The sequence below is a fragment of the Ranitomeya imitator genome, chromosome 3 (assembly GCF_032444005.1).
Source record: "Ranitomeya imitator isolate aRanImi1 chromosome 3, aRanImi1.pri, whole genome shotgun sequence".
In the NCBI taxonomy this organism is placed as follows: Eukaryota; Metazoa; Chordata; class Amphibia; order Anura; family Dendrobatidae; genus Ranitomeya; species Ranitomeya imitator.
Window position 1 is genome coordinate 387944710 of NC_091284.1, and position 288358 is coordinate 388233067.

A 288358-nucleotide genomic window follows, 5' to 3' on the forward strand; every position below is an offset into this window, starting at 1 on the left:
AACTAAATGTTTCTGTCCAGTTATAGAGAGTAGAAGTATAATCCCGAAATTGGCATCACGAATAAAATTCTGTCCAGCTCTAAGTTGCCCAGATGACCTACAAGGGTAACAGATGGTATGTGACCACCATTAACTTCAGCCGTGGTAGTCCACAATAGTTCTCATGCAGCTTTGCATATTCTGTGCATCATTTTAAATTTTCATTGTTATAAAACGTATGTTGCAGGGTTAATGTATATGCCACCCAGGGTATAGATGTAGCTGAGTGATAACTTCTATGAGCATAGAAATTAATATTTTTCATCTACTGCTTGTGATGGAGACTGCGAAACGGCTAAATGTAAAATGAATGTGATGGTCTAATTTCACGGGGGGCAATCGGAAATTGTATAGGAAGATCCTCCACTTGCAACCAGATCTAAGAGCAAACACCACTGCATTGCTCTGGTAGGACCTGGTGTATCCGTGTATAGCCTTCCAGGGTCTTCAGAGGTTTCTGAAGCTATACTCACAGCGATCAGTTGATCACCAGGCTAAGATCAGGGCTGGCATCTCCTTCAAGGTTTCACGCAATTAAATAATCTAGGGTCTTAGATTTACTGGTAATTCTAGGTCTTGGAATGAAAGTTAGTATAGTAGACAGCTGGAGTAAATGTATATATTTCAAACCATTTTGTATTTGGAAAACTGATCTTGTCTATTTTATGGAAACAAACTTTTTACAGTAATACTATGATTTGTTGAGGTTGCTACCTGTTATAGTAAATTATGCTTGATCTTAGAAGGCTCACATTCCTCTGTCGCACCTACCCCCTCCAAGTTTTCATGCTGTTTCTATATTTTTTGCTGACAAGGTGAAAAAACTCCCATACTGTTTAACTAGCCTTTTTTTTTTGCTGAATAACAGAGATTCCATAAGGCACCTGTGATAAGTGATGGTCTTTGTTACTTTTTCTATTCCCTGAACTGAATTTAATTGCAAAGCAGTAGTTATGAAGTTCGTGTGGAAGCCCTAATGAGGATCTAAAACAATATGTGCTTGTAAAACTCAGCTTGGCTCCTGCTGTTAAAATGGCTGACCTTCACAGATGCACCTGTAATGCCTTAATGTTACTGGAGGTGGTCACGCTACAACAGGCTGCACATGACAATAAGATCAGTGGGTCATGATGCTTGACATGGTCATCTAAGGCCTCTATGCTGCGCCAAGCTAAATAAGCCTAAAACCTAATCTGTCCCCAATCATTTTAGACTCAAATAGGCAAATTAACTGTAAGGTGAAAATGGAATAACTAATGGGGCTAAAATAAAACAAATCCTGTCTCTTGTTCCAATAAACAACATTAGGGATTGATACTTCATGCCCAAATAAAGTGACTAGATGCATGTAAATTAGTGAGTCGCTTTCTCATTAGAGTGTTGCATTGGTTGCCCTTTTTTATAAGAATTTGGGTAATTTTTTTTATTTTTTTTAAGGAGTCTTGTTTTTGAGAGTAAGAATTTCAACAGAATAGAGCTCCAAGCAAATGCTATAGATTAATCTTTTGGTTTTTGATGTAATTAGAATTGATGCCTTTCTGTCTATCAAACAAACAATATGAACTATCAAATTATATTTACTTGCCGTATTTATATAACATGAGTTATATGTAGGTACGTACTAATAGCCTATTTTCACAAATTGATATTTTCAATCTGTACTGAGGTATATAGCATGAAAAGTCATAAGCTTGTTATAATCGCATCTACTCTTCCAACAATTATATAAATGTTCTAATATTTTAGCACAGTCAATTCATCACTTTACTAGTCAACCATCATGGATCCAATTAATATGAAGTAATCTTTATTTGTCATCTACGTTTCCCCCTAATCTTACACTTCTTGCCTTCCAGTGGAACAGTCCTGAAGAATGAATGTGTAGCAGAGTTGGGTGTCCTTTATGTAGCAGATAGTGCTTTCCGTGACCAACTAAAATCAGTCTTGAAAAATGGCCCAGAACTACTGTAAAGGCACAAATTATAAGGATCGGATGATATCTCTGAACTCGCTTTGACTCACCCACAGTAAGCTTGAAAATGGTGCCTACTCTGAAAGTCCATGTCTGCTGTGTTATCCTGTGTATGTGAGTTTAGGAGAGTGGAGGATGAATTATAAGGCATGGCTTATTGGGGAGAGTGAAAAGGTGGTGAGAGATAAGATCTGCAACCTTGGAATCTGTGTTTCTTCAGCAAACCAAACATTATCATTACTCAGGGTTTTTTTCCCCAAAATGAACCATAATCACAAAATGTTGGATATCTGGGAGCCCCCCCCCCCCCCCCCCATTACTTTAAATTGAGCCACAATCAAGCACGTTCCATTAAAAGTTTATAACAAGCTAAATATGTATAGCTGAAGGAGTCCTCAGGAGGGTCACATCTGAAGAAGCTTCTACAGGTGATGAAACACGTCAGATGACGGGCCTCTTTCCTTCATGCCTGGAGACTCCTTGAGCTCCATTTTTTTATTCATATGTTGTTACTATTTTGCCTTGGGTATACTTGTATGCTCTTCTTTGTCATCTTCATACCTAAGTATCTTTGGAGAGCCTAGGTTTCAAGTTTTTGTATTGATGTGGTTTAATGGTTACCTGGACAGGGCACTTATTACGGAGGTGACCCTGGGAATTTTATTTGCATTTTTGTTCATTTATTGGCTGTTTTTAAAGATTTAGTCCTTTATACGTATTTTGATTAAAAATTATTTATATTGTATTTAAAACCCCTTAGTTACATGTAATTGCATGGCCGTTATCCATTTATGAAGTTAAGTTAAATACAATAAAGATACTGTAAAAGGGGCAAGAAGCATAAATTCGGCAAAAATGTATAATGTCAATTAAGTAGGTGTAGTGGTATTGGGCTTTAATAAGCTCAGTAATGCCTTAAACAGTGTACATACATAAATACATGTGGACATACCATTACATAGAACCTGAATTACAAATTGATATATGTTACTGCATATTTTGGTGCTTTGTTAATAAGCGAAACTCACTGACAAAACGGGACACCGATGAATCCTGACAATACCAGCACATATTATCAATACAGGGGCTTTTTCATGCAAAGATTGGCTGCGCTAAAGCATTTGCATTAGACAAGAGGAAGAACTGGACTAAAATTGGCCACCAATCAAATAAAGATTTAAATACCTATTCATTACCATTGTCATAAGTAAGCAAGACCACACAGATATTACAACTTTCCAATATTTTTTAACAAGGATAATCAATTATCATTTGATTGTTATTAAAGTGAACCTTTTGTTAGAATCAGGCTGCGCGAACCTTAGGCATCACAAATCAAAACCCAGATGCATGAAATGCCGGCGGGGTATTATCGGGAGAGATCTGACTAGTCCGGGCCAGTCTCTTCACACTCCGCACCAATTGATTAACAGTGTATATGTAGGGAAAGACCTGTTAATTAACTGGAACAGCGCAGTCTGTCTTTGATTCATGCTGGCAGTAGTTTGGGCATCATGCATCTAATGATGGGTTCCCTTTAAAGATAGTTTTATTTTCATAACTCACGGTGGCCTGATTTCCATTTTCAGTGACTACTGCAAATCAACAATGGCTGCCGACTTTCTGAATACATTCACACTGGACACTGCATCTGGAAAAGCACCAGCTTCTTATCGGGTGTATTCACGGTTAGGACACACAGGGAAATAATATAACATCTTTAAAAGGGAACCTGTCACATTAACAAGAAGGTCTGGACCACAGGGAACATGTTATCTAGCAGAAAGAGCTTTGTAAATTCATATTTAAGTTTGTGGGTAAAGATTCAGTATACTTGTATTTTATATATCTGCATATTGCAGAGTTAGGAGTCCAGTGGGCGGTCCTAACATATGATTGACAGCTTTCTTTGTTTGCATGCTCATACAGAGGCTATCATGCACTGGTTAAGAGCAACCATTAGTCTATCTTGGCCCAAAATAGGCAGATATATATGTGAAAAATGACTGCTCTATAAGATTTTACCAGTAGATGGAAGAACATCTTCATTTATAGACAGCTTTCATGTAATGTATGGTAAAAATGTTTACTTGCTGCTCTCTTGAATCTTAAGATCCCCTCTTACAATTCTCCTTAGCGTTTATTTATGCTAAAAATTACAAAGACTCGAAATTCTTTTAATGTCGGAAAAAATCCAAAAGGCATCCAACTAGTGCAATCACTAGGCTAGTCAGAACCCGTGATCATTTTCAGATCATATTGGTTATATTATCATTGTGTCTATCGCAAGTTTCACTGATGTCTTTGGCCGTTAAACAAAACAAATTACACTCTTTGCATTCTGTAAATTAATATTTCTGCCTAGATTTGGCACATAACACTGCTTTCCTGGAGTCAGAGACCATTATTACAAATGATGATAATAGATTATTCAAAGACCTTGTGAGTCAGGTCGTTTACAAAAGACAACGAAAGCTTTAAAGTCTTTAAGGTGTTGCCGTGGAGTTTGCTTACTTTCTTGCATGGGACTAAGAACTTACCAGCAGGTAGTTGTCATCTGCTTGTTCTTGCTGGCGACGATTTGTGCCAGCTCAGAGCGATCACGGACTTTGCCTTTGTTGACGTCATGTCAACAGAGCAGCTTCTTCTCTTCCACTCTGCGCTGTTAACTATGCGTCACTGCTGATGTCATGCTGATTGATAGCCGGCTCTCTACTGCTTAACTGCAAGGAGTCGGCTGCCAAACAGCATGACATCAATAGAGTAGGCCAGAAGAGAAAGAGCTGCTCTGTTGAGGTCAAAAGAATCAAGAGAATTGCCACCTGAGCTGTAAAAGATCATCACCGGGCATAAGAGGCAACTACCTGCCAGTAACTTCTCCATACGAAGAAACAATCAAAGGGCCGGATAATTCCTTTAACTATTGATACAATGTAAAATAATAATCAGAATATGTTGTTTGTTGTAGCCGCCTCTAAAAAGAATTCATTGAATTTTTAAAGTTACATATTGATGCCTTAAGATTCTGTCTACATCTTAGTGGTTTGGATTGTGAATACAACATTTTTTCCTTGATAAACTATAGGAATATATTTCTATACCTGCCACTTACATGTCAAGAGATACTTACAGTGTTCTGGTAACCAGTGGTGGACACAGACAGAAGAGGGCCAATAACTTAACTCACCAAAATGCACAATTCCACCTGCTTTGGGGGTAGACGTGGGCCCCTTACCTCTTGGGCCCCTGTGTAGCTGCACAGGTTACATCCACAATATGTCCACCCCTGATGGTATCTAAACCGCAACCGCTCCTTTTGTACCCTTATCAGTCCATGTATTGCTTCAAGGAATATGTGGGACTTTTTCATCCTCCTGGTGAAAAAAATATGCTGCAGACTTTCTCTTGGAATTGTAATAAACGGGTTTGGTCAAGTTATAGAAACTTCACAGTTCCATTGAAGACCCATGTCTTTTTTTTTTTAGCCCTGAGTTGTTATAGTAGACATCCTTTAAGAAACAATATCAATTGCTACATGAGATCACATGCTACATATATGCTTTTCAATTCCAATATCCATGATGCTTTATTTCTTGTATCTTTCTTTTTTTACAGCGACTGTCCGTGGATGAAAGTGAAGGTTTCGTAGCATATGGGATACAGTAATTCTGCGCATAACCGATAAATGCACACAAGGCTGATATCTATTGGAAACAGGTAATGCCATGAGTATGTCCTGTTCATATCAGACTATGAATCCTAGCGATCTTACTGTCACATAACATAATGCTCCTAGACCAGCCAAGCTTGACTGCAGGGAACGTCATCTTTGTAGTAGTAAAGGATCGCAGGGCTTCCTGGCACTACAGTGTGCTGAGAGTTCAGCGCAAAAAAAGTTTAAAGCACTTAAAAGAAAATGAATGCGTTGTTTGAATTGTGTTAGAACACAAAAAGCTACATGCAGTACTATGTATATATATGTATTTATATATATATATAAAAAAGATTGCTTATATGTGCGGCAAAAAGACCATGTAAACAAAAAGTAGCAAGTCACCTTTCGCAATTCTTTTTCTAAATCCTCAGAAAAGCACATTTAAAATGCTACATTCCATTTTAAACGCAAAAATGTAGAAAAAAAAAATAGTTTACCTGAAAAAATATCATTTGCAGTATAGAGAGATGTCAATGCATTCATATGTATGAGTGTATATAGCTTTGTATGAACTATACATGATATCACAGTTGCCAACCTTATACTATCCAGCTCTTTTGCTGCCTGAGGAGTGTAGGTAGGGGGAGATGGAGAGATCTTTAATGTCAGCTTGGTACGTTGGGGAACTGCTTTTTAGAGTAAGGAGCAGTTTGCGCATACAATTCTGAGTGTTCACTATAGCTTGAGATCTACCGTATGTGCTGTCTAGTGTGTATGTGCTTTGCTGTATAACATACCGCAGCGCTGGAGCATTAGCGTACATTTACTCCAGAAGGGTAAATGTTATTGTCACCCTAACAGGCCTTGCATGGTGGCAAGGGCAATAAAGGGCTGTTTTGCCGATTTGATTCTGCATTGAGTTTCCTTGTTTTGTTCCCCTGTATAGTGAAATGTAGTAAATATAACAGTCTCTATGTGTTTCATTATAATATAGATAACTTTTATATATATATATTTTTCTGCAGTAGCATTTAATTGGCAGCTTTATATTGGACAGTTGCACCGGTTCCCGGTTCCTCAGCCATAGTTGCATCCCTCCTTTTCCAGAGCCCCGAATAACCAGTCTATGGTGTAGGGTCTGGTGCTATCAAGAGGAAGGTGATTGGTTTGGCTTTAGGAAAAGGAGGGACAATTAGAACAAAGACTTCTTCCTCGGCAGGTTAGGTGCAGGATGGACTGGTGGAGCTCTCCAGTGAGGACTGTGATAGTCGTCGGGTGAGAGGAGCAATGCTGGAGTCTGCCAGTGATGAAGTGGGAAATAGTTTATACCAGCCTGTGACACAGGAACTTAGATCAAGCTCTTCAAGTAGGATCTGTGCCATTCCCATAAAGCATTTGTGGTCCATTCTGCCATAGTCTCCCCATACAATTACCTACAGAAGGTACACAAATGATCAGCATTTAAGAGTGTTATTAGCAGAACTATTGGTCAGATGTAAAGAGTGGTGACATTGCAAAAAATATAAACGGCTCGTACTTAGCTATTTAGCTCAGAAGTATGAATGCTAAAGTAGTGACAAATGTATTCATGCCCAAGGAGATATTGTAATTTGGTAGTTGACATCAGCAAGATTGAGCTGGTAATGCATTTAACTTTTTATCCTAAGCAGCCAAAAAAAAAGTTGCTGTACAGCAGATATTAAAACAGTGGACGGTGCATAAACACCAGGCTCAGACTATTAAAGTGACCCACCAAGCGAAATGTAACGCTACATTTCTAGGTCACGATTGGTGCCCTCCATCCTCTTGCTGCTGCCTCCCTTTGTCAGATTGACCCTCTTTTCACCTTTTCGTCAAATGGCCACTGCAAAGACACTGGGAGAACTATGGAAAGGCTGAACTTTACATCCCCTGCCTTTTCTCTGCCATGTAATAGATCCAACACCATCATCATCATGCTGGCCCATCCTGCACCCGAGGAAAGGCAGGGGAGGCATGGTTAAGCCTTTTTAAAATGCTTCCCATGGCTTCTGTGTTGGCCATTTTGGAAAACAAGGAAACAAGTCACTGATCTACATAATCAATGGCAGCAGAATGGAGGACATTAGGTATGTGGCTATACATTAGAAATGTATTGTGACATTTAATATCAGGGATGAGGGGCTACTTTAAGTACTGGCACAAGAACAATATATTTTACATAAATTGTGTCTGGCAGCTATCTATCCCAACCCCCTGGTATACATGAATGCTTGGCTCAGGACGAGCATGCATGTGGTCTGAATGGTGAGAGGGTAGCAAGCTGCTGACAGGCACTTCTGGTGGCATCTTGATGTTCCTGAGAACAGAGGAATCCATCATGTTGAACTCTAAAGTTGTTTCTTGACATTCCTCGAGGTAAACGTATGAAGTAAAAAATTATGAAAAAATGGAAACAAATTTTTTAAAACAGCTTGATTTATTTAGAATTGAGAATGAGCGCCACACACAGAAATACGCACACTTACATGTCTTGGCAAATTTTAATAACATTATTAATTGTTACCTAAGGAATGTTTTGGAACTTTGAATGATTTTACGTATGCAAATCGTCAAGATCTGGTGCCAAAAAATGACATCACAGATATGCTCAATGGGAGACAAGTTCTAAAATGTTGTAGGCTATAGCAACACATTTAAACCACGCAGGCTACTCACAGTAGCAAGAACATGTGGCCTGGTGTTCTGTTGAAAAATGGCTCGTACGTCACTTTGGTCATTGATAGCTTGATTGATCCATTCTGTACTACAAATGAAATTGGACATCACATACATAGCCTAAAACTTCAAACAATGTCTACACAAATCATCAGAAGGAGTTTGCACAGAACAGGACTACAAGTCAGAAAGGTGTTCCAGTGCCCTCATATCAATGCTATCATGGTGCAGGGCAAGGCAGCAATGGAGGCTGGAATGAGGTCTATCCTCTTCAGCAATGAGTTCCAATTTTCTCTTGGACGAGATCATAGGCAAAGTGATAGCCATTGATTGGTCTGGAGATCATTTGGGCAAGACCATGATAAGATCATCACAAGGGAACTTCACACTGATCCTACTCCCGAGATTACTATGGGGTGTTACAAGGTATGGTAGCTGGATCCCTCTGGACTTCACTGCAGGTACACTGGCAGCTTGGCGATACATTGATGTGGTTGTGGAACCATTTGTATGACCATTTCTCCAAAGTGTTCCAGGAGCCGATTTTCACATGAGAATTCAGGGCTGCATGTCGCTCGTGCTACTGTGAGCAGCCTGCATGATTTAAACTTGGTACTATGGCCTGCAATGTTTCCAGATTTATCTACATCTGAGACGTCATAGGTTGGAAATTGTAAAGAAAGCTGCCAGCAGCAGATTTTGATGATTTGCGAGCCCAAGAGCATTCAGTGTGGCAGGACATTCTCCAGATTAAATAGATATGCTTTTTAAAAAAAGGTTTTCATTTTTTCATCGTTTGCATATCACTAACATGCCCATCAATCCTGTTATTTCCATAACTTCTTGTTGGTGTTACATCATTCTTACTCTGGTATGATTGCCACTACATGTTTTCTCTTTGTTTAGCAAAGTACATTGGTATAAAAGGTCATAGATAAACCAGCTATTTAGGGTACTGGCTCTCATTAAGAAGACCAATTACGTTTACAGGAGTAAGGAGGAAAAACATGCAAATCAGCTGTTTCCCAGAGGGAAAATATACATTCTTTCTAGTGCCACCTATTGGAGGTAGTTAACCTATAAGCCAATTTTCTGACCTTTAACAAGCCTTGCTACATTGTTATTCTAGCCAATGATCCAGCATAATGTTTCAAGAGGACAACACCTTACCTGAAGTACCTTCCCCTGAGGTCCTTCATCAAATTGGAGAACTTGCTGATATACTGGGTCCCAGGTTTTCTTAGCTGTTCTGGTCTTCTTCTTAGACAAACATGCACCATTCTCTATCAGATAGACCTTGATGTATGGGGCTGTATATATAAGATGAAAATCAAAGTGAGAAAGGCGTATACAATCTAAGTATGGGTCAGTAATGAAATATGAGAACAAAAATGGACACAAACTACTACACTCCCTGACAGAAGTTATGTTGCTTATCCATGTTATGTAAATAAAAGCTTATAACCTGACATTAAATTCATCCATTGGTTGTATAAATTATTCTTTTGAAAGCTGAAACCCTCCAAAATGTGGTTTAGGTTAAGAAAATAAATTGGCATTAATGCAGAAATATTGATCAGCTAATGGACACAGAATGGTCAGATTTTAGCAAGACAAAAGTTTTGTTGCCTGGTCATATAATGCACCCAATCCTAGTTTACATCCTCACCTGTGCTCAGTAAATGATAGGTTAATTAGTGTGTGTGCATAGAAAAATATTTAGAATTGAGAGTCCTCAGTGGTTGATACCTTTTAATGGCTAACTGAAATGGCTAACTTTGATACTTTAAAACTTTAATAACTTTCAGTTAGCCATTAAAAGGTAACAACCACTGAGGACTCTCAATTCTAAATATTTTTCTATCCACTGGCTAACACGGTACCAAGATATATTTCTTTCTTGTGTGTGCATAAAAAGAAACCCAGCACCCCAGACCTTCACTTGAACTGCAACTTGAGCTCTGACAACATGCCAAAAATCCACCCTGCGACCAAAGCCTGGATTATCAAGAGGCTGAAGACCAGATCCACTGCAAAGGTGTCTGGCACCTTTAATGTGTCTCAGCGTCAAGTACAAAGAATTAAAATGTCAGAATATATTCTATTTGGGATCCATTCACCACTGTCTAATGTCTTAAAGGGGTTTTCCACTTTTAGAAAATGCAGTCCCCAAATGATCTAATTCATGTAAAATAACAAAATCACAGCTGTAGCCAAACACGGAGCTCAGCAGCTTAGTTGACACAAGTTGCTGAGCTCAGTAGTTGCCCAGACCAGCTCCCAACATGACCTGAACAAGCTAAAGTCAAAACACATAGGCAAAAGCAGCAACAGAGAGCCTGCTCTGCATCCTGGAAGGGGTAAGTGCTATCTGATTTTGTTATTTTACAAAAAATTGATCATTGGGAGGTCATTTTGCTAAAATAAATGAGAGAACAATTTGTTAAAACTGGAAAGCCCTTTTAAGGGATTTAGTCATATGTGATAGTAATAATACCAAATTGCATTATCTTTACATGATATGGGGTGCTGGTAAATAAGAATGGATTGTATCATATAGATCTGTGTTGAGCTAAGAGATATGTGTTGACCTGCTACATCATAGTTTTATTTTGCTTTTCTATATCCTGTAATACTATTTCCAGCACTAAAATGGATCTTTTCACTTGAACTTCAGGTAAGGGAAACATTTGGTGATCAGCTGGATGGTTTAAGCCATTTTGCTAGTATTTTCTTTGACCGGTGTTTCAGAAAAGTAGTATTTTTGGGCAGATGGGTGTAATTTATTTTAAGTTTATTTCAGTTTGAAATCTGGGTATGATACTCAAATGATTCTGCGCTTTTAATACAAGGATGCTAAACTTCTACGAAATGTCTGTCCTTGTATTAAGATTTTAATCAACTTTGCATGGACCCAAAATAAAAATAAATATGCCACTTTACTGACCTATTGGATCATTTGACACTTTTTGTTTGGAATGCTAACATAAGACAAGGGAACAAGAAATATGTTTCTTTGGGTAATGAACAGGTAAAAGAAAATTTTATCAATAACTACAATAACTATAAATAGTACAACCCTAGAGACTGGACTTTGTAGGCTAGGGGGAAAGTCAGTGAGAATACATGAGGAACAACAATTGGTGAACAAAATGAACAAAATGATACTTTATTAGAATCAGGTGATAAAAGGAATAACAGAATAATGCTGAAAAATTATATAAAAACACAATAAAAGTAGAATAACAGGAGTGCACACCCAGAGAAAATATGGACAAATGTCCTGGAAGGAGGAACAACGGGGCTAGTACATCATCATAAAGGTACAAAGTGCATAAAGATAAGTACAAGGTAACTAACCTTATTGTATAATTATGTACTGACTATATGAAAATAAGCAAAGTGCAAGTGCAATAGGTGCTGGTATCATTAAAACCGCTGACGAATGGTAATTCAGTAATAGAGTCCATATAACAGTAGCCATGAGTATTGATTCTTCCCTGCCCTTACAATCATTACTCATGGCTTACACTGTAAGGTGATTTGTTTTGGTTCTCTGACATATTGCTGGAGCACTTATTCTTGATTCTTTTCTCTCCGTACCATTTCACTATGTCCATTCTGATTTACTTGTACATTACAAACCTACTGTTATATGGATTACTTAATTACCATTCTTCAGTGGTTCTTAATGATACCACCACCTATTGCACTTGCACTTTACTTTTCCTACTATAGTCAGTACATAAATATACAACAAGGTTAATTATCTTATGCTTATCTTTATACATTTTACAACATTATGGTGATGCTGTACTAGCACTGTTGTTTCTCCTACCAAGACATTTGTCCTTATTTTCTCTGGGTGTGCGCTCCTGTTTTTATACTTTTATTGTGTTTTTATATAATTTTTCATCATCGTTTGGTTATCCCTTTTGTCACCTGATTCTAATAAAGCATCATTGGGATGCTGAGGTAAGAAGTGGCTGCTCACAATGCTGTCCATTTCTTCCTGATCCAATAATGAAGATACCAAGGGTGCTGAGGTAAGAAGAGGCTGCTCATACTGTTGTCCACCCTGTCTTTCTGATCTAGTACTGGTATGCTGAGGTAAGAAGAAGCCACTTACATTGCTGTCCACCCTGTCTTTCTGAGCAAATACTAGAGAAATCAGAGTTAATGAGGTAATAAGAGGCTGCTTACTTTGCTGTCCACCCTGTTTTTCAGATTTAATATTGAGATACCAAGGGTGCTGATATAAGAAGAGGTTACTTACACTGCCCACTGCCTGAGTATTCAGGTAGTTCAGGATGTGCTGGCTATCAAGGTTGATTATAGTGTGCCTCCTGAAAACTTTTCTTTTTTGTCCGGACACTCAGCTCTGCTACAACAATGTGCCTATTTTCCAATTTGGCTTTGCTGTTTCTGAGTCACATACTTGGCTCTATTACTATAATATGTCTGTCTTCCAATCTGGCTCTGCTGTTCCTGGGTGCTGTCCACATACTCTGCTCTGTCACAACAAGGTGCCTGTCCGTATATCTTGCTAAATGGTTCCATATTCTGGTTGCCCTTCTCCACTGCGTCTTTGCACCAAGGCCTATGATACGAGCTGTCTATCCAAACCTATGGCCTAACTGTTCCACCTCAGCAGGTGAGCCATAAAATGAATAGTACATGAAATAAGATTCTAGGACAGGTTTCTGTTAATGTTGCAAGATGGTGGTCATTTTATTTCTATAGTGATTACCTTTATAGACAACATGGGTGGGATTTGCTAATTAAATATGCTTCCTTTAGTCATTTTCTTCTTTCTATATATGGAGAACCTGTTTAAAATGGTTAGCCCTCAATAAATATTAATTAGATCAGGCATAGGGCAAAACATATGACATTTTTATTTGGAATTGATTAAAAACAATGATCTTCCTGGTGTTCTTTTGTTTCCCTCCCAGAACATAACCTAATGTATCCACTGCTGCAGACTACACATACTCAGTTCCTCAGTCATACATGGTATTGTACACAGGCAGCAGTGTGATTCCTAGTATTGTGCATTCCGTTATTAACAACTCACTAGAAGTATATTCTGATTAACGCAGGACACATTAGGAGGACATTCTAAGGGGGCACCATAACAAGTATGCAACAGCACTGTCTAGATATAGGAGCATTTTTTATTCCCATTGAAAAAACTGTCATGTTTTGTGTGATCTAACAGAGTAAATGAATATATTTCCGTGGAACAACTTCTTTAAAAGCTTTGACTGTAAAACAAATTGTTTAAAAGCTTTGACTGTAAAATGTTACCAAGGCCCTTCAAAATACAGTCTTTATATTTCATGCAAAAACAGTTTTTACCTGGTATTGTCTTAGCGCCTGATTTGGGAGTTAGACCCCTGGCCTGGATCACTTCCACCTCAAGCTGTCCATTGCGGTCTACCATACCAACGTTTACGTCTCCTTCAGGAAAAAAAGCAACCCAAGATTTATTTTATATCACTGTACAAGGTTTTGAAATCTTGATTCTGCAAAGATAGCCACAAACATTAAGTAACGGTTGGACGGCCAAGTTGACAGTTTTTGTGATTTCTCGAACTTGAATCGGGACCCCATTCAAATTCATTAACGCCCGTCAGAGCGCTGCGGTTCCGATACTGTCACATAGATGACAGCATGTGAGCCAGGACTTGTGACCGGCGGTAAAAAGGTTACTGACGGTCACAGGCGTCAGTTGGTCTCGCTGAGGGTAGCAAGAGCAGGCTTACTGTTATGAGAGTATTCACCAGCGGCACCTGTGCAATAAATAAATACATTTAAAAAAATGCAGTGAGGACCATTTTTGCTAACCAGTGCAGGTAAAGCTGACAGCTGCGGGCTGGAGCCCTCAGCTGTCAGCTTTCTATTGGCTGGTTATCAAATATAGTGGGGTCCATACGGAGTATTTTTTAATTATTAAAATAAATAATTAAAAAAAGGTGTGAGGTCCCCCCTATTTTTGACAACCAGCCAAGCTACAGCAGACAGCTGGGATAAATACAAACAGAGACACTTATGGGCCCACCTACATGAAATATAAAATTACAAAATGAAAAATACAATGATATAGTAATTGCCAAAAAGTGCTACGTGAAGTGGAGTGGAGACCACTCAAGACAAGAGAACAAGAAGGAAAACCCTGAAATAGTGGACTATAATAAAATACTGGACAAGAAATATTCAAATAAAATTGCCTTTATTAAACATATAGTGGCAAACAGTAGTACTATATAAAAAAAAAAAAAACATGTGCACATATCAGGACAGTGTTGTATAATAATATATTAAAAAATATTTTTATAAATATATAATTGAATACATGGGCCTAATGCAAAAAGTAGCGGACCAGAAGGAAAAACAATATAGATGAATTATAATATATTTTTGATTATTGATCACAATATAAAAATGTAATAAATATTAAAATATATATGTGTGATCACATAAAACAGCACCCAAAGACAATTAAATATAGGGAAAAAATATACACATAAAATATATAGAAAAAAATTGGTGAAAATAGCTACAAATAAAAAATGTTGGCAAAAATAATTGTATATAACATTAAATAAGTTAGTGAGGAAATTAGTGATAAAACATGTTAAATAATCATAATCAATCTCAGAAGTAATCAGATCCCCATAGAGGCAAAAAATGTGTTACAGTGTTCAAATTAAAAATGCAATTAAAGTATTTTAAAAACAGTGTGTCAAATGCAAGAAGAGGGACATATAGGATTATAAGATACAAGGGTGAAAGTGTCAAATACAAGGAAAGGACTGATAAGAGTATAAGGTGTGGGGTGCCAATATAGCAATAAGAAAGGGGCTGTATACCTTTAAGGTCTCTAGGTCCAGACAACGCACACACCCCGACGCGCGTTTCGAAAATAAATTCCTTCCTCGGGGGTGATATTATCAGACTCCAGCCTAAAATAGCAGCCTGCAGCCACCCCAGAAAAGGCGCATCTATTAGAGGCACCAGTTCTGGCACTTTGACTGGCTCTTCCAACTTGCCTTGGTGCTCTGGCAATGGGTTAACCCCTTCCCGACCTTTGACGCTGCGTCACGAAAGTCGGTGCCATTCCGACCCATGACGCAGCATATGCGTCATGGGAAGATCGCGTCCCTGCAGATCGGGTCAAAGGGTTAACTCCCATTTCACCCGATCTGCAGGGACAGGGGGAGTGGTAGTTTAGCCCAGGGGGGGTGGCTTCACCCCCTCGTGGCTACGATCGCTCTGATTGGCTGTTGAAAGTGAAACTGCCAATCAGAGCGATTTGTAATATTTCACCTAAAAAAATGGTGAAATATTACAATCCAGCCATGGCCGATGCTGCAATATCATCGGCCATGGCTGGACACACTAATGTGCACCCACCCCACCCCTCCGATCGCCCCCCCAGCCCCCCGATCTGTGGTCCGCTCCCCTCGGTCCTGTGCTCCGCTCCCCCGTCCTCCTGCCCGCTCCCCCCGTGCTCCAATCCCACCCCCCATGCTCCAATCAAACCCCCCCGCACTCCAATCCCACCCCCCGCACAGCGATCCCCCCCCGCACAGCGATCCCCCCCCGTGCTCCGATCCACCCGCCCACACAGCGATCCCCCACTCCATGCTCCAATCCACCCCCCCGTGTTCCGATCCACCCCCGTGCTCCAACGCCCCCCCCCCGTGCCCTGATCTCCCCACCCTTATACTTACCTGGCCTCCCGGGGACCGTCCGTCTTCTTTCCTGGGCGCCGCCATCTTCCAAAATGGCGGGCGCATGTGCAGTGCGCCCGCCGAATCTGCCGGCCGGCAGATTTGTTCCAGAGTGAATTTTGATCACTGAGATAGGTTATATCTCAGTGATCAAAATAAAAAAAAAAGTAAATGACCCCCCCCCCCTTTGTCACCCCCATAGGTAGGGACAATAAAAAAAATAATTTTTTTTTTTCCCACTAAGGTTGGGGTAAGAACTAGGGTTAGGGTTAGGGGTAGGGTTAGGGGTAGGGGTAGGGTTAGGTGTAGGGGTAGGGTTAGGGGTAGGGTTTCGGTATGTGCACACGTATTCTGGTCCTCTGCGGATTTTTCCGCTGCGGATTTGATAAATCCGCAGTGCTAAACCGCTGCGGATTTATGGCGGATTTACCGCATTTTTTCTGCGCATTTCAATGCGGTTTTACAACAGCGATTTTCTATTTGAGCAGTTGTAAAACCGCTGTGGAATCCGCAGAAAGAAGTGACATGCTGCGGAATGTAAACCGCTGTGTTTCCGTGCAGTTTTTCTGCAGCATGTGTACAGCGATTTTTGTTTCCCATAGGTTTGCATTGAACTGTAAACTCATGGGAAACTGCTGCGGATCCGCAGCGTTTTCCGCAGCGTGTGCACATACCCTTAGAATTAGGCTATGTGCACACGGTGCGGATTGGCCGCTGCGGATCCGCAGCAGAGTTCCAACAGGTTTACAGTACCATGTAAACATATGGAAAGCCAAATCTGCTGTGCCCATGGTGTGGAAAATACCGCGCGGGAACGCTGCGTTGTATTTTCCGCAGCATGTCAATTCTTTGTGCGGATTCCGCAGCGTTTTACACCTGTTCCTCTATAGGAATCCGCAGGTGAAATCCGGATAAAAAACACTGGAAATCCGCGGTAAATCCGCAGGTAAAACGCAGTGCCTTTTACCCGTGGATTTTTCAAAAATGGTGCTGAAAAATCTCATACGAATCCGCAACGTGGGCACATAGCCTTAGGGCTAGGGTTGGGTTGGAATTAGGGTTGTGGTTAGGGTTAGGGGTGTGTTGTGGTTAGGGTTAGGGGTGTGGGGGGGTTAGGGGTGTGTTGGGGTTAGGGTTGTGATTAGGGTTATGGCTACAGTTGGGATTAGAGTTAGGGGTGTGTTGGGGTTAGTGTTGGAGTTAGAATTGAGGGGTTTCCACTGTTTAGGCACATCAGGGGGTCTCCAAACGCAACATGGCGCCACCATTGATTCCAGCCAATCTTGTATTCAAAAAGTCAAATGGTGCTCCCTCACTTCCGAGCCCCGACGTGTGCCCAAACAGTGGTTTACCCCCACATATGGGGTACCAGCATACTCAGGACAAACTGCGCAACAATTACTGGGGTCCAATTTCTCCTGTTACCCTTGAGAAAATAAAAAATTGCTTGCTAAAACATAATTTTTGAGGAAAGAAAAATGATTTTTTATTTTCACGGCTCTGCGTTGTAAACGTCTGTGAAGCACTTGGGGGTTCAAAGTGCTCACCACATATCTAGATAAGTTCCTTGGGGGGTCTAGTTTCCAAAATGGGGTCACTTGTGGGGGGTTTCTACTGTTTAGGCACACCAGGGGCTCTGCAAACGCAACATGACGTCCGCAGACCATTCCATCAAAGTCTGCATTTCAAAAGTCACTACTTCCCTTCTGAGCCCCGACGTGTGCCCAATCAGTGGTTTACCCCCACACATGGGGTATCAGCGTACTCAGGAGAAACTGGACAACAACTTTTGGGGTCCAATTTCTCCTGTAACCCTTGGGAAAATAAAAAATTCTGGGCTAAAAAATTATTTTTGAGGAAAGAAAACGTATTTATTATTTTCACGGCTCTGTGTTATAAACTTCTGTAAAGCACTTGGGGGTTGAAAGTGCTCACCACATATATAGATAAGTTCCTTTGGGGGTCTAGTTTCCAAAATGGGGTCACTTGTGTGGGGTTTCTACTGTTGAGGCACACCAGGGGCTCTGCAAACGCAACGTGACGCCCGCAGACCATTCCATCAAAGTCTGCATTTCAAAAGTCACTACTTCCCTTCTGAGCCCCCACGTGTGCCCAAACAGTGGTTTACCCCCACACATGGGGTATCAGCGTACTCAGGAGAAACTGGACAACAACATTTGTGGTCCAATTTCTCCTGTAACCCTTGGGAAAATAAAAAATTCTGGGCTAAAAAATTATTTTTGAGGAAAGAAAACATATTTATTATTTTCACTGCTCTGTGTTATGAACTTCTGTGAAGCACTTGGGGGTTCAAAGTGCTCACCACATATCTAGATAAGTTCCTTGGGGGGTCTAGTTTCCAAAATGGGGTCACTTGTGGGGGGTTTCTACTGTTTAGGCACACCAGGGGCTCTGCAAACGCAACATGACGTCCGCAGACCATTCCATCAAAGTCTGCATTTCAAAAGTCACTACTTCCCTTCTGAGCCCCGACGTGTGCCCAAACAGTGGTTTACCCCCACACATGGGGTATCAGCGTACTCAGGAGAAACTGGACAACAACTTTTGGGGTCCAATTTCTCCTGTAACCCTTGGGAAAATAAAAAATTCTGGGCTAAAAAATTATTTTTGAGGAAAGAAAACGTATTTATTATTTTCACGGCTCTGTGTTATAAACTTCTGTAAAGCACTTGGGGGTTGAAAGTGCTCACCACATATATAGATAAGTTCCTTTGGGGGTCTAGTTTCCAAAATGGGGTCACTTGTGTGGGGTTTCTACTGTTTAGGCACACCAGGGGCTCTGCAAACGCAACGTGACGCCCGCAGACCATTCCATCAAAGTCTGCATTTCAAAAGTCACTACTTCCCTTCTGAGCCCCCACGTGTGCCCAAACAGTGGTTTACCCCCACACATGGGGTATCAGCGTACTCAGGAGAAACTGGACAACAACATTTGTGGTCCAATTTCTCCTGTAACCCTTGGGAAAATAAAAAATTCTGGGCTAAAAAATTATTTTTGAGGAAAGAAAACGTATTTATTATTTTCACTGCTCTGTGTTATGAACTTCTGTGAAGCACTTGGGGGTTCAAAGTGCTCACCTCACATCTAGATAAGTTCCTTTCGGGGTCTAGTTTCCAAAATGGGGTCACTTGTGGGGGGTTTCTACTGTTTAGCCACATCAGGGGCTCTGCAAACGCAACGTGACGCCCGCAGAGCATTCCATCAAAGTCTGCATTTCAAAACGTCACTACTTCACTTCCGAGCCCCAGCATGTGCCTAAACAGTGGTTTACCCCCACATATTGGGTATCAGCGTACTCAGGAGAAACTGGACAACAACTTTTGGGGTCAAATTTCTCCTGTTACCCTTGGGAAAATAAAAAATTGCGGGCTAAAAAATCATTTTTGAGAAAAGAATTTTTTATTTTTATTTTCATGGCTCTGCGTTATAAACTTCTGTGAAGCACTTGAGGGTTCAAAGTGCTCACCACACATCTAGATTAGTTCCTTTGGGGGTCTAGTTTCCAAAATGGGGTCATTTGTGGGGGATCTCTAATGTTTAGGCACACAGGGGCTCTCCAAACGCGACATGGTGTCCGCTAATGATTGGAGTTAATTTTCCATTTAAAAAGCCAAATGGCGTGCCTTCCCTTCTGAGCCCTGCCGTGCGCCCAAACAGTGGTTTACCCCCACATATGGGGTATCTGCATACTCAGGACAAACTGGACAACAACATTTGTGGTCCAATTTCTCCTATTACCATTGGCAAAATAGGAAATTCCAGGCTGAAAAATCATTTGAGAAAAGAAAAATTATTTTTTATTTTCATGGCCCTGCATTATAAACTTCTGTGAAGCACTTGGGGGTTCAAAGTGCTCACCTCACATCTAGATAAGTTCCTTTCGGGGTCTAGTTTCCAAAATGGGGTCACTTGTGGGGGGTTTCTACTGTTTAGCCACATCAGGGGCTCTGCAAACGCAACGTGACGCCCGCAGAGCATTCCATCAAAGTCTGCATTTCAAAACGTCACTACTTCACTTCCGAGCCCCAGCATGTGCCTAAACAGTGGTTTACCCCCACATATTGGGTATCAGCGTACTCAGGAGAAACTGGACAACAACTTTTGGGGTCAAATTTCTCCTGTTACCCTTGGGAAAATAAAAAATTGCGGGCTAAAAAATCATTTTTGAGAAAAGAATTTTTTATTTTTATTTTCATGGCTCTGCGTTATAAACTTCTGTGAAGCACTGGAGGGTTCAAAGTGCTCACCACACATCTAGATTAGTTCCTTTGGGGGTCTAGTTTCCAAAATGGGGTCATTTGTGGGGGATCTCTAATGTTTAGGCACACAGGGGCTCTCCAAACGCGACATGGTGTCCGCTAATGATTGGAGTTAATTTTCCATTTAAAAAGCCAAATGGCGTGCCTTCCCTTCTGAGCCCTGCCGTGCGCCCAAACAGTGGTTTACCCCCACATATGGGGTATCTGCATACTCAGGACAAACTGGACAACAACATTTGTGGTCCAATTTCTCCTATTACCATTGGCAAAATAGGAAATTCCAGGCTGGAAAATCATTTGAGAAAAGAAAAATTATTTTTTATTTTCATGGCCCTGCATTATAAACTTCTGTGAAGCACCTGGGGGTTTAAAGTGCTCAGTATGCATCTAGATAAGTTCCTTGGGGGGTCTAGTTTCCAAAATGGGGTCACTTGTGGGGGAGCTCCATTGCATAGGCACACAGGGGCTCTCCAAATGCGACATGGTGTCCGCTAACAAATGGAGCTAATTTTCCATTCAAAAAGTCAAAAGGCGCGCCTTCCCTTCTGAGCCCTGCCGTGTGCCCAAACAGTGGTTTACCCCCACATATGAGGTATCGGCGTACTCGGGAGAAATTGCTCAACAAATTTTAGGATCCATTTTATCCTATTGCCCATGTGAAAATGAAAAAATTGAGGCGAAAAGAATTTTTTTGTGAAAAAAAAGTACTTTTTCATTTTTACGGATCAATTTGTGAAGCACCTGAGGGTTTAAAGTGCTCACTAGGCATCTAGATAAGTTCCTTGGGGGGTCCAGTTTCCAAAATGGGGTCACTTGTGGGGGAGCTCCAATGTTTAAGCACACAGGGTCTCTCCAAACGCGACATGGTGTCCGCTAACGATGGAGATAATTTTTCATTCAAAACGTCAAATGGCGCTCCTTCCCTTCCGAGCCTTACCATGTGCCCAAACAGTGGTTTACCCCCACATGTGAGGTATCGGTGTGCTCAGGAGAAATTGCCAAACAAATTTTAGGATCCATTTTATCCTGTTGTCCATGTGAAAATGAAAAAATTGAGGCTAAAAGAATTTTTTTTGTGAAAAAATAGTACTTTTTCATTTTTACGGATCAATTTGTGAAGCAGCTGGAGGTTTAAAGGGCTCACTATGCATCTAGATAAGTTCCTTGGGGCGTCTAGTTTCCAAAATGGGGTCACTTGTGGGGGAGCTCCAATTTTTAGGCACACGGGGGCTCTCCAAACTTGACATAGTGTCCGCTAAAGAGTGCAGCCAATTTTTCATTCAAAAAGTCAAATGGCGCTCCTTCCCTTCCAAGCCCTGCCGTGCGCCCAAACAGTGGTTTACCCCCACATATGAGGTATCAGCGTACTCAGGACAAATTGGACAACAACTTTTGTGGTTCAGTTTCTCCTTTTACCATTGGGAAAATACAAAAATTGTTGCTGAAAAATCATTTTTGTGACTAAAAAGTTAAATGTTCATTTTTTCCTTCCATGTTGCTTCTGCTGCTGTGAAGCACCTGAAGGGTTAATAAACTTCTGGAATGTGGTTTTGTGCACCTTGAGGAGTGCATTTTTTAGAATGGTGTCACTTTTGGGTATTTTCAGCCATATAGACCCCTCAAACTGACTTCAAATGTGAGGTGGTCCCTAAAAAAAATGGTTTTGTAAATTTCGTTGTAAAAATGAGAAATCGCTGGTCAAATTTTAACCCTTATAACTTCCTAGCAAAAAAAAATTTTGTTTCCAAAATTGTGCTGATGTAAAGTAGACGTGTGGGAAATGTTATTTATTAACTATTTTGTGTCACATACCTCTCTGGTTTAACAGAATAAAAATTCAAAATGTGAAAATTGCGAAATTTTCAAAATTTTCGCCAAATTTCCGTTTTTATCACAAATAAACACAGAATTTATTGACCTAAATTTACCACTAACATGAAGCCCAATATGTCACGAAAAAACAGTCTCAGAACCGCTAGGATCCATTGAAGCGTTCCTGAGTTATTACCTCATAAAGGGACACTGGTCAGAATTGCAAAAAACGGCAAGGTCTTTAAGGTCAAAATAGGCTGGGTCATGAAGGGGTTAATATTTGCCGAGTTGATGTCAGCTTTGCAATGTCAGCTGACAGTTGTGTGACCTTCGTACACATTAGCCTGTCTGCCAATCCAATAAAGAAATCACTGGCTTTGGAGGTGGTTTGTATGCACTGTATATGGGCACCTAAGATTCAGTTACTTTTCCTTTTTTTTACAAAACAATTCCTACTCTTAGAATCATTCTGATAGTAAATATTTTTTCCCCTCATAAACAAAATAATTGTTTCTAACCACTAGTCCATAAGTCACACAACTTATCTGATGTGTTAGAAAAGCTTTACCGATAACATTCTATGCTGGTGATGCTGGAACAGAACTTGACTATGTGTTCATTGCCATGGGAGATGATTATACCAATGATGTCAAACCTAAGGTCATTTTGATTACAATGCTGGCAGGATTGAACCGATTTAAAAACTATTTTACAATTGAACAATAATTGGTGGGCAAATGAGGTGATGAAATGTACAAGTGCTGCTCACTAAATTAGAATATAATCCAAAAGTTAATTTCTTTCAGTTCTTCAATACAAAAAGTGAAACTCATATATTATATAGTGTCATTACAAATAGAGTGATGTATTTTAAGTGTTTATTTCTGTTAATGTTGATGATTATGGCTTACAGCCAATAAAAACCAAAAAGTAATTACCGTATATACTCGAGTATAAGCCGACCCCCTTAATTTTGCCACAAAAAACTGGGATATCTTAATGACTCGAGTATAAGGGTGGGAAATGCAGCAGCTACCGGTAAATGTCAAAAATAAAAATAGATACCAATAAAAGTCAAATTAATTGAGACATCAGTAGTTTAAGTGTTTTTGAATATCCATATTGAATCAGGAGCCCCGTATAATGCTCCATACAGTTCATGATGCCCCATAAGATGCTCCATACAAAATACGCCCCATATAATGCTCCATACAGTTTATGATGGGCTCCATAAAATCCTCCATATTAAAATATGCCCATATAATGCTGCACAAATGCTGATTATGGCCCCATAAGATGCTCCATAGACACATTTGCCCCTTATAATGCTCCACAAATGTGGATTATGGCCCCATAAGATGCTCCATAGAGATATTTGCCCCATATAATGCTGCACATGGCCCCATACAGATATTTGCCCCATATAATGCTGCACATAGCCCCATAAGATGCTCCATACAGATATTTGCCCCATATAATGCTGCACATGGCCTCATACAGATATTTGCACCATATAATGCTGCACATGGCCCCATAAGATGCTCCATACAGATATTTGCCCCATATAATGCTGCACATGGCCCCATAAGATGCTCCATACAGATATTTTCTCCATATAATGCTGCACATGGCCCCATAAGATGCTCCATACAGATATTTGCCCCATATAATGCTGCACATGGCCCCATACAGTTATTTGCACCATATAATGCTGCACATGGCCCCATAAGATGTTCCATACAGATAAATGCCCCACATAATGCTGCACTTGGCCCCATAAGATGCTCCATACAGACAATTGCCCCATATAATGCTGCACATGGCCCCATAAGAACATATATACAAAAAGACGTATATAGAACAAAAGTAAGAGTTTATTCAAAACAAAAAGGACAAGACATAAAATGATTACAAAATATAGCCACTAGTGTCTGAAAAGAGTCAAACCAGATCTTGGTGGCACCACCTTGGGTGCGGGGCAAAAGAAACTAAAGTGATAAAAAACTGGCAGCAATAGCAATGTTATATTGGGTATCAAACCCATATATCAGAAAAAAGCAGTCAAAATCAATAGATGGTCCCTAACAATAATCCACCATAACTGCATCCACATATAGGAAAGGTCACAGTTGTAGAGACAAATAGTATACAGACCGCCAAATGCTGCCAATAAAAGTGACAGAGTTCTACATAGTAATAAAATGCCTTACCAGTGACCAGATGGTGGTGCCACTTCCCCTAGGCGTGTTTCGGCAGCGTGCCTTCGTCAGGGAGAGTGGCATCACATCAATAGTGTGTCCCTATTAAACCCCAATCAACCAATAAGCTAAAAGACCAGAGGGTCATGTGCCCGCACTGAGGAAGAAAGGAAGTGCATGCAAGGGATGCCGGTATCTGTAGTTCTAAGCGGTCATGTGTATAGTATGTTTATCACATGACCCTGGTGTCCGGATCCCAAGTATCCAGGATAATAGAACGCCTTAATGAAGAAAGAAATGCGGTGGCAGTTCATCTGCGCATGTGACACCGATGGTACCAATATTTGCCCCATATAATGCTGCACATGGCCCCATAAGATGCTCCATACAGATATTTGCCCCCATATAATGCTGCACATGGCCCCATAAGATGCTCCATACAGATATTTGCCCCATATAATGCTGCACATGGCCCCATAAGATGCTCCATACAGATATTTGCCCCATATGCTGTTGCTGCGATTAAAAAAATTAAAAATTACATACTCACCTCTCAGGCACTTGGCACTTGCTATATTCACCTGATCTGCGTTCCACCGACGGCTGCCGCTGTGTCTTCCCCATCCTCAGCACTGACGTTCAGGCAGAGGGTGGCGCACACTAATCGCGTCACCGCGCCCTCTGACCTGAGCGTCACTGCAGAGGACAAGGAAGACGCAGTGGCACCGACAGTGGAACGAGGAGCAGGCGAATATCGCGCACTGCGTTATACTCACCTGCTCTCGGCGCGGTCCCTGCACGTCTATTGCCCGGCGCTGGCAGCTTCTTCCTGTAGTGAGTGGTCACATGGTACCGCTCATTACAGTAATGAATATGCAGCTCCACCCCTATGGGAGTGGAGTGGGATCCATATTTATTACTGTAATGAGCGGTACCATGTGACCGCTCACTACAGGAACAAGCTTCCGGGAAACAGACGTGCAGGGACCGCGCCAGGAGCAGGTGAGTATTATTACACAGCTCCGCTCCCCCTCCCCAGCCGAACCCTGGGTTTGACTCGAGTATAAGCCGAGAGGGTTACTTTCAGCCCAAAAAAGTTGAAAATCTCGGCTTATACTCGAGTATATTACGGTATCTCAGTAAATTAGAATACCTTATAACATCAACTTGAAAAATTATTTTAAAATCCGAAATGTTGGTCTACTGAAATGTATGTTCAATAAATGCGCTCAATACTTGGCCATAATCATCAATATTAACAGAAATAAACACTTGAAATAGATCACTTTGTTTGTAATGACAAGAACAAGTTACACGGCACTCTATAAATTTGTGAGTAGAGGTGCTCAAGTAGGGTTTCCAGCCCCTTAAATCAAATGTATCAAAAAGCTTGGCACTCAAAATTGCTTTTAGAAAATAAAGTCATTTATTTTACATCTGGACAAACAGATCAGCGGTAGCTCTTTTCTAAACGAGATCGAGCTACCGCTGATCTGTTTGTCCAGATGTAAAATAAATGACTTTAATTTCTAAAAGCAATTTTGAGTGCCGAGCTTTTTGATACATTTGTTTGTAATGACGTTATAAAATTTATGGGTTTCATTTTTTGCATTGAAGAACTGAAATAAATGAACTTTTAGATGATATTCTAATTTAGTGAGAAACACTTGTATGTCATGCCTGCATGCCTACTAATCACAGGAGGCACCGGGAATGCCAGCTGGTAGGAGCAAGTTTCCAAGGCTCTTTTACAGCATCCAAGAATACCAATGTGGCCACTGTTGCCAATGACAACCAATGTGGCCACTGGACCAGAATGTTGCAATTCTTTTTGCTCAGCTCTCCTCCCATTGCATTTTCCATATACTCATTTGAAACCCTGCGTAAACATTATGTCCATATTACTGACTAATATACTGAGCATAAGAAATATGACCAAGTCTTCTTTTCTAAAGCAGAACAAGGCTCCAATGAACTAAAGGTTTCCTTATAGTAATAGCTACACTCTGTAGCTACGTGTCTATTCATAATAGTGAGGTGTTTAAACACACAAAGGAACATAAATGTGGACAGTACTAGTTGTGGAAAATATGTGCATTGGTCTATGTGTCACATGTTCTGCCTTTGTGCAGATATTATCCATATGTGGGTATAAGAAATGCTTAAGAAGTGTGCAGCGATGAACACGGCCTAGTATTGATGAGCGTGCTCAGCACTGCTCGTTACTCGATCAAGCATTTAGGTGTTTGGGCACACTTGTTACCTAATCCTTGTCTTGCATGTTTTGTGGCTGTTAGACAGCCAATAAACATGCGGGAATTGCCTGCCTTAGGCCGGCTTCACACTTGCGAGTTTTACGGACGTAAGAGCGCAGAAACTACGTCCGTAAAACTCGCAAAAAATACGGCACAATTATTCTCTATGCCCCTGCTCCTATCTGCCGTATTTTACTGATCAGTATTATACGGCTTTCTACGGCCGTACAAAATCGCAGCATGCTGCGTTTGTCACCGTACTGCGCAAGAAATACGCCAATGAAAGTCTATGGAAGCGTGAAAAATACGGATTTCACACGGACAAGCAGTGTGACTTGCGAGAAATACGCAGCGCTGTTAGAGAGAAAAGCCGGTAATTCAGTGCGGTGTACAGTAAAATCACACTGACAGCTTACAGTCCAATAGGTAGAATAAATGTGTACACATAGAATAGGTATATATATATATATATGTCAGTGAGACACATATATGTATATATATTAATATTTATTCCAGCGCTATACAGCTTGAAAGCCGGTAATTCAATTACCGGCTTTTTCTTTCTCCTTCCTAAAAGCCGACATGATTTGAGACATGGTTTACATACAGTAAACCATGTCTTCTCTCCATTTTTTTTGCAGATTCCACACTACTAATGTCAGTAGAGTGTATCTGCAAAATTTGGCCGTTCTAGCTCTTAAAATAAAGGGTTAAATGGCGGAAAAAATTGGCGTGGGCTCCCGCGCAATTTTCTCCGCCAGAGTAGTAAAGCCAGTGACTGAGGGCAGATATTAATAGCCTGGAGAGGGTCCATGGTTATTGGCCCCCCCTGGCTAAAAATATCTGCCCCCAGCCACCCCAGAAAAGGCACATCTGGAAGATGCGCCTATTCTGGCACTTGGCCACTCTCTTCCCATTCCCGTGTAGCGGTGGGATATGGGGTAATGAAGGGTTAATGCCACCTTGCTATTGTAAGGTGACATTAAGCCTAATTAATAATGGAGAGGCGTCAATTATGACACCTATCCATTATTAATCCAATTGAATGAAAGGGTTAAATAAAACACAAACACATTATTTAAAATTATTTTAATGAAATAAAAACAATGGTTGTTGGAGTATTTTATTCTACGCCCAATCCAATCACTGAAGACCCTCGTTCTGTGAAAGAAAAAACATAATAAACCAACAATATACTTACCCTCCGCAGATCTGTAACGTCCAACGATGTAAATCCTTCTGAAGGGGTTAAAACATTTTGCAGCAAGGAGCTTTGCTAATGCAGGCTGCTCCTCGCTGCAAAACCCCGGGGAATGAGTCTAAATATAGATCAATGAGCTATATTTAGCTTCATTTGCGGTGAGGCGCCCTCTGCTGGCTGTTTATAGATCGTGGGAACTTGCCTAGAAAGCCTGGGAGTTTTCTAGGAAATTTCCCACGATCTATGAACATCCAGCAGAGGGCGCCTCACCGCAAATGAAGCTAAATATAGCTCATTGATCTATATTTAGACTCATTCCCCGGGGTTTTGCAGCGAGGAGCAGCCTGCATTAGCAAAGCTCCTTGCTGCAAAATGTTTTAACCCCTTCAGAAGGATTTACATCGTTGGACGTTACAGATCTGCGGAGGGTAAGTATATTGTTGGTTTATTATGTTTTTTCTTTCACAGAACGAGGGTCTTCAGTGATTGGATTGGGCGTAGAATAAAATACTCCAACAACCATTGTTTTTATTTCATTAAAATAATTTTAAATAATGTGTTTGTGTTTTATTTAACCCTTTCATTCAATTGGATTAATAATGGATAGGTGTCATAATTGACGCCTCTTCATTATTAATTAGGCTTAATGTCACCTTACAATAGCAAGGTGGCATTAACCCTTCATTACCCCATATCCCACTGCTACACGGGAATGGGAAGAGAGTGGCCAAGTGCCAGAATAGGCGCATCTTCCAGATGTGCCTTTTCTGGGGTGGCTGGGGGCAGATATTTTTAGCCAGGGGGGGGCCAATAACCATGGACCCTCTCCAGGCTATTAATATCTGCCCTCAGTCACTGGCTTTACTACTCTGGCGGAGAAAATTGCGCGGGAGCCCACGCCAATTTTTTCCGCCATTTAACCCTTTATTTTAAGAGCTAGAACGGCCAAATTTTGCAGATACACTCTACTGACATTAGTAGTGTGGAATCTGCAAAAAAAATGGAGAGAAGACATGGTTTACTGTATGTAAACCATGTCTCAAATCATGTCGGCTTTTAGGAAGGAGAAAGAAAAAGCCGGTAATTGAATTACCAGCTTTCAAGCTGTATAGCGCTGGAATAAATATTAATATATATACATATATGTGTCTAATGACATATATATATATATATATATATATATATATATATATATATATAGACAGTATATATATATATATTTTTTTCTTTTTGGGACACATGGATCATTTCTATAGCGGTATGTTGGTTTTGCAAGCCTGCGAGAAAACCACGCAGTACGGATGCCATACGGATTACATACGGAGGATGCCATGCGCAAAAAACGCTGACACACCCTGCCTACGGAGGAGCTACGGACCACTATTTTCGGGACATTTCAGCGTATTACGGCCGTAATATACGGACCATATTTTCATACGCTGAGTGTGAAGCCGGCCATACACATTAATGCAGTAGCAACTGTATGTTGGCTACAGGAATTACTGTGATTCGCATCATTGGGTCTATCTAAGAACCAGGGACCCGATGCTCAGAAACCTCGGAAATCAGAGGATAAAATTAATATTCACTGCTTCCCCTGCACCAATAAATGGGTGGGGAAAGAAGTGAATATTCATTTAACATTTACATCTGCTTAATTGGTAGAGGAGTTATTTAAAAACAAATAAAGACCTGTAACACTATGCTCATCACACTGTACGCCGGACACAGGAAGTGCAGGGAGAAGTTCCCTGTGAAAGAGACAGAATTGTAGCTGTGTATTAGCCAGGGATTTAACCACATTTACATTTCTTTCCAGTACAACAACAGCTCTTCTTAGGGCTAGTTATAACAAATAGTAATACTGCTGCTAGCAGCACTTAGGGAGAGATTGTGCTGAAGGGATCATGCAGGACAGGATAGGGTGAATTGCATGTCCTTTATGCTGCAGCCTGCAACTCATACCATAACCCCTTCTCAGGGTTAATAATATTCTTTTTGCGCTTTATCCAGAAAATTGTTCTGAGAAGGGAAATATTATACACCATTTTTGCTGCGGCATTTGTGCAGCAAAAGCATACAGCCAGACTTGGTTGGATCTCAACAGCATTGCCATATTACTTCTCAACTGTGACCAGTCCATCTGAGGTGTGTTCATTTTCCTGCAATGGTAATAATACAATTTTTTTCAGCAGTGAAATTTTATACGGCGTTTATCGTGCTCCAGTTGTGCCTCAAAACAAACAAACCAAAAAATTGTTTGATTAGAAACAGCATCACTATATTTACCGGTATACTGCAGTCTAAGAAGTCCATCTAAAGTACGCAAAATTTCCTGCCATTGTTCGGCACGCCCTCTGACAACCTTTTAAAAGCCCAAGATAGTTATCATTTGTAACATCTGGGGGGTTAATCATTCAGGGGCAGTATGACTGTTACCACAGGAGCTCAGCTGTCAGTGACCGCAGTTGGCACGGAGAAGTCACTTTCTGTTTTCACACAGTGGCAGTTTTAATCCAAGACGGACATAACACGTCATTATGTGGAAATTGACACTTGCTCATGACGTTTTATGTCTGTCAGTGGTCATTAGGGGGTTAAAGAGAACCTGTCATCATGATTTTGCACGTTAATGTGAAGTCATGGCTATAATGGCGCAGTTTGCAAATTAATTAGTGAAGGAATCTACAGCATGGATGTCATTTGATCTGCTTTTGAAGTTTAGGTGAAATAAGCTTTTGGTGCATAGGGGCAGGATTGTGGGTATGTTCTTTGAGATCCAAAGCAGTGCATGCACCGCTACTAGTGCAATTTTACTGAAGACCGCCAGAAAATCCATCTGCAAGGATGGAGTTGTTGCAAACTTTAACCGCACCAAAAACGCACCTGCGTTTTCTGCCAAGAGCTGCGGATTTAGTGCAGAAAAAAAAGCTGGAAAATCTGCAATGTGTGAACATAGCCTAAAATTAGAGGAAAATACAGACAGCAAAGATATGTGGAGGGGCCTACCTACAGTTCCACCCCTATGCACCAAAAGCTTATTTTACCAAACTTCAAATGTTGATTGAACAACAACCAGGATGCGGATTTCTTCACTAAAGGTTTCTATTTAACCCCTTACAACATGTGCCATGTATGAATGACACTGGGAGAAGTGCGTTCCCACAAATCGCAGTATACATATACGGCACTGCTATTTACGGTCACCGTGTGATGAAAACCTGCACATCATGCAGGGAGGCTGTACCACACCTGGGCCGCTGATCGAGGGCATTGGCTTATCAATTCTGATCAGCCAATTACAACGTTGTGACAATGAAGTTGTTAAAAAAAAAATCATTGTGACACGCTGTGATTGCTGTTGGATAGAGTGATCGCAACATCTCCTCTGGTGATTAACTCTTATGGTGCTGGTTGGCTGAACAATAGCTACTGACCAATCAGCGCTCAAAGGGTTAATCTAAAATAATGATCAATGCTCTGCATTCCACCTTTTCCTCAGAGCTGAGGAGGTGCAGAGCGGTTGTGTGCCCCCTCTGTGTTACCTGAGAAAGGGAAATTCATTAGTGGCTAGTGCAATCCCCCTGTGATCTATCTCCTGCCTCTTGCCATCTCCTGTGCTGTGATTTATGACATATATGTGATCAAAGCCATTCATACTTTTTTGTGACTTTTCCGTGTGAGTGGCATTCTGCGCTGAGCATTTGTGCTCTTCACGTGGCCACAGCACTCTGATCATTATTGCTGCATTAGGGGCGTGTACGTCGCGGGGTTAGTGACATCCATTTTTCTTTTGAAAAAATAAGTATTAGTCACAGTATTAGTGATGTGAAGAAAAGCACAAGAAGGATCCTGATCTGTGAATGATTTGAAAGAGATACTTGGTACTCATTAAATAGGTACAACAGAAGTATTTTATTTAAATGTGGAATATCCAGAAAAGAATTAGACGTTTCGGTCAACAAGACCTTCATCAGTCCTTTGGATCATGAGAAACTGCATGTGGAGGTGCTAAAGGGAAGTCGGCATCCACGGCTAAGACATAAAGTCAGCATTAGTGACATCCGAGTTCGGTCGGTACCACGATCCAGTGGGTCCACTCCAGGATTCATAACAGTTGCAGTGTTAGTGACATCTGTATTTCTTTCGTAAAAAAAAAAAAGAAATGTTAGGGCGGAGAACCTTTAAAGGTAGATGTGGACACACGGGGGGCGGCAAGTGCCCAGGTCCACGAGCCAAAACCGCATGGACCTCAGATCGTCCCACTGAACACCCGCTCTCCCTTTAATGTGGGTGTAACACTACTAACACAGAACACAGGGTGAGGGTAAAACAGTGTGACCACAAAACAAAGGCAGATAACACATAGAACAGTCTGAGCAAAATACCCCAAGATGGGGCACATTTCGCACTTCCGCTGAATTGCCGGGATAATGGAAGGTGTTACTTCAGAGCTCCCAGAGTCAACTATCCCACCTGTGACACGCATACAGAAAGGAGGTAACGACAAGCGTAGGAAGATGAAAGTCCATTCAGGTACAAGGCCAGTTGACCAGAGGGTCACAACCTGGCTTCATCTTCCAGGGTCGACTACCTACCCCATCTGTGGCACACACACAGAGAGGAGGTAACAACAAGCTTAGGAAGATGATACTCCATTGAGGTACAAGGACAGTTGACCCGAGGGTCAAAACTTGGCTTCTCCGAACAACTCCATGGAGCCAGGCGACCGGAGGGTCCCAATCTTGGCTTTCTCCAAACATATCCATGGTTCAACGATGATCAATGCAGCAGATCTGTATTCTTTCAAACAGGGCCGAGGTCCCCTAGGTTGTTTCCTGTAGAATGATAGATTTGTGTCCCTCGTGATGGAGCCACGATGTATTGGCTGCTATCCTGTCTCTGGTTCTTTGGATGTATGAATGTCTTGGCAGAATCTCTGGTTGTCTGTCTCTCTCCCTGTCTGTCTATATAGAGGTACAGTACAGACCAAAAGTTTGGACACACCTTCTCATTTAAAGATTTTTCTGCATTTTCATGACTATGAAAATTGTACATTCACACTGAAGGCATCAAATCTATGAATTAACATATTTGTAATTATATGGTTAACAAAAAAGTGTGAAAAACTGAAAATATGTCTTATATTCTAGGTTCTTCAAAGTAGCCACCTTTTGCTTTGATAGCTGCTTTGCACACTCTTGGCATTCTCTTGATGAGCTTCAAGAGGTAGTCACCAGAAATGGTCTTCCAACAATCTTGAAGGAGTTCCCAGATATGCTTTTACTCTGCAGTCCAGCTCACCCCAAACCATCTCGATTGGGTTCAGGTCTGATGACTGTGGAGGCTAGGTCATCTGGCGTAGCACCCCATCACTCTCCTTCTTGGTCAAATAGCCCTTACACAGCCTGGAGGTGTGTTTGGGGTCATTGTCCTTTTGAAAAATAAATGATGGTCCAACTAAACGCAAACCGGATGGAATAGCATGCCGCTGCAAGATGCTGTGGTAGCCATGCTGGTTCAGTATGCCTTCAATTTTGAATAAATCCCCAACAGTGTCACCAGCAAAGCACCCCCACACCATCACACCTCCTCCTCCATGCTTCACAGTGGGAACCAGGCATGTAGAGTCCATCCGTTCACCTTTTCTGCGTCGCACAAAGACATGGTGGTTGGAACCAAAGATCTCAAATTTGGACTCATCAGACCAAAGCACAGATTTCCACTGGTCTAATGTCCATTCCTTGTGTTCTTTAGCCCAAACAAGTCTCTTCTGCTTGTTGCCTGTCCTTAGCAGTAGTTTCCTAGCAGCTATTTTACCATGAAGGCCTGCTGCACAAAGTCTCCTCTTAACAGCTGTTGCAGAGATGTGTCTGCTGCTAGCACTCTGTGTGGCATTGACCTGGTCTCTAATCTGAGCTGCTGTTAACCTGTGATTTCTGAGGCTGGTGACTCGGAAAAACTTCAGAAGCAGAGGTGACTCTTGGTCTTCCTTTCCTGATGTGAGCCAGTTTCTTTGTAGCGCTTGATGGTTTTTGCAACTGCACTTGGGGACACTTTCAAAGCTTTTCCAATTTTTCAGACTGACTGACCTTCATTTCTTAAAGTAATGATGGCCACTCGTTTTTCTTTACCTAGGTGCTTTTTTCTTGCCATAATACAAATTCTAATAGTCTATTCAGTAGGACTATCAGCTGTGTATCCACCAGACTTCTGCTCAACACAATTGATGGTCCCAAACCCATTTATAAGGCAAGAAATCCCACTTATTATACCTGACAGGGTACACCACCTGTGAAGTGAAAACCATTTCCGGTGACTACCTCTTGCAGTTCATCAAGAGAAAGCCAAGAGTGTGTCAAGCAGTCATCAAAGCAAAAGGTGGCTACTTTGAAGAACCTACAATATAAAACATATTTTCAGTTGTTTCACACTTTTTTGTTAAAGGGACTCTGTCACCTGAATTTGGCGGGACTGGTTTTGGGTCATATGGGCGGAGTTTTCGGGTGTTTGATTCACCCTTTCCTTACCCGCTGGCTGCATGCTCGCTGCAATATTGGATTGAAGTTCATTCTCTGTCCTCCATAGTACACACCTGCACAAAGCAATCTTGCCTTGTGCAGGCGTGTACTATGGAGGACAGAGAATGAACTTCAATCCAATATTGCAGCCAGCATGCAGCCAGCGGGTAAGGAAAGGGTGAATCAAACACCCGAAAACTCCGCCCATATGACCCAAAACCAGTCCCGCCAAATTCAGGTGACAGGTTCCCTTTAAGTATATAATTCCACATGTGTTAATTCATAGACCCGGACCCGTAGAAGCGCCGGCTTTGGCGTGAAATGGCCGCCGTCCTTTCCCTGCTCACCTCTCGTCTTACCTCACTTCCCCGTGCCATGAAGATACATGTATTGGTGCTGCAATAAAGACGAACTCTGATCACAGGCTAGGTGAGTGTTGCCGCGTTTTATTCATTTGTTATTACATAATTAGCATATCAGTAAACATTACTAGTCATCAAGAATAAGAGTACACAATGTTATATCAAATATCAGCTTACAAGTCGATATACAGACTTACGCAAACAAAAGTGTGTTTTCTTGACCAGCCAGAAAGAAGTGCTTAAATTCAAAAGTCAACATATATGAAACAGCCTATTCTTTCTGGCTTACTAAAAATAGTTGTCTGGTTAATTAATATGTCTCCATAGTCGCCACAGTAAGGGATTAGTGTAGTGAATATCACTGTAATTTGTTTATACAAACATTTTTTTACTTCTACTGATTTTTCTTTTTTTTTTTCTGTTTCTTTTAAATGTCTACTTTTTACTTGTTTCTTTCCTTTTGTGCTATTTTCACATCCCCAGTGTTTTGAAGAATAAAATTAAAATGACCCATTCGTTAAGAAGACGCTATTCTGGAGAGGAAGCATATGCTTTCCTTGCCTTCGACATGGATTCAGGCAGTAAGGAAAATCCCATATTCCTCTATTTGTCTTCTTCCTCCACAGCTATTGAGGAGGGACCTCCAGCAAGGTGCCCTAGGACCAAAGAAACCCCTTCAACAATCAATCCAATATGAACTCCACCCCAAAAAAAGTTATCAGCCATAGTGCACTATGATTAATAACTATTTGGTTTGAAATGCGTAAGGTCATCCATCTGTCCATACCTTACCTTCCTTAAAAAGGATTTTAACCCCTTAAGCCCCAAGGGTGGTTTGCACATTAATGACCAGACAAATTTTTACAATTCTGACCACTGTCACTTTATGTGGTTATCACTCTGGAACGCTTCAACAGATCTCAGTGATTATTGTACTTTATGATAGTGGTAAAAAAAATTGATACGACTTGCATTTATTTGTGAAAAAAAAAGGAAATTTGACAAAAATTTTACAATTTTTAAACTTTGAATATTCATGCCCTTAAATCACAGAGATATGTCACAAAAAAGAGTAATAACTTACATTTTTTTTTACATATCTACTTTATATCAGCACAATTTTGGAACCAATTTTTTTTGGTTAGGAAGTTATAAGGGTTAAAAGTTGACCATCAATTTTTCATTTTTCCAACAAAATTTACAAAACCATTTTTTAGGGGCCACCTCACATTTGAAGTCACTTTGAGGGGTCTATGACAGAAAATACCCAAAATTTTCACCATTCTAAAAACTGCACCCCTCAAGGTGCTCAAAACCACATTCAAGAAGATTATTAACCCTTCAGGTGCTTCACAGGAATTTTTGGAATGTGGAAAAAAATGAACTTTCAATTTATTATCACAAAAAATTTACTTCAAGTACAATTTTTTTTATTTTGACAAGGGTAACAGGAAAAACTGGACCCCAACATTTGTTGTGTAATTTCTCCTGAGCATGACAATACCCCATGTGATGAAGAAAACCACTTTTTGTGCACATGTCAGGGCTCGGAAGGGAAGGAGCGTCATTTGACTTTTTGAATGTAAAATTTCTTGGAATCATTAGCGGACGTCATGTCCCGTTTGGAGAGCCCCTGATGTGCCTAAACAGTGGAAACCCCCCATTTGGTAAACTAGACCACTATAGGAATGTATTTAGATATGTGGTGAACACCTTGAAACCCCAGGTTCTTCACAGAACTTTATACCGTTGAGCTGTGAAAATAATAATATCACATTTTTCCCACAAAAATGTTATTTTAGCCCCAAATTTTGCATTTTAAAAAGGGTAACATGAGAAATTGCAGCATATAATTTGTTGTGCAATTTCTCCTGAGTAAGCCGATACCCCATATGTGGGGGAATACTACTTTTGAGGCACCATATTGAAGTTCGGATTTTGCTGGAATGGTTTGAGGGTGCCATGTCACATTGGCAGAGCCCCTAAGGTGCCAGAACAACAGAAACCCCCTATATGTGAACTCATTTTACAAACTCCACTCCCCAATGAATTCATCTAGGGGTGCAGTGATCATATTGACACCACCATGTGCCTCACAGAATTTTATATCATTGAGCAGTGAAGAAAGAATAAATTACATTTTTACCACTAAAATGTTGTTTTAGCCCCAAGTTTTTAATTTTTTCTAAAGGCTAATAGGAACTTTTTTTTACAACAAACTGAAGTCCATTTTTTCCTGAGTGTGCCAATACCTTACTTGTAATCGGGAAATATTTTTCAGGCACAGTGCAAAGCTCAGAAGGCAAGAAACGCTAGATTTTACTGTAATAGTTTGCAGGTGCCATGACCCACTGGGAGAGCCCATGAGTAGAGTTGAGCTAATTTGTTCGGGTTCCCTCTTATTCGGCAAGCTATAGCACTTACCGAATAAGCTGCAGTGAGAACCCAGCTTCCTGGATCACAGCTGCATGTGTCACGGCGCAATTACAGCGATACCAAATTTATATCAGGCTTTTATGTTTGGCTGCTGTCACACACTGAAAGAGACGTTTTATTGCCCAAATTTTATTTTGCATCATCATATTTTTAGAGCTATAATTTTTCCATTTTCCATATTTTGGCCCACAGAGTCATGTGACATCTTGTTTCTTGCGAGACTAGTTGATGTTTTTACTGGTACCATTTCCAGACACATGACATTTTTTGATCGCTTTCTATTCCAATTTTCGGGAGGCAGGATGTACAAAAACCAGCAATTCAGGATTTTTTTTTGGGGGAGGGGTTATGTCATTCTGCGAGTGGTAAAATTGATAAGGTAGTTTTATTCTTCGGGTCAGTATGATTATAGCGATACCTCACTTATTTTTTTTATATTTTAGCACTTTTATACAATAAAAACTTTTTTATAGAAAAAATAATTATTTTTGCATTGCTTAATTCTGAGAGCTATAACTTTTTTATTTTTCCGCTGATAGAGCTGTATGGAGGCTTGTTTTTTGCGGGACAAGATGATTTTTTCAGCGGTACCATGTTTATTTATATCTGTTATTTTTATCACGTTTTATTCCTCCTTTTGTTTGGCGGTATGATGATAAAGCATTGCTTTCTGCCTTTTTTTATGGTGTTCACTAAAGGGGTTAACTAGTGGGACAGTTTTATAGGTTGGGTCGATCTGGACACGGCGATATCAAATATGTGTTCTTTTTTGTATATTTTTTTCATTCAAATATTTATGTCTACAATATCTTTTTATTTTTTATTAAAAATGTTGTTCCAATTATTTAAAAACCTGTTTTAACTTTTTTTTTTTTTAACTTTTTTTTAACTTTGTCCCTCTATGGGACTATCATTTTTTGCTGGCTGATCGCTTGTACAACATGGGGATGAAGCAGCTATGCAAACTGACAGCTCAGCACTGACAGAGAAAGTTGCTGATCATGCAGTGCGCATGATCAAGCAACTTTCCTAGCTCTGGTGATCCAGATGTCATCATGATGACAGTGAGTCACCATGGCAATGATCAGGACCCTGCGTCATGCCGCGGGGTCTTTGATCCAAGGGCAGAGGGGCTGTCATACTTCTGCCTGCTCCAGGAATGCTGCAATCGCGTTTGATCGCAGCATTTAGGGGCTTAAAGTGCCGAGAGCACCGTGGCCGCTCCTGGCACTTAGTGCCGGGTGTCAGCTGTCAGAATCAGATGACACATGGCGGCGATTTCGCATGCACAGCCTGTGTGCCCGATTGCCAAGACGTAATAATCAGTCCCTGGTCAATAAGACCAAAAAGGGGTTAACATGTTCTAATAAAGAAAGTACATTTTTTTTATCCATGGACATGGACAGCGTATTGGTATCCATATGGCCATGAAAAGACATGATTTGAAGAGATCCAAAACTGTTTGCATTTTAATGAAAATGAACAGTGTCCTCACTGAGACTATGCTAACTTTGATCGTCTGCATAAAATTCATCCAGTAGTTGACCACTTCAGCAGAAAATTTGCTGAGGCGTACAACCCGCAAAGGGACAAAGGCCCCACATAGTGCTCAATATAGTATTATGGCCCAACATGGTGCTCCATAGAGTATAATGATCTCACAGTGATCCTCCAAGACGGGAATGCAAAAGGACACAATTTACCATTGTGAAACTTGCCCTGAGAAACCTGGTCTTTGCATTAAGGATCGCTTCAAAGCGTCCCACACTTCCATAAATTAATAAAATTTGGTTTTACCCTGTTCACACAACACATTTTTATAATGTGATGTACTCAGTACAACTTACACATATGTGTACACCACAATTCTTACACCAGTAAAACCACAAGCATTATAATCATTACAATAGCTAGATAAATTCCTTGAAGGGGGTAGTTTCCAAAATGGGGTCACTTGTGAGGGATTTCCACTGTTTAGACACATAAGGGGCTATCATAACGCAACAAGGCGCGCACAGACCATTCCATCAAAGTCTGTGTTCCAAACTGTCAATCCTTCACTTCGAGTCCTGCCATGTGCCTAAACAGTAGTTTTCCATCACATATGAGGTATCAGCGTACTCAGGAGAAATTGCACCAACTAATTTTGGGGTCCATTTTCTCCTGTTTCCCTTGTGAAAATAAAAAAACTGGGGCTAAAAGAACATTTTTGTGGAAAAATTACATTTTTTTTTGTTTCATGGTTCAAATTATAAATTTTTGTGAACACCTGGGGGTTCAACGCGTTCACCACACATCTATATAAATTACTTGAGGGGGCTGGTTTCCAGAATGGAGTCATTTGTTGGGTGTTTCCAATGCTTAGACACATCAGGAGCTCTCCAATTGCAAAATGGCGTTGACTCTTGGTTCCAGCCAATTTTGCTTTCAAAAAGTCAAACGGTGCTCCTTCCTGTCCAAGACCTGCTGTGCACCCAACAGAAGTTTTCCCGCACATATGGTATCAGCATACTCAGAAGAAATTGCATAACAAATATAGTGGTCCACTTTTCTTGCTACCCTTGTAAAAATAAAAATATTTAGGGGTAAAAGAACATTTTTGTGGAAAAAAAATTAGATTTTTTAAATTTTCATAACTTAACCCCTTAAGCCCCAAGGGTGGTTTGCACGTTAATGACCGGGCTAATTTTTACAATTCTGACCACTGTCCCTTTATGAGGTTATAACTCTGGAACGCTTCAACAGATCCCGGTGATTCTGACAATGTTTTCTTGTGACATATTGGGCATCATGATTGTGGCAACATTTATTTGATATTACCTGCGTTTATTTGTGAAAAAATGGAAATTTGGCGAAAATTTTGAACATTTTGCAATTTTCCAACTTTTAATTTTTATGCCCTTAAATCACAGAGATATGTCACAAAAAATACTTAATAAGTAACATTTCCCACATGTTTACTTTACATCAGCACAATTTTGGAACCAAATTTTTTTTTTGTTAGGGAGTTATAAGGGTTAAAAGTTGACCATCAATTTCTTATTTTTACAACATTATTTTTTTTTAGGGGCCACATCACATTTGAAGTCATTTTGAGGGGTCTATATGATAGAAAATAACCAAGTGTGACACCATTCTAAAAACTGCACCCCTCAAGGTGCTCAAAACGTCATTCAAAAAGTTTATTAACCCTTCAGATGTTTCACAGGAATTTTTGGAATGTTTAAAAAAAATGAGCATTTAACTTTTTTTCACAAAAAATTTACTTCAGCTCCAATTTGTTTTATTTTACCAAGGGTAACAGGAGAAAATGGACCACAAAAGTCCTTGTACAATTTGTCCTGAGTACGCCGATACTCCATATGTGGAGGTAAACCACTGTTTGGGCGCATGGCAGAGCTCGGAAGGGAAGGAGCGCCATTTGACTTTTCAATGCAAAATTGACTGGAATTGAGATGGGACGCCATGTTGCGTTTGGAGAACCACTGATGTGCTAAACATTGAAACCCCCCACAAGTGACACCATTTTGGAAAGTAGACCCCCTAAGGAACTTATCTAGATGTGTGGTGAGCACTTTGACCCAACAAGTGCTTCACAGAAGTTTATAATGTAGAGCCATAAAAATAAAAAATAATATTTTTTCACAAAAATAACATTTTAGCCACCAATTTTTATTTTCCCAAGGGTACCAGAAGAAATTGTACCCCAAACTGGACTTCAGATGGGACACCATGTTGGGTTTGGAGAGCCCCTGATGTGCTTAAACATTGAAACCCCCCACAAGTGACACCATATTGGAAAGTAGACCCTCTAAGGAACTTAGCTAGATGTGTTGTGAGAGCTTTGAACTCCCAAGTGTTTCACTACAGTTTATAACGCAGAGCCGTGAAAATAAAAATACTTTTTTTTTCCACAAAAATTATCTTTTAGCCCCCAGTTTTGTATTTTCCCAAGGGTAACAGGAAAAATTGGACCCCAAAAGTTGTTGTCCAATTTGTCCTGAATATGCTGATACCCCCTCTGGTTTAAGGGCAAAAAAATGAAAATTGCTAAATTTCCGATATTTTCACAGACAAATGCAAGTAGAATAGAACAAATTTTACCATTATCATGAAGTATATATAACATTTCACGATGAAAAAGTCTCAGAATCACTAGGATCCGTTGAAATGTTCCAGACTTTTTACTTCATAAAGTGACACTGGGCAGAATTGAAAAAAATGGCTTGGTCAGAAAGGTGAAGACAGGCTTTGGGTTAAAGGGGTTATTCTGTAAAAAAGCGCCGTTATGGCCATGCCTTTACTTTAACATGCATATTAATGGTGACAGGTTCTTCTTAAACACCTTGTACCCCAAAATGTTATCAATAAAAATGTCAGCTCAGTACTTAAAAACCAAGTCTTTGCAAAAGTTCATTTGAAAAATTATAACAGCTATGTCTCAGAAAATTATAACCCTTATATATATATATATATATATATATATATATATATACAGTGGGGCAAAAAAGTATTTAGTCAGTCAGCAATAGTGCAAGTTCCACCACCTAAAAAGATGAGAGGCGTCTGTAATTTACATCATAGGTAGACCTCAACTATGGGAGACAAACTGAGAAAAAAAAATCCAGAAAATCACATTGTCTGTTTTTTTAACATTTTATTTGCATATTATGGTGGAAAATAAGTATTTGGTCAGAAACAAACAATCAAGATTTCTGGCTCTCACAAACCTGTAACTTCTTCTTTAAGAGTCTCCTCTTTCCTCCACTCATTACCTGTAGTAATGGCACCTGTTTAAACTTGTTATCAGTATAAAAAGACACCTGTGCACACCCTCAAACAGTCTGACTCCAAACTCCACTATGGTGAAGACCAAAGAGCTGTCAAAGGACACCAGAAACAAAATTGTAGCCCTGCACCAGGCTGGGAAGACTGAATCTGCAATAGCCAACCAGCTTGGAGTGAAGAAATCAACAGTGGGAGCAATAATTAGAAAATGGAAGACATACAAGACCACTGATAATCTCCCTCGATCTGGGGCTCCACGCAAAATCCCACCCCGTGGGGTCAGAATGATCACAAGAACGGTGAGCAAAAATCCCAGAACCACGCGGGGGGACCTAGTGAATGAACTGCAGAGAGCTGGGACCAATGTAACAAGGCCTACCATAAGTAACACACTATGCCACCATGGACTCATATCCTGCAGTGCCAGACGTGTCCCACTGCTTAAGCCAGTACATGTCCGGGCCCGTCTGAAGTTTGCTAGAGAGCATTTGGATGATCCAGAGGAGTTTTGGGAGAATGTCCTATGGTCTGATGAAACCAAACTGGAACTGTTTGGTAGAAACACAACTTGTCATGTTTGGAGGAAAAAGAATAATAAGTTGCATCCATCAAACAGCATACCTACTGTAAAGCATGGTGGTGGAAACATCATGCTTTGGGGCTGTTTCTCTGCAAAGGGGCCAGGACGACTGATCCGGGTACATGAAAGAATGAATGGGGCCATGTATCGTGAGATTTTGAGTGCAAACCTCCTTCCATCAGCAAGGGCATTGAAGATGAAACGTGGCTGGGTCTTTCAACATGACAATGATCCAAAGCACACCGCCAGGGCAACGAAGGAGTGGCTTCATAAGAAGCATTTCAAGGTCCTGGAGTGGCCTAGCCAGTCTCCAGATCTCAACCCTATAGAAAACCTTTGGAGGGAGTTGAAAGTCCGTGTTGCCAAGCGAAAAGCCAAAAACATCACTGCTCTAGAGGAGATCTGCATGGAGGAATGGGCCAACATACCAACAACAGTGTGTGGCAACCTTGTGAAGACTTACAGAAAACGTTTGACCTCTGTCATTGCCAACAAAGGATATATTACAAAGTATTGAGATGAAATTTTGTTTCTGACCAAATACTTATTTTCCACCATAATATGCAAATAAAATGTAAAAAAAACAGACAATGTGATTTTCTGGATTTTTTTTTCTCAGTTTGTCTCCCATAGTTGAGGTCTACCTATGATGTAAATTACAGACGCCTCTCATCTTTTTAAGTGGTGGAACTTGCACTATTGCTGACTGACTAAATACTTTTTTGCCCCACTGTATATATATATATATATATATATATATATATATATATACACACACACACACACACACACACAGGTGCTTCTCACAAAATTAGAATATCATCAAAAAGTTAATTTATTTCAGTTCTTCAATACAAAAAATGAAACTCATATATTATATAGAGTCATTACAAACAGAGTGATCTATTTCAAGTGTTTATTTCTCTTAATGTTGATGATTATGGCTTACAGCCATTGAAAACCCAAAAGTCATTATCTCAGTAAATTAGAATACTTTATAACACCAGCTTCAAAAATGATTGTAAAATCCGAAATGTTGGCCTACTGAAATGTATGTTCAGTAAATGCACTCAATACTGGGTTTGGTGATCCTTTTGTATCAAGTACAGTGCATCAAGGCAACCAGCCTTTGGCACTGCTAAGGTGTTATGGAAGCCCAGATTGCTTTGATAGCAGCCTTCAGCTTGTCTACATGGTTGGGTCTGGTGTCTTTCATCTTCCTCTTGACAATACCCCATAGATTCTCTATGGGGTAAAGGTTAGGCGACTTTGCTGGCCAAACAAGCACAGTGATACTGTTGTTTTTAAACCATGTATTGGTAATTTTGGCAGTGTGAACAGGTGCCAAATCCTGCTGGAAAATATAGCTATTTTGAAGGGGTTAAAATTTACGGCTCTTGATAGAACAGAGACAAAAACTAAAAGAGAAAAGAAAACTCAACGAGATTTTGAAAGGGTTTAAGGGTATTATTTTCTCAATTTTCATATTCATCAGTTTATGCTAGACAATTGTAGATGCCCTATATCAGTGATTTTCAACCAGTGTTCCGCGGCACACTAGTGTGCCGCGACGCATGGTCGGGTGTGCCGCGGGGAACGTTCCCAGTGGCGTATCTAGGGGGGGCAGCCGGGGCACGTGCCCCGGGCGCAGCCGGCAGGGGGGCGCAGTTGGGCAGCCTAATGCAGCGGTCCAAAGTGTCTCCCCTGGCGGCTGCATTCTGCCGCCCCCGCACTGGGAGTCAGCTGTTCTCTGTGCCGACTGTCAAGCTGACAGCCGGCACAGAGAAGCTGCAGCGCCGGCTCCCGGAGATCAATTGTACTCACAGACATCTACCAGCTGCGAGTACAATTGAGGCTCTGACCGCTGGGTCAGAGCGACGCCAGCAGCGTGATCAAGTCATGTGATCACGCTGCTGACGTCACTATCCGGCGCGCAGGAGAAAGAAGAGACTTGGTGGTAAGTGCTCCTGTAGTTGTGGAGCTGAAGACACCGAAGATTCAGCGTGGGGTGGGTTTATGGGGAATATTTATTCAGTGTTTGTGGGAGTCAGGATTTAATCAGTGTGTTGGGGGGGGGGATTTATTCAGTGGGTGGGATTTATTCAGTGTGTGTGGGATTTATTAAGTGTGTTGGGAAGATTCAGTGTGTGTGGGGGGATTTATTCAGTGTGTGTGGGGATTTATTAAGTGTGGGGGGGATTTATTAAGTGTGTGGGGGGATTTATTCAGAGTGTGGGGGGGATTTATTAAGTGTGTGGGGGGATTTATTCAGAGTGTGGGGGGATTTATTAAGTGTGTGGGGGGAATTATTTAGTGTGGGGGGGATTTATTCAGTGTGTGTGTGGGGATTTATTCAGTGTGTGTGGGGGGGATTTATTCAGTGTGTGTGGGGGGATTTATTCAGTGTGTGTGGGGGGATTTATTCAGTGTGTGTGTGGGGGATTTATTCAGTGTGTGTGGGGGGATTTATTCAGTGTGTGTGTGGGGGATTTATTCAGTGTGTGTGTGGGGGATTTATTCAGTGTGTGTGGGGGAGATTTATTCAGTGTGTGTGGGGGGTTTATTCAGTGTGTGTGTGAGGGGGTTTATTCAGTGTGTGTGTGGGGGGGTTATTCAGTGTGTGTGTGTGGGGGATTTATTCAGTGTGTGTGGGGGGGATTTATTCAGTGTGTGTGGGGGAGATTTATTCAGTGTGTTTGGGGGGGATTTATTCAGTGTGTACCTGGGGGGGCTGGAATTAATTTAGCATGTGTGGGGCAGGGTGCATTTATTCTGTGTGGAAGGGGAGTGGATATATTCTGTGGGGGTGAGTGGGGAGATGGGGGTGGACACAGTAGCGAGGGGAAAAATGTGTGCTGACACAGTATTGGGAGCAACGGTGATGGGATGTGTGAGGACAGTATGGGGATGCATGTAAACAAGCTGCGGAGACACCATCACGTGTTTCTCGACGCAAGCAGTGAATAGCCAGGCCTTTCCCCGGGAAGGAACAACCACGGGAAGGGCAGCATCCTATAAAGGAAAGCCACCTATGCCAAGCATGGTATCCATCCACAGACAGCTGTTTCGGGGATTTTGCCCCTCATCAGTGTGGAGTAGGAATCTGGCTATTAGGAGCAGTGCCTAGTAAAAAGGCTATAAAGGCACAGATGATTGGCCTCGGGGAGACCAAAACATCAAACACCGTGGAGACACCATCACGTGTTTCTCAACGCAGTGATTCCAGAACACTGCCCCCATCCCTTATGGGAAATATGCAGATGCATGTAAAGAAGCTGCGGAGACACCATCACGTGTTTCTCGACGCAAGCAGTGAATAGCCAGGCCTTTCCCCGGGAAGGAATAACCACGGGAAGGGCAGCATCCTATGAAGGAAAGCCACCTATGCCAAGCATGGTATCCATCCACAGACATGCTTGGCATAGGTGGCTTTCCTTCATAGGATGCTGCCCTTCCCGTGGTTGTTCCTTCCCGGGGAAAGGCCTGGCTATTCACTGCTTGCGTCGAGAAACACGTGATGGTGTCTCCGCAGCTTCTTTACATGCATCTGCATATTTCCCATAAGGGATGGGGGCAGTGTTCTGGAATCACTGCGTTGAGAAACACGTGATGGTGTCTCCGCGGTGTTTGATGTTTTGGTCTCCCTGAGGCCAATCATCTGTGCCTTTATAGCCTTTTTACTAGGCACTGCTCCTAATAGCCAGATTCCTACTCCACAATGATGAGGGGCAAAAACCCCGAAACAGCTGTCTGTGGATGGATACCATGCTTGGCATAGGTGGCTTTCCTTCATAGGATGCTGCCCTTCCCGTGGTTGTTCCTTCCCGGGGAAAGGCCTGGCTATTCACTGCTTGCGTCAAGAAACACGTAATGGTGTCTCCGCAGCTTCTTTACATGCATCTGCATATTTCCCATAAGGGATGGGGGCAGTGTTCTGGAATCACTGCGTTGAGAAACACGTGATGGTGTCTCCGCGGTGTTTGATGTTTTGGTCTCCCCGAGGCCAATCATCTGTGCCTTTATAGCCTTTTTACTAGGCACTGCTCCTAATAGCCAGATTCCTACTCCACACTGATGAGGGGAAAAAACCCTGAAACAGCTGTCTGTGGATGGATACCATGCTTGGCATAGGTGGCTTTCCTTCATAGGATGCTGCCCTTCCCGTGGTTGTTCCTTCCCAGGGAAAGGCCTGGCTATTTACTGCTTGCGTCGAGAAACACGTGATGGTGTCTCCGCAGCTTCTTTACATGCATCTGCATATTTCCCATAAGGGATGGGGGCAGTGTTCTGGAATCACTGTGTTGAGAAACACGTGATGGTGTCTCCGCGGTGTTTGATGTTTTGGTCTCCCCGAGGCCAATCATCTGTGCCTGTATATGACAGTATGGGGAGTCGGGGAAATGTGTGATGGGGGAATGTGTGAGGAGGAAATATGGAGAGAGCAAAGGGGTATGTTAGCAGGGGGGGGATGTACATGAGGCTATTAGAAATGTGTGCAGACAGTATGGGGGGATGAAAGTGTGAGTGGATACAGAATAGATACTGAGTAGTGTGAGGGTAACAGCCAGGAGGAGACAGTATGCCAAGTAGGAGGAGTGTAATGAAGGGGCACAGTAGAGAGACTGGGCTCTCTATGAGGGACACAGTATGAGAAGGCAATGTGAAGTATAGAAAAGAGAGAGAGGGTAGTGTGGATGGCATGTACCATAAGAGGGACAGTGAGGGTATTATGTGCTGGGAATAAAGTGAGGGGCAATTATTTACTCAGGGGCTCAGCCTAGGGCAGATATTTTTATTCCGGAGCATTATAATAACACTGCTATCTTTAAGGGTGTTGTGTCGGGATGTGCTGCAGAAGACAGGAGAAGATGGAAGTCTGCAGAAACGAGCTCTGCCGGTGGATGAGAAGAGTAATCATGGCATCTGTACAAGGTGAAGATGAAAAGAAAGAGGCGACTCCACAAACAACGTCATCTATCAGGTACCTGGATGTAAATGTGTTTTTTTTGTGATACTAATTCTCATATTTTTATTTATGTTAGGAACATTAAAGGGGATGTCCAAGGTTGTGATGAGTCTGCAGTCATACTATGTGACTGCAGACTTCTGAATTCTCACAGTGCACACTGCTATCATAATTCTCTGATGTTGGTGATTTACATACATGTGGTCACGTGCTGACTAGACATGTGTGGCCTCATTCAATGAAAATGAATTGACTGAGGCCGGACACGTCTAGTTAGAATGTGGCCAGAAGTATCCAAATCACATACTTGTGCTGTCATGACCGTCCACTCTGGCCACTGGCAAGGGAGAATCCTAAAAGTGTGCAGTGCTTGCGCTGTGAGAATTCAGAAGCCTGCAGTCACATAGAATGACTGCAGACTTTCATCTCAAACCTGGACGCACCATTTTGTGCCATTTTGGTTGGTGGTGTGCCCTGGGATTTTTTAAGTATAAAAAGTGTGACGCGGCTCAAAAAAGGTTGAAAATCACTGCCCTATATTATGGCTGAGCATGAGAGTTTCTTCAGGGGCTGATACAGAAGAAGGCCTCTGGTGAAGAATAGTATATGGGCCCTTTGCTGTCCAATAGCTCATCATAATGCTCAATTCCCAAAGCTTTGAAGATGAAAGTAGGCCTCCTTACTGCTTGGGCTGAACAGGTTGCACAGATGGAATGTCTGCTCCTGTGTTTTTTGTCACTACATTCAAGGTGTCAAAGCACCAAACCAAGATAAGCAACATGGCACAACTGAGAATAGGTGCTCAAGCACTAAAACAGTCAGAAAAACAAATAACTGCTGAAATAATGTTCCAAAACCATAGACTTGACTGTTGGCTGTTTTAGTACCATAAACATGCCAATGATAAATGCTCATCTAGGTCATAAATCCAGCAGTCCACTATGCTATTGAGTTTCTGTGTAAAGCGACCTTCGCCTGCAGAAGGAAGATGAAGGAGACATATTTGTTTCCATACTCTAAAAAATGTTTTCTTTTTTAATTGTCAGTGATTAATATATGTGAGCACACAGAACTCTGGGCTCTAAAACAATGGCTTGCATTTTTCGCCATCTTTTTAAGAAAATCTTTTCAGAATAAAAGAATTCACAGAAATATGCATAAGACAGTAGCTTCTAGATAGGAATATCATTCCTACGGGCTACAGCTTCCAATGTAAAGCACTAACAAGGTAATTCGAGTTGGCAATTGGTCCCTGGGGAAGGGGGCAATTTGCAGCAGGAAGATTGTCTTACCAGAAATTACTCTCTTGGGAAAGATGTAGGTTTGGGGAAATATCAGGAACGTGTTCAAAGCAGCCCCTTCATAACTAGTATTGCAGAACCCCAGAATTGTTTCTAAGACTCTTACTACTCCAAGCTATTTAATATAAAGCATTTAAGATCTAATGCTCCCAAATAACCATTAGGTACCCAAGGCAGTGAAGTCTTCTAGTAAAAATAAACTCTAAATCTCCATCTTGTGTTTGTAGTGGCAACTTTAGTAAATATACAAAGGTGGGCTCAAGTCTGAGAGATACTTTGCATATATAACTGGTTTCAGGTGTGACTTTCATATTGCCAACACCTGTTATTTGCCACAGGTGAGTTTGAACGAGTATCACATTCTTGAAACAAAACTATTTACCCATAATTTTGGAAAGGTGCAAACAATTTTGGGGTTTTGTGGGAAATTATGTCCAATTTGCGTTTTTTTCTCTTTTATTGTGTTGTACCACTAAAAAAAGGAAATAAACATCTATATAACAAAACATGTGTAACTACAATAATTTTCTGGGAGAAATACTTCATTTTGTGGCACAACTTAAAGGGTGCCAACACTTTTGGCCAACACCTAGTAAGGAACTGTTCATCTCTTCTTCAATCCTCCCCATACATCTCACCTCCTCCTCAGAACTGTTCCTCAACATACAATCCTCTTTCTCCAAACACAGACAGCCCCCTCGTGCCCTCTCCTGCTCCCACCTGCTATCAATTTCTCTGCTTCTCCTCATTGCTGGTGATATTTCTCCAAAACCATATTCCCACAGTTATTTCTACCTCCCATCCACATTCTATCACAACTTTCTGTAACCTCTCTAACCTTATACCCATTTGCCCAGCTCCCACTTCCCCGGTCTCACTAACAGGAGCTCTATTTAATGCTCGCTCTGTCTGCAACAAATGTTCCTATATCGATGATCTTTTCATTACTTTCAAACTTTCCTTCCTCACCATCAGCAAAACCTAGCTCAACCCTTCTTACACAGCCTCTCCTACTGCACTCTCATATGGTGGATTCCACCTTTCCCACACCCCTCACCCCAGCAGCAGGCATGGAGGAGGAGTTGGCTTTCTCCTGTCAGATAACTGCTCCTTCACCCTAATCCCACTGCCACCCTCTGTTACCCTCCCTTCCTTTGAGGTGCACTCTGTGCGCATCAATTCCACCTCCAACTGACTATCATTTACCACCCTCCAGGGACATCCACCATCTTTTTCAATCACTTCACCAACTGGCTACTTCATTTCCTTTCTGCTGACATCCCCACTATCATCATGGGTGACTTCAACATCCCTATTGACACATCCCTCTCAGCTGCCACTAAACATCTATCTCTCACTTCCTCCTTTGGCCTCCATCAATGGTCTTCTGCCGCCACTCACAAAGATGGTGACACATTAGACCTGATCTTCACCTGCCTCTGCTCCCTATCTAACCTCTCTAACTCACCTCTACCTCTTTCTGACCACAACCTATTTACATTCTCTTCCCTCTCCACTCCTTGTCCACAATCCCCACTGCACAAACTCGCACACCCTTGCAGAAATCTTAAACACCTTGATCTACACTCACTGTTTAAATCCCTCCTCTGTTATGAAAGGTAATTCAGTACCACAATGGACATAGAGGTCAGAGCACATACAGTGACCTGGCAATAACCCAAAAAACAAGAACGAGCTCTGAGACGTGGGAACTCTGTTGACCGCAATCCCTAATCCTCTCCAACCACACTAAAGGCAGCCGTGGATTGCGCCTAACGCTGCCTATGCAACTTGGCACGGCCTGAGAAACTAGCTAGCCTGAAGATAGAAAATAAGCCTACCTTGCCTCAGAGAAATACCCCAAAGGAAAAGGCAGCCCCCACATATAATGACTGTGAATTAAGATGAAAAGACAAACGTAGAGATGAAATAGATTTAGCAAAGTGAGGCCCAACTTTCTGAACAGAGCGAGGATAGGAAAGGTAACTTTGCGGTCAACACAAAACCCTACAAAAGCCACGCAAAGGGGGCAAAAAGACTCTCCGTACCGAACTAACGGCACGGAGGTACACCCTCTGCGTCCCAGAGCTTCCAGCAAGCAGAAAAAAACAAATTGACAAGCTGGACAGAAAAAAAACAGCAAACAAATAGCAAAGAGGAACTTAGCTATGCAGAGCAGCAGGCCACAGGAACGATCCAGGAGGAAACGGGTCCAATACTAGAACATTGACTGGAAGCCAGGATCAAAGCACTAGGTGGAGTTAAATAGAGAAGCACCTAACGACTTCACCACATCACCTGAGGAAGGAAACTCAGAAGCCACAGTACCACTTTCCTCCACCAACGGAAGCTCACAGAGAGAACCAGCCGAAGTACCACTTGTGACCACAGGAGGGAGCTCTGCCACAGAATTCACAACAGTATCCCCCCCTTGAGGAGGGGTCACCGAACCCTCACCAGAGCTCCCAGGACGACCAGGATGAGCCATATGAAAGGCACGAACAAGATCGGGAGCATGGACATCAGAGGCAAAGACCCAGGAATTATCTTCCTGAGCATAACCCTTCCACTTAACCAGATACTGGAGTTTCCGCCTTGAAACACGAGAATCCAAAATCTTCTCCACAATATACTCCAACTCCCCCTCCACCAAAACCGGGGCAGGAGGATCAACAGATGGAACCATAGGTGCCACGTATCTCCGCAACAATGACCTATGGAATACGTTATGTATGGAAAATGAATCTGGAAGGGTCAGACGAATAGACACAGGATTAAGAACCTCAGAAATCCTATACGGACCAATAAAACGAGGTTTAAACTTAGGAGAGGAAACCTTCATAGGAATATGACGAGAAGATAACCAAACCAAGTCCCCAACCCGAAGTCGGGGACCCACACAGCGTCTGCGATTAGAGAAACGTTGAGCCTTCTCCTGGGACAAGGTCAAATTGCCCACTACATGAGTCCAAATCTGCTGCAACCTGTCCACCACAGTATCCACACCAGGACAGTCCGAAGACTCAACCTGCCCTGAAGAGAAATGAGGATGGAACCCAGAGTTGCAGAAAAACAGTGAAACCAAGGTAGCCGAGCTGGCCCGATTACTAAGGGCGAACTCAGCCAAAGGCAAAAAGGACACCCAGTCATCCTGATCAGCAGAAACAAAGCATCTCAGATATGTTTCCAAGGTCTGATTGGTTCGTTCGGTCTGGCCATTAGTCTGAGGATGGAAAGCCGAGGAAAAAGACAAGTCAATGCCCATCCTACCACAAAAGGCTTGCCAAAACCTCGAAACAAACTGGGAACCTCTATCAGAAACGATATTCTCTGGAATGCCATGTAAACGAACCACATGCTGGAAAAACAATGGCACCAAATCAGAGGAGGAAGGCAATTTAGACAAGGGTACCAAATGGACCATCTTAGAGAAGCGATCACAGACCACCCAAATGACTGACATCTTTTGAGAGACGGGAAGATCTGAAATAAAATCCATAGAGATATGTGTCCAAGGCCTCTTCGGGACCGGCAAGGGCACGAGAACAGCAGGGCTTAGCCCGAGCACAAATCCCACAGGACTGCACAAAAGTACGCACATCCCGCGACAGAGATGGCCACCAAAAGGATCTAGCTACTAACTCTCTGGTACCAAAGATTCCAGGATGACCAGCCAACACCGAACAATGAACCTCAGAGATAACTTTATTCGTCCACCTATCAGGGACAAACAGTTTCTCCGCTGGGCAACGATCAGGTTTATTAGCCTGAAATTTTTGCAGCACCCGCCGCAAATCAGGGGAGATGGCAGACACAATTACTCCCTCTTTGAGGATACCCGCCGGCTCAGATACACCCGGAGAGTCGGGCACAAAACTCCTAGACAGAGCATCCGCCTTCACATTTTTAGAGCCCGGAAGGTATGAAATCACAAAGTCAAAACGGGCAAAAAACAACGACCAACGAGCTTGTCTAGGATTCAACCGCTTGGCGGACTCGAGATAAGTCAAGTTCTTATGATCAGTCAAGACCACCACGCGATGCTTAGCTCCTTCAAGCCAATGACGCCACTCCTCGAATGCCCACTTCATGGCCAGCAACTCTCGATTGCCCACATCATAATTACGCTCAGCAGGCGAAAACTTCCTGGAAAAGAAGGCGCATGGTTTCATCACCGAGCAATCAGAACTTCTCTGCGACAAAACAGCCCCTGCTCCAATCTCAGAAGCATCAACCTCGACCTGGAACGGAAGCGAAACATCTGGTTGACACAACACAGGGGCAGAAGAAAAACGACGCTTCAACTCTTGAAAAGCTTCCACCGCAGCAGAAGACCAATTGACCAAATCAGCACCTTTCTTGGTCAAATCGGTCAATGGTTTAGCAATACTAGAAAAATTGCAGATGAAGCGACGATAAAAATTAGCAAAGCCCAGGAACTTTTGCAGACTTTTCAGAGATGTCGGCTGAGTCCAATTATGGATGGCTTGGACCTTAACAGGATCCATCTCGATAGTAGAAGGGGAAAAGATGAACCCCAAAAATGAAACCTTCTGAACACCAAAGAGACACTTTGATCCCTTCACAAACAAAGAATTAGCACGCAAGACCTGAAACACCGTTCTGACCTGCTTCACATGAGACTCCCAATCATGCGAGAAGATCAAAATGTCATCTAAGTACACAATCAGGAATTTATCCAGGTACTCTCGGAAGATGTCATGCATAAAGGACTGAAACACTGATGGAGCATTGGCAAGTCCAAATGGCATTACTAGATACTCAAAATGGCCCTCGGGCGTATTAAATGCAGTTTTCCACTCATCGCCTCGCTTAATACGCACAAGATTATATGCACCACGAAGATCTATCTTGGTGAACCAACTAGCCCCCTTAATCCGAGCAAACAAATCAGATAACAGCGGCAAGGGGTACTGAAATTTAACCGTGATCTTATTTAGAAGGCGGTAATCTATACAAGGTCTCAGCGAACCATCCTTCTTGGCTACAAAAAAGAACCCTGCTCCCAATGGCGACGATGACGGGCGAATATGCCCCTTCTCCAAAGACTCCTTCACATAACTCCGCATAGCGGCGTGCTCAGGCACAGATAAATTAAACAGTCGACCTTTTGGGAATTTACTACCAGGAATCAAATCGATAGCACAATCACAATCCCTATGCGGAGGTAGGGTATCGGACTTGGGCTCATCAAATAAATCCCGGTAATCAGACAAGAACTCAGGAACCTCAGAAGGGGTGGATGACGAAATAGTCAGAAATGGGACATCACCATGTACCCCCTGACAACCCCAGCTGGACACAGACATGGATTTCCAATCTAAAACTGGATTATGGACTTGTAGCCATGGCAACCCCAACACGACCACAACATGCAGATTATGCAACACCAGAAAGCGAATAACCTCCTGATGTGCAGGAGCCATGCACATGGTCAGCTGGGTCCAGTACTGAGGCTTATTCTTGGCCAAAGGCGTAGCATCAATTCCTCTCAATGGAATAGGACACTGGAAGGGCTCCAAGAAAAACCCACAACGCCTAGCATACTCCAAGTCCATCAAATTCAGAGCAGCGCCTGATTCCACAAATGCCATGACAGAATACGATGACAAAGAGCAGATCAAGGTAACAGACAGAAGAAATTTTGACTGTACCGTACCAATGGTGGCAGACCTAGCGAACCGCTTAGTGCGCTTAGGACAATCAGAGATAGCATGAGTGGAATCACCACAGTAGAAACACAGCCCATTCAGACGTCTGTGTTCTTGCCGTTCAACACTGGTCAACGTCCTATCGCACTGCATAGGCTCAGGTTTAAGCTCAGGTAATACCGCCAAATGATGCACAGATTTACGCTCGCGCAAGCGTCGACCGATCTGAATGGCCAAAGACATAGACTCATTCAGACCAGCAGGCATAGGAAATCCCACCATGACATCCTTAAGGGCTTCAGAGAGACCTTTTCTGAAAATAGCTGCGAGCGCACCTTCATTCCACTGAGTGAGTACGGACCACTTTGTAAATTTCTGACAATATACCTCTATTTCATCCTGACCCTGACAAAGAGCCAGCAAATTCTTCCCTGCCTGATCCACAGAATTAGGCTCATCGTACAGCAATCCGAGCGCCAGGAAAAATGCATCGATATTACTTAATGCAGGATCCCCTGGCGCAAGGGAAAATGCCCAGTCCTGAGGATCGCCACGCAAAAAAGAAATAACGATCCTAACTTGTTGAACTGGGTCACCAGGGGAGCGAGGTTTCAAAGCCAGAAATAGTTTACAATTATTTTTGAAACTCAGAAATTTAGTTCTATCTCCAAAAAACAAATCAGGAATAGGGATTCTCGGTTCTAACATAGAATTCTGAACCACAAAGTCTTGAATACTTTGTACTCTTGCCGTGAGCTGATCCACACATGAAGACAGACCTTTAATGTCCATTGCTACACCTGTGTCCTGAACCACCCAAATGTCTTGGGGGAAAAAAAGGCAAAACACAGTGCAAAGAAAAAAAAATGGTCTCAGAACTTCTTTTTTCCCTCTATTGAGAATCATTAGTACTTTTGGCTTCCAGTACTGTTATGAAAGGTAATTCAGTACCACAATGGACATAGAGGTCAGAGCACATACAGTGACCTGGCAATAACCCAAAAAACAAGAACGAGCTCTGAGACGTGGGAACTCTGTTGACCGCAATCCCTAATCCTCTCCAACCACACTAAAGGCAGCCGTGGATTGCGCCTAACGCTGCCTATGCAACTCGGCACGGCCTGAGAAACTAGCTAGCCTGAAGATAGAAAATAAGCCTACCTTGCCTCAGAGAAATACCCCAAAGGAAAAGGCAGCCCCCACATATAATGACTGTGAATTAAGATGAAAAGACAAACGTAGAGATGAAATAGATTTAGCAAAGTGAGGCCCAACTTTCTGAACAGAGCGAGGATAGGAAAGGTAACTTTGCGGTCAACACAAAACCCTACAAAAACCACGCAAAGCGGGCAAAAAGACCCTCCGTACCGAACTAACGGCACGGAGGTACACCCTCTGCGTCCCAGAGCTTCCAGCAAGCAGAAAAAAACAAATTGACAAGCTGGACAGAAAAAAAACAGCAAACAAATAGCAAAGAGGAACTTAGCTATGCAGAGCAGCAGGCCACAGGAACGATCCAGGAGGAAACAGGTTCAATACTAGAACATTGACTGGAAGCCAGGATCAAAGCACTAGGTGGAGTTAAATAGAGAAGCACCTAACGACTTCACCACATCACCTGAGGAAGGAAACTCAGAAGCCACAGTACCACTTTCCTCCACCAACGGAAGCTCACAGAGAGAACCAGCCGAAGTACCACTTGTGACCACAGGAGGGAGCTCTGCCACAGAATTCACAACACTCCTCCGTCTTACAGACATAAGTTCCCTGCTCAATGCGGATGCCGTTGCCGCTCTACATAACACCACAATAGCTGTAGCTCTGGAATCGGTTGCCCCTCTGACACATACCAAAAGCAGACAGCCCTGGCACACGAGCCTGACCAAAGAACTGAGACGGACTACCAGGGTTGCTGAGCAGAGATGGAAAAGATGCCAATCCAACGACTTCATCGTATTCAAACCCCTCACTACTTTCAAGGCCACACTCGCTGCAGCAAAACAAACCTACTTCTCTTCTCTCATATCCTCCCTGTCTCACAACCCTAAACAGTTATTCAACACTTTCAATTCTCTCCTCCGTCCCCCAGCACCCCCTCCCTCTCCACTCATCTCAGCTGAAGACTTTACCTCATTTTTCAAGAAGATTGATAACATTAGAGACAGTTTTGGTCGACAACCCCCAGAGCCCTTTCTCCTAACTGCTCAGCCCTCCTCCTCCAAAACCAACTACTCCACCATTACAGAAGATCGACTCTCCACTCTACTCTCAAGATCACATCTCACCACCTGTGAACTTGACCTGGTCCCATCCCACTTCATCCCAAACCTCACCACAGTCTTCATCCCAAACCTAACACATCTCTTCAACCTATAACTAACAAGTGGTGTCTTCCCCTCAAGCTTTAAACATGCCTCAATCACACCTTTCCTCAAAAAGCTCTCTTGACTCACCCTCTGCATCTAGCTATTGCCCCATATAACTTCTCCCCTATGCCTCAAAACTACAGGAACAACATGTCTATCTTGAACTGTCCTCCGACCTCTCTTCTTGCTCCCTCTTTGACTGCTTACAATCTGGCTTCCGGCCGCATCACTCCACAGAAACTGCCCTAATTAAAGTCACCAATGACCAATTAACCACCAAAGCCAAGCGACACTACTCTGTCCTCCTCCTCCTAGACCTGTCCTCTGCCTTTGACACAGTGGACCATTCCCTATTATTACAGACCCTCTCATCTCTTGGCATTACTAACTTGGCCCTATCTTGGATCTCGTCATACCTAACAGATCGGACATTTAGTGCCTCCCACTCGCACACCACCTCCTAACCTCTCCCCCTATCTGTCGGAGTCCTGCAAGGTTCAGTCCTAGGGCCTCTGCTCTTCTCCATTTACACCTTTGGCCTCATACAGCTCATAGAATCTAACAGCCTTCAATATCACCTCTATGCTGATGGCACACAGATCTACATCTCTGGACCAGATATCACCTCCCTACTAGCCAGAATCCTACAATGTCTATCTATTTCACCCTTCTTCTCTGCCAGATTTCTAAAACTTTATATGGACAAAACAGAATTCATCATATTTCCCCATCTCACTCAACTCCCCCAACATTAAAGTAAATGGCTGCTCAATCTCCCCAGTCCCACAAGCTCGCTGTCTCGGGGAAATCCTTGACACTGATTTCTCCATCAAACCACATATACAAGCCCTTTCCACTTTCTGCCAACTTCAACTCAAAAATATTTCCCGGGTCCGTACATTCCTCAACCAAGAATCTGCCAAAACCCTAGTCCATGCCCTCATCATCTCCCGCCTTGACTACTGCAACCTCCTGCTCTGTGGCCTCCTCTCTAACACTCTCGTACCCCTCCAATCCAGCTATTCCCCCGGCCTTTCCCCTCTGTCAATCACTGCACTGGCTCCCCATTACCCAAAGACTCCAGTTCAAAACCCTAACCATGACATACAAAGCCATCCACAACCTGTGTCCTCTATACATCTCTGACCTCGTCTCCTGGTACTTACCTGCAAGCAACCTCCGATCCTCACAAGATCTCCTTCTATACTCCCCTCTTATCTCCTCTTCCCACAATCGCATACAAGATTTCTCCCGCGCATCCCCCATACTCTGGAACTCTCTACCCCAACTTATCAGACTCTTGCCTACCGTGGAAACCTTCAAAAAGAACCTGAAGGCCTACCTCTTCCAACAAGCCTAAAACCTGCAGTAACCACCGATCGACCAAACTGCTGCCCGACCAGCTCTACCCTCGCCTACTGTTTCCTCACCCATTCCTTGTAGATTGTCTCTCCTCCTGTACCAGTCGTGACTTGTATTGTTTAGGATTACTGTACTGTTTTTATTATGTATATGCAGCGCCCCAGAGACCTGGTCGTTGCAGTATGGCCCCAAGGCGAGTAGCGGTACGTCCGATGGCACTAAGGAGTTCTCCTGACCAGGTATCACCAGAACACATTACACTTCACACTCCGGCCACTATGGGGAGAAAAAGGCTTTATTTATTGGGCCACTCCTGACACTGGTAAAACTAGGGGCTGGGGAGGAAGTTAGTCAGAAGCTGACTGGGTTGGAACCAGGCAACATCCCGTGGCAGGGGGTGTTGCAGGGAGAAGGCACAGGGGGGGTCCCTGTCAGGCGTGGGAACCTGGCAGGCGCCTAGTGAACAGAACAGAACATCACGGAACCGCGCCTGCACACCTTGCGGCGGTATCCTAAGAAAGAGACAAGAGGGGAAGAATATCGTGGAACAGTGTAAACGAGATCAGCACAAAGGAGAGCCAGTAAGAGTCGTGCCGAGAGAGGAAGGCAACATCTTACTGAGGCGCGTAGTCGGTGGCCGGATCACCGTAGGAGTAACTGACTTCAGGCCTTACTTCAAATTCCGCTGGACAGTTGATCATAGGTTGGCTGTCTACCTTTTACACCTACGAAGACAGGGGGCAACATTGGGAGAGGGGCGTCTCTAGGGTCCCGGAAGACCTCCAAGCCTTCCCGTCAAACGGGTGGCGTCCTAGCCATACTATATCTGGGGGACGTTAGAAACTAGCAACATCTGGAACCAAAGAACGAGAGAGAGAGAGAAAGCTGCAGAGAATGAAACAAAGGAGAACAGCAGTTGTGAGGACTATTCCGAATGCTCAGCAGGGTAGGACTACAACACACAGGCGCTATTGGTAGGCAACGATTTCCATCTGTGAGGGAAACTCTGGATGTGCCCATCGGACCGGCCGGTCTCTGATAGCCCGGTTGAACGTGCTCTGGACTGAGTGTACTGAAGCCTTCAGTAAAAGGTAAAGAGACTGCAACCCTGTGTCCTCGTTATTGCCTGCACCTCACACCATCTCCACCCACACTACTAGGAAGCCCTGGGGATTTATTCACCTGTGGGAAGGTATACCATCCGGCTGCTATTCCATCACCCCAGTGGACCCCACAGCAGCGTCGGTCACCCTGACCGAACACCACAGGTGGCATCACGAACTACTGACAGACTGTACTACCATTTTCATTGGACGTCCCTTAGCAGGGTCACGACCGGGTCCAGCCACCGTGACAACCGCAGAACCGAAGGAGAAGGGACCGGTACCGAGTGACTTGTGGCCCTGTGTCTGGGGGCGCTCCAACTTGGCGTCACGAACAGGATCCTACTAAAGCCTGAGAAGAAGGTCATGTGTGCCTTCGAACTGTGACTGAAACGTGTTGGACTGTGATTTATTGCAAAGACTGTGTACTGCTATTGTTGCAAGATTCCCGCCAAAACCGCCGCCATTGTAGCGCAACGAGGGGCGCAGGAGAAGAAGAAGGGCGTGGAAGTGGGCGTGAGTAAGCTGGAGAGCGCGAAAAATAATGGCCGCCCAGTCTAAATACTTCTGCACCGTGAGGACGTGTCCGTCAGCAGCAGAGATCCGCCTCCTGATCCTCAATGGGGGGCGGAGGAACAAGAAACGTAACCGCACACGAAGAAGAGAGCGGGAAAGAGACCAGGAGGCGACCCACGTGGAGGACGCCATGGCCAGCAGCTCAGACCCAGACTGCGGGGTTGAAGCGGAGGGCTCCCCCAGCTACCCGGATGAGCCCAGCAGCCAAATCTCCACCAGTGGGACCGGTCTCCTGCAGAATGAGATGGAGGATCTCATGGAGCAGCTGCTCCAGTGGCGACTGGAGACTAAGACCCCGTGCCAGGAGACGCCGGCGGAGGAGCCCCTGATCCTGGATCCTCTGCTATCACCGGAGGCAACCACAGGGGAAGAAGTCGCCTCGATCGGTGAGTCTGCCGACCCTGTCCTGCCGGCGAAGGACCTGTTAATCGGCCCCGTCGCAGCGCCCCCTCTCCCTGGGACCCATAGACTCCAACGTCTTCCCCAATGGGACCAACCCACGGGCATGGAGCACTTCCTGAAGGCCCCGATCTCGCCGCTTACCATGCCAGTCGAGGTCTACGCCGAGCGTACGGTGTGCCGCTGGGTGAACCCAGGGACGAACATTATGGTGTTTCCCGGAGTGCAGATGCAGGAGGGGGAGCTGGTCGAGGCCCTTAGCTGGGAGCAATACCAGGCCCGGTTGGATCAGCAGTGGAAGGAGTCGGAGGAACATCGTCAGGTCCAGCGGGAGGCCCACTACCGGCGGGACCTTGCGGTGAAGGACCGGGCCCGCAAAGACCGTACCACCCACCAGGCCCCGCGCAGGCAGGGCACCGTTGTCGAGTTCCGGCTCCGCGGAGGATGGGGCTTTATTAAGGAGCCGGACCTATACTCCGAGGTCTTTGTGAACCGGAGAGACGTGGAGTCCCATCTCAGAGAAGGCCACCCGGATCAGGATTTGTACAAGGGGGATGAGGTCACTTACACCCGGCACTTCGGGGAGAGGGGCTGGTTCGCCCTGAACGTGCGTAAGCAGTCAGCCTCCGGGTCATCATCCAGCAGAGCGGCAGAGAAGCCGTCCCCCATAGCGAGGGTGCCCCCTTCTGATCGGACCACGACTGTCACCGAGACCACGGTGGTGCTCCCCACATGTACCGTGGTGGAAACCACTACCTGCACTGTGGACACTGTCACTGCGGTGGTGCCCGAAAGCTCCACCTCTGGGGTGGCCAGTTCCTCGGTTGTTGCGGGATTCAGAACCATCGCCACTCAGACCCCGGATTGGAGCTCAGAATCTCCTGTCACTACACCGAGTGCCCGCGAGTACCCGGGGGGATGGCCCCGCCCACTGCTGCCGGTGGAGATGTCACAGCCACTAACGCAGAGGAAATAAACCTCGGAGACCCGATTTGTAAATAGTTAACTGTTACCTGCTGCTACTTCCAACCCGTCCAGGGTTAACTCCTAGGGATCCCTTTGTTGACCCGGGATCCCTATTGTTTTCTATTGTTTGTTTTTCTACTGTTCATCATTGTTTTAAAGACTGCCGAATCATGGACGGTGAATGATTCACAAACTGGCTTTGTAAATAGTTGCACCTTCTTAAAGGTGCCCCCTACTGGTTTTATAAGTCGAGGAAGACTTTACGAAGACTTTGCGAAGACTTGCTGCAGAAGAACTTGCTTGGTGGAAAGAGAATCTGCACCAGAGACTTGGGTCCCTCTTAAAGGGAATGTTTACATGATTGCAATAAAAGTTAAAACGTTAATAATGTTGAAGAATTTAGATAGTTTAATAATGTTAATAAAGATTGAGGACAGGAAAGTTTGAAGTGAGCCCGTAGGGGATAGAGAGAGAGTCCTCCTGAGAAACGTAGAAAGATGGTCGGCACAATGGCAGTAGGCTCAGCCAAGGAGCTAGGCGGTCCTGCATTGGTGAAGTGAGAACGGAAAAGAAAGTTGAGTTGTTGTAGTACTTGATAGTAGGCCTTTAGTGGGTTCAGCGTATACGCCCTTAAAGGAAAAGTTGACCAAAGTTTGCACTTAGTAGAATACCCGGCTGGGTACTGAGAGTTATTTATAGTCATAATGTTATTTACAAATATTCAACTGTTATTTTTGTTTGTAAAGTTCAAGTGTCCTTACCTCCCATAAAGGGAAGCACCTTTTCCATTTATTTGTTCTTAGCATCCAAAAATTTTGTATGTCTTTCACTGCATTATATTGTTGTTCTTCTTCCCAGTCCAGGAGTATTGGATTTAACCGGGGGGGAGTGCAGCACCCCAGAGACCTGGTCGTTGCAGTATGGCCCCAAGGCGAGTAGCGGTACGTCCGATGGCACTAAGGAGTTCTCCTGACCAGGTATCACCAGAACACATTACACTTCACACTCCGGCCACTATGGGGAGAAAAAGGCTTTATTTATTGGGCCACTCCTGACACTGGTAAAACTAGGGGCTGGGGAGGAAGTTAGTCAGAAGCTGACTGGGTTGGAACCAGGCAACATCCTGTGGCAGGGGGTGTTGCAGGGAGAAGGCACAGGGGGGGTCCCTGTCAGGCGTGGGAACCTGGCAGGCGCCTAGCGAACAGAACGTCACGGAACCGCGCCTGCACACCTTGCGGCGGTATCCTAAGAAAGAGACAAGAGGGGAAGAATATTGTGGAACAGTGTAAACGAGATCAGCACAAAGGAGAGCCAGTAAGAGTCGTGCCGAGAGAGGAAGGCAACATCTTACTGAGGCGCGTAGTCGGTGGCCGGATCACCGTAGGAGTAACTGACTTCAGGCCTTACTTCAAATTCCGCTGGACAGTTGATCATAGGTTGGCTGTCTACCTTTTACACCTACGAAGACATAGGTGGCAACATTGGGAGAGGGGCGTCTCTAGGGTCCCGGAAGACCTCCAAGCCTTCCCGTCAAACGGGTGGCGTCCTAGCCATACTATATCTGGGGGACATTAGAAACTAGCAACATCTGGAACCAAAGAACGAGAGAGAGAGAGAAAGCTGTAGAGAACGAAACGAAGGAGAACGGCAGTTGTGAGGACTATTCCGAATGCTCAGCAGGGTAGGACTACAACACACAGGCGCTAATGGTAGGCAACGATTTCCATCTGTGAGGGAAACTCTGGATGTGGCCATCGGACCGGCCGGTCTCTGATAGCCCGGTTGAAAATGCTATGGACTGAGTGTACTGAAGCCTTCAGTAAAAGGTAAAGAGACTGCAACCCTGTGTCCTCGTTATTGCCTGCACCTCACACCATCTCCACCCACACTACTGGGAAGCCCTGGGGATTTACTTCACCTGTGGGAAGGTATACCATCCGGCTGCTATTCCATCACCCCAGTGGACCCCACAGCAGCGTCGGTCACCCTGACCGAACACCACAGGTGGCGTCACAAACTACTGACAGACTGTACTACCATTTTCATTGGACGCCCCTTAGCAGGGTCACGACCGGGTCCAGCCACCGTGACAACCGCAGAACCGAAGGAGAAGGGACCGGTACGAGTGACTTGTGGCCCTGTGTCTGGGGGCGCTCCAACTACCCCTCATCACATGTAAAGCACCATGGAATAAATGGCGCTATAATAAATAATAATAATAATGACTGCTTTGAAGAGTATGACAAATCTCCTTCCGTCTCAACAGATGCACCAATCAAAGGTGCTTAAACACATTAGAATTCACTGATTTTGGCAAGATTAGCTAACCATCTAATGTGTATAGGGTGTCCTGTTTCTCCTTGACAGCAAATTTTGGAGGAGAGAATGGTTGAGTTGAGCATTTGCTGTTAACAGTAGTGTCTGGAAGTGGCTTATTCTTCTTCAAAAAAAACTGTGGCTAAATTATTTAGTTACATGGAGCAGATATTTGGCCCAATCATTTAAATACACCTTCTCACCTGCTTTGCCCCTCAGTCTTCATCCACACACCCCGACCCTATTTGTTTGACAGCTCTGACTTCATAGCCAGAGAAGCGAGGATATAGATGGAAAACAAGTAGGTGGGAAGGGGTATTTAAATGATTGGGCCAAATATCTGCTCCATGTAACTAAATAATTTAGCCACAGTTTTTTGTGTTTGAAACTGTTAAACTATAAAGCGCTGCGGAATATGTTGGCGCTATATAAATAAAGATTATTATTATTATTATTGGTCCCCTTCTGACAGATGCCCTTTAAAAAGAGAAGTCTTTGTATGTTATAATTTCCAAGATGATAATAGTTGTAAAAAGGAAAATATTATTATTCATCTAAAACAAAGATAACATTATGAACTTTACAAATAAAAGAAAAATAGCTGCAATATTTTTTTAATCTGCATCATTGCACTGAACTGCAGTCATATAATGTATCCCACTAGGCACACAGAGAGTATATTTACACTAATAACCACAAGGGGGCAGTATTGTATGGTTAGTTGCAATTTTACGAATTGCTTCCATCAGCAATGCTAGGAGAGAAGTGCTTACATGTTAACTCTGAATATAGTTATAATGTAGTATTCCTATTGCAGTGACATTAACCCCTTTACCCCCAAGGGTGGTTTGCACGTTAATGACCGGGCCAATTTTTACAATTCTGACCACTGTCCCTTTATGAGGTTATAACTCCGAAACGCTTCAACGGATCCTGGTGATTCTGACATTGTTTTCTCGTGACATATTGTACTTCATGATAGTGGTAAAATTTCTTTGATAGTACCTGCGTTTATTTGTGAAAAAAACGGAAATTTGGCGAAAATTTAGAAAATTTCGCAATTTTCAAACTTTGAATTTTTATGCAATTAAATCACAGAGATATGTCACACAAAATACTTAATAAGTAACATTTCCCACATGTCTCCTTTACATCAGCATAATTTTGGAACCAATTTTTTTTTTGTTAGGGAGTTATAAGGGTTAAAAGTCGACCAGCAATTTCTCATTTTTACAACACCATTTTTTTTTAGGGACCACGTCTCATTTGAAGTCATTTTGAGGGGTCTATATGATAGAAAATGCCCAAGTGTGACACCATTCTAAAAACTGCACCCCTCAAGGTGCTCAAAACCACATTCAAGAAGTTTATTAACCCTTCAGGTGTTTAATAGGAATTTTTGGAATGTTTAAATAAAAATGTTTAGAATTGAGAGTCCTCAGTGGTTGATACCTTTTAATGGCTAACTGAAAAGATGGTAACAAATTGCAAGCTTTCGAGACTACACAGGTCTCTTCATCAGGCAAAGACAAATGATGAAGAGACCTGTGTAGTCTCGAAAGCTTGCAATTTGTTACTATCTTTTCAGTTAGCCATTAAAAGGTATCAACCACTGAGGACTCTCAATTCTAAATATTTTTCTATCCACTGGCTAACACGGTACCAAGATATATTTCTTTCCTGTAAATAAAAATGAACATTTAACTTTTTTACACAAAAAATTTACTTCAGCTCCAATTTGTTTTATTTTACCAAGGGTAACAGGAGAAATTGGACCCAAAAAGTTGTTGTCCAATTTGTCCTGAGTACGCTGATACCCCATATGTGGCAGTAAACCACTGTTTGGGCGCATGGGAGAGCTCGGAAGGGAAGGAGCGCTATTTGACTTTTCAATGCAAAATTGACAGGAATTGAGATGGGACGCCATGTTGCGTTTGCAGAGCCACTGATGTGCCTAAACATTGAAACCCCCCACAAGTGACACCATTTTGGAAAGTAGACCCCCTAAGGAACTTATCTGGATGTGTGGTGAGCACTTTGACCCACCAAGTGCTTCACAGAAGTTTATAATGCAGAACCGTAAAAATAAAAAATCATATTTTTTCACAAAAATTATATTTTTGCCCCCAATTTTTTATTTTTCCAAGGGTAAGAGAAGAAATTGGACCTCAAAAGTTGTTGTCCAATTTGTCCTGAGTACGCTGATACCCCATATGTGGCAGTAAACCACTGTTTGGGCGCATGGGAGAGCTCGGAAGGGAAGGAGCGCAGTTTGACTTTTCAATGCAAAATTGACAGAAATTGAGATGGGACGCCATGTTGCGTTTGGAGAGCCACTGATGTGCCTAAACATTGAAACCCCCCACAAGTGACACCATTTTGGAAAGTAGACCCCCTAAGGAACTTATCTAGAGGTGTGGTGAGCACTTTGACCCACCAAGTGCTTCACAGAAGTTTATAATGCAGAACCGTAAAAATAAAAAATCATATTTTTTCACAAAAATTATATTTTTGCCCCCAATTTTTTATTTTTCCAAGGGTAAGAGAAGAAATTGGACCTCAAAAGTTGTTGTCCAATTTGTCCCGAGTACGCTGATACCCCATATGTGGCAGTAAACCACTGTTTGGGCGCATGGGAGAGCTCGGAAGGGAAGGAGCGCCGTTTGACTTTTCAATGCAAAATTGACAGGAATTGAGATGGGACGCCATGTTGCGTTTGGAGAGCCACTGATGTGCCTAAACATTGAAACCCCCCACAAGTGACACCATTTTGGAAAGTAGACCCCCTAAGGAACTTATCTGGATGTGTGGTGAGCACTTTGACCCACCAAGGGCTTCACAGAAGTTTATAATGCAGAGCCATAAAAATAAAACAAAATTTTTTTCCCACAAAAATTATTTTTTAGCCCCCAGTTTTGTATTTTCCCTAGGGTAACAGGAGAAATTGGACCCCAAAAGTTGTTGTCCAATTTGTCCTGAGTATGCTGATATCCCATATGTGGGGGGGAACCACCGTTTGGGCGCATGGGAGGGTTCGGAAGGGAAGGAGCGCCATTTGGAATGCAGACTTAGATGGAATGGTCTGCAGGCGTCACATTGCGTTTGCAGAGCCCCTAATGTACCTAAACAGTAGAAACCCCCCACAAGTGACACCATTTTGGAAAGTAGACCCCCTAAGGAACTCATCTTGATGTGTTGTGAGAGCTTTGAACCCCCAAGTATTTCACTACAGTTTATAACGCAGAGCCATGCAAATAAAAAATATTTTTTTTTCCACAAAAATTATATTTTAGCCCCCAGTTTTGTATTTTTCCAAGGTTAGCAGGAGAAATTGGACCCTAAATGTAGTTGTCCAATTTGTCCTGAGTACGCTGATACCCGATATGTGGGGGGGAACCACCGTTTGGGCGCATGGGAGGGCTCGGAAGGGAAGGAGCATCATTTGGAATGCAGACTTAGATGGATTGGTCTGCAGGCGTCACATTGCGTTTGCAGAGCCCCTAATGTACCTAAACAGTAGAAACCCCCCACAAGTGACCCCATATTGGAAACTAGACCCCTCAATGAACTTATCTAGATGTGTTGTGAGAACTTTGAACCCCCAAGTGTTTCACTACAGTTTATAACGCAGAGCCGTGAAAATAAAAAATCTTTTTGTTTTCCCACAAAAATTATTTTTTAGCCCCCAGTTTTGTATTTTCCCAAGGGTAACAGGAGAAATTGGTCCACAAAAGTTGTTGTCCAATTTGTCCTGAGTACGCTGATACCCCATATGTTGGGGTAAACCCCTGTTTGGGCACACAGGAGAGCTCGGAAGGGAAGGAGCACTGTTTTACTTTTTCAACGCAGAATTGGCTGGAATTGAGATCGGACGCCATGTCGTGTTTGGAGAGCCCCTGATGTGCCGAAACAGTGGAAACCCCCCAATTATAACTGAAACCCTAATCTAAACACACCCCTAACCCTAATTCCAACGGTAACCCTAACCACACCTCTAACCCTGACACACCCCTAACCCTAATCCCAACCCTATTCCCAACTGTAAATGTAATCTAAACCCTAACCCTAACTTTAGCCCCAACCCTAACTGTAGCCCTAGCCCTAACCCTAGCCCTAACCCTAACCCTAGCCCTAACCCTAGCCCTAACCCTAGCCCTAACCCTAACCCTAACCCTAGCCCTAACCATAGCCCTAACCCTAGCCCTAACCCTAACCCTAGCCCTAGCCCTAGCCCTAACCCTAGCCCTAGCCCTAACCCTAGCCCTAACCCTAGCCCTAACCCTAGCCCTAGCCCTAACCCTAGCCCTAACCCTAGCCCTAATGGGAAAATGGAAATAAATACATTTTTTTTTATTTTTCCCTAACTAAGGGGGTGATGAAGGGGGGTTTGATTTACTTTTATAGCGAGTTTTTTAGTGGATTTTTATGATTGGCAGCCGTCACACACTGAAAGACCCTTTTTATTGCAAAAAATATTTTTTGCAATACCACATTTTGAGAGCTATAATTTTTCCATATTTTGGTCCACAGAGTCATGTGAGGTCTTGTTTTTTGCGGGACGAGTTGACGTTTTTATTGAAAACATTTTTGGGCACGTGACATTTTTTTATCGCTTTTTATTCCGATTTTTGTGAGGAAGAATGACCAAAAGCCAGCTATTCATGAATTTCTATTGGGGGAGGCGTTTATACCGTTCCGCGTTTGGTAAAATTGATAAAGCAGTTTTATTCTTCGGGTCAGTACGATTACAGCGATACCTCATTTATATCATTTTTTTATGGTTTGGTGCTTTTATACGATAAAAACTATTTTACAGAAAAAATAATTATTTTTGCATCGCTTTATTCTCAGGACTATAACTTTTTTATTTTTTTGCTGATGATGCTGTATGGCGGCTCTTTTTTTGTGGGACAATATGACGCTTTCAGCGGTACCATGGTTATTTATATCTGTCCTTTTGATCGCGTGTTATTCCACTTTTTGTTCGGCGGTATGATAATAAAGCGTTGTTTTTTGCCTCGTTTTTTTTTTTTTTTCTTACGGTGTTTACTGAAGGGGTTAACTAGTGGGACAGTTTTATAGGTCGGGTCGTTACGGACGCGGCGATACTAAATATGTGTACTTTTATTGGTTTTTTTTTTTTATTTAGATGAAGAAATGTATTTATGGGAATAATATTTTTATTTTTTTTTCATTATTTTGGAATATTTTTTTTTATTTTTTTTACACATTTGGAAAAATTTTTTTTTACTTTTTTACTTTGTCCCAGGGGGGGACATCACAGATCAGTGATCTGACAGTTTGCACAGCACTCTGTCAGATCACTGATCTGACATGCAGCGCTGCAGCCTTCACAGTGCCTGCTCTAAGCAGGCTCTGTGAAGCCACCTCCCTCCCTGCAGGACCCGGATCCGCGGCCATCTTGGATCCGGGGCTCGAGCAGGGAGGGAGGTGAGGAGACCCTCGCAGCAACGCGATCACATCGCGTTGCTGCGGGGGGCTCAGGGAAGCCCGCAGGGAGCCCCCTCCCTGCGCGGTGCTTCCCTGCACCGCCGGCACATCGCGATCATCTTTGATCGCGGTGTGCCAGGGGTTAATGTGCCGGGGGCGGTCCGTGACCGCTCCTGGCACATAGTGCCGGATGTCAGCTGCGATAAGCAGCTGACACCCGGCCGCGATCGGCCGCGCTCCCCCCGTGAGCGCGGCCGATCGGCTATGACGTACTATCCCGTCCAGGGTCAGATAAGCCCAGGGCACCTCGACGGGATAGTACGTCTAAGGTCACAGAGGGGTTAATAATATTGTACATAAGTTATGGGAATATTTAGTCAATATTCACGTTATAACAATGTTAAATGTATTTGTAATACTTCTCATACAAGCTGTTAAAGCGGCTGAGACTATTTACGGTACTATCATTTTTGTATCCTAAATCTACTGGTGCCATTACTGCCACTTTTGCTTGAAGACTCCTAGTTTAACTGGACCCTTGGACTGTTGAAGGCTTGATTTTTTTTTTGTTTACACGACAAGCTGTAGTTTTTAGTCGCTAGCATACCCGCAGATTTTTTGCCTTGTAATGTTTTTATTTCCTGTTCTGTCCTGATGTCACCGTATTCCAGAATTCCAAGCGGAGGAAGTTCATCGACCACCATATTGGGACACCCAAGTGACGGGTGTTTCAATAAGGAAACTGCTTCTGGTACCAACCTACTGCACGGTACCACCAGCGGAACACTGTTGCACCAGACACACACACTCTATACGCCGTACGCACCACACATACACTCACACTCACACTTACACTCACACACACACTCACGCACCACCAGCTGAATACCGTCGCGAACACGCTGCCGCTGGGATCAGCCTAATGATTCACTGACTGCCGCCATCTTTGTACAGGAGGAGTGTATGCGCAGTTTTAATGTGACTGCCACTATCTGTCTGCACAAAGATGGCGGCGGTCTGATTTACTGCGCCTGTGCAAATTACGCGCAGGTGCAGTGGATCATTCGGGTGATCCCAGTTGCAGATGCGTGACATGTCTACAGGCAGAGGAAGCTGATCACATTAAAGGGGTTTTCCCATGAACGAAAGTTCATTTTAAAAACTGACTGTGTCTGATCGTGTATGGAGCATAGCACATCTCCTGGGCAGGGGAGGAAGCAAAAGACAATACTGACATGACAGCAGGGGATCACAGTGGATTCATTTTGTGAGGTAAAATATTTCACTAAAGAAAAGAATGTCCAGAATTCTTCCCACCAGCTCATAACGAGATTAGCGAGAGACGGGGAATATTTTGCCCCCATGGACACACCATTAGTTTGTCTGTAGAAGATGTAATTAAAACAAAAATAATTATTGGAAATGAGGAAAATTACAACATCACAATTATAGTCCTGAAGTTCTTGTGTAAAATTGCTATATTTCTGTAGATGAAATTTTAATGTATGTAGGGCCACTTTGTGAGGTATAGATGTATAGAGGGAGATCACATCTGTGGTGATCCAAGAAAACCCACTGCACCAAGTGACATCCTGTAAGGCATTAAGTACATTGGAACTGTCCCTTAACCCCTTCATGACCCAGCCTATTTTGACCTTAAAGACCTTGCCGTTTTTTGCAATTCTGACCATTGTCCCTTTATGAGGTGATAACTCAGGAACGCTTCAACGGATCCTAGCGGTTCTGAGAATGTTTTTTCGTGACATATTGGGCTTCATGTTAGTGGTAAATTTAGGTCAATAAATTCTGTGTTTATTTGTGATAAAAATGGAAATTTGGCGAAAATTTTGAAAATTTCGCAATTTTCACATTTTGAATTTTTATTCTGTTAAACTAGAGAGATATGTGACAGAAAATAGTTAATAAATAACATTTCCCACATGTATACTTTACATCAGCACAATTTTGGAAACAAAATTTTTTTTTGCTAGGAAGTTATAAGGGTTAAAATTTGACCACCGATTTCTCATTTTTACAACGAAATTTACAAAACCATTTTTTTTAGGGACCACCTCACATTTGAAGTCAGTTTGAGGGGTCTATATGGCTGAAAATACCCCAAAGTGACACCATTCTAAAAACTGCACCCCTCAAGGTACTCAAAACCACATTCAAGAAGTTTATTAACCCTTCAGGTGCTTCACAGCAGCAGAAGCAACATGGAAGGAAAAAATGAACATTTAACTTTTTAGTCACAAAAATTATCTTTTAGCAACAATTTTTTTATTTTCCCAATGGTAAAAGGAGAAACTGAACCAAAAAAGTTGTTGTCCAATTTGTCCTGAGTACGCTGATACATCATATGTGGGGGTAAACCACTGTTTGGGCGCACGGCAGGGCTTGGAATGGAAGGAGCGCCATTTTACTTTTTGAATGAAAAATTGGCTCCACTCTTTAGCGGACACCATGTCAGGTTTGGAGAGCCCCCGTGTGCCTAAAAATTGGAGCTCCCCCACAAGTGACCCCATTTTGGAAACTAGACGCCCCAAGGAACTTATCTAGATGCATAGTGAGCACTTTGAACCCCCAGGTGCTTCACAAATTGATCCGTAAAAATGAAAAAGTACTTTTTTTTCACAAAAAAATTCTTTTAGCCTCAATTTTTTCATTTTCACATGGGCAACAGGAAAAAATGGATCCTAAAATTTGTTGGGCAATTTCTCCTGAGTACACCATTACCTCACATGTGGGGGTAAACCACTGTTTGGGCACATGGTAAGGCTCGGAAGGGAAGGAGCGCCATTTGACTTTTTGAATGAAAAATTATCTCCATCGTTAGCGGACACCATGTCGCGTTTGGAGAGACCCTGCGTGCCTAAACATTGGCGCTCCCCCACAAGTGACCCCATTTTGGAAACTAGACCCCCCAAGGAACTTATCTAGATGCCTAGTGAGCACTTTAAACCCTCAGGTGCTTCACAAATTGATCTGTAAAAATGAAAAAGTACTTTTTTTTCACACAAAAAATTCTTTTCGCCTCAATTTTTTCATTTTCACATGGGCAATAGGATAAAATGGAACATAAAATTTGTTGGGCAATTTCTCCCGAGTACGCTGATACCTCATATGTGGGGGTAAACCACTGTTTGGGCACTCGGCAGGGCTCAGAAGGGAAGGCGCGCCATTTGACTTTTTGAATGGAAAATTAGCTCCAATTGTTAGCGGACACCATGTCGCGTTTGGAGAGCCCCTGTGTGCCTAATCATTGGAGCTCCCTCACAAGTGACCCCATTTTGGAAACTAGACCCCCCAAGGAACTTATCTAGATGCATATTGAGCACTTTAAACCCCCAGCTGCTTCACAGAAGTTTATAACGCAGAGCCATGAAAATAAAAAATAATTTTTCTTTCCTCAAAAATTATTTTTTAGCCTGGAATTTCCTATTTTTCCAAGGGTAATAGGAGAAATTGGACCCCAAATGTTGTTGTGCAGTTTGTCCTGAGTACGCTGATACCCCATATGTGGGGGTAAACCACTGTTTGGGCGCACGGCAGGGCTCGGAAGGGTAGGCACGCCATTTGGCTTTTTAAATGGAAAATTAGCTCCAATCATTAGCGGACACCATGTCACGTTTGGAGAGCCCCTGTGTGCCTAAACATTGGAGATCCCACAGAAATGACCCCATTTTGGAAACTAGACCCCCAAAGGAACTAATCTAGATGTGTGGTGAGGACTTTGAACCCCCAAGTGCTTCACAGAAGTTTATAACGCAGAGCCATGAAAATTAAAAAAAAAATTATTTTCTCAAAAATGATCTTTTAGCCTGCAATTTTTTATTTTCCCAAGGGTAACAGGAGAAATTTGACCCCAAAAGTTGTTGTCCAGTTTCTCCTGAGTACGCTGATACCCCATATGTGGGGGTAAACCACTGTTTGGGCACATGCCGGGGCTCGGAAGTGAAGTAGTGACGTTTTGAAATGCAGACTTTGATGGAATGCTCTGTGGGCGTCACGTTGCGTTTGCAGAGCCCCTGATGTGGCTAAACAGTAGAAACCCCCCACAAGTGACCCCATTTTGGAAACTAGACCCCGAAAGGAACTTATCTCGATGTGTGGTGAGCACTTTGAACCCCCAAGTACTTCACAGAAGTTTATAATGCAGAGCCGTGAAAATAATAAATACGTTTTCTTTCCTCAAAAATAATTATTTAGCCCAGAATTTTTTAATTTTCCCAAGGGTTACAGGAGAAATTGGACCACAATATTTGTTGTCCAGTTTCTCCTGAGTACGGTGATACCCCATATGTGGGGGTAAACTACTGTTTGGGCACATGCCGGGGGCTCGGAATTGAAGTAGTGACGTTTTGAAATGCAGACTTTGATGGAATGCTCTGCTGGCGTCACGTTGCCTTTGCAGAGCCCCTGATGTGGCTAAACAGTAGAAACCCCCCACAAGTGACCCCATTTTGGAAACTAGACCCCGAAAGGAACTTATCTAGATGTGTGGTGAGCACTTTGAACCCCCAAGTGCTTCATAGAAGTTTATAATGCAGAACCGTGAAAATAATAAATACGTTTTCTGTCCTCAAAAATAATTATTTAGCCCAGAATTTTTTATTTTCCCAAGGGTTACAGGAGAAATTGGACCCCAAAAGTTGTTGTCCAGTTTCTCCTGAGTACGCTGATACCCCATGTGTGGAGGTAAACCACTGTTTGGGCACACGTCGGGGCTCAGAAGGGAAGTAGTGACTTTTGAAATGCAGAATTTGATGGAATGGTCTGCGGGCGTCACGTTGCGTTTGCAGAGCCGCTGGTGTTCCTAAACAATAGAAGCCCCCCACAAGTGACCCCCTTTTAGAAACTAGACCCCCCAAGGAACTTATCTAGATATGTGGTGAGCACTTTGAACCCCCAAGTGCTTCACAGACGTTTACAACGCAGAGCCGTGAAAATAAAAAATCATTTTTCTTTCCTCAAAAATGATGTTTTAGCAAGCATTTTTTTATTTTCACAAGGGTAACAGGATAAATTGGACCCCAGTAATTGTTGCGCAGTTTATCCTGAGTATACTGGTACCCCGTATGTGGGGGTAAACCACTGTTTGGGCGCACGTCGGGGCTCGGAATTGAGGGAGCACCATTTGACTTTTTGAATACGAGATTGGCTGGAATCAATGGTGGCGCCATGTTGCGTTTGGAGACACCTGATGTGCCTAAACAGTGGAAACCCCTCAATTCTACCTCCAGCACTAACCCCCCCACACCCCTAACCCTAATCCCAACTGTAGCCATAACCTTAACCACAACCCTAATTCCAACCCAACCCTAAGGCTATGTGCCCACGTTGCGGATTCGTGTGAGATTTTTCAGCATCATTTTTGAAAAATCCGCGGGTAAAAGGCACTGCGTTTTACCTGCGGATTTTCTGCGGATTTCCAGTGTTTTTTGTGCGGATTTCACCTGCGGATTCCTATTGAGGAACAGGTGTAAAACGCTGCGGAATCCGCACAAAGAATTGACATGCTGCGGAAAATACAACGCGTTTCCGCGCTGTATTTTCCGCACCATGGGCACAGCGGATTTGGTTTTCCATAGGTTTACATGGTACTGCCAATCCACTGTGGATCCGTAGCCAAATCCGCACTGTGTGCACATAGACTAATTCTAAAGGTGTGTGCACACACTGCAGAAAACGCTGCGGATCCGCAGCAGTTTCCCATGAGTTTACAGTTCAATGCAAACCTATGGGAAACAAAAATCGCTGTACACATGCTGCGGAAAAACTGCATGGAAACGCAGCGGTTTACATTCCGCAGCATGTCACTTCTTTGTGCGGATACCGCAGCGGTTTTACAACTGCTCAAATAGAAAATCGCAGTTGTAAAACCGCAGTGAAATGCGCAGAAAAAACGCGGTAAATCCGCCATAAATCCGCAGCGGTTTAGCACTGCGGATTTATCAAATCCGCAGCGGAAAAATCCGCAGAGGACCAGAATACGTGTGCACATACCGAAACCCTAACCCTAGCCCTAGCCCTAACCCTAGCCCTAACCCTAACCCTAGCCCTAACCCTAGCCCTAACCCTACCCCTAACCCTACCCCTAACCCTAGCCCTAACCCTAGCCCTAACCCTACCCCTAACCCAAACCCTAACCCTAGCCCTAACCCTAACCCTAGCCCTAGCCCTAGCCCTAACCCTAACCCTACCCCTAACCCTATTCTAACATTAGTGGAAAAAAAAAATTGTTTATTTTTTTATTGTCCCTACCTATGGGGGTGACAAAGGGGGGGGGGGTCATTTATTATTTTTTTATTTTGATCACTGAGATATAATCTATCTCAGTGATCAAAATGCACTTTGGAACGAATCTGCCGGCCGGCAGATTCGGCGGGCGAACTGCGCATGCGCCTGCCATTTTGGAAGATGGCGGCGCCCAGGGAGAAGACGGACGGACCCCGGCAGGATCGGTAAGTATGATGGGGTGGTGGGGAGCACGGGGGGGGGGATCGGAGCATGGGGGGGTGGATCGGAGCGCGGGAGGGGTGGAACGGAGCACAGGGGGGGTGGAACGGAGCACAGGGGGGGGTGGAACGGAGCACGGGGGGGTGGAACGGAGCACGGGGGGGTGGATCGGAGTGCAGGGGGGGTGATTGGAGCACGGGGGGGTGATTGGAGCACAGGGGGAGCGGACAAGAGCACGGGGGGAGCGGAGCACAGGGCGGAGGGGAGCCGGAGCAGTGTACCGGACAGATCGGAGGGCTGGGGGGGCGATCGGTGGGGTGGGGGCACATTAGTGTTTCCAGCCATGGCCGATGATATTGCAGCATCGGCCATGGCTGGATTGTAATATTTCACCAGTAATAATCGGTGAAATATTACAAATCGCTCTGATTGGCAGTTTCACTTTCAACAGCCAATCAGAGCGATCGTAGCCACGGGGGGGTGAAGCCACCCCCCCTGGGCTAAACTACCACTCCCCCTGTCCCTGCAGATTGGGTGAAATGGGAGTTAACCTTTTCACCCGATCTGCAGGGACGCGATCTTTCCATGACGCCACATAGGCGTCATGGGTCGGATTGGCACCGACTTTCATGACGCCTACGTGGCGTCAAAGGTCGGGAAGGGGTTAAATAACCTGGAATCCTTTGAACAAGAGGCTGGAGAAGTGAATCCAACCACTCGCCTAGTTTTCTCACCAAAGGAACCAATACCCGAGACAATTGGTCTCATAGGAGGGGGATTGGTGCCCTTGTGTGTCTTGGGTAAGGCATATAAGATGGGAATTACAGGATTTTCCACTTTAAGGTATTCCATTTCTTTTTTACTGAAAAAAACCAAATGAAAACCTTCATCAATGATTTTGTGGGTGTGTACTTTAATTGTCTCTGTGGGATTGCTTCTCAAGCGTTCATAGATGGCCTTGTCATTCAACATGTTCTCTACCCAACTCATATAATGCATTTTATTCATAATGACTACAGAACCACCTTTATCAGAATTTTTGATTACGAGGTTATCATTATTTTTTAACTGTTCATGAGCCATTTTCAAATTTGGTGTTAAATTGGAGTTGGTTGGATGTTTTCTGAATAAATTATCAGAAACTGATTTCAATTCCAATTCCACAGCATTTTGAAATGTATCCATGGCAGGTCTCCTAGATTGCACAGGACAAAAATGAGGGTTTGTTATATATAAATGACAATTCAATGGAACACAATCCTGAGAGATTCTTACCCATATGGTTCGTGCTGAAGTCTGTATCCTCCATGTTTAAAGTTTGTGAATAAAGAAAAGTCTTTTTTACGGAATCGGTGAAGCTGGACATTCTTTTCTTTTTTTGGACTTTATACGCCTGGACACAGCGGGTCCGTGCTCCCGAAGACTGGTTTATGCATCACGGGTGAGCTGGTTTATATTCCTTCTTTCTAAAAATATTTCACTGACTGTTTTTAAAAAATATTTTACCTCACAAAATGTATCCTCTGCGAACTCCTGCTTTAATATCACTATTGTCTTTTGCTTTCTCCCCTGCCCAGGTGCTGTGGTATGTTCGGTACATGGTCAGGCACAGACAATTTTTAAAATGAACTTTTGTTTGTTGGAAAACCCCTTTAAAAAGCAAATATGAACGCTAACATGGCTCCTCATAAAAAGTATGACAATGAAAGGAAAGCAGCAAAGGCACAACGTCGAAGACAACAACGGGCAAATGAGACTCTTGAAGAGCAACAGCATCGTTGGGACAAAAACAATGCATATAAGCGTAGGCGCCAAGCACATGAGTCCCCTGATGCTAAAGTCATTAGATTATCACAGGATGCCATTAGGCAACAACAGCGCCGCATGCCTGACCCCATTGTGACATTACCGATGCGATAACATTGGGCCTCAATCTGAGTGGAATCAAAGTGGAAGCCACCAGAAAAATGGGCAGGTCAACTCTTAACTGGTTTGTGGTTTTGCAAGCCTGAACCGCTTACAAGAAGAAAAAAAGACGAAGTTCTGTAAAGACTAGAGTTGAGCGACTTTTACTTTTTTAGGATCGAGTCGGGTTTTGTGAAACCCGACTTTGTCAAAAGTCGGGTCGGGTGAAATCGGCCGATTATTGCGAAAAGTCGGGGGCCGACCGAAACACGAAACCCAATGCAAGTCAATGGGGAATCAAAGTCGGCAGTGAGTGGAGGACAGGAAAACACCTACAGTGTCCATTTTAATGCCAAAAACATTAATTCTTATTTCTTAAGCTTGTCATGGGCCCCACGCAGGAGGCGGAGCCAAGAACAAAAGGTGGAGCCAGGTGCAGAAACGCAGGAGGCAGAGCCAAGAGCAGGAGGCGGAGCAAAGTGCAGAAATGCAGGAGGCGGAGCCAAGAGCAGGACCGCAAGGAGCAGAGCAAGAGCTGAGCGGAGCCGCAGAACAAAGCCACAGAGTGCAAAGTCAGAGTGCAGAGCTGAGTGCAGAGCAAAGCTACAGAGAGCAGAGCCGAGAGCAAAGCCACAGAGTGCAGAGCTGAGAGCAGAGCAAGACAGAGTGCAGAGCCAAGAGCAAAACCACAAAGTGCAGATCAAAGTCACAGAATGTAGAGGAAGGAGCTGGCACGGGGAGCCTAGGTAGGCTAAAGCTAATAACCTGGGCCCCTGTGATTTCCCTAAGACTAGGGAAACCCTGTCTGTCCCTCTCCCAGTAATTACACTGATGGTGTGCTTGTCTGGGCCGCCAGGCCTGACCCTGACTCCTGATTCAGTACTAAACTGAAACCTCCACTCTCCACCCAGTGATAATCTTAACACCAACCCTTACAGAAAGCACAGATAGGGAAACCCAAAAACGCACCACGCCGCAAACACACTCAGCAAAACACTATAATGTGCACAGGGCAAAACAAAACACAAATATAGGAAGGAGAAATATGACAAAGGATCATACACCACCAGATATGATATTTCTACTCCAAGACCACCACTCCGAACTGAGATCACCAGGCACAAGACACAAGCTATAATCGGCGACGCCCAAAGTTCAGAAGAACTATTTAAAGGCCGTGGGAGTGCCCCAGCCTCCAATCCGAGTACCAGCTAGATTAACCCTGGACAACCTAGATAAAATCTAGCCGGCGACACTGAATGCATAGTGGATGAATGCAGAATTACCGCTGTCTGTCAGACGCCCTAGTGTGAACAGCGTCTGACATGACAGTACCCCGCCTTCTACGAGGGACCCCAGGGCCCTCACGACTTATAGGACCTGGCTTGTCCGGATGGCGGCAGTGAAACATACTGACCAGCCGGTCCGCATGAATATCCGAGGCTGGTACCCAAGACTTCTCCTCAGGCCCATAACCACACCAGTGTACCAGGTATTGTAAAGTGCGGCGCACCACTCGAGAGTCAACCACCTTGGAGACTTCAAATTCTAAATTGCCATCCACCAAAACTGGAGGTGGCATTGGCGCCGCGTCCACGGAACCCACCACGTTTTTCAATAAAGACCTGTGGAACACATTGTGGATCTTATATACCGTAGGGAGCTCCAATCGGTAGGCTACCGGGTTAATAATGGCAGTGACCCTAAACAGACCAATAAACCTAGGACCCAATTTAAGGGATGGTATGTTTTTTGTGGGCAACCACACCCAGTCACCCACACTCAGGTCTGGACCCGGCACACGTCTACAGTCAGCCACACGTTTGTACCTTGCCCCCACGCTCAACAGGTGCGGTTTCACTCTCCTCCAGACTGATGACAGTTGTGCTCCTAACTGGTCCTCCTCTGGGATGCTGGAAGAGCCCCCCCTGACTCAAAGTACAAAATTGAGGATGGTGCCCGTAAACACAAAAAAACGGAGACTCCCCAGAAGATTCCTGGCGGTGATTATTTATGGCAAACTCAGCCAAAGGAAGGAACGTCGACCACTCCTCCTGATTGTCAGAAACAAAGCAGCGTAAGTACTGCTCCATATTTTGGTTCATCCGCTCGTTCTGACCATTTTTGCTGAGGATGAAACGCCGAAGAATGTGACAACTTGATCCCCAGCCGTGAGCAAAATGCTTTCCAAAATTTTGCCACAAACTGAGAACCCCTATCAGACATGATGTCAGACGGGACCCCATGAAGTCTGACCACCTCTTGCACAAATACCTAAGCCAGAGTCTTAGCGTTAGGCATCGAAGGTAAGGACACAAAGTGCGACATCTTTGAGAACCAATCAACAATCACCAAGATGACTGTGTTCCCAGCTGAGGTGGGCAAGTCTGTGATAAAATCCATGGAGATCTCTGTCCACGGCCTACTGGGTAACTCGAGAGGAAGTAGTGTGCCAGCAGGACGGGAGCGGGGCGTCTTAGCCGTGGCGCACATGGTGCATGCTGACACGTACGAGACCACGTCCTGTTGGATTTTGGGCCACCAAAACCGACGCGACACCAACTCTAAGGTACTCCTAGCCCCTGGATGGCCAGCCAGGACAGCATCATGATGCTCCGCCAATACCCTTAGGCGAAGATGGAGCGGTACAAACGATTTATTACTGGGAAGCTCAGGTGGTACCTCCTCCTGAGCCTCGGCAATCTCAGCCTCAACCTCGGTTGTGAGAGCCGAGACCACTACACCCTTTTGGAGGATGGGTACGGGTTCTTCCCGAGGTTCTCCCCCCGGAAAACACCTGGACAAAGCATCCGCCTTAGTGTTCTTAGACCCAGGTCGGTAAGTAACAAAAAAGTTGAACTGCAAGAAAAACAATGCCCAGCAAGCCTGCCTGGGGGACAGACGCTTGGCAGACTCCAAATAAAGCAAATTCTTATGGTCGGTAATAACAGTAACCTGGTGAACTGACCCCTCCAAAAAGTGCCGCCATTCCTCAAAGGCCAACTTGATAGCCAACAACTCCCTGTTGCCGATATTGTAGTTACATTCGGCGGGCGACAGTTTCTTGGAGAAATAGGCGCAAGGATGCAACTCGCTCAAGGATGAGCCTTGTGACAGCACCGCCCCCACACCAAACTCAGACGCATCGACTTCCATGGTAAATGGTTTCGATACATCCGGCTGCACCAGAATGGGGGCCGAAGCAAAACTGTTCTTAAGAAATTCAAATGCGCACACAGCAGCCTCAGGCCAGATGGAGAAATTGGTACCCTTTTTCGTCATGTCAGTAAGTGGTTTAGCAATGGTCGAAAAATCCTTGATAAACTTCCTATAGTAATTAGAAAACCCAAGGAACCGCTGAAGCGCTTTCAGGTAATTAGGCCATTCCCAGCGCAGTACCGCTTGCACCTTAGCGGTGTCCATTTTAAACCCAGAAGCGGACACAATATAACCCAAGAAAGGCAACTCCTGAACCGAAAATACACATTTCTCAAGTTTTGCATAAAGCTTATTCTCTCTGAGAAGCTGTAACACCTGCCTGACATGCTCTAAATGAGTATCAAGGTTGCAGGAATATATGAGAATGTCATCAAGGTACACAATAACGAATTTCCCCAAAACATGCGAGAACACATCATTTATGAAATGTTGAAATACTGCAGGCGCGTTTGTCAACCCAAATGGCATCACCAAATTTTCAAAATGACCCTCTGGAGTATTAAAAGCCGTCTTCCACTCATCACCTTGACGGACTCTTATGAGGTTGTACGCCCCCATGAGATCAAGCTTGGTAAACCACTTAGCACCTGCCACCTGGTTGAACAAATCAGGTATCAGTGGCATAGGGTATGGATCACGAACCGTAATCTGGTTTAACTCCCTGAAATCCAGACACGGGCGTAGTCCGCCATCTTTCTTCTTAATGAAGAAGAACCCCGCTGCCAACGGCGAGGATGAAGGCCTGATGTGCCCTTTGCTGAAACTTTCAGCAATGTAGTCCTTTAACGCTTGCCTCTCGGGACCAGAGATGTTAAACATCCTTGCTTTCGGCAATTTGGCCCCTGGTTCAAACCTGATAGTACAGTCATAGGGGCGATGTGGTGGTAATTCAGAGCAACCCTTCTCTGAGAACACATCCGCGAAATCCAGCAGTGACTCAGGAATGCTAGGAGCTACAGCGGACACACATGTGGCCAGACAATTCTCCTGGCAGAATTCGCTCCACTGAATTATGTCCTGAGTTTTCCAGTCAATCACCGGGTTATGTATAGATAACCATGGAAAACCCAAAACCATTTGTGCAGGAAGATTACTGAGCACCCTACATGTAACTTGCTCAGAATGTAGGACCCCGATGTGGAGTTTCACCTCAGCCACAAACTCAGTAATCTCCCCCTGTGGGAGAGCAGCAGCATTGATGGTCACCACCCGGATAGGATGAGGCAGTTTTTTGATCCTGAAACCGGCTGTGCGCGCAAACTCCTCATCAATTAGATTAGTGGCAGAACCACTATCCACAAAAACAGTAATTGGCAGTTCTCTGCCCGCGATCATAACTTTGGCAGGGAGCATGCATTGAGAAACCACCATGGAGGGTATGCATAAGCTCAGATTGGCCTCCTCCACACCATCTGAGCTTAGTAGTTTTCCGCCGTTGCGCTTTTCTTAGATAGCAGAGGACAAGTATTTACATAATGACCAGTTTTACCACAGCAAAAACAGGCTCCCTGCTTCCTGAGCAAAGTGGCTCGATGTTTAACATGTGACACCCCTGCGATTTGCATAGGCTCCGTGGGCTCACCTGTAGCAACCTCACGCGTACCTACGCCCTCTCCCATAGGTGGCGTCTCTTGCGCCCCCTGACGCAAACGGCGATCAATGCAGACAACAAGACTCATAGCGGACTCTAGAGAAGCAGGAGTCTCGTACATCAGGAGGGCTTTTTTAACCCTTTCTGAGACCCCATGAACAAACTGACTCCGTAGTGCGGGATCATTCTATTGTGTGTCGACCGCCCAGCGGCGAAATTCAGAACAGTAATCCTCCGCGATACGCTCCCCCTGGCGGATAGCGCCAATTTTAAATTCTGCTAGAGCCATTCTGTCAGGATCATCATAAATGAGTCCAAGAGCAGAAAAAAAACTCTCCACTGGGTTAAATGCAGCTGAATCAGATGGTAACGAATTCGCCCATGCTTGGGGGTCCATGTTGAGTAATGACAACACCAGGCCCACATGCTGAGCCTCATTACCTGAGGAGATCGGGCGCATACGAAAATAAAGTTTGCAAGCTTCACGAAAAGTAACAAACTTACTGCGTTCCCCAGAAAACCTTTCAGGTAAAGGAAACTTAGGCTCAGCAACTCTACCTGCGGATTCAGCTTGCACATTAGATACTACTAGACCCTGCTGCCGAACTGCTCCCTTCAACTCAGTGACCTGTAGGGACAGCGCCTCCAACTGGCGGGTTATGGAAGTCATAGGATCCATGGAATACAAAAAAAATATGGGCCGATTATAATGTCATGGGGAGCCTAGGTAGGCTAAAGCTAATAACCAGGGCCCCTGCGATTTCCCTAAAACTAGGGAAACCCTGTCTGTCCCTTTCCCAGAGATTACACTGATGGTGTGCTTGTCTGGGCTGCCAGGCCTGACCCTGACTCCTGATTCAGTACTAAACTGAAACCTCCACCCTCCACCCAGTGATAATCTTAACACCAACCCTTACAGAAAGCACAGACAGGGAAAACCAAAAGCGCACCACGCCGCAAACACACTCAGGAAAACACTATAATGTGCACAGGGCAAAACAAAACACAAATATAGGAAGGAGAAATATGACAAAGGATCATACACCACCAGATATGATATTTCCACTCCAAGACCACCACTCCGAACCGAGATCACCAGGCACAAGACACAAGCTATAATCGGCGACGCCCAAAGTTCAGAAGAACTATTTAAAGGCTGTGGGTGTGCCCCAGCCTCCAATCCGAGTACCTGCTAGATTAACCCCGGACAACCTAGATAAAATCTAGCCAGCGACACTGAATGCATAGTGGACGAATGCAGAATTACCGCTGTCTGTCGGACGCCCTAGTGTGAACAGCGTCCGACATGACAGGAGCAAAGCAAGATACAGAGTGCAGAGCAAAGCAAGACACAGAGTACACAGAGCAGGGAAAGGAAACCAAGGCAAGGATGTAAACGAACACAGGAACAGGACTAGACTAAGACAGAGTCAGGAACGGGTCAAGGCACAGAGACACGGACACAAGCCAGGGTACGACGCCCCACTGGGTGGCGGACACAAGCCAGGGTACGAAGCCCCACTGGGTGGCTACACAAGGACACAGGTCAGGGTACTATGCCCCCTGGATGGCAAACACAGGACACAGACCAGGGTACAACGCCCTACTGGGAGGCAGACACAAGAGTAACAGAGACAGGGCCTGGCACCTCAGCAGCTAAGAACTGACTGAGGGATTAAGTTGCACAGTTCCCCACCAATGGGGAAGTCTTAAATACAGGAAGCCTCATGGCAATTGGCCTGGGACTCCTTAGCAAGGTGCACACAGTCTCATTAAGAAACAGGAGTTGCCGGCGCCACCCCCCTATGCACACAGACACAGAAGACATGCACAGAGCAAGCAGGAAACATAAGGCACACAGCATGGAGCCGGCAGCAGAGAGAAGTCACAACATGGCCCAGAGAAGTGAGTGAGTTTGTGTGTAAAGCAGGTGGAGGATGGGAGGCCATGCAGTGATGCCGGCAGGGTTGTTACAGCACATATGCCTTTATAGGATTTAGAATGCTACAAGATCTAATACATCGGACTAACATGTAGGTGGGTGCCCAGGTCAGAATTCTGTTATTGGGCCCATCAGACTCTAGTTACACCACTGCTCATAATGACTAAAATAATGGAACATATCTTTCCTAGTAAGTGGTAAGAAGATATAAAGGGGTTGTCCAGGCTTAGAAAGAAAGTCTGCAATCACTCTGTGACTGCAGACTTGTGAATCCTCACAGCGCGCACAGCGCGTGCTGTCAGGGATCTGCGATGACAGCAGCGAAGCCAGGCAGTCATGTTAAGGTTCACTCACACTAGCTACGGAGACACGGGGGGTCAGTGGGTGCTCTCTTCGAGACCACATGGACCATAGCTCATCCCACTGAATGCCCGCTCTTCTACTACCGTGGACATAATACTACTCAGACAATACAGAGTGTGGGTAAAACAGTGTGGCAATACTTTGTTGAACCACAAAACAGACAATAATATATACAACAGTCCCATCATATACACAAGATGGTGAAAAGTACACACTTTCGCCGACTTGTTGGGATTAGGGCAGTTGTGACTTCAGAGCTTCCAAGGCTGATTAACCCACCTGTTGCACCCAGACAGAGGGGGTAATGACCATTGAGACACATTTCCAGGTGACTGGATGGTCCCAATCTGGCTTCTCCGAATTTTTCCATGGAGCCAGGTGACCGGACGTCCCAAGTCAGTTACCCCAAACATATCCATGGTGCCAGGTGACTTGATGGTCCCAACCTGGTTTCCCCAAATGTATCCATGGAGCCAGGTTACCGGATGGTACCAACCTGGTTTCTCCAATCATATTCATGGGTTCTTTGATAGTTAATGGAGCAGATCTGTATTTTTCCAGCCAGGGCCGTGGTCCTTAAGCTGGCAACATGTAGAATGTCAAATCTGTGTCACTCTTGTTGGAACCATGATATCCTGGCCGCTGTCCTGTAAAGTGTTCCTGGCTGTAGTTTTGTAAAGTCCCCTTGATGGAGCCTTGATATCCTGGCGGATATCCTGTGGAGTGTTCCTGGCTGTGGCTTTGTAAAGAGTCTCTTATTCTTACTGAAGGACTTTTTATACTCAATGCTGTGGTTCAGGTCATCATCCACAGGCCAGGCGGAAAGTGGGATGAGTTTAGCACTCAATATTTGAGTATTTAATCAATCTGCATAGTTCGTGCTTCTCTGTTTTGCAGGTCAACAAACTAGCTTGACTTATACAATGGGTAATCAACATATTAGCAAACATCTATTGTTCAATTCCCCTATGTCTCTGTACCTCAAAGATAGCAGACAATGAGCTTGCAGCAAACGAACTACAGAGAGTCCCATTCAGGCTCCTATGAACAATAGTCTGTGTTTTGTAACCAACCAAAGAAAAACACATCAATTCAATAGTCAACCTAAAGATAATAGCCTATGTCTCCTGGCGTACTGAAAATAGTCCTCTGGGTAACTAAGATTAAATGCTGTGTCATCAGACTAGCGTATTAAAAATTGGTCCCATTCTCATCCAGGAGAGTGGGACAAGTTTTTCCTCACTTGTCATCCGTGTGCTGTCCGTATGCAATCTGTTTTTCTTTACTCAGCAGCTATGTCTTTTACAGGACCATTTACAGTTTCCTATGTACCAGAATTGTAATATATCCGTAAAAATTGGATGCCATATTGATGGTCTGTATGTCATGTAATTTTTTCTCCCTGTACCGATTTTGTAGTGAAATCAAAACATGCTGTGATTTTTTTTTTCATGTTGAATACAGCAGAGAAAAATACACAGATATGCACTGCCTCACTGAATAATATTAGTGAAAGTTTAATCCAATTTTTTATCGGATTGCACAAGGCTCATTATATGCTAGTGTGAGCGAACCCTAACTGCAAGTATGTGATATACCGCAAGTATGTGATATGACCGCCCACCCCTAACGCCGGGATCGGAAAATACTGACATGTTTGATGTGGGGATTTACAAGTCTCCAATCAGTAAACCTGGACAATGCTGTATTATATAAAAATAAGCAAAAATAAATTACACATAATTAGTCTGCATTTAGTAGACCAAGATATAAAACGGTCACATTATTTATTTTGTATGATGAACACTGTGAAAATTAAACGCACCAAAAGTGTAGCTTTTTTCATGATACTGGCACTCAAAAAATAGAATGTAAAAAGTTCAAAAAGTCATATGTAGGAAAAATGGTATCACTAAAAATGTCAACTCGTCCCACCAAAAACAAGGTGTCATATGGCTCTGTCATTAGAAAAATAAAAAAGCTACAGCTCTCAGAATGTAGAGATGCAAAAGTAGCAAAACATAGAAACCCTACATAAAACTGGTACCACTGTAAGAGTACTAACCCAAAGTACAAAGCTGTCTTATCACTATTACTGCACAGTGAACAGTATGCAGGCCTCCCTGCCTGCCCAAAAAATAGTGTTGTGTGCAAAAATAGCAAAACTATATAAACCGATTATCTCCATAACTGATGCAAAGGGTTAAGCTGTCTTATATTACTTATGCCACACAGTGAACGGTGTAAATATTACATGTATAAATGCATTTCTGGAACTGCTGCTTGTGCGCTGATTCTGCCTCCAAAAAACATTGTATAGGCAATTTACAGAAGGTATACAAGCTGAATCATTCCTACAAAAGACACTTCAGGAAAACCTGAGTGGGTGGTGTTTTTCCTAAAGCATGTTTTTTAATGTTTTTTCTGATGCTGGCATTTTTGTCATTTTTTTAAATTATATACTGTACATTTATTGTGTGAAGCCATCAAAAGAATAGTCAGGTCACTTCTCTTAACCGGTTTGTGGCTTTTGAAGCCTTATGCGGTTAAAAGAACTTAAAAAACCTGAACATATGCATAAGTTGTATTTATACTGCTGTGTATATGTACATTCTTTTTGGTGTGTCTTTAATAGTTTTTCAGGTGGGTTCCAGGCTGAATCCACCTGAAAAAGACAATGTGTGCACATACATTAAGGCTGGGTTCACATTTAGGCTAGGATCACACATGCGAGAAATACGTCCGAGTCTCGCATGGTAATACCCGGCATTGCCGCCGTCACTCAGGAGCGGAGAGTGCGGCCGCATAGCAATACATGAAGCCGCACACTCCGCTCCAGAGAGACGACGGCAATGCCGGGTATTATCATGCGAGACTCGGAAGTATTTCTCCCATGTGTGATCCCGGCCTTATTCTCTGTTCTTTGCTGAGCACTTACATAGATGTTTTCATCTAGATTGCTAAAAACGTCAAGTAAGAAAAGACCCTTGACAAAACCATTCACTATAATGAGATAGACTGAGTCAGGCTTCTGTTCAAGTGGTGTTTCATCTTTTTAGCTGTTTTTTAGAGCACAAAATTGTTGTTGCATATGTTTTTGTGCATGCCAAAAAAGCTAGGACACTACTGGAACAGAGCAGAGGACAAACAGAGTCCAAAGTGAGTTCATCTGTCTGATTATAGTGAAGGGTTCCATTGGAGATTTTGTATGAATCATTTTTTTGGAGGGATTTATAAAAAAAAAAAAACTTTAATTGCTCAGTGTGGAGTACAGGATAAATGTGAAAATAGCCTTAAAGAGGACTTTTAATTGGATGTTTTAATTTAAATTGAGAAATTGAGTACCTCCTCTAATTGCCTCTGTTCCATTGATTCTGAAACAGTTTTTATTTTTGCTCTAAAACTGTTTTTCCTTTTTGTCCTTCTATTCCAAAATTATGCCCTCTAGAAATAAAGAGGGACATTTTCCCTTCAATTAACTAGGTGTGTACCGCAGAGATTCTCTGTGGGCGCTTGCTTTATCTCCTCTATAATGCTGGCCAATCAAAACAGGGTCATGTGCTACAGGTGAAAAAGCACATGCCTTCAAAGAAGGTCACAGATGCAGCCTGGAACAGCCTGGGCTCGTTTGACCACGCTAAGAACTCCAAAATCACCACGTCCCAACCTGGCAATGGTGCATCATAGCACAGGAGAACAACAGCGCAACACAAGTAACACAGTTAGGTCTGGCACTCCAGCGCTGTAGCTTTCCTGCTCTCACAAGATCCAGCTGTGACCTCCTCTGTCTATGTTTTCTTTCACCTCTCTATGTCACAGAAGTGTTTTAATTGGCCAATGTCATAGCAGAGAAAAAGCAAATGCCCTCCTGTAGTATATGTCCAGTTGGTTGAAGGCAAAATTTGCAACTTTGGAAAGGAAGGACGCAAAATAAAAAATTCCAGAATCAATGGAGCAGCACTAATTGGAGGATGTACTCAATTTAAATTAAGAAATCTCACAAAAAACAAGTACCCATGCACATCTGTCATCTGTCAAAAGAAAAATTAAATGGTATTCATATCACGGAATCCAAAGGGTCTGGAAAAGCGACATAGCTACCCTTTCCTATAAAAAATTCAGTGAAGTCTGCACTTGCAAATATAGATGGACACCTTCCTTTTCTGAGGTCCACAATGTGCCTATACTGAGGCTAGTTTCCACATGTATGACAATGGTGTAGTGGAAAGGGCCCTCTTTATTTATGTGGTGCATGTCTCCTGAAACACTAGTTGGGCACAATATATTTGGCATTAAGCTGCAATATTTGCAATTTTCATTCTCCAACACCCATGCCATTTCCCTAAAACAGCTGTGGGGCCAAAATATTCTTTACGCCTGTAGATTAATTCACAGAGGGATTGGAATTTACAAAAAGGGCTCACTTTTATGGGTTTTCTGAAGTTGTAGCAACTCACAGGCTATGCAAATGGTGCCCCAAACTATTACAGAAAAATTGCACTCCAAAAATCAAACACAACTCCTTCCTTCTGAACCCTGCTGTGTGGCCAAACAGTTGTTTATAACATATTGGATCATTTTGTTCCACAGAAATTGTGTAACACATTGTGGGGCCCTTTTTCACCTATTACCCCTTGATAAAATTACATATTTGAAGCTAATATAACATTTCAGTGGTAAAATATAATCTTATATTTCTATGGCCCAATATTATAAAATTCTATGAGGCACTTGATGGTTTTAAAATATTCTTTCCATCCCTATATGAACTCTATGAGCAGTGTAGTTTCCAAAATAGGGTCACTTGTGAGAGGTCTTTGCTGTTCTGACACTTCAGGGCTCTGCTACTGGCGCTCACAATATATTCTAACAAAATCTGTGTTCCTAAACCTCTGCCATGTGACCAAACAACCCCAACCCCATGTGGAGTATTGCCGCGTTCAGTAGAAATTGCATAATTATGTTGTGAAAATGAAAAATGTGATATTAAAGCAACTGGAAAAAATGTATGTTTTTCTTTTCACATCTAAATTTTATAAAGTTCTTTGAAGCACCAGTGGATTCAAAATGCTCACTACACTCCTAGATAAATTCCTCGAGTGTTATAATTACCAAATTGAGGTCACTTGTGAGAAGTTTCTGCTGTTCTAAAACCTCAGGAACTCAGCAAATACAACATAAAATTTGCATTTCAATGGATGATAAGTGTCGTTCAATTGTATAAGTGGGTGCTCAGAAGTAGGACAGGAAGTTACAATGTGATATGTGTGTCAGCTCACCAGGGCAGTATAATTGAAGATAAATGTAATTGTACTCACTCCTGAATAATCTTTGTACTTGTTGTCAATAGATTTGTTTCTTTATAGTTAATGTTATTAACTGGCCACAAGATGTCGCTGTTGTTTGAACATGGTTAAGAGACTGTTATATGTCTGTAAAATGTGAAAGGGAGTTTTTTTTTATAAAAGCGAAAGACAGGAAGAGGAAGAGCAGCCATCTTGGGCAGAGTCTGCAGGAATGAGGAGTGTTAGAGGCTGTGCTGGAGAGGGTTACAGTGACATCCCCTCGTGACTGAGTAAAGAGCAGCGGCAGATTGAAACTGAACTGAACCGGTATCCGGACCTGTCTGGATGCGAAGGAATTCCTGCTAGAAAAGCTGTTAAAGAACAGAAGGGCCCGGGACCTGTGACGTGAAAGGTGCTGCATCCTGTGGAAGTGTTATAGCACGAGCCTTAGGCCTAAGGCTATGTGCAAACGTTGCGGATTGGGATGCAGAATTTTCTGCGCAAAATCCGCATCTCCTGGCAGAAAACGCAGGTGCAGATTTGACGCATTTTTTATGCTGATTTTGTGCGGATTTCATGCGTTTTTTACCACTGTGGTTTTCTATAATGGAAGGGTGCAGAAACGCTGCAGATCCGCACAAAAGAAGTGACATGCTACTTCTTTTGATCCGCAGCGTTTTTCATGCGGAATTTTCCGCACCATTAGCACAGCATTTTTTTTCCCTATTGATTTACACTGTACTGTAAATCACTTGCGGATCTGCAGCGTTTCTGCGTGGAAAAAAAAGCTGCGGATCCACACTAAATCCGCACCATGTGCACAAAACCTTTAGTTAGGCTAGTTTCACATTAGCGTTTTGCTGATCTGCAGAGGGCTGTGGACTTCCGCTGTGAAGCCCCGCCCTTGTCTGCACCTCCACCGCTAGCTCCGCCTACTTCTGCATGCGGCCGGCATGCGGCCTGCGTACCTATCTTTAACATTAGGTACGCAGGTCATGCGGCTGTATGCGGATGATTCCGCATGCGTCGTTTTGACGATGCAGAGAAAAAAAAATTGCTACAAGCTGCGTCCTACGCTGGTCGCCGCATCGTCAAAACGACGCATGCGGAAGCATCCGCATATAGCGGCACGACCTGTGTACCTAATGTTAAAGATAGGTACGCAGGCCACATGCAGAAGTAGGCGGAGCTAGCGGTGGAGGTGCGGCTGAGGGCGGGGCTTCACGGAGAAAGTCCGCAGCCCTCCGCAGATCAGGAAAACGCAAGTGGGAAACTAGCCTTAGTTAGGTATATTGAATCTACAGATCACATTTCCTACCGGAATCAACGGCCAGAAACCCTGTCACTATGTTTTCGTGCTGTTCAGTAACTAAGTATTTATGGGCTACATTGAGGTGCTGACACAGCACACAGTGAACTCCAGAAAGGACTTGTGCTTTCCTCTCTGTTCTGCTGGAAGTGAAGTCTCCCTGTGGGACAATATAAGGTGGAGCAGTGATTCAGCTCCAATATACTTTGTCCACAGCACCCTCTCTGATGTGTATATATATATTTGGTTAATTTTGTAATACTCTCCATATAGTCGAGGACGGACTTTTCCTCTAGTTTCTTGAGTTTATACGGGTACGGGAGAGGAACATTTTGTTGGGAAATAGGAATAGAATATATATATATATATATATATATATATATATATATATATATATATATATCTATTCTTAAGATTGGCAACCACTGTGTTAGACCGCAGGTGAGCCTGTGCTTTGCACTCACTTAATTAAACCAGTTTTTTCTCAGGGTGTAATAATAGCGGCGGCCGATTCAGACGGGCACGCCAACAGGTAAATTCCCATAGAAAAAATAGCAGAAACAGTTCTCTTGGGTGCTGAGCTGTCCATCACAGTGGATATAGCTTTCTGGCAAAATGTTTGTTTGATGTGATTTCTTTGTGCGTTTATCAAAACCAAGTAGGAATATCTTCGTTCCTAAGTAAAATAATTACTGACAGTGGACTGTGTGGAAATTAGTTGTTTTCTCATCTGTGACTCCGCTGTATCTTGATTGTACACCCTAGGTGCATGATTTTAAACATAAAAGAAATATAATATAAACTTCGGCATTCCAAGTTGCAAGTAAATGAACATTTATGTATTAACTTGAATCACAGACATTCAAGATAAGCCAACGTTTCGGCCCGTATGTGGTCTTTATCAAGGTACTTCTATAAGATGCAAGCACAAAATTATTATCTGCTCAGTTTTCTATATACCGTACTCATGCATTTTTCTACTTTGCTGCATATAATATCTGATTTACATATCTTCTATTTGCAGCCCACAAAATATCCTCCTGTACCTCCCTCTATTAGCTACGTTACGTCCATTTTGCCTCAGTCAACAGTCCTGTATAGTGCCCACACAGAATTGATTTAGATACTGTATGTCTAACAGCTGCCACGTTTTACATGGAAACTGCTATTGTTAATTGATGTGTTTTTTTTTATTTTTCACTGTTTTGACTTTATGTTTTGTGTTTGCATCTTATAGACGTACCTTGACAAAGGCCAAACAGGGGCCGAAATGTTGGCTTAATTTGAATGTCTGTGATTCAAGTTTATACATAAACTTTCATTTACTTGCAGCTTGGAGTGCCGAAGTTTATATTATATTTCATTTATGCATTCTATTTCAGCCACATTTGAAAAATGGGGATTGGTCATCAAGGTAAAAATTGGCTATGTCACTAGTGTGTTAAGTTATATGTATGCTGATTGTGGAGATTAGGGAGATTAGGGGTCCTCAGTCCCCCCATACTCTAAATATCTGTTGCTTTTCTTATGTTATAATGTTATTTTTTTCTGTACACTGTACTTTGCAACCTTTTTTTGACATTTGATCAAAACGTTTGTTTATCTTGGTGCAGAGTTGTGATGAGCAATTGTTTCATATCCTAAATAACCTTTATATGTTTAGAAAAAAAATCATCCCGGATTCCAAGAAGAGAAGACAAATCTCACTGGCACTGCTATAAAGGATTTTTTGTGTATGTCGCCAGGATTCTTCATCATTAGAAGGAGCCCTGCGGTATAAACACACATTAAAGAGGACCTGTCAACAGGTTAAAAGTAGACATTCTCCTATTTTACTTCTGCTGCTACTCTGAGTATTCCCGTTTTTGTTTTTTTTTTTTTAAGTCTGCCATACAGTTTCTAAAAATATGGGGCTTTTATTTTTGTGCTATTTTTATGGTCTTTCTCAAGCGTGTGTGGAGCGCAAGGTAATAGAGAAGAGAATCCTGCACACAGCGCCCCCTGGCAAAGACCATAACAATTAACACTGAATAAAAAGGCACATCTTTCTGGAACCAAAGAAAAAAAATGCCAGGAAAGGAGAGTAGAGCAAATAAAATAAAACAAAAATAGTCTACTTTTGGCCTGTGACATGTTCTCTTTAAGTGGATGTCAGCAACACATGGCATGGGCGTGAGAAAAGCATTTAGCGGGCATTGCTATGGGGAGAGGCCTTCGGGAAAGGCCTCTATAAAGGTTGGAAATCCAGGACTAAATATGTCATAGGTAACCAATGGTAGAGCTACATTTTATGCCGTGCAACTAGATCATAGCCTTTGTTTCTCCAACTATTTGGGGGGAGTTTGAGATGCAAAAAAACACCAACTCTGACATTCATAGTGTAGGAAAAATAAGACGGTGAATTATAGTATGGGTGTGAATGCAGTGATTGGAGATACTAGTGGCAATTTTTGTGTTTTTTTTTACTTGGATTTTTTTAACATTAATTCCAGAAAGTGACTTGTATATAACATCTTTTGATCAGTTTCATAATGCACTACATTACCTGCACTGTACAGTATAATACGCATGCCTGTGAGTATTCTACTGACACGTAGCCTATTAGGAATAATAGACCTTTGTACATAGAGATTTTTACTAGGCCCAACTGCAATTGCAATCCATTAGCACCTCATGCCTATGCAGAAGATGGCGTAACAAAGGAAGTTTCCTCCCTCACTCTAACCAATTAGATGCCACAGTCGCTATTGCTCATTGCATCAAAGCGGTTAAAATGCCAGAATCTGAGGTAGCTCTGATCCCAGTCATTACACACGTATATCAGCATGGTGGTTTCTGTTGTAAGTATGATATACAAGGGCTGAGCTCCTGAGTCCATACTATTACTGTGACACAGTACAGTGATTGACAGAAAAATGTGCAATGATTTACGTCATGACTCGGGGAGGGTATGAAGGAGTTTTCCCATTATGACCTTTTTATACTTTCATACATCTTTCCACCTGACCTGGAAATCAGCTGATCACATGCAGAGAAGTAGGTAAGCCGATTTGTGAATCCCCCATAAAATGTATTGCAAAGTCAGCAGATGTATCTCATACTCACCCATGGGAGGTGTAGCAAGAGTTTGTCTTCCCACAATTTGTGCAGGTCCAAGTCCATCTAAAAAATTACTGAATTGGCTCTCTGCTCCTAATCGTGTGGTAGGGAAAATAAATCTGCAAATCCGAAAAGAGAAATCTTTATGAATATTAAAGTGATAAAAGCCATAAAGCACCTGATAGTATTCTAATACACATATTCCTGTGGACTCTGTGGAACAAATCACTTTGCAGAAGTAGGTTTTTCAGTTTTTTTTATTTCATTTTAAAGGTCTCCATTAAGACAAGAACAATGGTCAAGATTGTCCTTCTGGCAAGTATGGCAGCTTATATGACAACCATGGAGGATGAGTGGAAAAGTCTATCCTTTGACTTATAACTAAGGACTCCTGCAGGGATGAATGTGCTGTAGGCAGGTGTCATGCACCTGTCCTTACAAATCTGACTGCTGCACAATACCTGTCAATCATGTATGCGACCCAGCAGGAATTTGTATACATGATGCACTGCTCACCTCCCAATATGGAAGTGAGCCCTGTCAGAATCATTAAACCATAATATGTAAAATTACAGTTATTCTTAAGACTTGCTTTCCTTTCAATAAAAAAACATTGCTGAAAGGATAATGTGGAGGAAGGCAGATTTGGGGGAGCAATAGGGGTCAAGTGTACATTCTACATACGCATAGGGAGGAGCAGATGAGTATGCAGTTGGAAGCAGGCAGCTTGTAAGGCTACGTACCCACAATTAATTTTTTGGTGAGTTTTTTACTCTGCATATTTAAGAAAAATACAAGTAACCTATTTTACTCAATGGGTGTGGTAATGGTACAGAAAATCTGCAACATCAAAAACTCATCAAAAGCTCATCATGGGAACAAAGCCGAAACGGCTAAGTGTTGTGGAAGATGGTGACGGAACAGGCTAGGAGAAGTTGGAGGCAGCTGCATGCTGACTGAGATAACATCATCAGCAAGAAGGAAGCAGCACCACTATGCTACAGTCATGGTTCTTCCTCCACTTCATCTGGCTCTCGGCTGTCTGCTGTACCTGCCACTGACGCGCTGAGTTTGCATATAGCCATGAGCCGTATTGCAAAGGTCATGAGCCATGGGTTGGAGACCCCTGAATTAGATTGTTGGCTCATCTTATTGCTAGGTATAGTTGACATTTATCTAATGTAAATGGCTATCTTCACAATCATGCCCCATTTTTGGATAGGTAATCAATGTCTGATCAGTGATTGTCTGACATCCAAGATAATTAAGGGCCCATGGAACTTCTGAAAAGGCTATATCCTCTATTTTGCTCGATAATGAGTAACATATACTTTCCAAAAGCTGTATTGCAGCTCATCCAATTGACATGATGAGTGCCATTGCTCGTTCTTTGTGCTGATTGATAATTACACAGAAAACACCTTTAAACAGAACACCACTAGTGATGAGCGATAAGATGTTATCCGAGCATACTCAGGTGCTAACCGAGTGACTTCGGCGTGCTCGAAAAAAATGTTCAAGTCCCGTGGCTGCATGTCTCATGGCTGTTCGACAGCTGCAATACATGCAGAGATATCCTGATTGTTGGGCAATCCCTGCATGAACAGTGGGGACTCGAACATATTTTTCGGGCACTGCAGAGACACTCGGTTAGCGCTCGGGCATGTTCAGATAACACCTTATCCGAGCATGTTCACTCATCACTAAACACCACTCATCTGTACAAGTGGTGCATATGTTACATAATGTAAATCACTAACTGAACAAAGAAACAGATCACTTGTATTATGAAAAATTGGATCGAATTCTTCCAAAAAAGATAGAAATCAAACTTACGTGCCATCAGAACTGTTACTATTTGTGCTGCCATCGGTGGATTCCCGACTGCCTTGTCTAGTCATCCGATTTCTCATCTCCACAGCAATACCCGTCTCTGTGCTGCGCCGAATATTACTGCGCAGTTTCTTTGTTGTGCCATCTGTAAACATACACAAGACAGAATTACAATATAGAGAGGAGAGAGTCTGCAAGTTTCACAATATCCACTGTACTGTACTGAAACAATTTTGGTTATCTAACCCATGAGCCACTTGGTCTTGTATAACAAATTGGCTTTTCATTATGTCTAATAAGATTTCTTGATTTCAATCCCTGCCAGAACAAATTCATCAGACACAGAAGAAAACTTGAGCTTGAAGCATCCTTCAGCAGCTTTCAGTGTTTTGTGACATTCTTTCATCTATTTTTCCAAGCTTGTTAATTCACATTCACATCTTAATTAGAAAACGCACAGATATCTACTTTTTTCTAGACAACCTAAATAAATTATTAAAAATAATAAATATTATAATAAGTGAACAAACTGGCTATAAAATAAACTTCTCTGCAAATATGAAGGAATAAAACAAAGAATTGTTTACTTGTAGTGATTACCATAGTACTGAAAGCTAAGAAACGGCAATTAGCAATTTGTTATACGGTCTTATTTCAGTAAGGTTACGTTAAAAAACATTTACCCGGAATATTGACACTATCTGTTTTGCATTTTGTACATCATTTAAGTCAGGATAGAAAAAAGGAAGACAAAGCCCAATCATTACATGTTCTGGAGGACCATATGCTGCTTCCAAAGATACAAAGAAGGGGAAGATAAAAATAAATGTAGACAAGTTATGTATGGTTTAAAGGGGCTGTACCAAGATTACAAGTCATCTCCTGTCTTCAGTAAATGAAAGTCTGGGGGGCTGCTGGAGATAGCCAAGTGAGATAGCCATCCTCAAAAACTGCTCTATTGAAGTGAGGGACTCCAATCTTCTAATCAGTTGAAGTCTCATGACTCAGACCTCCTGTGATCAGCATCAGCAAGTTATCTGACCTGTGTGTGGATAGGTGATAAGGCTAGGTTCACATTGCGTCAAGTACATGGCGTTAAATGGATCCGTTAAACGCATGTACAGAAAAGGTGCCAATTTGTCGAAAAATCGGCGTCACGTTAATGCTTGCATTAACGCATGTGACCGCGTTTTTCTCATTTGGATGTCCGTTTGCGAAGTATCCGTTTGTCTGCGTTTGTCACTGTCAATAAAGTTGTTTGTTTTTTTTCTCCGTTTGTCAGCGTCGAGTGTGGGTGCAGACTCATTCTCCATTTTGAAAGCATTGAGTGAACTTCTGCTAGCAAGATGTTTGTGTCTGAGTTCGTTAGATTTCACTTGATGCGGTTGCGACTTCGGCAGACAAAGCGTAGTTCGCAAAGGAGATATTGGATCCACGAAATGAATTTCTTGCGGAATACATATGGTGCCTTTCACACCCTGTATGTTCAGCTTCGGGATCATCCCTTCAAATTCCAATGCTATCTGCGGATGTCCATTGAGACCTTTGATGTTCTGCGCTCACATGTGAAGGATGAGATACATCATCATCGTAGCACTTTCCGTGAAAGCATCTGTGCGGAGCAACGTTTAGTAGTGACTGTGAGGTAATTATTTTTTTATCATTCTATTGATAAAGACTAGATCTAGGTAGTCATCTATCGTGGGACATAATGTTTAGCAATTGTATATTCTATTGTAACTAGCCTTTTAGTTGTCCTTAAAAATCCTAAACGATTTTTTTTTTCTTTTTGAATGCCGACAGATATCTGGCTACCGGAGAATCTTTTGCGTCACTGCATTATCAATTTAGACTTGGGAAGTCAACAATTTGCCAACTGGTTCGGGAAACCTGTGATGCCATTTGGAACAACTTGCAACCACTTGTGCTACCAACACCGACACAGAAATGTGGCTAGCGATTTCCAAACAGTTCGAGGATGTGGCTAATTTCCCCAATTGTATTGGTGCCGTGGACGGCAAGCACATTCGGATTCAGAAACCAGCGCATAGTGAATCGCTGTACTACAACTATAAAAAATACTTTTCCATATTATTGATGGCGATTGCGGATGCCAGGTACCATTTTGTTGCTGTGGATATTGGTGCGTATGGCCGAACAAATGATTCTAGAGTCTTCTGAGACTCCAACATGGGGAGATGTTTGTACAGTAACAATTTTAACATACCCTCATTAACCTCTACCAGGGACCGAAGACCCAAGTTTGCCCTATGTTTTGGTTGGTGATGAGGCGTTCCAACTCGGACAAAATCTCCAGGTGGTTGACCCCGATGAATGTGAGTCGAACCTCATTAGCATTGAATCGAGTACTGTTCGGTCTACAGCTCAAATAATGAGGATTCGTGATCAATTTGCACATTACTTCACAAATGAAGGCCATGTTCCCTGGCAAGACAGACACGTGTGAAATTGAAGTCTGAAGTTGTAGCCTGATGTTTTGCTGAAATGTGTGGGGCTTTTTTTGTTTGTTTTAGTTCCCATAACCTTATGTCGTGTAAAAAGTTACATTCATGTTATTATGTTGTGTTAAAAGTTAAAGTCATACAAGAATCTTAAATTTTAAAGTTTACTAAATGTTTAGGAATTTTTCCGAACAAACTGTTGCTAGACATGTACACATGATATCCCATAGGGATGTAACAAAACATACACACGAAATTGGGTGCAAAAAAAAAATTAACCAACAAAACTTGAAACCCAGTAATTGCACCTGGCTGGGGACAGTGAACAGTACTATAGACTTTGGTATTGCGCGGGTGTATTGTCTGCCCAACTGTATGATGGACTGCTATTTTGTCTCTGATGTTCCATGCTCGTTTCACCCCGGCCTCTGTATTGAGGGTTGTAGGCTGGCATGTCCATGGTTCTTGTTCTCGATGGAGCGGGTTCCTGGGGGCCCACAAATTCTTCAAGAAACCCATTTAGTCTTTGCCTAAACAGAAGGTTTCTGTGTGCCAGGATATTTTGAGCACCAGGCACATAGGACAAAAAAAGGCGCTTCCACTCATTTGCAGAATATACAGACTCGCGGGATTGCAAGTCGGTAATTTCCCGCCTCAGGTCTTTGAGTTCACTGCGACACATGTCCTCTACCCGTTGGAGTCCATCGACAATAATGGCATCAGCTTCATCTTTTTGAGATGCTCGCTTGCGTCCACGCTGTGATTGCAACCGGGCACTCACACCAGAAGCAACAGTGCTTCTCTCCACAGATCGTGGCTCGCTGATGCCAGACACATCTTCAGCTCCCATCTGCTGGCTTGGTTCCAGTGGAGATGGCTCCAGTTCCTCTGCCTGTCTAGGCGCAGCGGTACTGCATATCGTGCTGTAACACAAAAAAAAATATTTAACTTTTTTTTCTTTCAACTATTTTGTCTCGCACACACACCTATTTGTACTTACGAGCGCTGAGACACTGTTTTTTGCAGAAAGAGCAATTGCTCGTAATGCACATACGGGGTCACCCGTTTGCCACCTGATCCGCTTGGTGCATTTTGACTGTTGCGGTAGTCACGGACAAAGGGATCCCTTATCGATTTCCAACGGGTATGGACAGCATCGGCTTTAAATTTTTAAAAAAGATTTAAAAAAAATATATACAAATAGTAGATAGATAGTTCATAGATATATTGATAGTTGAAAAATTGTGGATAGTTAGTTAAGATAGTTGATATATAGATAGATAGTTGATAGATAGTAGTTATTAGATAGATGATAGAGAAATAGTGTATAGATAGTTGAGAGTTGAGAGACAGATAGTAGACAACAAGTGGATAGGTAGATAGTAGATAGATAGGATAGATAAAGTTAAATTTTTTGTTGATAGTTTTTTAAGGTTTTTAGCATGTAAAAAAAATGTTTGACTGTTTGCATTCTTTACATTTTGCAATTTAACGTGACCAATATTTACCAATTTTTTTCTTAGAGGTTGATGACTTCTCCGTGTATCGGGGATCGAAGTGACATATAATTTGATCCCACAACTTGCGGTTCTTCACGATGTCATGGTGGGAGCTGTCGCTTTGGTCCCATATGGAGGGGTTGGCTTCCACAAGGTTGATCAGTGTCTCGTTGTGAATGGTCAACGGCTCTTCGTCAACCACAATCCTTTTTTTTTTGGTCGCTGACTTGGACTATGTAAACACAAAACGTTATGTTGAAAGGTTCAATTTATCTCGATGGCTAGACTGATAGATACAGAGATACATAGATAGATACATAGAGCGATAGATAGATAGATAGATAGAAACATAGATAGATACATAGATAGATAGATACATAGATAGATACATAGATAGAGCGATAGATAGCTACATAGATATATAGATACAGTGGGGCAAAAAAGTATTTAGTCAGTCAGCAATAGTGCAAGTTCCACCACTTAAAAAGATGAGAGGCGTCTGTAATTTACATCATAAGTAGACCTCAACTATGGGAGACAAACTGAGAAAAAAAATCCAGAAAATTACATTGTCTGTTTTTTTAACAATTTATTTGCATATTATGGTGGAAAATAAGTATTTGGTCAGAAACAAACAATCAAGATTTCTGGCTCTCACAGACCTGTAACTTCTTCTTTAAGAGTCTCCTCTTTCCTCCACTCATTACCTGTAGTAATGGCACCTGTTTAAACTTGTTATCAGTATAAAAAGACACCTGTGCACACCCTCAACAGTCTGACTCCAAACTCCTCTATGGTGAAGACCAAAGAGCTGTCAAAGGACACCAGAAACAAAATTGTAGCCTTGCACCAGGCTGGGAAGACTGAATCTGCAATAGCCAACCAGCTTGGAGTGAAGAAATCAACAGTGGGAGCAATAATTAGAAAATGGAAGGACATACAAGACCACTGATAATCTCCCTCGATCTGGGGCTCCACGCAAAATCCCACCCCGTGGGGTCAGAATGATCACAAGAACGGTGAGCAAAAATCCCAGAACCACGCGGGGGGGACCTAGTGAATGAACTGCAGAGAGCTGGGACCAATATAACAAGGCCTACCATAAGTAACACACTACGCCACCATGGACTCAGATCCTGCAGTGCCAGACGTGTCCCACTGCTTAAGCCAGTACATGTCCGGGCCCGTCTGAAGTTTGCTAGAGAGCATTTGGATGATCCAGATGAGTTTTGGGAGAATGTCCTATGGTCTGATGAAACCAAACTGGAACTGTTTGGTAGAAACACAACTTGTCGTGTTTGGAGGAAAAAGAATACTGAGTTGCATCCATCAAACACCATACCTACTGTAAAGCATGGTGGTAGAAGCATCATGCTTTGGGGCTGTTTCTCTGCAAAGGGGCCAGGACGACTGATCCGGGTACATGAAAGAATGAATGGGGCCATGTATCGTGAGATTTTGAGTGCAAACCTCCTTCCATCAGCAAGGGCATTGAAGATGAAACGTGGCTGGGTCTTTCAACATGACAATGATCCAAAGCACACCGCCAGGGCAACGAAGGAGTGGCTTCGTAAGAAGCATTTCAAGGTCCTGGAGTGGCTTAGCCAGTCTCCAGATCTCAACCCTATAGAAAACCTTTGGAGGGAGTTGAAAGTCCGTGTTGCCAAGCGAAAAGCCAAAAACATCACTGCTCTAGAGGAGATCTGCATGGAGGAATGGGCCAACATACCAACAACAGTGTGTGGCAACCTTGTGAAGACTTACAGAAAACGTTTGACCTCTGTCATTGCCAACAAAGGATATATTACAAAGTATTGAGATGAAATTTTGTTTCTGACCAAATACTTATTTTCAACCATAATATGCAAATAAAATGTTAAAAAATAGACAATGTGATTTTCTGGATTTTTTTTTCTCAGTTTGTCTCCCATAGTTGAGGTCTACCTATGATGTAAATTACAGACGCCTCTCATCTTTTTAAGTGGTGGAACGTGCACTATTGCTGACTGACTAAATACTTTTTTGCCCCACTGTACATAGATAGAGCGATAGATAGATACATAGATAGATGGATACATAGATAGAGAGAGCGAGATAGATAGTGGATAGATAGTTTATAGATACAGTGGGGCAAAAAAGTATTTAGTCAGTCAGCAATAGTGCAAGTTCCACCACTTAAAAAGATGAGAGGCGTCTGTAATTTACATCATAAGTAGACCTCAACTATGGGAGACAAACTGAGAAAAAAAATCCAGAAAATTACATTGTCTGTTTTTTTAACAATTTATTTGCATATTATGGTGGAAAATAAGTATTTGGTCAGAAACAAACAATCAAGATTTCTGGCTCTCACAGACCTGTAACTTCTTCTTTAAGAGTCTCCTCTTTCCTCCACTCATTACCTGTAGTAATGGCACCTGTTTAAACTTGTTATCAGTATAAAAAGACACCTGTGCACACCCTCAAACAGTCTGACTCCAAACTCCACTATGGTGAAGACCAAAGAGCTGTCAAAGGACACCAGAAACAAAATTGTAGCCCTGCACCCGGCTGGGAAGACTGAATCTGCAATAGCCAACCAGCTTGGAGTGAAGAAATCAACAGTGGGAGCAATAATTAGAAAATGGAAGACATACAAGACCACTGATAATCTCCCTCGATCTGGGGCTCCACGCAAAATCCCACCCCGTGGGGTCAGAATGATCACAAGAACGGTGAGCAAAAATCCCAGAACCACGCGGGGGGACCTAGTGAATGAACTGCAGAGAGCTGGGACCAATGTAACAAGGCCTACCATAAGTAACACACTACGCCACCATGGACTCAGATCCTGCAGTGCCAGACGTGTCCCACTGCTTAAGCCAGTACATGTTCGGGCCCGTCTGAAGTTTGCTAGAGAGCATTTGGATGATCCAGAGGAGTTTTGGGAGAATGTCCTATGGTCTGATGAAACCAAACTGGAACTGTTTGGTAGAAACATAACTTGTCGTGTTTGGAGGAAAAAGAATACTGAGTTGCATCCATCAAACACCATACCTACTGTAAAGCATGGTGGTGGAAACATCATGCTTTGGGGCTGTTTCTCTGCAAATGGGCCAGGACGACTGATCCGGGTACATGAAAGAATGAATGGGGCCATGTATCGTGAGATTTTGAGTGCAAACCTCCTTCCATTAGCAAGGGCATTGAAGATGAAACGTGGCTGGGTCTTTCAACATGACAATGGTCCAAAGCACACCGCCAGGGCAACGAAGGAGTGGCTTCGTAAGAAGCATTTCAAGGTCCTGGAGTGGCCTAGCCAGTCTCCAGATCTCAACCCTATAGAAAACCTTTGGAGGGAGTTGAAAGTCCGTGTTGCCAAGCGAAAAGCCAAAAACATCACTGCTCTAGAGGAGATCTGCATGGAGGAATGGGCCAACATACCAACAACAGTGTGTGGCAACCTTGTGAAGACTTACAGAAAACGTTTGACCTCTGTCATTGCCAACAAAGGATATATTACAAAGTATTGAGATGAAATTTTGTTTCTGACCAAATACTTATTTTCCACCATAATATGCAAATAAAATGTTAAAAAAACAGACAATGTGATTTTCTGGATTTTTTTTTCTCAGTTTGTCTCCCATAGTTGAGGTCTACCTATGATGTAAATTACAGACGCCTCTCATCTTTTTAAGTGGTGGAACTTGCACTATTGCTGACTGACTAAATACTTTTTTGCCCCACTGTATAGTATATAGAAAGTGAATATATAGATTGTAGATAAATATTGGATAGAAAAATTCTAGTTTTATATTTACCACTGGCAGTTGTGGCGACGACAGACGGCGAGGAACCTTCTTTCTCTTGCGTCCTCCGTGTGCCACAACCTATTGTGTATTTAAAAGGAAAAAAAAATTACATTTCTTGGATCAATAAATTTATGCCTGCAAAACTAAAAATGTGTGCCATGTACCTTTGTGGGTTTAGCCTGTTTTTTTGGGGGGGGCCTAGCAGCCTCGGGCTCCGAAGACTCTTATTTGCAATAAAAACATGATTTTTTATACACGTGCTTAGCTCAACACACTAGAGTTTCACACAACATTATTGTGGTTTTTAAAAGTGCAAGCCTACCGATTGCGATGAAAATACCGCGGACACGCTGCTGCTGCTGCTGCTTCCATCACTATCCGACATCTGCGTGCAACAAAGCAATACATTTTTAGTACACACACATCCGACGGACAATACAGACTTCCATGATGTATACAGAGATATATAATATATAGAAATGTACTTACATTTCCTGTGATGTCTTGCAAGACACTTTCTCACGTGCAGCAGGCCTCAGGAAAAATGTGTGCAATGGGATATTACTCCTTTAATGGCCGAAATCATATTTCCTGTCACATGACCTGTCACATGACCACATGGACCACCCTCAAATGCTATTAAAACGTATGGTTCTATTTGGAAATTTTTCATGATTTGCGTCTGACTGCGTTCGCCATAGCCTTCTATGGCAGAATTAATGCTTCCGTTAGTATTGCGTTAGCTTGGCCGGACCCCAAAACGCTGCAAGCCGCTTTCCAAGGTCCGTCAGAAAAAAACGTTATGTGACAAACGCATGCCAATTTTGCAAGTCTATGGGCGCGTTAGCATGTGCGTTACATTGCGTTTTCACTACTTAAAAACGTGTTCGTTAGACGGACTCACCTAGCGCAATGTGAACCTAGCTTAACACATATTATTGGTACAACACCTGTAAGTAAATATACATTAAAGAGAATCTTATTCAAAATATAGAAAAATAGCAGTACAGCGTCCAATTTTATAAGAAAATGTAAATTTTATTAATTAATTACACATAAATTAAATAAACAGACTAGGATCAGGTAGTGATGGCTACCAGTGTCCAGACATACCGATATACCATTGGGCAATAAGTATAGTGCTTAGTGCATAGTATCGCTTGTGGGGTATAAACATAATGTGCAAATAGTATATGTAACAACAACAGTCAAAGTAAATGCGCGCTTAATCCATTAAGCCCATATTCCCCCAAATTAGCCTTGCTTACCCATGGTGCATCTGAGTCCGGACACGCGCCACGCCAACACCGACGCACGTTTTGCTTATCTTTCTCAAGGTACTATGCACTAAGAACTTTATTATTGCCCAGTGGTATATCTGTATGTCTGTTTATTTAATTTATGTGTAATTAATTAATACAATTTACATTTTCTTATAAAATTGGACGCTGTACTCCTATTTTTCTATATTTTGAATAACATTTATCGGGAGTGTTCGTTAGGTGTATCTTTAAAAATAACCACATGGGGAATAGTCTTGTTGGCACCTTCTTATGTACGTGGCCCTTGGTGGTCTTGTTTTTTTTTTATTAAAGAGAATATGCTGCAGGTATTTAGGCCTATACAGTAAGAGGAAAGCTTTATCAGCTGCGTAACAACACGTTTAACCAGCTCCTTATTATATCTAAACGTTGCTATCCTTTGTGTTATAATGATGATTAATCCTGGTGAGCGTGTATCTAGACTATTCCAAGATCACTGCCACTCATCCCAACAGTGCGCTGGTATTGTGCCCACAGTGACGTAATTGATATCCCAGCACGTGCAGGGAGAAGGAACTTATTTTTCTCCTCCTCCCTGCTCTCCGTCCACAGACACAGGCTCATTTTAAGAGTAGAATTAATGGAGGTAAATCAGGTCATGTTTATTCCAGTTTAATACCATTTCATTTTTATGTCCAAAATACAGAGCTGCCTAAATTATGTGTTGATTAATTTAATAACATATAGCACAGGTCAACCTTGTTATTATAATGTCCACATTTAGACTGAAGGCAGCAAAAACCATGAAGGAACACATACAGAAACAAGGAGGAAAGAAACAAGTGAAACAACCCAGAATATGTGTTAAACCTTAGATTAAGTACCCCCTTTTATGCTGATTACAGCTTTACACCCACTTGACATTCTCTCAAGCATTCATATAGTAGTCAACTGGAATGGTTTTCTGTTGTGAATTCTGCTCTTGGGCTCCCTCCGGTGGTTAGGAGTGGTAGTGCTGCGGTAGTTGGATCGCAGCATTTATCAGGTGTATCTATTTTTTGCAATTTGGGCTGGGCTATTTAAGTCCTGCTTTATCCTTTAGTCAGTGCCAGTTGTCCATTGTTTTTGGAGGATTCAATTCCCTTCTGGTCTCTCCTGTTTGCTTTGCTTTTCTACAAAGATAAGTCCTGGCTTTGTTTTTGCTGTCCAGCTGCTGTGGACCTTATAGTTCTGTGCATTTTCATGTTTTGTCTTGTCCAGCTTTGTCTGTGTAGGATATTTTGCAGCCAAGCTGTGTCTCTGGAGATGCAGATATACCCTCCATGTCTTTAGTCAGATGTGGTAATTTGTATCTTCTGTGGTGGATATTTTCTAGTGTTTTAATAGTGACCGCATAGTACTCTGTTCTATTCTTTCTTTTTAGCTAGTATGGCCTCCTATGCTAAATTCTGATTTCATGTCTGCGTATGTTATTTCCCTCTCCTCTCACAGTCAATATTTGTGGGGGGCTATCTATCCTTTGGGGATTTTCTCTGAGGCAAGATAGGTTTCCTGTTTCTGTCTTTAGGGGAAGTTAGTTCTTAGGCTGTATCGAGGGGTCTAGGGAGTGTTAGGTACCCCCCATGGCTACTTCTAGTTGCGCTGCTAGGTTCAGGGTTTGCGGTCAGTACAGGGACCACCTTCTCCAGAGTCCGTCTCATGCTGCTCCTAGGCCACCAGATCATAACAGTACAACTGGCCAACAATGAGTTAATTGCATCTCAGAAGAAGGGAGGGAAGGTTTTGAGCCATTTTTTTCCTTAGCCTGTTTGGTATTTTCCTCCCTCTTAATCTCTGTGTGGCTACGGAATCTAGTAATAACATGAATGTTCAGGAGTTAGTTTCTCGGGTGGATCAGCTTGCCGCTAGGGTGCAGGGCATTTCAGATTATATTGTTCAGACTCCTGCCTTAGAACCTAAGATTCACACTCCTGATTTATTCTTTGGTGACAGATCCAAATTTTTGAGTTTCAAAAATAACTGTAAACTGTTTTTTGCATTGAGACCCCTTTTCTTCTGGTGATCCAATTCAGCAGGTTAAAATCATCATATTTCTGCTGCGTGGTGACCCACAGGATTGGGCATTTTCCCTGGAAACTGGCAATCGTGCTTTGCTTGATGTTGATTCTTTCTTTCAGGCATTGGGGTTATTGTATGATGAGCCTAATTCTGTGGATCAGGCTGAGAAAATCTTGTTGGCCCTGTGTCAAGGTCAAGAAGCGGCAAAATCGTATTGCCAGAAATTTAGAAAATGGTCTGTACTGACTAAATGGAATGAGGATGCCTTGGCGGCAATTTTCAGAAATGAATCCGTTAAAGATGTTATGGTGGGGTTCCTGTTATGAAAGGCAATTCAGAATCACAATGGACATGGAGGTCAGAGCACATACAGTGAACTGACAATAACCCAAAATAATAGAACGAGCTCTGAGACGTGGGAACTCTGCAGACCGCAATCCCTAAGCCTATCAAACCACACTAAAGGTAGCCGTGGAGCGCTCCTGACCAGAACCTAGGCGCCTCGTCACAGCCTGAGAAACTAGCTAATCCTGAAGATAGAAAAATAAGCCTACCTTGCCTCAGAGAAATTCCCCAAAGGAAAAGGCAGCCCCCCACATATAATGACTGTGAGTAAGATGAAAACACAAACATAGAGATGAAACAGATTTAGCAAAGTGAGGCCCGACTAGCTGAACAGAATGAGGATAGGGAAGATAACTTTGCGGTCAGCACAAAAACCTATAAAAAACCACGCAGAGGGGACAAAAAGACCCTCCGCACCGACTAACGGTACGGAGGTGGTCCCTCTGCGTCTCAGAGCTTCCAACAGGCGAGAAAAACCAATAAAGCAAGCTGGACAGAAAAATAGCAACAAAATAACATAAGCAAAACTTAGCTTTGCAGAGCAGCAGGCCACAGGAATGATCCAGGGAAAAAACAAGTCCCACACTGAAACATTGACAGGAAGCATAGATCAAAGCATCAGGTGGAGTTAAGTAGAGAAGAAGCTAATGAGCTCACCAGATCACCTGAGGGAGGAAACTCAGAAGCTGCAGTACCACTTTCCTCCACAAACGGAAGATCCCAGAGAGAATCAGCCGAAGTACCACTTGTGACCACAGGAGTGAACTCTGCCACAGAATTCACAACAGTACCCCCCCCCCTTGAGGAGGGGTCACCGAACCCTCACCAGAGCCCCCAGGCCGACCAGGATGAGCCACATGAAAGGCACGAACAAGATCGGGAGCATGGACATCAGAGGCAAAAACCCAGGAATTATCCTCCTGAGCATAACCCTTCCATTTAACCAGATACTGGAGTTTCCGTCTTGAAACACGAGAATCCAAAATCTTCTCCACAATATACTCCAATTCCCCCTCCACCAAAACCGGGGCAGGAGGCTCAACAGATGGAACCATAGGTGCCACGTATCTCCGCAACAATGACCTATGGAATACGTTATGTATGGAAAAAGAATCTGGAAGGGTCAGACGAAAAGACACAGGATTAAGAACCTCAGAAATCCTATACGGACCAATAAAACGAGGTTTAAACTTAGGAGAGGAAACCTTCATAGGAATATGACGAGAAGATAACCAAACCAGATCCCCAACACGAAGTCGGGGACCCACACGGCGTCTGCGATTAGCGAAAAGTTGAGCCTTCTCCTGGGACAAGGTCAAATTGTCCACTACCTGAGTCCAAATCTGCTGCAACCTGTCCACCACAGTATCCACACCAGGACAGTCCGAAGACTCAACCTGTCCAGAAGAGAAACGAGGATGGAACCCAGAATTGAAGAAAAACGGTGAAACCAAGGTAGCCGAGCTGGCCCGATTATTAAGAGCGAACTCAGCCAAAGGCAAAAAGGACACCCAGTCATCCTGATCAGCAGAAACAAAGCACCTCAGATATGTTTCCAAGGTCTGATTGATTCGCTCGGTCTGGCCATTAGTCTGAGGATGGAAAGCCGAGGAAAAAGACAAGTCAATGCCCATCCTACCACAAAAGGCTCGCCAAAACCTCGAAACAAACTGGGAACCTCTGTCAGAAACAATATTCTCTGGAATGCCATGCAAACGAACCACATGCTGGAAGAACAAAGGCACCAAATCAGAGGAGGAAGGCAATTTAGACAAGGGTAACAGATGGACCATCTTAGAAAAGCGATCACAGACCACCCAAATGACTGACATCTTTTGAGAAACGGGAAGGTCAGAAATAAAATCCATAGAGATATGTGTCCAAGGCCTCTTCGGGACCGGCAAGGGCAAAAGCAACCCACTGGCACGAGAACAGCAGGGCTTAGCCCGAGCACAAATCCCACAGGACTGCACAAAAGCACGCACATCCCGCGACAGAGAGGGCCACCAAAAAGATCTAGCCACTAACTCTCTGGTACCAAAGATTCCAGGATGACCAGCCAACACCGAACAATGAAGTTCAGAGATAACTCTATTCGTCCACCTATCAGGGACAAACAGTTTCTCCGCTGGGCAACGATCAGGTTTATTAGCCTGAAATTTTTGCAGCACCCGCCGCAAATCAGGGGAGATGGCAGACACAATTACTCCTTCCTTGAGGATACCCGCCGGCTCAGATAAACCCGGAGAGTCGGGTACAAAACTCCTAGACAGAGCATCCGCCTTCACATTTTTAGAGCCCAGAAGGTACGAAATCACAAAGTCAAAACGGGCAAAAAACAACGACCAACGAGCTTGTCTAGGATTCAAGCGCTTGGCAGACTCGAGATAAGTCAAGTTCTTATGATCAGTCAATACCACCACGCGATGCTTAGCTCCTTCAAGCCAATGACGCCACTCCTCGAATGCCCACTTCATGGCCAGCAACTCTCGGTTGCCCACATCATAATTACGCTCAGCAGGCGAAAACTTCCTGGAAAAGAAAGCGCATGGTTTCATCACTGAGCAACCAGAACCTCTCTGCGACAAAACCGCCCCTGCTCCAATCTCAGAAGCATCAACCTCGACCTGGAACGGAAGAGAAACATCTGGTTGACACAACACAGGGGCAGAAGAAAAACGATGCTTCAACTCTTGAAAAGCTTCCACAGCAGCAGAAGACCAATTGACCACATCAGCACCCTTCTTGGTCAAATCGGTCAATGGTTTAGCAATACTAGAAAAATTGCAGATGAAGCAACGATAAAAATTAGCAAAGCCCAGGAACTTTTGCAGACTTTTCAGAGATGTCGGCTGAGTCCAATCATGGATGGCTTGGACCTTAACAGGATCCATCTCGATAGTAGAAGGGGAAAAGATGAACCCCAAAAATGAAACCTTCTGCACACCAAAGAGACACTTTGATCCCTTCACAAACAAAGAATTAGCACGCAGGACCTGAAAAACCGTTCTGACCTGCTTCACATGAGACTCCCAATCATCCGAGAAGATCAAAATGTCATCCAAGTACACAATCAGGAATTTATCCAGGTACTCTCGGAAGATGTCATGCATAAAGGACTGAAACACTGATGGAGCATTGGCAAGTCCGAACGGCATCACGAGATACTCAAAATGACCCTCGGGCGTATTAAATGCAGTTTTCCATTCATCACCTTGCTTAATTCGCACCAGATTATACGCACCACGAAGATCTATCTTTGTGAACCAACTAGCCCCCTTAATCCGAGCAAACAGATCAGATAACAATGGCAAGGGGTACTGAAATTTAACCGTGATCTTATTAAGAAGGCGGTAATCTATACAAGGTCTCAGCGAACCATCCTTCTTGGCTACAAAAAAGAACCCTGCTCCTAATGGCGACGATGACGGGCGAATATGCCCCTTCTCCAGGGATTCCTTCACATCACTGCGCATAGCAGTGTGCTCAGGCACGGACAAATTAAACAATCGACCTTTTGGGAATTTACTACCAGGAATCAAATTGATAGCACAATCACAATCCCTATGCGGAGGTAGGTTATTGGACTTGGGCTCATCAAATACATCCCGGTAATCAGACAAGAACTCTGGGACCTCAGAAGGAGTGGATGATGAAATTGACAGAAATGGGACATCACCATGTACCCCCTGACAACCCCAGCTGGACACCGACATGGATTTCCAATCTAATACTGGATTATGGGCTTGTAGCCATGGCAACCCCAACACGACCACATCATGCAGATTATGCAACACCAGAAAGCGAATAACCTCCTGATGTGCAGGAGCCATGCACATGGTCAGCTGGGTCCAGTATTGAGGCTTATTCTTGGCCAAAGGCGTAGCATCAATTCCTCTCAATGGAATAGGACACTGCAAGGGCTCCAAGAAAAACCCACAACGCTTAGCATATTCCAAGTCGATCAAATTCAGGGCAGCGCCTGAATCCACAAATGCCATGACAGAATATGATGACAAAGAGCAGATCAAGGTAACAGACAGAAGAAATTTTGACTGTACAGTACCAATGGTGGCAGACCTAGCGAACCGCTTAGTGCGCTTAGGACAATCAGAGATAGAATGAGTGGAATCACCACAGTAGAAACACAGACCATTCAGACGTCTATGTTCTTGCCGTTCAACTCTGGTCAAGGTCCTATCACACTGCATAGGCTCAGGTTTAAGCTCAGGTAATACCGCCAAATGGTGCACAGGTTTACGCTCACGCAAGCGTCGACCGATCTGAATGGCCAAAGACATAGACTCATTCAAACCAGCAGGCATAGGAAATCCCACCATGACATCCTTAAGGGCTTCAGAGAGACCCTTTCTGAATATTGCTGCCAGCGCAGATTCATTCCATTGAGTGAGCACTGACCACTTTCTAAATTTCTGACAATATACCTCTATCTCATCCTGAGCCTGACAAAGAGCCAGCAAATTTTTTTCTGCCTGATCCACTGAATTAGGCTCATCGTACAGCAACCCAATGCAGGATCTCCTGACGCAAGAGAAAACGCCCAGTCCTGAGGGTCGCCGCGCAAAAAAGAAATGACGATCCTAACCTGTTGAATTGGGTCACCAGAAGAGCGAGGTTTCAAAGCCAGAAATAGTTTACAATTATTTTTGAAACTCAGAAATTTAGTTCTATCTCCAAAAAACAAATCTGGAATAGGAATTCTCGGTTCAAGCAAAGAATTCTGGACCACAAAATCTTGAATATTTTGAACCCTTGCCGTGAGCTGATCCACACATGAAGACAGACCTTTAATGTCCATTGCTACACCTGTGTCCTGAACCACCCAAATGTCTAGGGGAAAAAAAAGACAAAACACAGTGCAAAGAAAAAAAAATGGTCTCAGAACTTCTTTTTTCCCTCTATTGAGAATCATTAGCACTTTTGGCTTCCTGTACTGTTATGAAAGGCAATTCAGAATCACAATGGACATGGAGGTCAGAGCACATACAGTGAACTGACAATAACCCAAAATAATAGAACGAGCTCTGAGACGTGGGAACTCTGCAGACCGCAATCCCTAAGCCTATCAAACCACACTAAAGGTAGCCGTGGAGCGCTCCTGACCAGAACCTAGGCGCCTCGTCACAGCCTGAGAAACTAGCTAATCCTGAAGATAGAAAAATAAGCCTACCTTGCCTCAGAGAAATTCCCCAAAGGAAAAGGCAGCCCCCCACATATAATGACTGTGAGTAAGATGAAAACACAAACATAGAGATGAAACAGATTTAGCAAAGTGAGGCCCGACTAGCTGAACAGAACGAGGATAGGGAAGATAACTTTGCGGTCAGCACAAAAACCTATAAAAAACCACGCAGAGGGGACAAAAAGACCCTCCTCACCGACTAACGGTACGGAGGTGGTCCCTCTGCGTCTCAGAGCTTCCAGCAGGCGAGAAAAACCAATAAAGCAAGCTGGACAGAAAAATAGCAACAAAATAACATAAGCAAAACTTAGCTTTGCAGAGCAGCAGGCCACAGGAATGATCCAGGGAAAAAACAAGTCCCACACTGAAACATTGACAGGAAGCATAGATCAAAGCATCAGGTGGAGTTAAGTAGAGAAGAAGCTAACGAGCTCACCAGATCACCTGAGGGAGGAAACTCAGAAGCTGCAGTACCACTTTCCTCCACAAACGGAAGATCCCAGAGAGAATCAGCCGAAGTACCACTTGTGACCACAGGAGTGAACTCTGCCACAGAATTCACAACAGGTTCCCCACGCCTGCTGGTCTGAGTGATTCTATGTCTCTGGCCATTCAGATTGACCGGCGCTTGCGCGAGCGCAGAGTTGTGCACACTGTGGCAATATCCTCTGAGCAGAGCCCTGAGCCTATGCAGTGTGATAGGATTTTGTCTAGAGCTGAAAGTCAAAGATTCAGGCGTCAGAATAGGTTGTGTTTTTACTGCGGCGATTCTGCTCATGTTATTTCTGATTGCCCTAAGTGTACAAAGAAAATCGCTAGTTCTGTTACCATCAGTACTATACAACCTAAATTTCTGTTATCTGTGACCTTGATCTGCTCATTATCATCATTTTCTATCATGGCATTTGTGGATTCAGGCGCCGCTCTGAACTTAATGGACTTAGAATTTGCCAGACGTTGTGGTTTTCCCTTGCAGCCTTTGCAGAACCCTATTCCTTTAAGGGGCATTGATGCTACACCGTTGACTAAAAATAAACCTCAGTTTTGGACACAGCTGACCATGCGCATGGCGCCAGCCCATCAGGAAGATTGTCGTTTTCTGGTGTTGCATAATTTGCATGATGATATTGTGCTGGGTTTTCCATGGTTACAGGTACATAATCCGGTGTTAGATTGGAGATCTATGTCTGTGACTAGTTGGGGTTGTCAGGGGGTTCATGGTCACGTTCCTTTGATGTCAATTTCCTCTTCCCCCTCTTCTGAAATTCCTGAGTTTTTGTCAGATTTCCAGGATGTATTCGATGAGCCCAAATCCAGTTCCCTTCCACCGCATAGGGACTGTGATTGTGCTATTGACTTGATTCCAGGTTGTAAGTTCCCTAAGGGCCGACTCTTCAACCTGTCTGTGCCAGAACATGCCGCCATGCGGAGCTATATTAAGGAGTCTTTGGAGAAGGGGCATATTTGGCCATCTTCTTCACCATTGGGAGCAGGTTTTTTTTTGTTGCCAAGAAGGATGGCTCCTTGAGACCCTGTATTGATTATCGCCCCTTGAATAAGATCACGGTCAAATTTCAATACCCTTTGCCTTTGCTTACTGATTTGTTTGCTAGGATTAAGGGGGCTAGCTGGTTTACTAAGATTGACCTTCGAGGGGCATATAATCTTATTCGTATTAAGCAGGGTGACGAATGGAAAACTGCATTTAATACGCCCGAAGGCCATTTTGAATACCTTGTGATGCCATTCGGACTCTCTAATGCCCCATCTGTGTTCCAATCCTTCATGCATGATATCTTTCGGAGTTATCTTGATAAATTCATGGTTGCATATTTGGGAGTCTCATGTGAAACAGATCAGGATGGTATTTCAGATCCTCCGTAATAATGCTTTATTTGTGAAGGGGTCAAAGTGCCTCTTTGGAGCGCAGAAGGTTTCTTTTTGGGGTTTCATTTTTTTCTCCCTCATCTATAGAAATGGATCTGGTTAAGGTTCAGGCCATTCATGATTGGATTCAGCCCACATCTGTGAAGAGCCTTCAGAAATTCTTGGGCTTTGCTAATTTTTATCGTCGTTTCATTGCCAACTTCTCCAGTGTGGTTAAACCTGTGACCGATTTGACGAAGAAAGGCGCTGATGTGACGAATTGGTCCTCCGCGGCTGTCTCTGCCTTTCAGGAGCTTAAACACCGATTTACTTCTGCCCCTGTGTTGCGTCAGCCAGATATTTCTCTTCCATTTCAGGTTGAGGTTGACGCGTCTGAGATTGGGGCAGGAGCCGTTTTGTCTCAGAGGAATTCTGATGGTTCCTTGATGAAACCGTGTGCCTTCTTTTCTCGGAAGTTTTCGCCTGCGGAACGAAATTATGTTGGCAAACGGGAGTTGTTGGCTGTGAAGTGGGCATTTGAGGAGTGGTGACATTGGCTTGAGGGGGCCAAGCACCGTATTGTGGTCCTGACCGATCATAAGAATCTGATTTACCTCGAGTCTGCCAAACGGCTGAATCCTAGACAGGCTCGATGGTCCCTGTTTTTCTCCCGTTTTGATTTTGTGGTCTCGTACATTCCTGGTACTAAGAATGTTAAGGCGGATGCCCTCTCTAGGAGTTTTTTTCCTGATTTCCCTGGGGTTCTTGAGCCAGTCGGCATTCTGAAGGAAGGGGTGATTCTTTCTGCCATCTCCCCTGATTTACAATGGGTTCTTCAGGAATTTCAGGCTAATAAACCTGACCGATGTCCAGTGGGGAAACTGTTTGTTCCTGATAGATGGACTAGTAAAGTGATTTCTGAGGTTCATTGTTCTGTGTTGGCTGGCCATCCTGGGATTTTTGGTACCAGAGATTTGGTTGGTAGGTCCTATTGGTGGCCTTCTTTGTCGCGGGATGTGCGTTCTTTTGTGCAGTCCTGTGGGATTTGTGCGCGGGCTAAGCCTTGCTGTTCCCGCGCTAGTGTGTTGCTACTGCCTTTGCCGGTCCCTGAGAGACCTTGGACGCATCTTTCTATGGATTTTATTTCAGAGCTTCCGGTTTCCCAGAGGATGTCTGTTGTCTGGGTGGTTTGTGACCGTTTTTCTAAGATGGTTCATTTGGTACCTTTGCCTAAATTGCCTTCCTCTTCTGATTTGGTTCCGTTGTTTTTTCAGCATGTGGTTCGTTTGCATGGCATTCCGGAGAATATTGTTTCCGATAGAGGTTCTCAGTTTGTTTCTAGGTTTTGGCGGGCCTTTTGTGCTAGGCTGGGCATTGATTTGTCTTTTTCTTCCGCATTTCATCCTCAGACAAATGGCCAAACCGAGCGAACTAATCAGACTTTGGAAACTTATTTGAGATGATTTGTGTCTGCTGATCAGGATTAAGGTTGAGCGACCTTGACCTTTTTAGAGTCGAGCCGTGTTTCGCGAAACCCGACTATCTTAGAAGTCGAGTCGAGTGGAATCGGCCGATTATCGCGAAAAGTCGGGTATCGCCCGAAACACGAAACCCAATGCAAGTCAATGGGGGAGCATAGTCGGCAGTGAGTGGAGGCCAGGAAAACACCTACACTGCCCATTTTAATGGCAAAAACATCCATTCTTGTTAAAGAAGCTTGTCAATCGTAATTTACCTTATAATAATTGGAAGGCATTTGAAATTGGGGGTCATTTGGCTAAAGTTGTGGGGGGTAGGGCTGGTTCAAGTAATTAGTGGGCCCAGTAAATCTGGACCACGTCACGGCAGTGGAGCAGGGAGAGGTAAGTATTTCAACTTTGCAAGTGCTGTGATCCTGAGCAAGCAGGGGGGGCCCACTCGTTGGCATTGGCACTGGCACAGGGCCCCTCAAAGTACAGCGGTGCGTTTGCACGGCGGGGGCGCCTCCCACCGGCAGCAACACTTTTGCGTACTATGAGAGGCCCTGTGCCAGTGACGTCGCCAACTAGTATTCCTCCCCCCACCTGATGAAGGAACCTGCACTTTCATCTGCACCTTCCTCTTTATCCCCGTGTAAGGTGGTATGGTATGCGGGAAGAGGAACCTGACTTTCAGCAGGGTCACAATCTTGCTGTGTAGCGTGCACGGGGAATTTTGCGTTATGGGTCAATGTACCAGCAGACTCATCTATCACTGGCTGGGCAATGGGCAGGATGAGGAGGAAACACAGATATATGCCCAAAGAATAAAGTTGGCTAAATGCAGTTCAAAATTGGTAACACAGGACTAACCAGGGGGCATTGCAGTGGATAACAACTGGAATGAGAGGCTGACACAGAGAGTAGGCCCAAATCAGTAAGTAGTCGAAATGCAGTTCAAAATTGGCAACCGTAGTAAACAGGCGGCACAGCTTTGTTCAGTGGAGGAGAACAGCAAGGAGTGGCAGACACCGATAGTAGGCCCCAACCCAAATAGTAGGCCAAATGCAGTCTAACATTAACAACTACTTAACGAGAGCCTGAAAATGGAATTTCAGGACAGGAAACCAGGAGAACAGCAAGGAGTGGCAGACACCGATAGTAGGCCCCAAACCAACTAGTACGCCAAATGCAGTTGTTCCGTTTAACCACAATTTAATGAGAGCCTGAAGATAGAAGTTCAGGAAAGGCAACCTGGAGAACACCTTGGAGTGTAACACACCATCTCTCTACACCCCATACCCAATTTGTAGGCCTAATGCAGCGTAGTTTCCAACAACTACTAAACGAGAGCCGGAAGATCGAAGCTCAGGAAAGGCAACCTGGAGAACACCTTGGAGTGGAACACACCATCTCTCTACACCCCATACCCAATTTGTAGGCCTAATGCAGTGTAGTTACCAACAACTACTAAACGAGAGCATGAAGATCGAAGCACTGGCGAGGAAACCTGGGGAACACCTTGGAGTGGAACACACCATCTCTCTACACCCCATACCCAATTTGTAGGCCTAATGCAGCGTAGTTTCCAACAACTACTAAACGAGAGCATGAAGATCGAAGCATTGGCGAGGAAACCTGGGGAACACCTTGGAGTGGAACACACCATCTCTCTACACCCCATACCCAATTTGTAGGCCTAATGCAGCGTAGTTTCCAACAACTACTAAACGAGAGCCGGAAGATCGAAACTCAGGAAAGGCAACCTGGAGAACACCTTGGAGTGGAACACACCATCTCTCTACACCCCATACCCAATTTGTAGGCCTAATGCAGTGTAGTTTCCAAGAACTACTAAACGAGAGCCGGAAGATCGAAGCTCAGGAAAGGCAACCTGGAGAACACCTTGGAGTGGAACACACCATCTCTCTACACCCCATACCCAATTTGTAGGCCTAATGCAGTGTAGTTTCCAACAACTACTAAACGAGAGCCAGAAGATCGAAGCTCAGGAAAGGCAACCTGGAGAACACCTTGGAGTGGAACACACCATCTCTCTACACCCCATACCCAATTTGTAGGCCTAATGCAGTGTAGTTTCCAACAACTACTAAACGAGAGCCGGAAGATCGAAGCTCAGGAAAGGCAACCTGGAGAACACCTTGGAGTGGAACACACCATCTCTCTACACCCCATACCCAATTTGTAGGCCTAATGCAGTGTAGTTTCCAAGAACTACTAAACGAGAGCCGGAAGATCGAAGCTCAGGAAAGGCAACCTGGAGAACACCTTGGAGTGGAACACACCATCTCTCTACACCCCATACCCAATTTGTAGGCCTAATGCAGTGTAGTTTCCAAGAACTACTAAACGAGAGCCGGAAGATCGAAGCTCAGGAAAGGCAACCTGGAGAACACCTTGGAGTGGAACACACCATCTCTCTACACCCCATACCCAATTTGTAGGCCTAATGCAGTGTAGTTTCCAAGAACTACTAAACGAGAGCCGGAAGATCGAAGCTCAGGAAAGGCAACCTGGAGAACACCTTGGAGTGGAACACACCATCTCTCTACACCCCATACCCAATTTGTAGGCCTAATGCAGTGTAGTTTCCAAGAACTACTAAACGAGAGCCGGAAGATCGAAGCTCAGGAAAGGCAACCTGGAGAACACCTTGGAGTGGAACACACCATCTCTCTACACCCCATACCCAATTTGTAGGCCTACTGCAGTGTAGTTTCCAAGAACTACTAAACGAGAGCCGGAAGATCGAAGCTCAGGAAAGGCAACCTGGAGAACACCTTGGAGTGGAACACACCATCTCTCTACACCCCATACCCAATTTGTAGGCCTAATGCAGTGTAGTTTCCAAGAACTACTAAACGAGAGCCGGAAGATCGAAGCTCAGGAAAGGCAACCTGGAGAACACCTTGGAGTGGAACACACCATCTCTCTACACCCCATACCCAATTTGTAGGCCTAATGCAGTGTAGTTTCCAACAACTACTAAACGAGAGCATTAAGATTGAAGCAATGGCGAGGAAACCTTGGGCACACCTTGGGGAGGCAGACACCGTTAGTAGGCCCTACCAAAGTTGTACCCCCAATGCAGTTTTAAAATTCCTAGAGGCTGAAAACAAGACTATTGACGCTCAGCTTTTTTCAAAGGAACACAGCTGAATTGAGTGGCGCAGACAGACACAGGTAGTAGGACTTAACCCAAAAATGTGGCTCACTGCAGCTTAAAAAAGTTACAGGGGTACACAAGCAGCAGTGCTCTGGGCAGTGGAGGACAATTTCAATAGTGGACCGCAGACAGACTTTGTACGCCTACTATTAAAAAAAGGATGCTCTATGCAATTAAAAATAGGTTCCAGGGGTCCACGGGCAGCAGTGGTGTGGTCAGTGGACGAGTATTGGAAGGAGGGACCGCAGACAGGCGTAGTAGGCCTAACATAACAAAATTAGGCTGTAGACACTGTAAAATTGGTTCCAGGGGTACACGGGCAGCAGTGGTGTGGTCAGCGGAGGAAAATTGGAATTAGGGACTGCAGACAGACTTTGTAGGCTGTCCCCTGTGGACCATGCATCCAACACATTAACCCAGTGCGCCGTAAAGGACACGTAACTTTTTGTGGAAATGCCTACTGGTCCATGCGTCTCTTGTCAGGTGCACCTTTCTACTGTTTGATTGCCTGAGTGCTATGACAATGCAGACTTTTTCATGCCGGTGGAGGGCTGGGATGGCTTTTCTCGCAAAAGAAATGTCGACTGGGTAGCTTGAACCGTTGCACAGTGTAGTTCATCTGGGCTTTCTAAATATAAAACAAAGAAAAAAAGGAGGCTACATGCACTTTCAGCTGGGTTCCAGGGGTACACGGCCAGCATTGGTCTGGTCAGTGGAGAACTATTGGAAGGAGTGACCGTAAACAGGCATCGAAGGCCTAACATAATAACACATTGCTGTTGGCAATTTTAAATTGGTTCCAGGGGAACACGGGCAGCAGTGGCCTGGTCAGTGTAGTAGTAGTAGAAAGAACGGACCGCAGACAGGCATCGAAGGCCTAAAATAAAAAAATTGGGCTGGCTGTAGGCAATTTTAAATTGGTTCCAGGGGTATACGGGCAGCAGTGGTGTGGTCAGTGGAGGCATAGTGGAAGGAGTGACCGCAGACAGGCTTCGAAGGCCTAACATAACAAAAATGTCAATACAATGGTATTGTCAGTGGCAGGCATTGAAGGATGTCAGCGCATAGACTAAACATTGGTGGAGCTGTGAGATAATTTTGCAAGTGGTAGAGCACTGTTTGAGCTGGGGTGGGGGGAAACTGTCTTGTGGCCGGCGGTACAGGCCCAGGGCCCCTCATATTACAACGGTGTGTCTGACGTTGGGTGCGCACCACCACCGCCAGAGACACTTTATTGTACTAGGAGGGACCCAGTGGCAGTGCCGTCGACCAAAAGCGGGCACACCCACCTCTTCAGACAAACAGCACTCTCACGGGTGCTGTCGCCAAGTGTCGATACCACGGCCCCGTGTGGGGAGTTTGGCCATTTAGTGAGGTGTAAACATGTCGTATGCTGGACAATCAGGTGCAGAAAATTACGAGATTGGAAAAGGCATTCAGAATAGTCCACAGGCAAGACCTTTTCATAGGAAAGCTAGGTGTCAGCCGGGCAAGGTGGGGCAAAAGATTTCGAAATCCAGTTGTGGTTCATTTTAATGAAGGTTAGATCATCTACATTTTGGGTAGCCAGACGAGTCCTTTTTTCTGTTAGTATTGAACCTGCAGCACTGAATACTCTTTCTGATAGGACACTAGCTGCCGGGCAAGCAAGCTCCTGCAATGCATATTCTGCCAATTCTGGCCAGGTGTCTAATTTTGATGCCCAGTAATCAAATGGGAATGACGGTTGAGGGAGAACATCGATAAGGGATGAAAAATAGTTTGTAACCATACTGGACAAATGTTGTCTCCTGTCACTTTGAATTGATGCTGCAGTACCTGTCCTGTCTGCGGTCATAGCAAAATCACTCCACAACCTGGTCAGAAAACCCCTCTGGCCAACGCCACTTCTGATTTCTGCCCCTCTAACTCCTCTGGTCTGCTGGCCCCTGCAGCTCGTGTGAGAACGATCACGGGCGCTGTGTGCAGGGAATGCCAGAAGCAAACGGTCAACAAGAGTTGATTGTTTGGTTGCTAATATTAGTTCCAAGTTCTCATGTGGCATTATATTTTGCAATTTGCCTTTATAGCGAGGATCAAGGAGGCAGGCCAACCAGTAATCGTCATCGTTCATCATTTTAGTTATGCGTGTGTCCCTTTTGAGGATACGTAAGGCATAATCCGCCATGTGGGCCAAAGTTCCAGTTCTCAAATCTGCGGTTGTGCTTGGTTGAGGGGCAGTTTCAGGCAAATCCACGTCACTTGTGTCCCTCAAAAAACCAGAACCCGGCCTTGCCGCGCCACCAATTTCCAGTGGCCCCGGAAAAGCTTCCTCATTAAAAATATAATCATCCCCATCATCCTCCTCGTCCTCCTCCTCCTCTTCGCCCGCTAACTCGTCCTGTACACTGCCCTGGCCAGACAATGGCTGACTGTCATCAAGGCTTTCCTCTTCCTCAGCTGCAGACGCCTGATCCTTTATGTGCGTCAAACTTTGCATCAGCAGACGCATTAGGGGGATGCTCATGCTTATTATGGCGTTGTCTGCACTAACCAGCCGTGTGCATTCCTCAAAACACTGAAGGACTTGACACATGTCTTGAATCTTCGACCACTGCACACCTGACAACTCCATGTCTGCCATCCTACTGCCTGCCCGTGTATGTGTATCCTCCCACAAAAACATAACAGCCCGCCTCTGTTCGCACAGTCTCTGAAGCATGTGCAGTGTTGAGTTCCACCTTGTTGCAACGTCTATGATTAGGCGATGCTGGGGAAGGTTCAAAGAACGCTGATAGGTCTGCATACGGCTGAAGTGTACGGGCGAACGGCGGATATGTGAGCAAAGTCCACGCACTTTGAGGAGCAGGTCGGATAACCCCGGATAACTTTTCAGGAAGCACTGCACCACCAGGTTTAAGGTGTGAGCCAGGCAAGGAATGTGTTTCAGTTGGGAAAGGGAGATGGCAGCCATAAAATTCCTTCCGTTATCACTCACTACCTTGCCTGCCTCAAGATCTACAGTGCCCAGCCACGACTGCGTTTCTTTCTGCAAGAACTCGGACAGAACTTCCGCGGTGTGTCTGTTGTCGCCCAAACACTTTATAGCCAATACAGCTGACGTTTGCCAGTAGCTGCCCCATAATGGGAGACCTGGTGTGCAACAGTGGCAGCTGCGGATGGAGTGGTTGTGCGACTGCGGTCTGTGGACAAGCTCTCGCTTCTGCAGGAGGACGAAGAGGAGGAGGAGGGGGTGCGAACGGCTACAGCCAACTGTTTCCTAGACCGTGGGCTAGGCAGAACTGTCCCAAACTTGCTGTCCCCTGTGGACCCTGCATCCACAACATTCACCCAGTGTGCCGTGATGGACACGTAACGTCCCTGGCCATGCCTACTGGTCCATGCATCTGTTGTCAGGTGCACCTTTGTGCTCACAGATTGCCTGAGTGCATGGACGATGCGCTCTTTAACATGCTGGTGGAGGTCTGGGATGGCTTTTCTGGAAAAAAAGTGTCGACTGGGTAGCTCGTAGCGTGGTACAGCGTAGTCCATCAGGGCTTTGAAAGCTTTGCTTTCAACTAACCGGTAGGGCATCATCTCTAACGAGATTAGTCTAGCTATGTGGGCGTTCAAACCCTGTGTACGCGGATGCGAGGCTAAGTACTTCCTTTTTCTAACCATAGTCTCATGTAGGGTGAGCTGGACTGGAGAGCTGGAGATCGTGGAACTAGCGGGGGTGCCGGTGGACATGGCAGACTGAGAGACGGTGGGAGATGGTATTGTTGCCGCCGGTGCCCTAGATGCAGTGTTTCCTACTACGAAACTGGTGATTCCCTGACCCTGACTGCTTTGGCCTGGCAAAGAAACCTGCACAGATACTGCAGGTGGTGCGGAAAATGGTGGCCCTACACTGCCGGAAGGGATGTTGCGTTGCTGACTAGCTTCATTGGCCGAGGGTGCTACAACCTTAAGGGACGTTTGGTAGTTAGTCCAGGCTTGCAAATGCATGGTGGTTAAATGTCTATGCATGCAACTTGTATTGAGACTTTTCAGATTCTGTCCTCTGCTTAAGGTAGTTGAACATTTTTGACAGATGACTTTGCGCTGATCAATTGGATGTTGTTTAAAAAAATGCCAGACTGCACTCTTTCTAGCATCGGATACCTTTTCAGGCATTGCAGACTGAGCTTTAACCGGATGGCCACGCTGTCCTCCAACAGGTTTTGGCTTTGCCACGCGTTTTGGGCAAGATACGGGCCCGGCAGATGGAACCTGTTGCGATGTTGATGCCTGCTGCGGCCCCTCCTCCTCCGCTTCAGAACTGCTGCCGCCTGCACCCTGTTCTCCCAATGGCTGCCAATCGGGGTCAAGAACTGGGTCATCTATTACCTCTTCTTGTAGCTCGTGTGCAACTTCGTCTGTGTCACCGTGTCGGTCGGTGGTATAGCGTTCGTGATGGGGCAACATAGTCTCATCAGGGTCTGATTCTTGATCAATACCCTGCGAGGGCAATGTTGTGGTCTGAGTCAAAGGACCAGCATAGTAGTCTGGCTGTGGCTGTGCATCAGTGCACTCCATGTCAGATTCAACTTGTAATGGGCATGGACTGTTAACTGCTTCACTTTCTAAGCCAGGGACGGTATGTGTAAAGAGCTCCATGGAGTAACCCGTTGTGTCGCCTGCTGCATTCTTCTCTGTTGTTGTTTTTGCTGAAGAGGACAAGGAAGCGACTTGTCCCTGACCGTGAACATCCACTAACGACGCGCTGCTTTTACATTTACCAGTTTCACGAGAGGAGGCAAAAGAGCTAGAGGCTGAGTCAGCAAGATAAGCCAAAACTTGCTCTTGCTGCTCCGGCTTTAAAAGCGGTTTTCCTACTCCCAGAAAAGGGAGCGTTCGAGGCCTTGTGTAGCCAGACGACGAACCTGGCTCCACAGCTCCAGACTTAGGTGCAATATTTTTTTTCCCACGACCAGCTGATGCTCCACCACTACCACTACCCTCATTACCAGCTGACAATGAACGCCCCCGGCCACGACCTCTTCCACCAGACTTCCTCATTGTTTTAAAAACGTAAACAAACTAACGGTATTTGTTGCTGTCACACAACTTACACGGTGAGCTATAACTTCAGTATGATTTAGCTACCCCTTTACAGGTGAGTGAGACCACAATGAAAATCAGGCACAATGTTACACACTCTGTTGTTGGTGGCAACAAATGAGAGAGATGCCACACACGCAGGACTGTCACTGAAGCACAAATGTAAATATTAATCTCCCACTGATTTGATTTTTTTTTTTTTTCAGGGAGACTTTAGGAAAAAAAAATAATAGAATAAAATGATTTTTTTAGGAAGAATTTAGAAACCAAATAAAATAAAATGATTTTTTCAGGGAGAATTTAGAAAACAAATAAAACAAAAAAAGGCTTTCTATGGCCCACTGAGTGAGAGATGACGCACACAGGAGTCAGGAGTGGCACACAAGCCCAGAGGCCAATATTTATCTCCCACTGATTGATGTAGTGATTTTTTCAGGTAGATTTTGGAACCCAAATCAAGCTAAAAAAATAATAGGCTTCCTATGACCCACAATTGGAGAGAGAGAGAGAGAGATGGCACACCCAGGAGTCAAGACTGGCACACAAGCAGAAAGGGCAATATTAATCTCCCACTGATTTGTTTTTTGTTTTTTTTTTCAGGGAGACTTTAGGAAAAAAAAATAATAGAATAAAATGATTTTTTCAGGAAGAATTTAGAAACCAAATAAAATAAAATGATTTTTTCAGGGAGAATTTAGAAAACAAATAAAACAAAAAAAGGATTTCTATGGCCCACTGAGTGAGAGATGACGCACACAGGAGTCAGGAGTGGCACACAAGCCCAGAGGCCAATATTTATCTCCCACTGATTGATGTAGTGATTTTTTCAGGTAGATTTTGGAACCCAAATCAAGCTAAAAAAATAATAGGCTTTCTATGGCCCACAATTGGAGAGAGAGAGAGAGAGAGATGGCACACCCAGGAGTCAAGACTGGCACACAAGCAGAAAGGGCAATATTAATCTCCCACTGATTTGTTTTTTGTTTTGTTTTTCAGGGAGACTTTAGGGAAAAAAATAATAGAATAAAATGATTTTTTCAGGAAGAATTTAGAAACCAAATAAAATAAAATGATTTTTTCAGGGAGAATTTAGAACCCAAATAAAGCAAAAAAAAAAAAAAATGGGCTTTCTATGGCCCACTGAGTGAGTGATGATGCACACAGGAGTCAGGAGTGGCACACAAGCCCTGAGGCCAATATTTATCTCCCACTGATTGATTTATTGATTTTTTCAGGTAGAATTTAGAACCCAAATCAACCAAAAACATAAATAGGCTTTCTATGGCCCACTATTTGTGAGAGAGATGGCACGCTCAGGACTGGCACACAAGCCCAGAGGCCAATATTAATCTCCCACTTTTTATTTTTTTTCAGGGAAAATTTATAAACCCAATAAAAAAAAAAATAAATAGGCTTTCTATGGCCCACTATCTGAGAGAGAGAGATGGCACGCTTAGGACTGGCACACAAGCCCAAAGGCCAATATTAATCTCCTTTTTTTTTTCAGGGAGAATTTATAAAACCAAAAAAAATAAATAAATAGGCTTTCTATGGCCCACTATTTGTGAGAGAGATGGCACGCTCAGGACTGGCACACAAGCCCAGAGGCCAATATTAATCTCCCACTTTTTTTTTTTTTGTTCCAGGGAAAATTTATAAACCCAATAAAAAAAATAATAAATAGGCTTTCTATGGCCCACTATTTGAGAGAGAGAGATGGCACGCTTAGGACTGGCACACAAGCCCAAAGGCCAATATTAATCTCCCTTTTTTTTTTTCAGGGAGAATTTATAAAACCAAAAAAAATAAATAAATAGGCTTTCTATGGCCCACTATTTGTGAGAGAGATGGCACGCTTAGGACTGGCACACAAGCCCAGAGGCCAATATTAATCTCCCACTTTTTTTTTTTTGTTCCAGGGAAAATTTATAAATAAATAAAAAGAATAATAAATAGGCTTTCTATGGCCCACTATCTGAGAGAGAGAGATGGCACGCTTAGGACTGGCACACAAGCCCAAAGGCCAATATTAATCTCCCACTGATTGATTTATTGATTTTTTTCAGGTAGAATTTAGAACCCAAATAAAGCAACAAAAAAAAAAAATGGGCTTTCTATGGCCCACTGAGTGAGTGATGATGCACACAGGAGTCAGGAGTGGCACACAAGCCCTGAGGCCAATATTTTTCTCCCACTGATTGATGTAGTGATTTTTTCAGGTAGATTTTAGAACCCAAATCAAGCAAAAAAATAAATAGGCTTTCTATGGCCCACTATTTGTGAGAGAGATGGCACGTTCAGGACTGGCACACAAGCCCAGAGGCCAATATTAATCTCCCACTTTTTTTTTTTTTGTTCCAGGGAAAATTTATAAACCCAATAAAAAAAATAATAAATAGGCTTTCTATGGCCCACTATCTGAGAGAGAGAGATGGCACGCTTAGGACTGGCACACAAGCCCAAAGGCCAATATTAATCTCCCACTGATTGATTTATTGATTTTTTCAGGTAGAATTTAGAACCCAAATAAAGCAAAAAAAAAAAAAAAAGGGCTTTCTATGGCCCACTGAGTGAGTGATGATGCACACAGGAGTCAGGAGTGGCACACAAGCCCTGAGGCCAATATTTTTCTCCCACTGATTGATGTAGTGATTTTTTCAGGTAGATTTTAGAACCCAAATCAAGCAAAAAAATAAATAGGCTTTCTATGGCCCACTGACTGAGAGATGGCACACACAGGAGTCAAGAGTGGCACACAAGCCCTGAGGCCAATATTTTTCTCCCACTGATTGATGTAGTGATTTTTTCAGGTAGATTTTATAACCCAAATCAAGCAAAAAAATAAATAGGCTTTCTATGGCCCACTGAGTGAGAGATGGCACACACAGGGATGGCACTCTAGCAGAAATGTCAATCTTAATCTCCCACAAAAAAAAAAAAAAACAGGGAGTGTCCAACAATTACTATCTCCCTGCAGTAATCTCAGCCAGGTATGGCAGGCAGCAATAAGGAGTGGACTGATGCACAAATTAAATAAAAAGTGTGGACAAACAAAAAAGATAGCTGTGCAGAAAGGAAGGAACAAGAGGATTTGTGCTTTGAAAAAAGCAGTTGGTTTGCACAGCGGCGTACACACAGCAATGCAGCTATCAGGGAGCCTTCTAGGGCAGCCCAATGAGCTACAGCGCTGAGGGGAAAAAAAAAAATGTAGCTTCCACTGTCCCTGCACACCGAAGGTGGTGTTGGGCAGTGGAAATCGCTACAGCACAAGCAGTTTGGTGGTTAATGGACCCTGCCTAACGCTATCCCTGCTTCTGACGAAGCGGCAGCAACCTCTCCCTAAGCTCAGATCAGCAGCAGTAACATGGCGGTCGGCGGGAACGCCCCTTTATAGCCCCTGTGACGCCGCAGACAGCAAGCCAATCACTGCAATGCCCTTCTCTAAGATGGTGGGGACCAGGACCTATGTCATCACGCTGCCCACACTCTGCGTTTACCTTCATTGGCTGAGAAATGGCGCTTTTCGCGTCATTGAAACGCGACTTTGGCGCGAAAGTCGCGTACCGCATGGCCGACCCCGCACAGGGGTCGGATCGGGTTTCATGAAACCCGACTTTGCCAAAAGTTGGCAACTTTTGAAAATGAACGACCCGTTTCGCTCAACCCTAATCAGGATGATTGGGTGGCTTTCTTGCCATTGGCCGAGTTTGCCCTTAATAATCGGGCTAGTTCTGCTACCTTGGTTTCGCCTTTTTTTTGTAATTTTGGTTTTCATCCTCGTTTTTCTTCAGAGCAGGTTGAGCCTTCTGATTGTCCTGGTGTGGATTCTGTGGTTGACAGGCTGCAGCAGATTTGGGCTCATGTGGTGGACAATTTGGTGTTGTCTCAGGACGTGGCTCAGCGTTTTGCTAACCGTTGTCGGTGTGTTGGTTCCCGGCTTCGGGTTGGGGATTTGGTCTGGTTGTCTTCCCGTCATGTTCCTATGAAGGTTTCTTCCCCTAAGTTCAAGCCTCGGTTTATTGGTCCTTATAGGATTTCTGAGATTATCAATCCAGTGTCTTTTCGTTTGGCCCTTCCGGCCTCTTTTTCCATCCATAATGTTTTCCATAGATCTTTGTTGCGGAAGTATGTGGTGCCCGTTGTTCCCTCTGTTGATCCTCCGGCTCCGGTGTTGATTGATGGGGAGTTGGATTATGTGGTTGAGAAGATTTTGGATTCTCATTTTTCGAGGCGGAAGCTTCAGTATCTGGTCAAATGGAAGGGTTATGGCCAGGAGGATAATTCTTGGGTTGTTGCCTCCGATGTTCATGCTGACGATTTGGTTCGTGCCTTTCATTTGGCTCGTCCTGATCGGCTGGGGGGCTCTGGTGAGGGTTCGGTGACCCCTCCTCAAGGGGGGGGTACTGTTGTGAATTCTGCTCTTGGGCTACCTCCGGTGGTTATGAGTGGTAGTGCTGCTGTCTGTGGATCGCAGCATTTATCAGGTTTATCCATTTTTTGCAATTTGGGCTGGGCTATTTAGGTCCTGCTTTATCCTCTAGTCACTGCCAGTTGTCCATTGTTTTTGGAGGATTCACTTCCCTTCTGGTCTCTCCTGTTTGCTGTGCTTTTCTGCAAAGATAAGTCCTGGCTTTGTTTTTGCTGTCCACCTGCTGTGGACCTTATAGTTCTGTGCATTTTCATGTTTTGTCTTGTCCAGCTTTGTCTGTGTAGGATTTTTTGCAGCCAAGCTGTGTCTCTGGAGATGCAGATATACCCTCCATGTCTTTAGTCAGATGTGGTGATTTGTATTTTCTGTGGTGGATATTTTCTAGTGTTTTAACCCCTTTACCCCCAAGGGTGGTTTGCACGTTAATGACCGGGCCAATTTTTACAATTCTGACCACTGTCCCTTTATGAGGTTATAACTCCGAAACGCTTCAACGGATCCTGGTGATTCTGACATTGTTTTCTCGTGACATATTGTACTTCATGATAGTGGTAAAATTTCTTTGATAGTACCTGCGTTTATTTGTGAAAAAAACGGAAATTTGGCGAAAATTTTGAAAATTTCGCAATTTTCAAACTTTGAATTTTTATGCAATTAAATCACAGAGATATGTCACACAAAATACTTAATAAGTAACATTTCCCACATGTCTCCTTTACATCAGCATAATTTTGGAACCAATTTTTTTTTTTGTTAGGGAGTTATAAGGGTTAAAAGTCGACCAGCAATTTCTCATTTTTACAACACCATTTTTTTTTAGGGACCACGTCTCATTTGAAGTCATTTTGAGGGGTCTATATGATAGAAAATGCCCAAGTGTGACACCATTCTAAAAACTGCACCCCTCAAGGTGCTCAAAACCACATTCAAGAAGTTTATTAACCCTTCAGGTGTTTAATAGGAATTTTTGGAATGTTTAAATAAAAATGAACATTTAACTTTTTTACACAAAAAATTTACTTCAGCTCCAATTTGTTTTATTTTACCAAGGGTAACAGGAGAAATTGGACCCAAAAAGTTGTTGTCCAATTTGTCCTGAGTACGCTGATACCCCATATGTGGCAGTAAACCACTGTTTGGGCGCATGGGAGAGCTCGGAAGGGAAGGAGCGCTATTTGACTTTTCAATGCAAAATTGACAGGAATTGAGATGGGACGCCATGTTGCGTTTGGAGAGCCACTGATGTGCCTAAACATTGAAACCCCCCACAAGTGACACCATTTTGGAAAGTAGACCCCCTAAGGAACTTATCTGGATGTGTGGTGAGCACTTTGACCCACCAAGTGCTTCACAGAAGTTTATAATGCAGAACCGTAAAAATAAAAAATCATATTTTTTCACAAAAATTATATTTTTGCCCCCAATTTTTTATTTTTCCAAGGGTAAGAGAAGAAATTGGACCTCAAAAGTTGTTGTCCAATTTGTCCCGAGTACGCTGATACCCCATATGTGGGGGGGAACCACCGTTTGGGCGCATGGGAGGGTTCGGAAGGGAAGGAGCGCCATTTGGAATGCAGACTTAGATGGAATGGTCTGCAGGCATCACATTGCGTTTGCAGAGCCCCTAATGTACCTAAACAGTAGAAACCCCCCACAAGTGACACCATTTTGGAAAGTAGACCCCCTAAGGAACTCATCTTGATGTGTTGTGAGAGCTTTGAACCCCCAAGTATTTCACTACAGTTTATAACGCAGAGCCATGCAAATAAAAAATATTTTTTTTTCCACAAAAATTATATTTTAGCCCCCAGTTTTGTATTTTTCCAAGGTTAGCAGGAGAAATTGGACCCTAAATGTTGTTGTCCAATTTGTCCTGAGTACGCTGATACCCGATATGTGGGGGGGAACCACCGTTTGGGCGCATGGGAGGGCTCGGAAGGGAAGGAGCATCATTTGGAATGCAGACTTAGATGGATTGGTCTGCAGGCGTCACATTGCGTTTGCAGAGCCCCTAATGTACCTAAACAGTAGAAACCCCCCACAAGTGACCCCATATTGGAAACTAGACCCCTCAATGAACTTATCTAGATGTGTTGTGAGAACTTTGAACCCCCAAGTGTTTCACTACAGTTTATAACGCAGAGCCGTGAAAATAAAAAATCTTTTTGTTTTCCCACAAAAATTATTTTTTAGCCCCCAGTTTTGTATTTTCCCAAGGATAACAGGAGAAATTGGTCCACAAAAGTTGTTGTCCAATTTGTCCTGAGTACGCTGATACCCCATATGTTGGGGTAAACCCCTGTTTGGGCACACAGGAGAGCTCGGAAGGGAAGGAGCACTGTTTTACTTTTTCAACGCAGAATTGGCTGGAATTGAGATCGGACGCCATGTCGTGTTTGGAGAGCCCCTGATGTGCCGAAACAGTGGAAACCCCCCAATTATAACTGAAACCCTAATCTAAACACACCCCTAACCCTAATTCCAACGGTAACCCTAACCACACCTCTAACCCTGACACACCCCTAACCCTAATCCCAACCCTATTCCCAACTGTAAATGTAATCTAAACCCTAACCCTAACTTTAGCCCCAACCCTAACTGTAGCCCCAACCCTAACCCTAACCCTAGCCCTAACCCTAGCCCTAACCCTAGCCCTAACCCTAACCCTAACCCTAGCCCTAACCCTAGCCCTAACCCTAGCCCTAACCCTAGCCCTAACCCTAGCCCTAATGGGAAAATGGAAATAAATACATTTTTTTTTATTTTTCCCTAACTAAGGGGGTGATGAAGGGGGGTTTGATTTACTTTTATAGCGAGTTTTTTAGCGGATTTTTATGATTGGCAGCCGTCACACACTGAAAGACCCTTTTTATTGCAAAAAATATTTTTTGCAATACCACATTTTGAGAGCTATAATTTTTCCATATTTTGGTCCACAGAGTCATGTGAGGTCTTGTTTTTTGCGGGACGAGTTGACGTTTTTATTGAAAACATTTTTGGGCACGTGACATTTTTTTATCGCTTTTTATTCCGATTTTTGTGAGGAAGAATGACCAAAAGCCAGCTATTCATGAATTTCTATTGGGGGAGGCGTTTATACCGTTCCGCGTTTGGTAAAATTGATAAATCAGTTTTATTCTTCGGGTCAGTACGATTACAGCGATACCTCATTTATATCATTTTTTTATGGTTTGGTGCTTTTATACGATAAAAACTATTTTACAGAAAAAATAATTATTTTTGCATCGCTTTATTCTCAGGACTATAACTTTTTTATTTTTTTGCTGATGATGCTGTATGGCGGCTCTTTTTTTGCGGGACAATATGACGCTTTCAGCGGTACCATGGTTATTTATATCTGTCCTTTTGATCGCGTGTTATTCCACTTTTTGTTCGGCGGTATGATAATAAAGCGTTGTTTTTTGCCTCGTTTTTTTTTTTTTTCTTACGGTGTTTACTGAAGGGGTTAACTAGTGGGACAGTTTTATAGGTCGGGTCGTTACGGACGCGGCGATACTAAATATGTGTACTTTTATTGGTTTTTTTTTTTTATTTAGATGAAGAAATGTATTTATGGGAATAATATTTTTTTTTTTTTTCATTATTTTGGAATATATTTTTTTATTTTTTTTACACATTTGGAAAATTTTTTTTTTACTTTTTTACTTTGTCCCAGGGGGGGACATCACAGATCAGTGATCTGACAGTTTGCACAGCACTCTGTCAGATCACTGATCTGACATGCAGCGCTGCAGCCTTCACAGTGCCTGCTCTGAGCAGGCTCTGTGAAGCCACCTCCCTCCCTGCAGGACCCGGATCCGCGGCCATCTTGGATCCGGGGCTCGAGCAGGGAGGGAGGTGAGGAGACCCTCGCAGCAACGCGATCACATCGCGTTGCTGCGGGGGGCTCAGGGAAGCCCGCAGGGAGCCCCCTCCCTGCGCGGTGCTTCCCTGCACCGCCGGCACATCGCGATCATCTTTGATCGCGGTGTGCCAGGGGTTAATGTGCCGGGGGCGGTCCGTGACCGCTCCTGGCACATAGTGCCGGATGTCAGCTGCGATAAGCAGCTGACACCCGGCCGCGATCGGCCGCGCTCCCCCCGTGAGCGCGGCCGATCGGCTATGACGTACTATCCCGTCCAGGGTCAGATAAGCCCAGGGCACCTCGACGGGATAGTACGTCTAAGGTCACAGAGGGGTTAATACTGACCGCATAGTACTCTGTTTTATTCTTTCTTTTTTAGCTAGTATGGCCTCCTATGCTAAATTCTGATTTCATGTCTGCGTATGTTATTTCCCTCTCCTCTCACAGTCAATATTTGTGGGGGGGCTATCTATCCTTTGGGGATTTTCTCTGAGGCAAGATAGGTTTCCTGTTTCTGTCTTTAGGGGAAGTTAGTTCTTAGGCTGTGTCGAGGGGTCTAGGGAGTGTTAGGTACCCCCCACGGCTACTTCTAGTTGCGCTGCTAGGTTCAGGGTTTGCGGTCAGTACAGGGACCACCTTCTCCAGAGTCCGTCTCATGCTGCTCCTAGGCCACCAGATCATAACAGTTTTCCAACAATCTTGAAGGTATTCCCAGGAGTGCTGAGCATTTGATGACTATTTTGCCTTCACTTCGCAGTCCAACTCATCCAAAACCATCTCAATTAAGTTGAGATTGGGTAATTGTGGAAGCAATGTCATCTAATGCAGCACTCCATCCCTCTTCTTCTTGGTCAGATAGCTTTTACATAGCCTGAAAGTGTGCTTTCAGTCATTGTACTGTTGCAACACAAATAATGATCCCACCATAAGAAGTACATCTATGTCTGAGCATCTGAGCAATTTAAGCATTGACAAATCTCCCAGGCCCAGATAGTATTCATCCATGGATACTGAGGGAATTGAGCTCAGCAATTGGCAGACCGATGTATCTCATCGTCTTAGAGACTCCTTTACAGGGGTGGAACCAAAGGATCCCACCTGATGAAGACGGCATGTCCATTGAAACGCGTTGTGGCTTAACTTTATCCAGTGTCAGTGTTTCCTTTCAGTGCTCCTGTGACCGATTTCTACCTTTAACCCTGTGTCTATCCTCCTTTGAAGGTTTTTGGCTGGAGCTGCGGCGGTTCCTGGCACTTCTCTTATCCCTGGGGCTGCCTCATCAGCGCTCCTAAATGACCGCCTTACATTGACTCTGACAGGATTCGAGGATGGCTCACGTGGTAACAATATTTAAGAAAGGTAAGAAGGTGGTTCTGGGCAACTACCGTCCGGTAAGCCTGTCAGAAGTAGTGTGCAATATTTTTTTACTGCATTATAAGAGATGACCTGCAGAAATATATTGTAGATAATAATATAATATATCCAAGAAAAAGAAAAAGAACACCTCCGCACAGCTACAACAACTTATACCGCCATGTCAGATAGCCAGGTAATGCTAGGGGTTCCTTCCGACAACCTCGGTGGTGCAGTATCCAAGAAAGCAAGACGATAAATATCCAAATGCAGGAGAAGAGAGAGGAACGCACTCACCGATCAGGTAAGATCCAATTCTTTATTCAAGCATGGACAAACTTAGCAGGGAGGGGAATGGAGGATAGAACTAACCCTATCCTCCACTCCCCTCCCTGCTAAGTTTGTCCATGCTTGAATAAAGAATTGGATCTTACCTGATCGGTGAGTGCGGTCCTCTCTCTTCTCCTGCATTTTAATAATATAATAACTGACAACCAGTATGGATTCATGAAGAACAAGTGGTGTCTAACTAACATGTTGGGTTTCTATGAGGAGGTAAGTGCAAATCTGGATGTTGGTAATGCGGCTGATGTGGTTTATCTGGACTTTTCCACATAACATCTATATACTTAACATATAACTGTTATACATAAATATAAACAGTTATACTGAAGCTACAGAAGCAAGGACTGAGTGAAACAATATACAGATGGGTAAGGAATTGGCTAAATGACAAGAAACAAAGAGTCGTCATACATGGTACGTTCTCTAAATGGGATATAGTCAGCAGTGGAGATCGTATGGATCTGTGCTAGAACCGATTTTTTTATCTTCTTTATTAATGACCTTGTGGATAGGATTGAGAGTTAAGGTACCATCACACTCAGCACCTTTGCAACGAGAACGACAACGATCCGTGACGTTGCAGTGTCCTGGATAGCGATCTCATTGTGTTTGACACGCAGCAGCGATCTGGATCCCGCTATGCCATCGCTGGTCGGAGCTAGAAGTCCAGAACTTTATTTCGTCGTCAGGTCGGCGTGTATCGTCATGTTTGACATCAAAAGCAACGATGCCAGCAACGTTTTACATGGAGCTACCAACCAGCGAGAACGATAAGTGAGTCGCCGTTACATCACTGGATCGCTCCTGCATCGTTCTGCTGTTGCCGTGTTTGACGTCTCTACAGCGACCTAAACAGCGACGCTCCAGCGATCGGCTCGTTGTCTATATCGCTGCAGCGTCGCTGAGTGAGAGGGTACCTTAAAGTGTCAGTCTCTAGTGATAACACAAAACTATGTGGGATATTAACCCCTTTCTGACCTCGGACGGTACAGTACGTCCGAGGTCAGATCCCCTGCTTTTATGCGAGCTCCGGCGGTGAGCCCGCATCAAAGCCGGGACATGTCAGATGTTTTGAACAGCTGACATGTGCCCGTAATAGGCGCGAGCAGAATCGCGATCTGCCCGCGCCTATTAACTAGTTAAATGCCACTGTCAATCGCAGACAGCGGCATTTAACTACCGCTTCCGGCCGGGCGGCCGGAAATGACGTAATCGCCGACCCCCGTCACATGATCGGGGGTCGGCGATGCTTCAGAATTGTAACCATAGAGGTCCTCGAGACCTCTATGGTTACTGATCGCCGGCAGCTGTGAGCGCCACCCTGTGGTCGGCGCTCACAGCACACCTGATTTTCAGCTACATAGCAGCGAACAGCAGATCACTGCTATGTAGCAGAGGCGATCGTGCTGTGCCTGCTTCTAGACTCCCATGGAGGCTATTGAAGCATGGCAAAAGTTAAAAAAAAAAGTTAAAAAAAAATGTGAAAAAAATAAAAAAAATATAAAAGTTTAAATCACCCCCCTTTCGCCCCAATCAAAATAAATCAATAAAAAAAAATCAAATCTACGCATATTTGGTATCGCCGCGCTCAGAATCGCCCGATCTATCAACTAAAAAAAAGCATTAACCTGATCGCTAAACAGGGTAGCGAGAAAAAAAATTGAAACGCCAGAATTACGTTTTTTTGGTCGCCGCGACATTGCATTAAAATGCAATAACGGGCGATCAAAAGAACGTATCTGCACCAAAATGCTATCATTAAAAACGTCATCTCGGCACGCAAAAAAAAAAAAAGCCCTCAACCGACCCCAGATCATGAAAAATGGAGACGCTACGGGTATCGGAAAATGGCGCCATTTTTTAATTTTTTTTTTAGCAAAGTTTGGAATTTTTTTCACCACTTAGGTAAAAAATAACCTAGTCATGTTAGGTGTCTATGAACTCGTACTGACCTGGAGAATCAAAATGGCCGGTCAGTTTTAGCATTTAGTGAACCTAGCAAAAAAGCCAAACAAAAAACAAGTGTGGGATTGCACTTTTTTTGCAATTTCACCGCACTTGGAATTTTTTTCCTGTTTTCTAGTACACGACATGCTAAAACCAATGATGTCGTTCAAAAGTACAACTCGTCCCGCAACAAATAAGCCCTCACATGGCCAAATTGACAAAAATAAAAAAGTTATGGCTCTGGGAAGGAGAGGAGTGAAAAACGAACACGGAAAAACGAAAAATCCCAAGGTCATGAAGGGGTTAAAATCTGACCTTGACATTACAATATTGCAAAATGATCTGGATAAGATGACCGAATGGGCAAACACTTGGCAAATGAGATTTAATGTAGATAAATGTAGAGTAATGTACCTGGGACAGAGTAATCCTATTGCTGCATATACATTAAATGGGAGTATAATCGGTACTAAAGAACAGGAGAAGGACTTGGGTATTCTGGTTACAAGTAAGCTGAGCAGCAGTACTCAATGTCAAGCAGCAGCCGCAAAAGCAAACAAGATATTAGGATGTACAAAAAGAAAGATAAAATCCCACGATCCCAGAGTATTGTTACCCCTTTATAAATCACTGGTGAGGCCACATCTAGAATATGAGATCCAGTATTGGAGTTTTGGGCTCCACATTTTAGAAATGATATTCAGAAGTTAGAATCAGTTCAAAGACGGGTAACAAGATTATTACAAGGGATGGAAGGCCTCTCATATGAGGAGAGGTTGAAAAAATTGGGCTTGTTTAGCTTAGAAAAAAGACGCCTCAGAGGGGATCTCATATACTTGTATAAATGTATGTGTGGCCAGTACAAAACACTGGCGCATGACTTATGTATTCCAAAGACCATACTAAGGACCAGGGGACACTCAGAAAGGCGATTCTGGCAGCTAAAAATGACAGGATTCTTTACAGTTAGAGGTGTCAGATTGTGGAATGCCCTACCACAAGAGATAGTAATAGCAGACACTATAACAGCTTTTAAAAAAGGGCTGGACGATTTCCTTGATACACATAACATTGTGGGTTATAGCTAGATTTGTGACGAAATGTACAATTGGCGGGGAAACATTGAACTTGATTGATCTAGGTCTTTTTTCATCCCAACGTAGCTATGTAACCAAGTGCAAATGAGATGGAATGGCATATCGTTGCAGAATGCTGTGGCAGCCATGCTGGGGAAGAGTGCTTTTAATTTGGATAAATCACCAATTGTGCCACTAGAAAAACACCCCACAGATCACACCTACCATTCCATGCTTCATGGTACTTATGTTTAGCCATTCCCTATATTTTTTTTAAAAAAACTGGTTATTTTTCACGACTTACCTGAGTATCTCGAGCAAAGAAGAAATGTAAAGAAGAAAACACTGGTATGCTTTGACATGCACTTGCTGTTGAAAAATTGTATCATATGGTCTGCTTCTGGATTCCTATTTATTTTTATGACTTTGTATAAGTTTTCACGTGTCTGCCAGACTTCAAACCTATCATGATCATGTTTTAAGCACTCTGGTCAAGTGTAAAGATTTAAACTTATGAAAATGTATAACATTTTTTTAGTCTATATCTACCGAAGAAGGCTCTGTCACAGATTCTGCAAAAAATAAATACAGTCATGGCCGAAAGTATTGGCACCCTTGCAATTGTTACAGAAAATGAAGTATTTCTCCCAGAAATTTTTTGCAATGCAATTACACGTTTTGTTATACATGTTTATTTCCTTTGTGTGTATTGGAACAACACAAAAAAAACAGAGAAAAGGGCAAATTGGACATAATTTCATATAAAACCCCAAAATTGGGCCGGACAAAGGCAATAAACATGTGCATAATAAAACATGGGTAATTGCAATTATTTTCTGGGAGAAACACTTCATTTTCTGGAACAAGGGTGCCAACACTTCCGGCCATGACTGCATATGGTGCATTTTTTGGTCAAGTAAAATATAAGCCACCAAGAAGGAAATCTTTAATTGAATCGTTCTGGCACTTCTGATAGTTTTATCATTTAGGTTTTTTTTTATAGAATGAAACTATGGTTGTAAAGAATTTAAGAAGAATTCTGATCATTGCCTCATCATGTTGTTACAGATCAAAACCAATGTGGTAATTACAGTAATGGACATACTGTGAACTTATGAAAAAAAAAAAAACAGAAAAAAACTTAATTTATGGAAATCAAGCAAATTCAACAAGATAATGGCTGCGCTGTAACCTGTCAGTGATTCTTGTGATTTATTTCCTTAGACTTCATGGCGCATTAGTTAGAAAATAACTCTATGAATCATGAGATTTGGGATTTTTTTTGTGTGCTCTCTGCACAGAATGCTCATCTGTGTACATAAAACTGTCATCTCATCTATTACCGTTAATTGAGGTGTTTGTGAAGGAGTGGGAAGAGGCGAGGCATGCTTTCACCCTCTGCGGTTATCAGTAAGAGTCTGGAGGAGCTGTGTCACTTGTTATTAATTTCATTTCATATGTTGGAAAGACATTAGTGTAACTGGGATCCATTAGTGTTTAAGTGCTTTCTTTTCAGCACAACCAGTGCTCAGTCTTTTAGAGGCACTGTCTGGAAATGTATCCTCACATGGAGGCAGATATGTTACAGTCAATATGAAATAGTATCTTAGCAAGAATAGTGATACTTTGTGACACAGCCCAAAGGTTTAAGATGTGCACCTTCAGTAATTCACACAATACTTACTATATAGAATATGGTAGTTATGGCTAGCCATTCCGTATATTTGTGTCGAGAAGTTATTTCAGATTATAGAATAGGAAAATATTTTATGACTATCCCTCTTCCCATTCCGGAACACGCTACACAATTTCACACTAAGATTGATGGTCAAAAGCGCTTATTATCCAAGTACCTTTTTCTGGGTGGGATATAAGCAGTAGACTTGGTAAAAAAACATATTTCCAAAGTAAAGGCATGCAGTCTCAATTCAATGCTGGCTCTCCATATACATATTGAACTCAATTCATTAAGGTCTTTACACCAGAAAAGTGTTGTGACTTTTGGTGCTTTTACATCAGTTTCTGCCAGCTCTGACCACCTTGGTATGACAGGGGAAGGACAATGCCCAACTATCTAATTCACAATCATTTTTGGTGTACATTATGCCAGAAAGCTTACACCAGTCAGTGAGGCACACCCCACTTGTAAGATGTAAGTGATTCATTAATTAAGTGGTACCTGTTACTCAACCATGCCTCTTTACTAGCGATGAGTGAGTGTGCGCGTTAGTCAAGTTTTCCGAGCATGCTCGGGTGTTCTCCGAGTATCTTGGCCGTGCTCGTAGATTATGTTTGTGTCCCCGCAGCTGCATGATTTGCAGCTGCTAGACAGTCTGAATACATTTGGGGATTTCCTAACAAACAGGCAATCCCTGCATGTGTTCAGGTTGTCTAACAGTCGCAAATCATTCAGCTGACATAAACATAATCTACGAGCACGCCCAAAATACTCGGCGAACACCCGAGCATGCTCGGAAAAGTCGAGTAACGAGCACACTCGCTCATCACTATACAACACCAGTATTAATGAATAGTGGCCATAGTCTTTATTTATAAAACTTAATTTAAAGGGAATCTGTCATGTCCAGAATTTCTATTTACTTGCGATATAGAGATAATCTGCAGGTACATAGCTTAGCTTACTGGAGCAGCGGCTAGAGATAGAAAATGGCGCTTTATTCTCCCTGCAGCTGCTTCGGCATGGTGCAGGGAGCGGTTACACTCATTACTCAGTACACAGTGAGCTTGCTGTTATCAATCCCCTGCACATTGACTGACAGCTAGCTCTGCACAGACATGCTGTACACTTATGCTGCAAACACTGCAGAGCAGGCTATCAAAATACAGGAGAGTAATAACAGGGTGCTCACTATGTGGTGAGTAGTGACTGTAATTCCTCCATGCATAGTCCTGATGACTGGCAGCAAGCGAATACAGGGAGTATAAAACTTCAGTAAGCCAGATACACAGGATCTAAACACTATTTGCCTGCAGATTACCTCTAAAAGAGGGTAGCCACAGCCCTGAGTTCCTTTTGATGTTCAATACATCCGAAGTCGGAGACAGCGACGCCAGCACTGATTCGGCACTGGGCTCGTGTGACACAACAAGCTCATGTGAGCCTCGGCAACATGACTGCCAACACCGCTGAAATGGAGCCGGCATGGAAAGTGAGTATAGGTGTTTTCTTTTTAATAGTGCCAAACACAAGGAATGAGAAGGGGTTGCCCAAGCCATGGACAACCCCTTTAAAAGTGCACTCCCACCAAACTTTTTATTGCCTAAACCTGTGTGAATGTAGTGTAGTGTAAGTCCAGTGATATACTAACTGCTTCCTGGCTTCCCCAGTTTCCAATAAATGGAAATTTTTATAGCGGGGAGGGGGTTACTAGTTCGAGATTCTCATTTTTTCAAAACCTCATCCATACATTACATTGACTGCCTATTGAATGAGAATTGCGCAATGCTTTATTTCTCCGGTAGTGGTGCTATAACAATATTCAACTCTTGCCACACATACGAGCAATTTTACACCCAGTGATCAGTTTATCATTTGAGCCCTTCTACCTAGAGGGGACCATTGGTCAGAATGTACTGTCACTATTTCCTAGTCTGTCCTTTAGGGAAGCCACATCATAAGCGAGAGGAAGGTTTCCGCAGATAACGAATAGGAAGCATTCTGTTTAGTTGCAGCTCTCTATATACTTAGCAATCAGACTGTTACCAAATACTTGCTGAGATTTGCAATCATAGACAAGGTGATTAAAGAAGCATCTTAAAAAATCTGACTTGAAAAGCTCCAAGATAAAATGTTCAGTCTCCTTTTGAAGATCGGACATTTCATGACACTAATAATTTATCTCTGGATATAAATGCCAGCAGAGGAATAGATCCATGTTGCTTCTTTTTGTACCTGGAAGAGACCAAAGAATCCAGTACCCCCTACTAACCTGTAGCCTACACAAATGTTCATGAATTCTTTGTAGATGCATTCAAATGAGGTTATTTACATTTCTATGACCATAAGAGAACAGAATATTATCATATCGCTAAATCATGAGCTCCAGATTTTAAAATAGGAGCAATGAAATTTGCAAAAACCTTCCACACATTTATTGGGAATTGTTATGACAAACTATCATTACATTTACATGGAACAAAGTACAGAATAAATTACTAAATAGCTACATTTATTGCAATTACAATTTGCCTGCCGTGCTATGGAGCGTCTCTCTTAATTGTCCAGCAGTAGTCTCCTGCTAAAGCCCTGCTAAGGTGACTATTGTAAAAAAAATAAAGTTTTAAAAAAATAAAAAAAAAATAAAACACATACGTTTAAATCACCTTCCTTTTGACCCATTGGAAATAAAACAATAAAAATAAGAATATTTGGAATGGATGAAATATCCAATCTACCAAAATATGAAGCAAATTAATCTGATCGTGAAATTGCGTAACAAGGAAAAAAAAATGTAAAGCCAGAATTACATTTTTTGGCCACCACAACATTGCAGTAAAATGCAATAAGACACAATCAAAACATTGTATCTACCCAAACTGACATCAATAAAATTGTCAGCTCAGGGCGCAAAAAATAAGCCCTCGCTGAGCCCCAAATGCCCAAAAATGGAGACGCTATGGGTTTCAGAAAATGGAGACATAAGCAATTTTTTTTTCTTACAAATTTTAGCAATTAGTGAACATGGTAAATAATAAAAAAAACTATTGTGGAATTGGACGTTTTTGCAATTTCACCCCACTTTTAATTTTTTTTTTCCAAAGGGGAGGAAAAAACGAAAGCGCAAAAAAAACAGAAAATCGCAAGGTGGTGTAGGGGTTAAAACTATTCCACGCTGCTTCTCGACAGCCTGAAGTATGTCATCGAACTGAACTGTGGGCCAACAAAGATACCTTCTCTCAACTTTGTATGACTTTATCGCGGACATTTTGATGTCAAACACTTGAAGCCAACACTTTCTTCTTGCTCTTTAAAGAAAGTTACATTGGTCCTAGTTTGATGTGTAGCGGAGGGAGTAAAATTTCTTTAGAATCAACCAATGGTTCATTTTGTTCATTTTTTGTACCAGGCTGAATATATACAAATTAGCTACTTTTGTTGAATTTACAATTTTGTTGATAAACAGTGTTATTAACCGGATTCTTTCTATCTAATTTAGATGTACCCTGAATCATACAAATACAGAAGTACGCTGACTCCGTTAATATCTATGCACCTGTAATACAGAAACATGGTGACCCTAAATATAAACCTCCCCAAAATCACGGAAACCAGACAAATCTGGCTTTAAAAATAAACATTCTATTTATACATCGAGCTTCTGAAGGCTTCCAAGCATCTTCACTTGGTCTGTCAGCCAATGCAGCCGCAGAGATCCTGTCTCCATGGAGACGCAGTCCTCTGTATCATATCCACTAAAGGTAATTATATCTTCTTACAGATGGGGACAGTGGCACACAAGTGCTGCAGCCTGGCCATCACAGGCAAGACATGCACCATTATTGCTTCCTAGTGATGAGTTATAACAAGGTTCACTCCTACAGAACACTTCTATTAACTTACAGATTTACAGCATAATAACACAGTCTAATATCCATTGTATTCATGATAGATAGATAGATAGATAGGTAGATGGGGGAGGTGGTATTAGGCAGTATATGGAGCAGTGATAGAGCCCCTCAAGGTACAGTGTTGTCGCCCTTCCTCTTCACATTGTATACTGACTTACAGAATAAATCAGATCTCTATCACCTCCAAAAATTCTCAGATGACTCAGTGATTGTAGGGGGCATTATGGGGGAACAGGAGGAGGAGGAATATAGAAGGGTGGTTTCTGACTTTGTGGATTGGTGCGACTAACTGTCTAGAACTAAATGTTGAGAAAACCAAGGAGTTGGTGGTGAGTTATAGAAGGAAAAAGGAGGATTACTATTGCTGGCCAGGAGGTGGAGATGGTTGAGAGCTACAAATATTTGGGGGTTCATCTTGACGGGAAACTTGATTTGAGGTATCATACGGAGAAGGTTTACAAGAAGAGTATGAGCAGACTGTACTTTCTACGGAAGCTCAGGTCGTTCAATGTGTGCAGTAAAATGCTCGAAATGTTTTACCAGTAAAGGTACCTTCACACATAACGATATTGTTAACGATATCGTTGCTTTTTGTGACGTAGCAACGATATCGTTAACAATATCGTTATGTGTGACAGCGACCAACGATCAGGCCCCTGCTGGGAGATCGTTGGTCGCTGAATAAAGTCCAGAACTTTATTTCGTCGCTGGAGTCCTGCTGACATCGCTGGATCGGCGTGTGTGACACCGATCCAGCGATGTCTTCACTGGTAACCAGGGTAAACATCGGGTAACTAAGCGCAGGGACGCGCTTAGTAACCCGATGTTTACCCTGGTTACCATCCTAAAAGTAAAAAAAACCAAACAGTACATACTTACCTACCGCTGTCTGTCCCCGGCGCTGTGCTCTGCTCTCCTCCTGTACTGGCTGTGAGCGTCGGTCAGCCGGAAAGCAGAGCGGTGACGTCACCGCTCTGCTTTCCGGCCGCTGTGCTCACAGACAGTACAGGAGGAGAGCAGAGCACAGCGCTGGAGGACAGACAGCGGTAGGTAAGTATGTACTGTTTGTTTTTTTTTAATTTTAGGATGGTAACCAGGGTAAACATCGGGTTACTAAGCGCGTCCCTGCGCTTAGTTACCCGATGTTTACCCTGGTTACCGGCATCGTTGGTCGCTGGAGAGCGGTCTGTGTGACAGCTCTCCAGCGACCAAACAGCGACGCTGCAGCGATCCGGATCGTTGTCGGTATCGCTGCAGCGTCGCTTAATGTGAAGGGGCCTTAAGTTGTGGCAAGTGCCATCTTTTTTGCCATCATTTGCTGGGGCAGTAGTGTGCGAGTAGCTGACACTAATAAGCTCAACAAACTTATCAAGAAGGCAAGCGTGGCTGTTGGCTTCCATCTTGACTCTTTTCAGGAGGTAGTGGAAGACAGGATTAAGATGAAGTGTAGGGCTATAATGAACAATAATACACACCCACTATACGAGCTGTTCTTGAAGCAGAAGAGCACATTCAGCAGCCGTCTAATCCTACTAAGGTGTAAGAAGCAGAAATTCAGGAAATCGTTTGTACCTACTGCTATGGGGGTATACAACAATTTTCTAAGGGTGAAAGAGGACAATGACCTATGGCTGGTGCGCTAATGGCAATGATCAGAGATTTAAGCACCTACATTCACCCAAATTTGTTTGTTACGGAATGTGGTTAGTCATGTGCAAGATCTGTGTCTAGTAATTACTTTATGTAATGCTATTTGTAATGTTTGAAATGCTGTTTGTAACGCTGCTGTAATACCATAATTTCCCTCGGGATCAATAAAGTGTATCGTATCGAATTGTATCGTATAAGATTACACTACATTTCAGTGTAATCTTTGATGGAAGATTTTAACAAATTTCAGCCTCAGAGCAGTGGTAACAATACTGCCATGAGAATACTTTAACAAATTTCAGCCTCACAGCTTGGGGAACAATACCCCTACGGACGATTTGTAAAAATTTAATCCTCAGACCATCGGGAACAATACCCCCAGAGAAGATTTTAAAACATTTCAGCCTGAGAGCATCAGGAAAAATACCCCCTCATAAGATTACACTAAATTTCAGCCACAGAGCATGGGAAATGATACCCCACAGAAGATTTTGGCAAATTTCAGCCTCAGAGCATGGGGAACAATATCACCACAGAAGATTCTTTTATAAATTCAGTCTCAGAGCACGGATAACAATACCCCCACAGAAGATTTTAACAAATTTCAGGCTCAGAGCATGGATAACAATACCCCAACATAAGATTACACTAAATTTCATCCACAGAGCATGGCATGACAACCTCACAGAATACTTTGACAAATTTCAGCCTCAGAGCATGGGGAACAATGCTTACACTAAATTGCAGCTACAGGGAATGGCCCATTATACCCCAAATATTAAAAAATGTATGCTACAGTACTGTGTGTGCTACAGTACATTTTTGCAGGGTGCTTAAAATTTCAGCCACACAGAATGGTGCATAGTACCCCCACAAAAAAAGTTTAAAAAAATTCAGCCTCAGAGCATGGGGAACAATACCCCCTCAGACGATTATAGCAAACTAGATGGTGGCCTGATTCTAACGCATCGGGTATTCTAGAATATGCATGTCAACGTATGCATGTCAACATAGTATATTGCCCAACCACGTAGTATATTGCCCAGCCACGTAGTGTATTGCCCAGCCACATAGTATATTGCCCAGCCACATAGTATATTGCCCAGCCACATAGTATATTGCCCAGCTACGTAGTATATTGCACAGCCCACGTAGTATATTGCCCAGCCACATAGTATATTGCCCAGCTACGTAGTATATTGCACAGCCCACGTAGTATATTGCCCAGCTACATAGTATATTGCACAGCCCACGTAGTATATTGCCCAGCCACATAGTATATTGCCCAGCTACGTAGTATATTGCACAGCCCACGTAGTATATTGCCCAGTCACGTAGTATATTGCCCAGCCACGTAGTATATTGCCCAGCCACGTAGTATATTGCCCAGTTACGTAGTATATTGCCCAGTTACGTAGTATATTGCCCAGTTACGTAGTATATTGCCCAGTGACGTAGTATATTACGTAGCCACATAGTACATTGCCCAGTTATGTAGTATACAGCACAGAACCACGTAGTATATTGCCCAGCCACATAGTATATTGCCCAGCCACGTATGTCACAGGTTAAAAAATAAAAAATAAACATACTCACCTTCCTATCCAAGGGCCCCTTGTAGTTCTGTCACCACGCAGCAGCTTCCGGTCCCAAGGTGTGATGACGTCACGGTCATATTACCATGACGTCATGGCAGGTCTTTCTCGAGCAGGCGTGCAGGACCTGTGATGACGTCGCGGTCACATGACCGTGACGTCATGGCAGGTCCTTGTCGCATACCATCATTGCCACCGGAACCTGCCGGTTGCATGGAGCAGTCACCGGAGCGTCGCGAGGAGCGGGAAAGGCGGCGGAAGGTGTGTATATAATGATTTTTTATTATTTTTAACATTAGATGTTTTTACTATTGACGCTGCATAGGCAGCATCAATAGTAAAAACTTGGTCACACAGGGTTAATAGCGGCGGTAACGGAGTGAGTTACCCGTGGCATAACGCGGTCCGTTACCGCCGGCATTAACCCTATGTGAGCGGTGACTGGAGGGGAGTATGCGGGCGCCGGGCAGTGACTGCGGGGAGGAAGGAGAGGCCATTTTCTTCCGGACTGTGCCCGTCGCTGATTGATCGTGGCTGTTTTGCCGCGACCAGTCAGCGACTTGGATTCCATGACAGACAGAAGCTGCGACAAATGAATATCCATGACAGACAGAAAGACAGACAGACAGAAGGACAGAAAGACGGAAGTGACCCTTAGACAATTATATAGTAGATTTCACCCACACAGCATATTTTCACATTTCACTGAGAAAGCTGATTAAAAATTTCACACCCTGACAATAGGGCACGGCAACCCCACAGCTCAAAACTGTCTGCTCCAGTAGAGTATGCTACAAATGCAAAATGAATGAAAAGCTGGTAGCATGATCTTGGATCGAGCTTGCGGTCCGCAGCAAGACTTGCTACTGGCAGTCCCAGCCCTTTTGCCTTGTGACACCTCCCCAATGCTCTTGCCTTAGGATCCCAGGGGCCAGAAGTGTTTCTCTTGAAAAAATTAGTGTTCAAAGCAGGCAACCCTGTCTGAATACTTGTGCTAGCTATAAAGAAATTGTACTCCATTTCTATTTTCTTGTTTGTCTGAATTGGGGTCACGATTAATCCCTTCACGAATTTGGGATTTTCCTTTTTTGCATTTTCATTTTTGACTTCCCTTCTTCCCAGAGCCATAACTTTTTTATTAGTTTTACCATATGATATACTGGCAAAACGGTAAAAAAAATTCAAAGTGTAGTGAAATTACAAAAAATGTGCAAAGATGATGTTTTTATTGATTCATTTGAGGGTAAATAAGATCTTTTGATCACTTGTTGTTGCGAAGACCAAAAAAACTTAATTCTGAATTTTTTATTTTTTTTCTTATTATGCCATTTACAAATTGGATTATTTTTATATTTTGATAGATTAGGCATTTCTGAATGCAGTGATACCAAATATGTGTATTTATGAATTTATAATTTTTTATTGTTTTATTTTAAATGGGGCAAAAGGTGAATGATTTTAAAGGGAACCTGTCACCCCGAAATTCGCGGGTGAGGTAAGCCCACCGGCATCAGGGGCTTATCTACAGCATTCTGTAATGCTGTAGATAAGCCCCTGATGTTACCTGAAAGAGGAGAAAAAGGCATTATATTATACTCACCCAGGGGCGGTCCCGCTGCTGGTCAGGTCAAACGGGCATCTCCGGTCCGCTGCGGCGCTTCCCTGCGCACTGCAGTACTATCCTCTGCCCTCAACAGGGCAGAGCAAAGTACGCCTGCGCCGGAGCCGTGGCTGAAGATCAGAAGAGGACGTCTTGTAATGAAGATGGGAGGCGCCGCAGCGGACCAGAGACACCCATCCGACCTGACCAGCAGCGGGACCGCCCCTGGGTGAGTATAATATAATGTCTTTTTCTCCTCTTTCAGGTAACATCGGGGGCTTATCTACAGCATTACAGAATGCTGTAGATAAGCCCCTGATGCAGGTGGGTTTACCTCACCCGCGATTTTCGGGGTGACAGGTTCCCTTTAACTTTTATATTTTTTATATTGTTAGAAACTTTTTGTTTTCTACTTTTTACTTGCTTCAATATTCTCCTAAGGAGACTTGAAGCTGCGATACTCTGAACACCACTGCTACAGAAGAGTAGTTTTATTTATTTGCAACTAGAAAACACACAATGCTCCTAAAAATTAATTTTTTTACCTAGAAATGGCAACGAGACTGCTGATACCAATTATTTATTTCCCAGGCTACTGAAAAATACACTAGTCCCGAAAAAAAATTTGTGCCTAGAAATGGCAACTAGATGGCTGATGCCAATTATTTATTTCCCAGACTGCTAAAAAAACACACAGTGGTCCAGAAAAATTATTTTTCGGACTTAGAAATAGCAACGAGATGGTTGATGCTAATTATTTATTTCCCAAACTACTAAAAAACACACACTAGTCCAGTAAAAAAAATTGTATCTAGTGTGATAGGGTCACTGGCACTGTATGTGGGAAGATACAGTATGTGTCACAGAGATTTCTTTTCCTCTGTGATCTAGAAACCCATAAGTTTATCTTCAGCATGCTATGTGCTGAAGGAGTTAAGCAGCCATGTTGTGGGTGGGATTTTAGGTGAGTAGGTAAGAGATGGGCGGGACGTCTACTCACCATATCTCCACCTCAAGGGTGTGGCTGGGGAAATAAATGTCCAGCCAGTTATTTTTTCTCTGTGTTGTGTGGCGGTAGGTAGCATCCTGACTGCTAATTCCTGAGAAAGCTGCCATATGTGTTCTCAGAGGACCTGGGCAGGACTGTATCTGAACTTTTTATTTATTTGAGCCAGGCAGGCTGTTTTTTGTTACCAGGGTTTTGTGGTTTATGACGCAATAAACCACCCAGAGACTTTAACTGCATGTTAATCACACCTAGACAGCTGATGTCAATTATTTTTTATTTCCCAGATCACTAAAAAACACAATAGTCCAGAAAAACTATTTTTGGGGCCTAGATATGGCAACGAGATGGTTGATGTCAATTATTTCTTTTCCCAGACTACTAAAAAACACACACTAGTCCAGAAAAAATATTTTTGAGGCCTAAAAATGGCAACAAGATTGTTGATGCTAATTATTTATTTCCCAGACTTTTAAAAAACACACACTAGTCCATCAAAAAAATTGAGCAGGGTGCAGAGTACACACAGCAGCTTAAAGGACAGTAGTCCCACAGGCAGGGTGTGCAGCGCATACACAGCAGCTTAAAGGACAGTACTCCAACAGGCAAAGGGGTGCAGAGTACACACAGTGGCTTCAAAGACAGTACTCCCTTAAGCAGGTGGTGAAGAGTACACACAGCTGCTTAAAGGACAGTACTCCCACAGGCAGGAGGGTGCAGGGTATACACAGCGTCTTAAATGACAGTACTCCCATTGACGGTGAGTGTAGAGTGTACACAGCGGCTAAAAGGACAGTGCTCCCACAGGTGGGGGGTACAGAGTACACACAGAAGCTTAAAGGACAGCACTCCCACAGGTGGGGGGGTTGTTGTGTACACACAGTGGCTTAAAGGACAGTTCTCCCACAGATATGGGTGCAGAGTATAGACAGCAGCTTTTAAAACAGTAGTAGCCCAGTACTACCACAGACATGGATTGCAGAGTAAACACAGCATTTTTTTTTTGGCAGAGTGCGCAGTCAGAATTTGTTGATCACAACAGCTGCATCCTTTCCCTACACTAATGAGAACATAATGACAGCGGCACTTGTGATCCGGCCTTTATACAGGCAGGGTCATGTGCAACGCCAGCCAATCACAGCCATACCGATACGTGTCAGAGCCGTGATGGCTCAGGAAGTGCATACAGTCTAAAAGCATGTTGATTAGATGCGCTGCAGATTTTCAACAAGCTTTATTAGACTAGCGAACCCAAACAGGAAACCGGATATACAGTAAAAAGTCCATGTTCGTGGTTCGGAAACGGACACTAGGTGTCCAATACAGACCCCGTACTTTCCCGTTCGGGTTCGTTCATTCCTAATCATTGTCCAAATCCTTCTATAAGACAGTGAAGTCTCGGGTCTCACACTAACCTAGACTGGTCAAGGTCTGTAATACTTCTGGAAAAACAGAAATATTCTACCTGCAATTCTGTAAACATGTTAACACTAGTTTTGTCGATCCACCGGTGAAATATCTGCATTATCGGACCCTATTAATCCCCACTCCAAATCCCCATCACTACAACATTTTTTTCCAATAAAACATGGCACAGGAGTTTGGATAATTTGGCCACAGCAGCCTTTATTTAAACCAACTGATTATAAAATTCAAATTTTTAATATATAATTGTAGGGTCCTTGAAGCTCCTAAATCTAGTGATTACCTAAAACAGAAACCATAAACCATAATTACTCCCAACCATTACCCCACTGGCTTGGGAGAACCATAACCCTAAGGGTTCCATTCCACATTTAAACTTTCAGGGATCCGACATTCCATTGCCATATGTTTACCCCAAAATCACCAGACTAAAGACCATTTTTCCAATTTAGGAATACATATCCTAATGAATTTCGAGACCAATTTAGAACCAACTTCCAGGACCCCACAACCACCATAATGAGGGCACTTTGAACGCCTCAAATGCCTGAGACCCCCTACCCCACAATGTTATGGCTATTTCAATCCCCTCATGGTGCAAAACAGGAGGAATCTAAGCCCAGAATCCTCAAACATTTCAGAAACACTGTGGTAAATAGGTATTTAGACAAAAAGGACCTGTCTTCATTACATAACACAGGCCCTTCCCGACTAGGCCTGAAAGCATTAAAAAGATGCAGACAATGTAAAGGACTGCTCCTAAAATTACCCGTCTACCTTATCCTGCCTGATCCGTTTTTCAGTTTTCAAATCGAAAATTCTACCCCCTTAGCCGTAACAACAACATCCGCTGCTAAAAGTCCTCCAATCTGCTTCTTGCCAGGGGCCACAATTGCCCCCTCTCATGGCACCGAAGAAAGAGAGCGAAATAGCCAAACAGAAAAGGCAGACCTCAAAATGTGAACTACAAATTGAGAAAAATTTCAAGCAAGGCAATATTATTAATTACCCCCTAAGCTAAATCACTTTTCAGACAACCTGACTGCACACCACTGACCCCTGAAGTAGACCCCAAAACATAAGCTGCCATTTGCTTTCATGTACAGATCAAGCTCAGAGTTATCCACCACCTTATCCATCAGCAATGATCACCCATTATCTTGCTCCAAAAACTCCTCCAGACCCGCTTTGTGCTCAGCAGACAGCTGAATGTAATTATGGAACTCGCCAACCTTTGAGAAAAGATTCTACTCATAGGTATAGTGCGGCATGCAAAATTGAGCTTCCCAAGAAACGACTGCACATTCCGCAATGTCAATTTTTTAACCTGCTGTGCCTTGGCTACCTCAACACCACCACTTTCTCTTTTGGGAGCTGAAAATCCCCTTTTAGGCCGAATTCACATTTCCATATGTGTGTATACCTGTGTACAGATCCGTATGCGTCTCGCGTACCTATCTTTAACATGGTGTATGCAGGGTCATGCGTTAGCATGCGTTCTCATGTGAATGCATATGAATGCGTAGTTTCATGGTGTGCAGTGAACGTAACATGTTGCATTTTTTTGAGGCGTCAATTTAGCGCAACATACACATGCGGATGAGTGCGTCAAAACAATGCATTACTGTCTATGAGAACGCATTGGTACGCAAGGACATGAGTACGCATGCGTTCGATAGACATGCATACTTCACACTAATCAAGTCCAGGAAATGATTTCACCACCAGCAAAATCCCTGCTTTATAAAAAGGGGGTCTGGAGACAGGAAGTCCATTACTCTCAAGACTCTGGATGCGAGTTCAAGACTCTTGATGTAAGTATAGAAGCTTTGAAAATGTCTGTCTCTCACTGCATTCTGTACTCTGTACATATGTTTTGCTTTCTGTTCCCTCTAGACTGTGATGTGTTCCTGTATTGGACTCCTTGCCTGGATTGCTCATTCCTGTCTGGTATTACCTGTCGTGGATTGCTCCTGTGGCCCTGTGTAAGAATGAGTGTGTGTACTTTTCAATTACTGTGTTGCTCTGCCCAGTTATCACTCTGCCCAGTTTCACACTCTTCGTCACTTGGTGTCTTATGTTTTCCTTTTTTTCCTTGTAGACTGTGCGGTGCTGCTGTCCCCGTTTTGTGCTGCTTTTCCGGTGCCAACTGTTCTATACTCACCCCACCTGGGACATCTGTGCAGCGCTGACAGGGGCCAGCAATAAAGATGGGGGAGCTGAAATAGGATTCCCCATATGAGGCAGTACCACCCCCCAGTAAACAGGACACCTTACATAGGGGACTGCACACATGGGTAACCATAACGCATGGTCCGTGGCTTAGTTTTACCTATTCATTCTCTCTGGGCAGGTTGCAATATGGGTGGGTGACAGTGTGGACAGGGTGCATTCCTAGGAAAGGGTAACTGGTTATTTGACCTAAGACCACTGTCCCTCTTCTCCACCCTTTATGTGTGCACACATTCTTTGCACCTTTGCCAGTTTCATGTGATTTACTGTATGCCTTATACGGTCTTGCAATTGCACCTGTACATTTTCTAATGTGTGCATATCCTTGTTGGTGTTCTTTTTAGTCATGCACCTTATCCTCAACACTTGTGGTTTTATGTGTTTGTATTTTGTTAATAAAATTTATTGGTTTTATATTTAACTGATCATGTTACGCATTATTGATATGGGGCATTATGCTCTTTGGAGATGATAGTTTTTTTTGGCAACATCTGAGTTTATTAGAGACACACCTGTTGCTGTATTTTAATACACACCTGAAGCAAACTGCTTCTTTGTGTAGTATTATGGGAAAGTCTAAAGAAATCAGCCAAGATATTAGAAAGAGAATTGTGGACTTGCACAACTCTTGCTCATCTTTAGGTACAATTTCAAGATACCTGAGGTGCCTCGTTCATCTGTACAAACAATTACACGCAAGTACAAACAAGATGGGAATGTCCAGCCATCATACCACTCAGGAAGGAGATGGGTTCTGTTCTCCAGCGATGAACGTGCTTTGGTCCAACGTGTGCATGTTAACCCAATGATAAAAGCAAAAGACCTTGTGAAGATGATGGCGGAAGCTGGTAAGGTTGTGTCAATATTCACAGTGAAACGAACACTATATCAGCATGGGCTGAATGGGCAGTCTGCCAGGAAGAAGCAATTACTCCAAAAAAACATAAAAAAGCCAGATTAATGTTTGCAAATGCACACAAGAACAAAAACCTTCATTTTTGGAGACATGTGCTGTGGTCTGATGAAACTAAAATTGAACTTTTTGGGCATAATGACCATCGTTACATTTGGAGGGAAAAGGGAGAAGCTTGGAAGCCTAAGAACACCATCCCAACTGTGAAACATGGGGGTGGCAGCATCATGTTGTGGGGTTGTTTGGATGCAGGAAGGACTGGTGCCCTTCACAAAATAGATGGCATCTCGAGAAAAGAAGATTATGTGGCAATACTGAAGCAGCATCTCAAGACATCAGCCAGGAAGTTAAAGCTTAGGCAGAAATGGGTCTTCCAAATGGGCAATGACCCGAAGCACACTGCCAAAATAGCAACAAAGTGGCTTAAGGACAACAAAGTCAGTGTTTTGGAGTGGCCATCACAAAGCAGTGATCTCAATCTTACTCAAAATTTATGGGCAAAACTGAAAAGGCAGGTGCGAGCAAGGCGGCCTACAAACCAGGATCAGTTACACCAGTTTTGTCAGGAGGAAAGGGTCCAAATTCCGACCAAATAGTGTTAGAAGCTTATAGAAGGATATCACAAATGTTTTACCCAAGTCATTCAGTTTAAGGTCAATGGTATCAAATACTAATGAAATGTATGTAAACTTTTGACTTTGCAGTAAGTAAAAATGCCTTAAAACATTCTCTCTCATTATTCTGGCATTTGGCAAATATTAATAATTATGGAAATCCTAATTGACCTAAAACGGGAAAGGTTTGTTCTGATTTCATGTCAGATAATGAGAAAACATGTATATGTGTCTTTTTATATAGTGTACAGTGGGTACGGATAGTAACCATATCCCTTTAAATTTTTCTCTCTTTGTTTCACTGCAGCCATTTGGTAAATTCAAAAAAGTTATTTTTTTTTCTCATGAATGTACATTCTGCACCCCATCTTGACTGAAAAAAACAGAAATGTAGTAATTTTTGCAAATTTATGAAAAAAAGAAAAACTGAAATATCACATGGTCACAAGTATTCAGACCCTTTGCTCAGTATTGAGTAGGAGGACCCTTTTGAGCTAGCAAAGCCATGAATCTTCTTGGGAATGCAACAAGTTTTTCACACCTGGATTTGGGGATCCTGTGCATTCTTCCTTGCAGATCCTCTTCAGTTCCGTCAGGTTGGATGGTGAACGTTGGTGGGCAGCCATTTTCAGGTCTCTCCAGAGATGATCAATTGGGTTTAGGTCAGGGCTCTGGCTGGGCCAGTCAAGAATGGTCACAGAGTTGTTCTGAAGCCACTCCTTTGTTATTTTAGCTGTGTGCTTAGGGTCATTGTCTTGTTGGAAGGCGAACCTTCTGCCAAGTCTGAGGTCCAGAGCACTCTGGAAGAGGTTTTCATCCAGGATATCTCTGTACTTGGCCGCATTCATGTTTCCTTCAATGACAACCAGATGTCCTGTCCCTGCAGCTGAAAAACACCCCCATAGTATGATGCTGCTATCACCATGTTTCACTGTTTGGATTGTATTGGGCAGGTAGTGACCAGTGCCTGGTTTTCTCCACACATACTGCTTAGAATTATCACCAAAAGGGTCTATCTTTGTCTCATCAGACCAAAGAATCTTATTTCTCATAGTCTGGGAGTCCTTCATGTGTTTTTTTAGCAAACACTATGCGGGCTTTCATATGTCTGGCACTGAGGAGAGGCTTCCATTGGGCCACTCTGCCATAAAGGCTCGACTGGTGGAGGGCTGCAGCGATAGTTGACTTTGTGGAACTATCTGCCATCTCCCTACTGCATCTCTGGAGCTCAGCCACAGTGATCTTGGGGTTCTTCCTTACCTCTCTCACCAAGGGTCTTCTCCCACGATTGCTCAGTTTGGCTGGACGGCCAGGTCTAGGAAGAATTCTGGTGGTCTCAAACTTCTTCCATTTAAGTATTATGGAGGCAACTGTGCTCTTAGGTACTGCAGAAATTTTGTTGTAACCTTGGCCAGATCTGTGCCTTGCCACAATTCTGTCTCTAAGCTCCTTGGTCAGTTACTTTGACCTCATGATTCTCATTTGGTCTGCCATGCACTGTGAGCTGTGAGGTCTTATAAAGACAGGTGTTTGCCTTTCCAAATCAAGTCCTATCAGTTTAATTAAACACAGGTGGATTCCAATGAAGGAATAGAACAATCTCAAGGAGGATCACAAGGAAATGGACAGCATGTGACTTAAATACGAGTGTCTGAGCAAAGGGTCTGAATACTTATGACCATGTGATATTTCAGTTTTTCAGTTTTTCTTTTTTATTAAATTTGCAAAAATGTCTACATTTGGGATGGGATGCAGAGTGTACATTAATGTGAAAAAAATTAACTATTTTGAATTTACCAAATAGCTGCAATGAAACAAAAAGTGAAAAATTTAAAAGGGGTATGAATACTTTCCGTACCCACTGTATGTCAACTTCTGTTTTCAACTGTAAATGAGGGCCAAGGGACATATATCAGTGATTGGAGGAACTACATAACCACATCAGATAAAATGACAACCGAATCAGAGTGGTACAGACAGACATACAAGCCTAGGGAGAGAAGATTGTGCCAACACTATGACCTCAGGGCCTTGGAGGATGAGACCTTCTACCTGCTGCAATGCATCAATACTCAGCTGTGAGGGTCACTCACTTCAGGGGGTTCTCTGATCGCTTCCTGGACTTCACCTGCATGTGCATGTATACACTCTGTTGGGTGAAGGATGAAAACATAGTGGACTTATCTGACAAAAATTCTTGGAATTTGATAACTAGGTAGATGGTTATAAATATACATACAGTTGAAAAAAGAAATACAAACAACACAAATAAGAGGTTACTGGTTCATACAAATTGCTATCTGACATGCACATTAGACAAGGTCTAAACCAGACACTAATCGTGCTCTGCTCCATAGAAGCCCCGAGCTCTCTGCAGGTTCCTTGGCAACCCCTTGATCATCTAGGTCACTAGGAGATAGTCCTTTTAGTTACTTTTATTACATTCACATCTGTTTGATGCTTCCTGTTGCCATAGCAACAAGTGTCCTGCGTATCTGCTGCATTTCACTCTATCATATCTCTGGCAATGACTATAGAGAATCACAGTATAGCAGGGAGGGAATGATTCAAAGCAGATTCTCTATGCAATCCATTAAAAAAAAACAGAAGAAAAGCTCCATCAATGTGTTTATTTTTTTCCACTTCTTAATGGAATCTGTCAGTTTCTCATTCTGTATAAATAATTCTTTATGTAACAAGCAGCATGTGAAGAAAATGGAAACGTCCTTCACTGTCAGTCTAATTGTGTAGCAATGACAATGCTTTCCCTGCGCCAGAAAACAACTTGCCTGTTTTATGCTATTATGGAAATAGTGTTTCCAATGGGTTCTCCACTTTGAGAAATCCTTACATCTTACAAGGGTCCCTTGACAATAAGCAGATCCTAAATCTATGGGTAAAACTAATAATAACAATTTAATTGTCCTGTAGTGTCATTGCAAGCATAATAATCCATTACACTCCCGTCATTCAAATCGCTAGGTTGATGTGTGATGCAGGAAAGTACCGGACCTCTAGACAAAGAGACACTCTTTGAAACTTCTCTCCACTCCAAAAAAGGGGATCTTGAACAACATACCTACCTCTAATATCTCAAAGTTTGCTAATATGGACTATTGGATGAGTTTATATACAGATGTTTCTCAGTAAATTAGAATATCATCAAAAAGTTAATTTATTTCAGTTCTTGAAAACAAAAAGTGTTTCATATATTCTATAGAGTGTTTATTTCTGTTAATGTTGATGATTATGGCTTACCTATGAAAACCAAAAAAGTCATTATCTCTGCAAATTAGAATAATTAACAAAAAACACTTGCAAAGGCTTACTAAGTCTTTAGTTTGTTTCAGTAGGCTCCACAATCATGGAGAAGACTGCTGACTTGACAGATATCCAGAAGGCAATCACTGACACACTCCACAAAAGGTCATTGCTAAAGAAGCTGTTCACAGAGTGCTGTATCCCAGCATATTAATGGAAAGTTGAGTGGAAGGCAAAAGTGTGGTAGAAAAAGGTGCACAAGCAACTGGGATAATCACAGCCTTGAAAGGATTGTTAAGAAAAGGTAATTCAAAATTTGGGGGGAGATTCACAAGGAGTGGACTGCTGCTGGAGTCATTGCTTCAAGAGCCACCACACACAGTCATATCCAAGTCGTGGCATGGGCTACAAGTGTCGCATTCCTTGTGTCAAGCCACTCATGACCAATAGACAATGGTAGAAGCGTCTTACCTGGGCTAAGGAGAAAAAGAACTGGACTGTTGCTCAGTGGTCCAAGGTGTTGCTTTCCAATGAAAGTAAATTTTGCATTTCATTTGGAAATCAAGGTCCCAGAGTCTGGAGGAAGAGTGGAGAGGCCACAATCCAAGCTGCTTGAGGTCAGTGATGTTTGGGGAGCCATATACACTATGTTCCAAATTATTATACAGATGACATTTTTCTCGGATTTTCCTAAATGGTCGGTGCAAATGACAGTCAGTCTAATAGAAGTCATCACCCGTTAGAGTATACATCGAATTTTATTGAAGAAACCTCCCAATGATAACAGTATAATCTCCAAAATGAATAAAAACTCAAAATGCACTGTTCCAAATTATTAGGCACAGTAGAATTTCTAAACATTTGATATGTTTTAAAGAACTGAAAATGCTCATTTGTGGAATTTGCAGCATTAGGAGGTCACATTCACTGAACAAAAAAGCTATTTAACTCCAAAACATCCTAACAGGCCAAGTTACATGTTAACATAGGAATCCTTCTTTGATATCACCGTTACAATTCTTGCATTCTTGAGTTTTTAGAGAGTTTCTGCTTGTACGTCTTTGCATGAAGTCAGAATAGCTTCCCAGAGCTGCTGTTTTGATGTGAACTGCCTCCCACCCTCATAGATCTTGTGCTGGATGATACTCCAAAGGTTTTCTATAGGGTTGAGGTCAGGGGAAGATGGTGGCCACACCATGAGGTTATCTCCTTTTATGCCCATAGCAGCCAATGACTCAGAGGTATTATTTGCAGCATGAGATGGGGCATTGTCATGCATGAAGATGATTTTGCTTCTGAAGGCACATTTCTGCTTTTAGACCATGGAAGAAAGTTGTCAGTCAGAAACGCTATTTACGTTACAGAGGTAATTTTCTCATCTTCAGGAACCTTAAAGGGCCCCACCAGCTGTTTCCCCATGATTCCAGCCCAAAACATGATTTCTCCACCTCCTTGCTGACGTCGCAGCCTTGTTGCGACATGGTGTCCATCCACCAACCATCCACTACTCCATCCATCTGGACCATCCAGGGTTGCTTGACACTCATTAGTAAACAAGACCGTTTGAAAATAAGTCTTCATGTATGTCTGGGCCCACTGCAACCGTTTCTGCTCATGAACACTGTTTAGGGGTGGCCGAATAGTAGGTTTATGCACCACAGCAAGCCTTTGAAGGACCATACACCTTGAGGTTCGAGGGACTCCAGAGGCACCAGCAGCTTCAAATAACTGTTTGCTTCTTTATAAAGGTATTTTGGCAGCTGCTCTCTTAATCGAATGAATTTGTCTGGCAGAAACCTTCCTCATTATGCCTTTATCTGCATGAACTCTGTCTGTGCTTGTTTCAGTCACAAATCTCTTCACAGTATGATGATCACAAAGTTTTTGTGAAGTATCTAATTTTTTCATACCTTGTCCAAGGCATTGCACTATTTAACGCTTTTCAGCAGGAGAGACCCTTTTTATTTCTCATATTGCTTGAAAACTTTGGCCTGCTTAATAATGTGGAACATCATTTTTAAGTAGTTTTCCTTTAATTAGAATCACATGGAAAACTAATTATCACATGTGTTTAAGATTGATTTCAGTTATCTATTGAGCCCTGAGACACAATACCATCCACAAGTTTATTTGAAAAACAAAACAATTAAATCTTTGACACTTAAATCCAATTTGCATAATAATTTGGAACACAGTGTAATATGCTGGTGTAAGTCCACTGTGTTTTATCAGGACCAAAGTCAGCGCCGCCGTCTACCAGGAAAATTTTGAGCACTTCATGCTTCCCTCTACCGACAAGCTTTTTGGAGATCAAAATTTAATTCTCCAGCAGGACTTGGCACCTGTCCACACTGCCAAAAGTACCAATAACTGTTTTAAAAACAACAGTATCACTGTGCTTGATTGGCCAGCAAACTCGCCTGGCCTTAACCTCATTGAAAATGAGGAAGATGAGAGACACCAGACCCAACACCAGACCCAACAATGAAGATGAGCTGAAGGCTGCTATCAAAGCAACATAGGCTTCAATAACACCTCAGCAGTGCCACAGACTGATCGCCTCCATGCCACACCGCATTGATGCCCTAATTGATGCAGAAGGAGCCCTGACCAAGTATTGAGTGCATTTAGTGAACATATGTTTCAGTAAGCCAACATTTCGAATTTTAAAATCATTTTTCAAGCTGGGTTTTCATTGGCTGTAAGCCATAATCATCAACATTAACAGAAATATACTCTTGCAATAGATCGCTCTGTTTGTAATGACTCGATATAATATATGAGATTCACTTTTTGTATTGCAGAACTGAAATAAATTAGCTTTTTGATGAGATTCTAATTTAGCAGTTGTACATTATACACATCTAACTATTGATCAGGAGAGTAACTACAGTAGGTGAATGGGTTGCAATCTCACCCAGACCCTGATTCTTAAGGGGCCCCAAAAGTCTATTTGGCCTATATGAAAAGATCAACACTATTAAAAATTTGCAATGATTGGGGGCCCCCTTGGAGGTTTTGCATAGGGGCCCATAAGCATCATTTACGCCACTGCTATTGAGAGCTCCAAAACTGAGCTTTTATGGAGTATTAGACCTCTACACATGTAGCCACTAGAGATGGGTGAAACCGAACAGTAAAGTTCGGCGTCAGTACCGAACACCTACTGTACGGGCACGGACACCGAACACGGACTTCATGCATGACAGCGCGGCAAATCATTACCGCCGGTCAGACAGCCGCGGTTCTCATGCCGTCAAATGACATCGTGAGCCCGCAGCTGTGATCTGAGGTACAAAGGTTACCTCTGGTCACTGGTGTCAGATGATGGGACTACTGTTACCATCAGCTAACGCCTGCTGTCGCTAATAACAGTGAGAGCAGGCGGCAGCTGATGGGAGTATTCATCAGTCAGCGCTGTAAATAAATAATTTAAAAAAAAAGGCGTGGGTTACCTTGTATTTTTGATAAGCTAGGCAAAACTGGAAGCTGGGGGCTGCAACCCTCAATTGTCAGCGTTAACAAGGATGGTTATCAAGAATAGAGGGCTCCCCATGCTGTTTTTTTAAATTGCTTAAATAAATAATTAAAAAAAACATGCTGGTGTCCCCTCCATTTTGGATAACCAACCTAGCTAAAGCAGATAGCTGGGGGATGGTATTCTCAGGCTGGTAAGGGGCCATTAATATTGTTCCCCCGGCCTAAAAACAGCAGCCTGTAGCCACCCAGAAAAGGTACATCTAATAGATACGCCAATTGTGGCACTTTGCCTGGTTCTTCCCACTTGCCCTGAAGTGGTGGAAAGTGGGGTTCATATTTGTGGAAAAAAAGCAACAAAGATCAGCTCACCTCCTTCCTAGTCCCACTACGCGGATCATGCAGTGCTGCAAGTAGTATGAGGGTGAAGCAGAAGTCCAGCGTGGGTGATATCCATAAAAAATAACTTTTATTCCATTGTCATTAAAAGCACATAAGTCCAAAATCCATCTTTATATCCAGAGACACAAAAATGGGTAAACGCGTATGATTTTAAGTGCACTTTAAACCCGTGACTGCCATTGGTAAGAATTAACCGTTTTTGTGTCTCTGGATATAAAGATGGATTTTGGACTTATGTGCTTTTAATGAAAATGGAATAAAAGTTATTTTTTATGGATATCACCCCCACTGGACTTCAGCTTCACCTTCATATTTGTGAACTGCGGTGAACTTTTTGAGCTCAGCGCTGCACCGTGAGAATTTCTTAGTATGCTAGCGGGGATTTCACTGAGATCACTGCAGTTCAGTAGCTGGGGATGCAGCCTCAGTGACCAGCAGTTACCTCAATGACGTCACTGCAAGTCACTTATGCTGCACTAGCAGCAGCTCATTCATCAGTGGTTTTCAGTATGGACGGTTGCATCTTGGCACCTAACCATACCAGCCCCCAACTGTCTGCTTTAGCAAGGTTGATTGTCAAAAATGGGGGAATCTCACAAAGATTTTTTTTAATTATTTATTTAAATATTTTTAAAAAAAAAAAACAGCGTGGAGATCCCTCTATACTTGATAACTAACCTTGCTAACTCTGACAGCTGAGGGTTGCAGCCCCCAGCTGTCAGTTTTTCCTGGCTTGTTATCAAAAATGCAGGGGAACCCACAAAGTTTTTTTATATTTATTATTGAATTATTTATTTACAGCACTGATGAATACTCCTGATCTCGCTTTTATTAGTGGCAGTAAGCGTAGGCTGATGGGAGTCAGCTGACGCCAGTGACCAGAGGTAACATTTTTACCTTCGATCACAGCTCCGGGCTCACCCTGTCATTTGACAGCGTGGGAACTGCGGGTGTCTCAGTAACCGTAATGATCTTACTGCCGATCAGAAGCGGTGTTTGCTACACTGTCATGCACATGACGGCATGGCAAACATTTGATGTCTGGGCCCCCCATTCAAGTGAATGGGGTCCATGTACTGTTCTGGTTCCCAAACCCAAACTTTTTTTAACTGTTCGGCCAAACAGATACAACATTTACTCATAATCTATGGTGCTACTCACATGTCTGTGATCTTTCACAAACCATATGTCTGTGCAAAACTCATGGAGACATGTCCGTTTTTCTTCTGGTATCATGGATGAAAAGGTGCCAACACCAGTCTATGGGTATGTGAAAAACATGTACAGCACACGGATGGCATCCGTGTGTCATACATGTGCAGTCCGTATTTAATATTGCAAAGTATAGGGGATGCTTAGTAATGTATTCATTTATTTATCTATAAAAAACACTGAGACACTGATGGCAAAAACGGACATGCGTACCACACAGTGATGACACACTGATCTAAAATGCTGATGACACCGGTACCATTTTTTCAACACTGTGTTATTGAAGCAGAAAATGAAGATAACTTTGTTTTGCGCTAGCCATTGACTAGGTGTCAAATCACACTGTTCTGTGCCATAATATTCCAGTGTTGTGTTATTTAGGCTAAGGTAAAACTGGCTGCATCTGTACCTTCTAAACATTGCCTGAATAAGTTTCTGAGCTTAAAAATGATACCAAAATGAAATCTCCAGCTCTTCAATTCTACTCTCAGCAACCGTTCATGACACACTACAAATATCCTTGGAAGTGGAAGTGTTAAGGGGAAACTGTCATTAGAATTTTGCTACCCTATCTAAGAGAAGCATGATGTAGAGGCAAATACCCTGATTCCAGTGATGTATCACTTACTGGACTGCTTGCTGCAGTTTTCATAAAATTACTGTTTTATATATTGCAGATGCACCAGTTCTCTTAAGGCCGGCGTCACACACAGCGTAAAACAATACGGTCCGTATATTACGGCCGTAATACGCTGAAAAGTCCCCAAAAAAATGGTCCGTTGCTCCTCCGTAGGCAGGCTGTGTCAGCGTTTTTTTGCGCATGGCATCCTCCGTATGTAATCCGTATGGCATCCGTACTGCGTGGTTTTCTCGCAGGCTTGCAAAACCAACATACCGCTATAGAAGTGATCCATGTGTCCCAAAAAGAAAAGAATATATATATATATATATATATATATATATATGTCAGTAGACACATATATGTATATATATTAATACTTATTCCAGCGCTATACAGCTTGAAAGCCGGTAATTCAATTACCGGCTTTTTCTTTCTCCTTCATAAAACCCGACATGATTTGAGACATGGTTTACATACAGTAAACCATGTCTTCTCTCCATTTTTTTTGCAGATTCCACACTACTAATGTCAGTAGTGTGTATCTGCAAAATTTGGCCGTTCTAGCTCTTAAAATAAAGGGTTAACTGGCGGAAAAAATTGGCGTGGGCTCCCGCGCAATTTTCTCCGCCAGAGTAGTAAAGCAAGTGACTGAGGGCAGATATTAATAGCCTGGAGAGGGTCCACGGTTATTGGCCCCCCCCTGGCTAAAAATATCTGCCCCCAGCCACCCCAGAACAGGCACATCTGGAAGATGCGCCTATTCTGGCACTTGGCCACTCTCTTCCCATTCCCGTGTAGCGGTGGGATATGGGGTAATGAAGGGTTAATGCCACCTTGCTATTGTAAGGTGACATTAAGCCTAATTAATAATGGAGAGGCGTCAATTATGACACCTATCCATTATTAATCCAATTGTAGTGAAGGGTTAAATAAAACACAAACACATTCTTTAAAATTATTTTAATGAAATAAAAACAATGGTTGTTGTAGTATTTTATTCAACGCCCAATCCAGTCACTGAAGACCCTCGTTCTGTGAGTAAAGAAACATAATAAACCAACAATATACTTACCCTCCGCAGATCTGTAACGTCCAACGATGTAAATCCTTCTGAAGGGGTTAAAACATTTTGCAGCAAGGAGCTGTGCTAATGCAGGCTGCTCCTCGCTGCAAAACCCCAGGGAATGAGGCTAAAAATAGATCAATGATCTATATTTAGCATCATTTGCGGTGAGGCGCCCTCTGCTGGCTGTTCATAGATCGTGGGAAATTACCTAGAAAGCCAGGGAGCCAGGGAGCTTTCTAGGTAATTTCCCACGATCTATGAACAGCCAGCAGAGGGCGCCTCACCGCAAATGATGCTAAATATAGATCATTGATCTATTTTTAGCCTCATTCCCTGGGGTTTTGCAGCGAGGAGCAGCCTGCATTAGCACAGCTCCTTGCTGCAAAATGTTTTAACCCCTTCAGAAGGATTTACATCGTTGGACGTTACAGATCTGCGGAGGGTAAGTATATTGTTGGTTTATTATGTTTCTTTACTCACAGAACGAGGGTCTTCAGTGACTGGATTGGGCGTTGAATAAAATACTGCAACAACCATTGTTTTTATTTCATTAAAATAATTGTACAAAATGTGTTTGTGTTTTATTTAACCCTTTACTAGTATTGGATTAATAATGGATAGGTGTCATAATTGACGCCTCTCCATTATTAATTAGGCTTAATGTCACCTTACAATAGCAAGGTGGCATTAACCCTTCATTACCCCATATCCCACCGCTACACGGGAATGGGAAGAGAGTGGCCAAGTGCCAGAATAGGCGCATCTTCCAGATGTGCCTTTTCTGGGGTGGCTGGGGGCAGATATTTTTAGCCAGGGGGGGGCCAATAACCGTGGACCCTCTCCAGGCTATTAATATCTGCCCTCAGTCACTGGCTTTACTACTCTGGCGGAGAAAATTGCGCGGGAGCCCACGCCAATTTTTTCCGCCATTTAACCCTTTATTTTAAGAGCTAGAACGGCCAAATTTTGCAGATACACACTACTGACATTAGTAGTGTGGAATCTGCAAAAATAATGGAGAGAAGACATGGTTTACTGTATGTAAACCATGTCTCAAATCATGTCGGGTTTTAGGAAGGAGAAGGAAAAAGCCGGTAATTGAATTACAGGCTTTCAAGCTGTCTAGCGCTGGAATAAATATTAATATATATACATATATGTGTCTCACTGACATATATATATATATATATATATATATATATACCTATTCTATGTGTACACATTTATTCTACCTATTCTACTGTAAGCTGTCAGTGTGATTTTACTGTACACCGCACTGAATTACCGGCTTTTCTCTCTAACAGCGCTGCCTATTTCTCGCAAGTCACACTGCTTGTCCGTGTGTAATCCATATTTTTCACGCTTCCATAGACTTTCATTGGCGTATTTCTTGCGCAGTACGGTGACAAACGCAGCATGCTGCGATTTTGTACGGCCGTAGAAAGCCGTATAATACTGATCAGTAAAATACGGCAAATAGGAGCAGGGACATAGAGAATAATTGTGCCGTATTTTTTGCGAGTTTTACGGACGTAGATTCTGCGCTCTTACGTCCGTAAAACTCGCATGTGTGACGGCGGCCTAACGCTGAGCTCCTCTGTATGAGGTTATGCAGAGCTCAGTATTCAGAGAACTGGTTGCTCACACCACTGATTGGCAGCTATCAGTGTACAAAGAGCATAGGTAGAAAGCTGTTAGGTAGAAAGCCATGTTTTGACTGCAACTTCTGACTGACAAAACGAGGTTCTCATAGACTTCTATTGAAAAGAGACCTCCGGCTCGCCCATTTAACAAAGGAACAATTCGGCAAGTCACAAACTGCTGTAGACCAATGAGAGCGGTGGCGATAGAAGGTGAAAACGTCAGCAGGTAAGTATAATATACAGTACAGGGATCTTAGATTAGAAGCACCACTCCAGCGCCGCCATAAAAAATATGGTGGAGTGGTGTTCTAAGTTTTAAGTAGGTTAAAACAAGTTCAATGGGTTTTCCGTCATTTGAGCTAATCCGTGGTAGAGGTTTAGATGGTGTCTTAGAAATAACAGTGGCATTATGTCAACTCTGTGTTTTTCTACTGAAATCAAGCAAAGTAGCTGGCTGTACAGCCCTAGCCTTAGTCCAAACAAGTCTCTACATCTGAACTGTAATTAGGGACTAATGTGTTTACAGTATCAAGTCATTCAAGTGGTGGCATTATGTAAGCATAGTGCTTTCAGTTCACCAAGATGTAGGTTGAAAGCTCAGATGGCCTAATCCTTAAAACACTACCAATCCCAAATCATTTCAAACCACTTAGGTATAAATAAAATCACTATTTCTCATTTAGCTCTATTTATGATTATTTTTTATACAATAAAATGTCTCTGTATTCAGCAATAATATAATTTAAAGGGAATCCATCACCAGGATTTTATCTCCCAATCTAATAGCAGAAAAATGTAGAGAAATTGACCCTGATTCCAGCACTATGTGGCTTACTGGGTTGCTGGCTGTAGTTTCGATAAAATCAGAGTTTTATCAACAGGAGATGATCACTAGAGGACTAATAAACCTACTGCCATATAGTCATCAATATTCATGAGCTGTGTATAACACCCCCCACCTGATTGTCAGCTTTCTGCCTATGCACAGTGTACACAGAAAGCTGCCAATCGGTGTGGGGAGGGTATGGTTATACAGAGCTCAGCATTGAGACAGCATGTAGATCTGCAGCACATAAAACTGAATTTCTGCCATGATATTAGCCCTATGAAGCCCAGCCAGTGTCTGGGCTTCATAGGAAAACACTAACTTTACAATAGACCGCAATACTCCAGTAGTGCAGTGTATTGTATAAGTGATAAAGAGATCTCAAATCAAAGTCCCCTAAAGAGACCAATAAAAAGTGTAAAAAAATTAAAAAACTTTTTTTTATTCAAAAAAATACATAAAAGTTTAAATTACCCCCCTTCTCCCAAAAAGTTAATTGCAAAATGGAAAGAATGAAAAATAAATTATGCCACTGGCAAATTTGCCAAAATTAATAAAATATACGAATATTTACCCCGGTGAACACAGAAATGAAACAAAAGTTTAAAAAAAAAACTTGTACCTTCATTTGGAAAAAAGAAAATGTTATGGATTTTGTAAACAGGAACACAAACCAATTTTTTTTACCAAGTTATGAATTTTTTTAGCCACAAAAATATAAAAAAGACTTATAAGTTTAGTATCCTCGTGATCATACTGATCTAAAGAATCAACAGTGGATAGTGTTAAATCAAAGCACAAAAAACAGTGACCCGATCACATTTTTAATCATTTTACCGCACTCGGAATTTTTTTCCCGATTTTCAATACATTCTATGGTGAAATAAATGGTGCCATTCAAAACAACACCTCGTCCAGCGAGAAAAAAAATGCCCTCATAAGGCTAGGTCAACAAAAAAAGAAAAAATTGTGGTTCTTGGAAGAAGGAGAGTTAAAAACCAAAAACAGAAAAGAAAACTCATTAAGGGCCTAACGAGGCTGTCTAGGTTTAGTTTTTGATGTCGCAGATTTTTGGCACCCATTAATAGGTTACTTGCATATTTTTGAAAATTTGCAACATAAAAAAACTCACCAATAACTCATTGTGGGCACATAGCCTTACACAGGTAGTTGTGCTGATAGATATACGCAACCCATGTATGCTAAATTATCTAAATGATGCCAAAAATAGTTTATACTAAAGGTCCTGGCCCACAAAAAAAAACATTTTTCACCTATTTACAGGATAGGTGGTAAATGTGTGATCTAGTCCCAGCTTGGACACTCGCCAAGCATGAAAATATGAGCCCCATGTCCTGCTTTTTATAGAAGCGGAGGTCCTACATGCACAATCTAGATCCACTCAATGTCTATGGGACTGGGACTGATGGAAAAGAGATAGCCCTGCTATAGAGGTGAATGTCGCAGCGGGGGAGTTGATTGACTGGCCATGATTGCTCAGAGATGATCCACCCTTACTGCAGTTTGTGCTCTATTATGTGAGCAATACACATCTCATTTTTAAAGTACAGTAAACCATCATTGGTATGTCCACTACACGCCCACTAAACATAATTTTATAATACTTTACAGTAGGCTATATCACTGTTATGGATGAAAATCCATCATATGTTATGAGATGTTCCTATAACAACTTGTCATATTAATTATTATATGCTGATTGTAATCTCCTGAGATCTTGGTGCTGAGATCTCCATCTGTGCATGCGCCGCTCCAGCAGCCATTTTCCCAGAGTCCACCGCATAGTAAACCATGTAAGTGTGGGGGCTCTGGGCGGAACCCCGGCACCACCGAACACTCGCAGAAGCGCATATCCGAAAACTCCCTCATCCCAGCCTGCTGCCTGTAGCAACGCTCCACTCTTGCCGCCTCCAGCAGCGACCCTGGGACCCTGCTCCACCACGGCCAATAAGATATATCCGCATTATAAGACGCAACCCCATTTTCCCCCAAAATTTGGGGTAAAAAAAGTGCATCTCATAAGCCAAAAAATTCGTTATATATACACCGTGCATTTTAACCATCTGCATTTGCCTGAGAAAGGCAGACTGTAAGCCAAAATATTGCACATGGACAAAAAATAAAAGATAGATTTTGTGGTTCTTAAATTCTCTTTTGAATATGTAAATAAATTAAGATTTAGGTCTAATTCATCAAACAATTTTGCCAGAATTTAAAATTGTTCGAAATCTTGCACCATTTTTATGCAACTCTTTGTGAAATGTGAGTACAGCTTAGGCTGGGTTCACATTACGTCCAAGCAGTCCGTTAGACGGACTGCGTTACATCGTGGCATAACGCGGTGTAACGCAGTCCGTTAACACTGCCACTAATCTCTATTTCGGGCGCATCGCTGGGACGCGGGCTGCAGTGTTTCCGGGTCCATCACCGCTAGCGCAGATAGAGCATATGCTAGCTCTACCTGGGCTAGCACGATGGCATGTCGGCACTTGCGTTAATGTAGCCCGTTTAACGCATGTGAACCTAGCCTTAGCCATGAAGGAGCATTGTCAAGCACAACTGAAAAATTCATAATTTACGCCAGAGTTAGTTATGAAGGAAATGTGCTCGAGTCCACGACTGGTGGTGCACAGCAGCTGAAGGGTGCCAAACTAATTTTGAGGCACAAGCCTCTTAATGAATCAGGTGCATCGTCATACAGTCTACTTTTCATGACTCGTGAGCAAATCAAAATTCTTGATGAATTGGGGTTAAAGGGGTTGGTTACTACTAGTGATGAGCGAGTGTACTCGTTGCTCGGATTTTCCCGAGCACGCTCGGGTGGTCTCCGAGTATTTATGACTGCTCGGAGATTTAGTTTTCATCGCGGCAGCTGAATGATTTACAGCTACTAGCCAGGCTGAGTACATGTGGGGGTTGCCTGGTTGCTAGGGAATCCCCCCATGTAATCAAGCAGGCTAGTAGCTGTAAATCATTCACCTGCCGTGATGAAAACTAAATCTCCAAACAGTCATACATACTCAGAGACCACCGGAGCGTGCTCGGGAAAACCCGAGCAACGAGTACACTCACTCATCACTAGCTACTACTTTTTTTTATTAGTGAACTATCCTTGAGATATGAGGCCATCAATGTCTGATTGGTACAGGTGCAACAACCAGCACCACCACCGACCAGCTGTTTATCCGTGGCAAACAGAAGTTCTCAGATGCTGTCAGTTCACAGGAGAGCCATCATTTCTACAGTGACCATGGCAAGGTACTGCAGATTCACCCCCTACTGAAATGGGGATGGAATCGTAGGACCCAGCCCTTCCAAGCCCTTCCAGCTACCTCTGGTAACAGCTGATCTGCGGGGGTGCTCTGTGTCGCACCCCACTGATCAAATATTGATGACTTATTCTTAGGATGGATGAGCCATCAATAAAAAAAAGTAGTGGACAACCTCTTTAAGTCTTTGTTTCAATATTTTCAGCAAAAATAATTTACATGGTTGCCTTTAATCAGATTGATGTGAATTCATCTAAATAATGGAATACCATTAGCACAAATAACCAGATATGGGGATAGTGTCGGCTATAATATATAAATCTAGAAATGGGACACACAAAGAGCATATTTAGATAAAATATCACATTTTTATCAATTACACATATAAAAATTACATTTAACCTCTTCATGACCCGTGGAATTTATGCTTTTCATTTTTGTTTTTTGCTCCCTTCCTTCCCAGAGCCATAACTTTTTTATTTTTCCGTCAATATGGCCATATGAGGGCTTATTTTTTGCGGGACAAGCTGTCCTTTAGAACAACATCATTGGTTTTACCATGTCATGTACTAGAAAACTGTAAAAAAATTCCAAGTGCGGTGAAATTGCAAAAAAAGTGCAATCCCACACTGTTTTTTGTTTGGCTTTTTTGCTAGGTTCACTAAATGCTAAAACTGACCTGCCATGATGATTAGCCAGGCCATTACAAGTTCATAGACACCAAACATGCCTAGGTTCTTTTTTATCTAAGTGGTGAAAAAAAAATCCAAACTTAGCTTAAAAAAAAAAAAAAAAAAGCACCGTTTTCCGATACCCGTAGCGTCTCCATTTTTCGTGATCTGGGGTCGAGTGAGGGCTTATTTTTTGAGCGCGGAGCTGACGTTTTTAAAGACACCATTTTGGTGCAGATATGTTCTTTTGATCCCCCGTTTTTGTATTTTAATGCAATGTGGGGGCGACCAAAAAAAGGTAATTCGGGCGTTTCATATTTTTTCTCACTACGCCGTTTAGCGATTAGGTTAATCTTTTTTTATTGATAGATCAGGCGATTATGAACGCGGCGATACCAAATATGTGTAGGTTTGATTTTTTTTTTTTGTTTTATTTTGAATGGGGCAAAAGGGGGGTGATTTAAACTTTTATATATTTTTTATTTTTTTCATATTTTTTAAAACATATTTTTTTTTTACTTTTGTCATGCTTCAATAGCCTCCATGGGAAGCTAGAAGTTGGTACAACTTGATCAGCTCTGCTACACAGGAACAATGCATAGATCGCTCCTATGTAGTAGATTTACTGCATTGCTATGAGCGCCGACCACAAGGTGGCGTTCACAGTAATCCGGCATCAACAACTATAGAGGTCTCACAGAGACCTCTGGTTGTTATGCCGACGCATCGCTGACCCCCGATCACGTGATGGGGTCAGCGATGCGCTCATTTCCGGCCCGATGGCCAAAAGAGGTAGTTAAATGCTGCTGTCAGCATTTGACAGCGGCATTTAACTAGTTAATAGCGCCGGGCGGATCACGATTCCACCCGCCGCTATTGCGGGCACATGTCAGCTGTTCAAAACAGCTGACATGTCCCGGCTTTGATGCGGGCTCACCGCTGGAGCCGCATCAAAGCAGGGGATCTGACCTTGGACGTACTATCCCGTCCAAGGTCATAAAGGGGTTAAAAGAACCAATAAAGGAAATTATCCTCAACTAAAGATATGCAGACTGTCGGAGTATCACACTTACTGTATATATTCTCATATATTTGCAGCGCCCCAGAGACCTGGTCGTTGCCGCTAAGGAGAGTGCCGGTACGTCTGATGGCACTAAAGAGTTCTCCTGACCAGGTATCACCAGAACACATTACACTTCACACTCCGGCCACTAGGGGGCGAAAAAGGCTTTATTTATTGGGCCACTCCTCACACTGGTAAAACTAGGGGCTGGGAAGGAAGTTAGTCAGAAGCTGACTGGGTTGGAACCAGGCAACATCCCGTGGAAGGGGGTGTTGCAGGGAGAAGGCACAGGGGGGTCCCTGTCAGGCGTGGGAACCTGGCAGGTGCCTAGCGAACAGAACAGAACGTAATGGAACCGCGCCTGCACACCCTGCGGCGGTATCCAGGAGAAAGACACGAAGGGAAGGATATTGTGGAACAGTGTAAACGAGATCAGCACAAAGGAGAGCCAGTAAGAGTCGTGCCGAGAGAGACAGGCAACATCTTACTGAGGCGCGTAGTCGGTGGCCGGATCACCGTAGGAGTAACTGACTTCAGGCCTTACTTCAAATTCCGCTGGACAGTTAATCATAGGTTGGCTGTCTACCTTCTACACCTACGAAGACATAGGGGGCAACATTGGGAGAGGGGCGTCTCTAGGGTCCCGGAAGACCTCCAAGCCTTCCCGTCAAACGGGTGGCGTCCTAGCCATAACATATCTGGGGGACGTTAGAAACTAGTAACATCTGGAACCAAAGAACGAGAGAGAGAAAGAAAGCTGTAGAGAACGAACGAACGAGAGCAGCAGTTGTGAGGACTATTCCGAATGCTCAGCAGAGTAGGACTACAACACACAGGCGCTATTGGTAGGCAACGATTTCCATCTGCGAAGGAAACTCTGGATGTGCCCATCGGACCGGCCGGTCTCTGATAGCCCGGTTGAACGTGCTCTGGACTGAGGATATTGAAGCCTTCAGTAAAGAGGTAAAGAGACTGCAACCTTGTGTCCTCGTTATTGCCTGCACCTCACACCATCACCATCTACCTTACTGGGAAGCCCTGGGGACATACTTCACCTGTGGGAAGGTATACCATCCAGCTGCCATTCTATCACCCCAGCGGACCCCACAGCAGCGTCGGTCACCCTGACCGAACACCACAGGTGGCATCACGAACCCCTGACAGACTGTACTATCACCTTTATTGGACGCCCCTTAGCAGGGTCACGACCGGGTCCAGCCACCGTGACAACCGCATAACCGAGCAGAAAGGACCGGTACTGAGTGACATTGTGGCCCTGCGTCTGGGGGCGATCCAACTTGGTGTCACGAACAGGATCGTACTTAAGCCTGAAGAATTGGGTCATGTGTGCCTTGGAACTGTGATTGAGACATGTTGGAATTGTGATTTATTGCAAGGACTGTGCATTGTTATTGACGCAAGATTCCCACCAAAACTGCCGCGCCACGAGGAGCGCCGGAGAAGAAGAAAGGCGTGGAAGTGGGTGTAGAAGAACTGAAGAGCGCGAACGGTAATGGCCGCCCAGTTTAAGCATTGCTGTATTCTGAGGGCGGGCCTGTCAGCCGCAGAGGTCCGCCTTCTCATCCTCTATAGAGGGTGGGGACAATGGGGACGGAGCCGCCCCCGAAAGAGAGCCCGGGAATAAGATCTGGAGAAGGGGACAAAGATGGCGACTCCCAGGCCACCGCATGGAGACGACCCAGCCAGGCGCAGGCCTGTACCGCCCGCGGCGATCCCAGAGTCACTGCCGCTGCAGGACTTGACTGCTGTGAAGCCGCCTGAGGGAAAACCTGGAGGGCGGATGCCTGATGACTGGGTGGCCGCCGCTGAGGCTCGGCGGCTGGCACGTTGCCTGGAAGCCCGTGCCCGGGTGAGTTCCCGGTTGGGCCACCCGACGGAGATCCGCCTTTCCCCTATGTCCCCTCCTCTGCCCACTCCGGCTGCGTCAGAACTTTGCACCCGGCCAGGGAGTTGCGCCCCGCAGGAGCGGGACTTAAGAATCCTGCCGGTGACGGAACACCAGCGACGCCTAGTGGCGGCTTGGAGGAAACAGCCGCGACCTGTGGATGTGATAGACCTCACCGGAGAGAAGGTTCCGCCATCGCACTGGGGAGTGGTGGTCTTCTACAATCCCAGGCAGGAGAGGGGGGTTATCCAGGAGATCGGAGAACCCCTGCAGGTCCGTGTCGACCGGAGCGAGGTGGAGCCCCGCTACGGGACAAGTGAGGAGACCCGTGATCTGAGGCCAGGTGATGCTGTAACCTATAGCCGGTGGCGGAGGGAGGCCGGCTGGGTGGCCAGGGGTGTCCAGCGATGCGCGGCCCTACAGGTTGAAGCTGGAGCTCCCGAGGAAGGGGTCCCTGTTGCGGACCACCAAGAGAGCCAGGCCTCGCGAGTGACTGTGGATTCCACCCGTGCGCAACGGAAAGGAGTGGTCTGTGAGGTAAGACCCCAACCTCCCCAGCAATAAACCTCGAAACCCCGAGATTTGTATATAGTTCATTGTGTTCCTGCTGCTACCTAGGGATCCCTTTGTTTACCAGGGATCCCTATTGTTTTCCATTGTTTTTCTACTGTTACACCACGTTCATCATTGTTTTAAAGACTGCCGGATCATGGACAGTGAATGATTCAGAACTGCTTTGTAAATAGTTTGTACCTTCTTAAAGGTGCTCCCTACTGGTTTTATAAGCCAAAGAAGACTTTGCGAAGACATGATGCAGAAGGACTTGCTTGCTGTGAACTTGCTTGCTGAAAGAGAATCTGCACCAGAGACTTGGGTCCCTCTTAAAGGGAATGTTTGATGATTACTTTGATAAAGGTTGAAACATTGATAATGTTGAAGAATTTAGATAGTTTTATAATGTTGACAAAGATTGAGGACAGGAAAGTTTGGAAGTGAACCCGTAGGGGTTAGAGAGAGAGTCCTCCTGAGAGATGTAGAAAGATGGTCAGTACAATGACAGTAGGCCCAGCCAAGGAGCTAGGCGGTCCTGCATTGGGGAAGTTGGAACAGAAAGAAAAGTTGAGTTATGTAGCATTCTATGGTAGGCCTTTAGTGGGTTCAGCGAATACTGTTATGATCTGGTGGCCTAGGAGCAGCATGAGACGTACTCTGGAGAAGGTGGTACCTGTACTGACCGCAGACCCTGAACTTAGCACCGCACTAGAAGTAGCCGTGGGATGTACCTAACACTCCTTAGACACCTCGACACAGCCTAAGAACTAACTTCCCCTAAAGAAAGAAACGGGAAAACTATCTTGCCTCAGAGAAAATCCCCAAAGGATAGACAGCCCCCCACAAATATTGACTGTGAGAGGAGAGGGAAATGACAAATGCAGACTGAAATCAAGATTAGCAAAGGAGGCCTTACTAGCTAAAAAGAAAGAATAGGACAGAGTACTATGCGATCAGTATTAAAACACTAGAAAATATCCACCACAGAAAATACAAATCTCCACATCTGATTAAAGACATGGAGGGTATATCTGCATCTCCAGAGACACAGCTTGGCTGCAAAAAATCCTTCACAGACAAAGCTGGACAAGACAAAGCATGAAAATGCACAGAACTATAAGGTCCACAGCATGTGGACAGCAAAAACAAAGCCAGAACTTATCTTGTTGAAATGAACAGCAATACAGGAGAGACCAAGTATGGATGTGAATCCTCCAAAAACAATGGACAACTGGCACGGATTAAAGGATCAAGCAGGACTAAATAGCTCAGTCCAAATTGCAAAAAGTGAACACACCTGATAAATGCTGCGATCCAAAGACAGCAGCACTACCACTCATAACCACCGGAGGGAGCCCGAGAGCAGAATTCACAACAGAATACGCCCTTAAAGGAAGATTTAGTTTATTGTTCAAAAATTTGCACTTAGTAGAATACCCGGCTGGGTACTGAAAGTTATTTATACTCTAAATGTTATTTAAAAATATTTAATCTTGTTATTGTTTGTAACGTTTAAGCGTCCTCACCTCCCATAAAGGGAAGCACCTTTTCTATTTACTTGTTCTTAGCATTCAAAAATTTTGTATGTCTTTCCCTGCATCATATTGTTGTTCTTCTTCCCAGTCCAGGAGTACTGGATTTAACCGGGGGGGAGTGCAGCGCCCCAGAGATCTGGTCGTTGCAGTATGGCACTCTGCCGCTAAGAAGAGTGGCGGTACGTCTGATGGCACTAAAGAGTTCTCCTGACCAGGTATCACCAGAACACATTACACTTCACACTGCGGCCACTAGGGGGAGAAAAAGGCTTTATTTATTGGGCCACTCCTCACACTGGTAAAACTAGGGGCTGGGGAGGAAGTTAGTCAGAAGCTGACTGAGTTGGAACCAGGCAACATCCCGTGGCAGGGGGTGTTGCAGGGAGAAGGCACAGGGGGGGTCCCTGTCAGGCGTGGGAACCTGGCAGGTGCCTAGCGAACAGAACAGAACGTAACGGAACCGCGCCTGCACACCCTGCGGCGGTATCCAAGAGAGAGACACGAAGGGAAGGATATTGTGGAACAGTGTAAATGAGATCAGCACAAAGGAGAGCCAGTAAGAGTCGTGCCGAGAGAGACAGGCAACATCTTACTGAGGCGCGTAGTCGGTGGCCGGATCACCGTAGGAGTAACTGACTTCAGGCCTTACTTCAAATTCCGCTGGACAGTTAATCATAGGTTGGCTGTCTACCTTCTACACCTACGAAGACATAGGGGGCAACATTGGGAGAGGGGCGTCTCTAGGGTCCCGGAAGACCTCCAAGCCTTCCAGTCAAACGGGTGGCGTCCTAGCCATAACATATCTGGGGGACGTTAGAAACTAGTAACATCTGGAACCAAAGAACGAGAGAGAGAAAGAAAGCTGTAGAGAACGAACGAGAGCAGCAGTTGTGAGGACTATTCCGAATGCTCAGCAGGGTAGGACTACAACACTCAGGCGCTATTGGTAGGCAACGATTTCCATCTGCGAAGGAAACTCTGGATGTGCCCATCGGACCGGCCGGTCTCTGATAGCCCGGTTGAACGTGCTCTGGACTGAGGATATTGAAGCCTTCAGTAAAGAGGTAAAGAGACTGCAACCTTGTGTCCTCGTTATTGCCTGCACCTCACACCATCACCATCTATCTTACTGGGAAGCCCTGGGGACATACTTCACCTGTGGGAAGGTATACCATCCAGCTACCATTCCATCACCACAGCGGACCCCACAGCAGCGTCGGTCACCCTGACCGAACACCACAGGTGGCGTCACGAACCCCTGACAGACTGTACTATCACTTTTATTGGACGCCCCTTAGCAGGGTCACGACCGGGTCCAGCCACCGTGACAACCGCATAACTGAGCAGAAAGGAACGGTACTGAGTGACATTGTGGCCATGCGTCTGGGGGCGATCCAACTTGGCGTATATGCCACCTAATTACAATAATGTTACCTAAAATAAACTGCAGTATTCTGGACTGTACTTAAAATGCCAATGCACCATATTGTTTTAACAATGAGTATATCCAAATAGTATTTATATTCCATTATATTACAGAATATTGCCAAGGTTATACCGTTGCCATAATCAGCTAGGTTTGCTTCATCTGGAAGTATTGCATCTCAGAAAAACTGGTGTTACAATTAAGGTTTACTATAATAATTATAATACACCAAGTGGTGTGAGCCAAGTAACATAAAGTAACTAGTGCACAGTTATACATTATACAAATTGCTCTGTGCATATACAGTCCTGCTCATCGTTATTGGCACCCATGAAGTTTAAGTACATAATGAGGAATATCTTCTGAAAAAAATTAATCAAGTTAAACAGTTTTTGTATGGAGCACTCATATTAAATACAAGAAAAGAACAATTGATAAACAATAATTTAAAACAAAAAACAATGGGAGGGAAAAATAGAAAAAACTAAAGCTTGCTGTGACACTGGTATTGGTACCCTTTACATTAAATTAGCATGGAAACACATTTTGACTAACCTGTGGGAAATCACAAATGAGAATCACCTTTGATTGTCACTGCCCATGTGACATAAATTAGCCAAAGAATGATGACTTCAGTATACTAAAAAGCTACATGGTAGGCCATGTTCCTTTGTCACAGTAGTGAAGACAAATGAGCTGGCTTAGGACATCAGAGCTGCTATTATTAGCAAACAAAAGACTTCTAAATGGTATACAGCCCTCTAAAAAAGACCTTGGTATCCCAGTTTCAACAGTGCGCAATGTTATTAAGAAGCATGGAACCATCAAGAACCTCTTTGGATGTGAGGGAGAGAGGAAAATTGACAAGAAATGTCTTCAGAGGTTGGTGCAAATGGTGGAAAAAACATCCAAAGGCCTGAAGGTCAACCTGTGACGCTAGTCACTTCTCACGGCCAAGCCGTGAGTCAGAGTCGACAAGGAGTCCAAGTTCAGAAGCAAGGAGAGTAACAGAAGGAAGAGACAAAAGCGTTGTCAGGTAATGTTCCAAGGTCATTGGTATTGGGAGGATAATGGATCAGAGCTGAAGGGGTTAAACAGGTGGGTAGTCAGAACAAAGTCCAAGGCACACTAAACCAAGCAGACCTTTATGGGCGAAGGTCAAGGAAGAAACTATTGCTGAAGAAAAGACCTAAAAAGGAACGACATACAGTATCTTTGCCAAAGAGTACCTTGACAAATCACAATCCCTCTGGGAAAATGTTCTGTGGACAGATGAAACAAAAATAGAGCTTTTTGGCAATGCAAAGTTTCTTTACAGACAGCGCAATGAAGCATATAAGGAAAAGAACACCCTAACAACAGTGAAGCATGTTGGAAGATACATAATGCTGTGGGGTTGCTTTGCTGCGTCTGGTACTGGAGGCCTTGACCATTTCACAGGAATCATAAAATCAGAGAATTATCAAGAGATTTTAGAGCGAAATGTCCTAACCTAGTGTAAGAAAACTTGGTTTGAGTCGCAGATCATGGGCCTCCAGCAAGACAAAGACCAAAAGCACACATTCAAAAGTACACAGGAATAGTTTAAAAAGAAAAAAATGACTGTTTTAAAACGGCCATCAATGAGTCCTGACCTCAATCCCATTGAAAATCTTTGGGGTGAGCTGAAATCTGCTATTGGGAATAAGAACCCTGCAAACATTCAAGAGCTTGAACAACCTGCAAAGGAAGAGTAGGAGAAAATAACAGCTATAGATTGCTACAAGAAACGTTTGGACGCTATCATCCATGCCAAAGGGTGTGCAACCAAGGTTCTTTTAAATGTCATTTTTATATATGTAATTAATAAAAAAATGATATTTTATCTAAATATGCTCTTTGTGTGTTACATTTATAGGATTATATAATGGAATACGAGTTACAAGCCATATGCTTTTTTTTTTTAATCCAGACAATCATTGCTTAATTTGATTGCATCTAATTGCTTTAAAACTTTAAACACATTCAAAATTACTAATTTAACGTAAATTAACTAAGAATTGTAGAGAAAGTAGAAAAACTGGTAATTCCTGCAAATCACTGACATAATAATTACCTTAAAGCTAGTTTATCTTCAAACTGTCAAAACTCTTCCATCATTTCAGGGAGATGACAGTTCATGTAGGAGAAGGTTTTACTGTACACTGACTGAATATGTAATATCATTGTCTATCCTAGTCTTCTTATTTTAGCCCAAATGCAGATTTCTTTCCAGTGTGTCCCTGTCCATTTATATTTAATACATATTCATTGCCTGGAATATGGTTATGTTCATGTCCTATGATTTATCATAGAAGGTTTTCCATGTCTGCTCTGCACAAAAATGACATTGTTATGTGTGTTCTGCATGAGATTTTCCATCTTCAACCAATTTACTTCAAATTAAGGCAAAAAGGTTTTTGCAGTGTGTACAGAAAAAGGAGGTGAATATGAAAATCAACCATTTATTTTAAAGGGGTTTCTGCCTCTCTCAAAAATTGGGCAATGGGGTAGTAATTGCATTACATAATAAAATAATACATTGCTTGCATGCATTGTGTCCATTGTCACGGCTCCAGTCTGCCCTAAAGTGATCATCATTGACCCTTGCAGCCAATTACTGGCCTCAGAGACACAATCAGGGAGTTGGACATGTGATCACTCCAGCACCCGTCTTTACTGTATTTATTCTGCTGCAGTGACAATGTCCCCTACTAGGTACGTGACTGCTGCAGCCAATCGCTTGTTCACTGCGGAACAGTGGCCCGTGGGGCTAATTTTAAAAGAACTCAAGAAGCCCATTTAATAGTACAAATATTCACAAACAGATCCACATTACAAATACACCTAAATATTGCAGAGTATACCTTTAAAAAAAAAAGCTCATTTTTCTGTATCAATCCAAATGTTATCTGAACTTTATATTCCGATATAGGTGAGAAGTTTATGGTATGAAAAATAGATAAATTGTTACAAACATCTAAGGAGGAAACTACATTTGCTGCCTGAATTATACATATTGAATGATGCCTTGCTTCTTTGTCCTGTCCATGGTACTGAAGTCTAAAGCCCTATTTCATCTCTTTCAAACCTCACTGCAAGCATTTTAGTACTCTGCTTCCTTTTGCTACTTCACATGTTAGTGTAGTTGCAAGAAACTATTAGCCACAAAAACTTGTCCAAAAGTTTATTTGTACTTTTAGACTAATTATTCAATAACTATTCAGTCTCGTAATGTAAAGAGTATAACATTGGGCTAATGGGAACTCAAAAACCTTTCACCATGGCATTCACTCTTTTAGGAGTACTATAGTAGGAGTCATGAATGGCTGACAGCTTTGGTGAATGAATCCATTGATATAGTAATGTAATGTATAAGCAGTTTGTAGTTAACAATGAATACCAATTTTTGTACATTGGAGAAATAGCTGAAAATAGCCGTTGCGTATCATAGTCTGCGTTCCGCCTGGCCCAACAGCTAGCCGACGGGCCAAGACTACTTAATGTGTAAATACTAAAACATCGTAGTCTATTTATTTCTAGGAGGAGGGTAAAATGCTGGAAGTTCTCATCAGGCTAGTTACCTGGAGGAGTGAGTCTCTCCATGGACTATGACAGTAATTAATGCCTTCTCCATTCCGTTCATTGTGCTGTTTCTCATCGTATAATTAAAACCTTTTAATAATCCCAGAGAATTCATGATCTGCACAAGAGTCCTACTTATTGCCAATTTATCATGAAAAGATATGCTGGGCTGCTGTATTGTGTAACACTTATATTAGCATACAACTGTCACCATAGGGGAACAGAATCAAAAATGGATTTTAAAACAGCTTTCCATATGATAATTCCTACACCCAAGAGTGAATGCACTAGAGCTCTATGGAAACGCTTCCAACTACAAAACTCACGCTCGTTATACATAACTAGATGGTGGCCCGATTTTAATGCATCAGGTTTTCTAGAATATGTATAGTAGTATATAGCACAGCCCACGTAGTATATAGCACAGCCCACGTAGTATATAACACAGCCCACGTAGTATATAACACAGCCCACGTAGTATATAACACAGCCCACGTAGTATATAACACAGCCCACGTAGTATATAACACAGCCACGTAGTATATAGCAGAGCTATATACTATATAGCACAGCCCCACAGAGACGTAGTATATAACAAAGGCCACGCAGTATATAACACAGCCCACGCACTATATAGCACCGCCCGCGTAGTATATAGCAATGTGGTCACCATATCCCTGTTAAAAAAGACTTAAAATAAAAAATAGTTATATACTCACCTTCCGGATCCAGGCCACGTGCTCCTCGCGATGCTCCGGTCCCAAGAATGCACTGCGGCAATAACACGTAATGATGTAGTGGTCTGCTACGTCATCTCCGGTCATTGCCGAAATGCATTCTTGGGACTGGAGCATCGCGAGAAGCGGGAAAGGCGCCGGAAGGTGAGAATGTAATGATTTTTTATTATTTTTAACATTAAAAAGTTTTTATTATTGATGCTGCATAGGCAGCATCAATCGTAAAAAGTTGGTCACACAGGGTTAATAGCAGCATTAACGGACTGCTAAAACCCTATGTGGCCGTTGACTGGAGGGGAGTATGGACGGGGCACTGACTGGAGGGGAGTAGGGAGGGGCCAATTCGCGGCCAGAATGTGCCTGCCGCTGATTGGTCGCGGCCAGCTGGCCAACGCAGGATTTTCACGACAGACAGACGGAAGTACCCCTTAGACAATTAAATATATATAGATTTGCAATATAGGTATAGTTGCGGATCGGATTTATCTTTTATTTGGCTGTATACTAACTTAGAAAATCTAGGATAAAAACAATGAGCAGATACCCTGCAGTAAGTAAATAAATAGCAATAGTACGGAAAAAAATGATATAGGGTACATAGTTGACGTTAATTTAATCAAAAAAGCGTAAAAGCATCTTTTCGTGGGCACTGTGCTTAGGCAGAAAGCTGCCAATCAGTGGTGGGGGTGGTGTTATACAGAGCTCTTGAGTATCAGGGCAGCACGGTGGCTCAGTGGTTAGCACTGTTGCTTTGTAGCACAGGGGTTGAAATCCCACCAAGGACAACATCTGCAAAGAATTTGTGTGTTCGCCCCATGTTTCCGTGGGTTTTTCTCCCACACTCCAAAGACATACTAATATTGTGAGCAATAGTGGGGACAGTGATGATGGTGTCTGTAACGCGCTGTGGAACTAATGGTGCTATAGAAGTGAGTGAAATAAATGAATATGGAGGACTAAAAGGCAGCAGGTTTACTAGTCCTCTAGTATTATCTTCCTTTCGAGACGGCATTCTCTGTGACATATTCAGCTAGGAATTGAAGAGGTTTTCTGTTCCCATTAGCAGCTGTGTTATAGGCCTCCACATTTATAATAGACATGTTACCTTTCACTGAGATTCTGCCTGTGATGATAATGAGATAACTGCTGAGATGTGATCATTACAGAACAGAAAGTGCCAGTCCATTGTGAGACTCAGTGGCCAGACTGAAACTGCAAAATATCAGAGTTTTTCAGATGGTGACATTAGAAAACTGAAAAAAAGGTTGAAATTAACATTTTATGAGCTTTCTGATGGTAGATTCATTTTAAAAGTAGCTTAAATGTATTAAAGGTAATCACCGGTTAGCACTTTTAGTCCGCCCTTAGACAGATTTCCTTTAAATGATGATAACACAGGGTCAATATGTTGTAAGGAGTTTATTTGGGAACGGAAGTATATAGCAAATCATCTGGCAAATATTAACGCAAGTCTATTATCACTCAGAACAAACTGCAGAAATAGACAATATCACTGGCATAGATTCTGTCAACTAGAGTGGCATGGGAGAGACCTTAGAATAAAATATTCTCCTCTGAGAAAACCCACAAAATACTACTCGCACCCAAACAAATGAATCACCGTTGCAATGTATTGGATTTCATAATAGCGGCTACAAGGTTCTCACTAAGTGGCACCGCACTCCACAAATATGACTCTGAGTACAATCATATCTGCTAGAGATGCAGAGCTCATATTTCCATATCCGGTGGTCATCACGCCCCACTATAGGAAACTTTGAGTTTGACATTATTAGGACCATATCACTAATCAATTACACACGAGTCCACTTCCCGTGAACCCAGAAACTTGCCATTTGCACTTGCTCCCAGAAGAAATACCTAATATTTGTGTGCCCACCTACTAGCAGTTCTAAATGCCGCAATCATTTAGATGGTGGATATAAGAATACATCACATATTCTGTGGAAGAATTATCAACATTTAGATTTAGAAGACAAGCACATTTACATTGGTCTGGTCTCCATGGATTAATTTTAGAATATTCCACCGCCCTTGATATTTCTAGTCCTCCTGATTGTCCCCTCTATATATAACTGCTGCCATGTATAGGCTTGTATATATATGCACCCACCCAAATGATAGCCTTGCCTAATACAATGTAGGTATGCTCCCACTTATTCTCTTGAAATTGACAAGCAAACCTTTGCTTCCTCTTTTTAAAAATGTGTTTGCTTTTATGCTTTTACATATAGCCAGTGGTGTAGCGAGGATTGCCAGTGTCCAGAGCAAAGCAAGGATTTTGGACCCATGAACCATTCGCGATCCCAGAGTCCCTCCCACCAGACCAGGATCTTAACCCAATATCCGCCCAGCACATGCATTACAACTTGAGGAAAATACTGATATACCGTAATTATAGTTTTCGCATTGACCTCCTCATTTAATTTCAGCTTTTTGAGACCATTTTTTAAACATAAATTTAGACTTTTATTTGCTTTTTATAAAAAAAAAAAATTCGACTATTTTTTTTACCCCTGATCCTAAATTTAACCCAAAGCTTCTAAGACTGATCTTGTAAGTATCAAGGTGAACTATATAAGTGGACATACATAAATCTGATTTTTCCTTCCAATAGTATTGATTGCTACAGCCTGCAGCATACATATACAGGAACTGTAGAATTTAAAATAAGCTAAATGAACAATTTTTACATTATGCAGTTTCATCCTGCATTCTAAACATAACGATTGTCCCATATTTGGAAGATTTTCCTATGAATAGAGCTCAATAGCCTGGAAAAAAAAGAAATCATTAATCTTTTTAATTTGCTTAACCCCTTCATGACCTTGGGATTTTCGTTTTTCCGTATTCGTTTTTCGCTGCCCTCTTTCCCAGAGCCATAACTTTTTTATTTTTCCGTCAATATGGCCATGTGAGGGCTTATTTTTTTGCGGGACGAGTTGTACTTTTGAACAACATCATTGGTTTTACCATGTTGTGTTCTAGAATATGGGAAAAAAATTCCAAGTGTGGTGAAATTGCAAAAAAAGTGCAATCCCAAGCGTGTTTTTTGTTTGGCTTTTTTGCTAGGTTCACTAAATGTTAAAACTGACCTGCCATTATGATTCTCCAGGTCATTACAAGTTCATAGACACCAAACATGTCTAGGTTATTTTTTATCTAAGTGGTGAAAAAAATTCCAAACTATGTTAAAAAAAAAAAATTGTGCCATTTTCCGATACCTGTAGCGTCTCCATTTTTCGTCATCTGGAGTCGGTTGAGGGCTTATTTTTTGCGCGCCGAGCTGACGTTTTTAGTGAAACCATTTTGGTGCAGATAAATTCTTTTGATCGCCTGTTATTGCATTTTAATGCAATGTCGTAGCGACCAAAAAAATTTGGGCCTTTCAAACTTTTTTCTCACTACGCCATTTAGCGATCAGGTTAATCCTTTTTTTATTGATAGATCGGGTGATTCTGAACACGGCGATACCAAATATGTGTATATTTCATTTTATATTTATTGTTTTATTTTGAATGGGGGCGGTGATTCAAACTTTTAGATTTTTTTTATTTATTTCATATTTTTTTTTAAACATTTTTTTTTTTACTTTTGCCATGCTTCAATAGCCTCCATATAAGGCTAGAAGCTGGCATAGCCTGATCAGGATTACAGGCTTGGTATGAACGCCGACCACAGGGTGGCGCTCAAAGCAAGCCAGCATCAGCAACCATAGAGGTCTCAAGGAGACCTCTGGTTGCTATGCCGACGCATCGCTAACCCCCAATCATGTGACGGGGGTCGGCGATGAGCGCATTTCCGGCCGGATGACCAGAAGAGATAGTTAAATGTCGCTGTCAGCGTTTGACTGCGGCATTTAACTAGTTAATAGCGGCAGGTTGATCGCGATTCCACTCACCGCTATTGCGCGCACATGTCAGCTGTACAAAACAGCTGACATGTCGCGGCTTTGATGTGGGCTCAGCGCCAGAGCCCGGCATCAAAAAGGGGGATCTGACCTTGGATGTACTATCCCGTCTGAGGTCAGAAAGGGGTTTGTCTTCATTTTGTCATTGTTTCTAGCTCTTAATTCAGCAGTGACAAAAGCGTAAGTCAGTAAGTAAGCAAGGTATGACTTTATAAATATGTAGCCAGCTACGTAACTGCTTGTATCACAAAGCTCTAGCCATTGTCTACCTGTCTACTTGGACTGCAGTAAAGAATCTAAAGATAGGTGTAGACAATGGAATTATGGAAGGTATATTAAATGGAATCTGTCACCAGGATTTAGCTATCTCATCCGAGAGCAGCATAATGTAGAGAAAGAGACTCTGATTCCAACGATGTGTCACTTAGTTTACTGGGGGCAGCAGTTGTCATATAATCAGAGTTTTTAAATGTAGAATGCAGCAGAGCTCAGAAAACTAGCCCCACCCATACCACTGATTAGCATTTTTCTTATGGGAAAGTAGTTGGACTAGAATGCACAGGAGATGTAGTCCTGTATGGTTAATCTCCTGCTGATTGTATTGAAACAACACCACACAGCCTAATAAGTGACACATCGCTGAAATCACTGTTTCAGCCCTTACCTCGTGCTACCCTAAACTAAGTAGTAAAAACCTGCTGACAGATTCCCTTTAACCTAGTGGTTTAAATAGCTATACAAACAAGATATAGCTGTCTACAATGTTACACATGAATGGAAATGGGAACTGGACACTAAAAATGGCTGCTCTGAAGAACTGGGTATAGAAAATAAATGTATAATATTTGATTTCTCAAGACACCAATTTTGGTGTTGTTACATGCTAAAATCGATACACAAAGTTGCAAACCTGTAAAATTATGGATTTAAAAATTGATGACCTCTCTAACGGGATAAGTCATCATTATGAGATCAGTGGGGTCTGACACCTGGCGCCCCCACTGATCAGATGAAATCTAGTCTGGCAAGATACATGCGATATACATGGTCAATTAAACAATTACTGTGCACATACAGGACAACTCTGACATCCTTTTCTCAATAGGATCAAACTAGCACAGTATAAGTGAATGGAGCAGAAGAGCACAGCTGGGGACATCACTCACCGGTGTCCACCTGCATGCTAAGCTGGGAGACAGAAGAGAAGCAACAGAAGGAGAGAAAAGTCTATATTTGTGTTATTTTTGCTCCTACATCATTACCTTTAAATAATCCAATTTTACTTAGAAAGACTGGATTGCGCAATCAATTAATCTAAAAGATTTTTGAATGAGCTAATAAAGTATTAAAGCTTATTTATCATATACTGTTTGTACTATCCATTGAATGTGAACCTTCATTGCTTACTTTCCAGAAGATGATAACTGGCCTGGTCATATGATGGACTCATAGATACTTAATTAAAGAGGTTGTCTCATTATCATAAATTGGTAAAACGGAAAGGTGCTCGTAAAAACAAACAGCAATTTGTTTCATATTAAAATAAGTCTCCAAGACAAGGAGCACAGTGCTTACGAGCCCTCTCCAATAGAGCCTGTAAGTGATGTATTTCAGGACTGTTGGATCCCACAAGGTGTAGCGGTACTGCACCCCTCCCATGCTGCAGATGGAAAACCTCCTCCGTTTTCTGAAGTATCGGAGTGGGCAAATTTTGTGTCCGCAGCACACATGCCACCAATGTTGGGGAGAAGCGCACTCCTGAAGACAAGTTGAGAAAAGCCCTTTAATTACAAAGCATTTATACAATTTCTCTTTTGTAACAAACCATTTACATAAGTGATGATCATGAGCACAGATCTTAATCTTTTGGAAGTAAACAATGCAGTTTGCATCCAGTAACTAGCTTCCTAGATCTTGACAGCCATGGAAGTGATACAGCAAAGAAAGGAAAGACAATGCATTAAGCAAGGAAAAAGCCTTTGGTTGCTAAAAGAAGAGGAAAAAGAGAGACAAGATAACATGGAGTGATACATAATAGGGTAGAGAAAGTTAGGGGGAGGTGAGAGAGGTGCTTATCTAACCAGGTTGTGCATGTCACAGTCCCGTTATTTGCCCGTAGTACACAGCTGCTGAAGTCACGTCCGCAGATAAAAGGAAATCTTCAACTGCAAATACAGCTATGGCAAAAATTATGAGACCACCACATCAAAACTCTGTCATGGGCTGCCCAATCTCCAGACCTGAGCCCCATCAAGCCATCAAACAAAGAAGAACTGCTTAAATTTTTGTGCCAGAAGCAGTGTGAAAGACTAGTGAAAGCATGCCAAGACATACCAAAGCTGTGATTAACCCCTTTACCCCCAAGGGTGGTTTGCACGTTAATGACCGGGCCAATTTTTACAATTCTGACCACTGTCCCTTTATGAGGTTATGACTCTGGAACGCTTCAACAGATCCCGGTGATTCTGACAAGGTTTTCTCGTGACATATTGTACTTCATGATAGTGGTAAAAAAAAATTTATATTACCTGCGTTTATTTGTGAAAAAAACGGAAATATGGCGAAAATTTTGAAAATTTCGCAATTTTCCAACTTTGAATTTTTATGCAATTAAATCAGAGAGATATGTCACACAAAATACTTAATAAGTAACATTTACCACATGTCTACTTTACATCAGCACAATTTTGGAACCAAATTTTTTTTTTGTTAGGGAGTTATAAGGGTTAAAAGTTGACCAGCAATTTCTCATTTTTACAACACCATTTTATTTTAGGGACCACATCTCATTTGAAGTCATTTTGAGGGGTCTATATGATAGAAAATACCCAAGTGTGACACCATTCTAAAAACTGCACCCCTCAAGGTTCTCAAAACCACATTCAAGAAGTTTATTTACCCTTCAGGTGTTTCACAGGAATTTTTGGAATGTTTAAATAAAAATTAACATTTAACTTTTTTTCACAAAAAATTTACTTCAGCTCCAATTTGTTTTATTTTACCAAGGGTTACAGGAGAAAATGGACCCCAAACCTTGTTGTACAATTTGTCCTGAGTACGCCGAAACCCCATAAGTGGAGGTAAACCACTGTTTGGGCGCATGACAGAGCTTGGAAGCAAAGGAGCGCCATTTGACTTTTTAATGCAAAATTGACTGGAATTGAGATGGGATGCCATGTTGCGTTTGGAGAGCCACTGATGTGCCTAAACATTGAAACCCCCCACAAGTGACACCATTTTGGAAAGTAGACCCCCTAAGGAACTTATCTAGAGGTGTGGTGAGCACTTTGACCCACCAACTGCTTCACAGAAGTTTATAATGCAGAACCGTAAAAATAAAAAATCATTTTTTTTTTCACAAAAATTATCTTTTCGCCCCCAATTTTTTATTTTCCCAATGGTAAGAGAAGAAATTGGAACCAAAAAGTTGTTGCACAATTTATCCTGAGTACTCTGATACCCCATATGTGGGGGTAAACCACTGTTTGGGCGCATGGGAGAGCTCGGAAGGGGAGGAGCGCCGTTTGACCTTTCAATGCAAAATTGACAGGAATTGAGATGGGACGCCATGTTGCGTTTGAAGAGCCACTGATGTGCCTAAACATTGAAACCCCCCACAAGTGACACCATTTTGGAAAGTAGACCCCCTAAGGAACTTATCTAGATGTGTGGTGAGCACCTTGACCCACCAAGAGCTTCACAGAAGTTTATAATGCAGAGCCGTAAAAATAAAACAAAAATTTTTTCCCACAAATATTATTTTTTAGCCCCCAGTTTTGTATTTTCCCGAGGGTAACAGGAGAAATTGGACCCCAAAAGTTGTTGTGCAATTTGTCCTGAGTGCGCTGATGCCCCATATGTGGGGGGGAACCACCGTTTGGGCGCATGGGAGGGCTCGGAAGGGAAGGAGCGCCATTTTGAATACAGACTTAGATGGAATGGTCTGCAGGCGTCACATTGCGTTTGCAGAGCCCCTAATGTACCTAAACAGTAGAAAACCCCCCACAAGTGACCCCATATTGGAAACTAGACCCCCCAAGGAACTTATCTAGATGTGTTGTGAGAACTTTGAGCCCCCAAGTGTTTCACTACAGTTTCTAACGCAGAGCCGTGAAAATAAAATAAAAAAATTCCTCCCAAAATTATTTTTAAGCCCCCAGTTTTGTATTTTCTCGAGGGTAACAGGAGAAATTGGACCCCAAAAGTTGTTGTGCAATTTGTCCTGAGTGCGCTGATACCCCATATGGGAAAATGGAAATAAATACATTTTTTAAATTTCTTTATTTTTCCCTAACTAAGGGGATGATGAAGGGGGGTTTGATTTACTTTTATAGCGGGTTTTTTAGCGGATTTTTATGATTGGCAGCCGTCACACACTGAAAGACGCTTTTTATTGCAAAAAATATTTTTTGCGTTACCACATTTTGAGAGCTATAATTTTTCCATATTTGAGTCCACAGAGTCATGTGAGGTCTTGTTTTTTGCGGGACGAGTTGACGTTTTTATTGGTAACATTTTCAGGCACGTGACATTTTTTGATCGCTTTTTATTCCGATTTTTATGAGGCAGAATTACCAAAAACCAGCTATTCATGAATTTCTTTTGGGGGAGGCGTTTATACCGTTCCGCGTTTGGTAAAATTGATAAAGCAGTTTTATTCTTCGGGTCAGTACGATTACAGCGACACCTCATTTATATCATTTTTTTTATGTTTTGGCGCTTTTATACGATAAAAACTATTTTATAGAAAAAATAATTATTTTTGCATCGCTTTATTCTGAGGACTATAACTTTTTTATTTTTTTGCTGATGTTGCTGTATGGTGGCTCGTTTTTTGCGGGACAAGATGACGCTTTCAGCGGTACCATGGTTATTTATATCCGTCTTTTTGATCGCGTGTTATTCCACTTTTTGTTCGGCGGTATGATAATAAAGCGTTGTTTTTTGTCTCGTTTTTTTTTTTCTTTCTTACGGTGTTTACTGAAGGGGTTAACCAGTGGGACAGTTTTATAGGTCGGGTCATTACAGACGCGGCGATACTAAATATGTGTACTTTTATTGTTTTTTTTTTATTTAGATAAAGAAATGTATTTATGGGAATAATATATTTTATTTTTTTTTCATTATTTAGGATTTTTTTTTTTTTTTACACACTTGTAAAAAAATTTTTTAACTTTTTTACTTTGTCCCAGGGGGAAACAATACAGATCGGTGATCTGCCAGTTTGCACAGCACTCTGACAGATCACCGATCTGTCTCAGAGTGCTGCAGCGTTACCAAGTGCCTGCTCTGAGCAGGCACTTGGTAAGGCACCTCCCTCCCTGCAGGACCCGGATCCGCGGCCATCTTGGATCCAGGACCTGCTGCAGGGAGGAAGGTAGGAGACCCCCGGAGCAACGCGATCACATCGCGTTGCTGCGGGTGTCTCAGGGAAGCCCGCAGGGAGCCCCCTCCCTGCGCGATGCTTCCCTGCACCGCCGGCACATCGCGATCATGTTTGATCGCGGTGTGCCGGGGGTTAATGTGCCGGGGGCGGTCCGTGACCGCTCCTGGCACATAGTGCCGGGTGTCAGCTGCGATAAGCAGCTGACACCCGGCCGCGATCGGCCGCGCTCCCCCCGTGAGCGCGGCCGATCGCCTATGACGTACTATTCCGTCCTTGGGAAGTAGGGCCCACCCCACATGGACGGAATAGTACGTCTAATGTCAGAAAGGGGTTAAAAATCATGGTTATTCCACAAAATGTTGATTTCTGAACTCTCTTAAAACATTAGTATTGTTGTTTCTAAATGATTCTGAATTTGTTTTCTTTGCATTATTTGAGGTCTGAAAGCACTGGGGGCTTTTAAATTTTGACCATTTCTCCTTTTCAGAAAAAAAATACAAAATTTATTGCTTGGAAATTTGGAGACGCGTTGTCAGAAGTTACTCAAAAAAATACCTATAAAGAGAAAAATCAGACAAACTGAACATTTTGCAGTGGTTTCTTAATTTTTGCCAGAGCTGTATATTGAGGATTAAAAGGAGATGGAAGTTTCTTGTTGACTACGCTGCTGCTGGAAAAGTAGTCGTTTCACGATGTGATAGCATTTAATAGTAGCTTTCTTACGCCTTTAAAGAAGTTAATACCGAACTATTTCGAAAAACAGACTACATAGAGAGATCAATACAACAGTTGGACATGTATAGAGTAAGTTCACAATTGTGTTTTCACTTCCAATTGTGAATTCCTTTGATTTAACTGTTACTTATGAGATCAAGTCACTTATAAAGAAGGATCAGGGTGTACTTATAGCTCCCAGACTAAATAATAGCATGCAATGTCAATCAGCGGCTTCTAGGGAGAGCAGGATATTGCTATGGAATAAAAGAGGTATAAACTCGCAGGACAGGTAATACTAACGCTTTATAAAGCCTTAAAGGAATTGTCCACTACTCAAATAAACCCTACTCAATCGCCATATTCCTTCACATAAAAGAATAACAGCCTGTACTTACCTTCGGTGTCGGTGTGAGCGCTGCTACTATGCTGTTGGCGCCGAGTCTCTCAGTGCTCACATGGTGTTATGTCATACGAGTCCTGCAGCCAATTCAGTGGCCACTAATGGGCCCTTTCACTCTCACTTCCTTCAGACAGGACATCTGGAAGAATTGAGACCCACTACTGCTCTCTGATAAGGGATAAGTGGTTGCCCGAGTAGTGGACAACCCCATTAAAGGGGTATTCCCAACCCCACGATTCAAATCCAATTATGTAGTAGATGTAATAATAATAATTTTAGCAAACACCTCCTATTACAACTGTAGTATAGTTCTTCTGATTCGCTATGTCGTTTACCCCATGTGCAGGCATTCTTAGCTTAGGTATCCATGGTTACAATCATTCATATAGTGACAGGTTGTTTGCTGTTAGTGGTCATAAAGATGGATACCTAAGATACAGCAATGCCCTGCACATGGGGTAATTGAGATAGCTATTTGCTATTATTATTATTATGACACCTACTACATATTATTATAGGATCTTGGCGATGGGAAAACCCCTTTTGTGCAACCTCATCTGGAATATTCAGTTCAGTTCTGGGCAACAGTTCAAAGAAAGGATCCCCTGGAGGTAGAACAGGTACAATAAAGAGTTATGAAACTGATAAGGGGCACGGAGGATCATAGTTGTGAGTAGAGATGAGAGAATTTGACTGGGTCCCTGCTAATTCAGCAAGCTATAGCGCTTACCAAATAAGCTGCAGAGGGAGCCCGGATACCTGGAGTGCCCCGGATGATCAGCTGTCCGTCACCGAAGGTGCATGTGTCACGGCTGTGTCACAGTCACAGCACATGCATGGAGAGCCCAACACACAGGTTCTCCATGCATGTGTTGTGACTGTGAAACAGCCGCGACACATGCTGCTGCGGCGACGGACAGCTGATCAGCCGACGCGCTCCATGTATACGGGTTCCCTCTGCAGCTTATTCGGTAAGCGCTATAGCTTGCTGAATTAGCAGGGACCAGATTAAATTCGCTCATCTCTAGCTATCAGGAAAGACTAAAATAATTACATTTATTTATTCTTGAGAAGAGATGTCTATGGGGGGGACATGATTAAGTAAAAAAAAGTATGAAAAAGTGTGGTCAAAGGCTGTTTCATGAAAAAGACAAGGGGGCATTCCCTTCGCCTGAAGAAAGACAGATTCAATCTCCCGAGGAGACAAGCCATCTTTACAAGAGAACTATTAACCTGTGGAATAGTCTACCTCAAGAGCTGGTCACAGCAGGTACCATTGATGGTTTCATAAAGGCTTGGATGACAATATCAAAAATAATAATCTGTAATGTAATTTTCGGAACATTTGCTCCACTGGATCGACAATTGGAATCAGGAAGGAAATAGCTCTCCTGGGAAAGAATGGATCATTCATTATGGTTTTCCATAGACACCATACCTCTTATCATTTCCCATCCCTTGAATGAACATGATGGACATTTGTCTTTTTTCAACCATATTAACTATGTAACAAAAGTGCCGCATGCAACACTGTTCTTAATGTCAAACCGCAGGAAACCGCAACATACTATTAGTCTATTACACGTCAATGCCATCTGCGGGGTGTCGTATAGATGTGTGATATGATGAAAGCAAAGGTTATAGAACAAAACCAAAACTTAACCATACAGATATAGAAATTGGTATAAGAACAAATAACGAGATATGTAATTATGATATCAGACCTGTGCAAACATTCGGCACCAAAGATTTCTACATTAGTATATCCTTATTGTACACCCAAATATTAACTTCTGAGGAAGGTGTGAGCAACCCAGATAATACAAGTTCTCCTACATCACAGTGATTATAGAGGAATTTTCTCATCTACTCTGCAGCGTCTGGATAACAGAAGAGTCCCATAAAGAAGCTGTTTGCATTGTATTATACCATACAATCCTTTTTCAATAGATTCTGCTCTGTTATTCCTCAAGTGACAGAAAGCGTTGCCTTGAAGCTTGAATCTCATTAGGAAAAATCCAACTGTGATGATGGGTACTCTAAGATGCAGCACAGTACAAAGATAATTTAGGTGCAAAAGAAGAATACCTGTAGAGTCTGCTCTTCTGGCTTGCAGACTTCCAGACTGTGTTCCTCTATCTAGTGCTTCTATGAAGTATTCTCATTTTTGTAAGGTTTCTTTAGAGGGCAAGAAATAAGTAACCATTGTCTTTTATAGAATCTATTTCCTTTTTCTGTGCCAACGATCTCAGGCTTTTATGCAAATAACAGTTGTTCGAAATAGAACAACGTATAGTTCCCACTGGCAAGTCTCTAATCCCTTTGTTGAAGCCACCGGAGCATGTACTGAGCCTAAGCTGATTGTGGTGGCTATGGAAAAGCCATATCAACTTGCAAGAAGATATCTGCACTGTCAATCTAATGACAGCTTTGCACAGATATAACTGACAACAGGAGTAGTTAGCTCTGCGTGAAAGGTGGCTTTCCAGATAGGATAAGAACATCACAATAAAGGAGAAATGAGATAACATGTTGAAAAAGCTAAAAAAATACAGAGATAAGAAGAAACGTGTCAAAAGGTCCATGAACCAAGTACACATCTCTTCGGTGTGCGATGCAATTTAAATGTGTTTGCCATCTTAGCTTTGAATATATGATTTAAATAGGTTGTCCACTGCTGGATAACCCCTTTTAAACTGCTAAAGTGCCACCCCAACATAAAAAACAAATCTAATATTCACATCCCGGACTAGCGCTGCTCATCCAATGTCAGCACTGCATTTGCCACTGATCATTTGATATTAATATGTCATATGACAGCTAATCTGTCTGTTATAGCTCATTCACAAGTCCGTATTTAAGCGTGTACGTGAAAATATGGTACCAGTGTCATCAGAGTGTCATCCATGTGTCCATTTTTACCATCACGAAAGGATAAAGAAAGAAATTTCAAAGCTTCTCCTATCTTTGCAATGTTAATCCATGTACTCTACATGCCTTTCATGGATCCATAGACTTGTCTTGTCATCAGTGCTGTCAGGGAAAAAAGGACATGTCTCTGTGTATTTTACACAGACACACGGTAAAGCACAGACATGTGAATAGCAGCATAGATTATAATGGGTACTAATATGCATCAAAAACACGGATACAACACATACGTGCAACACGGACGTGTTTATGAGACCTAATAGAATATACTGTAAAAATTATTTCACCCACTTGTCTTGGCTAAGGGGCCTAATACACAATAGCTAGCAGTTAGCCAAATGGTGGTTCAGCCAGTCATTTAGCCAGCAGGTATCTCTATTATTTGACTCCTCCTTACTGCAAAAAGAAGCACTTCTTTATTCTACCCCTCTTGCAGCAACTTATCTTTGGGAGAACAAAAGGATCATCAGTCTGAATTCAGACATGCTGGATATCTATCTTTCACAACATCCATCTTTTGGGAGAGAGATAAAAGGCTCCTACACAAGTAAAGGTACCGTTACACTAAACGATTTACCAACGATCACGACCAGCGATACGACCTGATCGTGATCGTTGGTAAGTCGTTGTGTGGTCGCTGGGGAGCTGTCACACAGACAGCTCTCTCCAGCGACCAACGATCAGGGGAAAGACTTCGGCATCGTTGAAACTGTCTTCAACGATGCCGAAGTCCCCCTGCAGCACCCGGGTAACCAGGGTAAACATCGGGTTACTAAGCGCAGGGCCGCGCTTAGTAACCCGATATTTACCCTGGTTACCATTGTAAAAGTAAAAAAAAAAAACACTACATACTCACATTCTGATGTCTGTCACGTCCCCCGGCGTCCACAGGGTTAAAACTGCTTTTTTTTTTTTAAATACCAACATCTGAAAAAATATCCTAAAAGAGTTCAACATTTTCTTTTCATAATATGAACGTATTGTGATGAATTCCCAGAAAGAAACATTCTGTTACTTTAAAGCCTTTATCACTGATTCATTTAATCAATTTATAATGATAATAGAGTTCAAAATCAAAATATATAACCTTCAATCTTCAGATTTTGTGCATCTTTACTTCATAAAAACAACATTTTATCTTCAAAAGTACAAAAGGTTAAACACATTAGAATCAACTGTGGGAAACAATGTTTTGTTTTCATATGTAGTATGACATGGTGGAATTGCACATTAATGGCTTAGATGGACTAGGTCAGAGAGTGGGAGGCCAATGTTCAGAATGGCTCTCAGTTCTAGCTCATAGATGTGCAACCAAGTAGGGAGCCTACCGATGCTGATATATCCTCTTAGGGAAGCCAAAATGAGGCTTATAGACAAGGGTTAAATTCATGAGAATACCAGTAAAATGCATGGCCAAAACTCCAACACAATAGTACATGTAAATTTTAGCTTCTTAGAAGCTTTTCATCCACTAAATATCCTGCTTTGCTCCTCCAAAAGAGCCTCATGAGTCTCCACTTGATACCCAATCCTCGGGCAAGTCCTTATGGTCTGCTCTGTAGCATGGAGGTTCCTTCAGTTCCCTCCCTATTACAATAAACATAAGGATGAATGACCTCGGCGAGATCAAAACATCCAACACCGCGTAGACACCATCACGTGTTTCTCAACGCAGTGATCCAGAACACTGCCCCCATCCCTTATGGGAAATATGCAAATGCATGTAGAAAAGCCGCGGAGACACCATCACGTGTTTCTCAACGCAAGCAATAAATAGCCAGGTCTTTCACCGGGAAGGAGCAACCACGGGAAGGGCAGCATCCATAAAGGAAAACCACCTGTGCCAAAACATGGTATCCATCCACAGACAGCTGTTTCGGGGTATTTGCCCCTCATCAGTGTGGAGTAGGAAACTGGCTATTAGGAGCAGTGCCTAGTAAAAGGACTATAAACATAAGGATGAATGACCTCGGGGAGATCAAAACATCCAACACCGCGGAGACACCATCACGTGTTTCTCAACGCAGTGATCCAGAACACTGCCCCATCCCATATGGGAAATATGCAAATGCATGTAGAAAAGCCGCGGAGACACCATCACGTGTTTCCTCCCTATTACAGTCACTCCACTTTGCCATAATACAACTCTAAGTGATTTGCCAAATATGGAATGGCGTCTATGAGGGTAAGGACAGGATTGATCTACTTCTGTCAGATTTTTGTAGAAAGGGCCCTTAAACGCTTTTGGACATTAAAAGAAGAGCTAAACCTTTAAATCTTCCAAACGATTTCCTTTTCCACTACCTAAAATTGTGATATGCCCTTCTTACCTTTTCCCAGGTCCACCCTCTGTCCTGCAATACTTCCCCATGTCCCAGGTACAACTGGATCTGCCTTTATCTTTGCTTATATCCCATTTGAATGGCTTTTTGCTGGAAGGGTGCATTGAACCACTACATAAGCAGATGAGAAGCAAGTGGGAGACAGTTGTAGGTCCAATTAAGGCTTCTTTCACACTAGCGTCGGAATCTCCCCGTCGCAATGCGTCGGGGAGAGATTCCGACGCTAGCGTTTAACGCATTGCACAATGGAGGCAGCAGATGCATTTCTCCGGCGCATCCGCTGCCCCATTGTAAGGTGCGGGGAGGTGGGGGCGGAGTTCCGGCCGCGCATGCGCGGTCGGAAAAAGCGGTCCGTCAGGAGCAAAAAACGTTACATGTAGCGTTTTTTGCTCCCGACGGTCCGCCAAAGCACGACGCATCCGTCGCTCGACGGATGCGACGTGTGGCAATCCGTCGCAAATGCATCGTCAATACAAGTCTATGGGGGAAAAACGCATCCTGCAAGCACTTTTGCAGGATGCGTTTTTTCTGCAAAACGACGCATTGTGACGGATTGCAGAAAACGCTAGTGTGAAAGTAGCCTAATGAACACACAGAGCTCGTCTAAGAAGCCCATAAACATGTTTTCCTTAACTATACTGAAAGAGCCACACAATTATATGTTCTTCACTGTACTCTTTACACTACATCCAGAATGCACAGGGTACAACCTCAAGTCCCGGATGAGTGTGCCATAAGTCACAGAGGCCCAGGAACATTTCTTCACCGCCTGTGGGATTGACCATAGGTTAGGGGATACTGGGCCTAAGTGGTTCAGTGGAGGGAAACCGAAAGTAGAAATGGAACCGAGACACGGGTTACATAATTCAAATATCAAAGTATCAGGACAAGGTAGGTGTTATAAAAATAAAATTACCTTTATTAACAAATGTGATAAGAGGTGGCACTGAGGAGCTCATGAAAATGACACAAATTTGTAAAAGGTATTAAATGGAAATAAACCGGTATAAAGAAGACACAGGAACAACTAAAATATAGAAGTAGAAATAGATAATACCCATAGGTTGGTTAATAAAGTGCAACGTGCCAGCAGCAGAAACGACATATGTAAGCATGAATGTGCAAAAGGATAAATTCTGAGATAATAAAAAATAACACAGAATATCTGTGTTCACATATGTCACTACAAGTAAGCAAATAGTACCATAAATGAGGTGGTGTTTATGCAGGCCCATAGACACGGAGAGAATAAGGGTAAGTAGTAAGTATAAATACCCCTGGTGTGACACCACAAGTCCTTGCATTCAGCACAGAAACTTCTCGGTATGTATCCCCTTACATAGATGTGCCTTTCTGTATATCACTTACTACACCCATGGCCCCAACTACTGGTCTTCTACTGCCAACATGTGGCTTCCTTGATGGTCACCCTGTCTAAGCATTTACACTGCTATTGACATAAGCCTGTCACTTTAAACTATGCTTCCCCATACTCTTGGATTGTAATACTTATACTTACTACTTACCTTTATCCTCTCCATGTATATGGATCTGCATAAACGCCACCTCATTTATGGTACTATTTGCTTACCTGTTTGACCTGGGGAATCATAATAGCAGATCAGTTATACCATATAGAGAACATGGTAAATAAAACCCCCCAAAAATAATCGTGGAATTGCACTTTTCTTGCAATTTTACCGCACTTGGAATTTATTCCCCGTTTTCCAATACACTATGTGGCAAAATCAAAGCAAATCAAGCAAGCTATCATACGGCAATATTGATGGAAAAATAAAAAAGAAGGGGAGGGAAAACCAAAAAGGAAAAAACAAACAACAACCATGGATGAAAGGGTTAAAGTGAACTTGTAATTTTAGTTAGCTTTTGTCAATTAGATGCTATTTGCATATACATGAGTAATAACACAATCTGTGGCCATTATATGACTTATATCCTACATTTTTCACCAGATTTATGCTCTGAGGGGTCTCTCTCTAGCTTTCAGTTCTCTTTGACCTAGTGGACGGGGACAAGCTGCTATGATGTATCCCTTACACAGTACTCAATGAGAGACGGATTCTTGCTCTTCTTTCTCTTTAACACAGAGACAAAAGCATTAGCAGCATGGATGACATTATGTAGCAGTACTGAGCTGTGTGGCTGTGAATTCAGCACTGAAGTGAAATACATTTGCTAGTCTCTTACTGTGCTGAGCGCTCCCCACTTCTCCTTGCTCCATAGCGTATGATAAGCTGTATAACCTGACATCTCACTGTGCTGGCAGTAACTATTGTTTTCACCAACATGCACTTCAGCTATTTTGTAGAGTGGATGGGGACCTCATGAAGCAGGAGAGAGACACAGGAAGAAGTGGCTCATGAGCGTAGAAAAATTAGATTTGTTGGATAAGAAGTAATACAATTTTTCTTATATTCACCCTTACTAGCGATTCATGCACAGATAAAAACAGAGACAGCGTAACTGCATGTGTTATAGTTCTTATAGTTTCTCTTGTGCTTTGTGTGTACATGACAGAGTGCAGTTTACAGTAATCTGTATTCTGTAAATGCGATATACATCCTGATCACGTAACACACACATGCACAAACATATTTCACATTCACCGCACAGTGAGTGGGTCTGTGTGCTCTGAAATTCCAGGGCTGAATTAAAGTCATAGTTTGTCTCTGACTACCAGAACTGGAAATTACAAAAATGGTGACATTCTGAATGCAATCTTTCGCAGTAGCTACTCATCCAAGGGAACAAAGGATCGGGCTTGGTAAATTCAATATGCTCAATCCTGCTTTCTCCTAATGTGGCACCCCAGGAGTTCGGGTACCACAGTAGTGGTGCCTTCCTCTCGGGGAGGATAGTGCTATGCCTGGAGACAAGTGAGATTCCCTTTGGCAGGTTATCACACACACAACACCTCCAAAATCCAGGCCAGGAGGGGGAGCTCCAAACCCTGTTTTAGGGCAGCTTCCCTCAATAAAGATCCTGGTTTGGACGAGGAGTCAGACAGTAGGTCCCAGGAGACCAGTGAGTGCAGATCAGTCTGTACAGAGAGTCTGTGAGCGAGGACAGACAGGAAGGGAGCAGAGAGGAGATACAGGACTCAAGGAGGCTACGAGTAGGCATCCAAGGAGTCGGTGCACAGTAGCCGGGTACCGGGAACCCAAGTCTTTTGTGGAAACTCTAAGACACAGAGCAGAATCAGAGGGTATAGGATTACACGGACATTGCCCATACACAGCTGTGGTACAGCAGCACCCTGGAGCCTGGATTCACCATGTGGAGACCCCCAGTAGGGACGGCTCAAGCTGCCTACCATACAGGTACCTGTCCCAGGACAGGGGAAACAACTAGGACCTTGTTTGGAACACTTAGTGGCATCAGGGACCTCAGACACAGCAAGCACAGAGTGGAAGGCCCCCAACCTGACCTGCCCAGGGGATGCCACTTGTCTCTGGACTGCCTGGACTCCTAATGTACCTGCTGCTGGTACCCTGGACTGTGGCCTACCACCTGCAGTAAACCAGGTAAAGACTTACAACTTGTCTCCTCCATTTATTCACCGGCACATACTATCCACGCCTTACACCACAGGACCCCAGGGGACCCCGCTTCACCTGTGGGAAGTGTAACACCAGTGCTGCCACAACATCCCCCAGGGGATCCCTTCAATGCAGCTTCGGTTCCACTACTGACCGAACACCACAGGTGGCGTCACGGCAGACTCATAAACATTTTCCCCTTTAAAGACTGTTCCCCTTTAACATTGAGCCCCAGGGCCACGGACCGGGTCACAGCCACCGTGACATACCCCTTGAGACTGGACCCGGTACCGAGTACCCCACTGCCCTGGCTGGGCAACTCACTAACATTTGCTTTCAGAGTAGATAAGGGACACCCATACCCAAGTTATGACGACAGTTTTAAAGTGCATGGATGGCATAGATATCAGTCTTCTTTTGTGACAAGGTAAATAAATGTTCATGCACATCTGCTCAAGTAGGATAAAAGTTCTTGACAACAGCATAATTGGTTCATCAGTTTAAATGAAGAGATTTAAATGGAAATTCAAGACCAATAAATTTAAGACTTTTTAGATGTATGTCTCTAGATAAAATTTCAACATCTTTGCCAATCTCATTTCTGATGTGAAATAAAATCTGTCGATCTGTGGGAGGTTCAATCTCCTCTCGCTCTTAATCCGACTTTTCTAAAATAAAATTAAAAAATCCACTTTTTTTTGTAAATGAACAACAAAAATGTAAAAAAAGCAAAGAGTTGCAAATATTAGGAAAAAAAATCATGTGCGTCAAAATATGTGTGTGTTTTCACGTAAGAAAAGTACAAGCCTTGTTCAACTCCGTTTTACATATTTAAGACATTGACCACTTTCCATCATATTGGGACACACTATCATTTCCATTGTAGGAAAAACACTATACGAAAAGGAAAAATTAACACTTAGCAATCACCTGGGACCTGCAACTACCTCCCTAATCCTTGGTTGACTTTGATCAGGCTATTAACATCTGTCTGCATTCAGGTGGAGAATGAATGGAGTCGTGGCCACATGTGTGCACACGTGTACTTTAATTTGTATGGGAGTTACAGTGACAGTTGTATTATGGCGTATTTAGCAATATTTATGGCATATTTGTGATAACCTATTGACCAAACATTTTTGATAAGTAATTTTTTTCTTTAAAATCATTGAAGTCTTGAAAAAACAAATAGAGCATGAAAATGGCCCTATTTTATCCAATGTACTCCACATTTCTAGCACATTTTATTTGATGAATACACATCCATTTTTTAGCAATGACCACCGATCTACCATAACATTAAAACCATGGGCAGGTAAAAAGAATAACATTGATTGTCTCATTACAATGATATCTGTCAAAGGTGGGATATATCAGGCAGCAATTAAACAGTCATTTCTTGAATTTAAGGCCTATTCTCATGACTAATGTTCATGAGAGTCTTTGACAAAGGTCAAATTGTGATGGCTAGATGAACTGGGTAAAAGCCATTCCAAAATCGCTGGTTTTATGGGGTATTTCTGATACAAATTGGTTAGCGCCTACAAAAGCACTGGAAGATAGGACAACCGGTGAACCATCAAATAGTTTATATGTGCTTCACACTCACAGATGCATGTGGAAAGCAAATGCTATCTATTCTGGTCCTATCACACACCAGAAGAACTACTGGAAAAGTTACTGCCGGCGAATATAGTTGTTAGTACACACAGTGCATTGTAGTTTGCTATGTGCATGGCTGTGTAGCTGAAGACTGGTTTGGGTGCCCATGTTGACCATGGCCAAAAGGTCTAACAGAGGAGAATCCAAACTGGACCAGGAAGTATTGTGATCTCCTCTGATATATCACTTTTTTTTACATCATGTGGACGGTTGGGCATCTGTGGAAGGTATCACCTCACCATTTACAGAACTTTAAGGATCTGCTGCTTATGTCATGGCACCAGACAGTACAAGACACATTCAAAGTTCTTGTGTAGCCCATGACCTATTAAGTCAGAGACTTTTTGGCACCTTTGGGGAATATACAGTATATATTTTTAGAGAAGCAATTAGAGTTGATTTACAGGTATATATGTTTCAAGAGATAAGTTTAAAAGTTTTGTCTACCCATTCAACAGAGCTAATTCAAACTGGCGTGAAAACGCTAAAAGTTGCAACATTTTTCTCACTCCACATTGCGCACAAATTCTGTGAATTTTTAAAAAAATTTTACGCCAGTTTCCTGCCAAAAAAGCATTGATGAATCATCCAATTAATCTTTCAAACCAAAAGAATTATGAATACAGCTCTAAAATAAAATACAGTCTGGAATTCTGTCTCAGATCACAATGCGTTAATGTATTAACAATACTACTCAACTACTATTTTTGTACACAATATCTCTATAAATAAATGGTAAAATGGAGCTTAATTATAAATTTAATTAAAATGAAAAGCAAATAGAAACTCTTAGTAATTCCAGTGATTCATTAGCACATTTGTTTTGTATTGTATAAGATTTCATAATTCATATTATATACATGTAACACATTTAAAGAAAACTCACCAGGCTGGTTCAATTGCATGGTGCTCTTACTCCACTGAGACAGCCCCACAATTGCCACCATCTTAGCTCCAAGACTTGACCTCCTTTTCTTTGTTGTTGTACCACCAGCTGCATCTGAAGATACTGACGTACCCTTCTCTAGGTTGTACATCTCTCCGCTAATGCTGGAGCTGCGCAAGACATTTCTGGACGAGGAACTAGCCTCCCCGTTGAACATCTTGGGGAGGGAAGATCTTCACATATGAAGAAAACAAAAGATAAGATTAGGATAAAACTCTTATTTGCCTACAAAATAACACTTGTTCCTGTAACATGGAGAATACGAGTGCATTTACATTGGCTAGTTATTGTAAACAAGCGTTGCTAGAAATAATTGTTTCATGATAATCAGCTGGTTTAAGCAAACTGCTATTTACCCGACAAATGATCTATTTCGTCAGGTGAAATGATTTTTAAGTTTGCTTAACATCATTGTTCTCGGCAGTACACTGTCTTTGGTAAAAAGGACCTGTGCTAAAGAGATCAATGACAGTCTATTTGCACAAAACAATCCATTACTGATTGTTCTGCACATGTGGAGCTGCAATCGGCCTATATGAGCAGGCTGTTACACAATCGCCAATCTACAGACATGTAACCAATTGGTGGTCGTTTTACGGACGTCATTTGCCAGCATAAACAAGCCTTAAGACTTAGCACTTGTTTACATTGGTTAATGGTAGCCAATAAATGACCATCAATCGGGTACATGTTCATTGTTTAATGGCCTGTTTAGACAGGTCAACAGCATTCTATGTGCACAGAACGATCAGTAATACATTATTCTGTGCACATATGCTGCCGAGAATGATAACTTTTCACTGAGCTTGAAAATCGTTTCTCCAGATGAAAAAGTATTTTGCTTGTCTGTTGGATGGTTCAGAGACGGTTTACACTGTCCAATTATCGTGAAACGAACATTCCGAGTAAAGCTTGTTCACAAAATTCATACAGTGTAAATGCATCCTTTTATGGTATCATGATGCAAAACTATAACATGTATTTGCAATGCAAAATGTTGTTTTGCATGAAATCATTGAGATCTTTTTCTATTGATAGCCATCACAGCAGATGTATGGGACTCATTTCTAAATCGTCTGTATTCATCTAGTAGAAATCAAGTCTAACAGATACATACAGGCACTTCTCACAAAATTAGAATATCATCAAAAAGTTAATTTATTTAAGTTCTTCAATACAAAAAGTGAAACTCATATATTTTATAGAGTCATTACTAGTGTTGAGCATTCCGATACCGCAAGTATCGGGTATCGGCCGATACTTGCGGTATCGGAATTCCGATACCGAGATCCGATACTTTTGTGGTATCGGGTATCGGTATCGGATACATAGAGATGTGTAAAATAAAGAATTAAAATAAAAAATATTGATATATTTACCTCTCCGGCGGCCCCTGGACTCAGCGCGGGTAACCGGCAGGCTTCGTTGTTCAAAATCAGCGCTTTTAGGACCTGAGAATCACGTCCCGGCTTCTGATTGGTCGCGGGCCGCCCATGTGACCGCCACGCGACCAATCACAAGCCGCGACGTCACCGCAAGCTATTAGCGCGCTCATTTTTGAAAAATGAGCGCGTTAATGACTTTCAAAGACGTAGCGGCTTGTGATTGGTCGTGGCCGCGACCAATCACAAGCCGCTACGTCTTTGAAAGCCATTAACGCGCTCATTTTTAAAAATGAGCGCGTTAATAGCTTGCGGTGACGTCGCGGCTTGTGATTGGTCGCGTGGCCGCGACCAATCACAAGCCGCTACGTCTTTGAAAGTCATTAACGCGCTCATTTTTCAAAAATGAGCGCGCTAATAGCTTGCGGTGACGTCGCGGCTTGTGATTGGTCGCGTGGCGGTCACATGGGCGGCCCGCAACCAATCACAAGCCGCGACGTCACCGCAAGCTATTAACGCGCTCATTTTTAAAAATGAGCGCGTTAATGACTTTCAAAGACGTAGCGGCTTGTGATTGGTCGTGGCCGCGACCAATCACAAGCCGCTACGTCTTTGAAAGCCATTAACGCGCTCATTTTTAAAAATGAGCGCGTTAATAGCTTGCGGTGACGTCGCGGCTTGTGATTGGTCGCGTGGCCGCGACCAATCACAAGCCGCTACGTCTTTGAAAGTCATTAACGCGCTCATTTTTCAAAAATGAGCGCGCTAATAGCTTGCGGTGACGTCGCGGCTTGTGATTGGTCGCGTGGCGGTCACATGGGCGGCCCGCGACCAATCAGAAGCCGGGACGTGATTCTCAGGTCCTAAAAGCGCTGATTTTGAACAAAGAAGCCTGCCGGTTACCCGCGCTGAGTTCAGGGGCCGCCGGAGAGGTAAATATATCAATATTTTTTATTTTAATTCTTTATTTTACACATCCCTATGGATCCCAGGGCCTGAAGGAGAGTTTCCTCTCCTTCAGACCCTGGGAACCATGAGAATACCTTCCGATACTTGATGTCCCATTGACTTGTATTGGTATCGGATATCGGTATCGGCGATATCCGATATTTTTCGGGTATCGGCCGATACTATCCGATACCGATACTTTCAAGTATCGGACGGTATCGCTCAACACTAGTCATTACAGAGTAATCTATTTCAAGTGTTTATTTCTGTTTATGTTGATGATTATGGCTTTCAGCCAATGAAAACCCAAAAGTCATTATCTCAGTAAATCAGAATAATTTACAAAAACACCTGCAAAGGCTTCCTAAATGTTTAAAAAGGTCCCTTAGTCTATTTCAGTAGGTTCCACAGTCATGGGGAAGACTGCTGACTTGACAAGATGTCCAGAAGGCAGTCCTTACCACACTTCATAAGGAGGGTAAGCCACAAAAAAAAGTCATTGCTAAATGGATGTTCACTTAGTGCTGTATTCAAGCATATTAATGGAAAGTTGAGTGGAGGGAAAAAGTGTGGTAGAAAAAGGTGCACAAACAGCCGGGATAACCGCAGCCTTGAAAGGATTGTTAGGAAAAGGCCATTCAAAAATTTGGGGGAGATTCACAAGGAGTGGACTGCTGCTGGAGTCATTGCTTCAAGAGCAGCCACACATAGATGTATCCAAGACATGGGCTAAAAGTGTTGAATTCCTTGTGTCAAGCCACTCATGACCAATAGACAACGCTAGAAGCATCTTACCTGGGACAAGAAGAAAAATAACTGAACTGTTGCTCAGTGGTCCAAGGTTCTATTTTCAGTTTGCAAAAAGTCATGTAGAGGACATAGTAGCAAGTGGTAGAAGGTGCTCTGGTCAAATGTGACCAAAGTAGAACTTTTTAATGCAAAACATTATGTGTGGTGGAAAATTAACACTGCACACCACTCTGAAAACACAAACGTACATAGCTATATGATTATATTTGATCTATTGGTGTTTTGGTGTATAATTTTCAGAATAAGTCGAGCCTCTTAGAGCCAGTATCGCCTCTGCACTAAATAAAAAAAATTGCAAGCCTTATTACATGCTTTACCCCTTAGCGACCGCCGATACGCCTTTTAACGGCGGCCGCTAAGGGTACTTAAACCACAGCGCCGTTAATTAACGGCGCTGTGGAAAAAGTGAATAGCGCCCCCCAGAGGCCGATTTTCTCCGGGGTCTCGGCTGCCGGGGGTAGCCGAGACCCCAGAGAACATGATTCGGGGGTTTTTTAACCCACCCCGCATTTGCGATCGCCGGTAATTAATCGTTTACCGGCGATCGCAAAAAAAAAAAAAAAACGCGATCTCTTTTTAATTTCTCTGTCCTCCGATGTGATCGCACATCGGAGGACAGAGAAAAGGGGTCCCAGGTGCCCCCCAATACTCACCTAGCTCCCCCGATGCTCCTCGTGTCTCCCGGTGGGCGCCGCCATCTTCAAAATGGCGGGCGCATGCGCAGTGCGCCCGCCGGCCGGCACCGGGAGAATCTTTGGGGTTTCGGCTGCCGGGGGTAGCCGAGACCCCAAAGAGCATGATCGGGGTCGGTTTTACCGACCCCTGTTTTGCGATCGCCGGTAATTAACTGTTTACCGGCGACCGCAAAAAAAAAAAAAAGTAAAGTGTAATTCTCTGTCCTCTGATGTGATCGCACATCAGAAGACAGAGAAATAGGGGGCTTCGGGGACCCTACAATACTCACCTGTGTCCCTGGATCCTCTTGCTGCTCCTTCTGGCCGCCGGCAGAAGAACATGGCGGGCGCATGCGCAGTGCGCCCGCCATCTGTCTCCATCTGCCGGCCGGCAGGAGAACAGCAGTTGGGGCTAAAATTAGGGTTAGGGGTAGGGTTAGGGTTAGGGTTAGGGCTAGGGTTAGGGTTAGGGGTAGGGTTAGGGCTAGGGTTAGGGGTAGGGTTAGGGGTAGAGGTAGGGTTAGGGGTAGGGTTAGGGCTAGGGTTAGGGTTAGGGCTAGGGTTGGGGCTAAATTTAGGGTTAGGGTTGGGGCTAAATTTAGGGTTAGGGTTGGGGCTAAATTTAGGGTTAGGCTTCTTTCACACTTACGTCGGTACGGGGCCGTCGCAATGCGTCGGCCCGACATACCGACGCACATTGTGAAAATTGTGCACAACGTGGGCAGCAGCTGTAGTTTTTCAACGCATCCGCTGCCCAATCTATGTCCTGGGGAGGAGGGGGCGGAGTTACGGCCACGCATGCGCGGTCAGAAATGGCGGATGCGACGTACAAAAAAACGTTTCATTGAACTTTTTTTGTGCCGACGGTCCGCCAAAACACAACTGATCCAGTGCACGACGGACGCGACGTGTGGCCATCCGTCACGATCCGTCGGCAATACAAGTCTATGGGCAAAAAACGCATCCTGCGGGCACATTTGCAGGATGCGTTTCTTGTCCAAAACGACGGATTGCGACGGAATGCCAAACGACGCAAGTGTGAAAGTAGCCTTAGGGCTAGGGTTAGGGTTGGGGCTAAAGTTAGGGCTAGGGTTGGGGCTAAAGTGCTAAAGTTAGGGTTAGATTAGGATTAGGGTTAGGGTTTGGATTAGGGTTGGTATTAGGGTTAGGGTTGGCATTAGGGTTACGCTTGGGATTAGGGTTAGGTTTGGGATTAGGGTTAAGGTTAGGGTTGTGATTAGGGGTGTATTGGGATTAGGGTTAGGTTTGAGGTTAGGGTTGAGATTAGGATTAGGGGTGTGTTGGATTTAGGGTTTTGATTAGGGTTATGGTTAGGGTTGACATTAGGGTTGTTTTGGGGTAAGGGTTGTGATTATGGTTAGTGATTAGGATTATGGATCAGGTTGGGATTAGGGTTAGGGGTGTGTTGGGGTTAGGGTTGGAGCTAGAATTGGGGGGTTTCCACTGTTTAGGTACATCAGGGGGTCTCCAAACACGACAGCCAATTTTGCGCTCAAAAAGTCAAATGGTGCTCCCTCCCTTCTGAGCTCTGCCGTGCGCCCAAACAGTGGGTTACCCCCACATATGGGGCATCAGCGTACTCGGGATAAATTGAACAACAACTTCTGGGGTCCAATTTCTCTTGTTACCCTTGTGAAAATAAAAACTTGGGGGCTACAATATCTTTTTTGTGAAAAAAAAAATATTTTTTATTTTCACGACTCTGCATTCTAAACTTCTGTGAAGCACTTGGGCATTCAAAGTTCTCACCACACATCTAGATAAGTTCCTTGGGGGGTCTAGTTTCCAAAATGGGGTCACTTGTGGGGGGTTACTACAGTTTAGGTACATCAGGGGCTCTGCAATCGCAACATAATGCCCACAGACCATTCTATCAAAGTCTGCATTCCAAAAAGGCGCTCCTTCCCTTCCGAGCTCTGCTGTGCGCCCAAACAGTGGTTTACCCCCACATATGGCGCATCAGCGTACTCGGGATAAATTGGACAACAACTATTGCAGTCCAATTTCTCCTGTTACCCTTGTGAAAATAAAAACTTGGGGGCTACAATATCTTTTTTGTGGAAAAAAAAATATTTTTTATTTTCACGACTCTGCATTCTAAACTTCTGTGAAGCACTTGGGCATTCAAAGTTCTCACCACACATCTAGATAAGTTCCTTGGGGGTCTAGTTTCCAAAATGGGGGCACTTGTGGGGGGTTACTACAGTTTAGGTACATCAGGGGCTCTGCAATCGCAACATAATACCCACAGACCATTCTATCAAAGTCTGCATTCCAAAAAGGCGCTCCTTCCTTTCCGAGCTCTGCCGTGCGCCCAAACAGTGGTTTACCCCCACATATGGCGCATCAGCATACTCAGGACAAATTGGACAACAACTTTTGGGGTCCAATTTCTCTTGTTACCCTTGTGAAAATAAAAACTTGGGGGCTAAAAAATCTTTTTTGTGGAAAAAAAAAATATTTTTTATTTTCACGGCTCTGCATTCTAAACTTCTGTGAAGCACTTGGGCATTCAAGGTTCTCACCACACATCTAGATAAGTTCCATGGGGGGTCTAGTTTCCAAAATGGGGTCACTTGTGGGGGATTTCTACTGTTTAGGCACATCAGGGGCTCTCCAAACGCGACATGGCGTCCGATCTCAATTCCAGCCAATTCTACATTGAAAAAGTAAAGCGGCACTCTTTCTCTTCCAAGCTCTGCGGTGCGCCCAAACAGTGGTTTATCCCCACATATTGGGTATCGACGTACTCAGGAGAAATTGCACAACAACTTTAGTGGTCTAATTTCTCCTGTTACCCTTGTGAAAATAAAAATTTGTGGGCAAAAAGATCATTTTTGTAGAAAAAATGCAATTTTTTTTTTCACGGCTCTACGTTATAAACTTCTGTGAAGCACATGGGGGTTCAAAGTGCTCGCCACACATCTAGATAAGTTCCTTAAGGGGTCTAGTTTCCAAAATGGTGTCACTTGTGGGGGGTTTCCACTGTTTAGGCACATCAGGGGCTCTCCAAACGCGACATGGCGTCCGATCTCAATTCCAGCCAATTCTACATTGAAAAAGTAAAACGACACTCCTTCTCTTCCAAGCTCTGCGGTGCGCCCTAACAGTGGTTTACCCCCACATATTGGGTATCAGCGTACTCAGGAGAAATTGCACAACAACTTTTGTGGTCTAATTTCTCCTGTTACCCTTGTGAAAATAAAAATTTGTGGGCAAAAAGATCATTTTTGTAGAAAAAAATGCGATTTTTTTTTTTCACGGCTCTACATTATAAACTTCTGTGAAGCACATGGGGGTTCAAAGTGCTCACCACACATCTAGATATGTTCCTTAAGGGGTCTAGTTTCCAAAATGGGGTCACTTGTGGGGGGTTTCCACTGTTTAGGCACATCAGAGGCTCTCCAAACGCGACATGGCGTCCAATCTCAATTCCAGCCAATTCTACATTGAAAAAGTAAAACGGCGCTCCTTCACTTCTAAGTTCTGCGGTGCGCCCAAAAAGTGGTTTACCCCCACATATGGGGTATTGGCGTATTCAGGAGAAATTGCATAACAAAATTTATGGTTACATTTCTGTTTTTACACTTGTGAAAATAAAAAAAATGGTTCTGAATTAAGATGTTTGCAAAAAAAAGTTAAATGTTCATTTTTTCCTTCCACATTGTTTCAGTTCCTGTGAAGCACGTAAAGGGTTAATAAACTTCTTGAATGTGGTTTTGAGAACCTTGAGGGGTGTAGTTTTTAGAATGGTGTCACACTTTATTATTTTCTATCATATAGACCCCTCAAAATGATTTCAAATGTGATGTGGTCCCTAAAAAAAAATGGTGTTGTAAAAATGAGAAATTGCTGGTCAACTTTTAACCCTTATAACTCCCTAACAAAAAAAAATTTTGTTTCCAAAATTGGGCTGATGTAAAGTAGACATGTGGGAAATGTTATTTATTAACTATTTTTCGTGACATATCTCTCTGATTTAAGGGCATAAAAATACAAAGTTTGAAAATTGCAAAATTTTAAAAATTTTCGCCATATTTCCGTTTTTTTCATAAATAATCGCAAGTAATATCGAAGAAATGTTACCACTAACGTGAAGTACAATATGTCACGAAAAAACAATCTCAGAATCAGCGGGATCCGTTGAAGCGTTCCAGAGTTATAACCTCATAAAGTGACAGTGGTCAGAATGGAAAAAATTGGCTCGGTCACTAAGTACCAAATTGGCTCTGTCACTAAGGGGTTAATAAAAAGTGTTAGCATGAATAAAATAGTCATGTAATATATTACTTTATGTCTAACCCTCCCCAGTAATGATTTTCTTGTTGCAGACACAGTCACTTCCAGGATATAAGCAGCCTATGCCTGGACTGGTATGAAGAGGTGACTGCACTAAAGTCGGAACACTCTCATTTATTCACACAAAAAAAATAATTTGCCAAACAGCAGATGTCAACGAACAGTCTTATCATGTTCAAATAAATTATGCAAAAGAATCTATGTGTTGTATCTATATATTCAGCTTTGGCTGCTTATAGATGTTTTCATGTCTGCTTGATGTCCTACTAATGACAAGTAGCCTAATGGTCACGGTATTGACCTCTGATGTCTAATTGACTTCTACTTGTCTATATCAGGCTCCTAACAGACATATTTCAAGCTGTTTATGCTTGTTACCCCAATGTATACCTCCGGCAGAAGGATTTGACTTAAGCCACTGTATAGGCATATAGTGCTTACATCACCCATAGGACCACATTATATAAAAAACGGTATACTGCTGGTATACATTTTTTTTTGCTCAAACCCTATGTATAGTCTACTATTATTTTTTATAGAGTTGAAAACAAAATGATGCATACCACCCAGTCAAAGGTCAAAAGGACACACTTTAGGCTTCCGATGAGTAAATTAAACCCTATAAATTTGTTAAATGTTTTTCCCAATGAAAGCCATAAAAACATGAGGCTATATTAAAATATGGATCTCAATGACTTTTACTGTAACCATATAGTTTCCAATAAGTTTTAAAAATGTTTATGTTCTTTCAGGGTACATTCCCATCTAACAAAAATGCAGTATGAAATGCCTTGAAAAAGTATTCATACCCGTGAACTTTTTCACATTTTTTCACGTTATACCCAGAAAATTATATATTTTTTATTTGGATTTTATGTGTTATACCAGCACAAAATAACAAGTATTTGCAAAGTGTAAAGGAAATGATCAATGGTTTTCTAATTATTTTAAAAACATAAATGTGAAAATTGTGACTTGCATGTGTATTCAGCCCCCCTATAGTCTAATACTCCTAAATAAAATCCTGAGTGACCAATTGCCCCTTAAGTCACATAATTAGTAAATCGAGTCCACCTTTGTCATTTATTCTAAGCATTACTATAGCTGTTTTGTGAAGGCTTTTGAGAATACTATGGATCAAACAGCTTCTTGAATACCAAGGAACACACCAGACATGTCAGGGATAAAGTTGAGAAGTGAAGTATACCACGGTTAGGTTATAAAAATATAGCCCAAGCTTCTAACTTCTCATGGAGCACTGTTCAATATATCATCCAAAAATGGAAAGCGTATAGTGCAACTGCAAATCTACCAAACATGGCCGTCCACCTAAACTGACATCCCAAGAAAGGAGAGCTCCAATTAGAGAGGCAGCCAAGAGGCCCATTGTAACTCTGGAAGTGCAGCAGAGATCCACAGCTCAGGTGAGGGAATCTGTCTACAAGACAACTATTAGTCGCATATTCCACAAATATGGCCTTTATGGTTGAGTGGCAATAAGAAAGCCACTTTTGAAAGCAAGCCATAAAAAGTCCTGCTTGCATTTCTCAAAAAAACATGTAGAGGACACAGCTAGCATGTGGAAGAAAGTGCTCTGGTAAGATGTGTCACGGTTCCATCCCTCAGAGTGTCTGGGATGCAGTTACTGACAGTCTGGTATAGGGGTGTGCTGAAGCTGTCCAATCTTTGATTGACAACTTGGCCATCCAATCTGGCACAGGGGCGTGCTTAGGTGTCAGTGTGTTGATTGACAGCTTGACTATCCAATCTGAGGCTGTGAGGCGTTGGCTGTCTCCATGTGTTCATTATTCCAGTTAATTGCCATGCTTCTTAACTGAGCTGTGTCTCCCAGAACTCTGCCAGACATATATTCAGCTTGTGAGGTTTGTTCTTCTGTGCCTTGAGTTCTGTATGCTTGATCTGTTACCGGACCTTGGACTTTGTTCTGACCATCAGCCTGTTTAACCCCTTCTGCTCTGATCCATTATCTTCCTGGTACTTTGACCTTGGAACGTTACCTATCTACACTTTCGCCTCTTCCTTCTGTTTATGACGTACCCTCCTGGCTTCTGACCTTGGACTCCTTGACCACTCTGACTCACGTCTTGGGAATAAGAAGTGACTAGTGTCACAAGATGTGACCGAAGAAGATGTTTTTGGGCTAAATGCAAAACGCTATGTGTCGTAGGAAACTAACAGTGCACATCACTTTGAAAACAGCATCCCGACCATCAAACTGGGTGGTGGAAGCATCATGCTGTGGGAATGCTTTTCTTCAGCAGGGGCAGGGATGCGGTCAGAGTTGATAGGAAGATGGATGAAGATAAATACAGGACAATCCTGGAGCCTGTTAGAGGCTGCAAAAGACTTAATACTGGAACGTAGTTTCACATTTAATCAGGACAATGACACCAAACATGCTGCCACAGCTACAATGGAATAGCTTACATCAGTAGCGTAGCTACTGGGGGGGCAGAGGGGGCCATCGCCCCGGGCCCAGTCACCTGAAGGGGCCCACCGGGAGCCAGGGCAGGGCCACTTCTGTGTCCAGGCAGAACATAGATAGGAGCAGACATTATACTGCTCTGCTCCTATGCTGACGGAGACTCTGCAAGCTGGTTACTAGCACAGTGGCCGGCTGCAGTCTCCCCCCTGCAGTGAATGGTTTTGCCTGTGTCTGACCTGATCATGAAGCTTTTCCCCAGTTTTTCTTCACTCTGTGCAGGATTGGCTAAGGCACGCTGGGTCCTAGTGCCCACACCCCATTTCACCTAGACACTTCCTGGTCCTGCCTGCAATAATTATCAGTAAGTGCTGGGGATGGAACATGTTAGGTTTATTAAATTCAGGTATGTCACTGTGATGTGAATGTGAGACCATGGGGGTATTGTGGGGGCTGAAAGTGGGTGAGGGGGGAGGAGGGGAGACAGGGCACTGAGGGGTAAATGTGAGACCATGGGGGTGTTGTGGAGGAGGGGAGACAGGGCACTGAGGGGTAAATGTGAGACCATGGGGGTGTTGTGGAGGAGGGGAGACAGGGCACTGAGGGGTAAATGTGAGACCATGGGGGTGTTGTGGAGGAGGGGAGACAGGGCACTGAGGGGTAAATGTGAGACCATGGGGGTGTTGTGGAGGAGGGGAGACAGGGCACTGAGGGGTAAATGTGAGACCATGGGGGTGTTGTGGAGGAGGGGAGACAGGGTACTGAGGGGTAAATGTGAGACCATGGGGGTGTTGTGGAGGAGGGGAGACAGGGCACTGAGGGGTAAATGTGAGACCATGGGGGTGTTGTGGAGGAGGGGAGACAGGGCACTGAGGGGTAAATGTGAGACCATGGGGGTGTTGTGGAGGAGGGGAGACAGGGCACTGAGGGGTAAATGTGAGACCATGGGGGTGTTGTGGAGGAGGGGAGACAGGGCACTGAGGGGTAAATGTGAGACCATGGGGGTGTTGTGGAGGAGGGGAGACAGGGCACTGAGGGGTAAATGTGAGACCATGGGGGTGTTGTGGAGGAGGGGAGACAGGGCACTGAGGGGTAAATGTGAGACCATGGGGGTGTTGTGGATGAGGGGAGACAGGGCACTGAGGGGTAAATGTGAGACCATGGGGGTGTTGTGGAGGAGGGGAGACAGGGCACTGAGGGGTAAATGTGAGACCATGGGGGTGTTGTGGAGGAGGGGAGACACGGTACTGAGGGGTAAATGTGAGACCATGGGGGTGTTGTGGATGAGGGGAGACAGGGCACTGAGGGGTAAATGTGAGACCATGGGGGTGTTGTGGAGGAGGGGAGACAGGGCACTGAGGGGTAAATGTGAGACCATGGGGGTGTTGTGGAGGAGGGGAGACAGGGCACTGAGGGGTAAATGTGAGACCATGGGGGTGTTGTGGAGGAGGGGAGACAGGGCACTGAGGGGTAAATGTGAGACCATGGGGGTGTTGTGGAGGAGGGGAGACAGGGCACTGAGGGGTAAATGTGAGACCATGGGGGTGTTGTGGGGGCTGAAGATGGGTGAGGTGGGACAGGGCACTGAGGGGGTGGATGTAAGTTGATGGGGGCATTGGGGCTGAAGTGGGGGAGTGGGAACGTGGCACTGGGGGCTGAATATTGTAATGTTTTGTTATGATATTATATGTACGTACTCCATCACGTAATATTTGCTGTCTGGGGAGGCTGGAGATGGGGGTTAGGGGCTTTTGATAAGAGCCACCTGGGTCTTTTATGAGTATTAGTATAAGGAGCCCCCATACAGTAATCAAGAGCTGCATCACATTTACAGCACCACTCCAGCATTTTTTTTTATTTCACTGCAGGAGCGGTGCTGAAAATCTAAGTCCCCTGCCCTCTGTCTGATACTCACCTTCTGGCGTTTTCATCTGTTTTAGTCTCCGCTCGGCTCCATCTCCTGCAGTTTGTGACCTGTCCGCTGTTCCAGTGTTTCATGGAGCAGCGCATAGGTCACTAATCCATGTGAGTCTGTGGGAGCCTCGTTCTGGCCTCTTTCTCACTCTCAGGGTCTGTGCACACGTTGCGGATTTGGCTGCGGATCCGCAGCAGTTTTCCATACGGTGTACAGTACCATGTAAACCTATGGAAAACCAAATCCACAGTGCACATGGTGCAGAAAATACAGCGCGGAAACGCTGAGTTGTATTTTCCGTAGCATGTCAATTCTTTGTGCGGATTCTGCAGCATTTTACACCTGCTCCTGTATAGGAATCCACAGGTGTAAAAACGCAGGTGAAATCCTCACAAAAACGCAGGAAATCCACGGTAAATCCACAGGTAAAACGCAGCACGTTTTACCTGTGGATTTTGCAAAAACGGTGTGGAAAAATCCGCAACGTGTGCACATTGCCTCATAGTCTTACATTGAGCGCTTGTGACATAGCTTCTAACTTCTGGCCTGTCAGAAGCTGCGCGCTCACAAGTTTGAGCCGCGGCATTGCAGCAGTGCCACAAAATAGTGAATACGCCAGAGGATGAGTAACTGACCGGGGACTTGCGCTTCAAACACCACTCCAGCGGTGGAAAAAAAAGCCCTCCTCGAGTGGTGCTTTAATAATTTAATAATAAACAATTTATTACTATAAATTTGATAAAGGTTTGGAATAAATATCTGCAGTCACTTTATGTGACTGCAGACTGCCAAATCATGACAGGGAGCTGTGGGCCCATCATACTGTGTATAAGGGAGCTGCGGGCCCATCATACTGTGTATATGGAAGCTGTGCCTGGCCCCATCATACTGTGTATAAGGGAGCTGTGCCTGGCCCCATCATACTGTGTATAAGGGAGCTGGGGGCCCATCATACTGTGTATAAGGGAGCTGCGGGCCCATCATACTGTGTATAAGAGAGCTGCGGGCCCATCATACTGTGTGCAAGGAAGCTGCGGGCCCATCATACTGTGTATAAGGAAGCTGCGGGCCCATCATACTGTGTATAAGGAAGCTGCGGGTCCATCACACTGTGTATAAGAGAGCTGCGGGCCCATCATACTGTGTGCAAGGAAGCTGCGGGCCCATCATACTGTGTATAAGGAAGCTGCGGGCCCATCATACTGTGTGCAAAGAAGCTGCGGGCCAATCATACTGTGTATAAGGGAGCTGAGGGCCCATCATCCTGTGTATAAGGAAGCTGTGGCCCCATCATACAGTGTGTAAGGGAGCTGCGGGCCCATCATACTGTGTATAAGGGAGCTGCGGGCCCATCATACGGTGTATGGGGGAGCTGTGGCCCAATCATACTGTGTATAAGGAAGCTGTGCCCCCATCATACTGTGTATAAGGAAGCTGTGGCCCAATCATACTGTGTATAAGGAAGCTGTGGCCCATCATACTGTGTACAGGAGAACTGTGAGGGACATCATACTGTGATAAGGGAGCTGCGGGCCCATCATACTGTTTATAAGGGAGCTGTGGCCCCATCATACTGTGTATAAGGAAGCTGTGCCCCCATCATACTGTGTATAAGGAAGCCGTGGACCCACCATACTGTGTATAAGGGAGCTGTGGACCCACCATACTGTGTATAGGGAACTCTGAGGGCATATTGTGCATATCGGAGCGGTTGGCCCATTACACTGTATATAGGGGAGTTCTGGGGGGGCATTATACTTTCTATAGTGGAGCTCTGTCAGCATTATACTGTGTAAGGTTGCCTTCACACTAGCAGTATTTGGTCAGTATTTTACATCAATATTTGTAAGCCAAAACCAGGAGTGGGTGATAAATCCAGAAGTGGTGCATATGTTTCTATTATACTTTTCCTCTGATTGTTCCACTCCTGGTTTTGGCTTACAAATACTGATGTAAAATACTGACCAAATACTGCTAGTGTGACGGCAGCCTAAAGGGGAGCAGTGAGAACATCATACGGTGTATAGGGGAGTTAAAGAATCATCATACTGTGTATAGGGGAGCTGTGGGGGCTTTGTACTGTGTATATGGAAGCTCTGAGCTCACCATACTGTGTATAATGGAGCAGTACATGAGGGAACTTAGGGGACATTATTAAATGTAAAGTGGGCACTTAAGCATTACTGTACTGTTATAGGGGCACTCAGAGTATTGCGACCATCAAAGTGGCATATTGTCACAATATGGCTGTAAAATCAATGTTCGTTTTTATCTATAGGTTTATTTTCAATAACAGCTCAGTCATATTCTGAGGTTCCACTATATTCACAATTAGAGTGCGCAACCGTAGCTGTAATCAAGGTTAGCTGGTTAGGGGCCCACTCAGATGTTTCGCCCCCCCCTAAGTTGAAACCCTAGCTACGCCTCTGGCTTACATCAAAGCATACTCATCGGTTTGAATGGTCCAGTCACAGTCCAGGTCTAAATCTCATTGAGAATCTGTGGCCAGATTTGAAAACTGCTGTTCACAGGCGCACTCCATCTAATCTCACTGAGCTAGAACAAGTTTACAAAGAAGAATAGGCAAAAACAGACAGCCTCCAGATGTGCAAAGTTGGTAGAGACATACTTCAAAAGACTTGCAGTAGTAATTGTAGTGAAAGATGGTCCTACAAAGTATTGACTCAGGGGGACTGAATACAAATGCACATGACAATTTTCAGGTTACACTTGCTAATTTGTGTTGGTATATCACGTTAAATCCCAACAAAATACATTTATGTTTGTGGGTTAATGTGAAAAAATTTAGAAAACTTCACTGAGTATGGATACTATGCCAAAGCACTGAATTTTTCATCAAGATTTCCGATGTGATTTTACCACACCTTTTTCACAAATATCTGGATCGGTAAATAGCAGTGAGAATTTTGATGCAGTATTCCCACTCCAGGAGTGTAAGGGTATGTGCACACGTATTCTGGAGGACTGTGGATTTTTCCGCAGCGGATTTGGAAAAACCGCAGTACAAAACCGCTGCGGTTTTTCTTGCGGATTTATCGTGGTTTCTACTGCGGATTCCACTGCGGCTTTACACCTGCAGTTTTCTATTGGAGCAGGTGTAAAACTGCAGCGGAATCCGCACAAAGAATTGACATGCTGCGGAAAATAAACCGCTGCGTTTCCGCGCGTTTTTTTCCGCAGCATGTGCACTGCGGATTTTGTTTCCCATAGGTTAACATGGTAATGTAAACTCATGGGAACCCACTGCGGATCCGCAGCAAAATCAGCCCTTAATGTCCAGTGGGAACGAACTCCAACAAGAAAGAATATTAGCAGCAGACTACTCTGTTATGGACATTAAGGTGCAAACTCTGATGTAGTGAAACCTAGCGCCAGTGTGAACGGTGCCTTATAATGCTAGACCATAGCAGGAAAGTGTAAAATCTATAATAAAATGTATATTGGGACTGTGCATTATCATTACTTACACTGAGTATTAATTCATGAGGCCTATGGTGCACTTGTGAGGTTTATTAAAATATCCACAGCTGCTTTAGAAGTACGGAATTAGTAAGAAGCTATGGTATATGATATTGTTTTTCATATTTAATTTGATCATCCTACAAAAAAACAGCAGCGACTTCCACAGGAAATAAGAAATAGGAATGTTTGCTACAGGAATCACAACCACTTTATCTTTGACATGTCTCTTTTCCACTTGAAGCTTAATTCCTGCTTTTTCCACCTCGGTTGTATGTGTTCTATACGTCATTATTAGTGTGAAGGTGAGATGTTCCCATACCGTGTTCCTCACAATCTCTTAATAGTATTCTCTCTTCACACCAGCACACCAACACTTTGTAAAGCTGAACTGGGCAGGAGGCTTCAACCCTTGTAACTGCGTGCCAGCTTTATATTCCAGCACACAGCACTGAACGGAATGGCTGCAACTCAAAAAGTCTACTAAACTTGCGGTGTATGCCAAGTGTGTCATAGTCATAACTTTATGATGTCTCCATCAGATATGGATTTATGTCATTAGCAATTCCCATTTGTCTGTGGACATTAGCCAATTGAAGGATTAACGCTCATTTCCACATCTCCCAGTTAAAATTGACAGCATCCCTCTAGGTTTTAAATGGAAGCTACCATTAGAGAGTAACCTATTGCTTTAATCCAATTTTGATGTTAAATGTATTTAAAAAAAACATTTTTTTTACATACCGCAATCTGTATTTAAATAAAAAAAATAGAAATCTTGCAATATCGACATTAGCCACTGGGGCTTTTTTGAGTCCAACTTCCGGAAGTTTCAGGAAACAACACACGTCCATAGCCACAATAGTGTCAGACCTGGCCTCTATTTTTTGCATTAAAGTGTCTAATGATCCTGTGCAAAGTTCATTGCATAGAGGTGTTACCTGTCATTGTAAGCCAGCCTCTAATGATAAGGAAACTGTTATAAACTCTGACTGAAAGAACAGGCCACTGTGTAAATTGTAAGATTACTCAGTTTTGCTTTTTAGAGATTGTGGTATGAAAAAAAAAATTGACAAAAAGTTTTTAAAAAGACGTAACACAAAAACCTAATTTAGACAATAGGTCATTTTTTTAGGATAGTTTCCCTTTAATGGGACTGTAGTGCTCTGTAGTACTGCTAGCCAGTGTACTCAACTGAAACGGTTGCAATTCTCACACGACAGAAAGATGTTAGAACCGTATGCTGTAACCAGGGTGCGATCGCCATTGCATTTTTTTATCCTATATTATTTTGACAACCAGATAGGCATGTCTGGTTGGGTAATTGGGCTATGAATTGCTGAGAGCGCAGTCTTTAATTTAGTGCCTTGAGCATGACTAACTGTGGGCTACAGGCTGTCAGTAACCACAGATAAACAGCATAAGGGTAGGGTCACACGAGCGTAGCTTCTCTCCTCTGAATCTTTTATGTCACTCCGATCAAACTCTGATCTGAGTTTGAGAAGAGTGTCAGCTTAGTATGATCACATTTTCTAGGAGGAGAGAACCGTAGCACAGATGAAAAGATGGAGAAGAAGATTTCTCCATCTTCTCCATTGTGTCAGTTTGGGGAAATCAGACTGCATTCGGATGTCATGAGTGCAGTACAGTGATTTCAATAGACTTGAATAGGTCAGTGATTTGAACTACAAATCGCAGCATGCTGCGATTTTGTTTCTCATGCCAAATCAGCATGAGAAAAAAACGCTAATCAGTATTGCCCCATTGAATAACACTGGACCGAGTGCTGTCTAATAAAACACCAGATAGCTCTTGTCTGATGTATACGGTGAGTCGTGTCAGTGAGCCATCAGACTCGTTCCCTGGCCTTTTGCGATAACCTGCATTATAGTTGAGCTATTGTTGAGCAACACTGCTGACATCTGACACCAAAGAATCTCAGGACTCCTATGGACATTGGCAGAGATATACAGTATACAGTAAAAGGTATGGAGGCGCATATGCACGTGCGTCTCATCACCACTTTTAGTCCAGGCTGTCAAGCAAGACGGCACCTCGGACTCAGCACTCATGTATTGACTTTTTGTCTTCTCGTCCGAGTTTTTCTGTAGGACAACAGTAATGGGCATCTTATGTCTTAAAGATCCCCCAAAGGACCAATGAGTAATTCAGTTTGTTCCCTGCTGAAATATTTATGCACCGCATTACTAATTTTTATCAATATAAGACATGAAGAAAAAAATCTGCTCTTTTTCTGACACATTGGTCTGTACTATATCAAAGCCTTGAATGGTGGAGCAAAATATATGGAATAGATTGTACATATAAGCTAAAAGACTGTGACATAGCCAGTAAAACCCAACATATGTTACAATGTTACTAGTGACTTAAATATTATTAATAGGTGTTTGGAAACACAAGCATTTTAGTAGAAAGGTGTTAAGATGAACCTTTAAGCAAGGTATACTACACAGCTGGAGACGCTAGTCGCCTTTCATGCAGATCACCAGGGAAGTCATACATCTCACACAGACAGGTGCTTCTCACAAAATTAGAATGTCATGAAAAAGTTAATTTATTTCAGTTCTTCAATACAAAAAGTGAAACTCATAGATTATATAGAGTCGTTACAAACAGAGTGACCTATTTTAAGTGTTTATTTCTGTTAATGTTGATGATTATGGCTTACAGCCAATGAAAACCCAAAAGTCATTATCTCAGTAAATTAGAATACTTTATAACACCAGCTAGAAAAATGATTTTAAAATCTGAAATGTTGGCCTACTGAAATGTATATTCAGTAAATGCACTCAATACTAGGTCAGGGCTCCTTTAGCATCAATTACTGCATCAATGCGGTGTGGCATGGAGGCGATCAGCCTGTTGCACTGCTGAGGAGTTATGGAAGCCCAGGTTGCTTTGATAGCAGGCTTCAGCTTGTCTGCATTGTGGGGTCTGGTGTCTCATCTTCCTCTTGACAATACCCCATAGATTCTCTATAGGGTTAAGGTCAGGCCAATTTGATCGTCAATCAAGCAAAGTGATACTGTTGTTTGTAAACCAGGTATTTGTACTTTTGGCAGTTTGGACAGGTGCCAAGTACGGAAAATGAAATTTCCATCTCCAAAAAGCTTGTCGGCAGAAGGAAGTATGAAGTGCTCTAAAATTTCCTGGTAGATGGCTGCGCTGACTTTGGTCTTGATAAAACACAGTGGACCTACACCAGCAGATGACATGGCTCCCCAAACCATCACTGATTGTGGAAACTTCACACTAGACCTCAAACAGTTTGGATTGTGGCCTCTCCACTCTTCCTCCAGACTCTAGGACCTTGATTTCCAAATTAAGTGCAACATTTACTTTGCTTGTGGAGTGTCAGTGACTGCCTGATGGCCACCTGTCAAGTCAGCAGTCTTCCCCATGATTGTGGAGCCTACTCAAACAGACTAAGGGACCTTTTTAAACGCTTAGGAAGCCTTTGCAAGTGTTTTTTGTTAATTATTCTAATTTACTGAGATAATGACTTTTGGGTTTTCATTGACTGTAAACCATAATCATCAACATAAACAGAAATAAAGACTTGAAATAGATCACTCTGTAATGACTTTATACAGTATATATATGTATAATCAGTATATATGATACAGATATGTATATCAGTTTCACTTTTTGTATTGAAGAACTGAAATAAATTAACTTTTTGATGATATTCTAATTTTGTGAGAAGCGCCTGTATATTGTGCATCTGCCCTATATTTCAGATGCACTTTTTTCCAGGTCAGATGAAAGTGGTGGCATCTACATATCATTGTCATAGGTCTCTAGTTATCAGATCTTTAACGGCAGAAGATCACCGGTGAGTTATGGTAGAACTGATAAGACGCAATCTGTCATGATCACAGACAAAGGCTTACTACAGACAAACAATGATCAATAATCATTCTGACCGTAGCCGCTCATTACAGCCCCAGTCTCTGGGAGGTTGCATGCATTTTGGGAAGGCTAGATGTGCAGTCTGCCACCTTCTGTCCTCTTCTATACCGTGTCATGTGATCTAGGCACTGCTGCAGTTTACGTATCAGTATTCAGTATGCAGCGCTCATGTACTTCCCGAGCCCACCGGCCTGGAGATGAAAGGGTGAACATGATGCAGGAGCAGTCATAATATGTATCATGGATAGATCACAGGCTAGCCTGTACATTCTCAACATTGCCATGAATGAGTCAAGATGTAACACATTATAGCTCAGGTTTATGGGGCAAGGTGAAGACGCTAAAGGGGGCACGTTATACAAAGGCCATATGTATTAAAGGGATACATATTATTAGCCTGTGAATCACTGCTGGTGTGTTCAAGAAGGGGTCAAAATGAGGAGAGGTGATTAATTTATTTTGCTCTATGTAAGGGATCAATGAAATTGAGCAAGCCTATGTACTATTGATAGGAAGCTACTGTGAGACCAATTATACAGGCGTCTTACAAGCTACGGGGGATTAGAAGGAGAAACAAGGTGAGGGGGCATTCATTATTAACAGTTTCATCTGGATACAAGGTGGCCTCACACAGTTAGCACCAGATTTATTTAACACATACTTATGCCATCCTCAGGTTTTGTCAATATGGACAAAAGGCAGAATTTGCGCGTGAAACGTCCAAGTTTACTATATATCTACTCCTTTCCTAGGCCATATGTAAGGACAGGGGATGCTCTAGGGGTAAAGCTCAGGGCTGGAATAGGCAACAGTAAAATGTCCAAGATGAAAATGTCAGGGAGGCTTCAGTGTGCTGGGATGCACCTGTCAGTCATATGATGTCAGCCATTGTAAGAATGATACAATAGGGATATCTGGCACAAGTAACATATATATATATATATATATATATATATATATATATATATATTATATATACACAAACACACACAAAACAACATGCACACATAATACATAAATAGTTAACAGAGGTGCAATGTTTGCAGACAGAACAATAGAGACATGCACGTGTGAGTGTGTAAAAAGACGCACAAATATATATGTACTAGATTGTGGCCCGATTCTAACGCATCGGGTATTCTAGAATATGCATGTCCCCGTAGTATATGGACAATGATGATTGGTCGAGGCAACTTTTATGACATCATCGTCGCCATGGCAACCATTACGACATCTACGTCGATACTGTGCCCGTCGCTGATTGGTTGAGGCGAATTCGCGGCAGACTATGCCCGTCGCTGATTGGTCGAGGCAACCTTTATGACATCATCGTCGCCATGCTGTGCCCATCGCTGATTGGTCGAGGCCTGGCGGCCTCGACCAATCAGAGACGCGGGATTTCCAGGACAGACAGACAGACAGAAAAACCCTTAGACAATTATATATATAGACTAGATTGTGGCCCGATTCTAACGCATCGGGTATTCTAGAATATGCATGTCCCTGTAATATATGGACAATGATGATTCCAGAATTCGCTGCAGACTGTGCCCGTCGCTGATTGGTCGAGGCAACCTTTATGACATCATCGTCGCCATGGCAACCATTATGAGATCATCGTCGCTGTGCCCGTTGCTGATTGGTCGAGGCCTGGCGGCCTCGACCAATCAGAGACGCGGGATGTCTACGTCCTTTATGACATCATCGTCGCTGTGCCCGTTGCTGATTGGTCGAGGCCTGGCGGCCCCGACCAATCAGAGACGCGGGATTTCTACGTCGATGCTGTGCCGGTCTCTGATTGGTCGAGGCCTGGCGGCCTCGACCAATCAGAGAGCCGGGATTTCCAGGACAGACAGACAGACAGACAGACGGAAAAACCCTTAGGCAATTATATATATAGATATATACATATTTAACTAACATTACAAAATTCACACATATATACACATACCCACACTGTATATACATACACACATTTACAGTATACACACAAATACATACATTCATACAGTTTACGTACACAGACATATTACACAAGCACACACATACAATATATACACACTTATGTATACACACACAGTACATACATACACATATACAGTATACACACACATACATACAGTATCTAGACATATTACACACACATCTATATATATAATTGTCTAAGGGTTTTTCCGTCTGTCTGTCTGTCTGTCTGTCTGTCCTGGAAATCCCGGCTCTCTGATTGGTCGAGGCCGCCAGGCCTCGACCAATCAGCAACGGGCACAGCGACGATGATGTCATAAAGGACGTAGACATCTCACGTTTCTGATTCAGCGACGGGCACAGTATCGACGTAGATGTCATAATGGTTGCCATGGCAACGATGATGTCATAAAGGTTGCCTCGACCAATCAGCGACGGGCACAGTATCGACGTAGATGTCATAATGGTTGCCATGGCGATGATGATGTCATAAAGGATGTAGACATCCCGCGTCTGATTGGTCAAGGCCTCGACCAATCAGCAACGGGCACAGTATCGACGTAGATGTCATAATGGTTGCCATGGTGACGATGATGTCATAAAGGTTGCCTCGACCAATCAGCGACGGGCACAGTCTGCCGCGAATTGTGGAATCATCATTGTCCATATACTACTGGGACATGCATATTCTAGAATACCCGATGCGTTAGAATCGGGCCACAATCTAGTCTATATATATAATTGTCTAATGGATTTTCCGTCTGTCTGCCTGTCTGTCTGTCCTGGAAATCCCGGCTCTCTGGCGGCCTCGACCAATCAGCAATGGGCACAGCGACGATGATGTCATAAAGGACGAAGACATCATGCGTCTCTGATTGGTCGAGGCCGCCAGGCCTCGACCAATCAGCAACGGGCACAGCGACGATGATGTCATAATGGTTGCCATGGCGACGATGATGTCATAAAGGTTGCCTCGACCAATCAGCGACGGGCACAGTCTGCCGCGAATTCTGGAATCATCATTGTCCATATACTACGGGGACATGCATATTCTAGAATACCCGATGCGTTAGAATCGGGCCACAGTCTAGTCTATATATATAATTGTCTAAGGGTTTTTCCGTCTGTCTGTCTGTCTTTCTGTCTGTCTGTCTGTCCTGGAAATCCCGCGTCTCTGATTGGTCGAGGCCACCAGGCCTCGACCAATCAGCGACGGGCACAGTATCGACGTAGAAATCCCGCGTCTCTGATTGGTCGAGGCCACCAGGCCTCGACCAATCAGCAACGGGCACAGCGACGATGATGTCATAATGGTTGCCATGGCGACGATGATGTCATAAAGGTTGCCTCGACCAATCAGCGACGGGCACAGTCTGCCGCGAATTCTGGAATCATCATTGTCCATATACTACGGGGACATGCATATTCTAGAATACCCGATGCGTTAGAATCGGGCCACAATCTAGTACAGTATAAACAGACATATACACACATAGTGTTTATATACATAGACATGTTACACATGTACACACATACAGTATATACATAGACATACACAAATTTAGTTTATATATATATATATATATATATATATACATAGACATACACACACATACAGTATATATACATAGACCTATTACAAACACACATAAAGTATATACATAGACAAATATACACACATACAGTATATATACACGGACATATATACATAGACAAATACAGCATATATACATAGACATATTGCACATAGATATTGTATACATAGACATATATACACATACACACAGTTACAGCATGTATACATAGACATATATACACATATGCACACATACAGTATATATACACAGACATATTACACGTACGTACGCACGTACATACATACATATAGTATACTTACATAGATATATATAGACATACATACACACAGTATATATACATAGACATATTACACATATAGTATACACACATAAACATATAAACACACACATACAGTATATATACATAGATATATTACACATACACGCACATATACACACATACATATAGTATACATACACACATATATAGTATACATAGACATATACACACACATATAGTATACATAGACATATATAGACAAACACATATATAGTATACATAGACATTTATACACATGCACACACATATATAGTATACATAGACATATACACACACATATAGTATACATAGACATACACACACACATATATAGTATACATAGACATATATACACATGCACACACATATATAGTATACATAGACATACACACACATATAGTATACATAGACATACACACACATATAGTATACATAGACATATATACACATGCACACACATATAGTATGCATAGACATATACACACACATATATAGTATACATAGACATACACACACACAAATATAGTATACATAGACATATATACACACACATATATAGTATACATAGACATACACACACACATATAGTATACATAGACATATATACACATGCACACACATATGTAGTATACATAGACATATACACACACATAGTATACATAGACATATATACACATGCACACACATATATAGTATACATACATACACACACAGACATATAGTATACATAGACATATATACACATGCACACACATATATAGTATACATAGACATATACACACACATATATAGTATACATAGACATATATACACATGCACACACATATAGTATACATAGAAATACACACACACATATAGTATACATAGACATATATACACATGCACACACATATATAGTATACATAGACATATACACACACATATATAGTATACATAGACATATATACACATGCACACACATATAGTATACATAGACATACACACACATATAGTATACATAGACACACACACACATATATAGTATACATAGACATATATACACATGCACACACATATATAGTATACATAGACATATACACACACATATATAGTATACATAGACATATATACACACACGCACACACATATATAGTATACATAGACATATACACACACATATAGTATACATAAACATATATACACATGCACACACATATATAGTATACATAGACACACACACACATATATAGTATACATAGACATATATACACATGCACACACATATAGTATAGATAGACATATATACACATGTACACACATATATAGTATACATAGACATACACACACATACATATAGTATACATAGACATATATACACATGCACACACATATATAGCATACATAGACATACACACATACATATAGTATACATAGACATATATACACATGCACACACATATATAGTATACATAGAAATACACACACACATATAGTATACATAGACATATATACACATGCACACACATATATAGTATACATAGACACACACACACATATATAGTATACATAGACATATATACACATGCACACACATATAGTATAGATAGACATATATACACATGTACACACATATATAGTATACATAGACATACACACACACACACACACACACATATAGTATACATAGACATATATACACACGCACACACACATATAGTATACATAGACATATATACACATGCGCACACACATATAGTATACATAGACATATATACACATGCACACACACATATAGTATACATAGACATATATACACATGCACACACATATATAGTATACATAGACATATATACACATGCACACACATATATAGTATACATAGACACACACACACATATATATAGTATACATAGACATACACACATACATATAGTATACATAGACATATATACACATGCACACACATATATAGTATACATAGACATATGTACACATGCACACACATATATAGTATACATAGACACACACACACATATATATAGTATACATAGACATATATACACATGCACACACACCACATAAATAACAGAGGTGCAGTGTTTGCAGACAGATCATACAGCAGACATGGCATTTTGCAGCCACGCTTCTTACCAGCTGGCAAGCAGAGTCTTGGTGCCAGGGAGGCGTGGAGAAGAACTGGCTGAAGAAAAATACAAACAGATGCCCCAACTTTGCCTGCTTCCCTCCCTTTCCCCAGCGACCAGACAAGAGGCTGCTGTGGGCATGGAGCAGGGCAGTACCAAGGCAGCAAGTGAGAGACAGCAGGATGGAGTCGGAAGCACAAGGGGCGCCTAATCTTGGAGGGTTTCTGGAGAGATACTGAGGGAGCGCCTGCAAGATTGGTTGCTAAAGCGTCTCCATAGCAACCGAGCTGACCCACTTCTGCAGTAGCCAAATGCTGGGATGAAGATGCCTCATTAACCGCCTCATTGCCTTAACAAGCCTTATACAGGCTGCAGATGCGGTCCATAGCCAGGGAGAGAGGGGTTACTAAAGTTAACCTGTAGAATTTATCAAGAGCTTTGCCTTAAATTCAGCATTCTCAGAGCCACCCTGATGGCGATGGCTTCTCATTTGTTGGTTTGTTATTTACTAGAATATATTACTGTTTATTGATGCCTCAATAACTATGTGGAACTTCGTTTAAAGGGTTATTTCCAAAATAGCAAGTTATCCCCTATCCATAGGACAAGCGATAACGTAGCTGGGACCCCTATAGATCCCGAGAGCCGGCCCCTGCAGAACCCCATTTTGAATTCTTGAATGGAGCGGAGTGGAGCAGCGCCATTCATTGTATGTAGGACTGACAATGAAAGCTATCTTCTATATCCTATGGATAGGGGAAAAAGTAATATTTTGGTAATACCCACCTAAGTGAGGTGCCCTCGGCAGAGTGCAATCAAAAGAAGACTGAAAACAGGTCATTGGCACAAAATGGGCTTAACAGTTTCATGACTTAGGACCACAGATTTTAGGCACATAGTCCAAGACGGCCACCAAAAGATTCAGTATAATTCAAGATTGCCTTTGTTATGGCCATGTCAAATGGTTAAATGATTTTGCGCTAATGTTCTCACACTACCAACACATAAAGGCCATGCTCACACATTCAGTATTTGGTCAGTATTTTACCTCAGTATTTGTAAGGCAAAACCAGGAGTGGTTGGTAAATACAGAAGTGGAACCAGCGTTTTTTTGCAATGCATCACGTGTGAGTAAGAGTTCGTATTGTTGGTATAGGCTTATCTTTTCACACACCTCCTTAATGGACGGCGGGTAGACTGACTTCCAAGGCAATGTCTGGCAGCAATCAAAATATAGGAGCAAATCCACCTGGTATCATATGGTAGATTAATTATTCCAATATTCAATAAAGTTAAAGTTGGCGAGGGTTGTATTTGATATGCACCACAACGAGACATTACTGAAAAAATATCTTCTCAAAATGTATTTCACTCTAGTGAAACGGGATTATGACAAGGGCGTCTCCATTTCATATAATATGCTAAACTCTCCCATTGCATTAAGAAAATTATCATCTATGGTGAAATGGGAACACGATTTAGGAGTTTCCTTCATATACGACCGACCAATGGCAACAGGCACTAGCTTGGTCGGCTAAGTGCTCCTCTCGTACTAACCACATGGAACTATCTAAGAAAATTCAACTTTGGTGGTTTTCCAACCCTAAGAGACTAACCCATATACAGTGGCGACCAAACGTTTTGCTTTTTTATTTTTAACAGTGTGATTACTTCTGTCTGGTTGTTGTGATGCCATTTTCCTGGCGATTTTAGTAAACCGGAAGCAAATGGTTGTCAGCTATAAGGATGAAACTTGTGCTTGACATTGTTTTATCCTCTAATGTGTTAGTTTTCAACATTTGCTGGGTGAAATGTTTTGCATACTTTGTCATGTCATGGCCAGGGTAGTCAAATTTTACCTAAAAATTTTTTTTTGTGTGTGTGTGTGTTTCGGTTAAAATATGGCAATTACAAAGCCAAATTTCTCACCAGATGACAGGAGCATTATTATTATGAAAGCGAAGCCAAAAAGAGGTAGCTATGGAATTCAACTGCTCTCAGAGTCAAGTGTCACATATAATAAAGAAAGAAAAAGAAGTATATGGAACAGCTGACAAACCTAGAATTGAACGACCACTGAAAACTTCCTTCAAAGTTGATCACATTATTAAGAAAAAGCCAGTGTCTGATGTCCTTAAAAGGGTTATACAGATTTAACACGAAATAAACAAAGAATATGCGGTCAAAGTGAGTCTCCAAACTGTGGGGCGACGGCTAAGAGCAATAGGATTGAATGCATGAGTTCCCGTCAATAAGTCTTTCATCTCTGCAAAGAACCGGAAGGTCCGACTTGAGTTCACCAAAGAACACAGCCAATGGAAAGAGTCAGATTGGTCTAAGGTGCTGTGGTCAGATGAATGCAAGTTCAATCTGTTTGGTACTGATGGCAAGCACTATATACATCGCCCAATTGGAAAACGTAATGATATAGGGTACCAAACACCTACAGTGAAACATGGTGGTGGCAATGTCATGGTTTGGGGCTGCTTGTCTGCATTTGCCATTGGTCCTTTGCATAGAATTGATGGAAACATGAATTCTACCATGTACAAGGATATTCTGGAGAATGTAATGCTGCCACATGGTAACATTCAAGAAAGACAATGATCCTAAGCACTCATCTATTTTAGTCAAAAAGAGAAATATTCGCCTGTTGCAATGGCCTAGCCAACCACATGATTTAAACCTTATGGAGCACCTTTGGGATGAAATAGGGTGACGGGTTGGGGCCCATACCCATGGCAATAAAGATGAATTGTTTGCAATTTGCAGTTTTGATATTATTTTAATGGCGAAAAAAAATCAGGCACTTTTCGAGATCTGTAATGTTTTCCTTTTTCTGTCAATGGTGCTCTGTGATAGCTTATTTTTTGCAGGCCAAAACGTTGTTTTAATTCATACTATTTTGGGACAGATATAACATTTTCATCTCTTGCTACAGCACTGTTTTGTGATATTACAGTGACCAAAAAAAATGTATTTTGGCGTTCTTGAGTTTTTTCTATTTACGGCTTTTACTGATCAGGTTAATTACTTTTACATTTTTCATAGATCGAACTTTTCTGAACGTGGCGATACCATATGTGTATTTTTTCTATTTTTTATCTTTATTTTTAATGGGGGAAAAGGTGATTTTTTTTTCACATTTTGTTTTACTTTTTACTTTGTACTTGTTAGTCCCCTTAGGGGACTTTAAGCTTCAATCGTTTGAATACTTGTGCTATATACAGCAATAACACAGTATTGCTGCATGTAGCAGAAATGACTGTCTTTTATGAAGCCTGGCCACAGGCATGGTTGCAATGGAGCTCCATAATGACAAGCACGGAGGTCTTTAACAGACCTTCTGTTGTCATAACAACCAATTGGGAACCCGCAATCACATCACAGGCCGGCGTGTTATAGATTCTGGTTGACAGAGTTTGACAGCTGCATTTAGCAAGCTAACTATGGCGGACGGTTACACGCATGGCTGTATAACACACAGCCATTACCTGCTCTATGTGAGCATGCTCCATACACCTGCTTTTGACTTGCGCCGTACATGTATGGCGGATGTCCTGAGTGGGTTAAAGAACTCTATGGGATTCATATGACAACAAGAAGTATTTCTTAGGCTCAGCTATCTTTGGCGCCATGTTCACATATGCATTGTATTTCTGTTTTTCTCTTCTGTTATAGAAATAGAAAACATCATCAGCATCACCAGCAACTCCAGTATTAATTTAAAGTGCAAAATACAATAAAATGCAATAAAGGATGGCGGGTCATTTTTCAAACCACTTACAAGTTAAAGGGGATGCAAATGTATCACTTGAACCCATGTCCTGTTGCGATTTTACAATGCATCGTAATGTTAGGATACTTCCCAGTTCTATCGGAGAAAAGCAATATATATATTAAAGGGGTTGACCACTACTTTGACAACCTTATCTTGATCTAATTGTTTGGCCCACCTATTTTGCAGGCGCTGTTCCCACAGTGTTGGCATTAGCGTTCTGGAATGCTGTAGATAAGCCCCCGATGTATTTTAAAAGATGAGAAAAAGAGGTTAGATTATACTCACCCAAGGGCGGTCCCGCTGCGGTGGGCATCGCAAAGTACTGCAGTGCGCAGGCGTTGGGCCTCTCTAACCTTTCCCTGCACCTGTGCACTGCAGTAATTTGCTCTGTCCTCAACAGGGCAGACAAAGTACGCCTGCGCCGGAGCCACAGTGTGAAGACAAGAAGAGGACGTCATCGTAAGACGATGGGAGGCCCCGATCCGGACCGCGGCGCCCATCGGACCGGACTTGGACCGGGACCGCCCCGTGTGAGTATAATCTAACCTCTTTTTCTCACCTTTTAGAATACATTGGGGGCTTATCTACAGCATTCCAGAACGCTAATGCCAACACAGAATGCTGTAGATAAGCCCCTGATGCTGGTGGACTTAGCTCACCTTCGATTTTGGGGGTGACAGGTTCCCTTTAATGATATGCTCGTGCTTCGACGCGGCCTGAGGGGAGTCTTCATGTAGTGCTCTGCTTAGCAGGCGGCGGCGCCTGCGCTGTAGCATGATCCAATCTATAATAGGCTTATTTTCATTTTATCTAAACATATAGTTTTGTTGGGAAAAAAAATTGCGCTCCTATAGATACTATTGCACAGGCTCCGCCGTCGGCCCCACTTGGCTAGAGAGAAAAAAATTAGGCTCCATCAAGATGGTGGCATCTGCTCAGTAGCATCTATCAGCATTTTTCTGTGACATGCATCTATCAGAATGATGCAACTGTGGAGGCACTGCCGGCGCCATGTTAATGGAGCCTAATTTTTTTTCTCTAGCAAAATGTCGATGGCGCCGGCGCAGTAGCACTGCCGACGCCATTTTGATTAATTTTTTAAAAAAAATGTTTCAACCAAAACTATATGTCTAAATAAAATGAAAACATGCATATTATAGATTGTTTTATTCTACAGCGCAGGCGCCGCCGCCTGCCTGATGAATGTGATTTTTTTTTCTAAACAATATTCTATGCAGTATGTAAATTAAGGGGCTGGTCACTGAGGGATCAGTGACCTGTTATAAGCCATGCAGATGAATATGTAATCAGAGTATCACATGCAGACCCCCCACAGGCCGCCCCGGAGCACGAGTATATCATTAACTCAAAACTGAAAATAAAGATTAAACAACCACAACTGATTTCATCACCAGGTATCATTGTAATCAGTATAATGGTGCCGACCTGACGGTGTCTGTAGGTTACTGTGCACAGTCCTGCTGGAAGGTTCTCTTTTAATGTATAAAGAACAGGTTTGGGGTGTTTTTGTGTGCTGTTTTGTGCGTGTCTTGTGCTGGGTGTATTACTGCATTTATCAGCACAAAACAATATCTTCTGAAGCTGATATCTACTTTGTTACTGTGTGAGTTTGGAGATCAATGCACCCAGCCTCCGGTACTTGGATTACCATCACAGACACACCTAGGAACATGCTGCCATCTTCATGGGTATTCGGGCCCCTAAGCAGAATTGTTTATCACATTGCAGCAGCCAAGCCACAAAATCAACTAGCCAGCCTCTATGCCGGGTTCAGTACATTATACAGTATATCTATAATATAACGCTGGGAGCGTCACTCTGTCCGAAGCCTTTATAGACTGCGCAAGCGCAAGCGCCAGCGCAGTCTGGACCGCACAGAGTGACGCTCCCAGGAGATTGCGGTATGCGTAAACACTGAACGCACACCGCGATCTCCAAAGAAGAGGCAGGGACGTGCCAGGAGGGTGAGTATATTCACCTGTCCCCCGTTCCAGCGCTGCGTGCGGCTCCGTCTCCGTGTCCCGGTCCTCTGCCTGTGACGTTCACAGTTCAGAGGGCGCGATGACGCGCTTAATGAGCGCCGCCCTCTGACTGAACAGTCACAGCCAGAGGAGCCGGAAGAAGCGGCGGGCAGCGCTGGAATGGGACAAACAGGTGAGTATAGCAAGTGCTGGGGGGCCTGAGCTGGCAGCGATACCGGCACCTGACCCCCACAGCGCACCGGTGTCCCCGCCTGCTCAGGCCCCCCAGCACTCGGCGCCCAGCGACAATAGGTGAGTATGTTAGTTTTTTTTATATATATCGCAGCAGCATACGGGGCATATATTATGGAGCATCTTATGGGGGCCATCAACCATAATGGAGCAGTGTACGGGGGCATATAATATGGAGCATCTTATGGGGGCCATCATCCATAATGGAGCAGTGTACGGGGGCATATAATATGGAGCATCTTATGGGGGCCATCAACCATAATGGAGCAGTGTACGGGGGCATATAATATGGAGCATCTTATGGGGGCCATCAACCATAATGGAGCAGTGTACGGGGGCATATAATATAGAGCATCTTATGGGGGCCATCAACCATAATGGAGCAGTGTACGGGGGCATATACTATAACAGAACGGGGGTGCAGGATGGGAGTAGCACATGACAGAACGGGGGCGCAGGGTGGCAGCAGCACATGACAGAACGGGGGCGCAGGATGGCAGCAGCACATGACAGAACGGGGGCGCAGGATGGCAGCAGCACATGACAGAACGGGGGCGCAGGATGGCAGCAGCACATGACAGAACGGGGGCGCAGGATGGCAGCAGCACATGACAGAAGGGGGGCGCAGGATGGCAGCAGCACATGACAGAACGGGGGCGCAGGATGGCAGCAGCACATGACAGAACAGGGGTGCAGGATGGGTGCAGCACATGTCAGAATGGGGGCGCAGGATGGGAGCAGCACACGTCAGAATGGGGGCGCAGGATGGGAGCAGCACATGACAGGATGGGGGCGCAGGATGGGAGCAGCACATGGCAGGATGGAGCAGCACATGACAGGATGGGGACGCAGTATGGAGCAGCACATGACAGGATGGGGACGCAGGATGGAGCAGCACATACCAGGATGGAGACCATATACCAATATAAATGCTCGCCACCCGGGCGTAGAACGGGTTCACCCCCCAGGAGTTTCGGATAGTTGTTGCAGCATGATGTAATGCTGATCATTGAGGCACTGATAGTGTATCCATGCATTGATGGGCCGGACAATAATTGTTGTACACATCTGCAACCTGTTTAACAGCAGAGAAAATAACTTTTTATCTCCACTATTTAAAGGGGTTGCCTTGGAAAATTAATTGCTGTCCATAGAGGACGGCGGTCTGCTGCATCCTGCAAAGTGTATTGGTAATCTGACTTGGTACTAGTAAGGCTGTATCTTTATTCTGTGATGTTTTGTGAAATTTTGTTTTATGTTAGCCATTTTTAGTTTTAGTGTTGGGAATCGCAAGTGTGAGGACCCTTGACGTGAGTCGCGAGCTTACATATTTTGGCCAAAATAACGACCGATACACCATATAATGTATTTATTTTATACATTATTCATCTTTTTTATTGCACTTTTTTTCTGCAGGAAGCAGCCAGGCCCTTTAGTGTTGGTTGGGTGAAATGGTGTGTCTTTCCTGGTGGGGTGCACTTATATAGTGCTGGATAGCCCACCTGATCTAATAGTATGGGAGCATCAATAGGCTGCAAGCCAGACACTGTGCATCAAACGTACCTGTGTGACTGCTGCCCTACGCAAGCTTCATTTGCGTGATTGTTTAATACTATACAGCCGCCCCCTCCATGAATTGGTAGGTTTGTGAGTGGCTGTTTGCATCAGTATTTTGCACAAGTGCTGCCCCCTGCCTTTATCAGGGGGTCTGCTGCATCCTGCTAGTGCATTGGTTCTGACCGGGTGTTGGCAAGGCTGTATCCTTTTGCTGTGATTTTTTTCCATAGAGATCTAGCTGTTTGTTGGCAGGCTAGCGCTGTAAGATGGTGTCTATACAGTGGGGCAAAAAAGTATTTAGTCAGTCAGCAATAGTGCAAGTTCCACCACTTAAAAAGATGAGAGGCGTCTGTAATTTACATCATAGGTAGACCTCAACTATGGGAGACAAACTGAGAAAAAAAATCCAGAAAATTACATTGTCTGTTTTTTTATCATTTTTTTGCATATTATGGTGGAAAATAAGTATTTGGTCAGAAACAAACAATCAAGATTTCTGGCTCTCACAGACCTGTAACTTCTTCTTTAAGAGTCTCCTCTTTCCTCCACTCATTACCTGTAGTAATGGCACCTGTTTAAACTTGTTATCAGAATAAAAAGACACCTGTGCACACCCTCAAACAGTCTGACTCCAAACTCCACTATGGTGAAGATCAAAGAGCTGTCAAAGGACACCAGAAACAAAATTGTAGCCCTGCACCAGGCTGGGAAGACTGAATCTGCAATAGCCAACCAGCTTGGAGTGAAGAAATCAACAGTGGGAGCAATAATTAGAAAATGGAAGACATACAAGACCACTGATAATCTCCCTCGATCTGGGGCTCCACGCAAAATCCCACCCCGTGGGGTCAGAATGATCACAAGAACGGTGAGCAAAAATCCCAGAACCACGCGGGGGGACCTAGTGAATGAACTGCAGAGAGCTGGGACCAATGTAACAAGGCCTACCATAAGTAACACACTACACCACCATGGACTCAGATCCTGCAGTGCCAGACGAGTCACACTGCTTAAGCCAGTACATGTCCGGGCCCGTCTGAAGTTTGCTAGAGAGCATTTGGATGATCCAGAGGAGTTTTGGGAGAATGTCCTATGGTCTGATGAAACCAAACTGAAACTGTTTGGTAGAAACATAACTTGTCGTGCTTGGAGGAAAAAGAATACTGAGTTGCATCCATCAAACACCATACCTACTGTAAAGCATGGTGGTGGAAACATCATGCTTTGGGGCTGTTTCTCTGCAAAGGGGCCAGGACGACTGATCCGGGTACATGAAAGAATGAATGGGGCCACGTATCGTGAGATTTTGAGTGCAAACCTCCTTCCATCAGCAAGGGCATTGAAGATGAAACATGGCTGGGTCTTTCAACATGACAATGATCGAAAGCACACCGCCAGGGCAACGAAGGAGTGGCTTCGTAAGAAGCATTTCAAGGTCCTGGAGTGGCCTAGCCAGTCTCCAGATCTCAACCCTATAGAAAACCTTTGGAGGGAGTTGAAAGTCCGTGTTGCCAAGCGAAAAGCCAAAAACATCACTGCTCTAGAGGAGATCTGCATGGAGGAATGGGCCAACATACCAACAACAGTGTGTGGCAACCTTGTGAAGACTTACAGAAAACATTTGACCTCTGTCATTGCCAACAAAGGATATATTACAAAGTATTGAGATGAAATTTTGTGTCTGACCAAATACTTATTTTCCACCATAATATGCAAATAAAATGTTAAAAAAACAGACAATGTGATTTTCTGGATTTTTTTTTCTCAGTTTGTCTCCCATAGTTGAGGTCTACCTATGATGTAAATTACAGACGCCTCTCATCGTTTTAAGTGGTGGAACTTGCACTATTGCTGACTGACTAAATACTTTTTTGCCCCACTGTAGCTCACGTGACATTTGCAGCCAATCACTGGCTAGTTCCAACTACAATGGTTGAAACCAGTGATTGGCTCCAGTGTTCACATATGCTGGAGCGGTGACATCACCACTGCAGTCCGTGAACAAAAACCAGAGCGGTGGCAGAAAGGCATGGCTGGACCTCGGATGGTTAAGTATAGCTCTGTTTGTTAGTTTCTCCATTGCAACCCCATGGACAAAAAATAGAATCCCAGACCAACCCATAAACTTTTTGAAGGCTGATATTAAGGCTAATTGCAGTACAGCAAACAGATGGACTAATGGAATGAGGGACTAGTATGGGCATACAGAGCAAAGTCAATTGATGGACCCCAGGAGCGTCTTATCATATTTCCTGTGGTTATGGCATATTTAGCTATTATACTGTCAGTACAAAGGCTAATAGTTACTGTGTAATTGTAAAATATAGTTTAAAAAATTGAACCTTTCTTGTGGGCTAAAACAAAAATGTAAAATAAATTGAAAAAGCAATATAAAAAAAAATCAATAAAGGAATCCACATAACCAAACCTTATTAAATGCAACTCCCAAAACATTAATTAAGATACACATATTTGATATTCTCATAAATGTAACAACCTGTACAATAAATTTATAGTATCACTCTGGGATTCTGTACAAAAAAAATGAATGGCAGAATAAAATACAACTTGTTCCGCGAGAAAACAAAACCCAATACAGCTACCTTTCACGCAAAGAGGAAAAAAAAATAGCTTTGGCTCTTAGTGTCAAACTTTAAATAGCCATCAAGAGATTAATGGAATCTTGCATTCATTTGGGAAGCAGGGTGACTCAGTGGTTAACATTGTGTCTTTGGAGTGCTGGGGTCCTAGGTTCAAATCCCGCCAAGGACATTATCTCCTTGGATATTGTATGTTTGCGTGGCTTTCCTCCAGGTTCTCCAGTTTCTTCCCACACGCCAAACACATACTGATAGGGAATCTAGATTGTGAGCCCCAATGAAGGCAGCGATGATGATGTCTGTAAAGTGCTGTGAAATTAATAGTGCTTTATAAGAGTGTAAGATACATCCATCAAATGAGTGTATTATATGGACGTGTGCCCCACGGACCACACACAGAGAGCACACGCACCTGTTATAGGTAATGTACCAGTGCACATCAAATGACCAATTTTCCAAATGGTGGGGTGCACCGAATTACTCTCCCGCTGACGTAGTATTGCATCAGCAATGGTTGGCGCACAGCACCACACCTTTAATGCCAGGTACCAACTAAGAGGTTCCTTGATACATAACAGTGGGTTTCATATGGTCTTATAAGAATGTTAAAGATTCTTCAATTTTGTACATTTTTGTTTTGCCGCAATAGATCTATGTATAAATGTTGGATATGTGGTTCATTTCTTTTTCTACAGCTATGGTACCTTTAAATTATGCACCATTCACCAACGGAGATTTATGTCTTAAATAGGATCAAGTTTCTAAAATTTGTTCAAAACATGTCATTCAATATTTTATATAATTTTTAGTCTACATGAAAGGAAAAAAACATGTCCAATATACAAGTTTCTGTTGCTGTAATACAGGAAGGCTGTTTCCGTAGATAACAAGATTTGTAATTATCAAAGCCCCTGATGAGAGGAGGATATGGTGCTGAAGCAGGATCAGCAGCATATGCTAAAGCCTAAACAGACAGCTCGGAAGAAGCAGATGGAGTGATGGGATCCAGTATCCGGTATTCACCAGACAACAGTCTGTCCGGGCAGAGATCCAGGGATCTGCAGTGCAGGCATAGGGAGAACATAGAATCTCATCTTTATCGAAAGGGCATACCGTAATAATAAAAGGTGTGGCATGAGCTGGTGGTTTGACATCGAGGCACCGCATCCATACTGCATACATCAGCACGCTCCTGTTACATATGGCTTGGACAAGGGGAAGAAATGGAGAATGAGCATCATTTGGTTTTAAAGATGATCTAAGAGCCTCACCTGATTAAAGTGCCCGTTGTGAATGTCTTTCTATCTGCTTTACACCTCCCTTTAGATTTAATGATATGATTCAGACTACTAAATAATTCACCTAGACATTGATTCGGAGCTGTAACGTTTGGTGTTGTGGCCAAGCCTTGCACATCAAACCGGACTGTCTCGGTGGGATTCAGTGTTTTATTGCTTTATTGTTCCATCCGCGCCTGTATGTTCAGGGGGAGGAGGGAGAATTGTGCAGCATATAGAACAGGTTACATCCATTAGATAAAACATCCATTGTCAACAGGTATAGGGAGCAAAGGAAACATAAGAACGGTCAACGAGGAACTAAACACGCCATCATGTCGATAATTCACCTTGAATCTGTTTTACCAGATTTTGTAATAATAATAGAAGCAGTTTTCTGTCGCTTGTTAATAACAGCAGAGATTGAAATACCAGAAATATATATATTTTTTAAGAGATATATAGATGATGTAAAATGCATTTTATCCATACTTAGGTGGAAGCAGTGTAGAATTGCTAAATGGCTCTTGTGGTAAAAGCTTCCTTTATGTCTAGATGAATTACGATATTGAGACTTTGAGAATGTATTTATTACATAAAGCACTTTACTGTGAGTTAAAATGGTTTATTAGTTTATTACATTGGTTAAAATGAACCTGTTAATGCTTTCTCGCAAAGATAGAAAAAAAATACATTTTATTTAAATGATAAAATTCATACTGTATATGCCATGAAAACACTGCAATAATAAATCCCAAAGGAGAAAACATAAACCATTAGTGCAAAATAACGAGTGTAGCTTTTACATTTCCTGCAGTCGTATGCCTTTTCTCATTAAAATAGGTAAATACTTGGTCTATGTTGACCCCGTGCTCACCAAGATCTAATGTAGCTGAGCCTGTCAGGATACCCCTAAGCCAAAGGCTGTATGTAATTCTCATGTTAGAAGACTAAGGGTCCATTTACACTGCCTGAGATATTGCGAGCCCTTACACAAAACAGTACGCTGCCAAGAATGATGATCTTTTGTGCAATCCAAAACATTATTTTACTTGATGAACAACTGATTGGCCGCCGGTTTACACTGGAAGATTATCAGGACACGAGCATTCCTAGGAACACTTAGTCACGATAATCGTGGAATGTAAATGGACCTTGGAGGGTGCCTGACTGCTACCCCACCACTATGTGTTTATTATTATTTATTATGCTTTGCTTATATAGCGCCATTAATTTCACAGCACTTTGCAGACATTATCAGCACTGTCCCCATTGGGACTCACAATCTAGATTCCCTGTCTTTGGAGAACCCAGGGGAAACCTACGGAAACATGGAGAGAACATACAAACTTTTGTAAAAGTTGTGCTTGGTGGGATTTGAACCCAGGAACCCAGTGCCATTAAGCAACTGTGCTAACCACTGAGCCACTATGCTGCTATTATGTTAATATCCTGCCTAACAAGACCATTGAACTGTATATTTGATTGCAGTGTATGGCAAAGAACAATTGTATAATATCAATTTATGATATGCTAATTGGTGTCAGATTAGTCAAGGGGATGTTGGTTTTCAAACACTGATTATGTGATCGCTCCACTGTAGGCGTGTTAACGTGATTGGCAAGAGTCAGCATCATCGCCCTTTCCTCGCAAATCTCACACAACTTTTGTTGTGTGTGTTTGTGCCCCAGCTTCATAGGCACACTGCGCATGTCCAGGGAGCACAGTCATACTCCGTGCATTCTCCTGCCGGGTATTGTCAGCACCATGTGATCCCAGGACATGCACAGTGCACATAGTACCAGCTTCATTGTGCAATGACATAAAAGGACAAAAATCGCGAATGCACAAGATTTGCAAAGAGACAGCGATGTCACCAGTTATTGCAAATCATGTTATCACACCCACAGAACATGATGACATGATTAGTGGGACCACAGGTCTGTGGAAACCAATGTCCCCTCGACAAGTCTGACACTAATTAGCATACCGCAAAAAAATGTGTTTATTTGCAATGTACTTTAATCAAATATAGAGTAAATACAAGGTGGTGGATTGAGGGGTTCCCTTTTATACTAAGTTCCCATGATGAGTATTGGGTGAGCTTTTCACGCTGCGTGTTTCCACAGCGCAAAAAATACAGCATATTACAGTTCCAATAGAAGGGAGAATTGAGAGCCACCTCAGTTTGGTTAGAGTGCTAAAACACTTCCCATAAATATAATAAAATGTAATTTTATTTAAAATATTAAAAAACATGAATATACAAACAACACACTACAAGCAAGGAAAATCCTAAAAGACGTGAGACAGGTACATTGTCAAATTTCCATGAGCCAAATAAATAAATAATGAAATCACAGAAAAATCATTTCCCAGTGGAAAAAAGGCTATGTTATAACAATCATGACTATAGACTATATGCATAGCAATCAATATGTCTAAGGCCTCATTCACACGTCCTGGTGATTCCTATACAGGAAAAACCAGTACTGGTGAGATCCGTGGTCTGTGTCCGTGCGCCATCCGTATGTGCGTATGTGACATCCGTGCATCTGTTTGCTGTCCGTGTGTCTGCGAAAATTTACATGGTACTAACGGTGATTTTATTGAGGTCACCGCAGTTCATCATCCCGGCTCACAGTGAACTGCCCGTGGGAACACAGCTTCAGTAACGGTAAACTCTATGATGTCACCGCTCGATACTGAAGCTGCCTTCACAGCAGTTCATCATGTCCTGGTTTTAAGCGTGAACGGTCGCATCATCGCACCATTCGTTTTGAAAATCAGTTGTTGCAGGGATGGATTAAGTCATGGGACAGTATGGATTATCTTCACGTCTGACAGGTGAGGAAGATGGTTGTTTATTATTTTTGTTTTTACAGGGGACAAGGGCCTCAATGGATTAAGTTGAGTTGAAGTTGGATTTAAGTTGAGTATAAATTTGTTTTTTATGTTTAAATAAATATGTAAAACGGTGTTTTGTTTTATTTCAAATAAAGGATTTTATTCTTGCTCTGTGGTTATTTCAAAACTTACTATGAGGTTAGCAGTGGGGGTATCTTATAGATGCCTCTCCATTAATAACCCCTGGGCTTGATGTCAGCTGACAATACAAAGCTGACCTCCACCCGACAAATATTACTTCACTTGCCACCACCACAGGACAAGTGGAAAGAGAGAAGCTAAGCTCCAGATTTGGTGCATCTTATAAATGCGCTGTTTCTGGGGTGACTGAAGGCTGATGTTGGTAGCCTAGGGGGGCAATATCTCTGGCCCCTTCCCAGGCTAATAAAATCAACCCACAGCTGTCTGTTTAGCCTTGGCTGGTTTGAATTAATAGGGGGACCCTGTGTCATTTTTTTCTGGGGTCCCCATAAATTCACTAGGAAAAGCTAAGCAAACAGCTGTGAGCTGTTATTAATAGCCTGGGAACCTTGTCCCAGATTATTACCATCAGCCCCCACACATGGGCTTTCCCTCTGCTGGTTATGAAAATTGCCGGAAGCCCACTCCACTTTTTTTTCAATTCTATATTTTACACAGGAGGAACACAGCAGGTGCTGAATACAACTCCCTTTATTGTCACCTGACATCAGGGAGCCCAAGCTACAATTATGAGAGCTGCCTTCAGCAGCTGGCTCCTAGAATCAGTGCGAACTGTACCTCTTCTTCCCAGGTGCCGGTACATGTCACACTGATGACAAACAGATGTCACCCGCATGTCATCAGTGTCTGTGCTTTTGTCTGTGCTGCCCATAAAAAACTGACATGTCTGTGGGTTTTTCACACGGACACATGGTCAGTGTGAAAAACCTGACATGTGAGCACAACCATTGAATACAATGGGTGTGCATGTGTCTCATTTTGTGGCCCTTAAAAAATGGACAGCATACGGACATAAAAAAAATGAATGCATGAATGGGGTCTAAAGAAGGGTCAGATCTAGTATAGAAATGAAGGCTATATGCCTGAAATGAAATTACTACAGTATAATCTAGTGGCAAATTTGTATAAATAAATATAATAAAATGAGTAAATGGCACAAAAAATAGCATTTGATCAGAATGGCTAGACCTAATCATTAAATTTAGTCGTAGATTACTGACATACATAGCTCAATATCTCCATGTTAATCCACCAAACAAGTGTTCCAATAAAGTGAATGGACTTATAGAAACTTTATTCCCACTGTGCTTTCTTTTTCCACAATGGAAACTGACCTGTGGTACATTTTTTAAATCCACTACATGTGAATTTTTCTTGCAGTAAATATGCATTTTATTTTCAGATTTTTCCCATAGAAAATCCACAGGTGAAAAAAATATATGCATTTTTAGTCTTTTCTGCAGCGAAAACGCCCTAAAAATGCACATGATTTTGTCAATCTGTCAAAGTTAAATAACAGGGAGTTTCCAAAACAATGCAGCTTTATTTAAAACAAGACTTATTGAAGAAAAAAGAACAGGTGAAAAATACGATAAAAACACCTAAAAAAATGCTCTCAAAAACATATTGAAAAAACACTAGTTTAGTTACTTGGCTCAGAAATGCTGTAGAAAATCTGCAACATCAAAGACTTTCCAACTACACATCATGGCAACTTATTCTAAGAACTTGGTCACATATTCATGTGTGATTTTCTTTTCCCCATTTTTGCAGTTTACAGTTCCTGCAAAATTAATGAGATTTCACAAATCTCATGCACATGCTGATTTTTTTTTCATTGTGGATTTTAACTATCAGTGCATTTTTTCAAATCTGCAGCATGTCAATTCTTTGTGTTTTTGCAGTGTTTTTCACCCATTCAAATGAATGGGGAAAAATGGATTAAATGTGCCTGTATTTATAGTGGGTGCGGAAAGTATTCCGACCCCTTTAAATTTTTCACTCTTTGTTTCATTGCAGCCATTTGGTAAATTCAAAAAAGTTCATTTTTTTCTCATTAATCTACACTCTGCACCCCATCTTGACTGAATTTTTGCAAATTTATTAAAAAAGAAAAGCTGAAATTTCACATGGTCATAAGTATTCAGACCCTTTGCCTAGTATTGAGTAGAAGCATCCTTTTGAGCTAGTACAGCCATGAGTCTTCTTGGGAATGCTGCAGCAAGTTTTTCCCACCTGGATTTCAGTATCCTCTGCCATTCTTCCTTGCAGATCTTCTCCAGTTCCATCAGGTTGGATGGTGAGCATTGGTGGACAGCCTTTTCAGGTCTCCAGAGATGCTCAATTGGGTTTAGGTCAGGGCTCTGGCTGGGCCAGTCAAGAATGGTCACAGAGTTCTTCTGAAGCAACTCCTTTGTTATTTTAGCTGTGTGCTTAGGGTCATTGTCTTGTTGGAAGATGAATCTTCGGCCAAGTCTGAGGTCCAGAGCACTCTGGAAGAGGTTTTCATCCAGGATATCTCTGAACTTGGCAGCATTCATGTTTCCTTCAATGACAACCAGTCGTCCTGTCTCAACACCCACATGCTGCCACCACCATGTTTCACTGATTGTATTGGGTAGGTGATGAGCAGTGCCTGTTTTTTTCCATACATACCACATAGAATTATCACCAAAAAGGTCTATCTTCATCTCATCAGACTAGAGAATCTTACTTCTCATAGTCTGGGAGTCCTTCATGTGGTTTTTGGGAAAAAAAAATGTATGTAGTCAATTTAAGGAGCGCTATGGCTATATAGCACACAACAATAGATTAGTGGTAAACAAACCTTTTATTAAACCACTAAACATTACGGGAGCGGACTGCTACCTTCCTCAGGTGGAACGTCTTCAATTTATGGATTATGGAGGCCACTGTGCTCTTAGGAACCTTGAGTACTGCAGAAATTATTTGCTGTAGGTGCACATTGGTGTCAGTGGCCTAAGAAGTGGGCCGGCATCACTTTGAACAAACCCCCAGGAAACGGCAGACCATAGAAACATATGCTTTTGGGTCTCACCAAGTATTTATGACATTTCCTGTGGTTATACCATATACTTTTGCTATTTGAAAGCAAAAAAAACTCATAATCCCATGTACAGACATAAAAGACATAACAAAACTCACAGTACCTTGCGTTGAAACTTCTCCTGCGCCAATACGCCATAATATCTAAGTCATTAGAGCCACATGTATAAATCGGTACCTTAGCTTTTATGTCTTTTTTCAGAATTCAATTTCTTTCAGTTTAATATTTATCAGAAATAATGAAGCTATCATTACAGATGGTAGAACTAATGCAAAAAAACTTGAGTTGGCCACCAGGACTGAATCTTGGTCTTACCTTGTTTAACCCCTTAGCGACCGCCGATACGCCTTTTAACGGCGGCCGCTAAGGGTACTTAAACCACAGCGCCTGTGGAAAAAGTGAATAGCGCCCCCCAGAGTCGGATTTTCTCCGGGGTCTCGGCTGCCGAGGGTAGCCGAGACCCCAGAGAACATGATTCGGGGGGTTTTTAACCCACCCCGCATTTGCGATCGCCGGTAATTAACCGTTTACCGGCGATTGCAAAAAAAAAAAAAACGCGATCTCTTTTTAATTTCTCTGTCCTCCAATGTGATCGCACATCTGAGGACAGAGAAAAGGGGTCCCAGGTGGCCCCCCAATACTCACCTATCTCCCCCGATGCTCCTCGTGTCTCCCGGTGTCTCTTCAAAATGGCGGGCGCATGCGCAGTGCGCCCGCCGGCCGGCCCCGCGAGAATCTTTGGGGTCTCAGCTGCCGGGGGTAGCCGAGACCCCAAAGAGCATGATCGGGGTCGGTTTTACCGACCCCTGTTTTGCGATCGCCGGTAATTAACTGTTTACCGGCGATCGCAAAAAAAAAAAAAGTAAAGTGTAATTCTCTGTCCTCTGATGTGATCGCACATCAGAGGACAGAGAAATAGGGGGATTCGGGGACCCTGCCATACTCACCTGTGTCCCTGGATCCTCTTGCTGCTCCTCCTGGCCGCCGGCAGAAGAAAATGGCGGGCGCATGCGCCATCTGTCTCCATCTGCCGGCCGGCAGGAGAAGAGCAGTTGGGGCTAAAATTAGGGTTAGGGGTAGGGTTAGGGCTAGGGTTAGGGGTAGGGTTAGGGGTAGGGTTAGGGTTAGGGGTAGGGGTAGGGTTAGGGCTAGGGTTAGGGGTAGGGTTAGGGGTAGGGTTAGGGGTAGGGTTAGGGGTAGGGCTAGGGTTAGGGGTAGGGTTAGGGGTAGGGTTAGGGCTAGGGTTAAGGCTAGGGTTAGGGCTAGGGTTAGGGCTAGGGTTGGGGCTAAATTTAGGGTTAGGGTTGGGGCTAAATTTAGGGTTAGGGTTGGGGCTAAATTTAGGGTTAGGCTTCTTTCACACTTACGTCGCTACGGGGCCGTCGCAATGCGTCGGCCCGACATACCGACGCACGTTGTGAAAATTGTGCACAACGTGGGCAGCAGCTGTAGTTTTTCAACGCATCCGCTGCCCAATCTATGTCCTGGGGAGGAGGGGGCGGAGTTACGGCCACGCATGCGCGGTCAGAAATGGCGGATGCGACGTACAAAAAAACATTTCATTGAACGTTTTTTTGTGCCGACGGTCCGCCAAAACACAACTGATCCAGTGCACGACGGACGCGACGTGTGGCCATCCGTCACGATCCGTCGGCAATACAAGTCTATGGGCAAAAAACGCATCCTGCGGGCACATTTGCAGGATCCGTTTCTTGTCCAAAACGACGGATTGCGACGGATGCTAAACGACGCAAGTGTGAAAGTAGCCTTAGGGCTAGGGTTAGGGTTGGGGCTAAAGTTATTGCTAGGGTTGGGGCTAAAGTTAGGGTTAGAGCTGGGATTAGGGTTAGGGTTTGGATTAGGGTTGGTATTAGGGTTAGGGTTGGCATTAGGGTTACGCTTGGGATTAGGGTTAGGTTTGGGATTAGGGTTAGGGTTGTGATTAGGGGTGTATTGGGATTAGGGTTAGGTTTGAGGTTAGGGTTGAGATTAGGATTAGGGGTGTGTTGGATTTAGGGTTTTGATTAGGGTTATGGTTAGGGTTGACATTAGGGTTGTTTTGGGGTAAGGGTTGTGATTATGGTTAGGGTTAGTGATTAGGATTATGGATCAGGTTGAGATTAGGGTTAGGGGTGTGTTGGTGTTAGGGTTGGAGCTAGAATTGGGGGGTTTCCACTGTTTAGGTACATCAGGGGGTCTCCAAACACGACAGCCAATTTTGCGCTCAAAAAGTCAAATGGTGCTCCCTCCCTTCTGAGCTCTGCCGTGCGCCCAAACAGTGGGTTACCCCCACATATGGGGCATCAGCGTACTCGGGATAAATTGGACAACAACTTCTGGGGTCCAATTTCTCTTGTTACCCTTGTGAAAATAAAAACTTGGGGGCTACAATATCTTTTTTGTGAAAAAAAAATATTTTTTATTTTCACGACTCTGCATTCTAAACTTCTGTGAAGCACTTGGGCATTCAAAGTTCTCACCACACATCTAGATAAGTTCCTTGGGGGGTCTAGTTTCCAAAATGGGGTCACTTGTGGGGGGTTACTACAGTTTAGGTACATCAGGGGCTCTGCAATCGCAACATAATGCCCACAGACCATTCTATCAAAGTCTGCATTCCAAAACGGCGCTCCTTTCTTCCGAGCTCTGCCGTGCGCCCAAACAGTGGTTTACCCCCACATATGGGGTACCAGCATACTCAGGACAAATTGGACAACAACTTTTGGGGTCCAATTTCTCTTGTTACCCTTGTGAAAATAAAAACTTGGGGGCTAAAAAATCTTTTTTGTGGAAAAAAAATATATTTTTTATTTTCACGGCTCTGCATTATAAACTTCTGTGAAGCACTTGGGCATTCAAGGTTCTCACCACACATCTAGATAAGTTCCATGGGGGGTCTAGTTTCCAAAATGGGGTCACTTGTGGGGGATTTCTACTGTTTAGGCACATCAGGGGCTCTCCAAACGCGATTTGGCGTCCGATCTCAATTCCAGCCAATTCTACATTGAAAAAGTAAAACGGCACTCTTTCTCTTCCAAGCTCTGCGGTGCGCCCAAACAGTGGTTTACCCCCACATATTGGGTATCGACGTATTCAGGAGAAATTGCACAACAACTTTAGTGGTCTAATTTCTCCTGTTACCCTTGTGAAAATAAAAATTTGTGGGCAAAAATTCATTTTTGTAGAAAAAATGCAATTTTTTTTTCACGGCTCTATGTTATAAACTTCTGTGAAGCACATGGGGGTTCAAAGTGCTCGCCACACATCTAGATAAGTTTCTTAAGGGGTCTAGTTTCCAAAATGGGGTCACTTGTGTGGGGTTTCCACTGTTTAGGCACATCAGAGGCTCTCCAAACGCGACATGGCGTCCAATCTCAATTCCAGCCAATTCTACATTGAAAAAGTAAAACGGCACTCCTTCTCTTCCAAGCTCTGCGGTGCGCCCAAACAGTGGTTTACCCTCACATATGGGGTATCGACGTATTCAGGAGAAATCGCACAACAACTTTTGTGGTCTAATTTCTCCTGTTACCCTTGTGAAAATAAGAATTTGTGGGCGAAAAGATCATTTTTGTGTAAACAAAAGCGATTTTTTATTTTCACGGCTCTACGTTATAAACTTCTGTGAAGCACTTGGGGGTTCAAAGTGCTCACCACACATCTAGATAAGTTCCTTAAGGAGTCTAGTTTCCAAAATGTTGTCACTTGTGGGGAGTTTCCACTGTTTAGGCACATCAGGGGCTCTCTAAACGTGACATGGCGTCCGATCTCAATTCCAGCCAATTCTGCATTGAAAAAGTCAAACGGCGCTCCTTCACTTCTAAGTTCTGCGGTGCGCCCAAAAAGTGGTTTACCCCCACATATGGGGTATTGGCGTATTCAGGAAAAATTGCATAACAAAATTTATGGTTACATTTCTGTTTTTACACTTGTGAAACTAAAAAAAATGGTTCTGAATTAAGATGTTTGCAAAAAAAAGTTAAATGTTCATTTTTTCCTTCCACATTGTTTCAGTTCCTGTGAAGCACGTAAAGGGTTAATAAACTTCTTGAATGTGGTTTTGAGAACCTTGAGGGGTGTAGTTTTTAAAATGGTGTCACACTTCATTATTTTCTATCATATAGACCCCTCAAAATGACTTCAAATGTGATGTGGTCCCTAAAAAAAAATGGTGTTGTAAAAATGAGAAATTGCTGGTCAACTTTTAACCCTTATAACTCCCTAACAAAAAAAAATTTTGTTTCCAAAATTGTGCTGATGTAAAGTAGACATGTGGGAAATGTTATTTATTAACTATTTTTCGTGACATATCTCTCTGATTTAAGGGCATAAAAATACAAAGTTTGAAAATTGCAAAATTTTAAAAATTTTCGCCATATTTCCATTTTTTTCATAAATAATCGCAAGTAATATCGAAGAAATGTTACCACTAACATGAAGTACAATATGTCACGAAAAAACAGTCTCAGAATCAGCGGGATCCGTTGAAGCGTTCCAGAGTTATAACCTCATAAAGTGACAGTGGTCAGAATTGCAAAAATTGGCCTGGTCATTAAGTACCAAATTGGCTCTGTCACTAAGGGGTTAAAAGGTGTCAGAAGGTTATCCAGTTGTTGACATTTTTAGTCTCACAAAGCTATACTGATATAAGTAAGCAAGAAAAGCTTCTAACATCCTACTAAGCAAAAGCCATATACAGTATACAGTATATCTATTAATAATACAGCCCAGTGATATTACTACCAAGACAGTATAGCCATTTGTGTAATTTAGATCAATAAGTATCTTGGAATTGTGTTTGTGAGCATATGATTGCTATGTCGTTGCAGTTGGATATTGTTCCTTAGCTCTGATGTCTGTCTCTGGATATTAGGTACTGGATACACTGCTTTTACCTTATTATATCAGCTGCATGGATTTCATCCTCATAAGTTGTAAGTGGCATCTTCTAGTAATCTCAGTTATGTGCTGCAGAGTACAGGGAGGGGAAACATTCCACTGAAGCCATGTACTGAGCATCTAACCAGTCACTGCAAAATCCTCTTAACTTACCTTTTTCTTTCTGTTGCCTCATTCTTTCCTTTGATTGGCTCTACCAGTCTGTTTATCACTCGTTTTAATATATCAGCATTGCAGTCCTTGTAATAACATGTTTTCTTTCCCTTGTAACCAAGTCTTCAATGTTTTGGCAGTCGGCTGCTACCTGGCCTCTGGGGCTCTCAGTATTACAGTACCACAAATTAAACATGCCCTGTACATCTGCTCTCCCTACATCTCAGCACAAGCAGCAGCACAAATATCTTCTGCAAATTTCTGCATTATACACAGAGAGATTGCTGATTTCAATTTTACTTGTTCCTTTAAATAATGCGCTTCCACAAGAATGTCCAATGTACATAAACTTTTGTGTATGTTGCCCCACTGGCAGTAGAAGAGTTCTAGAATGTTGAGGCATGGAGAACACAAGATGTCTGAAAGTGATCTGAGGTATCTACAGTCATGACCATAAGTTTTGAGGTTGACACAAATTAGTACAATTATAATCATTTCAAAATTTTTAAACTTTTAGTGACAAATATATCAAGCTCATGCAAAGATTCAATATTTAGAGTTTTGACACTCATTCTTCAAGATCTTTTGATTCTGGCATGCTGGATATCTGCTTTGGTACAAATCTTGATTTATTGCAACCCAACCTTGTCTAGGGGTATGTGCGCATGTTGAGTATTTGGATTCATAAATTTCTTGGCAGTAAGATCGTGGCGACAAAAACGCATGTTTTCGCATTGTATTTGCATGCATTTTTTTAATGTTTATGGATATCAATGAATGCTTTAACCCCTTTCTGACCTCGGACGGGATAGTACGTCCGAGGTCAGATCCCCCTCTTTGATGCAGGGCTCTGGCGATGAGCCTGCATCAAAGCCGGGACGTGTCAGCTGTTTTGAACTTTGATTGATTTCAGAGAAAGAAAATAAAGCTGCTAGAATGACTGAGCCAATCACCTGACCTGAATCCCATAGAAATGTATGGCAGGGACTAAAGCGCAGAGTTCATAGAAGAAGCCCAAGGAAACTTCAGGATTTGAAAAGTGTTTGTGTGGAAGAGTGGGCCAAAATCACACCTGACCAATGCCTGCGACTAGTTTCTCCATACGGGAGACATCTTTAATAGTAATGAGCGATTATACTCGTTACTCGAGATTTCCTGAGCACGCTCGGGTTACCTCCGAGTATTTTTTAGTGCTCGGAGATTTAGTTTTTATTGCCGCAGCTGAATGATTGGCATCTGTTAGCCAGCATAAGTACATGTGGGGGTTGTCTGGTTACTAGGGAATCCCCACATGTACTTATGCTGGCTAACAGATGTAAATCATTCAGTTGCGGCAATAAAAACTAAATCTCCGAGCACTAAAAAATACTCGGAGGTTACCCGAGTGTGCTCGGGAAATCTCGAGTAACAAGTATATTCGCTCATCACTAATCTTTAACTCTTTAACCCGCGGGCCATTTTATGTTTTTGCGTTTTCATTTTTTGCTCTCCTTCTTCCCAGAGCCATAACCTTTTTATTAATATGGCCATGTGAGGGCTTGTTTTTGGGGGACAAGTTGAACTTTTGAATGACACCATTGGTTTTAACATATTGTGTGGTAAAATTGCAAAAAAAGGGCAATTCCACATTTTTTTACCATATTCACTAAATGCTAAAACTGACAAGCCATTATGATTCTCCGGGTCAATATGAGTTCACAAACACCAAACATGTATAGGTTCTTTTTTATTTAAGTGGCGAAAAAAAATCCATAACTTTAAAAAATTGGCGCCATTTTCTGATACCTGTAGCATCTCCATTTTTTGTGATGACAAAAGACTGACTGGCACTTCCAAGCTAGTGTGAACAGGTACCAACTAGACGCAGCAACCTCCATATACATTAAACCAAAAAAGTTGCACTCTGTAGTGCTAAAGCATGTTGATATGAAACATATTTCATATCAACATGCTTTAGCACTACAGAGTACAAAATTTTTTGCTTATTTTTAGTGTCCATTTTCCGTGATCTGGGGCTGTGTGACGGCTTGCTTTTTGCGTGCTGAGCTGACGTTTTTATTGATACAATTTTGGTGTAGATATATTGTTTTGATCTCCCATTATTGCATTTTATTGCAATATAGTGGCGGCCCAAAAAATTAATTCTGACGTTTTTAATTTTTTTCCCGTTACGACATTTAGCCATCGCTTTAATTCATTTTTTATATTCATAGATCAGGCGATTCTGAACGCAGGGATAACAAATATACAGTACAGATCAAAAGTTTGGACACACCTCATTTAAATATTTTTCTGTATTTTCATGACTATGAAAATTGTACATTCACACTGAAGGCATCAAAACTATGAATTAACACATGTGGAATTATATACTTAACAAAAAAGAGTGAAACAACTGAAATTATGTCTTATATTTTAGGTTCTTCAATGTAGCCACCTTTTGCTTTGATGACTGCTTTGCACACTCTTGGCATTCACTTCATGAGCTTCAATAGGTAGTCACCGGGAATGGTCTTCCAACAATCTTGAAGGAGTTCCCAGAGATGCTTAGCACTTGTTGGCCCTTTTGTCTTCACTCTGTGGTCCAGATCACCCCAAACCATCTCGATTGGGTTCAGGTCTGGTGACTGTGGAGGCCAGGTCATCTGTTGTAACACCCCATCACTCTCCTTCTTGGTCAAATATCCCTTACACAGCCTTGCACATAGATAAATGGGACCAACACAGCTTTTCCCCACAGATTGCCTTCACTTCTGGTCAGGGCTGCCACTAGAAATTTCAGGGCCCCATACTGGCAAAATTTTTGGGGCCCCCTTGAGACTCTGCCCAGGCTCCACCTCAGCCCCGCCTCCACCCATTGAACTGTCCACAGTCCCACCTCTCTCTCTCTCTCTTGGAAAAACTCCACTTCTCACCTATCACACATTAACAGTTCCCATCACCAGATCACACATATAGCCAGCAGCTTTTGTTTTGGCCAAAAGATTTTTTAAGCCACCACCATAACATGGTAGACACTTTTGGCTGGGCCCTACTCTGCTGTAACCTACTAAATATTTGTTAAAATATGCAATACAATTTAGGTATATTTTTATTTATTTTTAAATTTTTAAAATGACCAATAATATCACATACAAGGAACAAATACAACACCATGACCAGACCACATATTACCACCACAAAGTGACCGAATAATATCACATACAAGGAACAAATACCACCGCACCATGACCAGACCACATATTACCACCACATAGTGACTGAATACAATACTGATCAGTAATAAAAAAAAACACAATACTAATATCACCATCAGTGCCATTATACACAGGAGATGTGTACTTAGTATGCAGTGTCTGTGTACAGGTTATACAGTGATCACCGGTGACATTATACACAGGACCACTGTATATAGTATACAGTGTATAGTGTCAGTGTATAGGTAACACACTGACTCACTAGTGATGTCTTTAGGTGAAGTTCTTCATCTTTCATCCAGCACAGACCGCCATCACTTCATCCAGCCAGGACTTGTCTCTGCAGGAAATAACACGCTGCTTGCAGAACACATTACTTAATTTTTTCCAACTTCTACATTACACCACATGAAGAAAAAAAGACGACATAGTGTCACTCTACACAGTAACAGGACCGCCCCCCCATTTAAAACAGTGTCCTCAAAAAATAAAATAAATACATCACTGCAGTAATAATATCCCTTAATTAGTCCCTATGGTAATAATAATATCCCCCGCCCTGGCCCCGTGTGTCTGGCTTCAGCCATATGCTCACCAATCCTGCCCTCATGACTCCGTGAGTATCCATCCTGCCCCATATGATCTCCCCATCCTGCCCCATCTGTCTCCATCGTATCCATCCTGTCCCATGATCTTGCACGATCTGTCTCCAACCCTGCTCCATCTGTCTCCAATCATGCCCCCATGTCTTTCATCCTGCACCGTGTCTCCAATCATACCGTATATCTCCATTCTGCCCCATGTCTCCAATCATGCCCGTATCTCAATTCTGCCCCATATGGCTCCAATAATGCCCCCGTGCCTCCAATCATGCCCCCTGTGTCTCCATTCTGCCCTATCTGTCTCCAGTCATGTCCCCAGTGTCTCTAGTCATGCCCTGTATCTCCATTCTGCCCTGGTGTCCAGCATTCTGTCCCTGTGTCCAGCATTCTGCCCCTGTATCCAGCATTCTGCCCGTGTCTCATAGTCTGCCCCTCGTGTCCAGCATTCTGCCCCTGTGTCCAGCATTCTGCCCCCATGTCTCACAGTCTTTCCCCGTGTCCAGCATTCTGCTCCCGTGCCCAGCATTCTGCCCCTGCGTCCAGCATTCTGCCCCTGTGTCCAGCATTCTGCCCCCGTGTCTCAAAGTCTTTCCCCGTGTCCAGCATTCTGCCCCCCGTGTCCAGCATTCTGCCCCCGTGTCCAGCATACTGCCCCCTGTGTCCAGCAGTTTGTCCCCCGTGTCCAGCATTCTGCCCCCCGTGTCCAGCAGTCTACCCCCCGTGTCCAGCAGTCTGCCCCTGTGTCTCAGTCTGCCCCTCGTGTCCAGCATTCTGCCCCTCGTGTCCAGCATTCTGCCCCCGTGTCCAGCATTCTGCCCCCGTGTCTCACAGTCTGCCTCTCGTGTCCAGCCATCTGCCCCTCGTGTCCAGCATCCTGCCCCCGTGTCCAGCATTCTGCCCCCGTGTCCAGCATTCTGCCCCTAGTATCCAGCATTCTGCCCCTGTGTCCAGCATTCTGCCCCGTGTCTCACAGTCTGCCCCTCGTGTCCAGCATTCTGCCCCTGTGTCCAGCATTCTGCCCCCATGTCTCAGTCTGCCCCTCGTGTCCAGCATTCTGCCCCCATGTCTCCCAGTCTGCCCCTCGTGTCCAGCATTCTGCCCCTGTGTGCAGCATCTCTGCCCCAGCGTGTCCAGCATTCTGCCCCGGGGCCCCGTGGATCGCCGCTCTAAAAAAAAAAAAAACACGAGTTCTTACCTAGCCGCGCTCCTGCAGCGGGCGAAGCTCACTTCCTCCACGCAGGTGAAGCAATGACGTCAGACGCCGGCGAAGTGCGCACTGCGGCTCAAGTCAACTGCCAGCCTCCGACTGGCTGGCGGCTGTTAACTATTAACGTGTGGGAGCGGGCCCGCACGTCAATAGCGTGCCGCAGCGCCTGTAGGGGGGGGCCCGGTGAGCAGATGAGACGGGGCCCAATGCGGGCCCCCTCTGCCCACCAGGCCCCATACGCCAGTCATGGCTGTAATGCCCTGATGGCGGCCCTGCTTTTGGTCACAGCAGTCCACGGTAGTCCAAGTCCGGGAGGCAACCGTTGTACAACGGGGAAAAAAATATTTAATAAACAGGGGTGGAATAGAACAAAAAAAAGAAAAAAATGCAAAGAGTACAACACTGGAATCCTGATCTTTCTCTGAAACTCTCCGCAGCTGCACCCACAGCAGCTGTAGCAGCCAAAGATAGACAGTAGTCCACACGCCGGGATTAACCCTTCAGAAGTGGGGGCCCTTCCAGAGTCCTTGGGCCCATGCTGCAGTCTTCAGTCCTGTAGTCTTCAGTACCCTTCCTGAGTCCTCGGGTCCTTAAAGTCCTTGAAGTCCAGGGCAACAGACCTCTCCCATCTGGGGGTCTGGCAGTGCCCTGTCTGTGAAACAAGTCTGCCCTGGCCAGAGTCCCAGGCAGTTCTAAGGAAGCAATAGCTTCCATTCTCCTTGTGACTGCAAGTTCAGCCTCTCTGTTGCTGGCCCAGCCCACCAGTTTAACTGTTGCTTTCCCTGACATTAGTATAAACATGGGATACAGAAACAGCATTAATACAATGACAGACATTGCAAACACAGCACATACAATGGGGGAAATACAGAAACATTACAAGTTAACACAGATACACAAGGCAATAAAGATACAGACATTGCTACTAAATGGGTACACTGTTCGGGTACCGCATCAAGTGCACGGGGGGTCCACATTGAGAAGGAGAGGGTGCAACTGAGGGGACTGGCCAGCTCCTTACAGGCTCACATCGGAGCCCATACCAAACAGGGTGAATCCGACATGTGTACTATTACGCCCAATGTCGGAAAGGAGTTTAGCTATCATCACCAACAAAGGCTTTTGTATGACGTATTTAATACATTTCTGTAAGAGTGTTCAATACTTTTTCTCTGTGTCAGTTCTCAGTATTACACATAACTTTATGGACATCTATGTTATGATTTATTTGCCTGTGCAGACTGGATGGTCATTGGACTGGATTGACATCTGGTGAGAATTTCATCTCAATAGCACTTTAGAAATATTTTTAGTTTGAAAATCTGTGACGTGTTCAGTACTTATTTCACCCACCAGCATTGATGGAGATTGTAGTGTTATATACCAGTCTCATCCACTCACAATTGTATTGTATGGTAAAGATTTGACCAGTGCATGAATGGACAACTTTTCTCTTAAGGTACCTTTACACTCAGCGACGCTGCAGCGATACCGACAACGATGTCGATCTCTGCAGCGTCGCTGTTTGGTCGCTGGAGAGCTGTCACACAGACAGCTCTCCAGCGACCAACGATCCCGAGGTCCCCGGGTAACCAGGGTAAACATCGGGTTACTAAGCGCAGGGCCGCGCTTAGTAACCCGATGTTTACCCTGGTTACCAGCGTAAAAGTAAAAAAACAAACACTACATACTTACCTACCGCTGTCTGTCCTCCGGCGCTCTGCTTCTCTGCACTCCTCCTGCACTGGCTGTGAGCACAGCGGCCGGAAAGCAGAGCGGTGACGTCACCGCTCTGCTTTCCGGCTGACCGACGCTCAAGCCAGTGCAGGAGGAGTGCAGAGAAGCAGAGCGCCGGGGACAGACAGCGGTAGCTAAGTATGTAGTGTTTGTTTTTTTTACTTTTACGCTGGTAACCAGGGTAAACACCGGGTTACTAAGCGCGGCCCTGCGCTTAGTAACCCGATGTTTACCCTGGTTACCAGTGAAGACATCGCTGGATCGGTGTCACACACGCCGATCCAGCGATGTCTGCAGGGAGTCCAGCGACGAAATAAAGTTCTGGACTTTCCTCAGCGACCAACGATCTCCCAGCAGGGGCCTGATCGTTGGTCGCTGTCACACAGAACGATTTCCTTAACGATATCGTTGCTACATCACAAAAAGCAACGATATCGTTAACGATATCGTTATGTGTGAAGGTACCTTATGTGTTGGATGCAGAAGTTAACATTACCAGCTCTAGTTAGTTATTTTCTAGTAATGCAGCTATCAGACTGTCATAGTGATAATTACTACTTCCAGAACATGCGTGCAGAGTTGATTATATGCTGACAGTCTATAAGTAAAGACCTTCATTAGCAGCCGTGTTTCCTTGCAAAATGGAAATCCTTACATTTCTGCATATCAATTGTTTCTATGGATTTTATATTTTGCCTGCATAAATGGGAATCATGAAAAGATGAATTAACATAGTACACTATAATTAGAAACAACATTATATTTTTTATTAATGGGCCTTTCAGGGCATCTGTATACATTTTATATAAATGAAAATAATTTTTTTCATACATACATAGATAATATATGCAGAAAGCTACAAACCACATGCAAATGCATCCCAGATTGTTCATAAAAATAGATGCCAGCCCCAGTTATAAGGAAAATGAGCAATACAATATTTCAGTGATATGTCCCCCACAGATCTTTTATGATCTATATACTCTTTTGTACACACACCCACCACAGTCTCTATACTGCCCTCACTCACATTATCCCCCCCAAAAAAAGTTCTCTGTTTTTCTGCTCTATTGGAGTGTTTACCTAATCATGCTGCAATATGTTGCCTTGACCCAAGAAGTGTGGGCGATCAGAGCTTCGATTTATGTCTGGAAAACACAAATGCATTTAAAGGCAGGGAACTGGCACTATATCTGCTCCCCGAGCCGACTGTCAGTTTAATAAACGGCTCATAGAATGGCCAAATCCCACTCCTGAGGTTAAGAGAAATGTAAAGCCCTCAGAGCGCAGCATGAGGTAGAGCCATACTATATGTCAGGTCATCATGTTGTGGGGATCATACTAAAGGAGGGTGACTGGGGGATTATACTGTGTTTGGGGTCACTGTAGGGCTTTGTGGTGTCTGGTGGAACTGAGGAAAGTCATGGGGGACTGCAGGGGCACTGTATTGTGAAGGAGTGGGGGGCATCATACTTTTTTTGGGAGACACCTGGGATATACTGTTTTGGGGGCTTTGCGGCATTATTATAATTTGTGTGATCATCATAAGGCTCTGTGACAGTATCATGAAGTGTGGGGGGTACTGTGGAGTATCGTACTGTGTTGAGGGCATGGTAGCAGTATTTTGCAATTTTCAAAGTTTGAATTTTTATGGCCTTAAATCAGAGAGTGGTGTCAAACAAAATACTTAATAAATAACATTTCCCACATGTCTACTTTACATCAGCACAATTTTGGAAACAATATATTTTTTTTGTTGGGAAGTTATAAGGGTTAAAAGTTGACCAGCGATTTCTCATTTTTCCAACAAAATTTACAAAACAATTTTTTTTAGGGAACACCTCGCGTTTGAAGTGACTTTGGGGGTCAATAGACCAGAAAATACACAAAAGTGACACCATTATAAAAATTGCCCTCCTCAAGGTGCGCAAAACCATATTCAATAAGTTTATTAACCCTTCAGGTGCTGCACGAGAACTAAACCAATGTGGAAGGAAAAATTGAACATTTTACTTTTTTCACCAAAAATTTACTTTGGAACCAATTTCTTTTATGTTCACAAGGGTATCAGGAGAAAATGGACTACAAAATTTGTTGTGCAATTTCTCCTGAGTACGCTGATACCCCATATGTGGGGAAAAGCCACTGTTTGGGTCCATGACAGGGCTCAGAAAGGAGGGAGCACCGTTTGACTTTTTGAACGCAAAATTGGCTGGAATCAATGGTGGCGCCATGTCGCATTTGGAGACACCCTGATGTACCTAAACCATGGAAACCCCCAATTCTAACTCCAACCCTAACCCCAACACACCACTAACCCTAATCCCAACCCTAATATAACCTTAACCACAATCCTAACCCCAACACCCCCCCAAACCTAATCCCAACCCTTACCACAAACCTAACCCTAGCACACCCCTAACCCTAATCTCAACCCTAGTCCTAACCCTAGCTCTAACCCTAGCCTTAACCCTAGCCCTAATCCTAGCCCTAACCCTAACTCTAGCCCTACTCATTTTAGCCCAACCCTAAGCCTAGCTTTAGCCCAAATCTAACCCTAGCTTTAGCCCAACCCTTACCCTAGCTTTAGCCCAACCCTAACCCAACTCACTTTAGCCCCATTCTAACCCTAATGGAAAAACAGAGATAAATATATATTTTTTATTTTGTTATTTTTCCCTAACTAAGGGGAAGATAAAGGGGGGTTTTATTTACAGTTTTTTTTTATTTTGATCACTGATATAGGATCTATCTCAGTGACTAAAATAAACCAATAGGAAAAATTTCCTATTGTTGCCGGGTGCTGGCTGGCAGATCTCGGCAGGCACACTGCACATGCGCCCGCCATTTCCTCCTGGAAGAAGATGCCGGCGGCCCTGGGGACTTCACAGGGGGAATACAGGGACACTAGAGGTACCCGGGGTGATCGAGGGATCGGAGAACCCTATTTCTCTCTCCTCTGATGTGCGATCACATCATAGGAGAGAGAAATTAATTGGACTTTTTTTGCGGTCGCCGTTATACCGCTAATAACAACGATCGCAACACCGGGGTCGGTTAAAACCGACCCGAATCATGTTCTCTGGGGTCTCAGCTACCCCAGTGCCTGAGACCCCGGAGAAATTCCAACTCAGGGGGGCTCTATACACTTAAACCTCAGTGCTGTTAATTAAAGGCGCTGTGGTTTAAGTACCCTTAACTGCCGCCGTTAAAAGGCGTATCAGTGGTCGTTAAGGGGTTAAACCTGCCGGCACCATAGTATCAAGAATAGAAATCCATTTGCACTCTCTCTGTGCAAGGATACCTTTAATGTCCCCGCCTCTAATACCGAACTGTATATGATCGATGCCCCACATCTTGAGCTCATTGGGATTGCAATTCTGTTTTGATCTGAAATGTCGTGGAATACTTTTAAGAGTACTCGGGTCAGCTACATAACGAGCAGCTACAATGTCTGTGATGTGCTCAAGTGTCCTCACACGCAATTCCCTAGATGTTCTGCCCATTCTAGCGAAGGTCAGGGCTTCGTATCTAGCTTTAAAAAGGTTTAATACCATAGTTTGGTTTTGCTGTGTTATAGCACCACCCAGTGGTGGTTAAATTTACTACCTGTGTTTTTCAGTAATTATTAGAGTGTTGCATTCTGGGATTCACCAAGGTATCATGGGAAGGGGAAACTCCATTTTCTCTCTGTGTATTTCCCTGGACACACGTGTTAATCTGCTGTGTTGAACTACCTCACTTACTTCCCATTCCGGTTAAGTTTATCCGGTAAGACCATTATCCCTGTTCTTGCTATGTAATGTTGTACAGAGTGTGATTAACTGTATAGCAGCCAGTACACAGGAAATGTGATTTCAGTTACCTGCTGTATGTAGTTATTATAGAAGTTGCATCATCCTGTGTGCTTTCCCTGTTAGTTGCAGTCATGTTATTATTTGCCAAATACTTACTCAAATCATTTGTATTCTTATAGTTTTACCGCGCTCATGTTTACCAATAAACAAGTTAGACTACAGAGAACAGTCTGCTTATTTGGGAGACAGAAGTGGTTTATGCCGTATGTCGGATCACACACCGTATCAACGTGTATGAAGACAGAACAGTAAAACGGATTCTTGACGCCAGCTTTGCCAGTAAAACAGATTCTAGATACCAGCGGAGGCCAGTAAAACGCAGGCTAGATACCAGCAAGCAGTAAAACAGAAGCTAAATACCAGCGGAGGCTAGCAAAACCAGGCTAGACGCCAGCAATAACAAGACCACTTACACAGCCGCTTGTACCACACCGCACAGCCTGCAGATACCGCAGCGGCCGCCATATTGCCCGCCAAGCGCTACACGTCTCAGTCTACGCTGAAGTCATTCCTACCCGCTCTGAGACGTCCTACAGCCTGCAAACGGACACACAATGTCTGCAAGTCGAGCATCCTCACTCAGGACGAGGTCCCATACAAGCCACTCTAGCAAGTCTTCCTCGAAAAGGTCTGTCACCCTCGCCCGAGCAGAAGCTGAGGTGGCGAAGGTAAGATCCTCCTTCGCTGCACAAGAGATGCAGTTAAAGTTAAGACAAGCAGAGCAAGAAGCAGAAAGAGCCCGCCTGCAAGCAGATAGAGAAGCAGAAAGAGCCTGCCAAGAAGCAGAAAGAGCCCGCCTGCAAGCCGAGCAAGAAGCAGAAAGAGCCCGCCTGCAAGCCGATAGAGACGCAGATACAGCACGCCTGCGAGCGACCTTAGAAAGGCTTTCCGCTGAAAAAGAAGCAGCAGCCGCAATAGCCAAAGCTGAGTTCTTAGAAGCCGTGGAGTTTCCCGAATCTGAGCGTGACAGCGACGTATGTGGACCAGACCTTGATCGTCAGGACCCTGCTCAACGCGTCTCAGAATATGTCCACCAACGTCTCGGAATAGAAAACAACTCTGATCCGTTACACCAACCAGCCTATACAGATTACCAGAGATCCTTCCTCTAAACACCGTACTGGAAGCAGGAAGGTATACTGCGAAACGACGTCGACCACCACTACCGTCTTACAGAACAGAAGGTACGGCCTCCTCCCAGACTGACAGGGACACCCTTCCCTTCAGAACGGTTTTATACAGACTTTCCTAAGCCAGAAGCTCCTACCAGGTATGAGGATGCACCACACACACTGAATGACAACAGCACACCAGCTCATGTTGACACTGACTCAGCCACTATGAACTTTGCAAGGTTCTTTACTCGCCGGGAGCTGGTGACCAAGGGACTTGTAAAGTTCACCGATTGAGCTGAAAGCTACAGAGCTTGGCGAGCCTCCTTCCAGAACGCCATCAGAGACTTGCATCTTTCCAGTAGTGAAGAGTTAGATCTACTGGTTAAGTGGCTTGGGAGTGAGTCAGCTGAACACGCCAAAAGAATCAGGAACATTAACATAAAGTACCCACACACAGGACTTCGAATGGTGTGGGAGAGACTTGAAGAATGTTATGGGTCAATAGAAGCTATAGAAAATGCTTTGTATAAAAGAATTGATGATTTCCCCAAGATAGCAAATAAGGGTTATCAAAAGCTCAGGGAACTGAGCGACTTGTTAATGGAGGTACATGCTGCTCAGGCAGAAGGTGACCTACCAGGGTTGGCATTTCTGGACACTGCCAGAGGTGTCAACCCAATCGTCCAAAAGCTCCCTTACAACTTTCAAGAAAAGTGGGTCAGTCACGGGTCCCGTTACAAACAGGCTCATAAGGTGCCATTTCCTCCTTTCAGGGTGTTTGTAGACTTTGTTGCTCAGCAGGCTAAAGTTAGAAATGACCCCAGTTTCGATTTCACTATGTCATGTACCACTGCCTCCGGTGTAAAACCCAGTAAAACACCAGTGGCAGTACACAAAACTAACGTTACCTCCACAGGTTTTCCTTACAGGGCAAGTAAGTCCTCTCCAGAGGAGGACAAACCTCAGGATTTCAGCAAACACTGCCCCCTACACAAGAAACCTCATCCTCTACTAAAATGTAGAGCCTTCAGGGAGAAGCCTCTAGAAGACCGTAAGAGCTTCCTAAAGGAAAACAAGATATGCTTCAGATGCTGCGCGACCACCTCACACTTCGCCAAGAACTGTGAAACCAGTGTGAAATGCGCAGAATGCAGTAGTGTGGAGCACAACACGGCTTTACACCCTGGACCACCCTCAGGGGTATCGTCACGAGTAGAAGAGTCTGCCGAAAAACAGACGGACACCGACATTGACACCCCAGTGGTCACTTCTCAGTGTACAGAGATCTGCAAGGAATTTGTAGCAGGGAGATCCTGCTCGAAGATATGTCTTGTCAGAGTATTCCCAGCGAGCCAACGGGATAAGGCAATCAAGGTATATGCAATATTGGACGATCAGAGCAACAGGTCTCTAGCTAAGCCCTTTCTCTTCGACACCTTCAACATCGCTGGTCCCGGCTCTCCGTACTCCTTGAAGACATGTGCAGGTACTGTCGAGACGGCGGGGAGAAAAGCGACCGGATTCAAAGTAGAGTCTATGGACGGTCAAACCTGCTTATCCTTACCATCAATACTAGAGTGCAATCAAATTCCGGACAACAGGTCTGAGATACCTACACCGGAGGTAGCAGCTCATCACACCCACTTGAGACGTATAGCTCACCTGATACCGGAGCTTGACCAAGGAGCCCCTATCGTCTTACTCCTCGGAAGAGACATTCTACGGGTCCACAAGGCTACAGGACAGATCAACGGCCCACAAAATGCCCCATATGCTCAGAGACTTGACCTAGGATGGGTCATTGTGGGAGACGTCTGTTTGGGTGGAGCACACAGGCCGACATCAGTCAACAGCATGCTCACCAATACCCTCGAGAATGGACGCCCGTCTCTCTTCCAGCCATGCGAGAGCAGTTTCCTGATTAAAGAATTGCCACACAACACCCCTCCATCTTGTCCGTTAGCTGATCCCTCCATGCATGCGACGGTGAGCAAGATCATATAGAGTGCACAGTTTTCCACAGGACAAGAGAAGACAATCAGGTAGCAACGTCCATAGAGGACAGACTGTTCTTGGACATCATGGAGCGAGAGATAGTAAGAGATGAATCAAAGAGTTGGGTCGCACCTTTACCATTCAAACCACAGAGGCAACGCTTACCCAACAACAGAGAACTTGTGTACAGTCGATTTGTCTCCCTTACACGCAAACTGCAGAAGTCACCAGAGGCAAAAGAACACTTCTTTACCTTCATGGAGAGAATATTCCAGAGTGGCAACGCGGAAATTGCACCTGTACTTCAAGATTCTGAGGAATGTTGGTACTTACCTATTTTCGGCGTGTATCATCCGAAGAAACCTGGTCAGATAAGAGTGGTATTTGGCTCAAGTGCCAGATACGAAGGTGTTTCTTTAAACAACGTCTTTCTATCTTGTCCAGACCTCAACAACAGACTTCTGGGAGTACTCCTTAGTTTCCGCAAAGATGCAGTAGCATTTACGACCGACATACAACAGATGTTTCACTGCTTCCTTGTTAAAGAAGAACACAGAAACTACTTGAGGTTTTTCTGGTACCGCGATAATGACCCCTACAAGGACATCGTGGAATATCGTATGAAGGTACACATCTTCGGGAACAGCCCTTCCCCTGCTGTCGCTATCTATGGGCTTAGACATTCAGCCAGAGAGGGTGAAGCAAAGTATGGATCGGATGTAAGATCTTTTGTGGAAAAGGATTTCTACGTAGATGACTGCCTGAAATCCACACCCACAGATGAGTCGGCAGTCAGTCTCCTGAAAAGGGCACAAGAAATGCTCGCTTCATCCAATTTGAGATTGCACAAAATTGCTTCCAACAGCCAAAAACTAATTGCAGCCTTTCCCTCTCAAGATTACTCAACCGATTTAAAAGACTTGGATTTAAGTACGGACTCCCTTCCCATGCAGCGGAGCCTGGGTTTACTTTGGGATTTGAAAAAGGATGCATTCACCTTCCAGATCAGCGAAGAAGAGAAACCTTTCACGCGTAGAGGCGTCCTGTCCGTTGTGAACAGCATGTACGATCCTCTGGGATTTGTAACTCCGGTAACTATCCAAGGTAAAATGATGTTGAGAGACTTCACCCAAGAGATGTCCGATTGGGATGATCCGCTTCCCAGTGAGAAAAGAGACTTGTGGGTAAGATGGAAGAACTCTTTAGAAGCCCTGTCAAGTCTCTACGTTGCACGACCATATGCTTCTGTGCCATCAACAGAAATCAAGATGCAAAGGCTTTGTATCTTCTGCGATGCCTCAACCAAAGCAATTGCAGCAGTGGCGTATTTGAAAACTACTGACATCAATGAACAATGCCACGTGAGGCTTGTTATGAGCCGGACAAAATTGGCCCCACTCCGTGAACACACAGTACCCAGACTGGAACTCTGTGCAGCTGTGTTAGCAGTAGAGTTAGCTGAGCTTATCTCGACAGAAATGGACCTGGAGGTCAAAGAAATCGAGTTCTACACCGACAGCAAGGTAGTGTTGGGGTACATTTGCAATGAAACTCGTCGTTTCCATGTCTATGTCAGCAATCGGGTGCTAAGGATCAGGAGATCCACCGACCCTAAACAGTGGCATTATGTGTCCACAAACCACAATCCTGCGGACCACGCAACCAGATCCATTGAAGCAAGTCACCTTAAGGACACAACCTGGTTTACTGGCCCTACATTCTTATACCGTTCGACGCCATACATGGACGAGTCAAACTTCTTTGAACTGGTAGATCCGTTGGCAGATGAGGAAATCCGCCCTCAGGTATCCGTCCTACATACGGTGACTAAAGACAATCACCTCAAATCCCACCGTTTCAATAGGTTCTCAACTTGGAACTCGCTTGTTCGTGCCCTCGTTTGTTTAATTCATGTGGCTCGATCCTACAAGTCAATGTCACCCGCCATCCAGAAACCTTGCAAAGGTTGGCACCACTGCAAGCTTGCCTTTACCATTCCAAACATTGAAAATGCCAAGAACGTTATAATTCGTACCATACAGTGTGAATGTTACGCCAAAGAAATAGATAACCTCAATAAAAACCAACCTGTCTCTAGAGACAGTGTCTTGAAGAAGCTTGATCCAATCATCGACCAAGATGGGCTGTTAAGAATTGGAGGTCGTCTTCAAGAAGCTGAAGTGGAATTTGGGGAGAAACACCCTATAATAATTCCTGGACATCATCATGTCACGACCCTGCTTGTGCAACACCACCACGTCTTGGTGAAACATCAGGGCCGACTGTTTACCGAAGAAAATCTACGAACGGCTGGATTATGGATAGTTGGAGCAAAGCGTTGCGTGAGTAAACTCATTTACAACTGCGTGATTTGTCGCAAACTCCGTGGTGGGACTCAAAAGCCAAAGATGGCCAATCTCCCACCAGACAGACTTAGTACAGAACCTCCTTTTACCAACGTCGGACTGGACGTATTCGGGCCATGGTCTGTGGTTGCACGGCACACTAGAAGAGTCCAAGCCAACGCCAAACGCTGGGCGGTTATGTTCACCTGTATGTCCATCAGAGCAGTCCACATCGAAGTAATTGAGTCCATGGACACTTCAGGGTTTATAAATGCACTCCTACGTTTCATCGCCATCAGAGGGCCTGTGAAGCACATACGCTCCGATAGAGGTACCAACTTTGTAGGAGCAGTGAAAGAACTTCAAATTCCTTCCAACCTAGACACCACCAGTGTGGAAAGATATTTGAACGAGCAGGGATGCACCTGGACTTTCAATCCTCCACACTCTTCTCACATGGGAGGTGCTTGGGAGAGGATGATAGGAATGGCACGCAGAATCCTTGACTCCATCTTCTTGCAAGCAGGTAGCGCAATACTCACACATGAAAGTTTGACCACATTCCTGGCAGAAGTTTCGGCCATCATTAATGCTAGACCATTGACTTCACTTTCTAGTGACTCTGAGGATCCGACCATTCTCACCCCTGCCATGTTACTTACTCAGAAAGCCAGCATTCTCAGCGCTCCACCTGGAGAATTTAGCAACAAAGACCTCTACAGACGACAATGGAGACAGGTCCAAAGTCTCTCCAATACCTTCTGGGACAGATGGAGGAAGCAGTACCTCTCCACCTTACAACCCAGGAAGAAGTGGCAGACCGACAAACCAAACATCAAAACCGGTGATGTCGTTCTCATGAAAGACAGCCAGTCTCACCGTAATGAGTGGCCACTAGGTCTCATCACTAAGATACTCCCAAGCAAAGATTGGAAGGTGCGTAAGGTCGAGGTCAAAGTAGGCAAGTCCGGGGAGAGTAAACTATTCCTCAGACCAGTTGCGGAACTTGTCTTACTGTTTTCGCCAAAAGAACCTGTGGGTGGCATCGGTTGATGCCAAGCGGGGAGTGTTCTGCCAATTCTAGCGAAGGTCAGGGCTTCGTATCTAGCTTTAAAAAGGTTTAATACCATAGTTTGGTTTTGCTGTGTTATAGCACCACCCAGTGGTGGTTAAATTTACTACCTGTGTTTTTCAGTAATTATTAGAGTGTTGCATTCTGGGATTCACCAAGGTATCATGGGAAGGGGAAACTCCATTTTCTCTCTGTGTATTTCCCTGGACACATGTGTTAATCTGCTGTGTTGAACTACCTCACTTACTTCCCATTCCGGTTAAGTTTATCCGGTAAGACCATTATCCCTGTTCTTGCTATGTAATGTTGTACAGAGTGTGATTAACTGTATAGCAGCCAGTACACAGGAAATGTGATTTCAGTTAACTGCTGTATGTAGTGTGAGGCAGTGACCGGTGTCATATGCGAGGGTCGCTATGTGTCCCCCAGGATGTGCTTAGAAGCATATTAGATCCGCTGGAGTGCCCTGTGCTCACAACAGGTTGCCTGTGAGACACAGGGAAGAATAAAAGTAAGTGTGAACTGGGTCAAGTTATTTGTCCCAGAATTTATTCAGGAAAACCTGGTATGGGCTTTTATTTTGAAACGGACTGCAGGATGGTAGTGGGGCCGGTCCGTTTCCTCCAGCCCAGATCTTATAGTGGCCCATGGCCATAGAATCTGGAGGATAGAAAAAAAAACCCCAGCAAGAGAGTTTGGGTGTGTCAGTCTGGTCTGGGAGTCAGACCTTGCAGGAGGCTTGTGCAAAGCTCCTTCCGTGTGGAGAAACACGGGCCAGGCAGAGCCTGAAAAGCCAGACACCCCAGCGTACACGGGGGGTGTAATACGCTCACGGCAGCGGACAGTGGACTGTTGTTATTTTTCCCGGCTGCATACCGAAGGACTTGTTTGTTTTCTTTTCCGGTTTGTGAGTATGCTGTGAAATAAACAGAACTTTGTTTGAACTTTATATGGGTCACTGCCTATTCACTGCACAGCAAGGACATCGCTACATTACATTTGGTTGGAGAATGCGGAGCAGTGTGAAATAAGGCATACCCCAACGCCATTTGCATGTCTGTTATTAAGCCTGCTACATTGCAATTCAGGCCTACAGACAAAATGGAGGAGATCCTGAGGCAGCTAGTCCTCACACAGCAACAACAGCAACAAACTAATAATCTGTTGCTGCAGCAAATTACAGCCCTGCGAGAGGCACCTCCAGCACCGACCCCGGAACGTCGCGATGCCCGTGACAAGGTCCGCTCCGCTTTGAGGAAATTGAGTCCGGAAGATGACGTAGAAGCTTTCCTCACCGTCTATGAGCGCACGGCAGAACGGGAGAATCTGCCAGCAGCACAGTGGGCTGAAGTTGTGGCTCCGTTCTTGAGGGGTGATGCGCTAAAGGCCTACTTTGACCTCAGTCGGGAGGATGCCCAGGACTATTCCAAGTTAAAAGGTGAGATCCTTGCCCGACTGGGGGTTAATACTTATGTGAGAGCTCAACGGGTGTTTTCTTGGACTTTTGTGGAAGCCCAGCCTGCCCGGTCTCAGATTTTTGACTTATTGCAGCTTGTGAAACGGTGGCTCCAACCTGAGACTTTATCCACAAGTCAGATAGTGGAGAGGGTGGTGGTCGACCGACTGGTGAGGGCTCTGCCAGCGGCCATTCAGCGTTGGGTGGGTCAAGGGGACCCGGGTACCCTAGACCAGGTTGTAGGCCTGGTAGAGCGATATAAGGCCACCCAGGACTTTATACGGGACACTGCTCCGCTTCGGCTGTCACGTAAGGCTCCGCCAGCTCAGGAGTCTGAGAAAAGTCCACGGCCCTCCACTAGGACAAAACCGGACCGAGTCCGTGCTGAGGGGTTGTCTCGGAAAGAGAGTGACCACAGACCTGTGTCCCCTAAACTGGCTCCAAGGATACCTCGTGCCACAGTCGTTACGTGTTGGCGGTGCCAAGAACCTGGACATGTGGTTGCTAATTGTCCCCTAACAACAGAACCCATGGACTGCGGGTATACCCGCCGCGTGTCTATGTATGCCCAGCCAGTCTGCATTGCCACTACAGACCCTGCCGGTACCGAACCTCAGCGGTGCAGAGTGCTCGTTAACGGGTACCAAACGGATGCTCTCTTGGACTCGGGGAGCTTGGTGACCCTGGTACACGGGTCCTTGGTTGCTGGGGACAGTCCTATTGGACGAAAGGTGGGGGTAGTGTGCATACATGGGGACCTCCGAGAGTACCCGACTGCGGAGGTCACGTTCTCCACCCCATGTGGAGAGATAAAACATGTGGTGGGAGTGGTAAAAACTCTTCCGTATGGGACTGTGTTGGGTAGAGACTTACCGTTGTTCTGGTCCCTCTGGGAGACCAGAGTTAACCCTCTCAGGGTAAAAAGCATTCCGGGTGCAGAACCCGAAGATCCCGAGTCAGGGATACCTGCCGTAGGGGTCGCCACGATAGGGACAGTGTGTAATCCCGATAGGTTTCCCCTAGAGGTATTGGCAGGGGAAGTGGAAGAGAATCCACCAATTCATGAGCTGGAGGTGTCACCTGGTAAGTTTGGGACTGCCCAGCTCCAGGATCCCACTCTGACCCGGGCAAGGGAAAGAGTAATCGAGGTAAATGGGGTGGCACAACAACCTGGTGCAGAAAAGGAGTTTCCCCGGATGGCGGTCATCCAGGAGTTACTGTACAGGGTTGATAAAATCCGGGATGAGGTGGTGGAACAACTGGTAGTGCCCCAACCCTATCGTCGGGCGGTGCTCGACATGGCTCACACTCACATGTTGGGGGGGCACTTGGGGGCCAAAAAGACGTTAGAGCGCATATTACAGAGGTTCTTTTGGCCTGGTGTCTACGCTGAGGTTACAAAGTACTGTGATACTTGTCCTGAGTGTCAACTAACCTCACCCACCACAAACTACCGGAGTCCGTTAGTACCTCTGCCCATCATAGAAGTACCCTTTGAGCGGATAGCGATGGATCTGGTGGGACCAATAGTAAAATCCACCCGGGGCCATCAGCACATATTAGTAGTCGTAGACTACGCCACCCGGTATCCAGAGGCGATACCGCTCCGGCACACTTCGGCTAAATTAATAGCCCGTGAACTGTTTGCCATGTTTTGTCGTCTTGGGCTCCCCAAGGAGATCCTTACAGATCAGGGAACCCCTTTTATGTCTAAAGTGACTAGGGAGCTATGTAAATTGCTCCAAATTAAACAGTTGCATACGTCAGTGTACCATCCACAAACCGATGGGTTGGTCGAGAGGTTTAATAAGACCCTCAAGGCCATGCTCAAAAAGGTGGTCGCCAAGGATGGGAAGGATTGGGATATGTTATTGCCATATTTAATGTTCGCCATACGCGAGGTACCGCAGGCGTCCACGGGGTTCTCCCCATTTGAGCTATTGTATGGCAGGCACCCGAGGGGGCTGCTGGATGTAGCCAAAGAGACATGGGAACAGGAGCCCACTCCACATAAGAGTGTTATCGAGTATGTGGCAAGTATGCAAGATCGGATTGCAGTCGTGCAACCCATCGTAAAGGAGCATCTGTTGGATGCCCAGGCCGCTCAGAGTCGTACCTATAATAAAAGGGCCACGGTCAGGTCCTTTAAAGAAGGAGATCGGGTGTTGGTACTAGTGCCCACTCCAGAGAGTAAACTCATGGCCAAGTGGCAAGGGCAGTATGAGATACGGGGAAAGGTGGGGGAAGTGAATTACAAAGTGTACCAACCCGGGAAAAGAAAACCCGAGCAGTTGTACCATGTAAACCTGCTAAAGGCCTGGAAGGACCGAGAATGTTTGGTCACAGATGCAACTACGGTCATGCAATCGGAGGTCCCTCTGGCCCTGGCCAAGGACACAGCCAGGTGTGAGGTAAAAGTCAATGATGCCCTCACAAAACAGCAGCAGCGGGAGGCTCGAGCTTTGGTACAGCAGAATATGGATGTATTCTCAGAGCTGCCGGGGCGAACCTCAGTGATTCAGCATGACATTGTCACTGAGCCCCGGGTAAAGGTGCGGATGAAACCGTACCGAGTGCCAGAAGCCCGAAGGCAAGCCATCACGGCCGAGGTAAAGCAAATGCTTCAGTTGGGAGTCATTGAGGAGTCCCGAAGTGAGTGGGCTAGCCCCATTGTACTTATACCAAAACCTGATGGGTCATTACGCTTCTGTAATGACTTTAGGAAGTTAAATGAAGTGTCAAAATTTGACCTGGGGAAGGCCCAGTACTTCACCACGCTGGATCTCACGAAAGGTTACTGGCAGGTTCCCTTAACAGAGTCAGCGAAGGAAAAGACTGCTTTTATAACCCCAGAGGGTCTCTTTCAATACATTGTCTTACCTTTTGGGTTACATGGGGCTCCGGCCACATTTCAGAGGCTGATGGACATTGTGTTAGCGCCACATAGAGACTATGCGTCAGCCTATTTGGATGACATAGTCATCTTTAGTACCGACTGGGATACCCATCTGTCCCAGGTACAAGCAGTGCTAGAGTCTCTTAGAGCCGCAGGGTTAACAGCAAACCCAAAGAAATGTGCAATAGGTCTCACGGAAGCCCGGTACTTGGGATACGTGATCGGACGGGGGGTTATCAAACCTCAAGTGAACAAAATTGAGGCTATTCAAAACTGGCCCAAGCCCTTAAGTTCCAAACAAGTGAGGGCATTCCTTGGCATCATTGGGTATTACCGTTGGTTTATACCCAATTTTGCTGGTAAATCGGCTTCCCTAACGGACCTGTTAAAAGGGAAGAAAACGGTGATGGTCAAGTGGAATCCTCAAGCAGAGGAAGCGTTCCAGTCTCTGAAGTCGGCGTTGTGTGGACAGCTGGTCCTCATCAGCCCCGACTTCAAGAAAACCTTTATTGTGCAAACCGATGCCTCAGAGGTAGGCTTAGGAGCGGTGCTGTCGCAAGAGGTGAACGGGGATGAGCATCCAGTCACCTATTTAAGCAGGAAACTGACCCCAGCAGAGAAAAATTATAGCGTAGTGGAGAAGGAGTGCTTGGCGATTAAATGGGCCTTGGAGTCCCTACGCTACTATTTGCTCGGGCGTCAGTTTCGGTTGGTAACAGACCATTCACCCCTTGTCTGGATGAGAAATGCAAAGGAAAGGAATGCCCGAGTCACCAGATGGTTCTTGTCCCTACAAAATTTCAGCTTCTCTGTGGAACATCGGGCTGGGAAATCACAGGGAAATGCAGATGCCCTGTCACGGGCACCGTGTATGCTGACAAATGTTCAACCCCACAAGTCTGAACAGAGGGGGGGGGGTATGTGAGGCAGTGACCGGTGTCATATGCGAGGGTCGCTATGTGTCCCCCAGGATGTGCTTAGAAGCATATTAGATCCGCTGGAGTGCCCTGTGCTCACAGCAGGTTGCCTGTGAGACACAGGGAAGAATAAAAGTAAGTGTGAACTGGGTCAAGTTATTTGTCCCAGAATTTATTCAGGAAAACCTGGTATGGGCTTATATTTTGAAACGGACTGCAGGATGGTAGTGGGGCCGGTCCGTTTCCTCCAGCCCAGATCTTATAGTGGCCCATGGCCATAGAATCTGGAGGATAGAAAAAAAAACCCCAGCAAGAGAGTTTGGGTGTGTCAGTCTGGTCTGGGAGTCAGACCTTGCAGGAGGCTTGTGCAAAGCTCCTTCCGTGTGGAGAAACACGGGCCAGGCAGAGCCTGAAAAGCCAGACACCCCAGCGTACACGGGGGGGGGGGGGGGGGGTGTAATACGCTCACGGCAGCGGACAGTGGACTGTTGTTATTTTTCCCGGCTGCATACCGAAGGACTTGTTTGTTTTCTTTTCCGGTTTGTGAGTATGCTGTGAAATAAACAGAACTTTGTTTGAACTTTATATGGGTCACTGCCTATTCACTGCACAGCAAGGACATCGCTACATTACAGTAGTTATTATAGAAGTTGCATCATCCTGTATGCTTTCCCTGTTAGTTGCAGTCATGTTATTATTTGCCAAATACTTACTCAAATCATTTGTATTCTTATAGTTTTACCGCGCTCATGTTTACCAATAAACAAGTTAGACTACAGAGAACAGTCTGCTTATTTGGGAGACAGAAGTGGTTTATGCCGTATGTCGGATCACACACCGTATCAACGTGTATGAAGACAGAACACTAGATGTCAAACCTATATATATTAAATTACATGTGCAGCTCTGCTCTGATTCTGTACTCCTTTTGACCCTCCGAGGATGTAAAAGATGTTGCCCGAATATGGTTCCTACACGCCTGGCAATCACTGCAGGGGAAGTAGCCTGTCTTTTGTCTACCTGTGCTGAAAGGATTTTGAGGTTTAGTCCCCTAGTGACTATTGCAGAGGATGTCTTTAAAATTTCTGCTCCTTCGTGCAATCATAAGCGGTCGTTTGGGGAAGTGCTTTGACAGGACAGGGTCAGTCATTAGTATTCCACTGATGGTTAAAGGTGGAAATAAATCGGGTTCCTACATCTTTTTGTGGCTTACTCTTAGATGACAGCAGGTCAATCCTAGGTGTTTCTGTGCCTTCAAGTATCCCTGCCTGAAACTCCTCTCACTGTATCCTCTGTTCCTAAACCTCTGCCCAAGGGCCACAGCCTGTTTTTCAAAAAGTTCTTCTGAAGTGCTTCTTCTTATGAAGCGTGTAATAACACATTCAGAGACGTCTGTTTATCGTACATACTGTATCTGTGTATATATGTCCATTTGTTTGTACCCTGAGCTCTACATTCAGGAAAGAAATTACTTTCTTATCATAGGTAATAGTGATGAGTGAGTGTGCTCGTTACTCGAGATTTCTGAGCATGCTCGGGTGTTCTCTGAGTATCTTGGGCATGCTCGTAGATTATGTTTGTGTCACCGCAGCTGCATGATTTGCAGTAGTTTATTAAATATAGGAGGACTTGGAGTTTTTAGTATTAAAAATATCATTTATTAAATACAAAAAATATAAAAATACAAAAGACTATGACATTTTACAAACAATAATAAGGCATGGAAATATAACGGATGGTGTGATCCCAATGGTGAAAAAACGCAAAGCGGTCGAGATCCTGGACAAATAAAGGGAAGCAATGCACAGTATAACGATGCAATGAGTGGCATGGAATTAGTGCTACATGAATCCTGATCACGGAGATAATCTCCTTCCTCATATATTTACAAAAGATTCCCGCCGTGCATGTTTACCCCATATATCATAAAGGGCAATTGCTGCCTAGGAACAACCAGTGCACAATAAAGGGTTAATTACCCATGGTATTTGTAGTGCCGTCCGGGACCCGACCTCTCTCCCCGACGCGCGATTCGCGAGAATGGATCTCGCTTCCTCAAGGGGGCGTGGTCTCAATTGAATGGGCGTCAGCGTTAAATACCTGGTCGTTCCGGTCACATGACCGGCAACGAACCTATGGTGTCCCATGTATATGCGCATGCGCATACGCCATGATCGGGACCTAAACATCCGCGAACCCTGCGCCGCCAATGCACCCACCGGATGGAGCGGCCGGCACCACGCCGCATACCATCCGACAGGAGACATGGAGGCACAGAGCATGCAGAGAGGTCCGGAACATAGCGGACACGCAGGTGACATACTCAAAAAGATAAACAAGCCATATAGTACACATATAATAGTGAATTGAATTAGTGATAAAACTCTTTATGAACACTGAAGGTGGACTAAAATAGTAAATTGGTGCTGCATTGAATTACTAATAGTATAAAGTATATACACACAATAATGTGTTCACATTTATCATAGTGCCGTATACCTACATATATTGTAGACATGCAATTGTGTGAAAAGGAAAAGCTACATAAGAAACATTAAAATGTGCCCATACTGTCATTACATGAATAAAACAATAATAACTACTACACATATTTCCTTATTGTACATTATATCAGATGGGAAAATAAACAAATAGTATGCGAAAACAATATTACAAAATAACGAAAAAAAAAAAATAATAATAAATATAATAATGGCTGTTATAAAGTATTCAATCAAGATTTTCTTGAACATGGGTGCTTGCGCCGGTAGATCTTTTGCTCGTCATTCAAAATCGCTATATAAGTTGATCACAGTGAATATTATGAACTAAAAATGAATGGAAACAAACAATAAAGGTTAAAAACACTGAATTAAAATGGCAACAAAAGAGACCAATTTTAAAAAAGGAGGAGGAATAACTGGAGAAGGGTCCCAATACCGTCAAATATGGGGAGACCGAGAGCCCAGTGTCAATAGATGTCATAGGAAGGAGGAATAGCCTGTGGTTTCATTTAAACCATTAGGTACCATAGTACCCAGGATAAAGATCCATCTGCACTCTTTTTGTGCCAAGAGGCGTCTAATATCACCTCCCCTTATGCCACATTGGACATCTTCTATGCCCCTCACAGAAAGATGTTTCGGATTGCAATTGTGAAATAGCCGAAAATGGCGGGGCAGAGTTTTTAAGAGTGAAACTTCAGGTTCAGATTCCGCAGCCACAATGTCTCGGACATGCTCGCGTGTGCGAATGCCCAAACGTCTTGAGGTCAAACCCACATATATTTTTGGGCAAGTACACGTTGCATAATAAATTACTTGTGTGGTTTTACATGTTATATGTTGTCTAATATTAAATTGTTTTTTTCCATCAGCCGATTGAAATGTTGTAGCACGTGCAATATTTTTACATGCTATGCAATTCCCACAGGAAAAGCATCCTTTAACAGGACCACCTGAGTTGAGAAATGGGCCACTGCGATCTATGGCCGAGACATAGTGGCTGCTCATCAGTAAATCACCCAGATTCTTACTACGTCTTGAGGTCATGAGGGGAGCATCTGTTAGGCTCTTGGCCAGGATTGCATCAGTTTTTAATACATTCCAATGTTTGGATATGCAGGCTCTCATATCCTGCCACTGTCCATTATAAGTTGATATAAAACTGATTGGTTGTTCCTTTCTAATGGGCTTGTATTTTGGGCGTAATAGTGCATCTCTGATGCACGATTTGGCGCGATTATATCCTGCCTTGATACATTTTTTCGAATATCCCCTCTCCAAGAATCTTGTACGGAGATCGTTGGCCTGGGATTGAAATTTAGACTCGGAGGAGCAGATCCGCCTCATCCTGAGGAATTGACCAACTGGGATGGCCTTATTGGTGCTGTAAGGGTGACTGGATCTAGCATGCAGCAATGGATTTGTTGATGTAGGTTTTCTATAGACATCAGTTGGCAAAAAAAGATCTTGATCAACGGAAACGTTGATATCCAAAAAATTAATTGAATTTTTACTAGCAAAATATGTCAATTTGATGTTATAATTATTAACATTCAATTGCTGCATGAAGTCCTGTAATTGGTTTTCTGTTCCTTGCCAAATAATAAATAAATCATCAATGTAACGTAACCAGCACTGCACATGGTCCGCACCCCGCGGGCCATCCCCGCCGAACACGCCCCGCTCCCAGTATCCCAGGAAGAGGCCGGCGAAGGATGGCGCACAGGCCGCGCCCATTGCAGTGCCGCGTTTCTGTAAATAAAAAATATCCTTGAATACAAAAAATTTTTTGGTTAAAACGAAATCCAATAATTCCATAATAAGTTGACATGTTTGGCCATCCCAGTTGCTCATCCCCAGGAAGAAGCGGACCGCTTCCAACCCATCCTCATGGCGAATGCACGTATAGAGGGTTTCTATGTCCGCAGTCACCAACATCATGTCTCCCTCCAATTGGATTTTGTCGATTCTAGTTAGTATATCAGATGTGTCTCTGGCATAGGAGGGAAGCGACTCAACAAGTGGTTTCAAATAGAAATCAATAAATTTGCATTTCTATTTGAAACCACTTATTGAGTGTTTTTGGGGGGATGATGCCCCTCTCAAAAGCCATCTCCATTACAAGTTAGTTTAATTTTAAAGAAGGTTAAGGGATTTCCAGGTAGCTGGTTATCAGTCTCTCTGTTACGCAGTTGTTTAAATGCCCCCTGTTCATATTCCTCCACCGACCATATCACCACATTTTCCCCTTTGTCCACCGGTTTAATGACCACGTCATTAAGTGATTTTATTTCCTCTAATGCCCTCTAATGTTTGTTTATAGCATCTCAGAGTGCATCTATTTTTTCTTAGATTTATTGACTTTTTGTACTAGCTAGCACCTGTTCACACTAGTTGGGATGTGCCAGTAAGTTTTTCTGTTTGAGTGGATAAGCGTTTTCTAGCCCCTCTTCTGACAAAACCCCCCCAAAACTATATATGAAAATATATAACGCAGAGAGTAGTGCAATATAACAAATATTTTAATAGTACTTTGTGCTGTTCAAAAACGTTAAAAATGTGAAAACCAGACATGTATTTCCTTTATTGTTTACATACAGTATGACATAAAAATCCGGTACCATGTAAATATAAAGAAACAAAAAAATAACTTTGGAGCTCTTAACCTCACAGGTAAAAAAGGAAGAAAAAATGTGTCTGGTCATGAACAGCAGAAAATGGTCTTGAGTCGGTTAATCATGGATTGTATATGCTCTGGGTGTAGTACTTGTGATCGCTTTCATTTTCACTTATATGATGTCTAATAAATGTATCTTCATTGCATTAATTTGCTGAGTTTCGTGGTTTTGTTTAATTTATGCTTGCTAAAACACCACAAATTGTACATTTGTTTTCACTTATCTACTAATATCCATAGTAGTAAGCTTAACACTAGATTAATGCAAGGAAGTGCTCAGCGACTGTACATTTCTTAAAAACAGACTAATACAGCCTATTTACCCTGACGTACAAGTTCCATTATAAAAGTCTATGGAGACTTTCTTGCAGTATGTAATTTATGTTTTTCTCTTTTATCTCTCTCTTTCATCAAGACATTTTTGCACAATGTCCTCACAGTGTGGATCCCTTTGCCTCCCGCACCTCACGTTCACTTTCCATCTTTGAGCCTGTTACAGAAGAAAAAGTGACCAGACTCCTCGCTTCTTCTCGACGTTTAACCTTCAACAATTACCCTATTCCCTCACATCTCCTTCAGTCCCTCTCACAAGCTGTCACTACCCACCTAACTAAAATATTTAACCTCTCTTTCTTCAGGTATCTTTCTTCATTCAAACATGCCATCATAACCTCTTTACTTTAAAAGCCATCCCTGGTACAGAACTGCTGCTACTAACTACAGACTGGTCTCTAATCTTCATTTTATCTCTAACCTCCTGGATTGCTTGGTCCACTCCCTTCTCATCTGCTATCTCTTAGATAATGCTCTTCTCAACCACTCACAATCTGGTTTCCTCTCTTCACACTCTACTGAAACTGCCCTTACTAAAGTCTCTAATTACCGTATATACTCGAGTATAAGCCAACCCGAGTAGAAGCCGAGGCCCCTAATTTTGCCATAAAAAAATAGGAAAACTTATTGACTCGAGTATAAACCTACTGTGGGAAAAGCAGCAGCTACTGTTAAGTTTAAAAAATAAAAATAGATACCAATGAAAGTAAAATTATTTGAGACATCAGTAGGTTAAATGTTTTTGAATATCCATATTGAATCAGGAGCCCCATAAGATGTTCCATACGAAATATGCCCCATATAATGCTCCATAAAGATCATGATGGGCCCCATAAGATGCTCCATAAAGTTCATGATGGGCCCCATAAGATGCTCTATACAAAAATATGCCCCATATAATGCTGCACAAAAGTTAATGATGGCCCCATAAGATGCTCCATACAAAATTTGCCCCATATAATGCTGCATAAAGGTTAATGATGGCCCCATAAGATGTTCTATATTAAAATATGCCCCATATAATGCTGCATAAAGGATAATGATGGCCCCATAAGATGCTCCATAGAAAATTTGCCCCATATAATGCTACTTATAAGTTGATTATGACCCCATAAGATGCTCCATAGAAAATCTGCCCTATATAAGGGTATGTTTCCACGTTCAGGAAACGCTGCGTTTTTGACGCTACGTTGAGCCGCAGCGTCAAAAACGCATCCAGATGTTACAGCATAGTGGAGGGGATTTCATGAAATCCAGTCTCCACTATGCATTAAAAGACCCATGCGGCAGACGAGCGAAAACGCACATGCCACGCGTCTTTTAAGAACGCAGCATGTCCTTACATTGCAGAAACAACGCAAGGACAGTGCAGGTGACCTGCCAGTGACCTCAGGTGCAGATTTGGTCAGGATTTTACCTGCATAAAATCCTGACCAAATCCTGATGCAATCCTGAACGTGGACACATACCCTAATGCTTCATATAGGTTAATTATGGCCCCATAAGATTCTCCATATTAAAATGTGCCCTAGATATGTTCATCATATCAGTGCAGTTTATTCTGATATGATCACTGTATATCTGCTGCTGCATTAAAAAAAAAATGACAAACTCGCCTCTCGTTGCTGCCCGCTGCCCCTCAGTGTCGTCAGTTCTCTGCAGTGACTGTTCAAGCAGAGGGTGCGCACTAATCACGTCATCGCGCACTCTGACCTGAATATCACAGCCAGAGGACGCAGAAGATGCAGAGCAGCGGTGGAACGGGGACAAGTGAATATCGCAAGTGCCGATATCCTGAGCAAGCGGCGGCACAGGCACCTGGCCTCCATAGCGTGCTGGTGTCTCCGTCTGCTCAGGACACTGGCACTTGTCCCGGTTCCAACTCCAACCACAGGCCCTGTCAGCAGCCACCGGAACACTTACTGAGGCTGCAGGGGAACAGACATGTTCCGGACATGCCGGGGACCTCAGCACTGAGACCGTGACTCATGTATAAGCCAAAGTCGGTCTTTCAGCCCAAAAAGGGGTTGAAAAACTCGGCTTATACATGAGTATATAGAGTACCTAGTAACATAAAAATCCAATGGTCACTACTCCCTGCTGTTTCTCCTGGATCTCTCTGCCACGATTTACACTTTTGTCTCCTCCTCTGTGGGGCCCACCCAAACCTACGCTATTGTAACTGTCGGCATGTGCAGCACACCGATACAGTTACACTCTGCAGCAGAGCAGGGAGACTTGATCACCCAGCCACTGTAGGTCCCTTGAGCCGAAGGTGGCGGACCGGTGCCCACCCATCATCGCAAGTTCAACTGTATTGGCTGGATACCAATACAGTTGAAAGCAATAATGAGACAGGGAATGTGTCCTCCCCATCATTCCCCCTCAATGATGCAGTGACAGTGAGCATAATGATGTCAGTACATGGCGCCTGCTGTGCTGGGATGGGCCAGCACTTGGGGCAGAGGGGGAACAAGGAGAAGAGGTGAATATTTTATTTTAAATGGGGATTACTATATGGAAATCTAAGGGGAGTGCATTATACTATATAGAGGCCTATAGATAGTACATTATACTCTATAGAGGCCAATGAGAGCGCATTAAACTTTATAAAGGTCTATGGAGAGTGCATTATACTATATAGAGGTGTATGGGGAATGCATTATACTATATAGAGGTTGTTGAGGAGTGCATTATACTGCAGTGGACTATGGGGAGTGCATTATACTATATAGAGGCCTATGGGGAGTGCATTATACTATATGGAGGCCTATGGGGAGTGCATTATACTAAATAGATGCCTATGAGGAGAGCATTATACTATATGGAGGTCTGTGTATTATGCTATTTAGAGGTCTTTTGGGGATTGCACTATTCTATATGGAGGCATATAGGGAGTGCATTGTACTAGATGGAGGCCTATGGGGAGTACATTATACTATATTGAGGCCTATGGGGAGTGCATTATACTATATAGAGGAATATGGGGATTGCATTATACTATATAGAGGCCTATAGAGGATGCATTATACTATATGGTGGGCTATAGGGAGTACAGAATACTATACAGAGTCCTATGGAGAGTGCATTATACTATATGGAGTCCTATGGAGAGTATATTATACTACCGTATATATTTCTGTCACATAGTCCCTTAAAGTCACTTCAAATGTGATATGGTCCCAAAATAAGACCATAAGAAATAGCTGATAAACGTTTAACCCTTCTAACTTCCTAACAATAAAACATTATGTTTCAAAAATGATGCAGATGTAAGCAGACATGTGCTAAATGCTATTTATCAACTAATTTGTGTGATGTAACTCGCTGATTTAATAGCATAAAAATCAAGTTTGACAATTGTAAAATATTCAACATTTTTGCCAAAATTGCAATACTTTCACAAATAAGCGCAAAAATATTCTACCTAAATTTACCATTAACATGAAGTACAATATGCCATGAGAAAACTTTCTCATAATCACTGCTATCTGTTGAAGCGTTCCAGTGTTATAACCTCATAAAGTGACCTATCAGAATTGAAAAAGTTGTTGTCTTGAAGGTGAAAATAGGCTTTGCGGTGAAGATGCTAATTTTCACTCTAATTCTCCATTTGTTCTGTACTAAATAGTGTAAATGACTTGCCAAGATAAATATGTGCAGAAAGGGGGATGTAAAAATATTATACTGTAAACAGCTACCATACTAGGGAGACAAACAGCTGAAGTGGCTTGCTGGCTATCCTTCCATCCATGGCAAATAGATTCAATCTGACTCAAGATGTCCATTGAGTCCTTGCATTATTCATTCTCGTCTGGACTATTGTAACTCTCTACTAATCGGTCTCTCTTTTACCAAACTCTCCCCTCTCCAATCTGTCTTGAATGCTGCAGCCAGGATCATATTCCTCACTAGTGTTGAGCATTCCGATACCGCAAGTATCGGGTATCGGCCGATATTTGCGGTATCGGAATTCCGATACCGAATTCCGATACTTCCCGCGTATCGGATACCGGAATCGGAAGTTCCCAGAATTCAAACTGAACGCAGCAGCCAATGAGGAATGATTGGAAGTGTGGGCACATCCTGTTTAGCATGGTGGGCATGTAAGTACTGGCAAGGCTGTGATTGGCTGCTGAAATGATGTCACTCTGCACTATAAAAAACGCTGCCGCCATTTTGCGCTCACTCTGCTGTGATTTCAGTTAGGGACAGGACGCTGTGTTCTAACTGAGGGCAAGTTGAGATAGCTAATTGCTTTATTTTCCTTTCCCAAGGCTAATTTAGCAAAACGCTATGTGTTCTTCACTGTTCACCTTGCTCTTGCCTTGCAGCGCTGTTTTAACAGCGTTCTGCAAGGTCTCTGTGTGTGTGTGTGTGCAGCTCACTCTGTAGTCTGTGGGCAGCCATGTACCCGGTTGTATTCAGCTCAGGGGGGGTTCACACTGCCTCACACAGTTGTCCTTTTTTGCTCATAGTGCAGCCTGCTGCACATTTTTTCTCAAATTTCCTATTAGTGTTTTTCCACCCGTCTCCAGCTAAATTGTGGAAAAACACTACATAGGATAACCTAGAGGGGGGTTTTTGGGCCTTGCAGCACCGTTTACGGCTGTCTGCACGGTCTCTGTGTGAGCCCAGCTCGCCCTGTAGTCTGTGTGCAGCCATAGCCGGTTGGATTCAGCTCAGGGTTCGTTACTGCCTCATACCTTGAAAAAAATGTTCCTTTTTTTCAAATAGTGCAGCCTGTTTAAAAATTTTTTTTAAAGATTCCTATTAGTGTTTTTCCACCCGTCTCCAGCTAAATTGTGGAAAAACACTACATAGGATAACCTAGAGGGGTTTTTTTGGGCCTTGCAGCGCCGTTTACAGCTGTCTGCACGGTCTCTGTGTGAGCGCAGCTCGCCCTGTAGTCTGTGTGCAGCCATAGCCGGTTGGATTCAGCTCAGGGTGCGTTACTGCCTCATACCTTGAAAAAAAATTTCCTTTTTTTCAAATAGTGCAGCCTGTTTAAAATTTTAAAAAAAAATTTCCTATTAGTGTCTTTCCACCCGTCTCCAGCTAAATAGTGGAAAAACACTACATAGGATAACCTAGAGGAGGGTTTTTGGGCCTTGCAGCGCCGTTTACGGCTGTCTGCACGGTCCCCGTGTGAGTTAAACTTGCTCTGTAGTCCGATCTGCAGAAAAAAAAAAAAGGAAAGTTCACCAAACACAACTTAACACTTGTGTAGGCCACATTTGAAAAATAATAAAGTTTAGTCCACACTTTACAACATTAGTGTTTCTTACACCTGTTAGGAGGAGCATTTCAGGAATAAGCACACTAAGGCCTTAGTACTTTTCTGCTTATCTTTATCTGTCAACCAAGATGAAGAGGGCAGGGAGTAAGGCACGTGGGCGTGGGCGCGGAGCAGGGAGAGGAGCAGGGAGAGGACGTGGTGATTCTGTGCCTGCTGCGGGCACCGGTGACTCGTCGTCACTCAGTTTCAGCAGGGAACAGTCCTTCATGCGCAGCTTTGTCGGAGAGCGCCGTGCACCGCTGCTGCGTGAAGACCAAATTGAAGCCGTTGTCGGGTGGATGGCAGCTAACGCCTCGGCATCGACTTCAGTTAGTGCCACATCCTCTCAGGCACAGAGCACTGGAGAGCAGCCATCTGTCTCTTCAACACCTGCCAAATTGGCCAGGCAGTCAGAGAGCCCAGGACAGGAGCCGTCTCTACTTCTGTTCTCTGAATCTCTTGGCTTGGAAACAGGGGGCCAGCCAAGCAGCATTGGAGAAATGGAAGAAGAGGCAGTGTGCAGTGATGCCCAACAGCTTTGTCTCTCTGACTCTGAAGAGGCGGGTGGGCCAGTGCCTCAGGTGACCACAGCGCAGTACGCATCTGATGATGAAACTCTGGTGCGTACTGTGCTGCCGAGACTACCCAGGAGGAGCAGTTGGTGGCAGAGGGTAGTGGAGATGATGAGGTCGTTGACCCATCGTGGCGTGAGGAACAGGAAGGTGGTGGGAGCAACTCTGAGGAAGAGATTCCCCTTACGGGCCAAAGAGGGAGAGGGAGGGGGAAGACTGCGGAGCCTGTAGCCTCCACTTTGGCACCCGTTAGGAGCCTGTCTCTTTCCAAAGCCAAAAAGGGCGCTCCCAAGACTTGCAGTGCCTGGTCCTTTTTTGACACAGTTGCAGATGACATTTGTTTTGTCAAATGCAAGCTGTGTCATCAGAAAGTAAAAAGAGGGAAAAATGTCAGCAACCTCAATACCACAAATATGTGGAAACATGTGCGGACCAGGCACGCGGTGGAGTTACAGAAACACACTGAAGATGTAGGCCAACCAACAGCGGCAGCTACCACCTCTTCAGCTCGTGTTGCCTCTTCCTCCAGCTCACGCACAGCTGGTTTGGCTTCCTCCCAGGATCGCCATGGAAGAACCTCTGGCACTGTTGTCCAGAGACCTTGTGTAATTCCACCCACAGCACCACCTTCCCAGTCATCATTACACTCCCAGTCTACTCTACAGCCATCGGTAGTACAGGCATGGGAGAAAAGGCGGGCATTCTCGGCCAACCACCCCCGAGCACAGGCTCTGAATGCAGGCATTGCCAAACTGTTGTCCCTGGAAATGCTCTCATTCAGGCTGGTGGAGACTGACAGCTTCCGTGACTTGATGGCATTGGCAGTCCCACAGTACAAGGTGCCCAGCCGCTTTTACTTCAGCAGGCAAGCTGTCCCTGCTCTGCACAGGCATGTTGAGGGAAACATAAAACATGCGCTACTGAACGCCGTCAGTAGCAAGGTCCACCTCACCACCGATGCGTGGACCAGTCAGCATGGACAGGGGCGATACGTTTCCCTCACTGCCCATTGGGTTAATGTTGTTGAGCCAGGTACAGATCGTGCGAGTGGCGCAGGACGTGTCCTGCCCACTCCAAGGATTGCAGGAATCCAGTCTGTACGCATTGACTCCTCCTCTTACACAAGTTCCTCAGAATCATCTCTGCAGGAGCCGTCACAGTCCACCTCCACATGGACCCGTGAACGTTTACCTATGACCGACATGAGCACAGCCGTGGCCAAACGTCAGCAGGCCGTCTTGAAACTAGTTTCATTGGGGAATCGAAGCCACACAGCGCAGGAGCTCTGGAATGCCATCAAGCAGGAGAGCGATGTGTGGTTACTGCCAGCGAATCTCCAGCCAGGCATGGTAGTGTGTGACAATGGCCGAAATCTGGTGGCAGCTTTGGCCCTTGGCAACCTCACTCACATCCCATGTCTGGCACATGTGCTCAATTTGGTTGTGCAGAGTTTTCTGAGGGACTATCCGGATCTTGATGCCCTGCTGCACAAGGTCCGCCTAGAGTGTGCTCACTTGCGGCGTTCCAGCTTGGCAAGATCCCGCATTGCTGCTCTGCAGCGCCGATTCCGCCTTCCGGAACACCGCATCATATGTGACCTACCTACCCGGTGGAATTCCACGTTACATATGTTGGAGCGGTTGTGTGAGCAGCAGCAAGCAGTTATGGAGTACCAGCTGCATCAGGCGCAAAGAAGTCGCAGTCAGCGCCGATCAGACTTCACAACCACAGAGTGGGCCACTATGAAGGACGTCTGCCAGGTTTTGCGTCCTTTTGATTATTCCACGCGGATGGCAAGTGCAGATGATGCACTAGTCAGCATGACTGTCCCCCTTATCTGCCTGCTTCAGCAAACTTTGCAAGGGTTAAGGGATGATGTTGTGGAAGAGGTGGAGGATGAGGAGTCACCTTTTCCATCAGCTTCTGGAGAGTCAGCGCCACGTGGTTCCTCACAAAGGGGTACGCAGGGGCCACTTTGTGAGGAGGATGAGGAGGAGTCAATGGAGGAGGAAGAGCTCCGTCCAGAGGAGGGAGCGACACAATTGTCCAGTGGTCAGTGTGTACAGCGAGGGTGGGGTGATGACGAGCGGGCAGAGATCATGTCTCAAGCAGGGGACAGCGTTTCTGGGCCAGTTGGCAGTCTGCGGCACATGGTGGATTTCATGCTGCAGTGCCTGAGAAACGACCGCCGCATCGACCACATTCTCAACATGCCTGATTATTGGGTGTTCACCCTCCTCGATCCTCGCTACCGGGACAATGTCCAAAACCTCATCCCAGCGTTGACCCGGGAGCGTAAATTGCGGGAGTACCACGACACACTGGTGAATTCCATCATCTTCTCCAGTCCAACTGAGAGGAGTGCTGCTAGTGCTTTACAAAGCAGCTCAGTGCGTCGAGGCAGTGGGGGAGGCTCTGCCCAAAGAGGGAGCAGAAGCAGTGCCTCTGCCCAAGGCAAGCCCAGTATGGCACAACTCTGGCACACTTTTGTGTGCCCGCCCCAAATGTCTACACCATCACCGGCGGCTCCAGTCAGCAGGAGGCAACGGTTCCGTCAGATGGTGACAGACTACATGGCTTGCCCTCTTACTGTACTCCCAGACGGCTCTTCCCCGTTCAAGTTTTGGGTCTCTAAGCTGGATACATGGCCAGAGCTAAGCCAGTATGCATTGGAGGTGCTGGCTTGCCCTGCGGCTAGTGTCTTATCGGAACGTGTCTTTAGTGCCGCAGGTGGTGTACTAACAGACCGTCGCATGAGACTATCCTCCGATAACGTTGACCGGCTTACTTTCCTGAAAATGAACCAGGCCTGGATCTCGCAGGAATTTGCCACTCCTCTGCCTGATTAAGTAATTGGGTGTCATCCAGGTCTCCTGCTGTGTTCATCTTTCTACCACCTGAACTGCTATTCCTGGGCTCCAACACCGCCAGTTGCGGCTCAGAAGTGCAGGCTGCACAGTAAAAACATACGACCCAGTGTTATTGGGTTTCACTAACGTCAGCTGATCCCCAGCTGTGTAGCCGGCAATGTGTCCTGCGACCGCCACGCTGGCACAACAACCTAAATGTAAGGGAACCTGTCCCCCCCCCCGTCGTTTGTTACTGAAAGAGCCATCTTGTGCAGCAGTAATGCTGCACAAGGAAAAGGTAGCTCTTTTAGTTTAGCTCCTTGCACACGCAGAACTTAACACTTATAAAATGTGTTCACTGAT

At 43.4% G+C, this 288358-nt stretch overlaps 1 protein-coding gene across 2 annotated transcripts; it reads right to left on the reverse strand.

Annotated features, from left to right (window-relative positions):
- Positions 1-5611: 5611 nt before the first annotated feature.
- Positions 5612-229138, reverse strand: RIMS3 (regulating synaptic membrane exocytosis 3). Of its 2 annotated transcripts, XM_069756982.1 has the most exons (7): positions 228937-229138; positions 202981-203213; positions 96026-96167; positions 94196-94308; positions 13725-13826; positions 9534-9673; positions 5612-7099 (listed from the first exon to the last, which is right to left on the reverse strand). In XM_069756982.1, exons 2-7 carry the CDS (start codon positions 203195-203197, stop codon positions 6887-6889), a joined length of 927 nt encoding a protein of 308 aa, XP_069613083.1. In that variant the 5' UTR covers positions 203198-203213; positions 228937-229138; the 3' UTR covers positions 5612-6886. The 2 variants fall into 2 exon arrangements, with proteins under 2 accessions (XP_069613083.1, XP_069613084.1); XM_069756983.1 differs by lacking the exon at positions 13725-13826 and having other exon boundaries at positions 6789-7099; positions 228937-229098.
- Between the last annotated feature and the right edge of the window lie 59220 nt (positions 229139-288358).

Bases quoted from the DNA above. Each gene is read 5' to 3' on its own strand.
- RIMS3 (XM_069756982.1), bottom strand. From the start codon at position 203,197: ATGTTCAACGGGGAGGCTAGTTCCTCGTCCAGAAATGTCTTGCGCAGC. The intron at 9,674-13,724 runs GTAAAAACTGTT...TTATATATACAG, and splicing joins AGGCGCTAAGACAATACCAG to CCCCATACATCAAGGTCTAT. The intron at 7,100-9,533 runs GTAAGGTGTTGT...TACCTTCTGTAG, and splicing joins CTCAGGGGAAGGTACTTCAG to GTAATTGTATGGGGAGACTA.